Source organism: Trichosurus vulpecula, chromosome 4, assembly GCF_011100635.1.
Source record: "Trichosurus vulpecula isolate mTriVul1 chromosome 4, mTriVul1.pri, whole genome shotgun sequence".
Taxonomy (NCBI): domain Eukaryota; kingdom Metazoa; phylum Chordata; class Mammalia; order Diprotodontia; family Phalangeridae; genus Trichosurus; species Trichosurus vulpecula.
The window spans coordinates 343,427,731-343,716,088 of NC_050576.1; the positions used below are offsets into that span (position 1 = coordinate 343,427,731).

A 288,358-nucleotide genomic window follows, 5' to 3' on the forward strand; every position below is an offset into this window, starting at 1 on the left:
GAATATAATACAGTAATTGTGCCAGGCTTTTAGTCTTTTTCCTGAATTCCTCATCAATTTCCTTTCTGTCCAAGTGGTTTATGGTATAAACTCCTGATAACATCACTTCTCTTTCTATTTTTGCCTACAAATGCCCTCCACAATGCTTCCTTCTCACCCCCAATCATGAGTCCTACTTCCTTCTATTATGTGTGATGCCTATGAAATCATATTTGTGTCTTTGCATTATGATCTCATTTACCTTGCTTATTGACAAATTACACATTTATATGCCAACTATCCTGCTTATTCCTTAGTCCCCTCCTGCTGTATAACTCCTCTTTTCTTTTGTCCTTGTCAAATGTTTATACTTAGAACATTCCAGGTTAGAAACTTTCAGTTGCTTATACAATTGAGGGTTTCACAAGGATGCTAATCAGACTCATTTTTGCATGAATCTATTCCCCTCCATATAAAAAATACCCTAAGGGACTTTAATCCACTGGTGGCCAAGGCTTTGAAGCAATCTAAGAGCTGAATATTAGACTCTCTTTCTGCCGTAACATGGGGCCTATCTGGTACAATGGATAGAGAAGTTGCTCTGGTGTCAGAAGACATCTATTCAAATCCTATCCCTGACACTGTGTGATCTTAGTCAAAGGTACTTAACCTCCCTAGGTATCAGTTTCCTTATATGTAAAAATTGAAGGGGTTGCACTAAATTACTTCTGACCTTCCATCTAATTCTCCCTACATGATATTATGTTTCAGGAAACATCCCTAAGTTGTTTCATTTCCATATATCATTTTGAATTATCAGTCTTATTGTTGTTTGTCCTTCATTTTTGAAGAGAAACATAGGTGAGGTTTTGATTTGCACAAGAACTGAATTTAAGTGAGCCAGAGTAGCACAAAGTTGTCAGCCTCTCTTCCAGTGTCAGGATGACTGGCAATGGTACAGATGCAGTGGATGAACTTAGTGTCTTTGATTTCTGACCAAATTCTAAGCCCTCTACAGCACCTGCTTCAGTGTCTTTCATGGACATTGAAACAAATTGTTCTTGTCCATCCATGCCACCCCAGGGGGGAAGTCTTTACATGCTTGGGATGGACATCCTCCTAACTCACCAAAGGGTTTGAATCCTGTCAGTTCCACTCAACCTGGTTAAGCTCATCTGCCAAGAAGGTTTTACAAGGGTGTGGCCACTACATGTGCTACAGCTTCTTGGAGCCACAGGAGCTATAGATGTGAATATAATGTTGCACTAGTCTTTTTAGTTATCTTCTACTTCCAGTATTTTCTACTGTGATAATGTAATTTAATGCCTTCACAACCCAAAGTTCATTTCTTTCTGGGGTTTTCTATAAACTGTTTACATGACATGATTCGATTAAAAACAATTTGTTATGGAAATTCTATTTGTAAATTAAACTGTATAAGTATCCAAAGTGTTCTCCCCCTGCCCCTCCTCAAAAAGGAGATTCCAGAGGATTTAGAAGAGAGTGAGGAGAAAGTAGAAGCACCAAATGTAAAATGCTTTTTCAAGGAGTAATGCTGAGAAGGGGAAGAGAAAAACAGGATACTATTTAGCAAAGATGGTTGGATCAGAGGAGGGCTTTTGAAGGATGAGGGGAAGTATGGGCATGCCTGCAGGCAGTAAGGAAGGATGAGACTGCAGAGAAGGGAGTAGATAGTGGTTTGCCATTTGCTTTCAGCATAAGAGTATTTGTCATAGTCCTAATATGAAATAGTTTTTTGGGTTATCTTAGTTTGGAGGTGTCAGTCCTGATGTCATTTTGAAGGGGATAGTGAAATGCCCTAGTTGAGAGGAGTTAATCCAGGCCCCAGTGAAAAGGGAAAGTTAGGTAGCTATCATGATTCCTTTCACTTGTCATTGCCTCATGTTTCCTTGGCTATCTCTAGGTAAACTATGTGGCCTTCTCTTTTGGGGCACTGCTTAAACAAACCAAAAATAAAGGCCCATTGCTTTCAGCTCTGATTGGCTTTTCTAATTTCTCTTTGCAAACCCTTTAGTTCTAATAGTAGACTGACAACAAACAAAACTGTGACTTTTACTGCTAGCTCTTTCCTTGACTTTTTACTCCTTTTAATTTCTGAATTCTTTCTAGTCCCATTCTATGCTTAAATATAGCATTAAGGTGATCCTGAATTTTGGAAGAATATGCCAGTAGAGCACAGTCTTGGACAGGTACTTACATTGCTAGAAAGACTTTCAGTAGGGTCCTGAGCTTGCTTTGTGAGGACCAGCCTAGCTAAGTATGGAGAGGCTCATCACCAATATGCTAACCATTTGGTGATGAATTCTTTGGCCAGAGAATTCAAGAAACAGAAAAAAAGCAAATTAGCACTCACTACTGTGAAGTCTTCTTCAGTAGAGCCACTTTTAGAATGGCTTGAAAAGAAGTCAAAGAGTGTTAAGAATCAAAATTTTTGTATCATCTTCAAATTTTTTTTGGTACTTTAAACATGATATCCTTGTTTAGTGATCCAACGAAGAAGGAAATGAATCATATTAATCCTGATATTCCTGAAATGAGAAGGAAATTTCAGCTAGTAAGTCAGGGATGAGTCCCAGTTTATGATCAAAGGTTATCAAAATAAAGACTGGGACCTCAATAAAAGTAGAGAACTAAGAAATGCATGGGTTTGGGGAGGGGAGAGATAATAGGTTATCTTTTAGATATGCTCATTTGAATAGCAATGAAAATGGATGTGTAGGTGGAAATACCAAATTGGTAGTCGGAGTTGCAGAACTGGAACTCAGGAAAAAGATGATGGCTGGATAAGTAGATCTGGGAGTCATCTATACAGACATGATGCCTGAATTTACAGAGCTGATAAGATCACCCAGAGAGACTGTAGACAGAAAAGAAGGCTTATGAAAGGGTCTTGTGACACACTCATTTAAAACGGGTAAGACATGGACCAATTTCCAGTAAAGAAGGATCAGTCAGACAAATAGGAAGAGAATATGATAGATTAGTGTCACAAAAACCTGAGGAGGAGAGACTATCTGGAAGGAGAGATTGGCCAACCATGCCAAATGCTGCAGCAAGGTCAAAATGAATGAAGACTAAGGAAAAAGTCATTGAATTAAGCAATAAAGAATCATTGGCAACCTTGGTCAGGGATGTTTCAGTCCAGTGATGGGGATAAAATCCAGATTGCAACAGAGATATTCTTGTTCCAAGACTATCTGATCATAAATTTTTGGCAAGGCACAGAACAAAGAGAAATATGCTTTCTACGGTGTCATAGAGAATATATATACACCTGATCCAAGTGAAGACAAGTAATCCTGTTTGTGGATGACATTCAGGTTGCATCAAACCCTGGAGCACTACAGAGTCTATGATAAGAGATATACAACCACTCAAAAGTTTGGTCTATTGTGCACATAGGAAAAGTGAAGTGCATGAAGATACCTGTTACCAAGATGGTGGCATGAAGATAGATGGGCAACCTGCAGATAAATCTATCTACATCTATCTATCTATCTCTATCTTTTTTTTCTTTTCACTTATCTTTATTTTTCTATTGATTTTCTGGGAAGCCAGGTGGCACAGTAGATAGAGTATCAGGCCTGGAATCAGGAAGACCTGAGTTCAAATCAAGCTCCAGATGCTTACTAGGTGTGTGACCCTGGGCAAGTCACTTAACCCTGGTGGCTTCAGTTTCCTATTCTATAAAACAAGCTGGAGAAGAAAATTGGAAAATCACTCAAGTATTTTTGACAAGAAAACCCCAAAATGAGGTCCCAAAGAGTCAGACACAACTGAAAAAGAGTAAACAACAACAACAGTAACAACAAGAAAGTATCTGGAAAAACCAGGGAAATGAATTGTACTTTAATTAAATACAAGGACAATGGCAAGTTTGCTTTCCTGAAATTGCAAAGTTCCTTTAGTGAAGCCAAACTTTTCCCAAGAATTAAATCCCATTTTCCAAAATACTAATATTCTACCACCATTTTTGCATGGATGAAAGTTACGATTCAATTTCCAAGGAATTAGTGATGAATAGCACATAGTGTATGTGAACAGATTGAAACACAGAGAAAATAAACAACTTTGAAGAAAAATGGAACAAAGTATATAATAAGGGAAAAGTATGAACAAAAAAGAGGGACTGGTCATATTAAAAAAAGTGAGAGATAATAGATTTCTTCTCTGGTATCTGCTCTGGTACAATGTCAGAGGGAAGGCAAAAAGGACTGCTAATGTAATGGGTGGAACTCTTTTTTGGCAATTTATGGGAAAAATGGATTATAATTAGTTACAAAGGATGAATAAGTATGCAAGAATTGTGATCTATTTCATGAGAGGGGATGCCCAAATCAGTGTGATCACTGATCCATTTGAATTTTGAGCAATTTTAGTAATTTCTGGGTTTTCCTCTACTGCTATTTTCCCCTCTGTATTGAAGCTATTCTCTATTCTCTAGATTAGTGGGTTTAATTACAGTTTTCTTTTTTCCCTTCCCTTTCAGTGTGAAGCTAGGTGCCATAGTGGATAGAGCATTGGGCCTGAAATCAGGAACACCTGAGTTCAAATCTGGCCACAGACACTAGCTAATGTGATTTTGAGCAAATCACTTAACATTTGCCTCAGTTTCCTCAATTGAGAAATGAGGATAATAATAACACCTACCTCCCTGGGTTGTTGTGAGGAACAGATGATATAATATGCTAAAGCACTTAGCACAGTGCTTCACACATATTTTTCTCTTAATAAATACTTGTTCTCTTACTTGCAAGACTTCAGATAAATACCCTTTTGAGGTGTATTCCATTTTGATCAACAGCTGAACGTTACTATATCTTACGTTGTGCTACAGAAATATACTACCCTAATTTCTTATTTCAGGCATCATCTAAATCAGGACTCACTTCCCAAAATAGCCGCTATGACTGATGGATAGATAGATAGATAGAAAGACATAGATTTGGATGTAGGTATCCAGCTAGCTATGGATAAAGTTGTAGGCACATAAAATTTGTAGACACAAGAAAGACTGGATATTGTTATGGAATAATATAGATTCAGACACTGAAAGCAGACAGGTAGATAGAGATACAGACATAGATGTAGCTATAAATTATATTATAAATAGCTATCAATTTGGATATGGATAGAGATATAGAAATAAAGATAGATATAGGCATATACATAGATGTAGTGACATAGATTAGATATAGATATACATTTGATATGGACATATTTTCTACATTTACAAAGCACCCCAAACATAGCACTACCATATACATATAGGAATGGAATAAGAGGATTGCATATGAAATTGCCAGTCTTTACAAGCAACTTTTCTTTTAAAACATATAATAAATTTGCTAGGTAACTGTCAATGCTGTTCTTTATTTTTGAACTTCCTTCTGTTCTATTTTTTGCATTAAAGTGTTTTGTTGAGCCTCTTTTTTTCCTTTTCTTTTCCTTTTGGTTCCTCTACTATAAATCACTCCCCACATTTCCTTTATGCCCATTGAGAAGATTTTTTTTTAAAGAAAAGACTTTTAACATACATGCACAGTCAAGTAAAACAAACTTCTACATTGGTTGTGTCTGAAAGTGTATGTCTTTATTTTTTTACTTTTAATTAATTTATTTTCGACATTCTTTTTTAAAAAAATGAATTTCAAATTCTCTTCTTCCCTTCTTTTCTTCCCACTTATAGAAGGAAAGCAATATGATATCAATTATACATGTAAAGTCATGCAAAGTATATTTCCATATTATTCATGTCTCAAAAAAGCAAGCAAAGTAAAGAAAATTTAAAAAGTTTTCTTCAATCTGTAGTCAGTTCATCAATTTTCTCTCTGGAGGTAGAGAACACTTCATCATGGCTCCTTTGTAATTGTCTGGGGTCATTGTCTTGATCATAGTAGCTAAGTCTTTCACAGTACAATATTGTTGTTCCTGTGTACAATGTTCTCTTGGTTCTGCTCACTTCACTCTGCATTAATTTATATATGTCTTTTCCTTTTCTGAAACCATCTCATCACTTCTTACAGCACAGTAGTATTCCATCACAATCATATACCATGAGTTGTTCAGCCATTCCACAATTCCTCAATTTTCAGTTCTTTGCTACCACAAAAAGAGCTGCTAAAATATTTCGGTATGTATAGATCCTTTCCCCTTTTCTTTGATCTCTGGGTTACAGACAGTAGTGTTATTTCTAGGCCAAAGTGTCAGAATTTTTATAGCCCTTTGGGCATAGTTCCAAATTGTTCTGCAGAAGGATTGGACCAGTTCAGAACTCCACTAACAGGGCATTAGGGTACCTATTTTTCTACATTCCCTCCAGCATTTATCATTTTTCTTTTCTGGGGCATTAGCCAATGGGATTAGAGTGAAATGGTACCTCAGAGTTGCTTTAATTTGCATTTCTCTAATCAATAGTGATTTAGATCATGCTTTATTTGAGTTGATAGCTTTGATTTCTTCTTCTGAAAACTGCCTGTTCATATCCTTTGACCATTTCTCAATTGGACAATGGCTCTTATTTTCATAAATTCAGCTCAGTTCCTTACATATTTAAGAAATGAGGTCTTGGGGCAGCTAGGTGGTGCAGTGAGTAGAGCCCCAGCTCTGGCGTTAGGAGGACATGAGTTCAAATCTGGCCTCAGACACTTGACACACTTACTAGCTGTGTGACCTTGCGCAAGTCACTTAAACCCAATTGCCTTTCCTTCCCCCCTCCAAAAGAAAAAAAATGAGGTCTTTATCAGAGAAACTCACTGTAAATCCCCCCATCCCCCATTTCCTGCTTTCCTTCTAATTCTGGCTGCTTTGGTTTTGTTTGAGCAAAACATTTTTAACTTTGCATAAATCAAAATTATCTATTTTTACTTCCCATGATCCTCTCTATCTCTTGTTAGGTTATAAATTTTCCTTTATCAATGGATCTGACAGGTACATTTTTCCAGCTCCCCTAATTTGCTTATGATACTACCCTTTATGTCTAAATCATGTACCTCTCTTTATCTTATCTTGGTATTCAGTGCGAGATGTTTTTCTACGCCTAGTTCTACCAAACTGATTTCCAATTTTCCCAGCAATTTTTGTTAAATGGTGAGTTTTTGCTCCCAAAGCTTGGATCTTTGGGTTTATCAAACACTGGATTACTATGGTTATTTATTGCTGTGCACTGTATACCTAATCTATTTCACTGATCCAGCACTCTATTTCTTAGCCAGTACCAGATTGTTCTGATGCTTACTCCTTTGTAATACAGCTTGAAACCTGGTACTTCTCTCCTGCCTGAAAGTGCATCTAAAGACCATTACCACTCTGTCAAGAGGTAGGCAGCATGATTCGTCATTGGTCCTCTGGAATCATGGTTGAACATTTCATTGATCAATGAATCAATCAAATGATCAAAGAATTCTTAAATCTTTCATAGTTATTTTTCTTTATGATGTTGTTATTGCATCAATTATTCTCTTCATTCTGTTAATATCATTCTACATAAATTCAGACAACTCTTTGTCAGGCTTCTCTGACACATTCCCTTTCATCATTTCTTTTTTTATTTTATCATTTTTAATTTAATATTTTAATTTTCAACACTGATTTCCATAAGATTTTGAGTTACAAATTTTCTCCCCATTTTTACCTCCCCCCATTCCAAGACGATATATATTCTGATTGCCTCATTCCCCAGTCAGCCCTCCCTTCTGTCACTTCACTCCCAACTTTTCCCCTTATTTCCTTGTAGGGGAGGATATATTTCTATACCCCATTCCCTATATATCTTATTTCCCAGCTGCATGCAAAACAACTTTTTTTGAGCATCTGCTTTTAAAACTCTGAGTTCCAAATTCTCTTCCCTCTTCCCTTCCCACCCATCCTCCCTAGGAAGCAAGCAATTCAACACAGGTTACACATGTATCATTATGTAAAACCCTTCCACAATACTCATGTTGTGAAAGGATAACTATATTTCCTTCCATCCTATCCTGTCTCCCTTTATTCAATTCTCTCCCTTGACCCTGTCCCTTTTTGAAAGTGTTTGCTTTTGATTACCTCCTCTCCCTATCTTCCCTCCCTTCTATCATCCCCCCTTTTTTATCCCCTTCCCCTTACTTTCCTATGGAGTGAGATACCCAACTGAGTGTGTATGTTATTCCCTCCTCAAGTCAAATCCAATGAGAGCAAGATTCACTCATTCCCCCTCACCTGCCCCCTCTTCCCTTCCAACAGAACTGCTTTTTCTTGCCACTTTTATGTGAGATAATTTACCACATTCTATCTCTTTCTCCCTCTCTCAATATATTCCTCTCTCACCGCTTAATTTGATTTTACTTTTTTAGATATCATCCCATCATATTCAATGCACCCTGTGCCCTCTGTCCATATATATATATGTATATATATATAAATGTATGTATGTATGTATGTATGCATGCATGCATGTATGTATGTATGTATGTATGTATGTATGTACATATATATGTATATTCCCTTCAACTACCCTAATACTGAGAAAGGTCTCGTGAATTATAAACATTATCTTTTCATGTAGGAATGTAAACAAAACAGTTCAACTTTAGTAAGTCCCTTATGAATTCTCTTTCTTGTTTACCTTTTCTTGCTTCTCTTGATTCTTGTATTTGAAAGTTAAATTTTCTATTCGGCTCTAGTCTTTTCATTGAGAAAGCTTGAAAGTCCTCTATTTTATTGAAAGTCTATATTTTGCCTTGGAGCATTCTACTCAGTTTTGCTGGGTTGGTGACTTTTGGTTTTAATCCTAGCTCCTTTGACTTCCAGAATATCATATTCCAATCTGTTTGATCCCTTAATGTAGAAGCTGCTAGATCTTGTATTATCCTGATTGTGTTTCTACAATACTCAAATTGTTTCTGGCTGCTTGCAGTATTTTCTCCTTGACCTGGAAACTCTGGAATTTGGTGACAATATTCCTAGGAGTTTTCTTTTAGATATCTTTTTCAAGAGGCCATCAGAGGATTCTTTCCATTTCTGTTTTACCCTTGAGTTCTAGAATATCAGGACAGTTTCCCTTGATAATTTCTTGAAACATGATGTCTAAGCTCTTTTTTTGATCATGGCTTTCAGGTAGTCCAATAATTTTTAAATTATATGCCCTTGATCTATTCTCCAGGTCAGTAGTTTTCCCAATGAGATATTTCACATTGTCTTCCATTTTTTCATTCCTTTGGTTCTGTTTTATAATACCTTGATTTCTCATAAAGTCACTAGCTTCCACTTGCTCCAATCTAATTTTTAAGGTGGTATTTTCTTCAGTGGGCTTTTTGAACCTCCTTTTCCATTTGGCTAATTCTGCCTTTCAAGGCATTCTTCTCCTCATTGGCTTTTTGGAGCTCTTTTGCCATTTGAGTTAGTCTATTCTTTAAGGTGTTATTTTCTTCAGTATTTTTTGGGTCTCCTTTAGCAAGTTGTTGACTTGTTTTTCATGATTTTCTTGCATCACTCTTATTTCTTGTCCTAATTTTCCTCTACTTCTCTTACTTGCTTTTCCAAACCCTTTTTGAGCTCTCCCATGGCCTGAGACCAATTCATATTTTTCTTGGAGGCTTTTGGTGTAGGCTCTTTGATTTTGTTGACTTCTTTTGGCTGTATGTTTCGATCTTCACTGTCACCAAAAAAGGAATCTAGAGTCTGAGTCTGAACCTGAGTCCATTTTTGCTGCCTGTTCATGTTCCTAGCCAACTACTTGACCTTTGAGCTTTTTGTCAGGATATGAATGCTTGTAGAGTAGAGAGTACTTTGTCCTAAGCTTTAGTTTTCAGAGCTACTTCTACTCCATCATCACTGTGCAAAAACAGCTCTCCTCCTCCCCCAAGAGCCACCAACCAGGACTGCAATGCAGATCCAAGCAGGGCACAACAAGAGAACCTGTCTCTGTTCCCACAAAGCACTCCTTGCAGGCCTGCACTGATCCGCTGCTAGATTCCTCCCACAATGTGAGCCAGGGACTTGGGAAGCAGCTGATGCTGGAGCTCTGGAAGCAGCTGTTGCTGCCCCTGCACCACTGCACCACTTCCTCCACCCCCAGGGATGGGACTGGACCTCTCTCACCTCAGTCCACAGTTTCCCACTAACCTGTTCTTTGGCATTTGTGGGTTGAGAAGTCTGGTAACTGCCACACCTCAATGATTCATGGCCCTAAGGCCTGTTCCCGCCAGCTGATTCCCAGTCTGGTCTGTCCTGGTGTGGCCCATGTTGGGCTATGCTCTGCTCCCAGCACCTTTTGATAGACCCTTCCCAGTGACCATCCAGGCTCTCCTGGGGCTGGAGACCTGTTTCCCTCTGCTATTTCATGGGTTCTGCAGCTCTAGAATTTGTTCAGAGCCATTTTTCTTGGTATTTGGAGGGATTTGGGGGAGAGATTAAGGAAGTCCCCGCTTTTCAGCCACCATCTTGGCTCTGCCCCCCATCATTTCTTATTGTTTGATCCCATTATATTCCTATACTATAATGTATCTACCCAATCCCCAATTTATTAGTGGCCCCTTAGTTTCTAGTTCTTTGCTATAGCAAAGAGCTGATATATATATATATATATATACACACACACACACACATATATGTGTAAATATTATATATGTATACATACATACACACATTTACAATAAATATCTATGCATACATATACTTACACACATACACATATATATACGCACATATGTATGTATATGTGTGTATATGAATATGTATATATATATATGTGTGTGTGTATATGTATATATGTATGTATGTATATGGTATATATGAATCCTTTTCCTCATTCTTTTACCTCCATGGGCCCCATAGTAATATTGCTGGGGCAAAGGGGAGACACAATTTAATAACATTTGGGTATAGTTCTGAATTGTTTTCCATGATGGCTGCACCAATTTACAGATGTCTGTGCGATACATTTCTATTCCTGTTTTCCCATATCCCTTCCCATGCTTTTTTGATCATCTTTGTCAATTTGATGCATATGAAGTAGAAAACTAAATTTGCTTTAATTTGCATCCATCTAATCATTAGCTTTTTGGATCATTTTTACATACATTATTAATACCTTATATTTCATTTCTTCTGAAAAGTGCCTGTTCATATACTTTGACCCTTTATCTTTTGGAAATGGCTTTTATTCTTATCAGATATATAGATCTTGGATGTGAGACCTTTATCAGAGATACTCATTGCAAATATTTTCCTTCTAGCTGTTTTTTTCTTCAATTTTAATTGCATTGGTTTTGCTTGTACAAAACTCTTTAAAATTAATGTAATTAAAATTGTCCGTCTTTATCTGTTATGATCTGTAACCCTTATTTGTTTATGAACTGTTCCCTAGCCATTGTTGGGAAAAATATTTTCTTCCTTGCTACCTTAATTTGTTTACAATGTGACCTTTTATATCTGTCATATATTCATTTGGAGCTTATCTTAGTATATGGTGTATACCTAATTTCTGCTAGGTTGCTTTCCAATTTTCCCAATAGTTTGTGCTGAACAATGAGTCCTTACCCCTTGTTTATTTATGTATATTTTGCAGTCCCTATTTTACAAAATCCTTGTCTTTGAAAGGTAGCAGTGAGGAAATAACTACGCAGATCCCAAAGTCTTCAATTTCTTGCCTAGGACTTCATAATCCTGAGCAATTACTTCTGGCACTTGATATATATCATTTTTGTGTGTTTTTTGACAAATTTAGACTGTTTTTTTATATGAAAGGTCCAATGATAACCATTTCTTACTCTGAAATAAGTCATTTACTATATTGATCTTGGGAAGGTCTGATTAACCTCACATGGGTGAGTACTGTGCTCCTAAAATAGTTTGCTTACCAATAGTTATTATAGGATTAAGTGTCTATATTTGTGTAGAATTCTAGAATTTAAGAGTTGGAAGAGACCTCAGTAACCATCTAACCAACCCATACAAGAAAGGAATCCCCACTAAAACTGTCTGACAAGTAGTTATCCATCCTCAGCTTGTATATCTCCAAGGAGGGAGAACCCACAGCCTTTCCAGACAGCCCATTCTCCTGTTGGATGGCTCTAATGCCAAATTTTGTATCTTTGCAGTTTCAATACTTTGTCCTTATTTCTTTCTTGCGGGACCCAATTGGAAAAAGTCTAATCCTTCTTCTGTATAGTATCCCTTCAAGTATTAAGCATACATTTGATAACAGTTGTTATATTCTTTCCCTAATCTTTTCTTCTTTAGGCTAAACATCCCTAATATCTTCAACTTCTTGTAAGACTTGAACTCAAGGCCCTCATTCATTCTGATTGCTCTCTTCTGGATACTCTCTAGCTTATCTGTGTCCTTTGTAAGTAGTGGTGATTAAAGAAGAGGTCTGCTTAGAACACATTTCAGAGGCTCTAATACATTCTTAGTCTAGAAAGTTGTACTTCTCTTAACGTGGCCAAATATAGCAGTTTTGTCTTTGCAGGATGGATTGTTCATTTAATAATGAAGGCTATTTTCCTATCTCATTCATGCCATTTATGTAATTATATTTATGAATTATAAGTAAGGAAAGAGATTGTCTTAAAATTACTTTTCACTTCGAGACCAAAGCTAAATTTAAATATATTTTAAATATCCATTTGTGCCCAGAAATGTCAGTAAGTTTTGTCCTGTAGCTATGCAAATAGAAAAAAATGAGTTGACTGTTTTCAACATTTTCAACAATGCTATAAATATGCACACTGCTGAAATGTTAAAGAGATTATTTTTATCCTAACAATACAGAACAGATGAAGTATATTTAGCTTTTACATGCCATCAGTTTCTGAAACTCACAATGCCACAAGCATATCTATTATTGTTCAGGTATAGTATGTCATCCCCTACTGAAATCCTGCTTAGATGTCTCATCATGATAAGGTGAATCAGTGCTTTGACATAGGCATAGGCACTGTGTGCTACACTGCTGAATCCAAAAGGGGCTTAGTATTTGAAAGGACATGTGTTCAAATCTTACCTTAAATGCTTCTTAAGTGACCTTGGGCAACTCACTTAATCTCTTTTTCATTAGTCATATCCCTTCAAGCCTTAGAGTTGTGATCCTTTGAAGGGCATGCAAGCTCTGGCAAATCATTTCAAACTAAGAAAGTGTAGGGGATGAATTTAGTAATGAACTCTTGGGGCCCAACCTAGCTAACTTCAGAGAGGCTTATCTACTAGACAGTTGATTAGCAGTTGTATATGCACACCCACAAATACATGCGTATATGTATAAATATAGTTATGTATTTGGCTATGGCGACTTGTGAAGATCATTTGTTGCAGTTCTGATCTGCCTTGGTGGATGGGGAGAACTACAGCAATCATGGATCCTTAAAAGAATGAAGTTTGAAGCCCTTCATCTGTTCTTCAGGTTTCATTCTCCTCCCAGGAACAACTAAATAACACTTTCATTTTCAAAAATTCATAGAATCTGTCTTTTTTTCCCTTTAAATTAATTTAATTTTAATTTTAAACATTCACTTCGATAAGCTTTTGAGTTTTAAATTTTCTCTGCCCCCTCCCTGAGATGGTGTATAATCTGATAAAGGCTCTATATATACATTCTTCTAAACATATTTTCACATTAGTCATGTTGTAAAGAAGAATTAGAATGAATGGGAGAAATCAGGAGAGAGAGAAAAAAAAACAAAAAGAGAGAGAGGAAATAGTATAGAATCTATTTTACGTGCCAATATTCTTCTTTCCTCAGGCGTAGTCACAGTCAATTTTCCTCCTTTGAGTGTTAGGTTTTGCTTTTAAAGCTCTGTCATACCTAAAACATATCTGGGATCTTATGAAGCTGGAAGTGTGAAAAGGACATTAGATATATCAATTAGTCATTTATTAAGCAGCAAGTGGTGGAGGACCTCTGTTTTCTTGGTGTTAATTGTGAGAGTAAAATTAGTACATGCAGCAGAGAATCAATCCATATTCTGTTGCATCTCAGCATCAGAGACTGCACTGAGTGCACAATTGTCTGGGAACAAAAAGTCACACACCAACTTGCCCTCCACTTTAGCCTTGGCTAAATAATTAAATTAAATTATAATCAATAATAAATAAATAATCAAATTAAATAATTTACCATCAGTGTGCAGTTGACCTTGATGTTGTTTTCACCTCCACTGAGGGCATCTGAGAATTTCATTGAAAACATCATGTTAAAGAGCATGGAGCAAGCTTAGCCCTGCTTCATTGCATTGGTGACTGGAAATATACAAGAGCATCATCTGTTATTCAGAACCTGTGCAAACATGCTGTCATGATACTGGCTTATAATACTGATGAACTTTTCTGGGCAACCAAATGTTGCCATGATCTTTCATTAGCCCTCAAAGGCCTTGATTAGATCGATGAACATTTTATTTAGATCTCTGTTCTGCTCCTGGCATTTCTACTGGAGTTGTCAGTCAGCAAACACCATATTGACTGTTTTCTTGTCCTTATGAGTTAGGCATTGTGCTAAGAACTAGTGATACTAAAAAGAGGCAAAAGGTAGTCCTTGCCCTTGAAAAGCTCACAATCTAATGGGGGAGACAATATGCAAACAACTACTCACAACCAATTAATGGGATAAATTGGATATAATCAACAGATGGAAGGTGGTAGAATTAAGGGAAGTTGGGAAAGACTTCCTGTCAAAGGTGAGGTTTGGAGCTGGGATTTGAAGGAAGTCAGGGAAGCCAGAACATGGAGTTGATGAGGCAGTCAGTCAATAATAAGCATTTATTAAGTACATCCTGTTTGCTAGGGACTGTGCTAAGTGCTAGGGATACAGAAAAAGCAAAAGACAATCCATGTTCTCAAGGATCTCACAATCTAATTGAGGAGACAACAAGCAAACGATGATATGTGAACAAATCATATGTAGTATAAATGGGACATAATTAACAGAGGGAAGGGACTAGAATCTAGATGGATTAGGAAAGGTTGCCTATAGGGTTTTCGTTGAGGCTAGAAGGAATCCAAGGAAGTCAGGAGGCAGAAATGAGGAAGACAAACATTCTAGGCATGGGGGAGATGGAGTGTCTTGTTTGTGGAATACTCAGGAGGTCAGTGTCACTGGATTGAAGTGGTAGGGAGTAAAGTGTAAAAGTAGGAGGGGGCTAGGTTATAATGGGATTTAGATACCAAGCAGAGGATTTTGTGTTTGATCCTGGGGAGTATTAGGGAGCCATTTGAGTTTATTGAGTAGTGACATAGTATGACCTGCACTTTACAAAGATCATTTTGACAGGTGAGTGAGGATGAACTCAAATGGGAAGAGACTTGGAGAAGAAACATTGACCAGGAGGCTATTATAATAGTCTAGGCATGTGGTGAAAAGGTCATGTACCGGGGTGATGACAGCACCAGAAGAGAGAAGGGGGCACACACATGTAAGAGATATTATTAGAGAAAATTGACAAGACTTTAAAGCAAAATGTGTGTGGAGGATGAAAGAGGGTGAGGAGTCAAGGATAACAGCCATGTTTTGAGCCTGAATGACTGGGAGGATGATGGTATCTTCAATGGTAGTAGGGAAGTAAAAAATAGGGGAACATTTAAGAGGAAAGATAATTAGTTCAGTTTTGGACAATGATAGTAGAGATCATCAGAGAGGTTAGGGCTAGATAAGTACATTTGGGAATCATCAGCATAGGTTGAAAAGATAATTGAATTCGTGGGACCTGATGAGATCATAAAATGAATATATGTGTGTGTGTATACATACATACACATACATATATACATACATATAATATACATAGATACACACAATAATATACACATACATGCATCACACATGGTAGAAGGGAGTAGAAGACTCATGATTGGAGTGAGAAGGAAGCATTGTGGAGGGCATTTGTAGGCAAAAATACAAAGAGAAGTGATGTTATCATGAGTTTATACCATAAACCACTTGGACAGAAAGGAAATTGATGAGGAATTCATGAAAAAGACTAAAAGTCTGGCACAATTACTGTATTATATGTGTATGTGTGTATGTATATGTGTATATAGAGATCTATCTATACACATAGATATCCATATATCTCGATCCATCTACATGTAGATATCTATAAATACATATAGATAGATACCTATATATTGCTCTATCTATCTATCTGTTTAAAGGAGAGGAGGGTCCAAAACAGAGCCATTAGAGCTACCTGCCTTCACAGGGCATAACATAGATGAAGATTCGGCAATGAAGATTATGAATGAGTAGTCCAATAAGTAGGAGGAGAATCAGGAGAGAGTCATGACATGGAAACGTAGAGAGAAGAGAGTAACAAGAAGAGACTTATCAACAATGTCAAAAGCTGGATAGAGGTCAAGAAGAATGAGGACTGGGAACAGGCTATTAGATCTGGCAAGTATATTTGTAACTTTGAAAAGGGAAGTTTCAGTTAATAATGAAGTAGAAAGTGAAAAGAATGAGAGGAAAGGAAGTATATGCACCTATTGTAGATGGCAGAAATTTTTTGATTTTTGTCTTTGTATACTCAGTGTCTAGCATAGTACATGCAGTTAGTAGGCACTGAATAAAGACTTGTTAAATGAAATTGACTACATTTACATGTGCTTGGTTTTATAGTTTGCAAAGCATTTTTACATATATTATCTCATTTGTTCTTCACATGTACTCTATAAGATGGGTAGGTGAGGTTTTATTATTTTCATTTTATAGATCAAGCAATAACAGATTAAGATACAGATGAGTTATGAGCAATGGACTGTGAATTAGGCATTCTGGGTATAAGTATTAGCTCTGCCACTAACATTTTCATTGTTCTTGGATAGGGTGTGTCAATCTTATGGCCTGCTGACAATCTCTGCAACATACAGCACCAGCATGAAGTGCCCCAACCACCACTCATCTTTTTTCATTATGTCCCCCGTTAGAACACAAGCGCCTTAAGGCCTAGGACCACCTTTGACTTGTATTTATAGCCTTAGCACTTAGCACAGTACTTGGCACACAGTAAGAATTTAATAAATGTTTTTATTTATATCAATCACTTAAATTCTCTAGGCCTCACTTTTCTCATCTATAAAATTACAGACTTAAACTAGATGATATGAGTTCCCAAATATTTTCCTTTACAGTATTAAAAATATATTAGGATTCAAAATGCAATATAGCTTATGAAATAAATTAAATCCTCTCTACCCTCCACCCCATAGCATTTACTGAGAGAGCATGTTCTATAGATCATTTTTTTGTTGGGCATGAGGAAAATGCATACTTGGGTGACAGTAGTCTGAAAGGAGTTTGAATATTTCTTCTTCTACCTTTCTACACTTTTCCTCCCTTCAGCACATTTATGTTAGTAGCAAAATGTTCATCATACAATCTAGGACAAAGGCTACATTTTCTATGAGACAAATTGTTGTCTGTGTAAGAAGATAAAGTAAATAAGAGTGCTCAGTCTACACTGAGCTAGAGGATAAAAAAAAGCAAAGCAGTGGAAAAAAATAATCTATTTGCTAAGCTATGTCTCCGACTGAAGGAGATCTTGCTCAAGGTCTCAATCCTGATTCGTTATCTTGTTGCCAAAAGGCTCAGGGCCAGTGGTTTTGTTTGGAGTAGTCTATGATGGGGGTCAGTGGGAGGGAAGGATATGAAGAAAAAGGCTACCATGACTTTGGCTTTTCTAGATGGACATCTGCTTTTGTATTAGATTCAGGAGAACCAACATCAGGGGAAGGAGAGGCCATTTCCGACATTGGTTCATTGCCCAATCCCACATCCGGGGCTGCTGGGAGGAGAGAGAACAGCTGGGAAGGTACCAGCTCCAGCTGCTAAAAGCAGGACCACATTCCTGGTCTTTCATAATTCTTGCCAATATGGAAAAATGAAGGAGGGAAGAACTGAGTGTTGGGGAAGTACTAATTGCTTCTAGGAGCATTTACAGTAGAAGGGAAAAAATGTGTGAATAGGTGACATGAAGCATAGGTGGCAATAGAGTGACCAGATCAGTAGCAAATGAAATGAAAATGAAATAATATTATTTTTCATTTCCCAAGCATTCAACAAATAGAGCTCGAATTGGGTTTGGTCTTTCAGAATCTCAGGTCTGCTATGAGATACTGACCCATATTAATAATATTTGCATTTTTTTCAGAGATGCTCACAGTAGTAAGTTCTCATTAATATTCCATTAGTTCCTATATCATTCATTCTAGTCTGATAAAAGGAGGTATTATATTCTTTATTTTGCCCACATGGAAACCACAGTTATCTTGTACTCTTTCCCTATCCTGCTCCCCCATACACAGTGTTATTTCTCAAGTCCTGTTTGTTCTCCCCTCACAAATCAAAAAACAATTAAGCATCTATTGCATGCAAAGCAGGGTGTTAGGTGTTTCCTGAGTCCATTTCTGTTAGTACCAAACTATTTCAAGCTCTGGAACAATTCAGTAGTTTCCTTGTTAATCTGCCTACCTCCCATTCATCTCTAATCCATCTTTCACACGACTGCCTGAATTATCTTTCTAATGCACCATTCTGACCACTGTCACTCTGCTTAAAGTAACATACAGAGCACAACCAAAATTCTTTAGTATGTTATTCAAGGTCAGAAAATTTGGTCCAGATGACTTTCCCAATCTTGCCTCACCCTACAGCTGTGCATAAAGCCTATATTTCAGACACAGTGAAATATTCTCCGCTCTTTGAATATAATCTTCTACCTTTCTACCTCTTCTTATGCTTTAAATGTCCTCTCTTTCCTATCTTAACCTACAAAATCCCACATCAAGGTCCAAGTTTAAATACTACTTCCTCAGTAAAACCTGATTATTCTTGCTGGCATGGATTTTCCCACTCCGACCTCTTGGAGTACTTTGTAAGTCTCTTACTGCACTTCTCATCTACAATCATATATGATAGCTGTTCATTCAATTCAACAAATAGGTATTATTATTATTTATTTCTCTTGTTATGGTTATTATCATTATTTTCATCATCATCAGAGACTGGGTCTCCCTAGCTTTCCATGGTTGGAAGTACAGTGGCCATTCATCGCTGGATCCCAAGGGTGATCAGTCAATAAGGAAGCTTTGATCTGCTCTGTTTTTCAAGCCTGGGCTGGCCTCCCCCTTTTTAGACACCCTAGTGGCTTTCTGCTTCTGCATGGCTCATTGTATTCATGCTGGATTTTGTGCATGTATGCAGTTGGCTTTAGCCCTCCTGTAGTTCTCAATCCCCAATCTCAAGGCTCTAGCCTCTCCAGCAGCAGCAGGGAGGACAACATGAGCCATCACATCTGGCCAACACATGTGTATTAAGCATTTGTTATGTATCAGACTATGAACTTCTGGAAGACAGTGTTCCATTTGATTCCCCTAAGTATCTACCTTGCAAGTAGTTGGTATTTATTACATGCCTATTGAATGAAAAAGTAGGTATTCAATAAATGCTAGCTGAATAAATACATAGTGAGAATTTTGAACATGCTTAGATCACCTGGGATGGTATCTCTTTAGGTGGAGAAGCTGGGAATCTGCATTCAGGAGAATTATGATGACATGTAATGGAATCACTTTGGAGACACCAGAGCACTCATGGACATTCTGTAACCAGTTCTGGTTGGCCTACTCTATGGTTGGGAGTTTTTTTTTTGTTTTTTTTTTTTGGATTGTCTCCATATCTGGAGTTATGAGCCTCTTTAGTCACCTTTACTATAGTCTTTGCTCCATTTTCATCTAGGGATGCTCGGAGACTCTTTTGCTCCAAGCATCTAGTAAGACCATTTGGCAAAGGAAAGAGCCTTAGGGCCTCTTTCCCTCCCTAAGTCCATTTAGCCCAGAGATATTTAGCCTCTTTGTCCTTTTCTTTCATTAAATTTCAGGAAGTGACTAGTGCTATGTAGGAACTCTAGCTAAATTCTGAACCTAATCCCACCCCCCAGGTGGTATGAGAAGAATTATGCTTCCAAGGTATTGGGAAAAATGTTTTTTTATATTCGTTTTTGCTACATCTTTGAAGTAAATATTCCTTTGTAGAAGCTTTTTGGAATTAAGTGGTTAAAGGGAGCATGGTAGATGGTCTTATAGCAATGGAGGAAACAGGAACTGGGGGATCAAATGAATGGAAACACATAAAAGAGATCCTATGATTCCTTAGGGGGCACTAGAACTCTGAGGGGGGTTGAAGATTTCCTGATCATGAGAGAAGAAGGTCAGAACATATACACTCCAAATGAATTAAAGATTATAGGGAGGCAGACAGCTTAGTGGACTTCTATGACTAAGGTCATATAGTTAGTAGTGAAGCTAGAAAGAAGCTAAATGGCTTGATTTTTAGTTCAATAACTCAAAGTTTGAAGCCATAGTCAAAGTTAACTTCACCAAAGCCCTACTCTGATGGCTTTATGCTAGAGATATGATCCTAGGTTCTCAAAGGCTGTGCTAGAAGAGCTCAAGCTCTGTCAGGCCCTATTAAACAGGAAAGATGATGAGTATTGCCAAGAAGTTAACTGTGTATCTGTTGTCCAGGGATCAAATTAGCCAGTTTTGCACAGGTTTACCATCAGGCTGGATGCAGGATGGTGAATTTTATTGGAAACAGCCCCTCTTGGTTGTTCTTCTAGAGGTGTTGGATCTGCTTTAATGAAGAGACTCCCATGAACCCACCTGCCACTGGTAAAACTAAAAATCATTCAAGTGTATGATTCCCTCTGGGAAAGTTCCTCCAACTTTTACCTACTGGGTCCCTAGAAGATTACTGCTACTACTAATTTTAGGCTTTTATTGGGTGCTAGGTTTCTGGAACTTCCTATATCAAGTCTCTCCCCACTACAATCCATTCTCCATTCAAACACTAAAGTGTTTTTCCTAAAATACAAATCCAATCATGCCATTCCCCATCCTCATAGCCCTGTTACTTCTGTGGCTTCATATTGCCTCCAGGATCAAATACAAAATGCTCTATCTGGCATTTAAAACCCTTCATAATCTAATCTCTGCTTATCTTTCCAGTCTCCTTACACCTTATTCCCCAACACATACTCTAAACCAGTTACTCTGGCCTCCTGGCTACTCCACGTCTTAGCTCCAGGAATTCTCTCTGGCTGTCCCCTATGCCTGGAATGTTCTCCTTCATCATCTCAAGACTACTTACCTCTCTGGCTTCCTTTAAGTCCCAACTAAAATCCCAACTTTTATGGGAAGTCTTCCTTCAATTTCTGTGCTATACCCAAAATGAGACTAAAAAAAGTTATCTGCCTTTTCACAACTAAGTATGCTGGGGAGAGTAGGCTAAAGCTTAAAACACAACAGCAGAGAGGCAGTATACACAGAGTAGAGAATATGTGTGGCAAAGGGGTGCCTCTCAACTTCTTCTTTTTCTTTTTTCAAGGGAAAAGACAAAGTTTATTAGGGATTCACCATAATGGGTTGTCTTAAGAAATCCCACCCTTTGTGACGCCTGTTTCCACAAGCGGGCCAGATTCAACCTACTGAATTAGATTGAATCTGAGCCACTTCTCAACTTCTGACACCAAAAAGCTTTATCTTATTTGGTGGAGAAATCATGAATTTCATTGTGGGTTATGACATTAATGATGGATGACTTGGTCTGCTGTCCTGGCTCCTCACAGAACACAGTACCTCTGTTGAACTGGTTAGATCTTCTACTGGGCTGCTCAGCTGATCTTTTTCAATCTCTCCATATGCTAAATTGCTTAAAGGGTCACTGGCTGGTCTCATCCATCTCAAAGTTGCTTCTCAGCCACCACCTAATACCCATGTCAACTGCTACTAGCTCCAATTGACTCTTCTCTCTCCTCTGGCTGTGAGATCTATGGATCTCCAAACTTCTAAAGTCTCTGCCTGGACAGATCCACCTCACAATATTTATCTAAGATTAAGAAAGGATGACCACCAAGACAGACGTGGGTGGCTATGTGCTCATAGCCTCTATGACTGGATGAGAAATAAGACCACTAGCTATTGTCTTCTTCAGAGAATTACATTCTAAGTAGAAGGTGGGAAAACAGATGATAGCCTTTCCTTTTCTTAGGAAACCTGTTTGTTCTCGGTATATCTCTCCGCTCCTGGCTGGAGATGTCTGTTTGGCTTCTCTCTTTCTAATTGTCTTGTTCTCTGTGTCAGTCTCTTTCTTGGTCCCTGTTTCTCTGTTAGTCTCTGTCTCTCTGTGTTAATTTCTCTATCTCTGTCATCCCCTTGAATCATTCTTACCTTTCATTGACTTCACTTCAATATTCTGGTTCATGCTGACCATTTGACTTTGAACTGCTGTTTTATATGCCATCCAAGATCTTGCCTGTTTATTGACATCTACCTTTCCTCCAATGACCTTATGTCTCTCTGATTAAGGGCTTGTCTATAACTGTGATGCAATTAGAGGATATCTGCTTTAATTTGTGATTGATTAATTCAATGATTGTATTAATTGGGGTGGTTCGATGTCATCCCAATTAAATTACCAATTTTCTTTTTTACTGAATTAGAAAAAATAATAACAAAATTCATTTGGAAAAACAGAAAGTCAAGAATATCAAAAGCAATAATTAAAAAATGTGAAGGAAGGGGGTTTAACAGTACCAGATCTTAAGCTATATTATAAAGCAGTAATTATGCTGGCTAAGAAATAGAAAGGTAGATCAATGGAATAGAGTAGAAATACAATTTACAGTAGTAAATAAATGTAACAGCCTTGTATTTGACAAGTACAAAGACTTAGGATTTGGGGATAAGAATTAATTATTTGGTAAATATTGTTGGGGAAATTACACCAAGTTAAGGTCAACATGAGAAATTTTACAAGAAAACTAGAAGAACATGGAACATATTATTTGTCAGACTTATGGATAAGTGAACAATTTATGACTAAACATGAGATAGCTAGCATAGTTAAGTATGAAATGGATCATTTTAATTACATTAAATTGAAAAGTTTATATACAAATGAAACAACTGTAGCCAAGATCAGAAGAAAAGCAGAAAATGGGAAAATTTTTATAGACAGTTTATCAGGTAAGGGTCTCATACCTAAAATATGTAAAGAATTGTCAAATCTATAAGAATATGAGTCATTCCTCAATTGATGAATGGTCAAATGATAAGAATTTTCTGAAGAAATCAAAACACTTCATAGTCATATGAAGAAATACTCTAAAATAAATCATTATTAACTGGAGAAATACAAATTGAAACAACCTATCAGATTAGCTAAAATGATAGAGAGGAAAGCCGTTTGGTGTTGAAGGGGATGTGAAAAATTGAGACACTAATTCATTGTTGGCAGAGATGTGAACTGATCCAACCATTTTGGAGAGCAGTCTGGAATTACGTCCAAAGAGCTATTAAACTACCTATGCCCTGACCAGCAAAACCACTACTTGGTCTATTTCTGAAGATAAATAGGGAAAAAGGAAAAGAACCTGTATGTTATAAAGTTTTATAGCAAATCTCTTTGTGGTAGTAAAGAGCTGGAAGTTGCGTAGGGATGCCCATTGTGTGGGGAGTGGCTGAACAGTCTGTGGTATGTGATTGTGAGGGAATGCTAGGAATGCTACTGGGCTATATGAAATGATGAGCTCAATGATTTTAGAAAAATATGGAAAGACTTGCATGAAATAATGAATAGCAAGACAAATGGGACCAGGAGAACATTGTATACAGTAATAGCAATGTTGTTTTAAGAATGACTTTGAACAAATAAGTTATTTTGACAATTATAAATACCTGAATTAACTATAAAAGACATATGAAGAAAGATGCTATCTGCATCCAGAGTAATGACTAATAAATAGAAGTATGTATAGAATAATTTTACAAATACATACCTGTTTATGTCTAATGGTAGCCAGCTTTAGGTTAGGGAGTGGACAGAAGAAAAAGAAGAAATTTACATGACAATTTTGTTGTGTATTTGAAAGGAATAGCATGTTGTACTTAGTAGATTTACAATTTCACATGCAATCATCTATTTATTGTACCATAATATGGAAATGCTTGTTTTATTCTATAAATTAAAAATAAAATTTTAAAGAGTAAGGATTAAACTATAGACTTGTACATTATGACATCGATAAGCCTTATTTTCCTCAATGTTTTTCCTCAATATTTTCCTCAATTCCTCTCTCTGCCTAGTTGTTAGGTAGCAACAATTGTAAGATTTTATTTCTTTTCTCTTCCATTCTTTCTTCTTTCTTTCATTCCTTCTTCCCTTCCTTCTTAGTCTTTCTTATCTTTCTTTCTTTTTCTTTCTTTCATTATTACATCTTTATTTCTCAAAATTCTTTGATGATGAGTATTCAGTTGTTATGAAATTTTAAATTGCACACCTGCTATGAGACAATGTCATGTAGAAAGATCACTGGGTGGCTCAAAGTCAAGAGATTCCCAGTGGGAGTCAGTTTCAGGTCAGCTTCAGATCTGCCCCTAGTTGCAGATGTGTAACTTTGGGCAGGCTGATGAATCTTTCTGGCCCTCAATTTCCTTGCCTCTTTAGCGAAGTTGTTAGACAAAATGGGATTTTTTTTTTCATATATGTATGTGTATATGTGAGATTTTTTGTGAGAATCAAATGAGTTAACATATGTAAAATAGTTTTGCAAACATCAAAGTGCTTTAAAGATGCTATCTATCTATCTATTTCTCTATTATTAGTATCCTCATTTGAAGAGTCAATATCCTTTCATTGTTGCATAAATGACAAATCTACACTAGGATTTTATGCTAATTTGAAATGAATTTACAGTTAGATGATGTATGAATGCTATCATCTCAGGCTATAACAAGTCTTCCTGTTCTAAGTGGTATGAGGTCCTCTTTTTGTAGGGCCCTGAGATATGATATTTTAAGGAAAAAAACAAAAACACCAAAAGGCCACTTGATGCAGCTCTGCTGTAATAATAAAAATAGCTTACTTTAGCAGTGTCCAAGCAGAAATGTGTGACAGCAGATTCCTTTGAATGAAATGACCCACCCCAGCCTGTGGGAGTTTATAAAACCATGAATCAATTTTTGAATAACTCCACCCTTTCATGGCAGTCATGCTGCCTTTTAATCCCATGAATGTTCTTGTCCATAAAAGGTACTAATTCAACCAAACTTTTTATTGGATTGTAGGTTCTATAGAGTGGTTCACCTAGGTACTCTTTTTGTTTATATTGCCCATAACAGAAATGTGATGCAGTAGATGCCCATAAGGTACTTAAGTTTTTGCTATATTAAATGGGTGTTGTGACCTTTTCAAACTCCTTGCAAGTATTATACCAGTTAGACTGGCATTTCATGATGTGGAAGAAATAAAAGTCATTGACAAACTTAGAAATTTCATTATATTCTCCCCCTTTTATTTGTAACAATGTAAAATAAAAGTTAGTGACCTTGATCTCTGAGGAATCTACATTTCTTTCCAGGAGAAAAGATATTTATCATTCCCCTTTTTCACTTCTTTCCTTTTAACTAATTTCTAAGCCAGTCACTTATCAGTGACCCTACTATTCCACACAATGATTTGCTTTTCAAGGAGTCGTAAATTCTTGTTTACAAGTTCTTTTGGAAAAATAAAGTGAATTAGGAGGCAGTATGGTATAGTAGAAAGCACAATGGCCCAGGAGTCAGAAGACCTTTCAAATCCTGGTGCCTCAGCAAGTCATCCCTTCAGGAATCAGTTTCCTCATTTGGAAGATGGAGGATGGTAAAGTAGCTGGTCTATGAAGTCTTATCGAGGCTCTTGTAACAACAATGTTACTTGCAGCTGCTGTGGAGGTGTAAGGCCAATAACACCAACACACAGGAGGGCTGCTAGCACACGTTCTTTGATCTGCTTTTCTAAGGAAAGCAACTTTAATGGGTTTACAATGTCACTTTAATTAAACATACATATATGATTCAATTAGTTCAGGGAAAAAAGTCAGCACCCAGAAATTCAGAGAAAACACAAACAGAAATTACAAGCAGAGAAAATAACACAAATCAACAGACAGACTTCTGTCTGACCATAGCAATACATATGTAGTTACCAGAGAGAGAAGCCGGGGGCGAGGGAGCTCCTTAAGGGCTACTCAGAGTCTCGTCTGTCCAAATCACAGGAACAGTCTTCCAATGAGTGAGCCCCCAAAACAAAATGCTAACCTCAGAGTATATATACACTTCTTCAGGGTCAGCCCACAGAGGGTGTCACAAGCATGTGACTCAAACTCATGTGACTTAGGTATTCTTGTGCCTTATGCAGATCATCAAAGACTCTTGATTCAATCAAAGACTTTATCAGCACTTGATTGCCTTAGTGCTGAGAAGAACTAGAACTCCAAAAGAAAAAAAGAGTAAAACAAATAAGTCCCACTTTGCTTGCCATTACAGCTCTAGATTGGGTATCCAGTGATATTCCTTGAGTTTCTTTCCCTTTGCTATATGCTCTTTTCTTTTTCAGAGAATGCTAATATAGAAATAACCAGTATAGTTTTTCCTTCCAGGGAATGTTTGTTTTTTTCTTCAAAAGGTTATATGGTCTTGGTTATCTTACTCTTTGCTATAGGTTCCCTTTGCACAGTACAGAAGTGATACTCACTGGTCATAGCTCTTAGGTCCTTCATGAAATCCATTTTTGTAGCTATGGGTAATTTCCATGGTCTGACAATTCTCTGCCCCTGTGGCTATTTATAATGAAAAATCTTACTTTTCAGCCAGTATTTCGCAATTTCAACATTAAATTCCTACAAAATTATATTCCACCTTAGTGATAAAATTTTTTGTTCTAATATCTCAAACTTGTCTCCTTCAAAGGAAACTTTGGAAAATGGGAACTTCTTTATTTATTTGTTTACGTAGTGAAGACCAAAGCAATATATTATTTTAGTACTTCTGCTGTCTCCTTTCTATCCTTACCAGGTATTTCCCTTCTTTCCAGTGTTAGGTCTTCTGTCTTGTGATGGCTTTTCTACTTGTCATTAGCTCTTCAGTCCTTTCCTCCTGCTGCCATTGAAGCCTAAAGCTTTAGATCTGGAAATCCCATTCTCCTTTCTTGCAGCTGAAGCTCAGAGAAACTGTGGCTTGCTCGTATTCCTGTGAGTATTAAGTAGCCGTCAAAAATTAAACTCAGGTCCTCAGCCTCAAATTCTACTGTACTGTCCACTAATCATGATGCCTTCCTTCTCCTTTTTCCTAATGCTTTATATTCCTCTTAGAATTATAACCACTGTGCTGTTTCTGTCATCCTAAGGATATTATTCAAACACTTGGGGCAAAGAACTAAAACTTGTGTCTAGTACCTCATATGTCCAACTCTGGCTTATGACTAGTCTGAAAAGGTGAATCTGATGGGCTAAAAGGAGACACTCTAGTATGGATGAAGGGCACAGAAAAATGAAGAAGGAGCAAAATATGGATTTGTATAGCACCAGGGAGCTCCCCTGAGAACTGGGTTCTTGACCTTTTTTGCATATCATGGAACCCTTGGCAGACAAATGAAGGCAATGGATCTCTTCTCAAAATAATGTTTGTAAATGCATAAAATAAATAAGTAGAATTACAAAGAAAACCAATAATATTTAAATCTCTCTTCCCCTACTTTTCAGTAGTGTGTGTGTGTCTGTGTGTGTGTGTGTGTGTGTGTGTGTGTGTGTGTGTGTTCCCCATTAGAATATAAGATACATGAGATTAGGGACTGTCTTTCTTTTTACTTGTGTTTGTATCCCTAAGGCTTCACACAGTGCCTGATTGAGATCTGGTAAGCATGAGATAAATGCTTGTTTCCTTCCTTCCTTCACTTTTGTGTGTGTGTGTGTGTGTGTGTGTGTGTGTGTGTGTGTGTGTGTGTTTAGAGGTATAAAGTTGGGATGGAGTCATGCCTTGTGCTGTTCTAGATCCCAAACACAGTATGTAAAAGAACTGGAAAAATAAGTAAGAATGAAAACTATGGACAGATCCATCTTATATGGACGTTCATCTTAGAGCTGCCCATCTGAATGCTATCTGCTGAGTTTATTCCTGCTTTCTATTCCCTACAGAAATGTTCCAGTAGCAGTGAAAGTCCTGGGCATATGTAACAGAATTCTATAGGACTTTTAAAGGAGCCTTGCTTGGCCGTGTCAGACTGGAGAAAACCCTTCTGAAGCAGGCTTAGAAACAGCTTTGGCATACATAGGCTAGCAAAATCATCATTGTTTAACACCCACAGCTAAAACCTTACCACTGCCTTGCTTAACCCTTATCAGAAGCAACTGGGGCCATGTTAGTTATTACGTGATTCGCCAATTTCTATATCATGACAGTCTTCACTATTGTCCATTCTAGGATAACTTGGTATTATTGTTATTATTATTTTCATTACACATTTGTCAGATAAATCTAACTCAGAGGACTATGGAACACAGCAAAAGCCTCTAAAGCATTTTTATAAATGCTCATAAAGATTACAGATTTTATTAACCTGGTCACTGTAAACCTTGTTCATTCAAATTTGGGAAAAGAAGTGATTGCCTTAATCTATTCAAAATCCTTCCAGTTTAAATTACCAAGAACCAATCAAAATGGCTTCCTTGCAAATAACTTACAGTTAACCACATACGATTCAGTAGGATTAGGCTAAACCTTCTTTTGATATCTAACGTGTTATGCTTCCAAAGCAATTTGGTGGCAAAGACAAATAGCTAAAGTGCAGCAAATTCATATGCATCCCCAGTGGCAACTGATCTTCAGGGCAGTAAGCATGGGAAATAGAGAATTCCTATTTGTGTTTCTGCCAATTTCTTGCCATGTTTCCTCATCCAAGCCAGAATTGCATTGCTAAAGATTCCACAGTGGCCAGTGAAAGGATGAATGGAATTTAGTTCTCTTTTGTGAGCTCTGGGAGGAAAGAGAAAGGACACAGTAAAGCTTTTATTGACCCAACTCCAAATCCAGTGTGTCTAACTAGGAAATTGTTCATTCAGATGAAAGCCAAAAAGCATCTAGGCCTCAATGTGGCTGAGACAGCAAAATCAATTCAGAACACAACAGCTCTCTTTAGTAAGTATTCAGAGGGGAAAAAAGTGGGTCTGACTAAATCAATAAATAATATTGAGAACAAAGCTGTTGGGTGATGCAGTGGTTTATTGTATGCCAAGAGCCATGTAAGTGATCTGCTAGGGAGAAATTAATATTATTCATTAGAAAAAATTAAAGAGATAAAGCAACATCTGCCTTCAACATAATGCCACTATATAATCACAATAAATTACTATTTTATTTTTACTAATTTGAAGCTCTATTTAGTATTGAGTCCCATATGGTTCAAGTCCCTCACTTGATATTCCTATAGGATAAATACAGCCTCCCAGTTACTCATATAGCTCTACTTTATGGGGTTGTTGTGTGGATCAAATGGGATAGTATTTGGGCAAAGTGTTTAGCACAGTGTCTGTCACATAGTAGGTGCTAGATAAATGCCCATTTCCTTCCCATACCTGACATTACAATTTGCCTTGGTGCAACTTTGAGGTGAGAATATTGCTGTTTTTTTATTGGATGTCATTATTTTCTGCTGCTCCTTTGGCACTCAGGTGGACCCTTGATATGATTGGTATAGGTGCAGATATTACCAATGCAGATCGCAACCCTTCCATGCGCTGTCATCTTGTGAAACTCTTGTACATGTTTTTCCCATAACTCTTCCTTAGAAAGTTTGCCAGGAAAAAATATCAACCAACCAACCAACCAAACAAACAAAAAAACCTTTCCCTTGATTTTTTAACTGTCTTTGTGTACCAGGGCACCATGATCCTCAACAGATAACCAGTCTACTTCCTTTTCTGGTCATTAAGGATCTTGATAATATTTTTCATGGCTCTTCATTTTTAAAATATACAACATGTTGTAGCCTTCCTAGTCTCAGAGTATGCAAACTTTCCCCTTTCCCCTTATGTTATATTTAATTTGAATTTTTCTAAGAGTTTGGTGTCTCATGAGGCTATTGAGAATTTCACAATTCTTAAGTAATCCACCAACATTAAGTTATCTCTTGGTACTTTTCATGTGTGTTCTTTGCCCAAGTAGATGAGTTGACACAATATTGTAGGAATTGAACCACATCCATATTGACATTTTCACTATTAAATGAAACCAGAAGTTCTATAAGGGCAACTTTGAAGAAATTGGTTCAAACAATGTCTAAATAGACTGCTATGTCTCATTCTGAAAAGAAAGACTTTATTTTTAGATATGTTTCCATTATGTCATGGAATCAAATGTGCCAACAATGGCACCTTTTTCATTATATTCTGGGTCACTCTATGAAAATCTCATGAGGGATCATCTGACCTGTCCTAATGACAATTTGTTAGCACCGTGGAGACTGAACATTAATTGTTTCCATTGCTTACACATGTTCAGTATCTATTTTAGATACATCATATTTCATTTAATCAGTGTCACTCAAATACAGGCATTCAAAAATATTTACCTTTGGCAATTACCTCATCATATTTGGTGGGTGTTTGAAGCAAGGTATCTTATCTGATAGAGCTTTTTATAATCACATTTTTTCTTTGTAGTTTGCTTTAAGAATTCCACCCTTTTGTGATGATAAGATAATCATTTGAAACATAGTGAAACTTATCCCTTTGGCTAATTGCTTTTGTTTCTTTTGTCATTACACTACTTTAAACATATTAAGTGTTTCAGGCTTTATAGCAAGGTGAACACTTTGAATTCCCTATTTAAACAATGTATTCAATTGTCTGGGAATGTCAGTCAGTCAGTAAGCATTTATTAAGCATCTACTATGTGCCTGGTCTGTGCTAAGCCTTGGGGATACAAAGAAAGATGAAAGATAGTTCTAGCTCTCAAGGAGTTCACAGTCTAACAAGACAGACAATATGAAAGCAACCATATACAAACAAAATAAATAGACGATAAATTAGAAATAATCATTAGAGGGAAGGCACTAGAATTAAGGTGCATTGGGATTGGCTTCCGACAAAAGGTGGGATTTTAGCTGGGACTTGAAGGAAGGCAGGAGGGGAAATGAGGAGCAAGAGCATCCCAAAGTGAAGGACAGCCAGTAAGAATGCTCAGAATTGGAAGACAAATTGTCTTGTGTTGGGGACAGAAAAGGGAGCATTGTAGGGTATAAGGAGACTAGAAAGGTGGAAGGGTGTCAAATTATGAAGTGCTTTGAATGACAAAGATGATTTGATATTTGATCCTGAAGGTTAAAGGGAGTTACTGGATTTTATTGAGTGTGGTGAGGGGAGGGAGAAGACAGACTTGTACTTTAGAAAGATTACTTTGTCTTTCTAATATTTTCCTAATTCTATGTAAAGATAATTTTTAACATTCATTTTTTTTTAAATTGAGTTCCAAATTCTCTCTCTTCCTCCCTCCTCATTGTTAAGAAAAGCAAGTTGAAATAGGTTATACATATGCAGCCACACAAAACAAATTTCCATATAAATCATGTTGTGAAAGAAAACACAGAACAAAAAACAAAGAAACAAGAAAAATGAAAATAAAAAAGCATGCTTCAGTCTGTATTCAGATTCCATTAGTTTTTCTCATTATAAGTCAGAAAGATCACTTTGAATGTAATATAGCTTTCTTTTTCACATGGCTGAGGGAAATCCTATTGATTTCCAAAATAGATGGAAAAATAGATGTCCCATATTTCAATATAGTTATTAAATATATTTGTAGCCAAACAGTTACATGGGGTAACCCTATAGAAATGAATGACCAGCTTTAAATGACACAAGAATATGAATGGCTACAAAGTAAGATAGCAAGGTGTAGTGAAACAGTCTGAGACAGGAAACCTGCATTCTCATCCTGGTTCTATCACCTCTTCAATTATTTCTCCCATCTAACTATCAGTTTCCTCATCTATCAAATGAGGGCAATGGATTATATGACCTCTATAATCTCTTCCAGCTCTGACAGTTTTATGATTCTTTGGGACATGAAGTGGCTTATAAAAACATTAACTACCCTTTATTAAATATGTTAACACACATATGTATGTATAGTGCTCTCTTCACAGCATCTGTAAAGGCAGAAACATTATTATCCCCAAAGTAAGAGCTCATAGCATGACTATTTTCATGCTTATGAAACAGAGAAATGTTGGAAGTGGGATTCCAATATAGGTCAATTGACTTTGAGTCTAGCATTTCATCTGACACCACCCTGCTGAAAAGTTCAACCGATCAAATTTTTAAAATCAACTAAATTATTGGACTGCATTTGAACCGTTTGGCATTCTAATACATTGATTTCCTTTGGACCACTATAGCATTTGAAAGAACCGAATTGTTGACATTTTTTTCTTTTGTTTTGCGAGGTAACTTGGTTTAGAAAACTAGCTTCAGTGTTAAGTCTTTTGCACAAGTTTTTTCTCTGTTTGTTAGTAAAACTATTTATTCCTATCTATTGAGCATTTTTTGTATTGGAGGACTATTTTTAGTCTTATATATTTCTGTTAATTGCCTATATATCACTCAATCAGTAAACATTTCTTCAATTAGAACTGGGCAAGTTGAAGCTAATGACCCTATGAGACATCAAGGATCAGTCAAACAAAATGAAAAGAATGAAAAAATAGAAGAAAATGTAAAATATGTCATTGGAAAAAACAACTGACCTGGAAAGTAGATCCAGGAGAGATAATTTAAGAATTATTGGTCTACCTGAAAATCATGATCGAAAAAAGAGCTTAGAAAGGATCTTTCAAGAAATCATTAAGGAAAATTTCCCTGAGGTCTTAGAACCAGAGGATAAAATAGTCATCAAAAGAATCCACCTCTCTCCTCCTGAAAGAGATTCCAAATTGAAAATTCCAAGGAATATTGTAGCCAAATTCTAGGTCAAGGGGAAAATCCTGCAAGCAGCTACAAAGAAACAATTTAAATATCATGGAAATGTAGTTAAGATTATGCAGGGCCTAGCAGCTTCTACATTAAAGGATAAGAGGGCTTGGAATTTGACATACCATAAGGCAAAGGAGCTTGCATTACAACCAAGGATTAACTAACAGTAAAATTGAGCATAATCTTTCAGGGGAAAAGATGAATATTCAATGAAATAGGAGACTTCCAAATCTTTCTAATGAAAAGACTAGAGCTCAACAGAAAATTTGCTTGTCCAAAACAATACTCAAGAGAGCCATAAAAAGATAAACAGGAAAGAAAAAAATGTTATTTAGTAAAGGCAAACAATTTACATGCCTACAATCCTACAATATGGTCTTTTTTTTTAATTTAAATTTATTTATTTAACATATTTGGTTTTCAGCATTGATTTTCACAACAGTTTGAATTACAAATTTTCTCCCCATTTCTACCCTCCCCCCCACTCCAAGATGGCATATATTCTGGTTGCCCTGTTCCCCAGTGAGCCCTCCCCTGTATCACCCTCCTCCCTACTCATCCCCTTTTCCCATCCTTTCTTGTAGGGCAAGATAAATTTCTATGCCCCATTGCTGTGTATCTTATTTTTTAGTTGCATGCAAAAACTTTTTTTTTTGTTTTTGAACATCTGTTTTTAAAACTTTGAGTTCCAAATTCTCTCCCCTCTTCCCTTCCCACCCACCCTCCCTAAGAAGTCGAGCACTTCAACCTAGGCCATGCATGTATCATTATGTATAACCCTTCCACAATACTCATGTTGTGAAAGGCTAACTACATTTTGCTCCTTCCCGACCCATCCCGCTTTATTGAATTTTCTCCCTTGACCCTGTCCCGTTTCCAAAGTGTTTGTTTTGACTACCTCCACCCCCATCTGCCCTCCCCTCCATCATTCCCCCCCCTTTTATTTTTTTTTTATCTTCCTCCCTCTTCTTTCCTGTGGAGTAAGATACCCAACTGGGTATGTATGGTATTCCCTCCTCAGGCCAAATCTGATGAGAGCAAGGTTCACTCATTCCCCCCCTCACCTGCCCTCTCCCCTCCTCCCACAGAACTGCTTCCTCTTGCCACCTTTATGCAAGATAATCCACCCCATTCTATCTCTCCCCATCTCCCTCTCTCAGTATGTTGCTGTCTCATCCCTTAATTTCATTTTATTTCTTTTAGATATCTTCCCTTCATCTTCAACTCACCCTGTGTCTGCTCTCTCTCTTTTACATATATATATATCTAGATATATATATATATATATACACATATAAAAACACACACATATATATATATATATACATATATACACATGCATACATATACACATAGATACATACACACATACACATTCACTTATATACATACCTAAACATATATATATATGCATATTCCCTTCAACTACCCTAATACTGAGGTCTCATGAATCATACACATCATCTTTCCATGTAGGAATGTAAACAAAACAGTTCAACTTTAGTAAGTCCCTTGCAATTTCCGTTTCTTGGTTACCTTTTCATGCATCTCTTGATTCTTGTGTTTGAAAGTCAAATTTTCTATTCAGTTTTGGTCTTTTCACTGAGAAAGCTTGAAAGTCCTCTATTTTATTGAAAATCTATATTTTGCCTTGGAGCATGATACTCAGTTTTGCTGGGTAGGTCATTCTAGGTTTTAATCCTAGCTCCATTGACCTCCGGAATATCGCATTCCAAGCCCTTCGGTCTCTTAATGTAGAAGCTGCTAGATCTTGGGTTATTCTGATTGGGTTTCCACAATACTCAAATTGTTTCTTTCTGGCTGCTTGCAGTGTTTTCTCCTTGATCTGGGAGCTCTGGAATTTGGCGACAATATTCCTAGGAGATTTCTTTTTGGGATCTATTTGAGGAGGTGATCGATGGATTCTTTCAATTTCTATTTTGCCCTGTGGCTCTAGAATATCAGGGCAGTTCTCCTTTATAATTTCTTGAAAGATGGTATCTAGGCTCTTTTTTTGATCATGGCTTTCAGGTAGTCCAATAATTTTTAAATTATCTCTCCTGGATCTATTTTCCAGGTCAGTGGTTTTTCCAAGGAGATATTTCACATTGTCTTCCATTTTTTCATTCCTTTGGTTCTGTTTGATAATATCCTGATTTCTCATAAAATCATTGGCTTCCATTTGCTCCAATCTAATTTTTAAGGTAGTATTTTCTTCAGTGGTCTTTTGGACCTCCTTTTCCATTTGGCTAATTCTGCCTTTCAAGGCATTCTTCTCCTCATTGGCTTTTTGGAGCTCTTTTGCCATTTGAGTTAGTCTGTTTTTTAAGGTGTTGTTTTCTTCAGTGTATTTTTCAGTATTTTTTTGGGTCTCCTTTAGCAAGTCATTGACTTGTTTTTCATGGTTTTCTTGCATCCTTCTCATTTCTCTTCCCAATTTTTCCTCTACTTCTCTAACTTGCTTTTCCAACTCCTTTTTGAGCTCTTCCATGGCCTGGGACCAGTTCATGTTTTTCTTGGAGGTTTCTGTTGTAGGCTCTTTGATTTTATTAATTTCTTCTGTCTGTATGTTTTGGTCTTCTTTGTCAGCAAAGAAAGAATGCAAAGTCTGAGACTGAATCTGGGAGCGTTTTCGCTGCCTGGCCATATTCCCAGCCAACTAACTTGACCCTTGAGTTTTTCAGTGGGGTATGACTGCTTGTAGATTACAGAGTTCTATGTTCCACATTTGGGGGGGAGGTGCCAGCTCTGCCACACCAGCACTGCTCCTTCCCCAACCCCCAACCCGGCCTGGGCTTGGATCTTCGGCAGGCTGTGCACCCCTGCTCTGATCCGCCACTTAATTCCTCCCACCAGGTGGGCCTGGAGCTGGAAGTAATGACAGCTGTAGCTGCCCCACCTCCACTGCCCCCGGGGCTGGAAGCCAAACCGCGAACTCCTTCCACTCCTGCAGCTTTTCCCACTAACCTTCTCCACAGTCTTTGGTGTTTGTGGGTTGAGAAGTCTTGTAACTGCCGCAGCTCACTGAATCAGGGTGCTAGGGCCCCCTCCGCCCGGCTTCTGGTCTGGATGGTCCACGCCGCTCAGGCTGGGCTCTGCTCCACTCCGTTTCCAGCTCCCAGCTCCCAGCTCCGAGCTCCATGTGGGATAGACCTCACCCAGAGACCATCTAGGCTGTCCTGGGCTGGAGCCCTGCTTCCCTCTGCTGTTCTGTGGGTTCAGCCGTTCTATAATTGGTTCAGAGCCATTTTTTATAAGTTTTTGGAGGGTCTCCGTACAGAGCTCACACTATTCACTGCTTACCAGCCACCATCTTGGACCAATATGGTCTTTTTAAGAAACACTTTTGAAGCAGAGGGATACACACAGAGTAAAGGTAAAAGGACTGGAGTAGAATATTATGCTTCAGCTGAAGTTAAAAAAAAGCAGGGGTAGCAATCCTGATGTCAGACAAAGCAAAAACAAAAATAGATCTCATTAAAAGAAATAAGGAAGGAAATTACATCCTGCTAACAGGTACCATAGACAATAAAATAATATTATTACTGAACATATATGCACCAACTGGTATAGCAGCCAGATTCTTAGAGGAGAAGTTAAGGAAGTCACAGGAAGAAATAGACAGCAAAATTATACTAGTAGGGGACCTCAACCTCAACCCCTCTGAACTAAAGAAATCTAACCACAAAATAAACAAGAAACAAGTTAAAGAGGTGAATAGAATTTTTGAAAAGTTAGATATAACAGACCTCTGGAGAAAACTGAATGGGGATAGAAAGGAATATTCATTTTTCCCAGTGATATATGGCATTGACACAAAAATTGACCATGTATTAGGCCATAAAAATCTCACCATCCAGTGCAGAAAGGCAGAAATATTAAATGTATCCTTTCAGAGAATGATGCAATAAAATCACATGCAATAAAGTGTCATGGAAAGACAGACTAAAAATTAATAGGGAGCTAAATCATTTAATCCTAAAGAATGAGTTAAACAACAAATCATAAAAACAATCAATAATTTCATCAAAGAGAATGAAAATAATGAAACAACATACCAAAACTTATGGGATGCAGTGAAAGTGGTTCTTAGGGGAAGTTTTGTATTTCTCAGTGCTTATATGAATAAAATAGAGAAAGAGGAGATCAATGAATTGGGCATGCAACTAAAAAAGCTAGAAAAAGAACAAACTACAAATCTCCAATTAAATACTAAATTAGAAATACTGAAAACAAAAGGAGATATTAATAAAATTGAAGTTAAGAAAACTATTAAACTAATAAATTAAACTAAGGGCTGGTTTTATTAAAAAAGAGCAACAAAACAACAATAATAAAATAGATAAACCTTCGGTTAATTTGATTAAAAAGAAAGAAAACCAAATTACCTGTATCAAAAATAAAAAGGGTGAATTCACACCAATAAAGAGGAAATTAAAACAATAATTAGGTACTATTTTGCCCAACTGTATGCCAATAAATTTGACAACCTTAGTGAAATGGATGAATATTTACAAAAATATAAATTGCCCAGATTAATGGAAGAGGGAATAAAATACTTAAATAACCCCATATCAGCAAAAAGAATTAGTACAAGCCATCAAAGAACTCCCTAAGAAAAACATCTTCATTATCAGATGAATTGACAAGTAAATTCTACCAAACACTCAAAGAACAATTGATTTCAATACTATATAAACTATTTGGGTAAATAGGCAAAGAAAGAGTCTGACCAAATTCTTTTTGTGATATAAATATGGTGCTGATATCTAAACTTGGAAGAGCCAAAACAGAGAAAGAAAATTATAGACCAATTTCCCTAATGTAGATAAAAAATTTTAAATAAAATATTAGCACAGAGATTACAGCAACTTATCTTGAAGATGTTACACAATGACCAGGTAGGATTTATACCAGGAATGCAGGGCTGGTTCAATATTAGGAAAACTATCAGCATAATTGACTATATCAACAACAAACCTAACAGAAATCATATGATTATCTCAATAGATGCTAAAAAAGCTTTTGACAAAATACAACATCCATTCCTGTTAAAAATACTAGAGAGCATAGGAATAAATGGAGCCTTCCTTAAAATGATAAGTAGCATCTACCCAAAACCATAATCAAGCATTATATGTAATGGGGATAAGCTAGAAGCATTTCCAATAAGATCAGGGGTGAAACAAGGATTTTCATTATCACCACTGTTTTTCAATGTTGTATTAGAAATGTTAGCTTCAGCAAAAAGAGAAGAAAAATAAATTGAAGGAATTAGAATAGGCAAAGAAGAAACTAAGCTATGACTATTTGCAGATGATATGATGGTATACTCAGAGAATCCTAAAGAATCAAGTAAAAAGGCTACTTGAAATAATAAATAAATTTAGCAAAGTTAGAGGATATAAAACAAACCCACATAAATCATTGACATTTCTATATATTATTAACAAAGCCCAACAGCTAGAGATAGGAAGAGAAATTCTATTTAAAGTTACCGTAGACAGTATAAACTATTTGGGAATTTACCTGCCAAAACAAACCCAGGAACTACATGAACACAATTACAAAACACTTTTCACACAAATAAAGGCAGATCTAAATATTTGAAAAAATATCAGTTGCTCATGTTTGGGCCAAGCTAATATAATAAAAATGACAATTCTATCTAAATTAATTTACTTATCCAGTGTCATACCAATCAAACTACCAAAAAATTATTTTATAGAGCTAGGAAAAATAATAGCAAAATTTATTTGGAAGAGCAAAAGGTCCATATCAAGGGAATTAAGGAAAAGAAATACAAGGGAAGATGGCCAAGCCATTACAGATATTAAATTGTGCTTAAAGAAGTAATCATCAAAACTAATTGGTACTGGCTAAGAAATAGAGTAGTGAATCAGTGGAATAGGTTAGGTACACAAAACATTGTGGTCAATGACTATAGTAATCTGCTTTTTAATAAAACCAAAGACTCCAGCTTCTGAGTTAAGAACTCACTATTTGACAAAAACTGCTGGTAATACTGGAAAACAGTATGGCAGAAACTAGGCATAAACATCTTATACTGTATACCAAGATGAAGTCAAAATGGGTACATGGTTTAGATATAAAGGCTGATACTATAAGCAAACCAGGAGAAAAAGGAATAATTTACCTGTCAAATTTGTGGAGGGAAAAAATTATGACTAAACAAGAGACAGAGAATATTATGAAATGCAAAATTGATGATTTTGATTACAATAAATTGAAAACTTTTTGCATGAACAAAGCAAATGCAACCAAGATTAGAAGGGAAAAAGAAAGCTGTGAAATAATTTTTTTCAACCAGTGTCCCTGATAAAGGCCTTGTTTCTAAAATATATAGATAACTGAGTCAAATTTATAAGAAAACAAGTCATTCCCCAATTGATGAGTCTTCAAAGGATATGATCAGGCAGTTTTTGGATTAAGAAATTAAAGCTATCTATAGTCATATGAAAAAATGCTCTAAATCACTATTAATTAGAGAAATGCAAATCAAAACAACTCTGAGGTACCCCATCACACCTATTAGATTGGCTAACATGACAAAACAGGAAAATGATAAATGTTGGAGAAGATGTGGGAAAATTAGAACACTAATACATTGTTGGTGGAGTTGTGAGCTGATCCAACCATTCTAGAGAGCAATTTGGAACTATGCCCAAAGTGCTACAAATCTGTGCATAGCCTTTGACCAAGCAACACCACTTCTAGGGATGTATCTCAAAGAGATCATAAAAAATGGAAAGGAACCCACATGTACAAAAATATTTATAGCAGCTCTTTTTGCGGTGGCAAAGAATTGGAAATTGAAGGGATGTCCATCAATTGGGGAATGGCTGAACAAGTTGTGGTATGTGAATATAATGGAATGCTATTGTGCTATAAGAAATGAGGAGCTGGAAAACTTCAGAAATACCTGGAAAGATTTATATTAACTGATGCTGAGTGAAGTGAGCAGAACCAGGAGAATATTGTATACAGTAATAGCTACATTGTGCAATGACTAACTGTAATAGACTTGGCTCTTCTCAGTAATGTAACGATCTCTTCTCAGTAATGTAAGGATCTAAGACAACTCCAAAAGTCTCATGATGATAAAAGCTATCCACATCCTGAGAAAGAACTTTGAATGAGTGCAGAGGGAAATATAATATTTGTTCTCTTTTTTGTTGTTTTGTTTTTTTTCTTCTTTTGTATAGTTTCTCCCATTGGTTCTAATTCTTCTTTACAACATGACAAATGTGAAAATATATTTAATGTGAATATATATGTAGAGACTATATCGGATTGCAAACTGTCTTGGGAAGAGGAGAGGGAGGGAGTGGGAGAAAGTTTAAAACTCAAAATCTTATAGAAGAGAATGTTGAAAACTAAAAATTAATAAAATAATTAAAGAATAAACATTTGTTAAATGCTTATCATGTGCCATAAGTGATGGCGATACAAACACAAATTTAAAAAAAGTCCCTCACCTCAAGGAGCTTACAATATAATAAGGGAAAGTAATATACAAAAAGTTGCAAAGTTGAGGTTGAGGGGAAGATACATGGAAGGTACACAAGACCATGATGGAGAAGTCTGAAGTCTTCTGGGAAGTAGCTGGTGGGAAATGGGGACTGTGCTTTCTCCCTTCTTAAACACAGGCCCTGCATTCCATGGCTTTGCTCTCCGGTCAGAGAGTCTGAGGAGAGGGTAGAGGGTACAATGGATACAAGGCAGATTCAATCTTACAGGATAATGAGGTTTCTCAATGATGAGTTTCCTGGGGATGAGTCATGGTGAAAAAGTCCAAAGAAGTATTAAAAAGTGGTATAGCTGGTGGGAAATTGGACATCAGAGATATTTGATACAAGGGTTTTTATTTTTTGGGTTTTTTTCCTCCCATGTCAAATGCTTCCAAATACCCTAATGCTTTCAAATACCCTAGTTTCAGTAATTTTGTCCTCACAAATGCTTTTTAATTTTATGCAACCAGAACCATGCATTTTATTACTATTTATCATTTATTTAAACCTTTAAAAACATAACTATAATTTATTTATAATATCTATTTTATCTTTGGTAAATTCCCCCGGGGCCTCCATTTTTGGGATGTTCCAAGGCTGGCTGTGCTTTATTCCATTAATGACTGCACTTTTGACTCTACATTTCCCTACAAGCTGTCTTCTCATCCTGGAATTTCCTCAGAGCCTGGTAGTTTCCCTCACTGGAATATCCCTTCACCATCTCAGGTCCTTATTCCCATTAATTTCTTTTGGAGAGCCTCTTTGTTGGGGATAGACCCAGGTTGGGCATTCTTCATTTACCGTCCTGCTATTCTTTTGACTCTCTGGAATTCTACACCATGTGCCCACATGGGTATTTCCTTCTCCGTCAGATCCCTTTTATGTGTTGTATTCCCCCATTAGAATGTGAACTGCTTGAGAACAGGGACTACCTTTCTTTTCTGTTAATATTCGTATCCCCAGAATATAACATAATGCCTGGCACATGGTAAGTGTTTAATAAATGATTGTGAGCTTTCCTTGCCTAATCTTTTGAAATTGCTACTAGCACTTTTAAAAAAAATATTATTTTAAACGTTCTTTTCATATTAAATTTTGAGTTCCAGATTTTCTTCCTCTTTCCCAAACCTCCCCCACCTACTGAGAAGGCAAACAATATGATATCACTTATACATGTGAAATCATGCAAAACATACTAGGTATATCACAAAAAGGAAAGTATAGAGAAAATTGTGCTTCATTTCACATCCGGAGTTCATCAGTTCTCTCTTTGGAGCTAGACAGCATTTTTTCATCATGAATCCTTAGTAACTGTCTTGGATCATTGTATTGATCCCAAAAGTAAAGTCTTTCACAGTTGATCATCATTATAACATTGCTGTCACTGTGCACAAAGATCTCCCAGTTTTTCTCACTTCACTTAGCATCAGTTCATATAAATCTTGACACTTTTTGTCCCTCTCATAATTTCTTATAGAGTAATAGTACTTCATAACAATATGCTCTGCCACTCCCCAACTGATGAGCATTCCCTAAATTTCCAATTCTTTTACACCACAAAAAGGTGTGTATAAGTCCTTTTCCTTTTCCTTTGATCTATTTGGGGTACAGACCTAGCAGGGGCATTGCTGGATCAAAGAATAGGCACAGTTTTATAGCCCTTTGGATATAGTTCCAGATTATTTTCCAGAATGATGAGACCAGTTCACAACTTTACCAGCCATTCATTAATGTACCTATTTTCCCTCATCCCCTCCAGCTTTTGTCATTTCTGATAGTTTTGAGGTGGTACCTCAGAGCTGTTTTAATTTGCCTTTCTCTAAGCAATAGTAACTGAGAATGTTCTTTAATATGACCAGAGATAGCTTTTTTAAAAACTGCCTGTTTATATCCTCTGACCATTTATGGATTTAAGTAAGTTCCTTATGTATTGGAAAAGTGAGGCCTTTATCAGAGAAACTTGCTATTAAATTTTTTGATACTACTATGTTATCAATGATACTTTTTAGCAAAATGTAGATTCCCAGATGACCTTTTTCCATTAGGTCTATTTTTGCTTTTGCTTTTACTGAGGACATTATTGTCACACCTGCGTTCTTCACTTCAGCCCAAGCATAATAGACTTACTACAGACTTTTATTTCAACTCTGTGTGTATCTTTCTGTCCTAAGTCTATCTTTTACACAATGTACTGTGAGATTCTGGTTTCTAATCCATTCTGCTATCCATTTCCATTCTATGGGTTCACTTACCCCTTTCATATTGTTATTATAATCACTAATTGTGTAATTCCCTCCATCCCATTTTCCTCAGTTATTATTCTCTTTCTCTTTTGACCTAGTTCCTCCTCAAAAGTCTGCCTTGTTTCCAACCACTGCCTCCTCCATCTGCCCCTTATATTTATGCCCAACCCATATTTATCTCCTTTTACTTCCCTCTTGTTTTAGAATTCTATACTCAGCTGAGAGTGTGTGTGAATGACTGGATGTTCTGAAAGTTCTCTACTTCATTCAGTATCCATTTTTCTTCAGTAAGGTTTTTGCCTTCTCCCCCATTTGTCCAATTATGCTTTTTAAGGAGTATTTTTCTCTTCAGTGATTTTTTTTCTGTCTCCTTTTCCATTTTGCCTATTTTACTTTTTAAATGAGTTCTTTTCTTCAGTGAATTTTACCATTAAGCCAATTCTGTTTTTTAAGGTGATATTGCTTTTCATTTTTTTCTGTGTGCTCCTTTTAGCAACTTGTTAATTCTCTTTTCATAAATCTCTTGCATCATTCTCATTTATTTTCCCAAGTTTTCCTCCACCACTCATCTCCCTCTCTCTCTTTTAAAACTCTTTCAAGAATTCTTGTTGGCCTTAGTACCATTAGCATTTTTTGAGACTCTGCTTGTAGCTATTTTCACATTTCTTTCTTCTTCTAAGTTTATGTCTTGGTTTTCACTGCCATCATACTTTTCATTGTCAAGTTTATTTTTTTTTGTTTGCTCATTTTCCTTGTGTATTTCTTCACTTTGAACTTTATGATGAAGTTGGGCTCTGCATACCTGGGATGGGGAGCCATTGTGCTAAGCTTTAGCCTTTTTTGTGCTGCTGTTTTCAGAGCTAGTTCTTGGGGTCTTCAAGTTTTAGGTGCTCCCAAGGTGGTTTTATCTTGTTACAGGTGTAATTCTTGCTCTCCTGGTCTGTGCCCTTTTCTTTTCCCAGGAAGGGACCCTACTCCCCTGCATCCACAAGTACTGTTGCTCCTCTTGGTCCTGGAACTATGACCAGGTCTCTTGATCTCCAGCAGCTGCAAGTTCAAGCACTCCTCTTGGCTCTGGAACTGTGACCAGCACTTATGTTCCCTTGTGACTTAAGACAAGGGCTCCTCTCCATGTTGGAACTGTGACCCATTACTGCTTATAGGCAATAGGATTGTCAGTCAGTACTACCTGTACCCAATGCCAGCACAAAGTCCCCTGTAATCTGTTTCTGACCAATTGTTTTACCCCCTTACCATTTTTGGACTGAGACCTCCCAAAGCTGCTGCTGTCATGGTTGCCTCTAAGGTCCTCTGCTGGTACTCCCACCATGCTCTAGGACTGTGCCCACCATGGTGTTACAAACCTCTTTGGTGGACCTCCTAAGTTGTCCAAGGCTGGAAAATTTTCTCCTTCTCACCTTTTGTTAGCTTATCTGCTCCAAAATTTGATTTGAGGCATTATTTTAAAGTTGTTTGGAGAGGAATGTTGGAACAATTCAGCTGGGTCTTGGTCCATACTCTGCAATCCTAGCTCTGAGTTTATCATTTATTTTGTTTAGAATTCATATTTTAATGATAGTCATGAAGGATATATGATCTTGTTTTCTTCTATTTTTGTGACATCAGGTTTAATATTCAGGTTCTCTAAAATTTATTGTGGAATATGGTATAATATGTTTATGTAACCCTAAATTCAGCCAGATTTCCCAGTTTTCCTATGAATGCAGAGTTCTCTTCTAGTTATTTATATTGGGGGGTTATTGAACACTGGGTTGTTGAGTTGAATTACTTTTTATTCTTCCTTGTTTAGTTTGCTCTATTGATATATTTTTCTATTTTTAGACCAGTATTAAATGCATTTATAATTATTGCTTTATAATATAGTTTGAAATCTTAAAGACCTATTCCCTGAAGGGAAGCTTTGAAACAATCCCACAGGGATTCCAGAAGGGACAGTGGAATAGGAGGGAAGAATAGGATCTGGACCATGAAGGAGTAGGCCTGAGATAAATTAGGATGAGAGTGCTGAAAGAGCTAACTGTTTAGGAGGCATTGCAAAGAAGTGTGTGTGTGTGTGTGTGTGTGTGTCTGTGTGTGTGTGTGTGTGTGTGCAGAACGTTTGGCTCAACAGTGACTCTAAATCATTGGGATTAGAAGAAAAAGAGGCAGGAGCTTACTATCCATAAATTTGGTGAAGGAGCCATACTATGGGGTCCTATGATGAATGAGTATTGTATTGATACAAAGCTAGTAGTGTCAACTTCACTAATATGACACTCCAAACCCAATGAACTGGTTATCTAAGAAGTATGTGGAAGTAATAGGAAGCTCTGTCTGGGTTTCAGGCTTAGTTAATATATATTGTTCAAGTCTCCAAGTTTTGTATAACTCACTTACAGCCTTCTTCCAAAATATCGAGGGATGAAGCACATGTAGAAGACATGCTCTCACAGAGCTCTTGAACTTTATAGTCCCCCAAATTAAGGCCTTCTAGTACCTTTGTGGTCTAGGCCTTGGGATCACTCTTGGAATTAAAGGAACTATACACTTCATGAGTCACTTCATTTTCCAGGTCCTGTCATGTTTATTTCAAAACAAAACTAATGAATTGTGTTTATAGACATAATGTTGTATAAAGGTTTATGCAAAACAAAAAGACTCTTCTCTAGGACATTAGTATGTATCTTATTTATTCAGTACTAAGCCATGCATATGTGAACTCTGAAGAACTGCCATTTTATGAGGAGAAATTTTGGTAGGAGAAATTTTTCCTTGCCATCAGGGACTTTACACACCACAGAAAATGACATCAATATGTTAAAAACAAAGTAAGAGAAGAGTATTGAGGCATTGGGTAGGGGAAGGAGAAGATGTGGTCTGACATCTCTATTAAGTTGAGACAGGTGTAAGACATATAGTTCTAAATGTTCCATGAAAACACTGACACTGAACCAACAAGAAAAGGTCAGGGGTGGAAACATGGAGTTGGTCTTATAGACAGATGGTTAACTCCAGTCATAAAAAATGATTCCCTAGAACTGTGTCTTAGGTTCCCAGGTGTCTTTTCTTCACACCCAATTTCTCTGTGATCTCATCTATCTTTTGAGTCTGTGGATTTGGGAAATCTAATTATTACTAGTCTGGTGATTAGGTTGCTATGTCCATCTGTTCTTTCATACTGTGGGTGGAAAACCATTAATTCATCCCAATTCTGTACTGAAGAAACTTTCCAGTAATGATTTTCATTAAATATTGCCAATACTACAGGATATAGTACAAGAAAAAAGAACAAAATGAATGTATCAATATATTTTAATGCTCAGTAAAGGAGAAACAGAGGTTTGGAGGCTAATCTGATAAATTCAAGTTATATTTATCTACTTGTTTTGTTAATAAAAGAAGCTAATTAAAAACAATTTCAACTAGTGTTCTGAGTTTGGTTTTTGTATTTATTGAGCTGACAGCACATTCTTTGGTCTTCTTTGAGAGTTCCCCCTTTGCTACTACTGACCAGTTTGCCAAGCTCTGCTTATAAGAATACCAAGGTTAATTGTTGCCCAAATACTTGTGATCATTAAATATTTGATTGGTACAATTTCAATATTGCCATCTGTGTGTATAATTGTCTTTATTATCCCAAGAACAAAAAATGAAACTTAAATATAAAAAAAATTAGTATCAGGGAGATGGCAAATGAGAAGAGGGATCATTTGAAAAAGAACAGCATGGATCTTTACTAGTATTTTCATTTCTATTTAGTTTCCTGAATAATATCAATTATATTTGAATAATTGGTTGTATAGTACTATGTAACAAAATTCTAAGACTGGTGCAATGATACTGTGCCAGGGTTCTGAAGGTACCTATGGCTAGAAAAGATGTTGTTTTAGAGAAATAATAGACATAAGAAAACCATGATGATATAGCTATGGGAAAATAGAATATCTAGAGTTGTTAAAGGGAGTTATATAAACCAATATAAAGTGGCAGACAAGTAACAGATGGAAGAGGATTGAAATACTTGGAAAGGACAAATACCAGGATAAAGAGTTTGGGATCCCTGCAGAGAAGGAATACAGTAAGTAGATTATCATACCACAGGCAAATTCCCCAAACTCATGAATTAGTTATCACAAATTATAAACAGTATGCTTTAAAGAGAACATGAAGAAGGATGACATATTTTAACTGATGTGACAGGGAATAGTTGATGTAAAAATTATCTAAGAATAATAGTAGCTGGCATTTGTAAAGCACTTGGTTTATGAAATTCTTGGCACCCATTATTATCTCATTGGATCCTTATAACATAGATAGGGAAACTGAGGCTCAGAAACTAAAATAACTTATCCAAGGTCATATAATTACTAAGTGGCAAAGCTGGCACTCAGATCTTGGTTGCTATATTCAAATCCTACAACCTGTTTACCATAACATAGTAAAAACAAGCAAACAAAAAAACCCAATTAACAAAACCAAAAACAAACAAAAACCAAAACCATTTCTTTTGTTGTAAAATAACAAGTGAAATTTTTTTTTAAAAATCTGTGTAACATTTTTGAGGCAGAGGAATCAGTTAATCTTACTATGTGAGCTTGTTACTTAATTAGAGAAATATATAAATAGGGGATGGACTCTCTTTCGCCCTCAGAGGCCTCCTTCCCTTTACATAGTAAAGTGTTGGCTTTGGCAGTATTTCTGTATCTAAGTATACCAATAAAGTTATTGAAATTTAAAATACAGATTGAGGAGAGTAGCCTGGAATAATTTTATGGAACTTTGAAAGGATCTTTGGATTGCAGAGGGCTAAGCATTTTTAGAATTCACTGAAGACTCTGTGTGAGAATCTACACAAACAGAAACCACGGAGCCCTTTTTATGAGCTGATAATTTTTGCTTCCAAACTAGTATTTATTTGTGGACTTCCTCCCAGACACTCCAGGAATCTTAATGCTATTTCTTACCTGCTATCAAACTCAAAATGGAACTTTATTATTTGCCCAGTTAAACTTTTTTAAAGAGATTAGATGTAGTAGGGCTTTTGAAACTGGTGTTAACATGGAGAAGAATGATTCCAGTGAGCTCCTTGAGACCAAAGGTTATTTTTTGCCTTTCTTTCTATCCTTAGCCCTCAACACAGTGCCTAGCACATAATAGGTACTCAATAAATTGCTTGTTGATGTGATTTGCCCTGGGCCCTTCAAGTTATAAATTCTGTGAGTTGTGCTTCAGAACTGTCAGAATATTGAATTTGGGAACAGAATATTCAGTCAATTTAATATGAGTCTTAATTATTTAAAGAAGAAAGGCATTTTCATTTTATCTGAAGCTTCCTTCTTCTCTATATTCTCCTTAAGAAGGTACTAGATTTTTTTAGGGAGAGGATTTTGGGAAGATGGTGGAGTAGGCCAGAAAATTTGAAGCTCTCAAGATTTTCCCCAACAAAAGAGTTAAAAACATCACCTTAGGGTGATCAAAGTATGAGTGGAGACAAAGAAGAATAGGGACACAACCAGGATCTTCCTTGGACAATTTGAGAAGATCCTAAGGAAAATCTTGGGAAGAGGTTTGGTCCCTGCCAGGAGTAAACACCTCCAGGCTAGGTTCCATTTTAAGAAGGGGCAAGCAGCCTAAACAACTAGCGGCAAGCTCTGGAGTTAGTTGGTTTGAGAGGCTGCCTGGCCCCAGCCACAGGAACTTTTCACCCCAGGATAGTGAGGGGAGTTGGGTGTTTGAGCACAGGAAGATTGAGGGAACCTCTGCTGATGAAGAAGGCCAGACCCAGCTGTTCTACAAAGAGTGGTGGGGGCGAGAAGGAACCAGAACACATGCCAGGTGAGTACAGAAGCAGTGGAACAAAAAGCCCCTGGCTGTGGGCATTTATAGGAGGTTGGAAGTTTGGCTTTGGTTCCAGGCTAGAGGGGAGAACTGAAGATCTGGGGCAAGAGGCACCATTTCCCATACCCCAGGGCTAGAGGTGATTGCAAAAATCAAGCTATTACCACAAAAAATGCACAGGCCAAGAAGAAAGAATCCACCCATTGAAACCTATTATAGGAATAGAGATGTTTGGGTTCATCTTCAGAGGAGGATATTGAAGCAAAGAAGCCCCAAAAGAGTAACGTCAAATGGTCACTTGCCCAAAAAGAATTTATAGAAGATCTTTAAAAAGACTTTAAAAATCAAGTAACAGAGATGGAGGAAAAACTAAAAAAAAAACAATAATCCAATAAAAACAAGAAGGTTATAAAAAGAAAGTCAGCCAATTAGAAAAGGAGATTGAGAATCTCAAGAAGGAAAATGACACTTTGAAAATTAGAATTGGGCAAAGTAAAGCCAGTGAAATTATAAGGGATCAAGTAATAATTAAACAAAACATGAATAATGAAAAAATAGAAGAGAAAGTGAAACATCTCATAAGAAAAGCCACAGATTTGGAGAATAGACCACGAGGAGAAAATATAAAAATATTCAGACTAAATGAAAGTTGTGATAAAAAAGAATCTTGATACAATAATACAAAAATAATTAAAGAAAATTGTCCTGAAGCATTAGAACAAGGCAAGGAAGCAGAAATAGAAAAAAATCTATTGAACACCACTTAAAAGAGATTCTATGAGGAAAACTCATAGGAATATCATAGTCAAATTCTGGAACCCCCAGCTCAAGGATAAAAAATTAAAAGCATCAAGATTAAAACAATTTAAATCTGATGGTGCCAAAATTAGAATTACACAAGACCTAGCAGCAGACACTATAAAGGACTGCAGGTCTTAGAATACAATATATCAAAGAGCAAAAGACTTAAATTTAAGTGTTATCTTGAATGAAAAAATGGACATTTGATAAACTCTTAGACTAACAAGACTTTGTTAAAAAAAATCCTGAACTTAATAGAAGATGCAACATACAAAAACCAAGAGAAACATAAGGCACATACCAAAGACTGAATATAAGGGATTCATAAAATGTATGTCTAAGATTCTTATTAATAATTGGTGAGCTCATAAGAAAGAGAGGGTTAAACCTGACTATAACATGAATTTGAAAAGCAAAACCATTTAGAAACAGCTAAAGAGTAACTATTTTATACAAATGAAGTACAAAAGGAAGAAATGATACAGAGGAATTAGATGGGGGAGGAGGGCGAGTAGTTCTGGTAACCTACTTTCATCAGGAATGGGTTTAAGAGGGGACAATACATATATATTTAGAAGAGTGTAAAAGTCTTCTAAATTTAGAAGAAATAAAATAGTAGGGGTATAGAGAGCAGGCAGAGGACAAGGGAGGGATTTTTAGAGAGGACAATGGAGGAATAGGTAAAAGTCAGGTATAGAAGGGTGTTTAGATTTATGTGAGTGGGAGGATAGGGGAGGGATCCTTGGAGGGGGATAAGCAAGAAGTAGGAGGGCAAGGTAGTCAGTAGAAGTAAAGTAGAGGAATCAGGAGGGATAATATATGAGAGATATGTACAAATATAAAAACAAAGATCAGGAGTAGAGTATATTTGGGAAAATATATGTTTATATGTATGTATATATGTATATGTGCATGTATATATCTTTAGCTATAGAGAAACATATCTAAACTTTCTTGTAGCCTTAGGGGGTGGGGTGGAAGGAGGAAAAAAAGAATAAAGTAAAAAAGTACACAGCAGAAAACAAAAGAAAACTCACAAGGAAGCAAAGAAAAGATGGACAATTCTTAACATAACATATATTATTTATCATATAGACTTTCCTGCAATGAAAATCTCTTGTTATATATTTTGAATCCTCTCTTATGTTCTGCTATGCAAACGACATGCTTTTTTTCTTTCTTTGTATTTAAGTTTCAGTATTTAAGTTTATGATATGTTTTGTTCTTTTTCTCTATTCAGTATTTGTGTTCTGGCTCTTAAATCTAAAGTAAAATTTTAAAAAAGGAAAAAAAAAGATGGACAGCTTTCAACTTAACACACAGTATTTAATATATAGGCTTTCTTGAATAGAAAAGTTATTGCTATATATTTTGAATCCCCTCCTATGTTCTGCTGTGCACATGACATGTTTTTTTCTTTTGTTATCTTATATTCAAGTTTAATATTTAAGTTTATAATGCTTCTTTTTCTTTTCTTATGTATTTAAGTTTTAGTATTTGTCTAAAATAAAAAAGAAGGTACTAGGTTTTTTTAGGAAAAAAATACAAGACTCTACATCCTTGAAAGATCTCTGAGAGGTAATGAGAGATAAATAGATTGGAGTCTGAGGATATAGGCTTGAATCTTGGCTCTGACACTAGCTATTCTGAGGTCTCAGTTTCCTCATTTGTAAAATGAAGGAGTTGGGCAAGATATCTGCTTTAAAAAAGCCTCTTCTAAGTCTACGATCTTATCTATATGTGACTTCTAAATTCCTTTCTAGTTCTATCATCCTGAACAAGTTCATCTAAATTTTTATATGGACAATGGCCACTATATTCAGTAACTATGAGGTTTCCATATGACTGCAAGATTCATTCCCCCAACAGATGTTATTTAGCATTTCTCTAGACTGTGAACACTAACATTTTAAGTTCAACTCTGAGCACTAACTCTTGTGCTAGAGTAATAATGCATATCAAGACTATATTTAACTTGGAAATCTATCCTCTTGAGGGGCAAAGCAAGATAGGAATCATTTACGGGAGGATAAAATAAGAGAGTGAAAAGAGCAATATAATGTAGGGATTATGCTACAGATTAGCATATCACTTGGGAAAAAATGATGAGTTCCTGACCCAGATGACAAAGCTGGGAAAGGAACAAAGTATGATTGGGATGTGGGTCTTTACAACAATGACTTTCAATTAATAAGCATTTATTTTTTTCTCCCTCTTAGTCTGCCACCCAATTTCAAAGTAAAACCCCTCATAACAAATATTCCCACATTGGCCATATAAAATAAATCATGACTCACTTTGCATCTTTAATTTCTCTTTGAGGGTGTAGGTAGCATAATTCATCTTCAGTTCCCTGGTATTGTGGTTAGTCCAACTTCTAGAAAGTCAAATTAGCAACTGCTCAATATAAGTAGTCAAATTTTGACTGAGCTTGCTGCTAATTTCAACTTTTAGAAGCTAAAGGAAGCAAAGACATGGATTATTATTCCGGTTCTGAATTGGACCAATAAATAAGGAGGGAGTAGTTGCAAGAAGTAAATTAAGTGGTAACCTTATGAGGTAGCAATCATGCAAATCTAAAGCCAGGGATAAATATAGGAATCTCTAGGCCTAGTTTGACACATGCTTTAGGAAAATGTGCCTGAATTCTATTCCTGAAAAAATTCTGGAATGGATTATCAAAGAATGCTTTTTTGACGTTTTTAAAGGTAATGTCATAGTGATCAAGGGCACTTAAGTGGCACAGTGGATAGAGTGCCAAGCCTGGAACTAGGAAGACTCATTTTTCTGAGTTCATATAAGGCCTCATACACTTAGTAAATATGTGGCCCTGGGCAAGTCACTTAACCCTGTTTGCTTCAGTTTTCTCTTCCGTAAAATGAGCTGGAGAAGGAAAATGGTAAACCACTCCAGTATCTTTGTTACAAAAACCCCAAATTGGGTCACAAGGAGTCAGACATGACTAAACATGTCTGAACAGCAACAGTAGTGATCGCTGAAAGCCAGTGTGGTTCCAGCAAGAGCAAATTGAGATAGACCAAACATGGTTCATTCCTACTCTTACTAAATAGTAGATTGGGGGAATTTTATAGACCTAGCATTCCTAGATTTCATCGAAGTATTTGAAAGATTATGATGCTATATTTGTAGACAAGATGGTGAGATGCAGCTGAGAAAACAGTACATTTAGAAAGATTCCAAACTGCCTGACTGGACACACATAAAGACCAATATCAACTTGGAGGAAGATTTCTAGTGTGGGGAGTGGCTTATGCACCTATTCTTTTTTTGCAACATATTTTTATTTGTTTAAGTATTTCTCAATTACATGTACAATTTTTTAAACATTCTTTTTTTAAAAAAAATATGAGTTTCAGATTCTCTTCCATCATTCTTCTCCTTCCACCCTCCTTGAGAAGGTAAGCAATTTGATATAGATTATACATTTTAAGTCGTATAAAACAGTTTCATATTAGGCATGGTACAAAAGAAAGCACAGACCAACCCCCCTCACAAAAAAAAAAACAAATGAAGAAAGATAAAATAAAATAAAGTATGCTGTAATCAGCATGCAGATGCTATCATTTCTTTCTCTGGAGGTGGATAGCATTTTTCATCATAAGTCCTTCAGAATTATCTTGGATTGTTGTATTGATCAGAACAGCTAAGTCATTCACAGTTGATCAAAACATAATATGGCTCTTACAGTGTACAGCATTGTAGAAGTGTACAGTACAGTACAGTACACCCTTCTCTTAGTTCTACTCACTTCATTTTTTATCAGTTTATATGTTCTCTCAGCTTTTTCTGAAAGCATCCTGCTCATCATTTCTTATAACACAATAGTTTTCCATCACAATCATACCACTTGTTCATCCTTTACCCAGTTGATGATCATTAATTTCCAATTCTTTGCCATCATGAAAAGAGATGCTAAAAATATTTTTGTACATATAAGTCCTTTTCATTTTTTGATCTCTTTGGGATACAGACAGTGTAGTGGTATTGCTGGGTCAAAGAACATGCACAGTTTAATAGCCTTTTGGGCATAGTTCCAAATTGCTTTCCAGAATGGTTGAACCAGTTCATAACTTCACCAACAGTGCATTAACATTTCAATTTTTCCATATCCCCTCCAACATTTGTCATCTTTTTGTCTGTCATGTTAGCCAATCTGATAGGTCTGAGGTAGTAGTTCAGAGTTATATTAATTTTCATTTCTCTAATCAGTAGTGATTTAGAGCACTTTTAAAATATGACTATAGATAGCTCTTATGTCTTCTGAAAACTGCCCATTCAGATCCTTTGACCACTTATCAATTGAGGAATAGCTCATATTCTTATAAATTTGACTCAGTTCTCCATAAATTTATCAGGGAAACTTGGCATAAATTCCCACTCCACGCCCAATAAGTTTACTACTTTTTGTCTAATCTTGACTACACTGCTTTTGTTTGAGCAAACACTGTAATTTAACATGATCAAAATTATCCATTTTATATCCTGTAATGCTCTCTATCCTTGTTTGGCCAAAAATTCTTCTCTTATAAATAGATTTGACAGGTAAAGTTTTCCATAATCCCTTAATCTGCTTATGATATAACCCTTTATGTCTAAATTATGAAGCTATTTTAACCTTATGTTGTTATATGGTGTGAAATGTTGATCTATAACTAATTTCTGCTGAACTGCTTTCTAGTTTTGCCAGCAATTTTTGTTAGTTTTGGTCAAAACATCAAATTTTGTCCCAGCAATTTTTGAGTTCTTATCCCAAAAGCTGGGATCTTTGGGTTTATCAAACACTACATTACTATGGTCATATAATACTCCTGTGTATTTTCTCCCTAACCTAATCACTGATCCACCACTCTATTTTTTAGCCAGTACCAGATTTTTTTGATGGTTACTTCTTTATAATATAGTTTGAGATCTGGTACTGCTAAGTCACCTTCCCTCCTATTTTTTGTCATTGATTCACTTGATATTTTTGACCTGTTGTTTTTCCATATGAATTTCATTGTTAATTTTTTTAGCTCTACAAATAGGCACCTGTTCTTGCCCCTGAACTATTTATCAACTCAATCAATGACTTGGATAAAGGCTTAGATCAATCAATTAATAAACATTTTTGGAGGGGGTAGGAGAGGCAATCAGGGTTCAGTGACTTGTTCAAGGTCACGCAGCTAGTAAGTGTCAAGTGTCTGAGGCTGGATTTGAACTCAGGTCTTCCTGACTCCAGGGCTGGTGCTTTATTCACTGTGCCACCTAACTGCCCCAATAAACATTTATTAAGCACCTACTTTGTGCCAGAGGTTGTGATAATGATGGGATGATATGCTTGTCAGCTTTGCAACTGATGAAAAGCTGGAGGAAATATCTAACACATTAGATGATAGAGTCAGGAAACAAACTATTTTGCCTGAATTGAAGAATGGGCTGTTATCTTAATAAAATGATTTCTCCCCTGGAAATTGAGCCAGGAGGAGTTCAGATCCTGCCTCAGAAACGTACTAGTTGTATCACCTTGGGCAAGTCACTTAATCTCTGTTTGTTTCAGCTTTCTCATCTAAAAAATAGGGATGAAAGGTATACCTACTTTCCCAGGTTGTGGAGAGGTTTAAGCAAGACAATATTTACCGAATACATTGCACAGTGCCTGGAGCATAATTAGCACTGTATAAATGCTTCCTATTATTAATAATCCTGGACAAGTCATCTAACTTCTTTTTGCCTCAATTTTTTCATCCGTAAAATAGGGATAATAATAGGACCTACTTCCCAGGACTTTTGTGAAGATAGAATAAATTAATATTTATAAAAACACTTTCCAAATTTTAAAGTGCTCTGTAAGTATCAGCCATTCCTCCCATCCCCCCATACCTAAGGTTATAAGTTACAGAGAGTTGACTGAAAGCACTTATAGGTTAAGGGACTTTCCATGGTCATACAACTAGTATGTGTTAGAGACAGGAGAAGAATACAAATCTTGCTGCCTCTAAGTTCAGCCTTTAATCCAAGATGTCATGGTTTATTGTTAACATTAAATTTTATAGGAGTAAATGTAATTAAAATGAATTCAAATTCTACATTTGGGGTGAATAAGTCAGTCTGGTATGAATAGGGTTCAGGATATTTGGGTAAACAACAATTAATGTAAAAAAAGATTTGGAGTATTTAGCAGACTGTAAGATCCATCTGAGTCAACCATGTCCTATGTCAGCCCAAAAGGCCAATGCAAACTTAGACTGAATTAAAAGAGACATTGCATTGAAAATAAAGGACAGTTACATCTGAACTATTTCATGCAAAATTAAGCACCCCATTTTGGGAAGGACAATGATAAAGTATAAGTGTACTCAGGAAGGGCAACCAGGATAGGGAGGGGACAGAAGAACATGTATATATTAGTCAATCAATCAATAATTTATTAAGGACATAATAAAAGGGTCAATTATAAGAAAGAAGGAAATAATCATTTATTAAGGACCTGGAAGGAATTGAACATGTTTACTCTGTAGAAGAGAAGGTTTGAGAGTAAGGCTAGAAGCTGAACATGCTTATTTTCTTCACATATTACAAAGGCTATAATGTGAAAAATAGATTAGATTTATTATGTTTGCCCACAGAAGACAGAAACAGGAGTAAAGAGGCAGAAGTTGCAGAAAAGTAGATGTCCAGAAGTAAAATAGATTATCTCTGGAAGTAGAAATAGAGATCATAGCCAAAGACAGCCAAGCAGAACCTTGGTAATTTCTCGGAGGTGATATCAAGTGGATTATTTTTCTGGTATAGGTTGAGTTAGGTGTCCTTGGAATTTCTTTTAATTTTGAGTGTCTATTCTTAAAAGAGCTGCTATTCTTATAATAATAAAAAAGGGATAGACCCAGTGCTTGGTATAGTTAGGACTATGACAACAAGTGACAGAGAAAAAGAAGAATCAGTCAACTATTTGGCTTCTATTTTCTGCACCATGCATAATGATCTTCAGAATGAGAAGGAAGAACAAAACAGAAGGCAGAAAATTGAATGGCAAGCTGAGTGAGAATATGATGAAAGAAAACTTACTATCACTTAAACACCAGTAGCTCCCTATACCTCTAGGATCAACTATAAAATCTTCCATTTGGCTTTTGAAACCCTTCATAGCCAGGCCTCTTCCCACCTTTCTAGTCTTAGTATACATTACTTTCCTTCTTGTACTCTGCCTCTATGCTGTTCCTTGAACATGGCACTCCATTTCTAAAATCAAAGTATTTTTGCTGGCTGGCTCTCATGCCTGGAATGCTTTTGCTTCTCATCTCTACCTCCTAAATTCCCTGGCTTTCTTTAAGTCTCAGTTCAAGTCCCACTTTCTGCAAGAAGCTTTCCCTAGTCCTCTGTAATATTAGTATCTTCCTTCTGAGACTACCCCCGCCCCGATTTATTCTGTAAATATCTCGTTTGCTCAGTCATCTGTGCGTTGTCTGCATTATACTGTAAGTTCCTTGAGACTAGGGTCTATTTTTTTTATCTGCATAGCTTAGCACAGTATCAATCACATAATAGGCATTTAATAAATGGTAGTTACTGATGTACTGAATGAGTTTGGCACTTGGCTTAGAAAAATTACATTCTAGGATACTAAAATAACTTATAGATATGATTGTGAACTTTATATTTTAAAATCTGTTTTTATTCTAAACAAACACAAAATACAATGAGCATTTTCATATACTTAGTAGAATAGAAAAGATTGTACATAAAGCCATAGGTCTCTATTCTATACAGTTTTTCTTTTTAAATATATAATAAAATCAATCTGTAGCTTTCAAAGCAGGCCTGCATGTCCGTTACTCTTCCTGCCCTCTCTTCTGTCATAGTCTGTGCATTATTTAAAAAGTTGCTTTAATAGCCTTCTTTTAATATTTCTTTTCCCACTCCCAAAAGAAAAGATAAACAAATACTTTCTAACAAATATTCTTTCGCATCTTGAATAAATCGCTTTTCTGTCAAGAGAAAGATAGCATGCTTCATCAATTTTTTGGTATCATGGTGTATCAATAAGGCAAGATGCATGACCTAGCAGATGACCATGAACATGCTTGTATAGTTCAGAATCGCAAAGTATAAGAGATTCTCTTGGTAGAAGGCAGGGAAAGTATAACATTTATTTAGACACCAGAGGATCAAATCCCAGAACCAATAACCTCAATTTGACAGAGCAGTAATTGTATTCCAAAACCAGTCCACCTCAATGTAATAACAAGGAAATTATAACACAGTATTACAGCAAAGATGTATTAAGGGTCTACTATATGTCAGTGGCTGTGCTAAACACTGTGGATACATATAAGCACAAGAAAGACAGTGCCTACCTTCAAGAAGCTTACAATCTAATGGAAGAAAATAACACACAAAAGAAAGCTAAAAAGAGGGGCTTGGATATGTCAGAAGGCATATTGTTCTTTGTATTTTGAACCAAGCAGAGCTACATATGGGAAGTGAAGAATGAGAGAATTTTTTTTTTTAATTTCAAGTGAAAAGGTTAAAGTATCTCTAGTTCCCCAAATATATTACAAAACGGTAATCATCAAAGCTAATTGCAAAAGAGAAGAGATGATAGTGCAAAAGAGCAAGATCCAATCACAATTGAAAAGAGTTTGACAAGTTCCAAAATACAACCAACTCGGCAAATGACTTTTTATTTGACAAAACTGCTGGTAAAATCAGAAATCAGTTTGAAAGGAAATAGGTTGTCTTTTTTTGCTTCTTCAGAACATTTATATCGTGTCTACTCTTTGCCAGACACTGTGATAAGTGCTTTTACACATATTATTTCATTTGATCCTCACAACAATCCTGTGGTGTAAGTGCTATTATTATTATTATTATTCCTATTTTATATTTTAAGAAACTGAGGCAAGCAGGTTGTGACTTTCCCCGTGTTACACAACTAGTAAGTTTCTGAGGCTGAATTGGTACTCAGGTATTTTGATCTCAGCATTCTATGCATTGTATTACTAGCTGCCTCTGAAAATAGCTTTTCTTACACCACATATCACAATAAGCTCTACTGACATGTGTCAGTAAATGTACAGTAATATTATAAGATTATATTATATATATTATATTATATATATTATAACATTATAAGAAGCAAGAATAAAATAATTTTTTTCAGTTGTGGTTAGGGGGAAATTCATAATTAAACAGGGGATAGAAGATTTTAAAAGACAAAATAGATAATTCTCTTTCAATAAAATTTAAAAAAAAAGGCTTTTTCCATGAACAAAATTAATGCCACTAGGAAAAGAACCATCTCGGCAACAAAAAAAAAATCCCTTATATGTATCTGATGTACAAGATCCATAAGGAATTGACACAAGCACATAAGAACAAAAACCACTCCTAAGTGGGTAAATGATCAAAGGATACATGCAAGGATTTTTCAAAAGAAGAATTGCAGCCTATCAACAACCTTATAAAAAACGTTCCAGATCACTAATAATAAGAGAATGTAAATAAAACCAGTTCTATAGTTTCACCTCACAGCTATCAATTTAGCAAAAAATAATAAATAGAAATAATCTTCATGCGTTGTGGGCACCTAAGTGGTGAGTGAAGAGATTGCCTGGCTTCAGGTCAGGATGTAGCTCCAATGTGATACCCGCAGTGGCTGCAGCTGCTATGAATATGCTGGCGTAGTTCCGAATCGCAAAATATAACACAGTCTCTTCATGGAAGACAGAACCAAAACATTTTTTCCAATGCCAGAAAGCCAAATCCATCATAGCAATACAGAGATGTATTCACATTTTCAATGCAGGGAGCACTGTCATCCCCAAGCCTTCCCTTTGTTAGCCTTCCCACAAGCAGCCTCCCTTGAGCAAAATCACTCCCTCTCTCACTCAGGCTACCTGCTGCTGCCTGCTCTCTCTCTCTCTCTCCAAAACGCAACACCGACTTCTCTCTCCCAACTCTGACTCACTCCAACTTCCTGCTCCACCCCTTCCTGCTCCACCCAATTGGCAAGCTCCTCCCACCATATGCTCATGTGACTCAGGCTTGCTTCCACGTGACCCAGGAAGATCACATGGGCCTATTAATGGATGGGAAAGATCTTCCCATTGCATTAACAATACATTAACAATACACAGGAAGACTCATCTTCCTGAGTTCAAATGTGACTTCACACACTTACTACCTATGTGATACTGGACAAGTTTCCTCATCTGTAGAATGAGCTGGAGAAGGAAATGGCAAACCACTTTCTTTGCCAAGAAAACCTCAAATGGGGTTATGGAGAGTCAGACATGAATGCAAATAACTGAACAACAATGACTGTTACAGAAAGATCAGCAAACTAGTACACTATTGTTGGAGTTATAAATTGGTCTATCTTTTCCAGAAAACAATTTGGAATTGTGCAAGAAAAGTTATTAAATTGTTCAGACATACTATTCAGTGATCTTATTTCTCAGCACATGCCTTAAAGAGATCAAATACAGAAAAACACATACCAAACTTTTACCACATATATAAAATTTTCATGACAGCACTCTTTGTGTTAACAAATTGATGGAAACAAAGTGATATCTGTCCTAATGGGGAATCTCTGAACACATTGTGGCATATGGATGTAATGGAATATTATTTGACCATCAGAAACAATGAGGATTTTAGAGAAACATGAGATGATACCTATACATTGATGCAAAATGACATAAACACAGTGAAGAGGACAGTACATATAATGAAGAAAATAATAACATCTTAAATGCAAAGAGGTAATTTTATTTCAGATTTTATGCAACATCCAATTTTGGTATATAAGGAGAGAAGATGAAACTCTTTTTGGTAGAAAGATAGGGGCCAATGCAAAGAATATTGCATAGACTGTAATATATAGTTAGCTTTACTTAATTTTTTCCCTCCTTTGTAAGGGAGGGGTGTGGATATTTCTCCCTCATGGAATTAGGAGTTTCAATAAGTGACTGTGCTACAAATATATATATATATAATCCTGCTTCCATAATAATAGAAAAAGTAAAGCGGAATAATGATGAGAGTTTGTGAAGAGATAGTAGCTGAGAGGTTAGATAGCCAGCTTTGGAAAACAATTATGATAGAAATTAGACTGAAGTAGCTTGCCAGTCAGAATTTTAGGGAGAGGCTAATTAAAGCTGTCAAAAAAAGGAATGGATTGGGTCAACCTGCAAAAAATACCCTGTTGTGAGAAGTCTTCTAGTATAGGCAAGATAACCACTTGTTAGATGATTTAGAAAAGTGTTAAGTGATCACCTCTGATGACTGAAATTCTATAAATGACTTCAGCAGCTATTGCCAGGAATTCTACAGAAAAATAAAAGGGCTTATATAATGTTTCTGAAGATATTTTTTCTGTAGTTTTAAAAGTATTTTTGCTTGATGGTTAGTTATTAAGAATGGCTATGGGCCTTATTAATGAATGTCTAAAATGCTATATTGTATTTCTTTCTTTTTTTTACATGACCTTAAATGTTTGCATCCTCATAGTTGTTACCTTTAGACTAATATCTGTACAAGTATGTCCTTTCTATCTACTTTAAAAAATAAATTTGATTTTTCTTTATACAGCATCTAAAGTACTGCTGAATTCTATGATGAAATTTGATATTAATAACATTTGACATTATGAAAAAATATGTATTTATAACATACAATGTTATAAACACCTTATGTCTGTTCAAGAAATAAGCATTTTAATGTTGTACCAAAATAGTATGATGCAGTAGTTGAAATCTCAAATGCTTTTAGCCTGTCCTAATTAGCTCTGCACTGCCTTTTGTGCATCTGCCTACATTTGAGAGGCTGCATGTGGCTTTGACCACTAACTAGTAGGGAGACCTTGAAAAAGGCCTACCCTCCATGGGACTCAGTTTCCATCACTACAAAATGATTATGATTTACTGAAAATGAAGAATGATCAAGCAGATTACTCAGAAGAGACCTTGAAATTTTCTTTGGAAGATAGGCTTTCATCCGGTTCTGATTAAAAGGTATGACACAGATTTGGGAATCTCCTAAGAAGCTTTTCGAATGTATCCTGTGAAATGTTCTAAAGATGTCACTATTTCCAAAGCATGCTGCAATGATTAGAAATTGGTTTTAGAAGTCGTAGGAAGGTTTTAGATTGAAAGGTCCCATGGGGTGCAGTTTCCCCTCTGCCATCACAAAATACAGGAATCCTCCAACTTGAACAAGGCAAGTAATGGCAAGATGAAAATGAAAAGAACCCACTACAAGCAATTTTTTCAGGAACAAACTGAACAACAGCTCTAGGAGACTAGTTCCTAGAGATCATTGCTTCTAGCAAAACTCTGCCCCTTTCTCTTGCATACTCCCCTTATCTCTCAGGCCATCACCAGGACACTGCAGTTTTAGGCATTATCATTTATAGTTGATGACTTTATGGGTGTTTGGGGGATGAGGAATAGTTATAATAATTTTATAGAAGATTGGTGCCTAAGAGAGAAGATTATAGAAGAGAGAATATCCCAGAAGTTGGTTGTTGGTTACAACTATTTGATACTATACAAAGGAAATGGGTAGCCAGAAGGAAGAGAGAATGAGGCAAGGCCTCTGTAAAGGCTTCTCTGATTCTTACATCAGCAATGTCCCAGCGTATTCTCTCCTATCTCCTTCTTGACCGAATCAACTGAGGGACTGAAGAAGGAAAATGACTCCCAGAAGAGTTGGACAGTGAAGGGGGAGACCAGGCCCAAATAAAATGACCTTTTAGACACTTCTCGTGACCACATACCCAATTTTGGTAGTCTGGGAGAACAGGTTATATACAATAATAGGGAATAAAAGGGAAACTGAGGAAAAAGCATGGAAGGAGAGACATAGCATTACTGAACTTCAGAATTACAAAGAACTAGTAATGGTATTTGTTATTTAAAGTAAATGCGTATATATATATTATATATATATGTATACATTTATATGTTGAGGGAATTTACTAGATAAGCAGGAAAGGAACAACAGAAATTAATAGACTAGTGTTCAATAAACCCAAGAACGTAAATTTTTGGGACTCCCTTTGTGACAAGAATTACTGGGAAAACTGGAATAGAGTGTGAGAAATTTGACATGACATCTCATATGATAATATGCTCAAAATTGATAATGTGGCATACACATAAGAGTACATCACCCCAAACTAGAAGAGAATGAGTTCAGGCAACTTTTATAAGTATGATTAGGGCAATAAATCTTAAACAAAGAAGGAATGGGAGGCAGAGCCAAGAAAGCAGGGACTTGCTTGAGTTCTCCCCCAAGCCCTCCTAAATACCTGTAAAATGACTCTAAACAAATTCTAAAACAGCAGAACCCACAAAATGACAGAGTGAAACAAATTTCCAGCCCAAGACAACTTGGAAGATCGACAGGAAAGGTCTGTTGCACTAGTCTGACGGAAGAGCGCAGCCTACTCTGGACACAGATGGGCTAGAGCAGGCTTCAGGGGACTGAAGCACTGGCAGCTGTGGTGGTTTCCAGACTTCTCAACCCACAAATGCCAAAGACAACTTAGAAGGTCAGTAGGAAAGGTCTGTGGGACTTGGATGAGAGAGGAATGTGGCCCGGCTCCAGCCCCAGGGCAGCAGCAGTGGCGGCCACAGTGGCAGCCGCGGCAGTGGCTGCTTCTGGAGCTCTTACCCCACAGATGGTGGGGTGATCAAATGGCTGATCAGAGGGTGATTGCAGGGATCTCTTTGCTGGTGCTGAGGTTGGATTCTCTTGCTTTGCCCAAGCTTGGATCTGGGTTGCAGTCCTGGGTAGCAGTCCTGGGGTGAGGAGGAGCTCTGGCATTGTGGAGCTTGTGGTGACAGTAGAGAGGGAATATTCCTCACAGTTCCAAGGCAGAAAAGAGTGCTTGAAGTCACTCATGGACCAGAGCACAGAACTGGAGAGGAGTGAACACCTCTCCTTTGATCATGCAACCTTGGAAGAATTGAAAATTTACAGGTCCCTAGAAATATCTCTGAAAATAGCTGCACAAAACCCCTGAAGCTTGGGAAGGTACACCTTCCACACTGGAACCAGAAGCCTACCTTAAGAAAGAGCTAAAATATCAAGTAATTGGCTGGGAAAATGAACAAACAGTAGAAAAAATCAGACTATAGAATCTTACTTTGGTGACAAGGAAGATCAGAACATATAACCAGAAGAAGGAAACAAAAGTCAAAGTTCCTACATCCAAAGCCTCCAAGAAGGAACAGAGTTGTTGAAAGACAAAGTAGATAATTTTGATTACTTAAAAAGAAACAAAAGGTTTTGCACAAATAAAATCAATGAAAATAGAATAAGAGAAACTGCAGAAAAATATTTTTTAGAAAACACCAACAGTGAAAATCATATGCCCAAGATACATAAGGAATTGACATAAAGGTACAACACAAATGTCCATTTCTCAGCAGATAAGTGATCAAAGAAGCAGGAAAAAGTTCTTAAAAGAATTACGAACCATAAATAACTATTTGATGATATACACATACACATATGCACATACATACATACAGATACATATATACAAAAACAAATACACACATATGTGTGTGAACATTTGGCATTAAGAAATGGAGAAAATTAATTCAGAGAAATGTGAGATGAGTTTTATAACTAGTGCATAGTGAAATAAGTAGAATCAAGAGAAAAAAATGTGTACAGTGATTATAACAATAGAAATGAAAATATCACTAAAAGGAAAGTGAATTTGAACTAAATGAAAAATCAATAATGCTCCTGTAGATCAATTAATAAAGTATACTTTCCACCTCACACCAGAGAGATCAGCACCAGTGGAATAGAAAACTCTCTACCCTGTGAGATACAGCCAGATATTTTTGATTCATGGTTTTCTTTGTCATAAGGGAAGGTTCAGTCTGGGGGTAAGGGTCTTTTCTCCAGAAATGACTATGATGTAAAGACATAAGGAGCAATAAAACATTTTTAAAGGAAAGTGGTTTTATCACTATATTCAAATTCCAAGTACCATCACAATTAAGTCCTACTTTCCTTAAAAATTTCTAAGATATGTCTTGATCTTATTTTTATTTTATTACATTTATTTCATGAGGGTAAATTATTCCAGTCCTTGAATGGAAAAATTTATGCTTGTGAGAGTCCTCAGATGTGTAGCCAGAGGGGGAGTTGTCTGGCTACATGCATTTTAACACATTTTTTGGCAAAATTGTCAAGCTCCAAATGTAGAATCTGGCACCCTGGGATGCTATGTCAATTGGCGACATTCCCCAGGGGGCTCTGGGACTCTTTAGCAATCACAAGATTATGGTGACCCACACACGGGTGTAGTTTCTTTATCCGTCAAAACAAAGCATGATCTGGGTAACATTTTTCCCTTAATAAGTAATCTAAGTCTAATTCAGTCCAGGTGACTAATATTGTTTAACTGCTTCAGAACACCATATGTGAGAAAGGAGAGCCAAATGGAAATTGCTCCTATGAAAGGCGAGATCATTTGTAGTACTGGATGGTTTATCACTTGATATTTGGTGAACTTATGGGGCTGTCACGTGTATTTGCCTACTGTGGTGTACTTCTTCCCTTTCTTACTCTTTATATGACAATAAGAGAAGCAAATAGTTTAGGAAGGATGTCTTCTATACACGTGCGAGCAAGGACTTTCCCTAATGAAGAAACCAGAATCACCCACAAAAATTTTCAATGTTTCTGCCATATTGAGGTTGAATGTTGGTGGCTAATTCCTTTAGTTTTCAAAAGCAGGAGACCAGTAAGTACCAAGCCAAGGTCTGATACATGTAAGAGACAATGAGCTTTACTCTATTTCAAAATCATGGACTATAGACCCCTAGTCCTCACTGACCTTTTAATAATGCATGCCCTGGATCGTTAGAGACACAAGATGAGATAGACAGAATGACTGGGAAACTCAAAATGCTTAGGGACTTATTAGAGCCATCTGTTTTATAATATTTCCTTCAAGCTCCAAGTCCTAAATGCAAGATAGTGCTGATTATGTGCCATATTAAAGAATTTCACTATAGTTTGATATGGATGTCTCATCTAGATGTCACCTGGTACTAAGTTATCAATGACCATTCTATAATAGTGTAAACTGTGGTATGTCATGCCAAGGTTTGGCATTTTCAACTTAGAAACTTATAGAAACTGTTCTCCTTGTTCAATTTGTGTAAATTGTTTCCCTAGTTCTGTGTCCTTCATTCTGTTTCAGTTCATATAGTTCTTCATAGATTCTTCTGAAGGAAGAAATTTCCATAATTTCTCATGGTGGAATAATATTCCATTGTATTTATATATAATAATTGGTTTAGTTGTTCTCTTAGAGGTAGGCACACCCCATTCTACAAATTTTTTTCATCAATTTTTTTTGCTACTTCAGAAGGAGCTGTTTTTCCTTATTTTTTCAATCTCCTTGATATATATATTATATATATGTATATATACGTATATATACATATATAATTTATATGTGTGTATATATGTGTGTGTATGTAGATAGATAGATAGATAGATAGATAGATAGATAGATAAATAGTATTTGAGTCACTTCTTGGATAAGGGGATTTTACAATTTTTGAACATAAAGAGGTGGTACATTTGTGGGTGGTGGCAAGATCAAGGGTAGGACTATCTTTGCGTGTTGCTGAGTTGGGTGTAGTAATAGCACATGAGAATGGAATAGGTTGAGGAGCTGATTGGTTAGTGAAGTTTTGAGTTAAAATCAACATGATTGTTTAAGACACCTGGTATGAGGGCAGGAGTTGGGGAGGATAAAAAGAATTGTCAGCTAGGTATCAAATTCATTGAGGAAGGAAAGGGAGTGAATTTTGGTTGGTTGGTATATATGAATAGCATGAACCTCAAGGAAGAGATGTTCTTGAGTGGAGAAGGAACGGGGAGAAATTGGAAGTTCCCCCAGCTCAGCAAGTGAACCAAGGAAAATGAGTGTAAGGTACCACCAGTACTGGAAAGAATAGCCAAGACAGCTGTGTCATCAGAGGGAAGCCAGGTTTCAGTAAAAGCAAGTGGATGGTAGGAGTGGGAGAGGAAAAGATTTAAGATGAAGAGAAATTTGTTGCTGTGGAACAAGAATTCTAGAGGGCACAGTGAAATGGCTGGGCAGAGTTAGGTTTAAATTTTGGGTTTAGATGATTAAGGGGAATGATAATGAGAAATCAGGTAGTAGGGAGCATGGAATGGGGTTTAGATGTTCTCTTCAAAATCTTTCCAGTGTCTGGAATGAAGAAAAAGATAGACTATTTATATTTGTGGATGAAATGATTCTGGGAGGGCTAGTTAGCTCATTCAGTGACAGATTTTGATCAAAAAAAAATCTTGACAAGCTAGCAATATATGCTGAACTTAATTTGATATTACTATACAAATAGAGGATAAAGAGGATAAGAGAGATGTAGCTAGATAATTGGTCAGTTTGAATCAAAACTATGACATGACAGCAAAAACAAACAAACAAGCAAAAAAACCTAACATGATCTTAGGCTACATTAGTAGAAACATAACATCTAGAACAAGGGAAGTGATGATTATATTAAACTTTGTCTTGTCTATGTTCAAGAATTCTAAAATCCCCTTATCCAAGAAGTCACACTTAGAGTATTGGATATAATTCTGCTACCACATTTTAGGAAATAAACTGGTGATCTGTAATATAAAGGAGGAGACTTGAAATCATGGAGATTGATTTTAAAAGTTTGGAATATTTTGCCTAGAGAAAAGATTTGAAGAGATGATCTTTTTCCCTACATATCTGAAGGATTGTTGTTAGGAAAAATCAATGAGGCTAGCTTCACTTATTCCATTTCTCCCCAAAGAGCACAACTATGGGTGGAAGTTGTAGAAGGGCTGGTTTTGACTTGATATAAGGGAATGTTTCCTATGAGTTAGAGATGTTCAAATATAGAATAGGCTGCCTTAATAGGTAATGGATTTTCCAATTCTTGAAAGTTTTCACTCATTAGATAGCAATTTGTTTGAGATGTCATAGAGAGAGATCTTGGTCAGAGATATCTATAATAGATATAATTTCTGAGCTTCCTTCTTCATTGAGATGTTATGATAGTTAACTGTAATAGATCTGTTAGATTTCTTTACAATTCCCTCCAGATAACATTTCCATAAGACCTTGGCCCTAAATCCTAGAGGTTTTCCCAGGGACGAATCTGTGAACCCCATATTTCTCTGGGTATAGGATTTTTCAAGATGAAGGGTAGAGAGATAGTATATACCAGAATAAACTTTGTCCTACTCCTGACCTGACTTTGCTCCCAGTGAGGAAACTTCCTCAGAGATGTTGGCATTCTTTCTGTTATCACCTCTGAAGGCATTTTCTGCCACTGCCTTACAGAGCTTGACCCTCAGATTCTCCTGTTCCATTGTTCCTCACTCCTGTAACAATGCAAATTTCTGCAGGTGAGAGAGAGGACATTGTCTCAGAGTAGTATCCCTTCTCCTGTGTCCTTGATTATGCAGCTCACCACTGATGTATAAACTTCCCCAGTTCCCTTCTTTTCCCATTTGCCTCAAAATCTCCTTTCTTAGTCCATGTCCTCCCACTTTCCTGGTGCCAGTTGCCTCAACTCCCACCTGTGAAAAAGTGATCTTTTCAAGCAGCAGAAAACATCCAGCACAAGGTTCCCATCTTCTTTCACAGAACATCTCTTCTTCCATCGGAGCATTCATCAGTGGAAATTCCTCTCACCACTAAAACAAGGCCTTCCTCTTGTCCTTCCCTTCTCAGTCCTTCCTAGCTCCTCCTTATGCAATCTCCAGCAAACTCTTCTCTTCCTGAGAGGCCACAGAGTCACTTTCTCCTCATTGTTAAACCTCTATTTGACCTGGGTACATCACACATTTACCTGTATGCCCCTGTTTTCCTCCTCTTTTTAGCCCCCCTCCCATTTTGTAATCTGCTTCCAAACACTCCTCCTGCCCCACAGAAAGAGATTCACTTATAGGTAGAGTGTCACCAAGTTCTGTTCATAATTATTCAGGCTCACCTGTCCACTGTTACCCCAAAATGATTTTTTGCCTTCACCTCTGCCTCCTTGTGTACATTTAGAATGTCTCTTATGGTCTCTCTGCTGTCAGTCTGCTGCTATTGCTGTCCTTGGAAGCTTGCTGCATTCATTCACCCCTCTGGCTTTTCTGTTTTCTTAGGTGTTTGAGAAACTAATGAATCTTTTTGGGTCTGGTTTTATTTTTAATAATGTTTCAAATACATTTTTATTATTGACATCAACCTCTTTTCATTCATGGTTAAGTTAAAAATTTCAGGGTGCACAACTTTTGCCTGCACCCTGAGCTCTGTTGCTCTTTGGAACACATTATTCCATTCCCTCCTGCGTTTTCTGGTGGGTTCAGAATAGTTTTTTGTTATTAAAATTTCATCTCCTTTTCCTTCTTTTCGAAGGTTTTTCTCCTGAGTCCTTGTTAAACTTGTTTCTGAATTGAATTGTTAAATTTTACCACTATATGTCTTGGAGTTTGCAACTTTGTATTGTGGTTGTTTTTGTTTTTCTGGAGACAATCTAAAAATTCTTTCTTTGGTATTCCATTTTCTGTGTTCAGAAGTTCTGGGTAGTTTTCCTCTACCATTTCTTGCATTACAATGTTTAGGTTTTTTGACTTGTATTCTTCTGGGAGACTTGTAATCCTCTGGCTGTTTCTGTCTTTCTCTGAGATCGGTTTGTTTTGTTTGGATAGAAGGCATATTTTCTTTTAATGTTATTGTTTATTGCTTTTGTTCTTAGATTATCTTTCACTTCTGTGCATGTGAATTTCTAACCAATTGTCCCCTCTTTTGATTCTTTGGTAAGACTTGTCATCACAGATTCAAATTTTTCTATCCTGCCAATTATTTTTGAAGCGTAGGCCATGAATTCTGCGCTCATAATTCTCATTTCTCTTTTAAACCACCCAAGAACAGTGTATTGTAGTTCCATGTTTTTCTCAAATTCCTTGGGGCCCTCTGTCTCATCAAGATTTGGATTGTTTTCCTTTTTTTGCAGCATTTATTTATAGATGCCCAAACTCATTTACTAGATCTGGTATCCATATTTCATTTTCTTTCCTCATTGGTTTTTCTTATATTCAAGGTTTTTGAGTTTTCTTCTTCCTGAGATCTTTGGTAATTGCAATAATTTTTTCCCTCATTTTCCTTAATTGCACACTTTCTGACTCTCTCTCCTCTGATGATGGTTTCCCTGGGGACTAGATCTCAAAGTGTCTTCGTCTTTTCCTAAGCTGGTCAATTTGCAGTTCACCAGCCTGAGTTTCTTACCCAAGTGACTTTTTTGGGGGGACAGAACTGTGTCCAGCTTGCTGGGACCTTTCCCTCCGGCTTAATGGAATGCTGCATGCCCTTTCCTCCTCCTCCCTGACACACATATTCATAAACATAGTGTTCTGTTTCATCCCCACTGTTCCTCAGTTCTCTGGACTGGAAATTCAGAGTGCTGCCACACCAGTGTCACTATAGCTTGGGTTACTTCCATTGTTTTGTAATTTTTTGTTATGTGGTTTTGCAGAGGTGGGGAACCTACAAGCCTCAAGGCCACATATGATCCTCTAGGCCCACAACTTCACAGAACAAATCCCCTTAATAAAAGGATTTGTTCTGTAAAACTTGGACTCAGTCAAAAGACCGCACCCAAGGACCTACAAGGCACATGTGGTCTCAAGGCCACAGATTCCCCACCCTGGTTTAGAGTTTAGTATCAAGGCTCTGGGAGGAGGGTGTGGGGCATGTGTTTGTGGTTGAGCTCTATTTCAGGCCCACATATGTTTGCTGCATCTTTTCCTCTGTTCCTCTGGTCTCCTACAGAAATCTTTCTCAGCACAGAACATTGCCACAGTGCTGGCTACCAAGGCGCCAGCAAACTTTTGCAGCCTGGAACATAGATTTGCATGGCACTGAAAAGAGTAAGAGGTGACCATTGTGTCAGGTTGTGTTTTATTGCAGTCCTGTGGGTGAAATCTTTGGGCCAGCTCATGTAGTCCCATCGCTGATAGTGGTGGGAAAGGTGATGCTGCAAGAACTCAAGGATAGGGCATCAATTCATTGACGTTTTAAGCCTTTTTCATTCTAGGTGTCCTAAACCATGGAGGTAGCTGAAGTTACTTTATCTTTGGTGCATAATTGCACTTTGGTAGAAGGCATTTGAGTGGCCATGAGGATCAGAGAAAATATCTAGTCTTTCATCTTGTTAAATGCCTGATATGGAAGTTTATGAATATGTTTTTTTTTAAAAAATAGATTTTGGTAACTTTATTTAACATAATTGATTTCCTTTATAATCTTATGTCTTTTATTTTATGCATTGAAAAACATTAGTCAGAAAAAGAAGAAAAACATTAGTCTGAGAAGGGTCTGTGGACTTCACTAGAATCTCCAAGGGGCCTATGGTTCCCAAAAGTCCAAGAACTCTTGCTTTAGAGGGATGAACAAGAAGTATAGCATCCATAGGATGTTGTGTATGGATGACTAGCTTTTTTCCATTCTTTGTCTTGAGATCCAGAATACTACTGATTCCCTACAATGGCCACAACTTTGTCACAAGGGCAGCAGGCATTGTCTGGACATGGGTAAGGTGGATTTTTTCTCCCTTACTTGGGCATCGGAGTGGGGATTAAATGAAAATTATAGTTTAGACTGACATTGTCAATCACATGTCTCATTCTCCATCTCTAGTAATCTACCTTTCTCCTCAGAGGAGGAAAGGACGTTTAAATGTCAGTCTTCTACAGCTGATTAGTCATTGCACTGATGTCTTCTTGTCTTTTCATCATCATTGAGTTTCTGTATGTTGTTTTCCAGATTTTGCTAACTTTGTTTTGCATCCATTTGCACAAGTCCTCTCAACTTTTCCTGAATTTTTCATTTTCATCATTTTAATGGCTCAATAATCCATTCCATTCATGAACCATACTTCATTGAACTACTCCCCAACAGATGAGCCCCCAGGCTTTTGTTTGTTTTCCTTTGCAGTTTTTTGGCTACCATACAAAGTGGCATGATTATTTTGTATATAGGAAATTTCTTTCTGCCATTGACCTTGCAGTATATGGTTAGCAATGAAATCTCTGGATAAAAGGGTTAAAAAAATTACTGACTTTTTCCCCCTCTTAGCTTCAAATACTTTTTAGAATGGGTGGAACAATTCAGAGTTCCACCCAAATATGTATGGAAACATGGAAACATGGAAAGTCGCAGGTCATAAGGTATGCAATAATTTCTTTCATATAATCTATTTATGCCTATGTCACCACTTTGATTAACACTTTTTATAAAGTAACAAACATAGTAGAGGTAAAAATATGAGGCATGGCTAAAGGGGTAAATGAAAGTGGCTAAGTAGGTGAGGCTAAATGAGCTGAGTGATTTGATTTGTTCCAACACAAACAGGACCCTCAACAAAGTAGAGAACCTAGTGCAGACAATAGGGGGCTGACCTAAGGGATTATTGACCATTAACTACCCTAGAATCCTGGCCAAAAGGAGCAGGCAGATTGGCTAATGCTCATAGCGCCCTCTGGTATTGGGTAGCATCTACTACATGGTTATGCCTCATATTGCTATGATTTGGGTTTGTTCTGCTAGACTGTAAGTTCACTGAACCTAATTTTTAATTTGTCTTTGAAAGCACCTCCCCCTGCTAAGTATAGTGGTTTGTAGATAGCATACATTTTAGAAATGTTTGTTCAATTGATTGAATTCTATTGACTGATTGTTTGAACTGATACTCAACTGAATTATGAATTAAACAGGTTGGAATGATGTGAAATTAATTGCACTTAAAAGTATAAGAGAACTGTCTCTAATGTTACTGGTTTTTCCCCCCTGTAGTGGCACTGTTTTTGCTTTTATATCTTTTGTAAAATCGGACATTTAAAAATTGTCTAAATATGGCTAAGTTCAGGGAAACATAATGAAGATTATGGAACCATGTAGTCTCAACCAGGAGTCTAAAGAAAAAAAACAACAACATAATTTCTAATATAAAATTCCAGATTTCTTATTATATGCATTTATCAATGTAATTGATCTGGTTTATAGGTAAATTCTTGATCTCTCTCTGTACAGCTCTTCTTAAACTCCTCATTACTTTTTCCTCACTTCCGGACTTCCTCACTCCGGAGTAATGAAATAAACACTATCATTGTCACTTCATTGCATAATAATATGAGTTTCTGCTAGATTGAATTACTGTTTGGGGAATGCATGAATTCAACTGAATGTTATCTTGAGATGGAGTTTGGTGTAATTATTTAATTAATGGAAATGAAGTATTGCAGTCCTAAAGGGTTTGAATAAATGTTGAAGGACACTGCAGGGAAGACCTGTGGCTTAGTGCCAAATCAGAGCGATTCACATTTCAAATACTGAAATGACGAATTTTCATTGCTCCTGTCCCTTTTCCTTCTTTCAGCTTCTGCATCACGATTGAGGCAAAGAAATCTGTCTTTTGCAAGGAGAGCAAGAACCTTGGTTGCTGTGGCAACATGTTGACTGAGGAACTTAAAATAAAGGTGGCTCATTTCCAAATCACTATTCCCCCCCTTCTTCTTTGCAGAAAAGACACACACTGGCAAGAAAGCCCTGCTGGAGAATTCGTAATCAATAAACCTGTTGTTTGCTGAGGGATTACGTCCCAAAGCTTGCATGTTAAGCAGGTGAGAAAAATGAACATTTGAGTTTCATACTCTTCAAAAAATTTGAGGCAATGAACTAAATAATTTTTTTAGAAGTTTGTTTTTTTGTTTTGTTTTGTTTTTGTTTTAAATTGGGATGGCAGGGACCTAGCTTGGGTGTTGAGGGAGGCGGGGCAGAACCAGTGAAAGGACCTCTTCAAAGACTTTGCTAAAGCAGGGCCTGGTTGCTAGGGTTTGAAAAGATTGTTATTTGTAGCTAACACAAAGTTATTCCAAAATGCACTGAGCCTTAGAAGCAAACATGTTCTAAATTTTTAAAGAGTGGCATGGATTGAACTTTCCAGCTCTTCTACAATCTTTTGGGGAATTAGGGTGTCTCTGGGTATATGTGTGTGTTCTCCATTCCTATGCTTTTAGTAAATGTCAATGGGGATTCTGGAGTTATATTGGATCTTTAAAGAAAGTTCAGAAGTCCAGAGAAAAATCACCTATTTCAAGATAGACTGGTACTTTATAAATTTCATTTAAAAATGATTGCTGAGGGAGTCTCTACCATAAAATGTGACCTTTTGCATCAGAAGGAGGGGACACAGATTCCATCTCATATACTTTTATTTTTGGCCATTATTTCATTTGTAGACATGTGCCATTTTGACTTTACCCCTGTGTGTTTTAAAAAGAAATAAAGTGAAAGACATTAAGATACACACACCAGAAATGCTGCTTAACAGCAAGGCTAAGAGGATTCATGGTGATTCCAGAGCATTTTCTAACTTTGAATAAAGTCAGTAGTCCATAGAAACCAATATTTGATGTTCTATCCAAATCCTTGTTGCTTATATTTTGGAATATATCTTCACTTTTGAAAGGTATTTATCAACAAGAAGCAAAATAATCAAAGGAAGAATCTTGGTGATAGGATTTAGATTTGGATGAGCCAATAGTCCAACTCTCTACTTTACAGATGAGGAAACTAGGTAGAGAGAGGTAAAGTGGCTTGTCCAAAGTTCCACAAGTTCTAAGAATTAGGATTCAAATACAGATCTTCTGACACTAAGTCAAAGTGTTTTCTACTACTTTCACACATCCTTGAATCTTAATTGAGAATATCTATCTTTACCACAAAGCATGGTTCAGCCATTTAGTAAAGAAGAAAAAAATTGATTGAAGTAAAAGAAATTATGTAAGAAAAATGATAATGTACACCTTAACCCTTCCCACATCCTTAATATTACATTAGACCATTTTAAAAAATGAGCTCCTAGCCATAAAAATGCAGTAAAATTACTTAAATAGGATTGTATGATAATTTCATTCAGCAATGAAAATGAGGTAAGGTCTCATGATATCACAGTGATGCTATTCTAATAATTCTGTCTCAGATCAGAGTCTTAAGCACTTATCTCTAGATGAGGCCTTGGGTATGACAAAATTCCAAAGAGTTGTTCAGTGATGCGGTTGTGCCACAATATCAGCAATAGCTATGTTTGCCTTTAGCAACAAGTACCTTCTGATCCTTCCCTTATTATTTCAGGTATGCTGTAATCCAAGCTCAGGCTTTTTTACATGTAAGTTTGGGGGAAGAAATCTGTGCATTTATAGGTTATTGGGAACAACTTAGCATATACTGTTGACAAAGTCAAAAGTTTATCCAACTTTCATTTGTCTTGTGAAGCTTTAGCGAGATTGCCTGACAAAACCCTAAAAACTAACTTCCCCTCTTTCTCTGTCTCATTCCTTCTCTTGAATCTCCCATTAAGTTCCTGATTGTGTAATGGAAGCCTTTACCCTTTAACTCATCTGTAGATTTGAATTGGTGGGCTGGTCTTGAGTTCAATGAATGCATACTTTTCCCAGCTCAGGTTAATGAGTCTACCTGTTTCCTTTGAGTTCTTTTGTTGTGATTCATCCTTTGTACTCCTAAAGGTGTGGTCTTTTCCAATTATTATAGTTTCAGAGTTTTAATTTCAATGACAAAATATCAAAAATTACTTTAATTGTAGAATCATGTATGTCTGGTAAAATCCTAAGCTTCCTTCAAAGTTCAAGTTCCTCAAAGTTCAGGGAAACTATTTTGATCTCCCAAGTTGTCAGTATATTCTGCCCTGCAAATTACTTTGTTGTCATTGTATACTTTTCAAAAATTTGATTTTCTGTATGTAAGTCATTTTCTCATAGTAGGATGTAAACTTCTTGAAGAAAGGGACTATTTTGTTTTTCCTTTGTATACCAGGTACCTGGTACATATTAAGTGCTTAAAAGATGCTGATTGAAAGATTGTTAATCGAGAGTTTCCATTAGTAATAAGGAAGTCTTTACTCCAAAACCTCAAATTAGGACACTAAGGAATATTGGTGAGAGAGCTGGTCTTAGGTACAGAAGACCTGAATACAAGTCCTACCATTGAAATACTCTGTGACACTGGGCTAGTCCCTAAACATTTTAGTGCCCCAGGCAAAACTTTAAACAGGATTCCTAAACTTTTCATAGATCATAGGCCACTTTCACATAGACCCTTTCTCAGAATAGTGATTTCAAATGCACGAGATAAAATGACCTAGAACTGCAAAGGAACAAATTATATTGAAATATATTCAGACATATATTATTTTAGAATATGTTAATATTTGGAATATACATATACATACATAAATGTATATAGATACATGTATAAACATACATACCTATATACATACATGTATGTATGTATATATGTATATGTGTGTATGTATAATATATATGTGTATATATATGTGTATATATGTGTGTGTGTGTGTGTGTGTGTGTGTGTGTATGTATATTTCTAGGTTTAGAACCCTTGTTTAAGACTCTAAGTTGCAGAAAAGGTATAGATCTGTTTTGGTAAAAGGAGTTCCTTAATGGGTGAGTCACACCTGCATGAAATCACAGGTTTGTTTAAAAAACAATTGGATGGGTAGAGGGCAAAGGGCTCTGGTAAGCAAAATAAGCCAGGTGTATCAAGCTAAGAACATTCCCTAAAGATATAGCAAATATATAAAGCAAAAAATATACAGCAAAATTTTTGGTTAATGGCCAGAGTGAGGAGGTCCATCAAAAAAGAAGTAGCATTTTCCTTGGGACTGGGACCTTTCTCACTCTTGATAATCCTCCCTGAGATTCTAAGACTTCTCTAATACTGCTGTATCCCCATTCATCTGCCATGAGTATCTACTCTTTTTGATGTTTAATGATAGCTTGCTTGGCTATCTGGTTTTTAAAATCTATCTATCTGTCTGTCTGTCTATGTATCTGTCTGTCTATCTATTTGTTTATTTATAAATCTGTGTCTGCTCCATGGCATCGTATTTTTGCTAGCCTGCAAGGACTTTCACAGTTTAGTTACTTCTAGATACCTATGATGCTGATCTTGTTCTTGAGTGTACTTCCACCTTTTGTCAGGTTCACCAGGCGTTTCATCCACTTGCCCAGGTTTTATTATTTATTACTTATAGCTCTGATCTTCTCATATTCAATTAAATTTCAAAAGCATTAAATAAGTGACAACTATGTTCCAGACACTATGTTAGGTGCTGAGATTTCAAAGACAAAAATAAAGCAAGCCCTGTCCTTAAAGATTTTTTTATCATCTGTCCTGACCCAGTCAGTCAATCCAGTAGAGAGGTTCTTAATCTGGTGTTGAGACCCTTAAAGGGGAAAGGGGTGGTGGTGCTGTAGATAAATTTCAAGAAGTCTCTCAACTTAAGTAGAAAAATTACACATTTATTTCAATAGAATTGGTTTCCTTTGTAATCCTATATATTTAAAAACATTATTCTGAAAAGCGTTCCACAGGCTTTACTAGACAGCCAAAGGGGGCCATGACATCAAAAGCACCTCTGCTCCATTGGGTTCTAGCCCACTCCAAACTGGTCTAACCCATAATAAGTTGTGCTGAAATATAAAGGGATGTGAATATTCTTTAACCCGCTTTGATGACTTTCTGAAGTGGCTTCTAATTCAGAGACTAATAGGCTGGTGCGTATCAAAGAGATGAAGCCTTTGGGAGACTGTGAAACATGACAGTCCAGAAAGGGTCAAACTAAAAAAAAGTACAAGATAGGTGAATTTTGCAGATAGTAAATGATTCTTAAGATTGGAGATTAGTCACTAAAGGAAGGGGAATATGAGTGCTATTCAGTTCACAAAGAGTCAGTCAGTCAACAGGCAACAATAGTTTGCTACTTGTCAAGCATTGTGCTAAGCATTGGGAATAAAAAGAAAGGCAAAAATAAGTGTCTGCCATCAAGGAGCTTTTATTATAATATGGGAGACAAAGTGTAAATAAGCATGTATGTATAAAATGTAATCAATGTAAATGGGATGTAATATCAGAGGAAAGACATGGGGGAAGGGTTGTCATGGAAGGTGAGAGGGGGAAAGACCTCCTGAAGAAAAGGCTATTTTAGTTGGGACATGAAAGAAGCCAAGTGGTAGAGGTGATAAGGGAAAATGTTCCAGGTATGGGAGACAGCCAGTGAAAAGTCACTGAGTCAAAGTGACTGACTGACAAGATGGAGTGAGAGAGACAGCCAAAGTCTGATGTTGCTGGATAAAATGTAACTATAAAGGGGCAAAGAAATTGGAACATAGGAAACAGCCAGGTTGTAAAAGTCTTTTGAATCCAAAGAGATAATTTTATATTTAATCCTGGAGGAACAGGGAGCAACAACAGTTTATTGAAGAGGGGGTGGGGTGTGACATGGTCAGGCCTGTGCTTCAAGGAGATACTTCGCCAGCTAAGTGAAGAATGGATTGGAGTGGGGAGAGATGAAGCTGGAAAACTGATTACAAGACTTTTGCAATAATTCAGGTGAGAGAATTGTGAAAGATTGAACTAAAATGGTGGCTATAAGTAAAGAGAAGGGCATGTATATAGGTTTGTGAAAGCAGAAAGGACACTAATTGGCAATTCTTTGGCTATGTGGAATGGGTGAAAGTAGGATATTGATGATGATTATGTTGAGAACCTTCGTTACTGGGATTTCAGTACCTCAACAGTAGGCACTAGTGTTGGAAATAGGGTGCATAGGGAAGTTTGGAAGAGGGGAAGGTTCGGGAACAAAATAATGAGTTTTGTTTTTGACATGGTGATTTTGAGATGCACAAAAGAAAGTGGGTAATGTGGGACTGGTACTTAGGAGAGTAATTAGGGCTGGTATATAGATCTAAGAATCATCTGAATGGTAATGGTAATTGAATCTATGGGAATTGGAGAGATCATCAAGTGGTGATAGATTGCTGGGTGCAATAGAGGGAAAAGAAAATGGACCTAGGACAGACAACTTGGCGATACCCGCAGTTGGTTGGAGTTAGATAGATGAAGAGTTATCTAATGAGATTGAGAAGGAGCTGTTAGGGAGGAGAACCAAGAAAGACCAGAGTTTTGAAAACCTAGAGAAGAGAAAGTATCCAAGAGGAGAAGGTGATCAAAATTGTCAAAAACTGGAAAGATCAAGAAGGATAAGGATTTAGAAAAAAAACACAACAACATTGGATTTGGCATTAACAACTTAGAAAAAGAAGGTATTTTAAGCAGAATGAAGTCATAAGGTTTCAGAAGGTTAATAGAGTAAGAGAAGGGAGAAATGGAGGCACCAAATATAAATGACTTTTTCAAGATAGGGAAGAGAGATATAGAATTATAGCTAAAGGAAAAGGCCAAATCAAATGAGACGTGTTTGGGTTTTTGTTTAATGTGAGAGAAATAGATGTGTCTGTAGTCAGCCAGAAAGAAATCAGGAAGTAGCAAGAAATAAAAGATCAGAAACAAAGTGGGCATTATAGCAGAAGCAATCTGCTAGAAAAAATAGAAAGGGATGGGATTAGGGGTGCATGTAGAAGAGTTGACCTTGACATGGAGAAGAGACAGATCAGAGTAAAGAAGAGATCAGAGTAAAGGAGAAGATAGTGGGGATAGGAGATCTGATTGAAGTAAAAAGAAGAGAGGGAGAGGGAATTATTAGCAAATGGCTTCTATTTTTCTTTTCAGTATAGTATAAGTTGAGGTCCTTAGCAAAGAGAGTGGAAGGAGGGGTGCTGTGGAAGGTTCTAGGAGAGATGAGAATGTTTGGAATAGCTGCTGTAGTGAGTAAGGTTGTGAACATATCAGAGAAGAGGAGAAGGGAGCAGATTTTGACTCATCAGGCCAGATTCATCTTTCAGAACATCAGACAAAACAGGAAGGAACAGGAAGGCAATGGATTCTCAGTAAACCAGTCAAGGTCAGAAACCTAGGATTTGGACTAAGTGCAAGGGAAGTGACAGAGAGTACACATCTGACAGAACAGTCCGGGATGGCATTCTAGTACACACCACAGACAAATAGGTCCATGTAAGTGGCCCAAGAGATATTTAACTATCGATCTGGGGATAGAAACTGTTATATGCCCTAACCTTGTACATACCACTGGGTGTTGGTACACAAGGTACACCACTGAGAGTCAGAAAAAGGTCACTTTACCTCACATATCCCCAGGCGGTCATAACAACTAATTGTGAAGAGCGCTAGGCTTATATTCCAGGTACTTTTGATTTATTGGTTTATCTGTTAGTTTTAGTATTAGCATGGAAAAGTTGATAGAAAACCTTATTAAGCCTATTTTTATGTAGATGGAAGAGTTGTAGGTGTGGGATAAGAGATATTGATCTTAAATAGATGAGTTCTCTATCTCTAGAAAGGTTTAAGTAGTTTTAAATGAATACCAATGCAAACTTGTAATCTATGTATTAAAAATTATAGTGGAAAGAATGATGAATTAGGAACCTAAAGTCCAGAATTCAAGTCCCAGTTCTGCCACTTACTGACTTATGTGATGTTGGGTAAATCACTGAACCCTTTTGAGTTCATTTCCCACCCCCCCTCCCAAAGACGGGGAGACTGGCTGGCATCTAAGATGCCTTCTAACTCTAAATTTAATGATCACACGAATGCATTCTGTTTGACTATTTGGTGTAAGAAACAACAATATACTTTTCATGAGCTTCTAATCTAAAACTGACAAAGAGCTGAGCTCATTAGCAACAAAATTTTAAGCAGCAAAATGGACACAATTACTCTGACATTTTGGCTGTACACAAAAATCTGAGATCACTGAATGCATATTAATATTTTTAAAAAGTTTCAAGGCTTCCTTAAGGGTCAATGATTCAGTGACTGAGGGATATGGTTGAAATACTTTATATATTAGATTATTATGAAGCTTAGAATTAGATTACGATTTTAATTGTTATTATAAGTTATACAAAAGATGCTTACATGACCAAAAGAATGAGATTAGAGCATAAAACTGTCTTAATGGCTTCAAACTTAATGGCTTGTGAGCATAGTGGAATGTATTCATCTGACAAAAGAGCTTTTAAACATGTCCTTAGCAATCATTATTGAATCATTATCTTTTCATAAGATGTCATCAGTATCAGCAGCAGCTGTTCATTGTAAAATAGCCTGATGATTTCTTAAACAAAAATAGCTTTCAAATGAAAAAAAAGTTCAGAATTTGAATCCTTTTGGAATAGTACTAGTATAGTATAGTACCCAACCAAAGTGGCATGCTCAGTAAATATTAACTGATCATGATGAATTGTGATATCAAAGTAACAAAGTACAGTTAAAATACATAATTAGTCTTTTCCTCTCTTTCATTCTAGTAGATCTTCAATGAAGCAGTTGCTATAATGTCTTGCCTACAAAATAGCAGTCTTTTCTTGTGGGCAGGATTTAGCTGCCTGAAGACATTTCTCAAATATGTTCATAGGACATAAAACCCATTACAATTCCATTTTTTATAAAAAAAGAAAAGTATATTTTCTTCAGTTTGTGAATGGTGCCAAGTCTGCCTGCAGCTGTGCCCATTGGAACACTGTGACTCACTTGCTTCATGCTCTGTACCCTTTGGCTTTGTGTTTTCTCTTGTGCAGGTGGTTGGAATGTTTCCCTATTCTCTCTCTCTCTCTCTCTCTCTCTCTCTCTCTCTCTCTCTCTCTCTCTCACACACACACACACATATATATATACACACATGCATGTATACACATATATACATACATACACTCATGTACATATATAAGTATAAATATATATGATAAAGCCTCCAACAATTGGTGAAATATTCAATAAATCATTCGAACATTTTGTCTACTAAAAAAAATTCTGTAATTCTGGGGGAGAAGAGAATGATTCAGTCAATCATCTGCATGTTTTGGTGATATCTTGCCAAATACCTGACTTCTGTACTTTTACCCCAATGTCCTGGAATTCGTTGTACAGGCTCAGTTTATGTATCATCAAAACAGTGAGTTGAAATGATCTATTCTCTTCCATAAACTGGTCATTAAAGTCCTCAGAATAACCTACTGTTGTTAGAGTACCAAATTTAGAGGCAAACAGACTTCTTTGTGAAGATACTTCTTAAAGTTGTAAAAACTCCTTGATCTTCAAGGAACTGACACACCACACCTTTCACTATTTAAGATTCAAGGTCCATAGAAACCAAATAGAATACCAAAAACCTCAGAGTTCTTTCTTACCCCCACCACCTGTGCAGCCATACCTAAAAACCTCTCTTTGTTCTCACAAATTTCTCTGATCTCTGAGGATTCATGACCCTCTTCCTTGTCAAGGCTAACCCTTTCAATTGGGCCCTTAATTTGAATCTCTAGCTTCTTTCAAAGTTTATCTCAAGCACCATCTCCTATATGATTCCTTTCTTGATTCTTCCCACTCCCCAGTGGTACTGCCTCCCACCTTGAAAAGAGTCTGCATTTCCATGGTATAAGTTTAGTATCTACGTATATGTATAGATACTGTCTACCCATCATTCTCCCAGAATGTAAGCTCCTAGAATGTAAATACTATTTTGCTGCTTCATTTTCTATTTTTACATCCCCAGCATAGAGTGCAATCCCTAGGCACACAGTAAACGCTTAAAGGCTTTCCAAATCATTGACAATGTATTTCCTTCTCATCTTCTCCTGTAGCAACTCATTCTCTCAGTCATTCCCTCCATTTCTCAACAAGCAAATCCTTTTTTTACCCTCCCTAATTGATTTCTTATCTCACTCCCCAAAGAAGCTCTTCTTAACATCTTCTCACCTCAAGTATACCACAGGTTGGCCTTTCCTCTATTTTCTCAGCTGAAGATTTTGTTGAGAAAATTGAGGCCATAAGCCATGAGTTCCATCTTTTCCCCTCCTCTTCATATCAAAACTCTGGCAGCATTCCTTAACCTTCCCCTCTTTTTTCCAGTCTCTGGCAATAAGATGGCACTTCTCTTTGCCAAGACTAGAAACAAGTCCTCTACATATGCCCTTGAATCATACTCCTTTCTTTTTCCTTAGGAGATTGCTTTTTCTTCTCTTTTTAATCTTTAAGCTCTTCCCATTATTTCCTTCTCCATATCCTTCAAACACACCTGTCTCCTTCATTCTAAAAAAGAAACAAAACCAAAAGCAAAACCTAAACTTCTACAAGATCCTACAATCCTTTCAACCTATCATCCTATCATTCTTTATCTCTCCTCTCATTCTCAGTGTAAATAGAAAAAAATATTCTGATCGTTGCCTCCAATTCATTTTCTCTCTCTCATTCATTTACTCTTTTGCAATCTGGCTTCTGACTTAATCACTCAACTGAAGCTACTCTCTCCAAAGTTGCCAATGATGTCTTAACTGACAAATATGATGAACTTTTGTTTTTCCGTCCTCATCTTTCTCAGATGCATTTGACAAGGTTGATCACCCACTCCTCTATGTGTGTGTGTGTGTTTAAATTATTCTCTCCTATGTGCATGATTGATCTGATTAATATACCGGCTCATCATCCACATCACTCGAAACTATAATTGTTCCCTATGGTACTATGCTAGTCCCTCCTGTATTCTGTTCTTTCTCTCGGTAATATCATCAGCTCCCGTGGATTTAATTACCATCTCAATTCCAATGAATCCCCAATCTATATTTCCTGCCCTACTTTCTTTGTTGACCTTCAGTCTCACATGAACACTTTCACATAGGATATTTCATACTACGTATGTCATTTCTGGTAAGCAACAAGCATTTCTTAAGTACTTATTGTGTGCCAGACACTGTGCTATTTTGAGCTCAACATGCCCAGAAGAGAACTATACCTAAAACCTATACCTCTTGTAAACCTCCCTGTCTCTATCGAAGGCACCATTTTTCTAGGTTCTCAGGTTTGTAACCTCAGAGTTATCTTGAAACTTCATTTTCCTTCATTCAATATGTCCAAGCAATTGTCAAATCTTGCATTCTTAGCCTCTACAACGTGTCTCACATCTGAAAGCTTTTCTCTACTCATAGTAACTACCTCAGTTCAGAGTCTCATCACCTCTCAACCAGAGTATTGCATTGGTCTATTAATTTTTCTTAGCCCTAAGGCAATCAAGTGACTTTGATTGAATCTTGCCTTTGTTTGTGGGAAGGCCCACACCCTTTTGCCAGTTACATCAGGAGAGATGTGAAACCCTCAAGAGGGAGAATCAATTAGACAATTAAGCATTGTTTGGGGCTCACTCATTGGAAGAGGGCTGGTGTGGAGACTCTGGGTGGCCATTAAGGAGCCCCTGGGCTTTGAAAATCTAGATGTTGGTGCTTCTTTCTATAGTAACTATGTATGTGTAGCTTTGGTCAGACAGCTAAAAGCCTGTCTGCCAATTTGTGTTATTTGTTCTGTTTATATTTTCTCTGTTTGTAATTTCTGTTTGTATTTTCTCAGAAGTTCAGGGTTCTGCTGTTTCTCCCTGAAATAAGTGAATGATATATGTATGTTCAATTAAAGTGAGATTGTAAACCCCTTAAAGTTGCCTTCCTTAGAAAAGCAGATCAAAGAATCTGTGCTAGCAGCCCCCCTGTGTGCTGGTGTTATTGGTCTTACACCTCCACAGCAGCTGCTAACAATATTATTGTTACAGTGTGGCATCATAACAAACCTAGGAGGTAGGTGCAATTACTATTCCCATTTTTACAGATGAAGAAACTGAGGTTTAACATTTTAAAGGTGTTTCCCAGTGTCACAGAGGTAGTAAGTGTCTGAGGCAAAATCTGAGCTCAGGTATGCCCAACTTCAAGTCCAACGCTCTACCCACTGTAACACCAACCTCCTTTTAAGACTGTAAATTACAGTGGGATTGCCACTCTACTTTAATGAGATGAGTTTACATGGAAGTATCCAGCACCAATGAAATCACAGATCCAGGTCAAATAAAAAAAAATCTCAGGGGCAGAGCCAAGAAGGCAGAGAGAAGACAGGGACTCACGCGAGCTCTCTTAAGCCCCTCCAAAGACCTTTAAACAATGCCCTAAAGCAAATCCTGAAATGGCAAAACCCATATAAGGATGAGGTAAAACAATTTTTCAGCCCAAGGCATCTTAAAATTTGATAGGAAAGGTCTGTTGCACTGGGGTGAGAGTGGAGCACAGTCCACTGCAGGCTGCACCAGCACAGACCAGGCCACAGCAAACCAGAAACAGGCCTTGGGAGTGAAAAAATCAGCAGCTGCTTCTGGAACTCTCAGCCCACAGATGGTAAGGAACTTGAACAACTGGTCAAAAGGAGATTACAGGGGTCTCTGCTGGCAATGGGGGCATGACTCTATTGCTTTGTCCATACTCAGATTCAGGCTTCAGTCCTGTGTGGCAGTCCCAGCTGAGGAGGAGCACTAGCACATTAGAGATTGTGACTTCAGTGTTGTAGAAGCCGTCCTCCCAGTTCCAGGGCAGAAAAAGAGTGCTTGTGGTCACTTACAGACCAGAGCACAGGCTAGGAGAATAGTAAATACCTCTCTCCTTAGGTCATGCCACCTTGAAAAAACTAAAAACTTACAGATCCTTAGAAGTATCTCTGAAAACAGCTGCACAAAACCCCTGAAGCTTGGGACAGTACATTCTCGATTCTGGAAGTAGAGCCCCAGTTTAGCAAAGAGTTGAAAGTCAAGAAATAGGCTAAGAAAATAAGCAAACAACAGAAACAAAAATTCTGACCATAGAAAGTTAATAGCGTGACAAGGAAGATTAAAACACACAGAAGGAGACAACAAAGTCAAAGCTCCTACATCCAAAGCCTCCAAGAAAAAAATATGAATTGCTCCGAGACCATGAAAGAGCGCAAAAAAGGATTTCAAAAAGCAAGTAAGAAAGGTAGAGGAAAAATTGGGAAGAGAAATGAGAGTGATGCAAGAAAATCATGAAAAAGAGTTAACAGCTTGGTAAAGGAGACACAGACAATACTGAAGAAAATATCATCTTAAAAAATGGCCTAGGCCAAATGGTAGAAGAAGGCAAAAAGCCAATGAAGGGAAGAATGTCTTCAAGAGCAGAATTGGCCAACTGGAAAAAGAGGCACAAAACTTCGCTGAAGGAAAAAAAAAATCACCTTAAAAAGTAGGATTAGTCAAATTGAAAATGAGGTACAAAAGCTCACTGAGGAAAATAATTCCTTAAAAATTAGAGTGGAGCAAATGGAAGTTAATGACTTCATGAGAAATCAAGAATTAAACAAAATGAAAAGAATGAAAAAACTAGAAGACAATGTGAATTTTTTTGCACTCATCGTATTTTTCCACTCACGCTAGCACAATCCCAGTTCAGTCCTTCGTCCCTTATTGCTTAGAGCAGTCTAATAGTTTCCTTTCTGACCATCTACTCTATGTCTTTAATGCTTTCTTTACAGAACTATCAAAATAATCTTTATAATTCACAAGTCTGACTATATCACTCTCTGCTCCAAAGAATTTACTGACTCCCTATCACAGAGAGCATAAAATACAAGTCCTTAGCCAATAATTCAAGGTCCCCTACAAATTAGGTTTGCTTTCACCCTGCCTTTCTTCTCTTATTTCATATTAATCCCCTTACTTACTCTACCTTTCAGCCAATATGAACTCTTGATCATTCCTTGAACTTGATACGCTGTCTCCTTCCAGCCTCTGGTATTACAAAGGTCATACTTGCCTGGAATGTATTCCCTCTTCATTTGCCTATCACAGTCTTTCTCTTCTTTCTGGGCTATGCTCAGATGTCACCTCTTCACAACTTCCCGTATCTCCTTAGCTTAGTCTTCTCTCTGTTCTCAGCTTTCTCTGAGTGCTTTCTATGGTGAGTGTTTCACCACATCTCTCTCTACATTGCATCATACTTACCTCTGCTTATGTAATAGTAGACTGTAAGATCCTAGAGGCATTGACCATTTTTGCAACCTCAATGTCTGGCCCAGTCCCTTGTACATAGTACAAGTTTGTTATACATATACTAAGTATTCTTTAAGTTGATGAATTAGTTGTAAAGTCCTGTTGATTCCACCACTATTTTAAAGGTATCTCTTGCATCTATCCCTTCGCATCTATCCCACACAAGCTGCCACTACTCTTGGCCCCAGTTAACTATTGTTAAATTATGATAATAGCATGCTACCTGTTTTCTTGTCTAGTATCTTTATTCTCCTCCAAATATCTGGCTAATACTTGCCAAGTAAATCTTTCTAAAACACAAGCAGAATACAAATAATTGTTCCCCTGTTCTAAAACCATTTTTTTCACTCCCTGCTAATAAGATAAAATAAAATTGCTTGGCCTTACATTTAAGACTCTGCACTCAACATACATTTCCAACCTTAATTCAAATATTTCTTTCCACAGTATTTTTTTTCTAGACAAACTGAGCTATGAATGCGCCCCTATCTCATCTTGTATTCTTCCAGCCAAGTGCCTCTGTTCAAAGGGTTCCAATAGCTGAAGCACTCTTCCCCATTTTCTTGTGTCTGTTGGAGTCCTATTTCCTTCAATTTATTTGTTACTTCCTTCATTACTTCTTTTTTAATTAATTAATTTTTAGTTTTCAAAAACCACTTTTATAAGATTTTGAGTTCTAAAATCCCTCCCAGCCTCCCCAAGATGGCATGCAATCTGATAAAGGTTATATACATAGAATCATATTAAACATACTTCCGCATTAGTCATGTTGCAAAAGAAAAATCAGAAGAAAAGGGAAAAACCACGAGAAGGAAAAAAAAAAAAACAAGAAATAAGAAAAGAAAGAGAAAATAGTATGTTTTGATATGCATTCAGACTCTATAGTTCTTTCTCTAAATTTGGACAGCACTTTCCATCATGAGTCTTTTGGAGTTATCTTACTTAGATCATTGTTTTGCTGAGAAGAGCTAAATCTAATAGTTAGTCATAACACAATATTGCTGTTATTGTATACAGTGCCCTCCTGGTCCTAGTCACTTCACTCAGCATCAGTTTATGCAAGTCTTTCCAGGTTTTTCTTAAATCTGCCTGCTGACCATTTCTTACGGAGCAATAGCATCCCATTACATTTATATACCACAACTTGTTCAGCCATTCCCCAACTGTTGGGCATCCCCTCAATTTCTAATTCTTTGCCACCACAAAAAGAGCTCTATAAATATTTTTGTACATGTCAGTTATATTCCATTTTTTAATGATCTCTTGGAGGTATAGACCTAGAAATGGTATTGCTCGATCAAAGGGTATGCACATTGATTGCCCTTTGAGCATAGTTCCAAATTGCTCTGCAAAATGATTGGATCAGTTCACAATTCCACCAGCAATGCATCAGTGTTCCAATTTTCCCACATCTTCTCCAACATTCATCATTTTCCTGTTTTGTCAGGTTAGCCAACCTAATAGGTGTGTTGTGGTAGCTCAGAGTTGTTTTAATTTGCATTTCTCTAATCAATAGTGATTTAGAGCATTTTTTTCATATGACAACAGATAGCTTTAATTTCTTAATCTGAAAACTGCCTGTTAATATTCTTTGACCATTTATCAGTTGTGGAATTATAGATTTGACTCAGTTCTCTATATATACTAGAAATGAAGACTTTATCAGAAACACTTGCTTATCAGAAGCACAAGTTTCTGCTTCTCTTCTAATCTTGGTTGCATTGACTTTGTTTATGCAAAAAATTTTCAATTTAATGTAATCAAAATCATCCATTTTATATTTCATAATGTTCTCTATCTCTTGTTTGGTCATTAATTCTTCCCATCTCCACAAATCTGACAGGTAAACTATTCTTTGCTCTCTTAGGTTGCTTATAGTGTCAGCCTTCATATCTAAATTGCATACCCATTTTGATTTTATCTTGTTATAGGGGGTAAAATATTAGTCTAGGCCTAGTTTTTGCCATACTATTTTCCAATTTTCCCAGCAGAAAGCTGGGAAGTCTTTGGGTTTATCAAACAGTAGATTAGTCATTCACTATTGTGTCTTATGTATTAACCTATTCCACTGATCTACCACCCTATTTTTTAGCCAGTACCAGGTAGTTTTGATGATTGCTGCATTATCATTCAACTTAAGATCTAGTACAGCTAGGCCACCTTCTCTTGCACTTTTTCCCCCTTACTTCCCTTGATACTTTGGACCTTTTGTTCTTCCAGATAAATTTTGTTGTTACTTTTAATAGCCCTATAAAATCATTTTTGGTAGTTTGATTGGTACGGTACTGAATAAGTAAATTACCTTAGGTAGAATTGTCATTTTTATTGTATTAGTTCAGTCTACCCATGAAAAGTGTTTTATAATTGTGTTCATATAGTTTCTGGGTTTCTCTTGGCAGGTAAGACTCCCAAATATTTTATATTGTCTACAGTTACTTTAAATGGAATTTCTCTTTCTTTCTCTTGCTCTTGGGCTTTGTTAGTAAGAGATAAAAATGCCAATGATTTGTATGTGTTTATTTTATATCCTGGAACTTTGCTAAAGTTGTTAATTGTTTTAAGTAGGTTTTTAGTCGATTCTCTAGGATTCTCTAAGTATATCATCATATCATCTGCCAAGAGTGATTATTTTTCTTCATTGCCTATTTTAATTCTTTTGATTTATTTTTCTTTTCTTATGCCTAAATCTAACATTTCTAGGACAATATTGAATAACAGTGGTGATAATGGACATCCTTGTTTCACCCCTGATCTTATTGAAAATGCTTCTAACTTATCCCCATTACATATACTTGCTGATGGTTTTAGATAGATGCTACTTATCATTTTAAGGAAAACTCTATGGATTCCTATGCTCTCTAATGTACTTAATGGGAATGTGTGTTGTGTTTTATCAAGAGCTTTTCTGCATCTATTGAGATAATCATATGATTCCTGTTAATTTCTTATTGATATGATCAATTATGCTGATAGTTTTCCTAGTATTGAATCAGCCCTGCATTCCTGGTATAAATCCCAACTGGTCATAGTGTATTATTCTCATGATAAGTTGCTGTAATCTCTTTGCTAATATTTTATTTAAATTTTTTGCATCTATATTCATTAGGGAAATGTCTATAATTTTCTTTCTCTGTTTTGGTTCTACCCAGTTCAATTATCAGCACTATATTTGTATCCTAAAAAGAATTTGGTAGAAATCCCTCTTTACCTATTTTTCCAAATAGTTTATATTTTTGGAATTAATTATTCTTTAAATGTTTGCTAGAATTCACTTGTAAATCCATCTGGCTCTGGAAATTTTTCCTTGGAGATTCATTGATGGCTTGTCCTAATTCTTTTTTTTCTGAAGTGGGGTTAAGTATTTTATTTCCTCTTTTGTTAGTCTGGGCAATTTATATTTTTATAAATATTCATTCATTTCACTTAGATTGTCAGATTCATTGGCCAATAGTTGGATAAAAAACTAATTATTAGTATAATTTCCTCTTTACTGGTGGTGAATTCCACCTTTTCACTTTTGATATTGATAATTTCATTTTCTTCTTTCTTTTTTAAATCAAATTAACCAAAGCTTTATCTATTTTGTTTTTTTTCCATAAAAACAGTCATTAGTTTTATTAGTTCAATAGTTTTCTTAATTTCAATTTCTTTTGATTTTCAGAATTTCTAACTTGGTATTTAATTGAGGATTTTTAATTAGCTCTTTTTTAAGCTTTTTTACTTGCATGCCCTATTAGGTGGTCTCCACTTTTCTCTATTTTACTCATGTAAGTATTTAGAGATATAAAATTTCCCCTAAGTACTGCTTTGGCTGCATCCAATAAGTTTTGTAATGTTGTCTCATTATTGTCATTCTCTTGGATAAAGTTATTGATTTTTCTATGAATTATTGTTTGACCCACCCATTCTTTAGGATTAGATTATTTATTTTCCAATTAAATTTAGTCTATCTTTCCATGTAATTTTTACTGCATTGTGATCTGAAAAGTATGCATTTAATATTTCTGCCTTTCTGCAATAAATTGTGAAGGTTTTTGCCCTAGTACATGCTCAGTTTTTGTGTAGGTGCCATGTACCACTGAGTAAAAGGTATATTCCTTTCTATCACCATTCAGTTTTCTCCAGAAGTCTACAATATTTAACTTTTCTAAAATTCCATTCATCTCCTTAACTTCTTTCTTGTCTATTTTGTGCTTATATTTATTTAGTTCTGAGAAGGAGAAGGTGAGGTCCCCCACTAGTGTAGTTTTGCAGTCTATTTCTTCCTGTAACTCACGTAACTTCACCTTTCAGAATTTGGATGCTGTACCACTTGGTGCATATATGTTTAGTACTGATATTACTTCATTGTCTGTGGTATCTTTTCACAGGGTGTAGTTTCTTTCCTTATCTCTTTTAATTAGATCTAGTTTTGCTTTTGATTTGTCTGAGATCAGGATTGCTACCCTTGCTTTTTTTCTTTTACATCAGGCGAAGCATAATATATTCTGATCTGGCTTTTTACCTTTACTCTGTGTGTATCTCTCTGCTTCAGATATGTTTTTTTATAAACATATTATGGATTATGGTTTTGAATCCAGCTCTGCTATCTGCTTCCATTTTACAGGAGCATTCATCCCATTCACATTCACAGTTATGATTACTCACTGTGTCTTTCTTTCTATCCTATTCTACATCCCCCCTCCCCAACGTATACTTTTCTCCCTTCTTTCTCCCTTTCCCTCCTCACCTGTATTTTGCTTCTGACTACTGCTTCCCTCAATCTGTCCTCCCTTCTATCAGCCCCCCTGCCTTTTCTTTCCCTTTCCCCTCCTATTTTCTATAGTGTAAGATAGATTTCTATGCCAAACTGAATATGTATGTTACTTCCTCTTTGAGCCAAATCTGATGAGAGTAAGGTTAAAACAATGCTCACCTCCCTCCCCTCTTTCCCTTTACTGTAATAGGCCTTTGCACCTCTTCATGTGATGTAATTTACCATTTGCCACCTCCCCCTTTCCTCTTCTCCTAGTTCAATCCTTTTTTCACCCCTCAATTAATTTTTTCATCATCACATCAAAATCAACTCAAATCCACAGCCTCATTTTATATATACCCCTTTTAAATATCAGAATAAAGATACAATTCTGAAGAGTTAGAATTATCATCTCCATATGTAGGGATATGAACAGTTTAATGTTATTGAATAAATGTTTTATTTTTTCTTTCCTGTTTACCTTTTTATACTAATCTTGAGTCTTGTATTTGAAGACTGAATTTTGTGCTCAGTTCTGTTTCTTTCATTAGGAAAATTTGGAAGTCCCCTATTTCATTTAATGTCCACTCCTCCCCTGAAATATAATGCTCACTTTTTGTGAGTAATTGATTCTTGGTTGCAATCCAAGCTCCTTTGCCTTCTGGAATATCATATTCTGAGCCCTTCAATCCTTTATTTTAGAAGCTTCTATGTCCTGCATAATCCTAACTGTGATTCCATGATATTTAATTATTTTTCTTTCTGGCTGTTTGCAGTATTTTCCCCTTATTTTGGGGTCTCTTTCAGGAGGTGATTGGTGGATTCTTTCAATGACTATTCTGGTTCTTGGACCTCAGAGCAGTTTTCCTTGAGATTTCTTGAAAGATACTATCCAGACTCTTTTTTTGATCATAGCTTTCAGGTAGACCTGAACTTATCTTTCCTGCATCTATTTTTTAGTTGTTTTTTCCAATGAGGTATTTTACATTTTCTTCTATTTTTTCATTCTTTTGATTTTGTTTGACTGATTCTTGATGTCTCATATAGTCATTAGCTTTCACTTGCCCAATTCTAATTTTTAAGGAATTGTTTTCTTCAGTTAGTTTTTGTACCTCCTTTTCAATTTGGCCAGTTCTACTTTTTAAGAAATTCTTCTTTTCAGCGAGGTTTTGTACCTCCTTTTCCATTTAGCCATTTGTATTTTTTAAGGAATTCTTTTCAGTTTTCAACATTAGCTTCCATAAGCTTCCAAGTCCCATTTTTTTTCCCCCATCTCTCCCCTAACCCCAACCCAGGATAGTATGCATTTTGATTACCCCTTCCTCCAATCTGCCCTCCCTTCTATTACCTGCCCCTGCCACTCCCTTTTCTTATCCTTTTCCCTTCTATTTTCCTGTAGGGCAATATAGATTTTATACATATCTTATTTCCCAGTTGCTTGTAAAAGCAATTTTTATCATTCATTTTTAAAGCCTTGAATTCCAAATTCTCTCCCTTCCTCCCATCCCACCCACCTTCATTGAGAAAGCAAGCAATTCTATATCGGTTATGCATGGGTAGTCATGGAAAACACTTTCATAACAGTCACGTTGTGAAGGATGAACTATATTACCCTCTGTCCTGTCCTCCATTTATTCTGTTCTCTCCTTTTGATCTGTCACTCCATAAAAGTGTTTGCTTCTGCTTGCCCCTTCCTCCAATCTGTTGTATCATATTCCAAGCCCTTAGATCTCTTAGTGTAAAAGCTGCTAAATCTTGTTTCTTTCTGGACACTTGTAATATTTTTTCCTTGACCTGGGAACTCTGGAATTTGGCTACAATATTCCTAGGAGTTTTCCTTTTGGGATCTCTTTCAGGAGGTGATCAGTGGATTCCTTCCACTTCCATTTTATCCCCTGGTTCTAGAATATCAAGGCAGTTTTTCTTGATAATATCTTGAAAGTTGATGTCTGGGCTCTTTTTTTGATCATAGTTTTCAGGTAGTCCATTTTAAATTGTCTCTCCTGGATTTATTCTTCAGGTAAGTTATTTCTCCAATGAGGTATTTCACATCATCTTCTATTTTTTCATTCTTTTGGTTCTGTTTTGTAATTTCTTGATTTCTCATAAAATCATTGGCTTCCATTTGTGCCATTCTAATTTTTAAGGAATTATTTTCTTCAGTGAGCTTTTGGACCTCCTTTTACATTTGGCCAATTTTTGTTTTCAAGGCATTCTTCTCCTCATTGACTTTTTGGACTTCTTTTGCCATTTGGGTTAGCCTATTTTTAAAGGTGCTATTTTCTTTAGCATTTTTTGGGTCTCCTTTTCTTGCATCTTTCTCATTTCTCCTCTACTTCTCTTACTTGATTTAAAAAATCCTTTTTGAGCTCTTCCATGGTCTGAGGCAATTTCATATTTTTCTTCGAGGCTTTGGCTGTAGGAGCCTTGACTTTGTTGTCTTACTCTGTCTGTATGCCTTGATCTTTCTCATTACCAAGTGGGTAAGAAAACATCGTTTCACCAAGAAAGTAACTTATTCTTATTAGTCTTATTCTTTTTCCCTTGTTTGTTCATTTTCCCAGTCAATTATTTGACTTTCGAGCTCTTTGTTAACTGGAGGATACACTGCCCCAAGTTTTAGGGGTTCCATGCAGCTCTTTTCAAAGATACTTCTAGGGAAGTGTAAATTCTCCATTCCTCCAAAGTGCTATGATCAAAAGAGAGGTGTTTACTCCTCTCCTGGCCTGTGGTCTGGTCCATGAGCAACCGCAAGAACTCTTTTCTGTCCTGGAACTGCAAGGGGGAATCCCTCTCCACAGCTGCCACCAGTTCTGCCATGCCAGCACTCCTCCTCATCCCAGGACAGCCACCTAGGACTGTGACCCAGATCAGCCACTTGTTTCTCCCACCATCTATAGGCTGAGAGCTCCACAAGCAGCTGCTGCCCTGGGGCTGTGGCCAGAGCATGCTCCTTTCTCACCTGGGTAAGAGAGCTTTACCACTGACCTTTGAAGCTGTCTTTGGTGTTTGTGGGCTAAGAATTCTGGAAACCACTGTAGCTGCTAGTAAGTCAGTGCTCTGAGGCCTGCTCTGGTCTTGTCTGTGCCAAGGCAACCCAGGCTGGGCTATACTCCACTCTGAGCAAGATGTGATAGACCCTTTCTGTTGGCCTTCCAGATTGTCTTGGGCTGGAAATCTGCTTCACTATGTCATTTTGTGGCTTCTGCTGCTCTAGAATTTGTTTAGAGTCATTTTTTACAGATATTTCAAGGGGTTTGCGGGGAGAGCTCAATCAGGTGCTTGCTTCTACTCAGCCATCTTGGTTCCGCCTACAAGGAATTATTTTCTTCAGTCAGTTTTTGTGTCTTTTCCAAGTTGTTGACTCTCTTGCTTACTTCTAATTTCTTTCCCAATTTTTACTTATACCTTTATTATTCGACTTTTAAAATCCTTCTTGAACTTTTCCACGAAGACTTTTGGGGCTTGAGACCAATTTGTATTCTCCTTTGAGGTTTCAGATTAGTTATATATTGACAATGTTGTCCTCTTTGGAGTTTGTGTTTTGGTCTTTCCTGTTACCATAGTAATTCTGAATAGTTAATGTTCATTTATTACTTCTTGTTCATCTTGTTTACCTAATTCCTGACTTTTCAAGTTGAGCCCTCCTGTTGGAGAACAGGGTGCATTGTCCCAAGCTTCTTTTCCTGGGGAGTAGGGACCTCATCACTGACTTTGTCATACTGGCAGCTGGAGGCTTGTAGGGGTCTGGCAGCTTACCTGGTGCTGAGCTGGGGTCCTGGGGTGGTGGTGGTTGTGTGCTGAGGCCAGGCAGGGTTTTTCTGTGTTTCCCCACAGCTACACTGAAGCAAGTAGAGGTCTGGCTGCTGGAGGACACCTGCCCACTTGGGGCTGCAGCAGAGCACACTGTGGTTCTCTGAGCTGGAGTATGCTAAGACAGGTGTGTGTGTGTGGGGTCCTGGTGTTGGTGTTTGCCTGCTCCACCATCCTGGAGCTCAGGATCTCCCTCTGGTTTGCTGAGGTGGGGCTTGCTGGGATGCTTCCTGTCCTGTAATGTGCTCCCTTTTTATGTGAGTGATATAGACCTTTTAAGTTGATCCTTCAAGTCTCCTGTACTAAAAGACTGCTCCACCCAATATTTCTGCTGGCTCTACTTTTCCAGGACTTTTCCTAGGGCACTATTTTCTGTTTTTTTTTTCTTCAGAAGTCATTTAGGGAGAGTGACAGTGATTTAGTGCTTACTCCACCATCTTGGCTCCCAGAAGTCCTCCTTCATTGCTTCTTAGGAGATGTTCCTACCTAAAAGTGATCTCTCCATCCTCAAATTTTCTTTAAAAACTTTATCTGCATTTTTTAGAGAAAAGTTTCATAATCACAGGAAGAGAAATAGTATTAATATGGCATCTGCTATGTGCTAGGCACTTTATCTAATTTGATACAACAACCCTGTGAAATAGTGTTAATTATTAATTAATTAATATTAGTTAATATTCCCATTTTACATTTGAGGAAACTGAGACAAATAGAGGTTAACTAACTTGCTCAGGTTCACTCAGCTAGTATGTGTCTGAAGTAGGATTTGGACTTCAGTCTTCCTAACTACAGGCCCAGCACTCTTTCTTACTGTACTACAAGCCGCCTCATGGATACATGAGCAATATAGATTTATGGAGTTTCCCATGATTCTTTATAGTGCTATGTTTTCCAAAGTAATTTGGCCAAAGAACACTTTTGGGATTAAAATTTCTATAAAAAGTTCTAAGTTCAAGAAAGCAAATTAATATTTGGGGGGAAAGGACCAAGAATTCAATTCAATTCAGCAAGCATCATCCAAGGCATTAAACATCTTATAAAAATTAAAATAGCAACATAATATTACAAGAAATTAGTAATGAAAATTGGCCTGAAGTTGTAAAATTAGGAGGTAAAGTAGAAAAAAAAGAATCCACCAATCAGCACCTGTAAGAGATCCTAGGAAGAAAACTTACAGGAATGTCAGAACCCAGTTTAAAAGTTCCCAGGTTAAAGAGAAAATATTGCAAGCAACAAGAAAAAAATTTAATAGTATAGAAAAATAATCAGGATTTCACACGACCTAGCAGCTTCTGTACTAAAAGATTTTACATCTTGGAACATCATATTTTGAAGGACAAAGGAGCTGGAGCTGCTTCCAAGAGTGTAATCCTGATTAAAAAAAAGGATGTTTGATGAACTGAAAGATTTTTCTACAAAAAGATCAGAACTCAATGGAAAATCTGATATAAAAGATCCAGAAGAAATATAAGGTGTACCACCTAGCTGCCCCAATCAGTGCCTTATAATTAGCCTTTAATGATTTAGGAGGGACTTTTGGAGAGGAGGGTAAAATAAGGAATAAGAGGGTAAGGGGAGAAGATAAGGTAACAGGGACAGGGTAAAGAGAGGGGCTGAGGAGGAAAATAGTGAGTAAAAATAAGATGGAGGGAAATTCACAAACAGCAATTATAACTTCGAATGTGAATGGGAAATGAATTGGGAAATGGCTAAGCAAGTTGTGGTATATGATTGTGATGGAATACTACTGTGCTATAAGAAATTATGATTTCAGTGATTTTAGAAAAACATGGAAAGACTTGCATAATGAAGAGCAAAATGAGCAGAACCAAGAGAACATTGTAGATAGTAACAGCAATGTTTTAAATTTTTTTTTATTTTTAGTTTACAACACTCAGTTCCACAAGTTTTTGAGTTCCAAATTTTATTCCCCTCCCTCTCTTCCTCCTCCCCCACAAGACAGCATGTAATCTGATATAGATTCTACATATACTTTCTTATTAAACTTAGCAAGTTTGTCTTTTTTATTTTCTGTGTATATATTTTATTTAATATTTTAATTTTCAACATTGATTTCCACAAAATTTTGAGTTACAGATTTTCTCCCCATTTCTACCCTCCCCCCATTCCAAGGTGGTATATATTCTGATTGCCTCATTCCCCAGCCAGCCCTCCCCTCTTTCACCCCATTCCCCATCATCCCCTTTCCCCTCACATTCTTGTAGGGCAGGATAGATTACTATGCCCCATTCCCTATATATCATTTTCCAGCTGTATGCAAAAATTTTTTTAAGCATCTGCTTTTAAAACTTTGAGTTCCAAATTCTCTCCCCTCTTCCCTTCCCAAGAATACTCCCTAGGAAGGCAAGCAATTCAACATAGATCACACATGTTTTTTAAAGAATGACTTTGAGTCAGAGGGGCGGAGCCAAGATGGCTGCTGGAAAGCAGGGACTAGCATGAGCTCCCGGCTGAATCCCTCCAAAGACCTATAAAAATGGCTCTGAACCAATTCTAGAACTGCAGAACCCAAAAAAGAGCAGAGGGAAGCAGGGCTCCAGCCCAGGACAGCCTGGATGGTCTCTAGGTGAGGTCTATCCCGCACGGAGCTGGGAGCGGAGCAGAGCCCAGCATGGGTGGTGCGGACCAACCAGACCAGGAGCCAGGCAGAGCGTGCCCTAGCGCCCTGAATCAGTGAGCTGCAGCAGTTACCAGACTTCTCAACCCACAAGCACCAAAGACAACAGAGAAGGTTAATGGGAAAAACTGTGGGAGTGGAAGGAGTTCACGGTTTGGCTACCGCCCCGGGGCCATGGAGGTGGGGCAGGTACAGAAGTACGGCTGCAGTTGCTTCCGGCCCAGGTTCAACTAGTGGGAAGAATTAAGTGGTGGATCAGAGCAGGAGTGAAGAGCCTGCTGAAGATCTAAGTCAGTCCGGGTTGGGGGTTTTTGGGGAAGGAGGAGTGCTGGTATGGCAGAGCTGGCACATCCCCCCAAGCTTGGAACATAGTTGCTTAACTCTACAAGCAGTCATACCCTGATGAAAAACTCAAGAGTCAAGTTAGTTGGCTGGGAATATGGCCAGGCAGCAAAAACACACCCAGATTCAGTCTCGGACTCTGGAATCTTTCTTTGGTGACAAAGAAGACCAAAACATAGAGCCAGAAGAAGTCAACAAAGTCAAAGTGTCTACAACAAAAGCCCCCAAGAAACACATGAACTGGTGTCAGGCCATGGAAGAGCTCAAAAAGGATTTGGAAAAGCAAGTTAGAGAAGTAGAGGAAAAATTGGGAAGAGAAATGAGAAGGATGCGAGAAAACAATGAAAAACAAGTCAATGACTTGCTAAAGGAGACCCAAAAAATACTGAAAAATACACTGAAGAAAACAACACCTTAAAAATAGACTAACTCAAATGACAAAAGAGCTCCAAAAAGCCAATGAGGAGAAGGCAGAATCAGTCAAATGGAAAAGGAGGTCCAAAAGACTGCTGAAGAAAATACTACCTTAAAAATTAGATTGGAGCAAGTGGAAGCTAGCGACTTGATGAGAAATCAAGATATTACAAAACAGAACCAAAGGAATGAAAAAATGGAAGACAATGTAATATATCTCATTGGAAAAACCACTGACCTGGAAAATAGATCCAGGAGAGAGAATTTAAAAATTATTGGACTACCTGAAAGCCATGATCAAAAAAGAGCCTAGATATCTTTCAAGAAATTATCAAGGAGAACTGCCCTGATATTCTAGAGCCACAGGGCAAAATAGAAATTGAAAGAATCCATCGATCGCCTCCTCAAATAGATCCCAAAAAGAAATCTCCTAGGAATATTGTCGCCAAATTCCAGAGCTCCCAGATCAAGGAGAAAATACTGCAAGCAGCCAGAAAGAAACAATTTGAGTATTATGGAAACCCAATCAGAATAATCCAAGATCTAGCAGCTTCTACATTAAGAGATCAAAGGACTTGGAATATGATATTCCAGAGGTCAATGGAGCTAGGATTAAAACCAAGAATTACCTACCCAGCAAAACTGAGTATCATGCTCCAAGGCAAAATATGGATTTTCAATAAAATAGAGGACTTTCAAGCTTTCTCAGTGAAAAGAGCAGAGTTGAATAGAAAATTTGACTTTCAAACACAAGAATCAAGAGAAGGATGAAAAGGTAATCAAGAAAAAGAACAAGAAAAAGAAATTGCAAGGGACTTTCTAAAGGTGAACTGTTTTGTTTACATCCCTACATGGAAAGATGATGTGTATGATTCATGAGACCTCAGTATTAGAGTAGCTGAAGGGAATATGCATATATATATATATATATATATATATATATATATATATATATATATATATATATATATATATATGTGTGTGTGTGTGTGTTTATGTATATATATGTATAAGTGAATGTGTATGTATGTATATATGTATGTGTATATATATGGAGAGAGAGAGAGAGAGAGAGAGAGAGAATGAGAGAGAGAGAGAGCAGGCACAGGGTGAGTTGAAGATGAAGGGAAGATATCTAAAAGAAATAAAATCAAATTAAGGGATGAGAGAGGAATATATTGAGAGAGGGAGATAGGGAGAGATAGAATGGGGTAAATTATCTCACATAAAAGTGGCAAGAAAAAGTAGTTCTGTAGGAAGAGAAGAGAAGTTAGGTGAGGGGAAATGAGTGAATCTCGCTCTCATCAGATTTGACCTGAGGAAGGAATACCATACATACTCAATTGGGTATCTTACCCCACAGGAAAAAAAGAAGGAAGAAGATAAAAAGGGGGGGTGATAGAAGGAAGGGCAGATGGGGGTGGAGGTAATCAAAAAGAAACACTTTCAAAAGGGGACACAGTCAAGGGAGAAAATTCAATAAAGGGGGATAGGTTAGGAAGGAGCAAAATATAGTGAGTCTTTCACAACATGAGTATTGTGGAAGGGTTATACATAATGATATACATGTGGCCTATGTTGAATTGCTTGACTTCTTAGAGAGGGTGGGTGGGAAGGGAAGAGGGGAGAGAATTTGGAACTCAAAGTTTTAGAAACAGATGTTCAAAGACAAAAAAAAAAGTTTTTGCATGCAACTAGAAAATAAGATACACAGGCAATGGGGTGTAGAAACTTATGTTGCCCTACAAGAAAGGAAGGGAAAAGGTGATGGGAGGGAAGTGGGGTGACAGAAGGGAGGGTTGACTGGGGAACAAGGCAACCAGAATATACACCATCTTAGAGTGGGGGGGAGGGTAGAAATGGGGAGAAAATTTGTAATTCAAACTCTTGTGAAAATCAATGCTGAAAACTAAATATGTTAAATAAAAAAATAAAAAAGAAATAAAGTACAATTACCCAGTAAAACAAAAAAAAATTATAATGATGGAACAACATACAATTTTTTTTCTTAGATACGGCTAAAGCAGTCCTCAGGGGGAAAATTATATCCCTAAAAACATACAGTAACAAGATGGAAAGAGAGCATATTTATGAATTTACCATGTATCCAAACAAATGGAACGTTAACAAATAACCAAAGCTAAAAAATAAACTTTGATTACATAAGACTGAAAAGTTTCTGCACAAATGAAATTAATGCACCTAGGATAAGAAGGAAAGGTATGTGGGGATGTGGGGGAGAAATCATTGTATGAAAGTTCCCTGATTAGAGTATGGTATCGAAGATATATAAACAATTAACATAAGCGTACATATGCTAATATATATACACACACACATATATATACATATACACGTATATACATATATATGGGGGGCACATATACACTCAGAGAGAAAAGACCAAAAAGCATAAAAAAATAAAATAAAAGTATATAATAATAAAAAAAAGAAACAAGAATGACTTTGAGTCAATGTTATTTTGTCTATTATACATACCCAAATTAACTATAAAGGACACATGCAGAAAGATGCTATCTGCATTCAGAGAAAGGATTGATAGAGAGAAATACATATATGTATTTATATATATAAATATAAATATATATGATAGTTTTACATATATACCTATTTGTCCCTAATGGTAGTCATCTCTGGCGGGGGCAGGGGAGGGGGAGAAGGGAAGAAAAAAGGAAATTTATGTCTTTGGGGTTTTTTTATATTTGAAAGGAATAGCAAGCAGTATACAATAAATTTGCAGTTTCACATACAATCATATTTTTTATTGTTTTTTGTTATGGAAAACTTGTTTTATGCTATAAATTAAAAAGAAAAGAAAAAATATTAAACAAATTTATATGACCAATGTTTTGTTGTTATTGCTCAGTTGTTTCCAACTCTTTGTAGTAGCATTTGGGGTTTTCTTGGCAAAGATATTAGAATGATTTGCCATTTCCATCTCCAGCTCATTTTACAGATGAGGAAACTGAGGCAAACAGGGTTAAGTGACTTGCCCAGGGTCATATAGCTAATAAGTGTGTGAGGACAGATTTGAACTGAGATAGATGTATCTTCCTGGCTCTTGGTCTCATGCTTTATCCACTGTGATACACAGCTGCCCTGCCTAATATTTAGGTCATGGTTTCAATTGAGATTTAAATTTGGTCAAAATTTGTTTGGTAAAAAAAAAAAAAACAAATCTAATGTATAGTTTGACAATTTGCTATTCCCATGGCATTCTCTTTGAAACTAGATATATTTACTTGACTTTCATTTTTTGGAACATCATGCAACTTACAAGTTGCAAAAGGAATGATACAACTGAGACGTGAAATGAGATAAAGTATGTAAAATACTTTGTAAACCATAAAATGTCATAAAAATGTTAGCTATTATAACCCTTTCATCCCCAGTAAACAAGACTTATTTGGTAAAGGAAAAAAAGAAGCAAAACACCTCGAGGTTTTTTCTATGACATCAAAGCGACTGACCTCTTTGATCAATCCAATTTAAAAAAAAATCAGTTAATTTGTCGATCATGTAACTAAAATATCTGTGTGATTTCTGGATTTGAGCCTTCTCCCCATGGTCTGTTTTGGTGTGAATAAGGTTTTATTGGAGCACATAATCCAGAAACCTTTATACCCAGGAGATAGGGAAAGTGGAGGAAGAAAGCTCTTAGATCTTCGGTTCTGTGAGTTTCCACCTGATATTGGGAAGAATAGTATTCGATTCACATCCAGTGTGGCTCTTTATGAAAAATTTAATCAAAATGTAGTCCAAGCCTAGTTCAGTAAGAACTCTTTCTTTCCACCAAAGGGAATGAGGGGCCTAAAGAAGAGGCCTGATAAAATTTTCTGACTAGGCATTAAAGCAAATCAAGAAGATGGTGGAGGGGGAAGGATAGAAGATGATTTTGCCTCTCAGTTACTTTCTGCTTATCATGTGGAATTTCATCTATACTGAGTCAGATAAAAAAAAGCCTTCTGGAAAACCAGACCTTTCCATTGTCAATAATACAATGGCATGTTGGTATTATAATAATAGGAAAGCTTTTCTGGAAATAGCTAGGTAGAGTATGCTGTATACAGCAATGGCTTTGTATAATATCAGATATCTGTCTTATGCAAACCAACTTAGCCTTGTTTGTACTATGGAAAGTACATGATCTTATTAAAAAAGAAAGAAAGAAAACTTTACTGTAGGTACAAAATGTACTGGCTGTTTTTATTACTACTGAAGAATGACTAAAAACCAATCAGTAAGCTATTTAAACACTGTATCACAACATTTTTTCCCCAAGAAGTCTGTATTTCACTGGTACAGCTAGCTCTTTTTCCTTTTTGTTCAAAAGCACATAAAATGAGGTTACCAAAGCCATCTGCGCACAATGTTGTCACTCCTAAGTTCTCAGTAATGATTTGTGTCTTGTGTGGTCTTGAACAAATATGTAAACGAGATGGAAAGAGAAAGAAAATCACTTCCATGGGAAATGGGCAATGCATTGTGAACAGCTGAGGTTGCCAAACTATCCCATACTTACGCATTTATGCCTTTACAGAATCTGTGAACAGAGCCTAAAAACTGATTTGATTTTGAAAGTAACTTTTGGACAGAGGTCTGAATTTGATTTTTTTCTTAGCTTCAGAGTGAGAAGAAAAAATGATGCCCAGATTACCTTCTGAGGCTATGTTTTTACCGCACTGATACAACCTGTCAATTTCCAGGAGGGAAAATAAAATCTCAGATATAAAGACAACTTTTCCATTCCCACCACTGTTTTTTTTTCTAACCTGTAGATACAACTTGAGTTAGCTAGCGCAGTAAGGCCAGACTCAGAAACCATTTATTGGTTTTGTCATAGGATCCCAGATAGGATGGTGGAACACATAAAAATGCATGGAAAGAATCTGACGATTGAGATCCAGGAAACGCCTGACTTCCACAGGTACGATTCCAGCCCTGCCAGTTGGTTAAAGAGGCAGCAGTCAGATGGTCTGAGGTGGAGGGGTGAGATGTTCCCTTGAGGACGGAAGTGGGCTTTGTCATGGAGTCTTGATCTCGCTGCTCACCCTGAGCTCCCCTCATCAGTAGAGAAGAACAGCAGCCTTACTCTTTTATTTTTCTATTGTGAAATATATATATTGATACATACACACCCACACACACACGTGCACGTGTGTGCGTGTGTGTGTGTGCACACGTGTGTGGGTGTGTGGGTGTGTATGTGCAATATCCCTCTCTCTGGCTAATAATTATCCATACTTCTCTGTCTGCTGCTCCCTCTTTTTGAAGGTCTTTTCCCCACCTCTTCCTGACTCTTATTCCTCTTTTCTTCTTTTTTTCTTTTCATCTCCTCCCGCCTTCCCTTCACTTCACCACAGGGACTAAAAGGAGGAGGGGCAAGGCAGGAACGAGTGTAGCATTCCTCTGCTAAACTAAGCTTTGCTCCCCTCAGCAGTCTACCTAATTCCCACAGGTGTTTTGTGGTCTTACTTAACTTTTAATTTTTATTTGATGGAGCAAGAAGGGTGCGAAAGGTAGTGCTTACTTTTGATTACACGCTTCACATGTTTTGCTTCCTTACAAATACCTCATGAGGAATGATCTCCATGGAATATGTGCCATTGTATAGCACTGACCTCTCCAGAGAAGAGTCTTTTCCTTGCATGAAACAATCTATTTTGGTGCCAAAACAAATAAACAAACAAAAAACAAAACCAACCAAAAAAAAACCCCAAAACCAAAAAAAAAATACCAAACCCAGAAAGCAGAGTGAATATCACCATTATAATAACTTAGGTCAAAATTTTAAAATTAAGTCTTTTTAATGTGACTTCCAGACTCACAACTCATTTACATTACTATGACTGTTATTGATATTCCTACCACCGTCACAAATAATAATAATAAAAATCATGCTTGCTTTGTGCTTTAAAGTTTTTAAACTGTTTTAATCTACATATAAATAACTAGGTAATAGGTGTACTGAGATCATCTCTTTATAAACTCTTGGTTATGACCTTCAATAGATATATATAAATACATACACACATATATACATGCATATGAATGAAGCAAAAAAGGGTGGGAAAGGTGGTGCTTACTCTTGATGACATGCTATTATACGATACACATAAACATAAATACATGCATATATAAACACAATATATGCATATGTATATATGAACATATATAATTGTATAAAATAAATATTTGTGCACATGCACACATAGATCCATGTATAGGTGTGTGCACACATATGTAATTATATTATACACACATATGTTTTGGAGTGAAGACATATGGAAATTCCCAGGATATGTTTCTGTGATGTGTTTTTCCATACTATGAATTCTGCTTACAGTATTTTTCTTTTCTCACTTCCTTGCTATCTGTCAAAAACCCCGCATGTTGAAATGAGAATTTTCTTCTTCTAACTTATGTCCACATAGGACGCAGTACAATGAATGGATGTGGGCTAGTAACCATTATTTGTCTATTCTCTTTGCTTAAAAATGAGTGATTAACTTATATCTTCCCATGTCTGTGATGCCATCCTTAAACTTAAAAAGGCATTTTAGGAATTAAGACCATATTGTCACTTTACTACACCATAGAGGGATTACATATTAAAAAGAACTATATTCTATCAACAAAGAAATTTTAATTAATCATAAATAGAACTGCTTCAGTGGAAATAATTCAACACGTCCATTCAAAGTTTGATCAGTACATCGCAGAGCTCAAGATCCCTTTTGACTTGAACATATAGAATCAGAGTCTGGAGCCCTAAAGGAAAGTGTATAAACCACAAATTGATATTGTTTCTCTTAATGTTTCCATTTCATTAAAGACTGGCCAATGAGAGACTCTTTGCACTTTAAAGAAGCCTTCCAGTATCATGCTGTCTTGGTTAGAGCTGAAACAAGAGAGATTACAAGACATTTGACTACAATGTTTTATCCCATGCTCAGTATGGATAAAACGAGAAGTCAGCTTCCCTTTGAAGTACTAATTCACTGTCTGTAGCAATCAGTGCCTAATCCTCTACTAGCATGCATTTAGGTCTCCACAGTAACTGAGCTGGCTTTCTTTCTGGTACATAGAAAAAGGTACTTCAACTACATGCGCAGGATGTAAAGGGACTAAACTTCAGGAGAACCACATAAAGGTACAGAGCTGAACAATTCATTAAGTAGTTGAACCCCTGTAGAAACTGACATAACAAATACATATTTTTAATGGGGATGTGGATGATATTGGGAGTATTGGAGAGAAATAGGTTTTAAACACTTAAAACTATTTATTTAAGGTGGTAAATGAGGTGATAAACATTTTCCTTATCAAGCTGCATTATAGAATTGTGATGGAACAGTACTGTGCTATAAGAAATGATGAGCTATGAGAAAAGATGACCTTAGAAAAACACAGAAAGACTTGCTCAAAGTAATGAAGAGCAAAATGAGTAGAATCAAGAGAACTTTGTATAGAGTAACAGCGATATTAAAGCAACTTTAAGTGAATAAGTCATTTTGACCATTATAAGTACCCAAATTAACTACAAAGGACACAGGAAGGAAGAAGCTATCTTCATCCAGAGGAAGAACTGATAAGTAGAAGTGTGTATAGAATGATTTTACACACACACACACACACACACACACACAGAAACACACACATTTGTGTCTATCTAATGGTAGCTATCTCTAGGGTGGAAGGGAAGGAAAAACGGGAGAAAAAGAAATTTACATGATAAATTTAATATACAATTTAAAAGGAGTAAAAAGTTGTACATAATAGGTTTGCAGTTCCATGTGCAAGCATCTTTTTTCAGATCTTATAGAAATGCTTGTTTTGTTTCATAAATTAAATAAATAATTTTTAAAAGAAAAATATAAAGATTGTACAGCATGCTGTCATTTGCAAGTGTCAATACAAAGCTCTACATGGAACATGCACACATATGGATACACACACACACACACACACACACACACGAAATTAGTCAAGTTCCTACCTTTCTTTTGAATTCCTGTAGCATTTCAAATCTCGATCATCTTCTTTATTCGGTGAACATCTCTTGAGTATCTAGTGTGGGCAGGATACAGTGCTAGGTAAGGGGGTATTTGAAGAAATGTAAGATATGACATATGCCTCTCTTCCTCTTAGCAACTTTTCTGAGAGGAGTTTATAGTCTAGTAAAGAACATTACTATCCAAGGCAGTCTGTAATTGTAATATAGATATCTACAGGACCTATAGATTCTTGTAATATAGAAATCTATAGAAATCCATTATCATTTCAGATTAAGATAATCAAGGAAAGCTTCTTAGACATGGTATTTGAACTGGGCTCTAAGGATTTTTATTAAGTAGAGGTTTTTAGGGAGGACATTCCAAGTAGAAGGAATAGCATTGTTTAGGGATTTATGTGCATGCACATACACATATAACCATACACAGACACACATACACTGCATGTATGTATGTACACATCTATATACATTTATATATGTATGGACACACAGTTATATGTACACATGTATTCATACATATGCATACATGTGTATGCATCTATATGACAAATATACTTACATGTACATATACACAATATATATCACAGATATCTATAGATATGTATATACAGGCATGCACACACGCATTTATACACATACATATGTAGAAGGATCTTCTCAACTCTGTGGTTCTGTAAGTAGACCATATATCTGATCTTCATCAAGCTGCTTTTTTTACAAAACACACTCTGCAAAGTGGTTATTATAGGCTTTCCCTTACTTGGCACACTCCATAAATTTGTTCCTAGCAGATGACAATGATTAGAGTTTTAAGGAGAAGGTTGAGGTGATTCATCATGAGCTACCTGCAGCATCTCAGTTTTCACCTCAATATAATACTGTGGTTTCACATGAAGAACCTCTTTTTTTCCTAATAATAATGCCTTCACCTATATTCTGAACTATTCTTGGCCTGGATATGTGATTATATATCCTGCATCTACTGTTCTTTTGTTGTTGTGGTTGAGTCCAACTCTTCATGGCTCCATTTGGGGTTTTCTTGGCAAAGATACTGGAGTGATTTGCCACTTCCTTCTCTAGCTCATTTAACAGATGAAACTGAGGCAAACAGGGTTAAGTGACTTGCCCAGGGTCATGCAGCTAATAGGTGTTTGAGGTCAGATTTGAACTCAGAAAGATAATTCTTCCAGATTTCAGGCCTGGTGCTCAATTCACTGCATTATCTGTTGTTGTTGTTGTTTATTATTTAGTCATTTTTCAATTGCTGCTCTGCCTAGTTTCAATAGCATCTTTCCAGGTTAAGCCCATCCCCTCTAATCTCATTACCCTGCTCCTAACTCATGCCTTTACTGACCACTTCCCTTAGCCTCCTGTAGGCTCTAATTGGAGAGCTTTAGGGTGAAATACCAAACTCCTCCCAATGCCTTCCTCCATACAGGACAGAAACTGGACTTTTGGGCTCATTCTACTCTGAATCTGCTACTTTGCCTGGTTTCAACTCCATGGAACAAGATGGGCATCCCTTGGTGTTCCCTCCTCTTTTCCTTTTGTATGTTGTCTCCCCTCATTAGATTGCAAGCATCTTGAAGCAGGGGCTGTTTTTTCTTTTGATTAATTCTACCCCCCCAGCACAATTCATAGGGAAGCATACTACATGTATATATATATGTATATATATTTATATATATACACACACACACATACATACACACATATACATATATACATACACACATATACACATATATACACGCATATACATATATATATATATACATATATATATACGTACACACATATATAACATTACCATGACTAAGTGTAGGATTATTAATACATTTTAACTAAATTTCACAATAATGTCTCAAAATTCTATTGTAATGTCATTCAGCTGATGACTTGAGATGTACATTGGATTGTTTAACTAGGGAACTAATTTTCTCCTATAAAATCTGCAGGAAGTTGTGTTTCTCTAGAAACTGCAAATTTATTTCCATCTCAAGACAGTCTTACTTTAAGAAAGTACAGTAAGTTTAGATAGAATCTTATATAGGTCCCTAGGGTAAGACTGATCGAAGTTTCAGACTGGAATTGCTTCTTTTGCAATCCTTTCCAAAATAAGTCTAAATCACGGTTTGGCACTCTGATTTTGGAGATTTGAACAGTATCTGGGGAAAGACTTGGTTCACTGGAAATTGAGAATTAAATCACTCATTTAAGTACCATTGTAAGTGCTTTGTGCTTTGTTGTTTGTTTTGCATTTACTTTTCTCCCCACTGTGTAGTGAAATTAAGGATGTCTTTGTCCCTGATTTGTATTACTATCTTGAATATTGGCACAGAAGCCTTTATAACTATACCTGTGGAGATGGATATGCCAGCAGTATTTTGAGATTCCCAGAGCACATTCTGGGTAGGACAAAATGAGCCTGAGAGAGTGGTTTCAAGGGCAATGCCCTGAAGGCTAAATTTTGTCAATTCACCCTCAGCCTGGGGTATTGGGCCATGTATTCTGTTTTATTTAATATAATAACATTTTTTTTTTCATCGAATCAGTGTATTTTAAGCAGCAATACCTGTGTCTAGATCTTTCTTAACTTAAAAAAACTTCACGTATACGCGAAAAGTCTTCACTCAAAGTTAAGATATATAGATAGTATAGATACTGTTCACTTACATTCTTGTCTGATGTATGCAATGCTTCTTATTATCTACCTATTACTTTTCAATACCTTTTAATCTGATTTAACTACTTTACTAAATACTTCTTTCTTGCCCAAACAATAATATCTCAGACTTCACCATCCTCAATGTGTCTATGACACTTGACACTCTTGATTATTTAATTCTTGAAATTTTTCTCTAACCTTGATTTTTTGATATTTCTTTGCTGGTTCTCTTCCTATATCTCTGCTCTTTTTTTGTTTTGCTAACTTTGCTTCTTCTCTTACTCCCTCTCTGCCAGTGTTCTCTAAAATCCTATTCCTTTTTTCTCAACCCATAGTCCTTCGGTGATCATATCCAAATTAATGTCTTCAGTATCATCCCTACGGTGGGTCAGTCCTTGTATTGGGAATTTTTTTTCTTGTACTCCTAGAAAAGATTTATATCCTTACAAAGAGAATCTGTGTTCATGTATGGCACTGTATTAGGGAACTGAGATAATTATTATAAATTTCTTAATTCTCTGTTTTCACATTGACATTTTCCCCTTCCCCCTGAATTAAAGCACAAAATTTTATTGTAGGAGTACAGAGTTCTGACTCTCAAGGAGTTTACTTTCTAATCAGAGAAGAATGGAACACATATAAGTAAGCACTTGATTGACTGACTGATACAAAAGAGACAAGCACCGTGAATCACTATTAAGTTATATTGGAATGGAGCCAGATAAATACTATACAAAGCAGAGATAATTTGTGGATGAGACTTGATCTAGGTCTTAGAGAGCACCACAAAGTAGACGTTACTTACAAAAATATCTAGGAATTATATAATGTTAACTGTTCTATGTATCAGCTCACCATCTTGTGACTCCTTAGCTACTCTCTTCCCTGGCAACCCTTCATTCATATATCTGTATCTGTATTTATATCTATATCTATCCATATATCTATCTATCTAATTAGCTTCTTCCAAGAAAATACTTTTTCACTTTTGTGTTTGTATCCACAATTTGCAGTTCCTAAAACAGAATAAGCATCAGCGACTTTCTATTCATTCATTCACTCATTTTAATTCACTCATTCATATTTTTAGAACAATAAGTAGACAAGAAGTTAAATCATATCCTTCCCTAATATGTCACCCAACGAATCTTGACAAAGACTTCTGGATCGTAAGACTAATAAAATGGAAGACTAGATATTTTTTCCCAGTCTCTGCTAATTCTCAAATAAAAGGGGAGGAAATTATGTGCTAGAGGAAGAGTAATTACAGTTATTTGCCACGGGATAAGAAAGCAAAACATCTAACTAGGTTATAAATGTATGAATAAACAGTGTAAATTTTAAAGATTTTAATGCTTCTTCCCGTGCTAGGCTCACAGCTTTGGCAGGGTGGACAAACAAATGCTCAGTCTTGTGTTTTAGTATCCATTCAGGGATTTTTCTGCTACTGAAGTCTCTTCCAGTATGCCTGAGCCCTGCTTTTACTCCATTGTCTTGTTACAACAAGTGAACCTCAACTTTCTCCAGAGAAGGTGAGGTAGAGAGGAAGGCAATGAGAGAACAGGTTTTCAACTGCCTGGGAAAACCCTTGGGTTAAAGAAACCCCGGGGGCAGAAGCTCTGAATGGAATACTCAACCCTCCTCATCTCCAACCTGGGAAAAAACTGAACACACTGAATTCAGTCCAAATAGAGAACTAAAGCATGAGAAATTGTACTGGGACCAAAGGAAAAGGGACTGGACGCCAGCTGGGGCCACTCTTCCATCACTACAGGGTAAGGACTGAAAGCTAGTGAAAAGTAATTTCCCTAGATGAGGGGGAGGCTGATTAAGCTTTGAGGTGGTGGTAGGGATCTACCACAAAGGGGAGACAATTCGGAAAGTGAGCAACAGGAGAATATAAAGGAAAAAAAATTGAAAGCACCAAAAATCTCCAGAGAAAGAAAATTCAGTTAAGTACCTAGAGCACAAGCACTGAGTTACAATAAGACACTCTAATCATCAAAAATACTCCTTATAAAGTCACAGGTTGTATCCCCTCCTTGAATTATTTTTACTTTCTGTACTTTGCTTTATTTTTTCATTACAATGCACTGCCATTTATTATTGATGTAGTCACAGATTGGTAAGTATTTGGACATTCTGATTTACAAGACACCTTGCAAGTTAAAGGAAACTTGGACCATGTTTTTTAATCATTGTAATGCTGAGTATGCATGTTTAGAATCACAGAGTCATTGGATGTTGGAGTTTGAATGGACTTTTAAAATAGGATTTAGAAGCAGAAAGGGTTTAGGAAATTACTTAGAACAGGCCTGAACAACCTGCGGCCCACGGGCCATAACTGGCCTGCAGGAATGCCAAAGGATTTTGGGCAGCCTGTGAAAAATGTACGCAATGTTTTCCTCTACAATTTTTGCTGGCTGACTGAAATCCTTTGGTGGGCTGCAGATTGTGCAGGCTTGATTTGGAATAATTCCTTCATTTTATAGATGAGGAAATGGAAACTCAGAGAGAGTAGATGATTTGTTTGAGGACACACAACTAATGAGTGGTAGAGTGAGTGCTAGAACTCAAATCTCCTGACTTTTAGTCAGTGCTTTTTTACGCTTACATCATGTTCAAATAAACCTTGAATTCTCCAGCTGAGAAATAGGTATGGAAATAGTATTTGTTCCCAATGTTTTGGTAGAATGAAATATTCTTTTCCAAGTCTTAGTCTCCCATTTGTAACAGCAGTAATTTGTGAAGGACTTGTAGGGGTGGAGTCAAGATGGCAGAGTAGAAAAAGTGCTTGTCTGATTTCTTCCAACATTACCCTCCAAACAACTTTAAAATAATTCCTCAAATCAAATTCTGGAGCTTCAGAGCCAACTAAAGTTTGGGATGAGACATTTTCCAGACCAAGACAACTTAAAAAGTTGGAAGAAAGGGCTGTGACACTGGTGTGGGAGCTGGCCCAGAGTGCCTTGGAAGCAGCAACTGAGGCAAATTTATAAAATAAGAGCTATTCACCAATTCATAAGTGGTCAAAGGATACGAACAGAAAGTTTTCAGAAGAAGACATTGAACTATCAATAGTTACATGAAAAAAAAATGATTTAAACCATTATTGGTTAGAGAAGTGAGAACTGAACAACTCTGAGGTATCACCTCACGACTGTCAAATTGGCTAACATGACAGGAAGGAAAAATGATAAATGTGGAGGGGGATGTGGAAAAATTGGGACATTAATGCACTGTTAGAGGAGTTGTAAACTGGTCCAATAATTCTGAAGAACAATTTGGAACTATGCCTAAGGGGTGATAAAATTGTGCATACCTTTTAATCCAGCAATGCCAATACTAGGTCTATCTTCCAAAAATATCAAAAAAGGAGAGGGTCCTATTTGTACAAAAATGTTCATAACAGCTCTTTTTGTGGTAGCAAAGAATTGGAAACTGAGGAATTGCCCATTAATTGGGGAATGGCTAAACAAGTTTTGGTATATGATTATGATGGCATTCTGTTGTGCTATTTGAAATGATGAACAGGGTGGTTTCGGAAAAACCTGGGAAAATTTATATGAACTGCTACAAAGTAAAGTGAGCAGAACCAGGAGAACATTGTGCACAATAATAGCAATATTATAATGATAATCAACTATGGAAGATTTAGCTACTCTGATCAACAGAATGATCCAAGATAATTCCAAAGGACTCATGATGAAAAATGCTCTCCACCTTGAAACATACTTTTTTCAATTTATTTTTCTTGCTTTTCCCCAAAATAATTAAGAGGGAAATTTATTTGCCTGATTTCACATATATAATTGATATCATATTGCTTGTGTTTTCAATGGGTGGGGAGGGTGAGGAGGGAGGGAAAGAATTTGGAATTCCAAATTAAAAAAAAATAAAAAAGCACTAATTTATGGAGATTCTACTTTTTGGTAGGTTTTATACCATAGCAATAGGAGACACAAACATGAATAGGGTTGACCCTCCCCTCAAGAAAGCTAATTGATCATAGGATTTAGATTTGGAAGGCACCTTGGAAGTCATCTAATCCAGCATCTACCTTTCATAGATGAGGAAAATGAGCTCCTAGGGAAGTGAAGTGGCTTGCACAAAGCTGGAATCTGAAACTAAGGTTTATTGACTCTAAATTCAGTTCACTTTATTCTATGTCACACTGCTTCTCTAAGGAAACACAGAATGTGACAATTCTGAGCATATCAAGAATTCAGGCTATACTTTACCCTCACCTTTCCCTGAGTAATTAGGGGTAGCTATATAGTGCAGTGGATAGAACATCAAGCCTGGAATCAGGAAGACTCATCATCCTGAATTCAAATCTGGTCTCAAACACTTACTAGCTGGGTCACACTGGGCAAGTCACTTAATCCTGTTTTCCTCAGTTTCCTCATCTGTAAATTGAGCTGGAGAAGGAAATGGCAAGCCACTCTAGTATCTTTGCCAAGAAAACCTCAGATGGGGTTTCAGAGTTGGACACAACTGAAAAAGGATTGAACTTCTTTTAGTAATTATCTAATCTAGTTAGGAGTTCCTTATAGAAGGGAACAATTATTTCATAAAAGAAACAACCCACACCCTAACTATGCAAATACATGTGTCCACTTCAACCACAATGCTTCTCTTCCCTGTTAAGGGATATCCAAAATGACTATAGCTAAAGACTATATTGTATTGCTGCTTTGCCACTCCAAGATCCTGCACTTTCATATCTGTGATAAGCTTCCATACAGACTTCACTAGATGCTCTGAGCAGTGTCCTATATGATAATGGACTATGACCTTAGTTTTCATTCATGAGAAAGTAATTTATTCTATATGTACCACCATGATACAAACATTTTAAGGTACTATAAAGTGCCCTTCATCACTGCTCCCCAAAGTTCTTTTCCCAAGGAAGAATGCAAGAAATAAGAGCATTTTTGTAAACTATTTTGCATATATAATGTAAAAAGTATTATTTATAGATATTTTTGTAAAGTGCTTTTCAAACATTAAAATGCTAAGAAATTATTATATCAATGTCAACATTTACAAGCATGCTAAATATGATTTTTGACAGACATCCCAGGTTAGTAGCGATAATAATAATACTGGTATATAATAATACTTAAATATATAACTAATACTTGGATACATAAATAATACTTAAATATATAAATACGTAATTGTCTTATCAGTGTGAACAAACCTGCCACTGGCAATAATTCTATGTCCTCTCATTCTATATAATTCTTGTCCCATTCTGCTCGAATATGATTCACCCAATGCTCTAGAGGCCTCCCTTTGGAACTTTTATTGTTTTATAGATCCCAGTACATACTTTTGTTGTCCATCTCTTATGCCTTACTCTTGCTACATGGCATGTTCATGAAGCAATAATTGTATAATCAATCAACAAACATTTAAGTATCAAATATTTGCCAGGTACTAATTGAGGCTCTAGGTATGAAAAGACAAAACTGAAGCAGTATCTGCTCTCAGGGAGCTTAATTCTATTAGGGAAGATAGTACATACACAAAATATCATATAAAAAAACACAAAGTAACTATGGACATTGGGGAGATTTTGTATGTAGCTTTGCAATAGAACATGGACAAGGGTAACTCAGGATAAGTTTCTCTCCTCACTACTGGAAAGTATTCATATGGAAGAGACCAAGGATCCCTTGAAGTAATGAATCATTGATCTATTTCAGAGCTACATTTTCTCTTAATGTAAAAAAAATCCTTTGTTTTATAATCTTGAATTAGAATTTGTAAATATTACTGAATTGCTGTCTATGATCTTTGAGAAATTTAGACAATGAGGAAAAATGCTACAGAACTAGAAATAGGAAAAAAAACTCTCTTGAATTTTGAAAGGGTAGGATGTATTAGCAAGCACCCTTGCACACCCAGGATGGTCTGCTAGCACAGTTCTTTGATATGCTTTTCTAAAGGAAAGACAGCTTCAAAGGAGTTAATAATTTTATTTTAATTAAAGATACGTAAGTAAAGAGGTTAAGGTCATTCACTAGTTCAGGGGAAAGGTCAGCCAGCACCCTGAATGTGGAGAAAATACAAGCAGAGAGAAATTAGCACAGAGATCCAATAGATGGGGCTCCAATTGTCTAAACAAAGTAATATATATATATATATATATATATATATATATATATATATATATATATATATATATATATATACACACACACACGCTTTTGGCTAATAGGCTCAGAACAAGAAGATATCACAACTGTTGTGACTCAGTGCCTAATTAGCTTAGTGCTGAAAGGTGTGAAAGCCTTCCTGCAAGCAAGCTTCCCCTAAGCAAGTTTCCCCTTAGGCAATTTCCTCCCGCAACGGGCTTTATGTGACTCAGGACATATCACAGCTGTGAACTGGGCTGAACCTCAAAGCAGCAAGAAATCCATAGTCGAAATACCTGTGTACCTTTAGACCTGGGAACATGGCCCCTATTCCAAGGAAAAAAGGGGACACATGGTCACTTAGGTCTATTAATGGATGAGGAAGATCTTATATTCCATTAACCCTACAGAGGATAACAGCTTTACACCCATACCCCGCTACACACACACCCACTCATGCACACACACACACACACATACACATGTATGTGTTTATTATGTATATGTAACATATATCTTATATATTGTATTTTCATACTCTAAGATGCAGATGCTATTTTTCCCCTCTGTCTGTCAAAGTTAATGTCTGTACAGTAGGAAGAACAGGACAGACATCACTATCAAAATTTAAGTATGGTAATATTAAAGTGGCACCTAGTTTCCTTGATGAATTAGTTGCAAGGAAGATGAATGACATTTCAGGTCACTTGTAGATGAGATTGATGAATTACTCTCAGTGATTTTGAAATATTTTGGTGCCTGGGAAAGATATTGCAGGACTAGAAAAAGGCAAATATGACAATTTATTTTAAAAGAAATAGAATGGGGTTTTTAAATTATTGGCCAGTTAGCTTGACATTAATACCAGGCAAAATTGTAAAACAATTTATAAAAGGGATGGTTAGTGAACATCTAGAAATGGAAGCAGTGATCACAAAGTGCCAGCAGCATTTCATTGTGAAGTGGTCATGCTGAAAATTCATTTTCTTGTCTAGACTATTAAACAAGGTGAATGTTATAAATATGTTACTTATATTTTTAGCTATACATTAGACAGAATTTCTTATATTCTTATGGACAAGATTCAAGGAGAGTAAAGAGCTAAGGATCAGAAACTTAGATGATGGAAAGGATGGTGCTGTCTTTGACATTATTAGGGAAGTTCAGAAGAGGTGCAGGAAAAAATAGCAAGTTCTATTGGAGACATGTTGAATTTTAGATGCTTACAGGGCATCTAGTTCAAAATGTTGAATAGGCAGATAAGAACTCAGGGGGGTGAATTAGCATGGATATATAAATGTAGGAGTTATTTGAATAGAGATGATAAGTGAACTTGGGGGAGGCAATGATGAGACACACCCTCAAATAGAAAGACAGAGAGATGGGGAGTAAGAGATAGATAGACAGAGACAGACAGAGATAGAGACAGAAGGAGATAGAGAGAGACAGAGACAGTCTGATGGCACACACTTGGGCCTAATAGAAATCATCAGGAAAAGAACTGGTAATATGGAGATTCCTTCTTAGGTATGAATTAGACATTTTCATTTTTTGAAGTTCTTTCCAAATATGATATTGGATGAGTGGTGATTCTGTCAGATGTTTCCAGAGCAATTTAACATAATAATGTTTGACTTTGATCACCCCCACGAGTGTGTGTGTGTGTGTGTGTGTGTTTGTGTGTGTATGTGCTTGTGTGTCCAAAAAGGCATAGAAAGGGTGCTGTTTAAAATTTCTGTATATAAAAGAAATGGTATGATTAATTCTGCTATAGGTTTGGGTTACTTCTGTTTTTTTTATTTTATTTATCAATTACATTTTTTATGTAGTTCCCTTTTATTTATGAATTACATTTGTCAATCACAATATGAAAGAGAGGGAACTGATAGACTCTGAAGTGTTCATGTGCCTTTTATTGATTTGATTACCTGTTATCTTTGGAATCCTTTTATATTTCTATTTCAAAATTTTAAAATAGATGCAGGAAACATAATCCACTTGGATATATGTAAGTCCTAATTTCTGTGCCTTCAGTATGTTTGTACATAATGTTATAAAACTGACAAAAAAAGATAAAGAGAAATTCAGTTAACCATCTGTTTCATGTTGATGTGGCACACAGTTCAATTTCTTAAGTAAATGACTTAATTTTAGATTGAAGTTATCAAAATTTTGACATTTCCTAGGCACAGTTGCATCAAATATCATCCACAGATTTTCGGAGTCAAAAATTACTTGAATCATTGATTTGGTATTTTATTCTATTATAGCAAAGGTGTTCACAAGGATTGTTTGATAATTTTATATTACTATAACCAAACTATTTTAAATAATCTTTAATGTTGAGGTAATTGTAAAAAAGTGTTCATATTTGGGTAGGCTACTAAACAATCCTCTTTGAGTGATCAGTTTCCTCATTGGCAAAATTAGGAGATTGGACCAGGTGACTGCCAAATTCTCTTTTAGCTCTACATCTATGATCTTTTCTAGGTGATTGAAAAGGGACTTGACCTAATTAACATGTTTTAATTCCATATGTCTTAAAAAAGGGAATATAGAATTGTGCCAGTATCGAAATTAATTCTTAAATATCATTAAAAACCTATGAGTTATCTTCGCTCAGAGATTCAAGAATTTACTCAGAACTAAGAAACATCAATAGTATAAATTTCATGGGATCATTCTCCAGTTTTATACATCTTCTTGTCCCTTACTTCATTTTAATGGCTTGATTATAGTAGACAGATTAATAAATATTTATTAGACTGAATATGGGTGTACCACCAACAGCAAAAATTCTTGCCTCTAAGAATATTTTTGTTTTTATCATGTAAGATTTCAAATGTACAAAGTATATAATATAATTAGTATATAATGTAATAGGTATAAGTGCCATTTAAACAAAAATTAAAATTATTAGAGGTTCCAGGGAGTTACAGACTTAGATTCATCCTTTGTTTGACAACTACTTCGCTAATGGAATTTCGTAGCAAAGCGTGGTCAAATTTTTAGATATTTCTTTGGAGAAACTGGGTTCTCCTCATACCTCATGTAGAAATGGGTAAATTTCAAGAGGAAAATTAGATGAAACTTATTTGAAACTTAGATGAAAATGTTTATAATACCATCTTTTAAATTTAGTAAATACTGATATTTAAATAATTTTTAAAAATCCATATCAATATGCTGGTAGCAAACAAATTAGACATGTTATAGCAGAGATATTCAAGTTTTCAATAATTTTTTTCATTTTTAATCTTTCTCTGTGTATGTATATACACATGTATACATACATATATGTTTATATATATCTTTCCCTTTTTTCTGTATTTCTGTCTTTATCTTTCTATGTTTCTGTATGTCTTCTTTCATTCCTTCCTTCCATTCATCCTTCCATCCTGCCTGACTGCTTTCTAATAATTATTGATTTCTGATGTGTATGCAGAAGACACTAATTCAGATACTACATGGTATGCAAAGCTGTTCAAGACTGGGTCCCTCGTTCCAGTGTTATGTGTTGTTTTTTTTTAAAGTCTTAATTAGACTTTATGTTTAAAGCACTAATTAGGTTATCAAGCTATGCTAATCAGAATGTGAAGATTACACCATTTATATTTTGCATAAAAATAAAACTATACCATAGTGCCAAGAAAATGGTTGTCAGGGAACAGATAAGTTTTTAATCAGAATTTATATGGCAAATGTTTCAAAATTTTATTTTCAAATAGAAGATATCCTAGATTTTTTCCTAATAATTTTTGTCAGTACACCTGGTTTATTAGTTGACCAATGTGGTATTTGATGAAATAGTGGCAACTAATTTTCTCCCCATTTAGTAAGAAAAATTCTTAATTTAGGACAAAGTTATATTAATAAACTATGTACATGGAAAATAAGTCTTCAGGGTAAAGTATTATCTCTAGCCTAGGTCTATGTATTATTTTCAAATCTTTGTCACATAAAGAGTTATTTGTAGTTTGTAAGAGGCACCATTTTATTTGCTGCTGAGACATTAAAAATTCCTCTAAAGAAAATGTTCATAACTTGGTATCTCCTGAACTTTGAGTGGTCTGTGAACACATTTCAGAGGACCTGAGAACTTGGATATGAAAAAGTTACATATTTATTTTTAACTTCTAACTGAAATTTAGCATTTCTTTCAATTACTTAAACACACAAATACATGTGTATGTGCGTATATCTAGATCTAGATATATAAACATCTATCTGTCTCTCTATCTATCTATCTATCTATCTATCTATCTATCTATCTATCTATTTATATTTTCCTGAGAGAAGGTTCATAGCATTCCACATGTGCCAATTGGGTCCATGGTACAAAAAAAATTTGTGAATTTAGGTTCTGGAGAAAACGTTACACTTCCTATCTGAGTAAGAGGAACATCAGATTTGCATTACTTATGGTATCTATCCCTCTCATAAGTTATTCACTTAACTTATAACTATGCTACCTTTCTGTCATAGAGAAGGACTTAGTATCACTGGATATTCTACCCTACTTACTTCCAATCTATGTTCTGTTTTCTGTTGTATGCAATGACTACAAAGATACCTTAAAGGGTTTTCCAAAAAGGTAATGACATTCTTTTGGATGGACTAAACCACTTTTTGCAGCATTCTAGATTTGCTTGTATAAAAAAAATGGATGAACAAATTGGTTCAAACCTGGAACACATGTACATAATGAGAAATGTTTATTATTACTGGAATGCTATATGAGGAAATATGTGAGCTGAAAGGGAAGAAGAGATGTGATATGGGAAACATTTGTGTGTACTAATGTGCCTTGTTCATTTCAAACCATTCATTCACTCATTCACTGAAATATTTATTGAGCACCTATTTTATTTAAGGTACTAAGAATATCTCCTATGGGGTATGTAAAAGGGCACAGGATATAGAGTTCCTCCTTAATACATCCCTTAAAGCCAGCAGATGCTCCAGGATCAGATGGAAAATGTGTGTTCTGTAAAGAAAAGATGTAAAGAATTGGATGCAAATACAATAGATTCTACTAATACATTTATTGGGTTCCATTTGTTTTATTAACTTCTGTTTTCTGTTTTTGTGGGTAGGGATTTCAGAAGTAAACACACAAACTTATTCCAAATAGGGAAATTTTTGAGGTCCCAGACTTATTGGGGGGAGAAATATAATAGTGCCCTGGCTTGAGATCTAAAAATTTTGGATCAAAGATTGACTTTTTTCCCCCAGAAAGTCAGAGAAATTGAAAACAGGGGTGCTATTTTGGATCCTACAGTACTATAATTCTTGTAACAAGAATGGTGTTAGTTACTAATCAGAACTGCATCCACACCTACAGTGAAACATGGCAACTGTTTAACAGGGCCCAGCAACAAAACACAACAAAAATGCAGGAAGCTTGATCCAGGCCCTAAATTGTTCCCCCATCTATTTTAAGTAGTTTAGATGCATGAGAGTCATACTGTTTGCAAAAGAGATCTGTAAATGGCAAACAATACGAACAGGACATATTAGGGATGGATACCCAATTTTGTTTTCTAAATGGTTGGAGTTAGAACTACAAAAGTTCTCCTTAAAGGCATCTGACTCATTTATAATGAGTTTAGTAAGATTTTGCTAGATTTATAGTATATATATAAGCCAAGTTTTAGTTATGTAGGGATTAGTTATACAGGCCTTTTGCAGTTATTCTACTCTTCCCAATGGTTGCTTGATTTTTCACTGTTTGGTTGTTAAAAGGCACAACTACTTGAAGATAAATAGGAAAAAATGAGATTTAAATTTCAAACAGTGTTTTTGGTCCTTATTGGTATAATGAATGTTCAGGTTCTTCCCTTTGGGGGAAAGAAAGATGTCTTCATGGAGGCATAAATAGTAGAGAATGGAGCTGGTAATTTGTGGATATCTGTAGAAGAAAAGAAAAACTGAAAGAGAAAGACAGAAGAAGAAAGGGTACTTAAGGAATCCAGGAGAAAAAGAAGACTCTTGGAGAGATGATATAGATTGGTGGAGGATGTTATGAATTCATCCTTTCCTTACTGGAGAAGAGCCAGGGCATGATGGCATAGACCTGACCATTTTAGGAGCTACTGCCTTTAAGCTAAAATACAAAAGTCTGAGCTTACAGATTGAATCTTCAATGGTACCGCAGCTCAGTCTTAATTCATGTTACTCCCTTTACTTCTCTCTCCATTTCTGTTAAAACAGTTTGCTGTTTTCTACTCACAACCTTTCATCTCTTCCCTCTGTGACTTTACCCAAGCCGTTTTTCATATCCGGGGTTCATAGAATCCTTTGTTTCTTTCAAAGGTTAATTTAAGCACTACCTTCTACAATAGGACTTAACTGATCTTGCACTGTGAGTTCTGCTCCCTCCTATATTATTTTATATGACCTTCTTTGTAAGTTGTATTGATTTATTTGTGTATTACTTGTAACTCCCCAGTGTAATGTGAGCACTTTGGGGAAAAGAGCTTTTTTTGTTGTTTTTGTCTTTTTATCCCAAGAAACTAGCCCTGCCTTTGAACATAACAGGAACTTAATAAATACTTGTTGAATTGAGTTAAATGGCAAGTAGCTAAAGAGAGAAAAAATGCCATCCTGCCCCTGCTTCAGCTAAAAGAAGCAGGAAATGAAAATGGAATCTAGAAGGAACCGTCTGGCCTCTTTGGGAAGATTGTAAAGTATTCTATTTGTTCCTGTCCTGTCCAATATCAGGATGTGTGGAAAGACTCAATGAGCTTCTCATGAGGATGTTGCCACCTAAACCAAATCTTTTTGAAAACAATTTAAACATTTACTAAGCATCTCTGGTGTGAAGAGCACTATGCTAGGTACTAAGGAAAGATACAAAGTTTAAGACAGACATTCTGCCCTCCTAGAGCTTACAGTCTCATATGGGTATAACTAACTATATGTACTATATAAAATATAGTAACAGTCAGTGACGTCACGCAAGTCTACTCTATTCCAAGACTTTTTTTTTTAGGAAAAACTGTCATTGTCAAGGTCCTTTATCACATAATTAAGCAGTTATCTCTATTAACATGCTATACTTTTAATGATCCACTACCAGGAATTTCAGTCATTATTAAGTAGTTCTCTACAGATGATTACTTGATTCAATTATCTATGGGACACCTATAGGAAATAGTAAGATATTACTTTGAAACTGGGCAACTACTGAAGGTGATGGATTTTCTACTGATTTGCTCACTGCCAATATGACTAAGCTCTATACATGAAGATGAAATTTTAAGCTGTCCCTACCTTTATTACTTCGTGCCCCTAATCTTCATCCTTAGTTTGCCTGAACACATAGGCAGTAAATAGTTTTTTCAAGCAGTTTTATTGGCAGCTAACACTCCTCCCCAGTCAAACACACACACACACACACACACACACACACAGAAATCCCCAGTGGGTTTTTTTTAATGATAAAAGATTTTGATATAAGATTCATGAAAACATATCTATGTGAATTACATTTAAATATGATTCATTATCTGATCAAGGTTACATACTTAGTCAAAAGCATAAATGAACTTTTTCTACATGGAAAAAGCTTCACACAATTTGGCTTATTTTACTCAAGCTTTTCCCCTCCCAAAGGGGGAAATATGAGATCAAGAAATGTAAATATTATAGCCTTAACATTTAATTGTTTCATTATGAAAACAAAAAAAATAGATGCCACTTAGAACTGGATCACTTGGCTTTTTGTCTTCTATCTCCTTGCAGTTCCAAATGTTTGTATTTTTCAGTAACAAGCATCCGCTTAGACTGTAGACATCCTAAACTCAACATACACAGAACAACTCAATTATCTTTCCCCAAGCACCCTCTCTTCTTCCAAACTTCCACAAAACTGTTAAATAGCATCCTTCCTGTCATCCAGACTCAAAACCTAGGTGTCATGCCTCATATGAAATTTGCTGCCAGGTTCTAGCCTTTCTATCTTCACAGCTTTTCTTTTATATGCCTCCTTCTTTCCTGTTACATAATCTCATTCCTTGTGACTGGACTATTGCAGTAACTTGCTGGTTGGTTTCCTACATCAGTCCCATTCCACTTCATCCTCTACTCAGCTGCCAGATTGACCTTCCTAAAATGCAGGTCTGATCATTCATGCTCTTACTTAATAAATTCCAATAATTCTCTGCTACCTTCAGGAACAAATGTCAAATCCTTTGGCTTTTAAAATTCTTTGCAATCTGGTCTTTTATTGCCTTGCAGCTTTCTTATACTAGATTTGTTTTCACATTTCCATGAGCCAGAAGCACTGGTCTTCTTCTCCCAACTTTGTGCTTTTTCATTGGCTGCCTTTTATACCTTGGATACTCTCTCTCTTCATCTTTAGCTCCTGGATTTCCTGAGTTTTTTTTTCAAGTCTCAGTTTAAAACCTATCTTCTACAAGATGCCTTTCCAATTTACCCACTTCTTCTCTCCCACTGCTAGTGGGAGTGCCTTCCCTCTGAGTTAATTCCAATTTACATGTACGTTTATGTGTATGTTTGTGTGTATAACTTGTATGTACATAGTTGTTTGCCTATTGTCTCCCACGTTAGAACATGAAAGCAGTGGCTTTTTTGCCTTTCTTTGTATTCCCAGAGATTCTTACAGTGTCTGACACAAATGTTTGTCCACTGACTGCAGTTCAAGCCTCGGTATAATTTTATTTGTAGTCTAGCTACCCCTTCCCTTTTAAAAAAATTACTGACCACCATAGCCACTCTGCTTCTGGTCATAGAACCTTTCATCTGGGTGTATAGAGTGTCCTTTTCCTTGTACTATGTCACTTTATAAGGATAAAATTTGTCTTTCTTCTTGAAGTAAGGTCTATGGCTTTTAAGAATGTTTACTATGTTGGTATTTGTAAATATGAAAAGTACCTCAGTTTAAGTCTTAGAGGGAAACTGGGGTTCCAAATGGCAGAGGTGAAGAGAGAGAATATGACAGTCAAGAAGGCGATTTTGTGCAAAAGCACAAAACTGGAAGATGGAATGTTGTGTAGTTGGTAAGGGATTGATCAGACTAAGTTTGATCAATATATTCCCCTTCCTCACAGACCAATTGATAAAACCACAGATTATAAAAGTTAAGTAACACAGATAGAAGGGTATTAATGTCCCAAACCAAGAAGAAAGGAGAGTTTTCAGTCTCTAATCCCTTCTTATGGTTTTATTAAATTCTTGATAGAATTAGAGGGCTGCTATTCATGGCTGGTAAAAGATTAGTCATAAACCCAGAGACCTTCTTAAAAGGTGAAACACACTTTGTAGCCCATCAGAAAATTGTTGGGGCATTTCTGGAGAATGTGACCCTTGGCAGCATAGAAAAGAGCCAGTTCTATATTCAAGAGATAGCCTGGGAAATTTGGAGTTTTTCTTTTCAAGAGGAGGAAGCCCAGAAAAAACCAGCTGATCAACTTGTTCAGCAGAGATGCTACCTTTTGGGGATGCTATAAAGATAAAATGGACACATAGCCCTGTAGTACTGGATGCATGCATGTGTGTCTTTGTCTACATGTATTCTCTAAGTTTGTGAATCTCTACAAATGTACTGAAAGGGTATGTCTGCTCTTTCCACTGTTGCTGTATATAGTTGCCGGAGAATAAGCCTCCTAGAGAATGTTATGGAGGAATGTTTTGTTATTGTTCTTATGGTTTCATCTCAATAAACACCTTTGCTTTGAGCTAATTTGATCCATTTGTAAATGCACATCTATTGGTAAATATACCAATGGGGGCTTGTATAGTTTTAAGTATGTAGACCTACACAGTACCCTTGAACTTGGGGATGCTTGTCCTCCTGGGTACCACAAATGCTTATTTGAGTTGGAGGGAGGTGCTAAAGAGGGTACAGAAGGGGTAGATAAGAAGAAAAGAAAGAAGGCCAGTTTGGCTAAAAGGTAAGGTAGAATGAGTAAAGGGGAACAATGTGAAGTAAGTCTGAAAAGATAGGTTGGACTCACGTTTTGAAACACTTTCAGTTCCAAGCAAGGGAATTTGTATTTCTTCTTGGAAGCAATAGGAAACCATTTTTGTTTCTTCAGCAGAGGAGTAATATAATCAGATCTGAGCTTTAGGAATAACAATTTAACTGCTGTGTAGAGGATATATTGGAGGGAGAAAAGCCATGAGGGTATTGTAATAATCCAGGCAAGACACCCCTAGAATGGTCAATATTTGTAAAAAAGAGAAGGGGATGAATGTGATTTTACTGAGGTAGAATCAACAAGACTTGGTCACTGTACTGATTGGGTAATGGAGACTAGTGAGGAGAAGAAAGAGTCAGGAACGATTCACGGGTTGTGAGCATGAGTGATTGGGAAAAGGGTGATACCCTAAATAGAAACAACGATGCTTGAAGGGGGTGGATATTAATAGCAAAGTGATAAGAATGAGTTTCTTGTTGGTATTTATGATGCCTATGGGGCAACCAGCTGGAAACGCCAACAATTGATTGATGATGTGGATCTGAAGCATAGGAGAGGTGAGATTTGAATATTTGGATCTGAGAATCAAAAGCTTAGAGGCAAAAATTTAACCAATGGCAGTTGATGAGATCACCAAGAGTGAAAGGTTAAAGAGAAAGAGAAATAATTATATAGTTTTCAGTACATCTAATTAAAACATTTATGCCTCAGTCATTATATTATTCTGCCTATATTTTCCTGCACCAGAAGACAGTGCTAGAAGGATAGGAAAGAAAATAAATTCTGAAGTAAAAATCCCACTAGTGAGTGGATATTATTCTGCACATGGTCTTTTACTTGTCATAATATCAAATATATTTGAATTAGAAACCCAAATAACCTAAGATGAGCAAATAGTCCAGCTATTTTGAAGAGAAGAAAGGAAAATGGATTGTAACACAGGGGGAGAAGAGGAAAATAAAGGAAAACATTTCTCATGAAATTAATTATAGGTAGCTAATAAAGAATAGTATTCAATTTTTAACTTTAAGTATGGTTTTGCTAGATTAGAGATGTTATATGGAAGAATCCTTATTTGTGTGTGTATGTTGGTATAGTTTCAAACTAAATGATATTTCTCATTAGATTCTATTTTAAAATGTTGCAACTTGCATTTAAAGGTTCAAGTTTTTAAGTATTGATTTCTTTTATAGGATACTTTAGTGAAATGGAAGGTAGGACTGGGCATTAAGTAAAATGGTAATGTACAAAATATTGAAGATAAGAGGGTAGGAAAGATTTCTAGGGGCTTTTCCAGCTTTCAAGTTCAAATTTACTGTACAATGGACAGTTTAATGTACTGTGAAGCAGCTGAAGAACTCTTAGATGGGAATTGGTAACCTGAGGGAAGGTTACTCAATAACTCTACTCTTGTCTTTCATTTTGACCTATTTATCTCTCTTCCTTCTTATTGCTACAGATATTCACCACACCTGCAAATAACTCAAACCATATTCTTGCAGCCTTACTTCCTCTTTGTGAACATCTCCACTCTGAGAAACAGTGTGGTACAGAAAACAAAATAAAACAAAAATACTCAACTTGGACCTTCATTCATATCCTGCTTCGGATGTTATTTACTGAGAAAAGGCATCAGCCTCAGTTTCTTCATCTGTAAAATAAGGTGACTGAACTCAAAGATATCTAATGCCCCTTCCACCTTTAAATTTATTCTAAGCTTAGGTTCATGGGAAGATCTAAAAAAGGGCAGAGGAATATGTCAGATGTTTATTTTAATAATACCTCCTTACTAAAACCTATGATCTTAGGCAGGCTCAATAGAAGCTTACTTAGGAAATTTGTATAATAAATATATGTATTCTATTTTAGGAAAATAGGAAGCCCCTAATTTAGTAATACTAGCTATAAAAACAAGTCTTTCATATAAATGAGCTTCACATATGAGTTTGAATCCAGAACCCTGGTCCCCTGTGAGGGCCACATCCATTTGTTCTCTAATTCACAGTACCTGAACAGTAATTAACAGATCTCTTCTTTTATTCAGTGGCAAGGAAATAGAATGGTTACTTTTCTTGTGCAGATATAGGTAACTAATAAATTACTGTTGTCCAGAACGACCACCTCCTTTCTTCGATCTAAGCAGAAAGGATGTTTTCTAGACTTCTGTAGGTGAAGCTTAGAGGAATAGTTGTGCTTAGAATGAAACAAGGAAATTTGGGAAAGGGGTGGGTATTTAGAAAAAGATAAATTATATTTGTACATAATGAAATGAAATTAAAGGACCAGTTCCTATCCTACCCTTTTTTGTGATGTGTTTCATGTGTCATAGCTGTTTGTCATTGTTGAGTTCCTTCTTCAGTATACTGTAGCTATCTGGCACCATCCTTGTACATCATGTTCCAGCTGTTGCTTCCCCTAATGATACGTCAAAATAATGCTATCACAGTCATGTCTAATTGGTGTTCTGTTAATTCACCTCAACATCCTGTTTATTTTCCTAATTGCTGCCAGATGTTCATCCAGTAATTCAACATGTTAAGAGCTTCCTCCCCAATTTTCTCCAAACCTTTGCTTTAACTATCATTGAATTGGCTATGCAAAAAAAATCTTGTTAAAAATAGAAATGTCCTAGCTGTCCAGACATTGATTTGATATATGAGCTTTCACGGTATGATTTCTAAATATTAGACTGGACTTTCATTCTTTTTTTCCACAGGAAGACACACTTTTACCCCATCTGTTGTTAATTTGGTATAATTATTCTTTAACATAATGAGCACTCATCCTTCCTTTTTGGTCTACTCACATATCTTTCCCTTGGTAACTCATGGAACTTTGCTACTTGTTCCTTTATGTATGTCACTTATTAATATTGTGGAAAGGGACAATCTAGAGGTGTCTTTTATGGGCATTCTAATTCATGACTTTTCCTCTCCTTATAGTTTTAATGGTTTTGATTTTTGAAATAAAATTCAATAAAAATGAGAATTTTTCTATGAATTTCCTGAATATTACATAAAAACCTCAATGATGTTGTAGTAATGGGCTTAATTAAGTCTCCCTTTTGTTTTGAAACTTTCTATATTTATTGAAAGGCTCCATTTTCCTTTTTTAGTTATTCACCGAGTAAATAAAAGGATGTTACCACATATGGAAGTGAATAGGCACTAATCTTTCAAATATGATAGAGAACCTAATAAACATACATTAGAGAGTGTTCACATTAGTATAATTTAATTTTATGCTTTCCTTTAGATCCATATCACCTTTTACCAATATGGGTAAGTTCTCCAATCCCATATCCAGTTTCTGATCCCAACTTGTCTCAGTTATGAAACCATTTAGAATTGTGAGCACACAATTTTGCAGATTGAATTGCCCAGAGTTAATGGGAGTGTACTCATGTGGTGGCATAGGGGACCTGGGATGGAATTTTGGGATGATGTCTAAGATCTCCTCCAGTTTTAGAGTTTCATTGTTCTATGGATCCCTCCCTCAATCCCATGCCCCAAGTCCTTTATAGGTTCATGCAATAATGATGTTTTTGCTGACTCCTGTTAGGAATGACCTATTTATTCATTCTCTGCTTAATTAGTACTTGAGTGCTTTTTCTTTTTACTAATTTATAAATTCATGCTTATCTATGACCTCCCTTGCTTCTCCTGTGTAATTTTTCCATATCGAACTTATTCCCTATAGGTCAAACAAAAATAATGTCTTACATTTTAACTTTTAGGGTAATCATGCTTTTCTTTCTTTAAGCATCTCCACCCCTTGTTTAAAAAAAATTGGTAGGCCCCTATACCTATTTCTGAAATCATTTTTATGGGGCTCCTGTTTTCATTCATTGTGCTAATTAGATTTTCTGAGCCCTGTATTTTGGTGTTATGATTTAATAAAAATATACAATCTTCCCCTTAAACACACACACATTATGCAAACCATACAGAGGCATATTCAAGCTTTGCTTTTGTTTTTGCAATAGTAACAATCTGTAGCATAAAATAAATCACTTCCCTTCTTGTGCATATGTCAGTGTTCACTACTGGAGCTCATTTTCTTCACACCCTTTCACTTAAGAAACAGATGTTGCATACCAACTAGAGGAGAAAGTGCTAGCAGGCAATTATAGACCACCTGGATACCTGGATAGAGTTTTATTCTCCCATGTCTGGTTTCTTCCATTTCTGACTAACTTATCATTGCTTCTTATTCAGACATATAATAACTTCCCATGGCCCAAACCAATTGACTCCTTGCTGAGAGATTAAAGTGGAAACGTGACAGATTGGGTCACAGGATGACTCTTTGCTCTGAACCTTCCCCACTGAGCAGTTATCCTGAAGGAGGTTAAATAACATTATTTCAGAGAATCATTTGCTTGAATAGTTATTTCCAGACAGACATGTGAAATTTACCAAGGAATAGGAAATTTCTTGGAATTACTATTTGGGTCTCATTTCTTAGTAATCCATCTAAACATTCCATAAGCACAAGCAGAAGAGTGAAAATGACTCAGTGAGATTAAAAGTGCTAAAGGCTCACAATGCATGCTGCTTGGATTTACTGACAGAGTCAAGGCTTGTTAATGACTTCCAGTGTCTAATAACTTGATATCTCAATATCATTATTAGCCAGAGGAATCATAGGGCCATTTGTATCCTAGCTGGTATTTTAATGGAGCCTGAGATAACACTTAAAAATAGATATCCAAGAATCAAAAAATAGGTATATTAAGGCTAATCTTTTTAGTAAGAGCCTTATTTATTTTCTTCCCCACTACTTAGAGAGTCACTTTCAATTGATGTGAGCTGTCTCAGAGGTGAGTTTCCCTTTTTTGGAAGGAGAACATAGGCATGATATATTAGAGCATAGAGTAAAGAAGACTGAATTCGAAATCAGAGAAACCAGGTTTGACTTCCATCTCCACAGCTTGCAAGAAATAAGACCATAAGCAAATAACTTAAAACCCTCAGTTTGTTCATCTGTAAAATGAGAGGGTTGGACTTCACAAGATGATAAGAGCATAGATCTAGGTCTGAGAAGTAGCTCAGGTACTATACAATTACCTCAGATGATTTCTAGGGTCTCTCCCATCACCGAATCTATGTTTCTCTGAACTAGAAGCATTGTACCCTAATAGAAAAAAACACTAATCTTGAGGTCTGAAAACGTGAGTTCTGGTTCTTTGACATTCTAGACTGTGGTTCAGTAACTTCACCTCATTGATTCTTAGTTTCCCCATTTTCCAAATTTAGCCAATCATATTTGTGGTACCTATCTCACATGGTATTTTTGAGAAAAGTACCTTGTAATTCTTAAAGTTCAACATAAAGGTCAGCTATTATCATTATATCATGGTCTGCTCCAGAGAAAAATGGTGCAATATGGATATTAGGGTTGCTACAATTGGAGCTAATGCATGAATACCTATGCTGCTTCTGTAAATTTAGAGCTCCATCTGTTAATTATGAATTCCCTAAAATCAGTGTTGTTTATACTTTCTTAAACCAAGCAGCAGCAGTGGAGTAGATAGCCTCCATATTAGCACTTCCTCACAGGACTGTGAATGTCTCTAAAAGACTTCTGTCAGCTTCCTTTGAATGAAAATGCATTGCTAAGTGGTGTTTTTATGAGAATGCCATATGGAAAATGTCTTTCACCATCAGTCCCAAATTTTCCATTTGCGATATAAATCCACATTCAATACCATTTTCTAGAGGTGAGAAACTAATATAATAATAACCCCCAGCCGAGCTTAATAAAAGCCTAGCTCAATTTAAAGGTAAGATGTGGTTATAGGAAATGACGGCAAGGAAATTTAGAAGTGAGAGCCGAGAGAAAAATATACCCGATTAGTTGATAATTTATTTCCCACTTTCAACCTTTTAAATTTTAATATACAGGTCAAATCCCATTATAACCAATGTCAGAGTGTTCATAGCCTTCATTTTATGTAGTGATCTTTTCACATGGCCAGATTTTTGTTTTAAAGATATTGGTAGGTTTGCATTTGATTTAATCTAGCAATAAGAATTTTAAAAATATGCAACATTTGTGGCTATATACAAGTCTCATTTTTTTGAGAAAGCATGATGGTAGTAGTAGCATTATTAATATCTGAGGGAATGATTAGGTAATAGCACACAACAGATGACTGGAGAGCTAGGTGGCACAGAGGATAACCGAGCCTGGAGTTAGGAAGACCTGAGTTGAAATCCGCCTCAGACACTAGCTAGGAGCTAGTCTATAACCTATTTTCCTCAGTTTCCTCATCTGTAAAATGAGCTGGAGAAGGAAATGGCAAATCACTCCAGTATCTTTGCCAATAAAATCCCTAAATGGGTCATGAAGAGTCAAAACAACTGAAACAACTGAACAACAACAACATATTAGATGAATGGAAAAACTTCCAGGAGAAAGTCTCTCTCACTGGGAATGTAAGGCTCTCTCTAGAGGCATGTGTGATTGCTCCTTATATGCTATGCTCCCTTTCTTGTTTCTTCAACCTTTCATTGGCTGCACTTCATGCCTGGAATATTATTCTTCCTTCGCTCTGCCTCTTAGAATCCCTGTTTTCTTCAAATCTCAGCTCATGTCTTGAAACCAACATTATGGCGAAGGCCTCTCCTAGTCTCTCCATCTGCTTATGCTTCCTCCCTCTCCTAACACCTTGAGGGTTGCTTTATATCTGTGTATGTATCTTTGTATGCATGTGTGTAATCTTTGTAGTTAGATGTAAGCTCCTCGAGGGTAAGGAGTTTCGTCTTTGTCTATCTCTGGGTGTTACACAGTACCCGAAACATAGTAGGTGTTTCATAAATAGTTGTTAATTTATTTAATCAATTAAAATAGATCTTAATGCTAATCTATATTGATGAAATATAGTGGTATATTTTAAAAGTGGTTGCTTTCTCTCCATCCCCACCCCAAAGAGAATTGGACTAGATATTTAAACATAAGGCTTTACACATTTTTGTCACAAAAAGAAAAAAAAAACAGTTTTAAGTTTTAGTCACTTTTCATAAGCTTTAGATTAAAATCGCTCAAAAATACTTTTGTACACATGCATACACACTTCTACTCTTTAAGAATTTACCCATTTTTTGCTATTCACCAGTCTTATTTTAGTTTTTTACTTCAGTGCTTCAGAATATTTATGATATCATAGGCAACAGTTTCCCCTCAACCACTGTATATGAAGCCCCTCTACATCTTAAGACAATAATATTATGGGTTGCTAATGCAAAAATAATTTATTGTCTGGGCCTAACCCTGTGGTCATGAGCCTCTTTGACATTAGCCATGTTGATCCTTGGCCAATGGATGCCTTACATGAAGGCAAAGGTTCTGAAAGTAGTAAGGGTTAGGTACTCTGTCCTTTTTATCCATTGCAATTTAAAATATGATACCTCCTTCATTTAGCTGAGATTTGCCATAGCTTCTCCCTCCTCCAGATCATAAAGCAGCCAAAGAAAGGGCTCATCGTTTTCTTTGAACAGAGATTTTTTGGTTTTTTCACCTCTGTGGCTTTGTTCACACTAGCCAGCTAAGTAGTCACTGATGGGATTGCTTTGTCATGTCAAAGTGCTGAAGTGCTCATGTCATGGGATAGATATGATCAACTAGAATTAGGCAAAACAATTTATAGGCATGATTCCTGAGCGGGTATTCAACGTCAACTGGTGATATACTACTATGAATAACCTCAAAAGGAATTTTATGCATCACTTGACACTAAAAATTGATTATTTTAAGAATTCATAGGAAAATGGTTCTATGGTATACATTTTAGCTATATTCTGAGTAAGAATAAATAAGATCTGTTTGAGTATTAGACCTATTTTAGGGAAGAAATTAGAAGACTAGAGGAAAAATTTGACTTAAAGGCTCATTGGTGACCAAAATGAGAGTTTGTTTACCTCAGTGTCTTTGTCAAGAGTGCTTGTTAACAGTGGTCTATTTCCTCCTCATTCACCCCAAGTGCTTCCACTTACTGCCTTAAGAGAAAGTTTATTAAATACTCCTTGGTTGGGAGTAATGAAAAGCTCTATGCTCCTTCTTGTTTCTGGTGCCTCACATCTGGTCTCCTGCTTATTTTCCTTTACTATTAAGTTCTTGCAGACTTCCTGGTCCCTGCCTCTTTTCTTAGACTTGTGTTCTCATTCCTTGTGCTCCCTTCTGATATTTATGTCCTCATGGTTTTTGACTATCTGTCTTCCTAAGTGCCCTTCCGCCATTGGCCTACTTACTTCTTCCTTCTGGCTCTTTCCTGACCTCTGATACTTACATGGCCCTTCAAATCTTGTTTCAGCTTCTGTGGTCACAGTTCCTCATCCTGTGTCCACAATCCATTGCCTTCCAATTCCAGCAGGGATATCTTACAAAGAATACTTTCATTTCTAAAGGTTTAAAGCTGGATAGCAATAAAAGTAGAATGTGAGTCATGATGTGTGATATTATGGAATGAGTTTGAAACACTATCCTTAGGTATAGGACTTGACTTGATAACACTGACTATAACCGTGGCAAGCTAAGTGTTCAAAATAGGAAATTGCTCACCCTGTACGTTTAATCAGTAGGTGAATATTGTGAAGGAAAAAAACCTGCTCTTTACTGGAAATATTCATTGTTCTGAGATTCAAATAGCTATTTGGATTTATTACTATCCTAAAGCAAAGAATCTAAATTCACATTGTTTACTCAGTGTATACTATGATGGTGATAGAAGCAGCTAGGTGGTACAGTGAACACTGTGTGGGACTTGGAGTATGGAAGATTTGCCTTTAAATTTGGCCTCAGACACAACCTTTATTTGCCTCAGTTTCCTCATCTGTAAAGTTGGGATAATAATATCTATTTACCTCTTGGGGTGGTTGTAAGAAAAAATGAAATACTATTTATGAAGTGTTTTGCAAACCTCAAAACATGATATAAAGGCTAGATATTATTATAGGAAGAGAGTGAAAGGATCAAGGGATCTCTCTGAGAGAAGAATGCCTGGTTGCAAAAGAGCGGCAGGTGAAAAGGGTAGAAGTCAGTTTTTCAAGTAAGCTTACTGTTGCTCTTACTGAATGAATCTTCCAATAAGAACAGATGTGCAGCATGTGGCCCAAAGGACCATGTGTATGTGGAGAAATAAACTGCAAAAGGAAGAGGAAGAAAAATATGTCTCTCAAAATATGCATGAGTGCCTATATGGTGGGGATTGATTTTGGGCCAAGTTTTAGTTCTGGCCATTGAAAAAGTCTAGGCTAGATCTAGCTGGGGTAATGGCTTAATTTTATTTTCTGTGTTTAAGACAAAAATATTTTTTTAAAAAGGGATTAACAAGTGATCTTGAAATCTAGTATTATCTGTGATTTTACAAAAGGAAAGGCTGAAACTGAGCTGTCCGACACCATCCAGAGGCTTAAAAACAAAACAAAAAACCTTAAGCTAATAACATATCCTATGACAGGGATTGGACTTGTGATTCCATTGGTACAGATAACTCCTAGGTGAGAAAACTCCCTCTTCCAATGTAATTTAATACTTTTCCTGCAGTTGAACTTATGGGCTTAGCGAATTGCTTGTGGACACTGGGAGATTAAGTGACTTGTCCAATGTCACACAGCCAGTATATGCTCAAGGCAAAACCTGAACCCAGGTCTTCCTGATCCTAGGAACAACTCACAATAACACATAACTTTCTTGACATGCCCTTGGTTATTTTTAGGAGAGTGAAAGCTATTATCTACTCTATCTTTATCAAAACAAAGCTATATTAAAGAGAGGTAGTTTATATCTTGTTTTGTAACATAGAAACGAAAATGTTAAATCAATACAAGTTGTTCAGAAAAATAATTCTGTGATTAAGCTATGCTGTAGCTTGGGAATTGAGTGGCTTAGTAAGTGGAAAGAGCACTGGGAGATACTTCAATCAGAAGATAGGTTCTAGTTTTGCTTCCATATCTAGTCTGAGCATCACTTTCCGCATCCTTAAAAATGTCCCATGATAATACTTTTACTATCTAATTTGAAGGGCTGTGAGATAAACATTATGTGAATAGTGGTATCATTGACAATAAAATATGAAATTTATTTCCTTTATTTTCTTCTGCCCAGAAATCCACACTCCAAGCCATGAGTTAATGGTAGAGAGCTTTAAGTAGGTCAAAATAAAAACTTGTTTCTAAGTTTTGAAAAATCCCGAGCTTTTAGCTTCTTTGCTCACAAAAATAAGATTATGATAATTAAGTAAAAAGTGAAAACAATTACAAATGAAACTTTCGGAACTAAAAGTAAAGATACCTCTAAACTAATGACGTTTGCCATTCTTTCCTAGATGTTCCTGAATAATTCCCTAAACCTACTCCCCAGCTTTTGATTGGCAAAAAGATCTCTTCTAGACTTCTCTTAAGATTAATGTAGTTTCAGAGGTCTGGACACCTTTCTTTGCTCACCCAAGCATTTTCTCAATAGTAATGGATAGTGACCCCATCTAGTCCAACCTCCTTTTTCAGATGAAGTAATTGCAATTGACAGAAGTGAAGTGGTATTCCTAAGGTCATGAAGTTAGTAAGTTCCAGAGTTGTCATCTGAACCTGGTGACTTGAACTGCCCAAGGACAGCTAGGTGTTTTCTTTTGATTTTTCTACTTATCTTGAATATCGTTGCCCTATTGTTCATTTTTATTCTGTCCTTCCTAGTCCAAACATTGTTCTCAGTAAAGAAAACCAAAGTAAAATTAGAGTTAAACAGCTCCTCTTTCTCATTAGTTAACATCATCCTATCCATCTGAAAAGTTACTGTTCCATATTTATTTCTCCTGTTCAGAGGAAGGTAAGTCTTGCAATGGATAGAGCACCAGGACTGGGAGGCAGGAAGACCTGAGGTTATCAGACACTTTCAAGATGTGTGACCCTGAGCAATTCACTTAATTTCTGTCTTCCTCAATTTCCTCAGCTGTAAAATGGGTATAGTAATAATATCTACCTCACAGGGTTGTTGTGAGAATCAAAAAGGATCATATTTTTAAAGCACTTAGTACAGTGGCTGACACATAGTAGGTGCTTAATAAATGTTTAGTCCCTTCTTCTCCCCAGAAGGGTAAAAACAACTTTTTTATTCTCCTTTTCCATGGGACCCTCAACTGATTCTGTTCTTTAACTTTCCTGAAACCATTTTTACATGATTATACCGTTATTTTGTATTTATTTTATACTATTAGTTTTTTCTTACTTGATCTTTTCTTCCTCATTTTATATATGCCTTTGAAATCTAAGTCTGTTGGTGAGTTTCTAGAGCATCCACATTAGTGTATTTATAAAACTCCTTTTCTCTCCTTATCAGAACTGTTCCTTTGTTTCTTCTGAATGTCATTCTTTAGCCATCCCTGTCTTTCATAGATTCCCTTTCTAGAATTTTAGGCCATAGGATATGTTTTTTCTCTGAACCTTTCAAGATGTACTTTTTCCAAATTACCCTCTTCATATCTGCTTAAGTTTCTTATTATAAAAGTTAAGTAGTTAACAAACATAAATGTCACAGAATGCTTTCAATTTAATTTAGTCCCACTTTAATTTGAGTCATCATAAGATCAAAGAAAAAAATGAATTTATGACATGTGTAACATATAGCTTCCAAATAAGTCATTGTAGCCAACTCAGAATAAATGTCTTATTGATGAATTATATCAGAGAAACCCTAAACTGAGGACACAGACTTGTGACAGAAAAATCGAGATTCTTTTCTCCTTTGGAAATGATAATCATACTATTGAATTATACAACCGGGTTTTGCTCCATGTTAAATATAATCATAGTCTGTCCAATTATGCTAATTTCACTTCTCTCTCTCTCTCTCTCTCTCTCTCTCTCTCTCTCTCTCTCTCTTTCTCTCTTTCTTTCTCTATCTCTCAATACTGATATAAAGTGAAAACAAGGAATACTTCAAATCTGCTGCAATGGAATCTGCAATGTGTTTCATATCTGTGGGAACTGGAGGTTACTGGAGGCTGCCAAAAAGGAAATGAAGTCAGCAATGTACCAAAGGAAGAATGACTGATCATGTTCTTGGGGCAGGAATGAAGCTACAATAAGGAGTCAGGTGACAACTAATTTTTTTTTATGCAGGTAAACAAGATGATTTTTCTCCCTTTGGGCTTTTCACAGTTTTTGCAAAGGGGAAGGACTTTTGCTCCCCTGTTCCACTTTATTCCATTATGCTAGAAGCATAGAAACAGAGGTGGAAAGTTCCTGACTGGAACTACCATAGCTGGTTGCTGATGCAACTGTCACTAATTTGCTTCAGACCAAGTTGAGGACAGTAAAGGCAAAGTGGTGACACATCCTGGATAGCTTCCTTGCAGAGGTAAGGACCTTATGGTGGTGCCAGTGGGATAGGACTTAAAACTGCTATGGAACCTTAGCAGCTGATGAACTAGAGCTGAAAGACCAATTTCAATCACAAGTGCCAATCCTGACAAATCACAAATATTCAATCTCTTAATATACCTATGCATTGTGAAGGAAGTTGGGGGATTGGTGGGATACATTTGGGAAAAATGCTCTGCAAGAGGAGAACTTGACCATTGTTTGGTAATTTTATTTTATTGTATTTTGATAAGCCATGTGGACACAGCTTGGGTTGCCTGTGAAATGCAAATATGGCAGTGTAACAGCAAGCAAAGTAGGATTTTTGCTGGATTGAGTTCTAGCCAACCAGAGCCTGGTATGTAGGCTCTAGCCAATCAGGCATGTGTATTGAGTGGAGTGAGTTTCAGCCAATCAGATGCTGACTAGAATTGTATATAAAGAGAGCCAGTATTGACAGAAAGCAGACGTTGAAAAAGTCAGCCTTGAGAGGGTGAGCCAGCATTGAGAGGAAGAGAATGAAGAGAAGAGACAAAGAAGAAGAAGAATGAGCTTTGAGTGTAGAGCTGAGAGGAAACCTCTGAGAACTGGGAAGTCTCGAGACCTCTGAGAGCTGGGAGGAGACCTCTGGGAGCAGAGACTTGCTGAAGGGGCTTCCAAGATATAAAAGCAAATAGAACTGTAGAGCAGAAACCTGCCCATGGGAAGGAGACTTAGCTTAAGCCTTTTTTTTTGAGAGCTGTTAAAATGAACTGAGCTGTTATCACAGAGTCTCTGGACTTTGGAGATCAATTGAGTTGATGGTGCTGGTAGTGTGTTGTTGCCCTGTTAAGCTTTGTTTTCCCAGAGGCAGAAGCCGTGATCAGGAAGAGCTTGGAGTGAAGCAGTACCCATGAGCTGAGACCCGGAGGAGTGGAGAGGTGCCTGCATGTGAATCTAGGAGAGAGTCAGGGGCAGTTAGCCCACAAAGGATGAGCCATGGGACTTTAAAGTCAACCTCAAGTCAAGATGAAAAAGACTTTACTCCAAAGCTTGGTGTTGATTAAGAAGGTTGTTCTTATTTAAACCTAGGGGTGGATTGTATGGTATTTTCTGCTGCCCCTTAAGGATGTGTTGTGCTGGGGGAGACACTGGGTCTGATTTTGGGGATGCAATGATATGTGCTGTGGAGTGTGATGTTCTTTCTCTAACGTAGAGGTGGATGGTGTGGTAATTTCTGTTACCCCTTAGGGATGCCTCGTGCTAGGGAAGACCCTGGTCTGGGACCCCCTGATTGTGTAAACAAGTATTTTGGGGAATGCTACTGAATGCAATGATATATGTTGTGTGCCATATTATACACTGCATGTTATGGTTGATATATATATATATATATATACATATATACATACACACACATATATATACACACACACACACACACACACGTATTAGATGCTATGTTTTGCTTAAGGATGTTGTTATGAATGTTATTCTTTACTTTATTGAACAATACTTTAGTTCAGGGCGGTCCAAAATGTGGCCCCTGGGTGGCATGTGGTCCACAGTATGATTTATGCACCTGCCTACAAGCATAGAAATTTACATAAATGCTTTAGTAATGAAGCTGAGCTACCACACAGCTCTCACCAAAATCACAAATCAATATATATTGTCTATTGTTTCAAAAAAACCTAAGGTTGGACAGCCCTGCTTTAGTTTATTGCTGAATAAATAGAGAGTTCATTATACTATGTAATTAGAACCTTGCAATTATTCACAGCAGCAGTCCTCAAGTGTGCTGCCATGATTGGTGTTACAGACAGGTGACTTGGTTTGGAGGACATTTCTCAGATATCAGATTGGAGTGAAATAATTGATATTTATGAATTTTTAATATTTAAAAGCTGTTTCTTTTTAGCAATTATTTTATTTTCCATTAACAAACATTTTTATTTCCCTTTCACCTCTCCCCAATTGAAAAAAAGAGAAAAAAAAACCCTTGTAATAATTATTTGTAGTCAAACAAAAATTTCTGCAATGGTTATGTCATAAAATATATTCTTCATATTGGGTTCATCACTTCTTTGTCAAAAGGTGGGTTGCATTCTTATCATTGATTTTCACTGATTCTCTGGAATAGATAAAGGAAGAGTTCATGACCAGACCAAGAACAGAGAAGTCACAGAGGATTAAATGGATAAGTTTTGTTACATTTTTTAAAAATTTACATACAAAAATAACTAATGCTGTTGAAATGAGAAGGAAGAACGTCACTGGGGAAAAAAAATCTTTCTGTTTTATTTTCATGTACATACAGCATTATTGAATCAGAACCAGCAACCATTATACTTTGAGACCTGAAAGTCACAGTGACAGAGGTAGCTTAGGATAAAAGGTTGTAGGTTTTGCCATCTGACGGGTAATGAAGATAATGCAGATTTTCAGGAGGCCTGCTAGCACCAAGCAAGGTTTCATGCTGACAAAGCCACTTGTCCAGTGACTTGAGCAATACCACCTGTTTTCACTTGCTTAAACATTACACTCTGCAATAGGTTAAATAAATATACTGACAGACATAGACAGATACATGGATAGACAGATGAATAGATAGATAGATTGTTAACCTGCCTTTCTGTGGATTTGCAGAAAGCAGGATATGAAGCAATTTATGATATTGATTCTATTGTAGCGCCTCCTGGGTGTGACCAAATAACTTTAGTGAATGGTGGAACCAATTTACAATTTTACCAACAAGAGCAGTGATAAGCCTGTCTTCACACAAATCTCAAATGCTAAATATTTCCAGCTTTAATGCCTTTTGGCAATTTTATAAGTGTCAGGTGAAGATTCAAAGTTTTTTTTTTAATGTGCATTTCTCTTATTAGTGATCTAGAACAATCATATGGTTGTAAATGTTAGGTTTATGGAAGACAGGGTTTTTGAAGTCAAGTATCTCTAATTATTGCATATAATCTATTCTAATAACTTTAATTTTTAAAACCATAATAAAATACTTTTGATGATTATTTCTTTTTAATTTGAACTCTATAAAGGTAATTCTCCATTTTTCCTGCTTTTAAAAATTTCTTTGACATTCCAGACTTTTTTTCATCCAAGTGATTTTTATTATTTTGTTTAGCTCTATAATGTATATTCTTGTCATTTGATTGGACCAGAGCTAACTCTTCCTGCTATTATAATAGAGATACAGCCCAGACTCAAGCAACAAATACTTATCTAATTATTAATATAATCCTTTATTTCTTTAAAAAAATATTTTAATTGTATTTATGAGTTGATAGATTGATACAACTAGACATTATATCCATTTTGTGGTTATTTTTAAAAGATGTTCCTTTCTAGCATTACTTCCTGGATTGTACTACCACTGTTATGGTGATGTGACAGTAATAGTTTTTTTCAGATTGATTTTATACCCTACTACTTTACTGAAATTATTTGTTGTTTAGTTTCTTTATTAACTCTTTAGAGTTTTATAGATAAACTATGTTGTTTGCCAGTATTTGTGTCTTCTTTTTTTCCTTTTCTCTTATTATTGCTCATATTCTAGAACTATGTCAAATAGGGAAGTCATCTTCCTGTGTTTTCCTTTAAAATTCCTTTATTTGTTAGAAAAAGCTTTTTACTTTTTCCAGATTACAAAATGATAACCTTTAGCTTTGGATATATACTTGTAAGTTTATTAAAATGGCCTATTCAATGTTTTGTTTTTAGGGCAAATGAGTTGTATACTTTATTATGCTTCTACTTTTCCAACAATTTAAAATTTTTCTCTTGAAAGTCTGCTTACTGTCCCCCAAACACACCCTGTATTATTCTACCTCAAGTAAACACATAACTTTATAGATCTTTAATAATAACAGCTGACAATTTTTAGTGTTTTACATATATTACCTCATTTGTTTCTCACCAAAATCTATAGAATCACCAAATTTGATAGCTTAATGGGACCTCAGAAAGCCATCTGGTCCAACACATCCACAAAAGGAATCTCCCCTATAACAGAGAAATGGCCATCTAACTTCTGCTTGAAGACCTCCAAGTGGCAGAAACCCACTGCTTCTTTTAGATAGCTCTAATTCTTAGGAAGTTTTTCCCAACATTGAGTCTAAATTTGTCTCTTTTTTTTGCAGCTTTTATCTACTGCTCCATATTCTGCCCTCTGGGGCCAAACAGAGCAAGTCTAATTCCTCCTCCATATGACAAACCTTCAGAAGTTTGAAGACAGTTCTTATGTACTGCTTAATTCTTTTCTTCTCCAGTCTTAACAGGCCTACTTCCTTGAACCAATGCTTGTATGTCATGGATGCAAGGGCCTTTGTCATCCTGGTTTCTCTCTTCTGGACACTTTACAGTTTATCAATGTCTTTTTAAATCCTACTGCCCTGAAGTAATACAATATTTTAGATAAAATCTGACAAAGGTGGTACAGTAGCACTAGAATCTTTCTAATTCTAGAAAGTATGGCCTTTTTAAAGCAATCCAAGATCAAACTGATTTTTTTTTGGGGTGCCGCATAATACTACTTACTCGTTTTGAGTATATGGTTCAACTCTGTAAGGTAATTTAAGGTGTTTTATCTCTATTTTGCAGATGAGGAATCCGAGGTTCAGAGATTTGTCCACGTGACACACTCATAAGTTTCCAAGATGGATTTTGAACTCAGGTATCTTCTAACTCTGAATTCAATACTCTAATCCTCTTTACACTACATCATATTGTCTCTCACACAATGCACTTCCTCCACCCTCCTATCCAGCATCTCTGACTATGGAAATGCTATTCCTTCTTCAAAGCCCATTGTAAATGTCACTTCCTTCATAAAACTGTCCCTGATCTCCCCAATTATATGTGATTTCTTCTCTGAACTTCCATTACATTTTGCACTTTTCTTATTGCACTTAGCTCATCCTACTTTTTATCATAGTTATTTGTGTACTTTGTTTTATTTTCCCTCCAAATTTGGCATTTCATTTTGTGCAGTGTCTTATTTATCTTTGTATTTCTAGGGCAGCTAGGTGGTTCAGTGGACAGTATCAGGTGGAGAGTAAGGAAGACTCATCTTCCTGAATTCAAATCTGGACTCTGACACTTAGTAGCTGTGTGGCCCCGGGCAAGTTACTGAATCCTGTTTGCCTCCATTTCCTCATCTATAAAATGAGCTGGAGGAAATGGCCAACCACATTAGTATCTTCATCAAAAAAACCTCAAATGGAGTCATTAAGAATTAGACAAGACTGAAAAAACAATTGAAAAACAAATTTCTAGAAATCCCTTAAAGACAATAGGTGTCAAATAAATGCTTGTTGATTTAAATTGAATAAAATGAAATTTTTTTTTAGCTTACTAGTAAATCTTTTCTGGTTTGTCCTCATTTAAAAGCACAGAGTATGATAATAAAAGCCTAACTAAAGCTGTGAATGACAGTAGAATCAACCAACTCATAGCTGCATTCCACTTTGAAACTTACTTTTTTAAACATCTAAATCCTACATTATTGACTCCTAGATAGAGAACCTTACCTGTATAGAATATCAGAATCAAAACAAAAACATTTCTTCAAAGCTCATTCTGTGTACCAGGCACTGTGCTAAAGCATGACTTTGTCCAATCCCCAGCACACACTCCCCCAGATCTTGGGAAGTATTCTATTTTGTGACTCTTGCTATAGCAACTTTGAATTATATTTCAAAACTGGAAACACAGAATTTTAGAGTTGCACTGGACCTTAGTGGCCATTCAGAACAGCCCATACCTGAAAGGCATCTCTATTATAAAATATTTGGCAAATGGTCAAATGATGTCCTCCAAGGAGGACAAATCCAATCCTCCCAAGGTCACTCATTTCACTTTCAGACAGCTCTATTCCTAAGAAATTTTCTCTTGACTTGAATCGAGCTGTAATTTTCTTCTTTTCAGCTTCCATTCATTTCTCCATTAACTATACCAAAAATCATTAAATACTTAATAATGTTTAGAGCATGATGCTGAAAATATTTAAAATCCTAACTGTATTATAAAATCACCCAATGTTTGAGCCAGAAGGGACACAAATAATTTGACCTGTTGTTCTTGGAGAGCAAAACTCTCACTGGAGTTACTGACAAATGCCATGGAGAGTCATGTTTAACATAATCATTCTGGCACTCACGTGGTAGCAAAGCATTTCTGCATAGTTTTTTTTTTGTCTAGACTTATAAAAACTGCCAATAAAGGAATGGAGACATACAAAAGCTTCCAGCCCTGTGGAAAATGCCAGCAAGCCCAGGTCATGTAGCATGCTATAAAATGACCTCTGGGCTTGTGACTGCTTGTTTAGTGCCTCCTGTGCATCAAAGAAGGGAAATCAGGAGCTATTCCTATTAATGGCACAGTACAGGGATTGTCTAGAAAGCTTGGGGTTAAGAAAGATTTTTATCAAGAGCTGAGACAAGTGAAGTAATTGTTTTATGATAAAGAACATCATTGTGGAAAACAGATTTAATCTGGAGTTTATTTCATCATACTTTGCCAGTAGCACATCCGTGCACAAGGGGAAGCCCATTTTCATCGCCCCAAGATTGAAACCACACCAGCAAATTGATGCCAGCTAACTCAAGTAAGATATATTTTATGATTGCATAGAGTGCACCCCTTATTTTCTGTTATATGCTTCCAACTAAATATTTTACAAAGCTATAACATAGTTCTTCCATTTAAAAGAAGAACAAAAACAGAAAACAAAAACTAAAGCAAATGAGGAACAAATTCCGCTCACTTTCTGCATTTAAAGCAGGCTGAGATCTCACTGTATTTTTGGAGGAGTAGACAGTTCCTAACTTCCAAATAAGCTGGAAAGAGCTCATTTTAAGTTGGAACATAAATTTTCTCATGTAAATGATGCTATATACTTGGTAGTTAAGTACCTTGGCCAACCTACAAAAGACTATTTAGTCCATCAATCAATTAATCTATAAGTAATGATTAAGAACCTACTATGTACTAGGATATAGGTAGGCTACTGCTATTATACCTTATATAATAATGTTTCTATGAAATATACATTGAGAGTTCCAATCTTGGATTCTAGCAACACATTGCTTTCCACTGCTTTAGGATAAATACTTCTTGCTCTTCCTCTTACCTACGTTGTGGGTAGGTGGTAGTAGGTAGAATTCTGGACTTAGAGTCAGGAAATCTAAGTTAAAATCATTTCTTAGATATCTAGTAGTTGTATGATGTTGGGGAAGTTACTTAATCTTTCTTAGTCTCAGCACCCTCATCTCTAAAATGAATGAATTGGACTCAACCTTCAACGTCCCTTTTAGATCTAATTCTATAATCCTATGGTATACCAGGTACTAGCAAGGGATAGAGTATAATAGAGACAGAATGGGGTATAACTCACAGATCCAGGTCACTTGTGTGGTTTTTGTGACCTAGATGCTCCATCGGGGTAAATAGTATTAGTAGAGAAGGAAGAAAAGAAGGAAGCAAGCAAGCATTTATTAAGCATCTACTATGTTCCAAGTACTTCACAAATATCTCATTTGATCCACATACCCGCTGAGGTAGGTTGTATTATTGTATCCATTTTACAGATAAGGAAACTGGGTCACAAAGAGAGTAAGTGACTTTCCCAGGATCACACATCTAATAAGTATCTAAGGCAGGACTCAAACTCAGGTTTTCCTGACTCCAAGAACTAAACACTATCCACTGTGTTGAGTGAAGGGTGTGATAAAGAGCTATGAAGGCCTGTTTTCTTCTGCTGCTGTCAAGACTAGGGACACTTCTCCATCATGGTTCTGATTAGCTTTGTTGTTACTCTCTACTTCAAGAGGTCCTAGAGATTTTCCCACCTGATTCCTTTTCTATGGCCAGCACCTGCTGTTTTTCACCAACGATAATCTTGTTATATCCACATTCTTATAGATTCTCCACTTTATTGGTTGCCCTGAATGAAGCAGCAAGTGAAAACCAAAGAATAATAAATATTCTCTCCTACATTTCCTACTTGCCCCTTTCTGCCATTCTCAATATATATGACACCAGAAGAAAGACATTTCAGCCAAATGAAAGCATGAGTCAAATGATGAAATTTGTGTTATACTGTTCCCAAAGGAAACAAGAAATATAATTTCATGAGGTATTTGGTCATCTTCTATTACAGTCCTTATGATAATCATTTAAAAAAAAACCATGAAAATAATTGCAACATAGGCACTAACATCTGTTGCATAAGATAAAGGAGTTAGAGAAATTTGGTGAAGAATTTCATACTAATACAAAACCTTACATATTAGATCAACGTATTTGATACTTTGTTACTTCAATGTAGGGAATATACAAAGATGTTGAAAAATATTTTGGAAAAGATGGCTTGAGCAAAAAGAATGTACAAGAAAAGCCTCCTGTATTATGTGATTCGAATGTGTACTGCAGAGAAGCCTTATAGTTTTATATATTATGAATTCTTTCTTCAAGAGAAGAATCAATTGGATCTGGACCAAGAGAGTTCAGAACAACATCACAAAAATGAACTTTTTTCAGTTTTAACATAAAGAATGTGACTCAGTGATGATGTAGGAATCAACCATTTGTGTAGTAAGAGCACTGATTTCTTAGAACAAAGATCAATATTAGAACAAAGCAAAAAGAATAGAAATAAGAAAAAAATATAATGTAAAACTTAAGCAACTTATACATGATCAGGTAAAAGCAAATTAGTAATAATGAAAAATAGGATTTGGGCATAATAAAAGACATAGAGACTAACAATTTCATACATAAGTTTAATCAATGCAAATTATTTGCTGTAAAATGGAAACAAAAAAAAAAAAAACTAAGAAGCTTCTTAGTAATTGTTTAACCTGTCTATCAGAGAGACATGGCTGCAAAAGGCAACACAGTTTAACATATCTATCTAGCTATCTATCTATATACATACATACCTGTTAATATGTATGTATATCTACATATTTATAAAAATCAATGGAGGATGATGGGGGATTATGATCTATATCACTTTATAAAACAGAGAACAAGTGGAGAGTTAAAAACAGTTCAAATAAAACTTGGTGGTAGACCCAGCTAAACAAAATTAGCATTTAGGGCATTTAAGAACGAAAGTGAGAAAAGAAATAGAAGAAAATGGAAAATATCTGCAAAGTTTTTTTGTCTATTTTGTCTATACTTTAATTTTTATATCACTTTAACTTTTGAACATATACCGCCTCCCTCTGCTACCACTGGAGCCATTTTTTTGTAACAAAGAGGGAAAAAACAGTTTAGTAAAGTCAATAAACATGTCAATTATTTCCAATAATATACACACTATATCACAAACATAGTCCCCCACTTCTAAAAAGAAGGGAGGGAGATACATTTCCTCAATGTTTTTCTGGATCAAGCTTGGATATTATAACATTATAAACACTCTTTCTTGTTCTTTAAATTTGCATTATTGTAGTCTTGGGTATGTTGTTTTCCTCTTTCTGTTTTATTTCATTTTGTATCAGTTCATACAAATCTTCTCATATTTTGCTAAATTTTTCATATTCACTCATTTTGATGCATGATTTTTCCATTACATTCTTATAACATAATTTGTAATTTTGTTCAGTCTTTTTTTGCTCTAGTCCATAAAGGATTTGTTGAATATATCTGTCTTTCTCCATTTGTGTTTGTCTTCTACCTTCTGTGCTAGACAATTGATTCTCTTTTTGAAAACTTGAAGAGTTCTAATTTTGCTTTTTATCTCTTTCTTCTGCCAAATTTCTCAACCACTCTGGAGATTGTTATTCTCTTCTCATTTCTGGTAACCTGACTACAGTAAATATAGCATTATTTCCTATTCTGAAGATTTTTTCCTGCATTCGTTCATAGTATTTCTTCATTTTTCTTCATTTTGTTAATTTGTTCAGTAGCTCTAATGGTTTTTTCTATGGAGCTTTTCTCATGAGTTTTTTTTTCCTCCATTTGTCCTGTTGATGCTCTTATATTTTATTGGACACAAATGCTGCCATTTAAAAATGATAAAAGGAATGTGACCTTAGTTAGGACCAGTATTCACTCAGCTCTCTTCTTGAAAATCTAATATTTTGATATAAAAAAGTTAAAAAAATTTAACTAAAAATGCAATCTGAAAGGTTTTTATCAAAAAAAGGCATGCCCCACGTCCATATGCAAATACAGAAGAATTACAGGGACGTGACTATGGACATCATCAAATCATGATAACTTTGTTCAGTATCGTGTTGAGTCAATATCTCATGAAATGAATCATAAAACATGGAGGTATTTGTTTGCTTACAGTGCTCACCAACATCATGGAAGCTATCCCTCACAGAGTCTTCCCAAAATAAGCATTTCATAAAAAGGTAAGTTTCTCTAAATACTTGTATTTATAGATAGTAACGCAATAACTGCATTAAGACCCAGAGCACTACCAAGACAATTCAATGACACTCATACTGTCACAAATAAATCAATTTGAAGTACCACACTGAACAAAACAAACTGTTCGCAACACATATATGAATGAAATTATGATATGCAGCTGGACTGAGAGTAAGTTGAATTAGTCCATCAATATATTAAGTATGATATAGTGTGAAGAATGCTGGGCTCACAGTCACAAGGCCTTGGTTCAAATCTGGAACTAAACAATCACCAGCTCTAACTTCTTGAGTGAAACCATGGGAGACAGTGTTATAGATTTTGTTCTACCTTCTTTAAATTTTTCACGTGTAAAAATGGGGAAATACTGTCTATATCTAGGTTTATTGTATGGAAATGGCTTTATCACCAAACTATTAAAGAAGTGAATAATGAATGAATGAAAAATCAATTATTAAGAACACACAATGTCCCAAGCATTGTGCTAGCTGGTGAGCAAACAAATCAAATAGTACAGTTTCTATCTTCATGAGGCTTACCCTTTAACAGAGGAAGACAACCTGTAGAAGGTAGTGGTAGCCAGTGAAGGGAGCTTTGGACGGGGATGTTGTATCTATCATGAATAAAGCAATAAGGCATTTAACTCTCTTGTACTTTTCAATAGCAATGGTATAACTGGTTCAACTTCTGTTCCTGTAGCAAGACATGGATATTTCAGAGGAGAGGAGAGATTTGTTACATATGGTTATAATGCAGGTGGCAAGATGTCCAGGGTGACGTATGGTCTGGGTCGCACTATATTTTATGGATTAAGTGAGTTTCTAGTGAGGACAGGTCACTCTCAGGAAAGAGTTGAAAGCTGGGATAAATTGGGGAGGGTGGATGGTCTTTGAAAGTAGTGACAGTGCTATTCCAGTTGGAAAGAATGGGGAAAGGGGAAGAGAAGATGAAAGGATACTAGGGGTGGATTGGAAGAAAATAATATATCTGTAATATACCCACAATACAACACTAGGTGTGGTGTTGTATAAAGTGCTAGACCCAAAATTTAATCAGGAAAAGAGATTGTGCTGAATTATATCTGGAAAACTGGACAGTTCCCTACTCCTCCCCCCCATAATCCCAAGATTTTCTTGCTGCAAAAGCCCATTTCTTTAACTCTGCCATTCTTCTGATGATATTATGTGGATCCTGAAACATCTGACACTATGAAAATCTTTGGGGATATAAAGAAAGGCTATACTGAAGTCCCTGACCTCAATGAGTTCACATTCTAATGGGAAGACAGTCTACAAACAACTACATTCATTCAAGATAAGTGGGGGGTAATTTTAGAAGGAAGGAAAAACTAAATAATTAGTTTCTGTGGAAGCTGTGGATGATTTCTGCTCTCTTCCAGTACCGACATGCTGTTGTGATTGTGGATGGAATCCAACAAGATTCATTTTTAATCACCTGCCCCCATGTCAGCTACCAGGACATGGGAAGAATCCGGGAATTTATATAGCCAAAAGACAGTAAGGAATAAATACGGGGGGTGCCTTACGAGTCAGAAAAGAGAAGGCGGGAGGTAAGTGAATAAGCTTTGGAGGGGGTGAGCAGGTAGAGGCAAAGGTCCCTTGCAGAAGATGAGATTAGGTCTGTCTTGAAGGAATCCAAGGAAGCCAGGAGGAAGAAGTGAGTAGGGAGAACATTCCAGGTGTGACAGCCAGTAAAAAGGCACAGCATAAAGTCTGGGTCAGCAAATAAGTGTATAGTATGTATGGAAAAACAAGAAGGCCATGGGCTGTGTACTTCTAACCCATTAGTTTTTGTGGAAGCTGTGGGTGCTTGCTTCTGTCGTCTAATACTGATATATTCATGTAATTATAGATGGAGTCTGACAAAATTCTTCTTGAATCAGCAGCCCCCATGTAGCCACCAGGACATGGGAAGAATCTGGTAATTTATGAAGCCAGAGGAAAGCAAGGAATAAGTACATTGGTATGCCTTGGGGGCTGAGAAGAGAATATAGGAAGTGAGTAAATGACTCAGAATGGGGATCAGGAAGAAAAAAAAAAAACACATTTGCTTACTTTGCAATTTTGCCTAAGGCCTTGGCCCTGACTTTTGTCTCAGAAAAATCTGAGGTAGACTGATGAGATAGCAGGATTGGTTCGGAAGTTTTGTTTCAAATAAATTTAGTATCTCCCCTCTACCCATCCCATTACTTCTCCAAGTCATGGAGATCAAAAGCCATAACTCAGGCTGCACTTGGGTAGCTAGGTGGCTCAATGGATTTAAGTGGACAGGCCTGGGGTCAGGAAGACCTTACTTCAAATTGAAGCTAGGACACCATTAGATATGTGACCCAGGGCAAGTCACTTAACTCTGTTTGTCTCAGTTTCCCCATCAGTAAAAAGAGTTGGAGAAGGAAAGGGCAAACCGTTCCAGTATCATTGCCAAGAAACCTCAAAATAGAGTTTTTGCTGCTGAACAAAAAGAAGGAGCATCCTTTCCCCTTGAGTAGGAGCTACTTTCTCTCTCTCTCTCTCTCTCTTTTTAGAATAACTATGTAAAAACTTATAAAAGAAAATGGAGAAAAGCTAAAGATTGAGTAGGGTCTAATAAGATTAACAATTCCCCATAGTTAAGTTTCTTTATTGATTTCCCTTGGCACCTTTACTACCAAAGGGGTTCAGATGGAGTGAGATCTCAGTGGCACTAAGCCCATTGATAACAACAGCAGCCAACATTTATATAGCACTTGAAAGTTTGCAAAGCGCTTTACAAATATTATCTGATTTGATTCTTACAATAACCCTGGAACAAAGGTTCTATTATTATCATCTTTTCATAGATGAGGAAGCAGTAGTAGTCACAGGTTAAGTGATTTGCCTAGGGACACAACTAGTGAGTGTCTAAGGCCACATTTAACTCAAAGTCCAGCCCTCTCTCCTCTGTGTCACTTAGCTGCCTGCTTATTTTTTCAAGAGAGCTAGTGGAAAGAATATGAATTTGAAGAGGGGAAAATCTGCCTCATTATTTATAAACCAGTATCCTTTAAAATAGAAACGGCATTTTAAATCCTAAACAGGATTGTAGACCCTTCCCCTGTCCTTCTCATTTCTAATCAGTTACCAAGCCCTACCATTTTTGCTTCCCCATCATCTCTGCCACTCACCATTTTCTTCTTAATCCCAGTATCATAACCCAGTGTAAGCCTTTGTTACCTCTTCAGTTGCTTTAAGTTTGCTATAGCCTCTCAACAAGACACCCTGCCTCCACTTTAAATCCATTGGCTGTGCTACTACCAGAAATATAGGAAAGGGACAAGGACTGGATCTGAAGTTCCAGTATTTTAGGACACTTCCAGGGAGGAAACTCCTTCAACTAATACAGGTAAGCACCTCCCCTACAACTTACAGTCACAAGGAGTAACTTATGGGGAGCAGAACCAGAAGAACATTGTACACAGTTACAGCCACATTGTGCGATGACTAGCTTTGATAAACTTGACTCTTCTCAGCAATGCAAGGTACTAAGACAACTCCAAAAGGCTCATGATGGAAAGTGCTGTCCACATCCAGAGAAAGAATTATGGAGTCTGAATGCAGATCGAAGCATACCATTTGCTCTCTTTTTTTTGTTTTGTTTTGTTTCTTCTTCCTTGTGGTTCATTCCATTGGTCATAATTCCTCTTTGCAACATGAATAATGTGAAAATATGTTTAATGTGAATGTATATGTAGAGCCTATATCAGATTGTATGCCACCTTGAGGAGAGGAGAAGGGAAGGAATGAGAGAAAATTTGGAACTTAAAAGCTCCTGGAACTGAATGTCGTAAACTAAAAATAAGTAAATTAATTATACAAAAGAGAGTAACTTACAAGATGCTAAGAGGGTTGCCCAGGGTTACATAGAATATATCAAATAAAGGGTGTGAACTCACATCTTCTTATTTCTGAGACTAGCTCTGCATCTACTACAAAACACTGCACAAACCCCAGAATAATATTTCTTATTAATAATTCCATTCAGTGCAATGAACATTACTTTTGGAGTAAAAAGACCTGAATTTGATTTCTGGGTCTGCCTTGTACTCCCTGCATGACCTTGAGCAAATCACTCAATATCTCTGGGCCTCATTTTTTTTATTTGGAAAATGACACGGCTGGGCTAGATGACCTCTAAGGTCCCTTGAATCTCATAACATGTCATCCTATGAACCGATGATTGTGCAGTTCCCCCGCTCATAAAATTTCTGTAGCTCCCTAATGTTTATTAAGTAATGTTTGATCTAATTAGCTTGAAGTTTGAGGTTGCCTAGAAAAAAGAACAGCTTTTCATCTGCTTATCTTTTGTATATGTGTATGTGTGTGTATTTCTCTCTATATATACATATATATACATATATGTGTATTTATATTTCTAGAAATATATTATTCTAATCCATGCTAGACTTTAGCCATACTGGATAGCTCTCTGCACCACAAACATAAACCATACTTTTCTACTTCTGTGCCTCAGATCATACACCTACATGATTAGTAAGTGTCTGAGGTATGTCTTCTATCTACCTCTTTACCTGTTAAATCCCTCCCATTCTATAAAAACTCAGTATAATGCCAACTCTTTTAAGACCTTCTTGAATCTCTTGGTTGGTGCCAACCTTTTCTTTAAGATATCTAACTTTTTTTTTGCTCCTTTCAAATATACCTACCATGCACAATTACCTCTGTGTGTCTTATTACCCTATTGAATGGTAAGTGATAAGTTTTATGAAGGTAAGGGACCACATCTTATCTAAATTTTGCTTCTCTTCCAGAGACAGTTCCTTGAAATTAGCAAGCATTTAATAAATATTTGTTGAGTAAATTGGTAGGGTAATATAAACCAGATACAATACTATACAGTAAAAGAAAAGTAACTTCCAGGGATCCACTGTCAATTTACTGTGCATTTTTTAAAATTAGGAAATGGTTGAAAAAATCATTGCCAAGGTTAGCTATTCATGCTTAATGTAAAAATTGTCAATTTATGGCAGATTGAGAAATATTTTTAAGATTATGATATTCTGTAACCTATACATTTTGACTTCCGTAATCATTATTTCCTGGAAATAGGGGAAAAAAGATTTTATGCTGGTAGATCTGTAGAGGAATCAAAGCACTTACAATTTAATGCAGGAAGACAAAGGCAAATTCCATATCACAAGGACAACAGAGAACCCTGGGATTACCTGTGAGACCTTGATCAATTCATTTCACATCTATGGTTCTCAGTCTCCTCTAATGCAAAATGAGTTTAGAAAAGATGAATTCTATAGTCCCTTCTGGTTTTCTGTCTGCAATCTTTATCTATGAGTCCATGATTAAAAAAAGTTGTCACTGACTCTTGGAGGAGCCTGTGTGTCCAGGGGGATGGGAGACATGGTTTCAACTCTTTATGCTGAGTTCAACCACTGTCAATAAAACCAGATGAATTTCACCATCTTGTCCCAGTAGACCTATAAATATAAAACTAGCTCATATTTATACATAGCTTTTGGGTTGATAAAGTATTTTCTTTACATATCCATGTAAGGCAAGAATTCTTATCCCCATTTGAGAGATAAGGATGCAGAAAATCTCAGAGATTAATTTCCTTGCCTCACATGACATAATTTGAACCCAAGTTTTCTGAATGGGAGTCAGCAAGCATCTCTATATGCCACACCTCCACTAAACTAATGTCACATAAAAAAGGTTTTGATAAAGGCCTTTTTGTTAAAAAAAAGATAGATGTTTACAAAAAACTTTTTGAAACAATAAACTGGCTATGGAACTTAATGGGTACCTATGTCCCCTTTCAATCCATCTTATCGCAAAGATGTAAACCCACAATAACACTAGTCTCACATGAGACAAACCTGGAAATCACTTCAAGTTTTGTGTCTTGTTATTGTGTGGAAACTTTACAATTGTTTACTCTCCTAGGACTTTGTAGGATCTGTTCAAATGAAGTTTCTTCACAATGGAATCTTCAGATATTACTCCCAGGACATGTTCTGGAATAGTAATATAAATCCCAGTTGCAAAGCCACAAACAGCATTCCAAAATGTCAATGATTCTGATTTTTAAAAGACGATGATGACATTAATATGGAAAACACATGAGGTAATTAAAGGGATGTATCTATGTATATTAAGGACATATATCTAAGCAATTTGCTCAGATTTTATTTTTTTGTGTGTAGATACACAGAAACATTCAGATCATGTCCCCTCACAGTCTGAAAAAAAGAAACTCGTTTGTGAATCATTTGTTGAGATAATTGTTGGGTAACACATGCATTCCTATATGTTTTAAGTTGAGAGAGGAAATTAGTTATAACTTATAGCACCCATGGGTCTTTCAGTTCAGTTGGTAATACACCTGAGAGAGAGAGAGAGAGAGAGAGAGAGAGAGAGAGAGAGAGGAGTGCTGGTCTTAATCTTTAAGGCTGACATGTATTTCTTTCACACAAAAAGTATGGGACACAGGTGGCCAGAAGTCAAAGATCATACTCCATCTGCATGCTTCATAAGGCATGGTACAAATGTATGAAACCTGCTGGGTGAATACAAAAAAGTCGCCAGAACAGGGTACCATTTCAGTGACCCAGGTCAAAGGTCACATTGCTTTTGGTGTTTTACAAATGTTTGACAGATTAAATACCCACCTCCTATGGTTAACAAATAAGCTATGCAAGTAAAAAGAATTCATAAGCATTAAAGCTTCATTCAGTATTCTAATTGTGAATGATTCAGGTCAAATAATGGCTTTAGTACTATTGCTGTAATACTTTTAGTCTGTTCTGGTTTCTACAAATTATAAATTGGACAATGGTTATAAGTGCAACATTAAGTTTAATGTTGTGAAAACAACCTATAATAAATTATCATTTGCATGCCCATGATGTAACTAAATCATAGCTTTTTCACTCTTTCTGTACATTGTTAAACTGCTTCCAAATAGAAATAGCTTTTTTCCCCCTTGGTACCCACTTATCCCTTATATTATTCAATTTTTGGGAAGACAATGATTAAATCTCCAAAATCTAGCAAGAACTGACGATCATAGTCTCCAAGAAAAATGGATTTATTACAAAGATCATCTCTATTCCTTCATATAATAGTGAGACACTACCACAAGACCACAATCTAGCTTTGTCTCTTTTAACTTTGTTATCTTTGGGGATGCAGTGGGGGTGAGTTTGAGTAAAGATACCTAAAATTGTTTTGTAGTATGGCTTCCAATAAATCTTGCCCTTCTTTCATCGGCTCTAGTAGTCATAAGTGAAAAGCAATGATTTTCCCTTTTCTTTTTGACTATATTTATGCAATAATTACTATTTTGGGTGACCTGTGAAAAACTTCCATAAATCTAGGTATTTCCAAACATCTAGACATTTGATGTAATGTAAATTAATTATCTTTACTTTCTGAAATTTTCATTTTTCATTGGCAAGTTTTAAGTTTGTAGACCCCACTTTTCTTTTTCCCTTAACTTTGCTAACTTTATCTTTTACTTTAAAGAATTTTAACTCAATATAGATACCGATAGAAAGCAACTGAATTTAAAAAATTAATTTTAGTGGAACTATTGGACCTCATGATATAAGTAACATTTATATGGTGCTTTAGGGTTTGCAAAGAACTTTTCATTTGACCTCATAACAGCTCTTTGATATAAGTGTAATTATTTTCCTCATTTTTATTTAAGAATATGTATTAATAATTATTTAGATATCATTGCTCATATCTTACAGATGGAGAAATTGAGGCACCAAGAGGTTAAGTGACTTGCCCAGGGTTTCACAGTTAGTGTCTGAGCAGATTCAAATTGAGATCTTTCTGGCTCCCAAGATCCACATTTTCTCCGCCATATCACCTGTCTGCCTGTGTACGTTTGCTATTGGACTTCTCTTTTAGAACTGATGACAAAACTGACAATATCCTTGATTTTATGGATGTAGGTGAAATATTTTCTAAATAATGAATGAGCTTTGTATTCAGTTTAGTGGCTTTAATTTCTGTTTCAAGGTTGCTTTTTTATAATTTTCTTCTTTTTCTGGGGTAGTCACCTCTGTTTCTGCTGGTCTTCAGAATGATTTGTCCTTAACTCATTGCTTGGCAGCCAATAACTATACAATAAAACAGTAGAACTTTGCTCCAACCCATTCTTCTTAGCAATTCTATGTTTTACCACATAATGATTATAGCTAACATACACATGGCACTTTCATTTTATGCAAAGTGTCCTGTATCAGGTCATTTGATCTCCACAAGAGCCCTATGAAGTCAATGATGTATTATTCTCCTTATTTTATGAATAAAGAAACACACTGTGAAGTTAAGTGACTTCTTCAAAGTTACATATAAGTGTCAGATCTAGGATTTGAATAAACTTAGACCTTTGAATTTTGAAACTGGTAGTCTTTCCATTAGGAAGCCTATTAGCAAGATTGTTTATCTTCCATAGTAGCCATTTTAGTTGGATAGAAATACATTATACTACACACACACACACACACACACACGTACACATACATGCACATACATACATGCCTATGTGTGTATGTGTATATATCCATATATATGCATGCATATGTATATGCTTGTATGTATGTACATGTGCAAATATTTCACTACGTAGGCTTACATGTATATCTATATGTGTACAATATGGTATACACATATATGTTTATATGTATATTTCTCTGTCTACGCCTGTGATTTCAATGGTATAGTAAACTTTATGGTCAAGCCACATTAATTTTGGGTTTGTTCCTCATAATACAGCACCCTCCTTCCCCCTCCCCCAACCCCGTTTTCTATCTATATGTCTTTATACTTCTTTCTTATGGCTGCCTCTTGAAATGCTATATAGATTAAGCATCATTTTCCACATGAGACTTTTTCTGATTCCCCCTACCTGCTGTTACATCTTCCCTCACGCCAAACCACCTCATATTAATTTTGTGTATATCTTTATATGCACGTTTGTCTTCCCCGATAGAATGTAAGCTCCCTAACTGCTGGGAATGTTTCATTTTTGTGTTTGTAGCCCCAATATCTAGCCTTGCACCTAGTAAGCCTTAAAAAAAAGATTGTTAATTGATTTATTGATCTCTCACTAAAGAATCTTCCTCTACGAAAGCTGCAAATGAACAAGAGGTCTGCCACTTAGAGTAGTAGATATTTGCCCAGGACAATGAGAGGTTAGGTGATGTTCACAAGGACACAGTCAAGATGTATCATAGGTGGAACTTGAACATAGATCTTCCTTACGGAGGGTGACTCTTTCCTCATTACCTCACACTTCCTTTCAAATGCTACAATGGTTTAAAAAATACAGGAAGAATTGAAAATGATATGCTATCACAGATATTTCCCTGTGAACTTTTTTATGTGGTGTCTTAAGAGGCCCTAAAATATTTTTCAACATTTGTTATTTTCCAAAGCAGCTTTAAAATGTAGTTGAGTGTAGCTAAATTGAATATGGCTGAATTCTTTTTTATTTAGATGGAAAAAACTTCCGATAGCAACGAAAATTTGAGTCCAGACTTGTGATATTCTTCCCAATACTTTCCAGTAACACAAACACATATACACAGATACATACATATACATACATACATACATATAGCAATTCCATGTTTTGTGATTTCAATGAACAAAAAATAAATCATTTTTGGAAGGATCAGTCGCAGACAAGTAAAGGGAATATGCTTAATACAAAAGCATATGTTAAAATTGCATTGAGCTTAACTTTTTTTTTAAATAACCCCATTGGAAACTTAGACCTGACATCTGTTTTTAAGCTTTACAAATTAATTTTTATTTTTTTAGCTCAGGTCCGGTCTTCTGGGGTTGGGGAAAAAAAGGAGGGAGAAGATAGAGCAATTGGACGATGGAGTTTAAAAAAAAAGACAGATTGGGTTGTCTCTCCTTACTCCCTTTATTTTCCTTATACAAGTTTGACAGTTTCATCTATCTGGGGAGAAGTGACATCCACAAGGAGATTTTTTGATTGTCACCACTCACTGCTTTCTAGTTCCTGTCCTTTTTTCCTTTCCACCTCCATTTCTTTTCCCCTTGGTCCTTCACTTCCATTCTTGGTATCATCTCCCCTTATTGATAAGCTCGTCTGAAAAAAGAGCTGATATTATTTACGCCTTACTGATGATGAGTTGAAACTCAGAGGCATTTGCATTTCAAACTCTACCTCTGATCAGGAACAAAGACTTTGGTGGCTATTAAAAAATTTAGGAACATCCTAGAGCAAGTTGATATACTGTACTTTGGGCCATGTATCTTACAAAGCCTAATTTAACCTGTAAATGAGGTCTACTCTAATCAGTGCTTATTAAAATGTTTCTATTATTTATGTTTTAGTGTATTTCATTTATGTTTGACAGGAGTCCTTTTTCAGATTATAAACAAAGCACTAGCCACAATGGTACATTTGGGGATGCTGACATTCAGGGATGGTGGGAAGGGTAAGACCTCAGCTGAAAATATTCCCCTTTGCTGCAATTACTTACCTACTTATATGACTTAACTAAAGTTGAGAGGGAATTTAATGTAGTAGATAAAGTCAGGAAAAGGTAAGTTAAAATTTTCCATTTGACACTTTCTAGGCATGTGACTGTGGATAAGTTAATGACCTATCCTGAGCCTTAGGCAAATCACTCTAATATTAAAAGATACAGGTAGATTACAATCTTCCTTGGTTAATGCAATTTCCCACATTGTAGATATTATTGGTTCTTGACAGTGATTTAGCTAACGCATGAGCCCCATTTGGAGACAGCTAAGAATTGTGATTATAACAAATGCTCTCTATTTTTTTGTGACACTTAACAGCACTTTATGCATAGGTCAGAACATAGAAGATGCCCAGAAGAAGCTCTTGACTGGATTTTTGCAGGTTCATTTTGCATTTGTCTGATTGTCAAATTCAGGAGTCTCAAATTAGGCACAGAGTTTCCACAAAGAAATAATTGGCGAGGAGCTGGGCGGGGGCAGAGTCAAAATGGCAGAGAGAAGCCAGGAAGCTGCCTGAGCACTTCCCAGTTTCTTTCAGAAACAACACTAAATCAAGCCTCTAAAAGAATTCTGAAGTGACGGAATCCATAAAAAGAGGGAGAGAAATGCTTTTCCAGTCCAAGATAACTCAGAAGTACTTCAGGAAAGATCTGTCTCACTTGGGTAAAAGGGGGACACAACCCAGTGCAGGTGGTATCTGGGAAAACCAGCAGAGGATCTTAGCCACAGCACAGATCAGCAACTGAGACCCCTTGCTTCTGGCTCAGTAGGTCAGTGGCACAGCAGGCCAGTTGTGAGGCCTTCAGCCCCAGAACCCAGGGCACCACAAGCAAGACTAGTCTGGGCCAACCTAGCTCAGTGGACAAGCTGCTAGCCCCTCTCTCCCCACCCTGAAAAGCCAGTGACCAGACCCCTGGCCCTAAGAGCAAGAAGCTTGGGACAGTGCCCTCTGTGTCCTAGGAGCAAAACTGAACTTTAAAAAATGATCAAAAGCCAAAAAGAGCCCTGACTATAGAAAGCTACTCTGCTGACAAAGAAGATCAAAATACAAACTCAAAAGAGGGCAACAATGTTAAAATGTCTACATGAAAAGCCTAACCCAAAAAGTCCTGTAGGAAGAACTAAAAAATATTTTTAAAATCAAGTAAGAGAGGTAGAAGAAAAATTGGGAAAAGAAATAAGAGTTATGCAAGAAAACTATGAAAAAAGAGTCAACAGCTTGGAAAAGGAAGCACAAAAATTGACTGCAGAAAACAACTCCTTTAAAATTAGAATTCTCCAAATGGAAAAGGTGGTACAAAAGCTAACTGAAGAAGACAATTCCTTAAAAATTAGAATTGGGCAAGTGAGAGCTAATGACTATGAGAAATCAAGAATCAGACAAATAAAATCAAAAGAATGAAAAAAATAGAAGAAAATTTAAAATACTCATTGGAAAAACAACTGACCTGGAAAATAGATCCAAGAGAGATAATTTAAGAATTATTGGAATACAGAAAGCTGTGATCAAAAAAAGAGCCTGGACAGCATCTTTCAAGAAATTATCAAGGAAAACTGCCCTGATATCCTAGAAATAGAGGGTAAAAGAGTCATTGAAAGAATCCACTGATCACCTCCTGAAAGAGATCCCCAAATGAAAACTCCAAGGAATAGTGTAGCCAAATTCCAGAACTATCAGGTAAAGGAGAAAATATTGCAAGCAGCCAGAAAGTAACAGTTCAAATACCAAAGAGCCACTGTTAAGATTACACAGGACATAGAAGCTTCTACATTAAAGGACTGGGGGGGGGGGGGGTTGGAATATGAGGTTCTAGAAGGCAAAAGAGCTTGGATTACAACCAAGAAGCAACTACCCAGCAAAACTGAGGATAATCTTTCAGGGGGAAAGATGGACAGTCAATGAATTAAGGGACTTTGAAATTTTCCTGATGAAAAGACCAAAGCTTAACAGAAAATTTGATCTTCAAATACAAGACTCAAGGCAAGCATAAAAAGGTAAACAGAAAAGAAAAACAAAACAAAACATGGAAGTCAACAAGGTTAACTGTTTACATGTAACTCTTTAGAAGGGTATCTCTATTAGGGCAATTTGAAGGAGTTTACTTAGATAAAGTGTGTGGGTATAAATTGACATTGATGTGATAAAAAAACATAATTAAGGGCTGAAAAAAGAATTGTACTGGGAGAAAAGGAAATGGGAAGCGTGAAGGGAGTAAATTATATCATATGAAGAGGCATGAAAGACCTATTACAGTAGAGTAAAAGAAAGGAGGGTGTGAGCATTGTTTGAAATATACTCTCATTGGATTTGGCCCAAAGAGGGAATGACATAAACACTCACTTGGGTAGAAAAATCTATCTTACCCGACAGGGAAGTAAAAGGAGAAAGGAGAGAGAAAAGGAAAGAGGCTGTTAGAAGGGAGGGCAGAAGTAGGAGAGGAAAGGTGCAAGAAAAGGAAAGAGGAGCTGATAGAAGACAGGGCAGATTGGGGGAGGCAGTAATCAGAAGTAAAACACTGGTGAGAAGGAACTGGAAGGAAAAGGAGAGAGAAAAGCATAAATGGGGAAAAATAGCATGGAGGGCAATACACAGTTAGTAATCATAACTGTGAATGTGAATAGGATGACTGCTTCCATAAAACCAAAGTAAATACTAGAGTGGATTAAAAACCAGTACCCTACAATACATTGTTTACAAGAAACACATTTGAAGCAGAGAGAGACACACACAGAATAAAGGTAAAAGGCTGAAGCAGAATATATTCTGCTTCAGCTGAAACAAAAAAAAAGTGGTAGTAATTCTGATCTCAAACAAAGCAAAAGCAAAAGTAGATTTAATTAAAAGAGATAAGGAAGAAAACTACATCTTGCTAAAAGGTACCATAGACAAAGAAGTAATATCAATACCAAACATATATGCACTAAGTGATATAGCATCCAAACTCTTAGAGTAAAAGCTAAGTGAGTTAGTGGAAGAAATAGATTACAAAACTTTACTAGTGGGGGGCCTCAACCTTCCCCTCTCTGAAATCTAACCACAAAAAACAGGGAAGAAGTTAAGGAGGTGAATATAATATTAGAAAAGTTAGATATGATAGACCTCTGGAGAAAACTGAATGGCGGATAGAAAGGAATATACCTTTTCCTAAGTGGTACATAGTACCTACACAAAAAGCGACCATATATTAGAGCATAAAACCTCACAATCCAATGCAGAAAGACAGAAATATTAAATGCATCTTTTTAAAAGCATGATGCAACACAAATTGCATGTAATAAAGGGCCATGGAAAGAGAGATTAAAAATTAATTGGAAACTAAAAAAATCTAATCCTAAAGAATGAGTAGGTCAAACAACAAATCATAGAAACAATCAATAATCTGATTAAAGAATATGATAATAATGATAGAACATAATCAAAATTTATGGGATGCAGCCAAAGCAGTACTTAGGGGAAATTTTATATTTCTAAATGCTTACAAAAATAAAATAGAGAAAGAAAAGATCAATGAATTGGGCATGCAACCAAAAAAGCTAGAAAAAAAAACAAATTAAAAATCCCCAGTTAAATACCAAATTAGAAATTCTGAAAATCAAAAGAAAGATTACTAAAATTGAAATTAAGAAAACTATTGAACTAATAAATGAAACTAAGACCTGGTTTTATAAAAAAAAACAACAACAAAATAGATAAACCTTTGGTTAATTTAATTTTTTTAAAAAAGAAGAAAACCAAATTTACCAACGGGTAAATTTGCCACAAATGAAGAGGGAATGAGAACAATAATTAGGAACAATTTTGCCCAACTGTATGCAAATAAATCTGATAATCTAAGTGAAATGGATGAATATTTACAAAACTATAAGTTGTCCAGCTTTATAGAAGATGAATTAAATACTTAATCTCATTTCTGAAAAAATAAATTGAAGAAGCCATCAATGAACTTCCTAAGGAAAAAATGTCCAGTAAGAGATGGATTTACAAGTGAATTTTACCAAATATATAAAGAACAATTAATTCTAATGCTATGTAAACTATTTGGAAAAATAGGCAAAAAAGGAATCCTACCAAATTCCTTTTATGACACAAATATAGTGCTGATGCCTAAACCAAGAAGAGCCAAAACAGGGAAAGAAAATTATAGACCCATTTCCCTAATATTGATGCAAAAATTTTAAATAAAATATTAGCAAAGAGATTATAGAAATTTATCATGAGGATAATATATTATGACCTGGTGGGATCTATAACAGGAATGCAAGGCTGGTTTAATATTAGGAAAACTATTAACATAATTGACCATGTTAATAGCAAAACCAACAGAAATCATATAATCTCAATAAATGCAGAATAAAGAAACTTTTGAAAGAATACTGCACCCATTTCTTATTAAAAGTACTAGAGAGTATAGGAATAAATACAGTTTTCCTTAAAATAACAAGTAGTATCAATCTAAAACCATCAGGAAATATTATCTATAATGGGCATAAGGTAGAAGCCTTCCTAGTAAGATCAAGGGTGAAACAAGGATGCCCATTATTGCCACTATTATTCAATATTGTACTAGAAATGTTAGCTTTACAATAAGAGAAGAAAAAGAAATTGAAGGAAGTATATTAGGTAACGAAGAAACAAAACTATCATTCTTAGCAGATGATATAATAGCATGCTTACAGAATACTAGAGAATCAACTAAAAACTACTTGAAATAATTAACAACTTTAACAGAGTTGCATGATATAAGATAAACCCACTTAAATCATCAGAATTTCCATATATTACCAACAAGGATCAGCAAGAAGAGATAGAAAGAGAAATTCCACTTAAAATAACTGTGGACAAAATAAGAATTTGGGAGTCTGCTTGCCAAGACAACCTAGGAACTATATAAACACAATTACAAAACACTTTTCATACAGATAAAGTAAGATCTAAACAACTGGGAAAACATCCATTGCTCATGAATAGGCCCAATTAATATAATAAACATGACAATTCTGCCTAAACTAATTTACTTATTTAGTCCCATATGAATCAAACTACCAAAAATTATTTTATACAGCCAGAAAAATAATGACAAAATTCACCTGGAAGACAAAGGGTCAAGAATAACAAAGGAATTTATGAAAAAATGGAAAGGAAAATGGCCTAGCCACACTAGATTTAAAATTATATTATAAAGTAGCAATCATCTGAACTATTTGGTATTGGCTAAGAATAGATTAGGTACACAAGGCACAGGAGTAAATGATTTTAGTAATATGCTGTTTGATAAACCCAAAGACTTCTGCTTCTGGGATAAGAACTCACTATTTGACAAAAACTGCTGGAAAAATTAGAAAATAGTATGGCAGAAACTAGGCATACACCAACATCTCACACCAAATACCAGAATAAAGTCAATTGGGTACATGATTTAGGCATCAAAGGTGATACCATAAGCAAATTAGGAGGGCAAGGAGTAGTTTACCTGACAAATATATGGAGAAGGGAAGAATTTATGAACAAACAAGAGATAGATAACATTATGGAATGCAAAATGGACAATTTTGATTATATTAAATTAAAAAGTTTTACACAAACAAAACCAATGCAACTGAGATTAGAAAGAAAGCATAAAAATGGGAAACATGTTTTACAGCCAATGTTTCTGATAAAGGCCTCATTTCTCAAGTATATAAGCAACTGAGTCAAATTTATAAGAATTCAAGGCATTCCCAATTGATAGATGGCCAAAAGATATGAACAGGCAGTTTTCTGAAGAAGAAAAAAATGACCTAAATCATTATTGATTGATATGCAAATTAAAACCTCTCTGAGGTACCACCTTACATCTATCAGATTGGCTAATATGACAGAAAGGGAAAATGATAAATGTTAGAGAAGATGTGGGAAAATTGGAACACTAATACATTGTTAGTGGAGTTGTGAACTGACCCAACAATTGTTAAGAGCCATTTGGCACTATGTCCAAAGGGCAATCAAGCTGTACATACCCTTTGATCCAGCAATACCACTACTAGGTCTGTATCCCAAAGAGATCACAAAAAAGTTAAAACGACATACTTGTACAAAAATAGTTATAGCAGTTCTTTTTGTGGTGGCAAAGAATTAGAAATTGAGGAGATGCCCACCAACTTGGGAATGGCTGAACAAATTGTAGTATATGAATGTAATGGAATATTATTGCTCCATAAGAAATGATGAGCAGGCAAATTTCAGAAAAACCTGGAAAGACATGAACTGATGCTGAGTGAAGTGAGCAGAACCAGGAAAACATTGTACACAGTAACAGCAACACTGTGTAAAGAGCAACTATGGTTGACTTAGCTCTTCCTAGCAATACAATGATCCAAGACAATTAAAAAAAATTCCCAATGGAAAACGCTATCTCTATCCAGAGAAACACCTATGGAGTCTGAATGCAGCTCAAAACATACTATTTTCACTTTTTTGTGGCTTTTCCCTTTTGCTCTGCTTCTTTTTTCACAACAGCACTAATGTGGAAATATGTTTATATGTTTGCACATGTATGTATAACCTATATGAGATTGCTTGCTGTCTTAGGGAAGGGGGGATGGGAGGGGGAGGGAGAAAAAATTCGAAGTTCAAAATCTTAAAAAAATGTTGAAAATGATCTTTACATATTATTGAAAAACTAAAATACTATTTACCAATAAAAAAGAAATATTTGGGGTAACATGAAGGTAGGGTTAATGATTTCTTTCAAAGTTAGAAAGGTGCAGTACTTCCTGAAGAAAAAAACCCTGGGACACATTAGTGAGTCTTTGCTTGCTAGCATCATCGTTGAGGGTCACCAAGTATCACAAGAGTATATATTGAGGAAATGGGTGATTCAGGAAAGAATATTTTAGTTTCCCCTGTCCATATTCAAAATAAAGGCTAAGGAAAATATCCAAATTTAACTTACCTAACAACAGAATCTGGATTACTATAATTTCTCAAGTCATTTTGAAGGCACTTCTATGTACATAACAGAATCACAGAAACAAGGTATACATAAGTAGCCCAGCGTATCTTTTTTTCTTCCAATATTAAATTAAACATTTTTGTAGATATGTACAATGGAGGCATCTTGAACTCCTAGTGAATAACCTTCTCTTGCCACATAGCCTAAAAAAATTCATTCAGCTTATGAAACTTGGACAGTATACCAGAGGCACCAGGAAACTAAATTTCTTCCATTTGAATTGTCTTAGGAAGATTCTAAAATCACCTGTTAAGGTAAGGTACCAGATTGAGGTCCTTTCTCAAACTAAACTGCCAAGCATTCGAACTCTACTGCAGAGGCACAGCTTTGATGGGTGGGCTAGATTGTTCAAATGCCAGACATACATTTACCTAAAAGACTATTTTGCAGAGAACTTGCACAAGGCAAGTGCTCATGTGGAAGTGAGAAGAAGCAATTCAAGGACATTCTTGGAATCAGTGTGTGACACAGGATACACTGGCAAAAGACCACCCAGCATGGTATGCCCACATCAAAGAAGGCACTGTGCTCTATGAGGAAAGCAGAATTGCAGTAGCACAAAAGAAACCTGAGATGCTCAAATTTAGAGACATCTCCACTCCAAATGTTAATGTGGACTATTTGTACCTGACCTGGTGGTATAGCCTTCTGAGCTCATATTGGTCAGATCAACCACAATCAGATACATTGCACCTTGACTCCAACATAATGATGTCATTTTGGTCCTCTTTGAGAATGAAGGAAAATAACTAACACATTTTTGTAAAATAGAAAAGTTTTATACTTTATTAAAATACTCTTCTGATGCCTCAGTGTGACATAGACATGATCAGAAGTTCTTAAAGCCTGGCAACCTTAAACAAATCACTTAAGTTTTCACAAGGTTGTGAGATCCTCAAGATCAGTGACTATCTTTTGCCTTTTTTTGTATCCCCAGCACTCAGCACAAGGCCTGGCATAGAATAAACACTTAGAAAATGCTTATTGACTCTCCAGCACTCACTTTCCTTATTTATTAAAGGAAAGGGTCAATTCTAAGATCCCTTCTAACTCTAAATCTATAGATTCTTCTATACTGGAAAGTTTTTTTAATATGGGCCTGTTGAAGAGATTAGATGTCTTTTGTGTTCAAACCACTCCAGTTAATTCTGGAGGAAACTATAACCAATTGTTCACAGGTAAGATGACTTTCTGGCCATAGAATTTTTTAAAGATCATATCCCAGGATCTTGAGTAGTTATGATCAGCCAAGGCAGAGGATATACTTACACTAACACAACTATAAATCCTTGAAATGAAAGAGTTTTCATCTAATCTTCCTAGTTATTTCTAGAATTTAGTATCCCATTTGCTTCTTTTTCACCTGGGAGATCACTGTACCAGTGAAATCTTAGCTCTGTTTTCTATTACTATTTTATTCCCTTGACAGTCTCACTTATCTTCAGAATTTAGGTTCCTGTTTGTCAAAGAAGATGGTGAGAAAACATTTTTTAAAAAAATAACAACATTACTTAGGACAAAGGATAACATCTTTACCCTCATCCAAGGAGCTTTGTCAAAAAAGGAAATTAAAGATTTTTTTTAACAAATCTGCATTCAGTGCCATTTAACACCTTATAATCCTGCAGGTGTTTGCAAATTTATTTTTAATGACCTATTCCAGAACCTTTCCAGTTATGGAAGTTAGTATAATTGATCTGTAATCCATAGATAATTCCCTTATTCGCTATTGTAAAATATGGTACTGAGTCTGTGCCCCTTCCTCTGCCCATCCAGTTATACAGAATATTTTGAATCCTTCCCAAAATCATAAAATATAAATTTTAATAGTTCTAGTGTTGCAAATTTTCACACTCTCTGGGGTGTTTGCATATTCATTTTTTTAAAACTCAGTAAAAATGTGCTATTGAAAAAAATACTATGCCATACTGGTATCTATGCAAAGGTTGAATTTCTGTAAAATGGACCCCCCCCCAAAAAAAGGTAGAATGGATATAAATCCTAACAAAATAATTTGTGAATTTGCAGACATTAAGTTAGGATTTCCACAAGGCAAAGAGATTTCAATGCAGATATGTCCAATAAGTACATAATCTGAAAAACAGGTAACCATCTATATTTCAGGTTGTCTCTTTTCTTCTGAGAGATACAAAAATGATTTTTAGAAAAAAATAATCTGTTCCCATTAATAAGGTTGATAAGCCCTGGAGTACTATGCCATCTCAGACACGGAATTAAGAAAAACTCCTTCCGTCTCCATTCTGGATATTTTAAAGTGACTGAGACTCTTGAGCCCCCACTTCTTCTAACTGTGCACAAGCTATTCAGTGGCCAAAATGAAATTATTCTAAATTGTGCTCCTGGAGGTTGTAAGGAAGTAAGTACAGGAGTATAATGACAGGATCCAAGTTTACGCTTGCAACTTTCCTTGCCTTGGGCCATACCCTAGAAATGAAGTTGAGCAGTCCCTGGAATACGCAAGCCATACAAAGAGATTGAACATATCTTCATGAAGGGTAGAGACATTATCTCGTCCTGTAGAAAGCCTGTGGCCACCTCTAGGAGGAGGGGGCAAGAGAAGAGTGGGAGAGAGAAGCTTTAGTCAGATGAGCAGTTTTTCATTATGACATCATACTATGTGCTATATTAAGTCTCTTGTTTTAGTTGATGTTTAGGTAAAGGCTGACACCACATGAGCCAGGAGAAAGGAAATTGAAATCAGAAAGTATACAAGTACTCACACTCAAGGGTAGCTTAAGTAAGAGGGAGGTGGTGTTTTGGTTAAATGTTAAAGTGAGTCCTTGATGTCTGGCCTGGACTACCGGTTGAGAAATATCTCTAATTGCAATCCCACACTGGCACCATAGATTTCTATCTAGATGGATGACCTTGGAAATTGAATGATTACATGAAATCTTGAGAGAGGAAGCAAACTTCCAAGAGAAACTTTGTGGCTGTTGTGTACTTTGTCATTTTAAAAAAAGAGTTTTCCATGGTTTGCATATTATTAGCGGCACCAGATTGGTGGTTTTGTTTCTCAGCCAGATGATAAATCATCATCAGTGTAAGGCATAATATTCACTATTAATGCCTTGTGTTCTCTTGTGAAATGTCTTTTTGTGCTTATTTTCTCTTGATCCTTGGCATTCCACTGGCCATCAATCACAAAAACAACTCGGACATTCCTTGGTGTCTTGCCTCAGTGAACTCCTGCTTTTCTTGACCATTAACCACTCACTGGAATGTACATTGACTGTCTGTATCTCTGGGCCCCCTATTCTCCTCTCCCAACTATCCTCCCTTCCTGGCACCAGCTGGCAAAGCTATATTTTCCATCTGTTGAATGAAGAGCATGTCATAGGCTGTTTGATATGGTTTGAGAGACCACAGCAAACCAGTGATGCACAACTCACTTTTATCCCACAAGTCTGTGAGAGCCTACAGGGATAAGGAACCTTTCTGCTAGGCCGAACACACTGCTTGACATACAAAAACAAATCTCCCTCCCTGCACTGTTCAATATGTTTCATATTTATGCCCATAGAGTTGTGGGCTAGAGTAATCTAAAGATGTATCTTCAAGGAAGTTATCTTGGAGTGTGTGAGCAAGCTTCATTTTCATGCAGCAGCTGTTTTCTTTCTTTCCAGTGTTTATGGGAGCAAGGGAACAGCCTGCCTTCATTATGCAGTGGCAAGGAAGTTTTCACTGTTCCACCAGCCTCTGCAAAGCCCTTCAAAGGCAAAGAGAGGAAAAATGGTTCAACACAAGTTCAGGCAAATTCTGGACTCACTGCAAATGTCCCATCCCCAAATTTGGAAACATCTCTTGTTTATGAAGCAGTTTATGCACTTCTCCCTGGGGTCATTTCTCCGGGGCAAAGGGCTGGGAAGACAGCTAAAACAGCATTGCTAAGCAGTGAGTCTCTATGAAGGGTGTTATTACTCTATGGGTTATAGGTGCAAAATAAGGTATTAAAACACTTAACACATTTCAATTGTTTGATAAGCGGAAATAGAAGGTCTGATCCAAATTTTGCCCTCCCACAAAAAGACTTTATTAGTGGTCACTGAAATTATTACCATAAAGAATCAATATAAGATAAGAATAAAGTATAGATGGAAAAAATATTGGTATTGAATTGTGAGGCAGTGTGATACAGTGCATAGAGAAATTACATCTGTGTAAGGAAGATAGGGGTTCATACTCAACTTCTGACACATACTGGATATGTGACCCTGGGCAAGACAGTTGCCAGTGTCCTTAAGCAACTGCCTAAAACTGTAAGTTGGATTGCAGGTGATGACTCACATTAACAGAGGAAATTTCCTCATTAGTAGTTCTCTATGCCAGTGAAATCACATATCTGGATTGAAAAAAAGAAGTAGTATTAGTAATAATAACTGCTGTTTATATAGTACTTTGAATTTTTATTGTGCTTGAGCCACATTTCATTTGAGCCTCAAACTGTCCTCCTCCCTCCCAAAAAAAGTGAGGTAGGTATGGCAAATATTATGTCCAAATTTCAGATGAGAAAAGTGAGGCTAAACTAAATTAATCGACTTTCCTATCACCTCAGGTGTTAAAGGAGGAATTTGAACATGTCTTCCTGACTCCAGGTCAGTTTTATCTATTAAAGCTCACTGCCTCTATGTAATAAAATCTGATCTCTACATAGTATTTTAAGCATTGCAATATATTTCACATACATGATCTCATTTGAATCTCAGTAAAACTCTGTCAGGTAAAATTGCAGGTATTGTTTCATCTAACTAAGGCTCACAGAGATAAAGTGGTTAGGGCATGATCACACATGATCACAGGCAGGATTTGAAATCAGGTTTTCTTGATTATTAGTCTAACACTTTATCTACTAATCCATACTGAAGTTTTTATATTTGCAAAATTATATTCCCACTTTGAACACATCTCAGTCGTTGAAGCTCACCAAAACATTCCATCACAGAAGCTTCAGATACTAAGTTTTCCTTCCTGTCAAACAAGCATGTGTGTATTATTATCCACACTTAGGTAAATACATGACAGAAAATAAAGGTCAATTCAGCCTCTCTTGCTACCTTCCTACAACTGCTAAAATGCGAGATACTTTACCACCTAAGACTCCTTTTACAATTTGAGTGGTCAAAATGAGTCCAAATCATCTTTTCTCATTCTGAATACTTGGCCATTTTAACTCTTGAGGTCAGAGTTTCCACAAATTGTTTGGTAGAACTTAGCAAGGGTTTGTTTGCTAAATGCAATGAACCATGCTCTCTGGTCACCAATACAGCTCACATCTCTGAGAGCCTAAAAGAATCCATTAAGATTATGATGAATAGCTGAAGAACAAAGCAGTCGTAGCCTTTGAACCAAGGAGACATTCCAATCTTATCCTACCCACAGCTTACTTCTTTAGTAATACATTAAAAAAAAGTATGGTTTCTATTGACATCTTAGAGATTACTTTTTTATCTATCTTCATTTTTTTCTATTTGATAAATGAAGACTAATTCCGATATTACAGTTCAATCTTCCTTCTATAAAAATGAATGTGAATGTATGTAATAAAAATTCAACAAGATGAGTGAATTCATTGTAAAAAAAAAAGCCATCCAACATGTTGCCCCATCTCTAAAACCTTGACTCAGAAACCACTTTAAACATTAAAATTATGTGGTAAAAGACATCCAATTATGAAAGCAGACTTGTATAAATGTATCCTCTTGACACTTCTTTCTTACCATAGTAATTCAACTTTGACTATACTTTGTTAACTAATTCATTACATTTCCATGTATCTAGTTGGCAGCTGTCTGCGTACATAGTTAAAAAAATGCATCAACCTATGCTGATTATTTCCACTAACTCATTTCTTTACTAAGTCTCTCTTTGGGTTAAAAAGCAACCCTAGCATATGAATAGTTTCTAGACTCTTAGTAAAATTACAGAAGTTCTCTCTCTAATCATCAAACCCTTACCTTATCCCAAGCTAAGGATTTTAATGTAATTAAAGTATGTAATATCGGAATATGAAGAAACTGAGGCCCATGAATATTAAGTGATTTATCCAAGGGAGCAGAAGTAGTAAGTAACAGAATTGGATTTGGCTTGAGGTCCTGTGACTCATTATTTAGTGTTCTTTCCTTTCCAGAGGCCACTACAAGAAAGACTGCTGAGGTTCTTGGGAGTAAAAATAAATCATCTGGAATGATCCAGGTAAGCTTACTGAAGAAGATAGAGATTGAGTGCTATATTGAAAAGGGTGCAGGTCTCTGGATAAAGGGTTAAGGACAAGAATCAGCAAGGTGGTGTTTTCTGTATCTATGAGAATGGTCTCTTGGCCAAAGGCTCTAAACCTATATTCAGCCAAGGAGATCATGATTTGTTAAGTTTTAAGACACAAAAGATTATCTTACATGTTCTGTGTTCACATTTTCCACTTACAATGGAAAATCCATATTTTACATTGCATGTAAACCTTATATTCGAAGACACTAGGGCAGTAGCCTGCTAAGAATTTTTATTTTTCATTTGGATCAATTTAAGAAAAAAAATAACTATTTTTGATGTTCAACTTCTTTATCTAACAAACAGGGAAAATTAAATAGAGGAAAGCTAAGTGATGTGCAGGGCAACATAGCATCAAAGCTGAAATGACAATCCATCTCTTGATATTCTGCAGCACTCTGGATTTGAGTCATCAGCTTTCCCATTCTATCTCTACTTGCCAAGCAGGACTCTTTGCCTCATAACTAAGTAGTCAAGGGATATTTGCTAAACACCCACAGAAGGCAACGATTACAAGGCAATCATGCTTACCTCCCATCCTTCCCCCAATACATCCTTTCTCCTGAAGGAGACAGTCAAGGATGTTACTTGAGAAACTGACCCTGAGAACCTTTACGCCGGCATCTCTTTTCAACCTGCTCTTAACTGAACATTTACTGACCGTAGCAAGGCAGTTAAACTAAGATGAGCCGTGATGGGGGAGGAAGAGTCAAACAAACTTAGAGCTGGAAGGAACCTAAGAGGCCAAATAGCTTGAAGCATGTATCCCCTTTACAATGCCTTCTTTATATCCCTTCATAGCAACTCTCCTGCATTAGATTGCAAGTTTAGGACTTTGTTTCCGCAGTGCCTGGCACACAGTAGGCACTTAATAAATGTTTATTGATTAATTGATGATTGAACATCCTAGACAACTGGTCATTCAGCCTCTGCTTTCACACCTCTAGTCACAGGGAACTCATTACTTCACTTGACAGATTACTAGCACATTAACAATGTATCAAAGAGGGTGGTGGAACTCTGGAATCCAAGAATTAGGCAGCAGATGGGGAAACTGTATGCAAAAGACAGGATGATGAGCCTTCTTTTCTAACAAAAAAGTTCAGGTAAGTAAACTCAGCATATGCAGTAACCACAGCTTTTAATGTAGCAAAATGTTCTGCACCTATTTTCCTGTCTTCCCTGACCCTCCATGTACATGTACCTCCCTAAATAAAGCAACGAGGTGCATTTTCTTCCGCCTTCTTCACAGTCAAGATTGGTCCCTACTATTGAATATTTTGAGAAATTATAGAACTCACTTAGGAAGCTCTGAAATATGCTTAGGACTGGTGTATTCCACATAAGGTCATCTGCATTTATGTTTCCCTCTTTCTGATCAACCCCTCATTGACCTTAAAATTGCATCATAAACCTTTTCCTTCTGCACCTGGTCTAGCAAGTATCTGCTCTTCAAATTTCTATGGTCTTTAGTGCTATTACTGCTCCCTCTTGTAGTACATCAAGAACTATGATGTAAGAGGCCAAGTCTGGAGGCTCCACTGGCTTCATTGGAGAAAAAACAAAAACTTGTTTTAGAAACTTTTACTGGTCTTTCCCCCATATATATGCATATGTGTACATGTATGTATATACATACTGTATGTATATATATATGTATATATATATATATATGTTATCCATCCATCCATCCATCCATGGATGTATGTATGTGTGTATATCTCTCCAGATGTGTATTTTATCCTTACAAAATCATTGTGATGTCCTCATGCTACATTGTGATGTCCTTCCTGATACAGAAATAGTGATGAAAGGTAATGAAATAAGAAAAATATGAGTTTTGTGAAGCTTAAACTAAAAATAAGAGAGGCAATGTTTAAATTAATCATGGCTAAGCCAGATTTTTTTCATCACTAATAAAATAGTAACTATTTCTATGAGTGAATTGTTTACGACTGATGTTTAATAAGATAAAATGACATTTGTTAGAGACATTTTATTTTGAGCCTAGTAAAAAGCAGAGTAACATTCTAAATAAACTACCAGCATAAGTCTATTATTGTGTACTTTTAAATATCACAACAATTGGTATGAATTGATAGTGGATTTGATTTATACATTAAACAGAGTTTTTTTAAATCATTAAAGAAGCCAATTATCTTCTATTTCATATTTGAAACCAATACGCATTTGTAAATATACCTCTATAATGAGAAAATGCTAAAAAGCATTAATTATTAATAAGTTCTTTCTTTTTAAAGGGAAAATATCTGATTTAAAATTTAAAATTACTTACCAGTTCCATTCCTTAGGATGGCTTTTTCAGGTTATCATAAATAAAGTAAACTGAGCCCTTCTTGTGCATTGAGAATAACATTTGCTACATGCTCCAGTGTGACAGAAATGAAACAAAGTTTTCTCTACTTCCCTGTTCCAAATCCTTTATTGCAGTTAAACTCAAGCAATGGGCTATAGTCATCTTGGCCATAAGTACTTGCCAGGTGCTGTCTTTAACAATTTATTTTGTGGAGACTAATACATTATTTGTACATTGTTGGTATGTCCCAGGGTAAACCCATTCTACCCAGGTCCCCGTCAAACCTGGGCTCACATTCATCTCTACTGAACTGGGAATGCATAGAAATAATAAAGAGATTGCTCCTAGTGAGTCCACTGACCAAGCTACATTAAAAAAAAATTATAGTGCCTTGATAAGTTGTATCTGTCTTCCCAGAATACTTAAGTAGAATCTTGTCCATATAAAGAAAATATTTAGTGGATAGAGTACTAGCTCTGGAGTCAGGAGGACCCGAGTTCAAATCCAGCCTCAGACACTTGACACTTGCTAGCTATGTGACTCTTGGCAATTCACTTAACCCCAAATGCTGTGCATAAATATACATAAGTATATGTGCATTTTTACACACACATATATATACACATGCATGCATGTATACACAATATATACATGTATATGTATATATACATGTGTATATCTCTACATATACACCCAATCCATATATATATATACACACACACATATATGACCCATACCCACACATATACATATGTGTGTGTACATATATATATATATATATGAATTATTTGCATATTATCTATCGGTTTTCAATCACAAACCAGCAACATATTAATTAATTACTATTTAAAGATTTTAACTAGAAACTCCTTCATTGGCAGTGCATAGCATAGGGTAAATGTAATTGTAAACTGACATTTAATCAGGCAAATCCATCTCTTGAAGAATTCAGAAAAGTGAGAAATCAATATTGGTTAGAGTAGTCAGGGAAGACTTTATGAGAAGCAGTTATAGGAGCTGTGGCAAGCCATGAGTTATACCTAAGTTGGAAATTCAAGGTGAACCAGGAAGAGCAGCTTAACTGTTACTGTTAACAGGCTATAAAATCAAACTGCATTGGAACATAAGCACAGCACCAGCCCTGCCCTGACCTGTATAAGTAGAAGAACCATCCAGGAATGTGGCTTCAAAGTGGGGCTGAAGCTACAACAATCACTGGAAGGTATGCTGTCCATGTGTCATTGATGGAACCAACCCCCGTGCTTTGCTAGTAAAGGTAATTTCTTCTAACTAAAACTTACTCCCTTCACAGGAAGACAGAACCAAAACATTTATTTCAACAACAGAAAGACAAATCCATCATAGCAACAAAGAAATCTACACACATTATCAACGCAAGGAGCCACCCCCAAGCCTTCCCTCTCTTAGGGCCCCCCCCCATGAACAAGGCAAAAATCACTCACTGATTTGCTCACCTGCTGCTGCTGCCTGCCTGCCTGCCTGCCTCTCTCTCTCTCTCTCTGTCTCTCTGCCTCTGTCTCTGTCTCTCTCTCTCTCTCTCTTCAAGGGTCAACTCCCACCATCTCTCTCCCGGCTCTGACTGCTCTGCTCACTTCCTGCTCCACAACTTCCTGCTCCACCCATTTGGCACCACAGGATCATGTGACTCAGGCTTCCATGTGACTCAGACTCATGTGACTCAGGCAGGTCACATGCACCTATTAATGGATGGGGAAGATCTTCCCATTTTCATTAACACTTTCTTGTCATAATCTTCTTGTTTTTCTTGTATTATTCTTATTTTTCTTCCCAATTTTTCCTCAATCTCTCTCATTTCATTTTTAAAGTCTTTTTTAAATTCTTCAGTGAAACTTCTGATTGGGTAAGTTATTGAACCTCTATGAACTCAGTTTCCTTGTCTATAAAATGGGGATAATAATGGGACCTAACATGTTAAGTTGTGAATATCAAATGAGATAATGTATGCAAAGTACCTTGCAAACCTTAAGCAACATATAAATGTGAACTAATATTATTCATGGACTACTTGGGACTACAGCTATACTTTGAAGAAAAGGAAAGATCTAGATACTAGCCTAATTTTTTTTTTTAGTTTTTAAACTCTTTATTATTTGACTTTATTTTGAACCCAACAAGCATTCTCATAGATATCACTATCCACCAAAAATGTAGAGTCAGCAAGATAAAGTGAAATACACCTTGAGCAAGCTAAAGTCCTAAAGTCAGGGGCCTAAGGGATTCCCTTCTCCTCACTGGGGGACTGAGGAGTGACGCAGGCATGATTAGTTTGACTAAGGGTATGATGGGAAATATTTGCCATCTTGTTCCTTCAGGTTCATGGAGCTGCAAGAGGGACTGGTCAACTACAGACCTCAAGGTATACTAAGCTATAGCACCAAAAGAAAACCGCAAAATGCAGTGAGGAGAATTCATCTAACAAGGGAGCTTAATGTCAGATGACTGAAAATCCCCCTGCCCTCCTCCGATCAATCTAAGCCCTCAGATGTCAGCTTGGTGTCTCTGAGGACAGACAAATTTTCCAGGCTTAGGATGCCTAATAGCCACCTTTAAAAGTACAAGGGATGGGAGGGAAGCCTTTGCTAGTTAATGTGTCAATCCATCCTGTAGCCACTCTAGTTTATGCAGCCAGACAGAAAGTTTGTGTTGCTGTTCTTGCTGCTGCTGCTGTTGTTATGTGTTCAGGGAAAGCAACAACTTGGTGTTCCCTGTAGGAGAACAAACAGATGCTAAAAAATTCAATGTGAAGTGAATCAACATGTCAGGCTCCTGAATGCAGCTGGAGAGCTAACTGTTTCCTCTCAGAGGACAGCCAGACTTCGAGCAGTACCTTCTCCATCTGGGACAGCTGCTTCATTAGCAGGGCGACAGATACAGACACAAGACACACAACACATCTATTAGCTCCATGGGTGGGAATTTCCAGGTATTTAGTACAACTATGCAGAAAGCTTTACTCACTCAAAATGTACAATAAACATTTGATTCGGGGAACTGTCATACTTTTTTCTTCACTGCAAATGCTACTATAAGCTAAGAAACGTTAAACCAACAACTAAAATAACTCCAAAATATCATGTTGGATTAGAATGCTATCTATACTCTATAGATTATCTAGTTTTTAATAACCAAAAATAGTTTTCTGAGTCAATATATCTCAGATTTGCAATTTTTATTCATGCATAAAATAAATCTTTTAGGGAATAAATCTTTATTTCTTAGCTCACTATACAACTTTAAAATGTATCATCAGTATCCTCTTTGGTATCTCTCCCAAGAAATTCCTCTTACGCCCATTTATTTTTATAAGAATGTCATCTTGTGCTATGTCAATACCTGTTTTATTTCCATTTTACTTTACACACTCCAAGGAAAGCAGGAGTTTTCTTTTAAAAATTAGCCATTTCTCTTGTTAATACGGTATTTTGATATTTATAGCAAGTGTTTCAGTTGAAGGTGGAAAAGCTTTTCTAACTGAGGTGTAAAATGGCTAACAATGTAAAATGATAGGACAGAAATCCATCCTTACAATGTACAAAACATTATCATCAGAGAGACATTTAATAAATAAAACAAAACTTTTGGAAAAAAAGGCCATTGGAAGTAGGCACTGGAGGATCAATTGGGTGCCTGGGCACAGAACATATTAAAAAAAATCCCAAATTAGAATGTTTGCTCTGTCAAGAAATATGCAATCCCAAAGTATACAGATGGTAGATTGTCTTCAATAGATTTTTCTATCGTGTCCATTAGTAGCGATGGCTGCAAAGCGTCTGCCGGGAGAAGCTTTCCTTTAATCTAGAGGTCTTTTACTGGGCGGCAGATATCCTCTGTGAAGTCTGAATGCTGTTTCTTCCCAAATCTTTTGTGAAACTCTTTCCATCTTTAATTGTTACACAGGAGGCAGTTTTGATTTCTGTCACATGTTCATGCATCCCCATGTGCCACAGCATCATCACAGCACTCAGAAGCAAGGCAGTGGAATTGGCCATGTCCTTCCCAGCAATGACTGCGGCAATTCTGTGAACTGATTCAAAGATCATGACTCTGTTGGCACCAATGTTTCCACTTAGTTTTACATGAAGGCCTCCAGTCGGGCCAGCATATAAATCACTAAGGATTCCCCATGTAAGTTTGGCATCACAAGAACATCAAACTGGTGTGGATCTTGTACCATGTCCAAACATATTGTATCAAGGTACATCTCATTAAATTTAATATCTTTACAATTCTCTGCAACTTCCCTGAACTTTTGGAGAAAAAGCCCATCTGACATTTTCATGATGGTTGCTTTCTGCACAGCAGTCATGTTACTTCAATGATTGGTCCTGGCATACTCAAAAGCAAATTCTGCAATACGTTTGCTTACCTCTTCAGTGATGAGTTTGATCTGTACAGTGCCATCAATAATCACAAGGTCAATGCCACATACTCTCCTTCAGTGTTGTCCCAAATTGTGACAATATTTGCATCCATGTAAGGTGTTTTGTAGCCTTCAATGGAGACATGTGGATGTATATTTGTATAAAGGTCAGAAGTTTTCCAAAGCAGTGGATTCATAGAAGGAGGTCTAGCGGTGTCTTTAAAGCAACTTTCAGTCTCATCTTGCTTTTGTCTATGGATTCTTTGACTTCCCCAGTTTCTTTAATGGCTGTGACATTCCTCTCTTCCTCCTGAATGGGTGCTATGGCAGGGTCAAAAATCTTTATAACAGAAACTGAGATTTCTGGTCCAGTAATTTCTGGTCTCCTGAAATAAGGTCACTAGTGGTCTGTGCACCACCAGCAAAACCTCAGATTGCCTGTTTCGGGTTGCTGAAGGCCCCCAGGAGCTAAGATATCTTCGTGATGGGGTGGGCATTTGTGTCTGCTCCTCAGGCCCTGCAGGAGGGAAGGCAGGAGCCCAAGGTCTTCCCTTCCCCTCCTAATTAATTTTCAATAAAAGATACATGTAATATTAGAGACATTCTGGAATTCTCATTTTTTTTGTATTCTCTTTTGGGTCAAATTCCAGTCATTGGCTTTAACTGCAAATTTTTCTGTGTTTTAGGCTCTGGTAATCCCAGAGATCCATTGTGCATCCTCAGTCCTTCCAAATCAGTACCCTAGGGAACAGGAGGGAAAAAATACATTCAGTTAAGTACCATCATCTGTATGTCTTCTTGCTCCATATGGTCCATTTGATGATTATTACAGGTCTCTGCTCTACAATCGTTCATGCACAAATTTTTCCTAAGGCATACCTTGTGTGTGACTAACAACCATGGAACATAGCCTATTATTACTGAGCATTTACGATGTATATAGCACTTAATCACCTCGACTCTTCCCTTCCAACTGCAGAGAGCATAACAACATGCCCTCCAGAGCTGTAAGAACAGAAACCCCTTCATTTGCAACGTTTGGGGCCTCCCTGCTTGAACCATTTGCATGCTTGGATTTGAATGGAGAATCATTTTTCTCTAATTAGTGGTCTTTTGTGGTCACTTGCTCTTTTAAGGGGAAGAAATTGGTATAGCGAAGTCAGAAGCTAAGGGCCTTGGCACAGCTGTTATATGACTGGGCAAAGTATTAGATATACCTAGTTGTGAGCTCAGATGATTCTGCCCCTACCCTGCCCTCCAACAGGGCTGCAACATGTAAGTCACAAAAACAGCCTTTCAGAGAGCTGCTACTAATATCCACAGGTAGAGGAAATATCTTTTTCATCCTTGGTTAAGGAGGGCACTTAGTGGAGTGGGAGGAGAACAGTAAGGGTTCCACTGTCTTTATGTTGCCAGTTTCTTGTACCCTCAGAGAATCTGCCACTTTCTATCTGTGCCACCTTGGGCATCTCACCAAATTTCTTTGAGTCTCAGTTTCCTCATTTGTAAAGTGAAGGGGTTGCTCACTGTTCCCCTTACCCTTTGTATCTGTTTCCTCATAGGTTAAATGTATAATAATGCCTACACACGTAATGGTTGTAAGTATATAGTGGGATATAATTTCATGACTTTGGTTCAAAAGATTTATTTAATATTATCAATATTCAAGATAAGTACAAATAGAACGTGAACAATATGCTGGGAATAGCAACCTAGGAAGCATTGTAAGTAAAGTGCTTTGTAAACCTCAAAGCACTCTAGAAATAGGAGTTGTTAAGCTGCTGAATTTCCTTTGGGTAGACTTTTGCATATCTATCTTTCTAAGCAGCTAGATGGCACAGTGGATAGAGCACTGGTTCAAATCTGGCCTCACACATTTAATAGCTGTGTGACCCCAGGCAAGTGACTTAGCCTCAATTTTCTCATTTATAAAATTACCATAATAATAGCAATTACTTCCTAGGGTTGTTGTTAGGATCAAATGAGATAACATTTGTAAAGCTCTAATCGCAGTGCCTGGGACATAGTAAGTACTATATTAATATTAATAGATAATTATTGTCTTTATTATTATTAAGCTCTGGGCCTGGAGTCAGGAAGACCTGAGTTCAGATCCAGCCTCAGACACTTAATAGCTGTGTGACCCTAGGCAAGTCACTTAACTTCTGTTTGTCTTAGTTTCCTCAACTCTAAAATGGAGATAATGATAACACTCCCAGTGTTATTGTGGGAATCAAATGAGATAATATTTGTAAAAATCACTTAGCATAGTACCTGGCACTATCATTCCTATCTATCTATTGATCTATCTATCTATCTATCTATCTATCTATCATCTATCTATCTATCTATCTATCTATCATCTATCTATCTATCCATCTATCATCTATCATTATCTATCTATCCATCTGTTTATCCATCTGTCTATTGATCTATCTGTCCACCTGTCTGTCTATCTGTTGATCTATCTATCTACCTATCTGTCTATCTATCTATCCATCTGTCTATCTATTGATCTATCTATCTGTCTGTCTATCTATTGATATATCTATCTATCTATCTATCCATCTAGAATAGATAATAATTGGCTGTGAAAAATTTCACATGTTCACTCTCATGTAGCTGATTCTATTTATTTGTTTAATTGTCAAATATACTTCTGAATGGGGACTTCAGGTAAAGATAATCTTTATGGGAAGGACAATATACCTTTCCAGGAAAAGTGAGAAGAGCTCATTTTAGGATTTTTTTGTTTTGTTTTGTTTTTAAAGAGCTAGGAGGAAAAAAACATAGATGTCACTGAACATTTCATTACTTTTAAATAAACCTTATAAACCTATTGTTAAGCCATGGTGACAAGGAGAGAATCTGTGTCCAGCATACTAATTGAATTAAACTGAGTCTAAGTCAATGATGATTTAGGTGCTTGTTTTGTTCCCATATGTGAGAATACAAAGTCTAAAATTAAACAATCCTTGCCCTCATGCCAATTACATCCTATAATAGGAAATTAGATGTACATATGAAAGTAAACACAAAATATGTGCAAAAGCTGAAATTCCTGGTGTGGATAAATAATGTAATTATTATTCATTATAATGAATTCTTCTCTAAGTTGTATAAAGAGTATAATTTTGAAATTTGGTTTTCAGTACCTTAACAAAATCCTAATGTGAACAGAAATCTCCCACTCTAGCTTCCTTTTATTATAATGTATTGTCTTCTCCCGTTAGAATTTAAGCTCCTCGAGGCTAGGGACTTTGTTTTTGCTTGTATTTTATCCTCAGTGCCTAGCACATAGTAAGTGCTTAATAAATGCATTTTGCCTTCCTGCTAATGGCAACAGTGAAGCTTTTATCATCATACTCATCATTTTTTATCTCTTTGAAGCATTGGAGACTTGATCATCCTCTCCCTTTGGGCATTCTCTCCTCTTTGTGTTTTCATAATGTTGCTTTCTGTTGGATTTCCTGCTACCCAGCTTTCCAATCCTTTATAAATGTCTTTTTCTGAATGTGAGTACAACCTAAGACTTTTTCCTGGGCCTTTTTTTCTTTTTTTATCAAATGAGATAATATTTGTAAAGCACAATGCCTAGAACATAGTAAGTGCTTAATAAATGTTTATAAATCCTGTTTTCTAAACACTCTAATCTCAGGAAGCTTGTAAGTTCCCATAGATTTAATTACCCCTCCTTGTTCAGATAATTTTCTGATTTCTGTATGCAGCTTTAATCTTTTTACTGAACTGATTTGAGCAGCTAGGTTGGATAGTGGATAAAGCATTGAACTTTGATTCTGAAAGACCAGACTTCAAAAACTGTCTCAAACTATCAGTGTGACCCTGGGCAGGTCATTTAACCATTCTCAGACTCAATTTCCTTATCTGTAAAGTGGGCATAATGATTACATCTTCCTCACAAGTTGTTGTGATGATCAAATAAGAGAATGTATAAACAGCACTTTGCAAATCTTAAAATGCTATATAAATGTGCCAATTATCATTATTATTGTTAATAATAATAATACGTTCTATTTTTGTTTAACTGTCTATTGAACATTTTGAACTGGATTTATGCAGGCATTTCCACCTCAGTGTGCCTTAAACAGATAGCATTGTCTTTCCTTCACTCACCCATTTTCCTAATAGTCCAGTTTCTGCCAGGGCTAGCAATATCCTTCTATTCACCCAAGAGTATGTTAAAATCATCCTTGCCTCATTCTCCCTCACTTTTACTTATCCAACCACTTAATTGATTTACATTCACTACAACTCACATATCCATTCACTTCTCCTCACTCACTCAGCACCATCCTAGTTCCAGAGATCGAGGGAAGGACGCATGTCATTTATGTACTGTGGGCCAAGTACTACGGTAACTGCTTTATGAATACTATCTCATTTGATCTTTATAACAACTCTGTGCAGTGGGTGCTTTAATTTTCACCATTTGGACACACTAGCATATATCCTCTTGATTCAGTTGCCACCGTCTTTCACCTATTCTTCCCAGAGCTTGACTTAGGAGTAGATAGTTACATACATGAAGCAAACTCTTCAATAAAGAAAAATCTCTTGCTAAATTCAATTAAAGAAACATTTATTAAATCTTTATTGCAAAGCACTGCACTGACAGATACAAAGAGGAAAACAAGATAGTCCCTTCACTGAAAGATCTCACATTCAATAAGATATATGACATGTACATGAAAAAGGAAAAGGTAATTTGAGGAAAGAGATTACAACAGCTGGGGAGATAAATAAAAATTCAAACAGGAAGTAGTACCTGACCTGAACTTGGATGGAAGACAAGGATTTTGTGAGACAGAGGTAAAAAAAAAAGCATGCAATTTATATATGGAAGATTCTGTGAGAAAGTATAGAAGTAGAAGATGGGCTGGGGCAAAACTAGTGGGACAGTTTGGCTAAATTATGGGCTTTATGAAACAGAATATTTTTAAGTAAACTGGGAAAACAAGATAGGAACCAGATTATTGTGTAGGAATTTTTATTTTGGCTTAGCAGTGAGAGGCTACCAATAAACATTCTTGACTGGTGAGTGGGATGTCTTTGGATTAGTTTTGAGAACTATATGGAGGATGTATTGGAGAATGGAGTGCCTACCCTCCAAGAGATCAAATAGGGAGCTATTTCAGTAGTCTGAGAGTAGTGAAGAGGGCCTGAACTAGGGGTGTAATTGAGTGGGGACGAGCCAGGCATGCAGATGCTGTGAACATAGATTGGATAAGATTTGGTAACTGATCGAATGTGGGAGGTAAGGAAGAGGAAAAAAAAGTCATGGTTGACTCTGAGGCTGTGAACTTGGGTTGTTGGATAGATAGTGGATACTTGAATATAGGGGGAAGGACATGTTTAAGAAGGGAGAAAAATGAGTTTTGTTTTGGAGCTGTTGAGTTTGAGATGCTGAATGGATATGTAGAAGTGTCCAGAAGGTAGTTGGCCATGCTTAACTTGAGTATAGGAGAAAAATAGAGTTATACCTAGATCTGGGAGTCATCTTTTTAGAAAAAGATCTTTGAATTTATGACAGCTGGTAAGATCATCAGAAGAGAAAAAAAGCAGGGAGAAAGTATTCAGAGAAACCTGTATTTAATAGATAAAAGATGTATGATGATCTAGCAAAGAGGACTAAGTGATCTGGGTGGTCAGATAAATAGAAGATGTAAGAGAGAATAGTATAATGGAAGCCAAGAAAGGAGACAGTATTTGGAAGAGGGGTGATTACTAAGATTAATGTATGCACAAAAGTTTCATGTGGTATTATAATGACTGAGATAAGGTCATTGAATTATCACTGGTAACCTTGTAGAGAGCATTTTCAGTATAGTGGTGTAATAGAAAGCCAGATTGCAAGGACTTTAGAAGTGAGTAAGAAGTGAATAAATGTAAGCAAAGAATGTACACATATCTTGTCTAAAGTTTGTCTATGAAAAGGAGAAGAGATAGAATATGACTGTGTAATGGATGATAAGATCAAGTGAGGGATTTTTAGGAATGTGGAAACCTGGATTTAAAAATATTTCTTGCCCATTTAGTTCTATGACTGACGTGTCATTCCTTTCTCCTCTGAGAAAATTTTTTAAAAAATGTTCTGAGAGACGTAAGGTACTATGGCTTATCAATCTTCATGTGATAAAATTTACCAGATCTTTTCCTGAGGGGAGGATTTCATAAAAGAGCAGGATGAAGAAAAAGAGCATAAAGGCATGTGAGGCACTATAGAGTGGAGAAAAGGGAACAGAATAGGAAGCTAGGGGAGGAAAACACGATCTGACTACTTCATAGTTTTGTCTGTGGCTGGCCTTGTTCCTACAATTAGCATCACTATGATTATTGATTATAAGCCTTTGACTCTGTTTTATACTCATTATTTATTCATCTATTATAAAAGATAAAATAGATCAAACATAGTGAGAATGCTAGAAAATCCCATTAAGTGGCTGCTTCATCTCATGGAAATGTTATCCAACAATATCTTAATGTCATTTGAACTCAGTAAGTATACAGTTCTTTATTTACATCAAGGAAGAAAGAAGATTAAAGGAGTATAGGATCATAGATTTAGAAATGTAAGGCACTTAAGAGGCCATCTAGTCCATTTTACAAAGGAGGAAACTGAGACCCAAAGATGTCAAGTGAGTTGACCAATATCATACAGGTAGTAAGAAGGAGAACAAGGATTTGAACCCACATCCTCTCACTTCAAATTCTGAGATCTTTCCCTCTGAAGCATACATCTTTAAACTTGATTCTGGAGGGTCACATGGCAATGAAAAATTTGAGTTGAAGCTTCAACATAAGTCTTCTGATCAGGATTGGTGCTCTCATTTTTAGAGAGAAACTGAGATAGAATGGCACAGTAGAAAGAAATCTGGCTTGGGAGTCAGAGACACTGACTTCAAATCCCAGCTCTGATGTTTGTGTCCTCTGTGACCTGGAGCAAATCATTTGACCTCCTCATGCCTCAATTGCCTTCTCTGTAAAAATGAGGCAAATGGACAAGATGACCTTTGAGGTCCCTTCCAGCTCTGGATCTGTGGTCCTTTAACTAAGTGGACATGGGTTCAAACCTTAGCTTTTTAACTTGGTACCTGTGTAGGTTTGGGCAACTCACCTTCTCTGGTCCTCCATTTCCCTTTCAGTGAAATATATGGGTTGGACCAAGTGATTGCTCAGATACCTCTAAATCCGTGATACTGGGAATGATGACACACCTAATTTGTTTCACTTCCCTGAGTCATAAGCATTTTCTTTTACATAACTTCTGTTTTCTTCAGCTTCTTACAGTTAGAGACCAGTACCTCATGCATGTTGGTATATCTAAAGTGGGAAGGAAATTCAATTTAACTAAAAACGGAAATCAAACATTAGACGGGAATGACTGCCAGTTTTTAAAAATTGATTTTGTGGGTGTGGAGTGATAATCCTCTCCCCAAGTGCACCAGACTGAGCATTTTTGCAAGGGGGTAGGGTGGGTAAGGTTGGTTGCTGAATGACATGGCCAAGTACAATGTGGGTTGCTTAAGTTCAAGTCTGCAGGAAATGATATATACATCCTGCTGAATAAATCATTTCTGATCTCTTTGTCAATTTTGCTGCAGCCACTGCAGAATTTAAAGTTCTTCCTATAGGGGACCAGCAATATCTAGTTCCAATTGGGCCAGCTATGTGATAGCTAGATATTTTAGTAACATCTGTTTCTGCAGCTGGCTTCCCCCCATCTCCTTTTTCTTAACAACAGAGAAACAAACGCATTTTCGGCATAGTTGATGAAAATGGGTTATTTTATGCTGGTTTTGGCTCTCCAGCATATGAAGTGAATACTCTTAAAAGTGTGTCAGTGTTTTCTGCAGTGTATTTTTCCCTCACTAGGTAATAAAACATCCATAGAAGCAAACTATTTATGAGTAATGAAAAAAAGACCTTATTCTTCAAGATACTCAATCCTCTAATTATCCACAAAAGTTTGGATCGGATGTCCGTTATTTAAATCTCCACGACTTGCCTGAACACTTTTGGCAGGGATTTTGTAATATCAGCAGGAAAATAGGAAATGAGCTGGAAACATTAACAAAATTAGAAAACAGTATTTAGGTGCTTTATCTTTTCATGACCTTCATGTTAAGTCATAACAATCTAAAACACAATACTTTGAAAAGAATGAAAGGGAATTTTTTTAAATGATGTACAAGCCAGGTATATGATTAATAATTCAGATTCAAATGAGGTAAGCCCTCTGCAAACTTACTGCTTTGATTAGCCTATGTAGATATGCTTGGAATGAGAGCTGGAACTTTAAAAATGGGGATCTCATGTATGGAATGTCTACATTTCTTTCTTGAAAATTTGAAATGATGAATTCCCAAGATTACTGAACGCCACAGTTGAGGGTGATCTCTTGAGACCTTCTAGTCTAATCCATTCATGGAAAAAAATCCCAACATTATATCTGAAGAGTCATCATAAAGCCTTTGCTTGAAGAACTCTAGGGGACACAGTACCTATCCAGGTACTATCCAGCCCAATCCACTTTGGATTGGGAAGTTTTTCCTTGAATTAAGCTTAAATCTTCCTAACTAATACAGCTACTCTATCAATATTTCTAAACAGGCAGGTTGTTAATTTGCTTTAAAGGTCGGAACATCATAAAGCTACAGAGTCAAAGAGACAATTACTATTACAACTTGAGGTTTCCCAAGACCTCTATGAATATTTCACCTCTGTAAATAGAGTATACAAAGTTCACAAAAATTAATAATTATTATTGCTATCAGGTCTAATTTTTATTAGGAATAATAGTGATTATTTAGTTCTGTTTTCTATATATAAAGGAGTTCCAGTAAAATGTGATTTACTAAATTGACATTAGAACTGAAAACAAGTATTACGGTATAGTAGATAGAGTACCTATCTGGGGGCAGAAAAGACTGGATTCAAACCCTGACCGTGACAGATACTGGCTTTGTTACCCAAGGTAAGTCATGTTATCTATTGGTGTCCCAGTCAACTCTATAAAGCTGTAAGTTACAGTAAGTTATTGATCTGCCCTGGTGGAGGAAGTTTCCATATGAGGAGTTTACCATACTTGTAAAATTCTAATCAAACATGCCCTTACCCCCAAAATTGAAAAACAAATATAACCTGGTTTTAGAAAATAAACAGGATTCAACTCTTTGGGTGTGTTTGTACACAAAGATTTTGTTGCATAAGTGTAAACAATGGGTGTTTGATAACTAGTTTCCCTTGGGGCCTTGCTTTAGAAGCATAGGCAACTTGGCTAATTTAGTCATTTTTCAACCATGTCCAACTTTGGAACCCCATTTGTAGTTTTCTTGACAAAGATGCTGGAGTGATTTGTCTTTTCCTTCTCCACCTCATTTTACAGATGAGGAAACTGAGGTAAACCCTTGCTCAGGGTCACACAGCTATCACTACATAAACATGAATGCTATATTTTCTATTGTGAGGTTCCTTCCAACATTATCATCACCATGAAAAGGAATGGGGAATTCACCACATAAAACAAGAAGAACCCTTGTGGAAGATGTTATGAATGGCATGTCTGATATAGAGCAGATGGGAGTGACTATATTCAGTTATCAGAAATTAAGGTTGGAATATGGAGTTTGGTATTTGAGAGGAATTGTAAATATCAGCTAATTTACTCTCTCAACCTCCAAATAAGTTGTGGTTATTTTTGCTCCATTTATTATAGTGAACAATAGCATAGAGGAGTGAAAATAGCTTTCTACCACCTGAGTGACAGAATTCAGGCCTCTTGACTTCTGATTTAGCAGTCTATTCACTAACTGACAGTAATGATTAAATTGGTAAGGTATGACAACCTTTCATATTTTGCGCTGTTTTTAGGTCCTGTCTCTTTTTAAGGTTGACAAAGACAAAGATTTTGAAATATACTCTCATATGGCCTTTGATGTTTGATAGATAAAAGAATCAAATCCTTTTTCATCCTTAGGGCCTAGATTTTGGGAAAATGAAAAAAAAAATTCCAACATTCCACATCCCAAGACAACATCCCATCACAGAAAAGAAAGACAGCCTAGAGCCACAAATGTACAAATGACAGACTATAGTGGGCTCTACTTATTGAAACAATGATTTGAAATGGGGAAGAGGTGAGAGAGTGGGGGTGGAGGAGCTTGAGGTTGGCAAAAATATATAACTCAGACCAGATCGTTCCAAAATCTAGACTGAGTTTGGAGCTTTGTAGTGAAACCCAAAGCCAGGTACATTTTGCATGGTTTGAGTTCTCATTATGAAAATTTCGTAGAATTCTATTGCTGACAGCTGTTGCTCAATCACACATCATGTTATAAATCCATACCTTCTGTTCCACAATCAAAACCATGACCATTGTAGAGGAAATTAAAGAAAACATACTTCACCTCCAGGTCTCTTTCAGTCATGGTCTCATACCATTAAACTGATATTAATTTCCTAGCAAGAGAAGGAGTTATTCAGTGAGGCAACTAACCAGGGAAGACAGTCTTGCAGGGGATTATCATCTTTAGTGGTGTGGCTATTGAAAAGATAACTTCACAACTGAGGATAGTCTCACAACTAGAAATGTAAAATTCAATTACATTTTTGTTTCAGGAAGTATGATTTAAGTTAGTTTTTTTTTAATTTGCCTCTAATTAATAATGTGGAAAAGACAAAGATTATTAGTGTTTTTTGGGATGTCTGTGTTTATTGCCATTTATAGGGGCAAATGCCCAAGGACTAAAGGAAAAAAAATAAGTATTTTTATATGAAGCTTAAGTCTAATGTTTCTCTGATAATGATACTTCTCTTTACACAGGGGGATGATGCTCTGTTGGAACCAATTTCCTATCTGTTTGACTTTGGGCTTTGACGGTTGTCACTTTGTTGTCTTTTTTGACAAGCGTTTTTGCATTTGAACAACGTTGCCAGTCCATCGGAGTTGTGCTCTCTGAAGCAGAGTTTGAATGCTTGGCAGTTTAGTTCAAGTAAGGATCTCAGTGTCTGGTACCTTCTCCTTCCAGATGACCTTCGGAATCTTCCTAAGACAGTTCAAATGGAAGCAGTTTAGTTTCATGGCATGGTACTGGTATGCTGTGCAGATTTCACAGGCATGTAACAATGAGGTCAGCACAATGGCTCTGTAGACCTTCAATCTGGTAGTCAGTCTAATACCTCTTCTCTCCCATGCTTTCCTTTGGAGCCTCCCAAACACTGAGCTTATCAACGTGTACATCCCTGGAAAGTACATTACCAAGGTAAGTGAACTTATCCACAGCATTCAAAACTTCTCCATTTGCTGTAACTGATGGTTCCACATATGGATGGTGTGGTGGTGGCTGATGGAGCACCTGTGTTTTATTGGTGTTAATTGTTAGGCCAAAATTAGCACAAGTGGCAGAGATTTGATCCATACATTCAGAGGCTGCATTGAGTGCATTGAATGCAAAACGTACGTTTGCCAAAATGACTATTTTATGGAGAACTCACACAGGGCAAGTGCTCACATGGTGGTCAGAAGAAGTGATACAAGGATACTCTCAGGGTCTCTATTAAGAACTTTGGAACTGATTGTGTGACATGGGAGACACTGGCACAGGACAGCTTAGCATAGCATGCCCACATCAGAGAAGGTGCTGTGCTCTATGAGCAAAGCAGAATTGAAACAGCTCAAAGGAAATGCAGGATGCACAAATTTAGAGTATCCACCCCAAATGTTCACACGGACTATCTGTACCCGACCTGAGGCAGAGCATTCTGAGCTCATAGTGGTCTGGTCAGCCACAGTCAGACACATTGAAACTTGACTCTATCATAGTGATGTCATTTTGGTCCTCTTTGAGAAGGAAGGACAACAACCAACCAACTAGATTATAAGCTTTTCATTAGATTGTAAACTCCTTGAGGGTAGGGATTGTCTTTTGCCTCTTTCTGTATCCCTAGCACCTAGCAAAATGCCAGGTGCACAATAGTTGCTTAATATATGTTTATTGAATTGAAGTCTGCACTCTGGGCATTTGGTTCTTTATCAGTAGAATAAGAAGGTTCAACTATACATTATGTAAGATGCCTTCAAGCTCTAAATCCTATGATCCTATGTTCATGTATACATTTAGAGTTATTGTCTTTTGATCCATGTTAGAGCCAAGTGACACTCTTCTAAATAATATTGATTGTTAGTTCCTTAAATCCATCCTTGCTTCTATCTCCTTAAGCTTGAGCATTGATATTTTGGGCTATTTGAACTTGGAGAAGTTTGATCGCTCAGTGTGATAGCCAAGAGTTTATCCTTGAAAGGGCCTTTGGTGTCCTTGTTATATTAAAGAAATTATTGTGACTATATACAGTAAATTTAGACTACTCAAATTGGTTATATAAGAAGCTAGGTGGAGAGAGGCAGAAATTCTGGTTAAGGTTCAGAAATCCCAAAAGAGATCAATGCTTCTAGAACAAGCAGTAAAAACTAGAATGTGGGACTGTTTGAGAAACAAAAGAAACCAAACAGGAGCTACATATAATTTTATGACTTTATTCAAATGATCAAATTTATTAAAAGTTTATTATGTGGAAGGCACTCCCTTGGGGGAAGGCGAACACAAAGCATGATATAGGCCCTGCCCTTAAGGATTGCCATTTTTATAATCTGATAAGTGGCAGAAGATAAGTACACATATAGTGGTAATGTCCATTTTTGTGGTTATTTTGTTTTTCCAGTCAGAAACTCTCTTCTCTATGGGACTAAGTCAACCAATGCAGATCATAGATCAAGAGAGAATTGCCTGATTCACACTTAGTTGTGACTTGGTTAAATAGTATCTGATGGGTATGATTCAAATCTGGGTTATCTTCAGTCCTTTCATTTTACTGTATTACTTTCCAAAACTGTGCTTCAGTTTCTTATATCACAGAAAAGCTAAATGACCTATCCAAGACACATGACTGGTAGGCTAAAAAAAAAAAAACAAGGATTCAAGCTACAGTCTTTTAAATCCAAAATCCAGTGTTTATTTCACTATGTGAGAACTGCTTATCATGTTAAACTCTCTAAGTGTTATCAATCTGATTAATAAAATGAAAATAATGCTTGTAGTATTATTGTGATAATGTATGTGAAGTGCTTTGGAAACTAAAAAATATATTGTTGCACATATCAGATATTTTTATTATCTGCTTTCCATAAAATGGTATTAATAATACCTGTATTACCTAATAGGCCTATTGACAAATGTTGTTTACTCTGTCTCTATAACATTTCTTTTATCTATTACCTTCTCCCCACTCCACACTGTCACCACCCTTGCCTTTTAGCTGAACTCAGATTCAATTAAATAAACATTTATTAAGTACATACTATGTGCCAGGCACTGTGAGAAGCACTGGAGATACAAAACAAAGCATAAGACAGTCCCTGCCCTCAAGCTTACAATCTAATGGGGGAGACAACATGCAAATAAATATATACAAAACAGACTATATAGAGGATAAATAAGAAATCATTGACATAGGGGCGGCACTGGAATTCAGAGGGGTTGGGGAAAGCTTCCTGTAGGAGATAAGATTTATTTGGGACTTAAAGGAAGCCAGGAGGTCAGTACTCAGAATGGAGGAAGGAGAGTCTTTCAGACTTAAGGGACAGTCAGAGAGAATGCCTGGAGCTGAAAGATGGAGTGTCTTAATCGTGAAACTGCTGATGGGAAAGATAGGAGGAGGCTAGGTTATGAAGGACTTTGAATGCCAAATGACATTTTTTATTTGCTTCTGGAGGCAATAGGAAATCACTGCAGTTTATTGAGTAGAGGGGGTAGGGGAGGGGGGTGACATGATTAAATCTCTATTTTAGGAAAATCATTTTAGTGGTTGAATGGAGGATAAATTGGATTGGGGAGATACTTGAGGTAGGCAGACCCATCAGCAGTGGGTGCTGCTATTGTGCATTGTGCTATGATACACAATAAGGCATGAGGTGATGAGGGCCTGCACCAGAGTAGTGGCAGTATCAGAGGAAAGAAAGAGGCATATTTGAAAGATGTTGTAAAGGTAAAATCAGAGGACCTTGGCAACAGATTGTATATGGGAGGATGAGAGAGAGTGAGGAATACAGGATGACTCCTAGATGGTGAACATGAGGGACGAGCAGGATGGTCTACCCTCTACAGTAATAAGGTAGGTAGGAAGTGGGGAAGGGTTAGGGGGAAAGATAACGAGTTCTGTTTTGGACATATTGACTTACTGGACTTAATTGGTCTCTCCACCTTTAGTCTCCTCGTCTCCACTCTAGTTTTCTTAAAAGCTGCCAAAGTGATATTGTTGAAGCAATGATCTGGCCACCCTATTCCCCTGAGTCCCTGCTGTCCCTAGGATATAGTATAAACTCTTCTCTTTGACATGGGAAGCAAATTGAATTGGTTCATCTTTCAAGACTTACTGTACATTAGTCCCCTTCATCTGCCTTCCAACTAAGTTGACCTACTTGCCATTCCTCACAAGTGACCTATCTCCTGTCACTGTGACTTTGTACCAGTTTTCTTCCTCCTTGCCTCCAGTCCTTGGAATCTATAGCTTTCTTCAAAGCTCTGCTCAAGTACCTTTAGGTCTTTTATAATTACCCTCATCTTTACAGTGGCTACCCACTGAATAAATGGAGCTTTCCTTAAAATGATAAATAATATCTATCTAAAACCATCAGCAAATATTATCTGTAATGGGGATAAGCTAGAAGCCTTCTCAATAAGATCAGGGGTGAAACAAGGATGCACATTATCACCATTATTATTCAATATGGTACTAGAAATGTTAGCTTTGACAATAAGAGAAGAAAAAGAAAATGAAGAATTTAGACTAGGCAAGAAAGAAACAAAACTATCAGTCTTTGGAAATGATTTGATAGTATACTTAGACAATCCCAGAGAATCAAGTAAAAAAATGTTTCAAATAATTAGCAACTTTAGCAAAGTTACACGATATAATTAATCAGTATTTCTACATATTACCAATAAAGCTCAGCAAGAAGAGATAGAAAGAGAAATTCCATTTAAAATAACTGTATACAACATAAGATATTTGGGAGTCTACATGCGAAGACAAACCCAGGAAATCTATGAACACAATTACAAAACACTGTTCACACAAATAAAGTCAGATCTAAACAACTGGGAAAATGTCAATTGCTCATGAACAGGTCAAGACAATATAATAAAAATAACAGTTATGCCTAAACTAATTTACTTCTTCAGTGCCATACCAAACTACCAAAAATGGTTTTATAGATCTAAAAAGCAACAACAACAACAACAAAATTCATCTAGAAGAACAAAAGGTCAAGAATATCAAGGGAATTAATGAAAAAAAAAGCAAAGGTGGCCTAGCCATATCAGATCTAAAACTATATCATAAAGTAGCCATCATCAACACTATTTGTACTGGCTAAGAAATAAGTTAGTGGATCAGTGGAACAGATTAGGTACACAAGACACAGTAGTAAATGATTTCATTGATCTCCTTTTTGATATATCCAAAGACTTCAGCTTCTGGGATAAGAGCTCAATATTTGACAAAAACTGCTTGGGAAAACTGGAAAATAGTAAGGCAGAAACTAGGCATACACCAACATCTCACACCATGTACAAGATGAAGTCAAAATGGGTTCATGATTTACACATAAAGAGTGATACAATAAGCAAATTAGGAGAGCAAAGAATACTTTACCTGTCAGACCTATCAAGAAGGGAAGACTTTATGAACAAATAAGAGATAGAGGACATTATGAAATGCAAAATGGATAATTTTGATTAAATTAAGTTTTTGCACAAACAAAATCAATGCAACCAAGATTAGAAGGAAAGCAGAAACATAAGAACCAATTTTTACAGCCAGTGTTTTTGATAAAGACCTCATTTCTTAAACATATAGAAAACTGAATCAAATTTGTAAGAATATAGGTCATTCTTCAATTGATAAAAGGTCAAAGAATATGGACAGGCAGTTTTCAGAAGAAGAAGTTAAAGCTAATAATAATTATATGAAAAAAATGTTTTAAACAACTCTCAGGTACCACCTCACATCTATTGGATTGGCTAATAGGACAGAAAAGGAAAATGATAAATGTTGGAAAAAAAATGGGAAAATTTGGACACCAAATTTGTAAGCTGATCATTCTGGAGAGCAATTTGGAGCTATGCCTAAAGGACAATCAAACTGTGCATACCTTTTGATCCTGCAATACCACTATTAGGTCTCTATCCCAAAGACATCATAAAAAAGGGGAGAGGAGCTACATGTACAAAAATATTTATGGCAGCTCTTTTTGTGGTGGCAATTTATTGGAAATTGAGGGAATGCCCATCAGTTGGGGAACGGCTAAATAAGCTGTGGTATATGAATGTCATGGAATACTATTGTGCTATAAGAAACAATGAACAGGCAGATTTCAGAAAAGCCTGGACTTATGTGAACTGATGCTGAGTGAAGTGAGCAGAACCAGGAGAACATTGTACACAGTAACAGCAACAGAGTGCAAAGATCAACTATGATTGACTTAGCTCTTCTCAGCAATACAATAATCCAAAGCAATTCCAAAAGACTCGTGATGGAAAATGTTATCCGCATCCAGAGAAGGAAATATGGAGTCTGAATGCAGCTCAAACATACTATTTTCACTTTCGTGTTTTGCTTTTTTTTGTGGCTTTTCCCTTTCGTTCTGTTTCTTCTTTCACTACATGACTAAAGTGGAAATATATTTACATGATTGCACATATGTAACCGATATCAGATTGTTTGATGTCTTGGTGAGAGGGGGATGTAAATTAAGGAGGGAGAAAAAATTTAAAACTCAAAATCTTATAAAAATTAATGTTGACAACTATCTTTAATTGTAATTGGGAAAAAATAAAATACTATTTACCAAAAAAGTGCTAAATCAATGTTAACTATCATTATCATATTATCCCTAACACATACTACTGTATCCAGTGCATGGTAAATACTTATTAAATGTTAGCTGATTAGTTGATCAAATGAGGTCATATATGTACTGTGTAGTCTTTATAAACCATAAAGCACCACATTAATCAGTTATTATTAAAATGTATGCTTTCCCCTTCAAATAGAACATCTTTCCACACATTTAACATAATTCTTTTAAAAAATACAAATACCCCCAGGGAAGATTATGTCATGAGCCACCCAAGGCAATCTTGGCACATGCCAGTAGTTAGGGAAATCCATGTTTGTGATCTAAGGGGCTTAAGTAAGATTAATCCTTACTTGAGGCAGGGGTTGGGAAGATTGAGACAAAGAAGAGTACAAGTAGTCTTAAAGCAGGCTAGATTAGTTATCAGAATGATAATATTTTACAAATACCTAATTAAAGTAAGTGGCATGATGGAATCTAAATCGGAGAGAAGATGGTTTTAAGAAGAAGGGTTTCTAAAAGGTGAGAGAAGGATAAGGAACACTTTACCTATTTGACAATTTCACACAGAGAAGAAGGACAGAGTTTAATCACTGTGTGCCATTGAAAATTATTTTGTTATTCCTCCCTGGTTTTCGATGTCTGATATAAGTAAGAAATATGGTACTCTAGGAGTTTATTGATCATACCATCTAAAGCATGTGCTTATGAGTCACTGTAACCCAGAGCTGAGTAACTGGGGGTTAACACTATGTGTCTTACAATATGTAAATATACTAAGCAGGGCTTATAGCCAAATGTTTTTGAAAATTGTCCAGTTTTTCATTTTTTTTAAGCATTCAAAAAAATTTTGTCATGAAGCACCTGGCTTTGTTGACTAGATTGACGTATAATTCTCCATCTGATTTGAGCAAGCACAAGAATAAGGCAGTAACTTCCTCAAGGAGTGTCTCAGCCATACTACCCTAAGATCTGCAGGTTTTGGCATTTCTGCAGCTCACAACTCCATGTTGTAAACACTCTGAAACTCAAGGGCATAGATTGCAAATAGTTTGTAAACAGTGGCTCAGATCTGTGCCTACCTATTAGTGACTTTATAAGGTTCTACACCTCACTTCTGAGATAAGTCAGGGAAGAAAAGATGCTGTCATAACAGCCTTATGCCTCAACCAGGGGTTCTTAAACTGGGATCCACAAACTCCTTTTCGGATTGTGGATAAATTTCAGAGGGTCCAAGAACTTGGATGGTACAACTAAGTTATAGTTTTACTTTCACTAACTTTTTACTGAAATTTAACATTTATTTCAATTAATTAAAAACATTTTTTCTGAGAAGAGGTTCATAGGCTTCACCAGCCTGCCAAAGGGGTCCTGAAATGAAAACGGTTAAGAAATCCTGCCCTAGACTAAACTCAGTCACTTTCTGGAAATGGTTTGGTGCTGATGATCTCTGATTGGCTGCCTTTTTACCTTGACAAGTAGTACTAGAAAGTGGACATTTTATTTAGTTCCACAGGCAAGATACTCATATAGAACCTTATACTTGGGAGAAAGTTGCTCCAATAAATCATCACATATATATTTTTTTTTCTCAAAAGACCTTTAATGTGAGTCTATGGGCCTTCTTCTGGCCATTATGTTCTCAATGAAATTCACTATCAAATAATTACAAACTGCTTTCAAAAACCCCTGAGGGGGAAAAAAAATCTCTCAAAGGCTTCTAAGATCCTCCCTCCCCAACTTCCCCTTTCCTCCGTTTCCCTCTCCTTTTTTACCCTCCCCTCTCTTCCTATTTTTATATGCAATTGAAGAATGATAACTGTCTCTAACTAACTGTGTATTTATAGGAATCTGATCTCCATTATGGAGGAATGGAAGAAACTGGACTCTGTACTATTCCATTCATTCCCAGAATACAATGAATGAATGAAAATTTCTGGGAAGTGGATCAGGAGTTTAAAAATATTACTACCATTCATTTGGATAATGGAAAAACTCAAGCACAAAGATTATTTTACCAAAGGTCACACCATGGTGAAATCAGGACAACGATTAGGGCCTTGGACACACAAAGCATACATCATTTCCAGAACTCTTTATACAGAAACAAACCAGTAACTATCTGGAATGTCATGTGCTGCATTACTAGAAAGGTAGTACAAATTCATTGTGCTGCATTCCCTGGTCTAATGAATAGGAAGAATAATATCACATTTTGTAGATTCTTGGATCTTACACATGCAATCAGTATTTTTAATTAAAATTTAGATCTTTTTTGAACTTCTTAACATTTACATCTCACTGAGGACTTAAACTTGAAAGGTAATCAATTGTATTAAGTTTTAAAGATGTTTTAGTGTAAGTCAATGGAAAGCTAAAGTATTTCATCATCTTTTTGTTTCAAAGTTAGATATAATTACTAGACTCAATCACACTTTTTTAACTTAAATAGACAAAGTAATCTGTTTACTATTAAGAATATCTATTACTCTAAACATTGCCTCTTTAGGACATAAGAGATTTTTGCTCTGAAATAGCACTGGTTATTGAATCATTGAAAAGTAAATTGACCTCAAGTTCAACTTTGTATTTCTTGACTTCATTTTTTTTTTAAATCTTCAGTCTTATTGTCCTTCCTTAAGATTTTTCAGATACAGATTATAGCTGTGCTGCTTGGAAATGATGCAAGTGCTCTCGAGACCCCTACTTTGGATTCTGTTTCCTCCAGAATGAGAATTAGAAGAGCATAACTTGGCAGGAAGAATAGTTATTGTCCTCATGCCTGAGAGGCAAATGTTTTAGAGATGTGCAAAATAGAATAAACACTACAAATTCCAAATGATATGGCAATTCTGTTTTAGGTGTGGGAGGCTTGTGTGCCTGGGGAACTAGGATTGTTTGGGGAGGATGGGTGGGTCTTAAAGGGTGGGGGCTTGTTCCAGGAATCAAAGGGACAGATGAGGTGTGGCTGAGAATTGTGTCCCTTGATAAGGAGCCTGGTCCAGGAAGAAAAAAAAGGGGGAGTGGGTCTGGCTGCTTTGTTTCCCTCTTTCCTCATTTTTTCCCTCTGTGTTTTTCCTATTTTCTTCAAACAGAACACTTATTTTCCTCTTTTTTTCATACAAAATTAATGCGAATTATTTGATCATTCCCTTCTCTCCCTTTTTTTGGCAAACGTCTAGGCTCCCTTAAATAGCAGGAAGGGTTCTTCTAAGGGGACGTATTTTCACTGTCTTCACTGCCAACAAACATATGATGACAAAGTGACTTTTGCTTCTTTCTTGTTTACATATCTAGATGCCTATATTTCAGGACCTGTGTTTTGAGACACCAGTGGCAGAAAATTAGGGTTAAAATGCATGTGGACAACAAAAAAGGAATCAAAGATTTGAAAACAGCTACAGTTCAATACGTTTCAGAAATACTCCAACTTCCTTGACAGGTGTGGAACATTCCCAAATTCTACTAAAATGTTGACTTGAATAAAACAATTCTGTTTCCCTAGTATTATGAATTAGCCATTTCTTATTTGGGAAAAATAATATAATGCTTTTTTTTTTCTTTCATACCACTCAAATAACTCTGTTTACATCTGCTGCTTATGGTAAAACAACATGGAAACTATATAAAAAAGCATAACTATTTCCAAAATGCATTTATATTCTATCTTTTCTGTATTTATGACCCAGAACAAAGAAAAATAATTAATAAGTTAATGAATCAGCATCTTATTTACACTTCTACAATGAAGGATAACAGTTGGTTGACATGGTGAACAATATTAATAAGTATTCATTATATGCCTAACACTCTCTTAGGCACTGTAGATGAGAGAGGAAAAGACAAAATAATTACCTTCAAAGTGCTCCCAATTTAATAAGATGTAATTGATACATTTGAAGCCTAGATTGATGAGACAGTAAATATAATTAAGAACTAAAATGTGTGATAGAGACTGTAAGTGATATGAGAATTCATAGGAAGAGTTCAAGGATGATGGCTGGAGTGGTCAAGGAAGGTGTCACACATCTAGTGATGCTTGAAAAAGGCTTTGAAGACTGTAGGTAGGTGAAGAGAAGTATGAAAATTCTAGAAAGGGCGAACAACATGAGAAAAGGTAAGGAGTTTTGGTTAGAAGTTTAGTTTGAAAATATTGACTGACTTTTAGTTTCCACATACTTGTGAAATTATAGCACATCATCATTTATTGGCAGGTAATAATTACGATGAAAAGAGGATATATTAGTTCTTAGCAAAAATATTACTAGCATGGATAATAAATAACATATACTATATGTTATGTAGACTATATTATATATTAGAATTTATCTTAAATATTAGATATATAAGACATACCTACCTACCTACCTACATAAATATATACATACATAATATTTATTATCAGGGGATGAATAAAGTATAGAATACAACATGAAGTCAAAGGACCTGGGTTTCAGTCCTGGTTCTGCCACTTACCAAAATTATTTGACCTAGTCATTTATCCTCTACAAGCTTCAGGTTCTGTCTTTGGAAAATGGGGATAGGAATATTTATACTCTCTATCCTATGACGTAATGGTGATAATGAAATGAAGTGATACTCATAAAGCACTTTGGAAATTGTAAAGTGCATTTTACAATGTCAGCTCTTAGTGGAATCGTATGTACATATAAGTAGTAGCTGAATCAGTCAGTCAAAAAAGCATTTATTATAAGCTTACTATGTGCTGGGAACTATATTAGGTGCTGGGAACACAAATACAAGAAAAAAGAGAGATACTTCTTGTCCTCAGGGAGCGTACATTCTAATGGGAGAAGAGAACACATGAAAAAGAGCTGAAAGGGAATGGTACCTGGAATAATTGAGAAATCTGGATTGTAGCCTAGTGAGAAATGAAAGGATGAAATAATTAAAATAATAGAATTTAATAAATTATTATTTGCTGAATAGAAACTATGCACTTTAGCATATGTGTATATACATTTGCATATATGCATATATTATGCATATATATAAGTGGATTAGTGAAGACTGAAAAAAACGCAGGTTGGGAAGGGTTCTTCTAATGGGACATATTTCCACTGTTTTCATTGCCAAGAAACATGATGACAAAGTGACTTTTGCCTCTTTTTGTGTACATATCTAGATGCCTATACTTCAGGACCTGTGTTTTGAGGCACCAGTGGCAGAAAATTAGGGTTATTTTGGTCAGAAGTATTACAAGTTGATATTACTAACATTATCCACTTGAAACCCTAACTAAACCTCTTTGATGAGAGAGAGGCAACAGACAGCCAACTGTTTTTATGAGAAATTGTGGAGCCGCTATATGATCAGTGTGGATATACACACATAAACTCTCTCTCTGTGTGTGTCTCTGTCTCTGTCTCTCTCTCACATACACACACACACACACACTTTTTACAGTTAATATATCTGTGCTTGGTGTTTACATTTTGAATAGCAATGTTACTTCAGAATGTTGTGTGAAAAATATGTACAAAGCCTGAATGTAAGAGTCTTTCCCTGATGAGCCAAGATAGCAAAATCAAAAATCAATCTTTGCTGAAGCCATTTTCATACCATTTAATCTGTTTTTTCTGGGGCACAAAATACATATTTTATTGAGCTTGACAGGCACATAAACAAAGTGGGCTGAAGTGTATACTCCACTCAGTATGACTCATTTTCGCCCGTAATGGTTTACCACACGATCAATCACATGCCTAATAGAGAAGAACCTTGTGTGAGAGTCTTGAGTGAAGACTGAGAAATGCTTGCAGAAATGAACACACCACTGGCAAAAAGCAGTTCATCTTCATTTTGGCCCTGTTTCTGGAACAGCAGCCAAGCTCTCCCTCAAATGGCTATCTGGGTGGTGTAATATGCAATGGCAGTGTTAACATGTGCCCACATCCCATAGACAGCTCCCCTCACTTAATCCACTCCTGTGGAGAGTAAGAAGAGCCAGTGTGAGGGACTACGCATGAGGCCAAGTGTGGTCCTTGGAAAGCTAGGTACCCAGATGCAGCTGATCTGGTCAGTTCCTCTCACCACATCTTTATCCTACCCCTCTGGAGACAGTGCTACAGAACTGTACAAGGCTTCAGGAAGTTGGGATTGGGGTGGCCTGTTTCCATAGTGCAGAACAGCTACTGCAACGTGGTTTTCTTACTGAGGGTTTTCTGGAATGCAATACACTTAATTTTTGCCTAAGTGTGGTCCCTATTAAAATAAATGTATTTTGCTCTTTGTAGGGGTGAATAAAGATGAAGAGAGTATTTTTGTTGTTCCTTGTCTGCAGATTAATAAAATGAGATAACTCCTAGCTTAAAATCAAAAACAATGGACAAAAGTAAGAGATTTTAAGGCTCCTAAGAGAAGGAAAAAAGTAGATAGAATTTATAGCTTATTTGTTCAGTGTCCATTTAGAAGGAAGATTGAATTCTTCATTTTGACTTTTGATGAATAATGAATTAGGTGTAGAAAATTAACCCTGATTCACCCACTCCTACCCCTCAGCTGTTATACTATCCCCCTTATATTTATTATCTTGTATTTAATAATTTTTAGAAACTTTGTAAAGTTATTTTGGCATAGCAGCTAGAAAGCCTAGCTCAGAATCAAGACCTGGATTCAGGTTCCTCTTCTGAAATGTAAAGGTCATGTGATTGTAGGGAAATCATTTTTTATTATTTATTTTTAGTTTTCAACATTCACTTCCATAAATTTTAAATTTTCTCCCCCTCCCTCTTCAAGACAGCCTGCAGTCTGATATAGGTTCTACATATGCATTCCTATTAAACATATTTTCACATTAGTCATGTGGTATAGAAGAATCAAAATGAATGGAAGAAACCATGAGAAAGAAAAAACAGAACAAAAAAGAAAATAGTCTGCTTCTTTCTGCATTCAGACTATAGTTCTTTCTCTGGATGTGGATGACATTTTGTAGGGAAATCTTTTAACCATTTATTGTGATTGGAAACGCTCTAGGCTATCAGTTGTAGACAGTGATGACTTGTAATGGCAAAAAGTAGTTTCCTTACCAATGGTACCTAGGCTATGAAGCCTAGGTACAATCTCTAGGCTTATCTATTTAATATGCACTTATATTTGTACATGCTTGTCTCCCTTGGTAGATTATAAGATGCTTGAGGAGGGAAGGGAACAAGCATTTATTAAGCACCTACTGTATGCCAGGCTCTATGCCAACTGCTTTATAAATATTATCTCATTTGACTCTCACAAACCCTCTGCAAGATAGGTTATATTGTTATCTCCATTTTATAGCTTAAGAAACTGAGGCAGAAGGTTATATGTATCTATATAAATACATTTGTATGTGTGGATATATGTATTTGCCTAAATATCTTACTAGCTTCTGTATTACTTCTCATGAACAGACAGAGTTCAGAGTGTTGCTAGATTCATTCAACATGCTTATTTCCATATTTAGAAGGGATAGTATGACTCCATGTAGTCTGAAAAAGCTCTAAAAATATTTTCTGGAAGGCTGAAACATTCAGTACTATGGATCATTCACTTCTTGAAACTTTGCTCTCAATTCAATCCAATTCAATTCCATTTAATTCAATACATATGGATTAAGTGCATATTGTTCTATGGTGATGGTTTTCATAATGTTAAACTATACTGATTTTTCATTTTTAACTGACTTTCCTTCTTCTTTAGAACTCTTCTCTCCCCGAGTGTCCTATAAAATGTGGACATGGCCTGAAATTCAGTCCTTAGCTCTATGTTTTTTAGCTCTTTGCAATATTTACCTGGGTGATTCATCCATTCCCACAATTTCAACTTTTATTGAATTTACCTTACATGTCTGTCTCCAGGCCTGACCTATATCCTGAGCATCACCTCTTCATTTTAAACTGACACCTGACCATATCTACACAGATAGATGTTGCACCATTGACTCCAACCAACAGGTTACACTCAGCTGGCTCCTCCTTCTGACAACCTCCCTGTCTTTTTTTTGAGATGTTATTATTATTTTCTAAGTACTCTAAGATCAAAACCAGCCTTTGAGTAGCAGATTTTTGGGGAAAGATAATAAAGTTGATGGCTGAAATATTAAATTTGAATTACTGGTGGGATATCAAACTACATATGTCCTATAGAGTTAGCAATGATGCCGTTAAGTTAGATAATGATAACTGAAAAGGGGCCATTGGAACTGGTCACTGGTCATATAAATAATATAACCTTGGGTGGAAGGGAGCTTTGAATATTAAAATTTACAATAGAGAAGGACAGTCTGACAGGTACTCTAGATTTGGGGATAGTAAATTTTATAGAATTCATAGAAAGAATAAGAAGAATCCCATGGATGAATATTAGAAATCAAGCCAAAGAGGAGTGGAAATGAAATGAAAATTTTCTCAAAAATGAAATGTTGAAGATAGGAAGGGGAAAAAATCAATTTGGAGGAAAAGGGCAAGTTGGCTGAAAAGGTCTGACATGAGAGCAAAGGGAATGCATGAAGCAAGTTAGATTTTAAAAGACAGGTAGAGAAGATGAAAACAAGATCATATAATAAATGATGAATACAGAAGTGTGGTATAGTCACTAAAGTAGAAAATGATTTGAGATTGCTGAAGAAAACTAAGAAAAATTTAAAAAATTACTTTTTGGCTATATTAGGAAAAAAAGAAGGAAAAGATACAGCTGTGTTGTTTGAATAGATGTGAAAGTGGTAATGGAAATCAGAGTTAATGATGATGTTTTATTTCCCCAATAGATTGAAAATTACTAAAGAATATGGATCACGTCATGTCATTCATATATATATATATGTATATATATATATGTATATATATACAGACAATGATGTAGAAAATTAGGTCATTTACTATAAGTACCTAATATTATATTTATATGTATCTATACAGGTATGCATATATATATATATATAAGTATAAATGCTACAAACATTTGAAATATTAATTATTCACATTAACAATATTGATATTTCTTATCCTTTTCTGATTCATCAGTCTAAGGAAATTAATTTAGAAATTGTCACACATGCAATGTATAATGAGAGGGTGCCCTATCTTGTTAATATTAAAATTAAACATTTATTATTCAAAAGTCACAAAAGTAGATGAGAAAGTAAGCATAAATAATTAAACTTTCAAACTATGTTTTTTATCTGGTTGTAGCCTTTATACTTCTGAATTTATAGTGCTAAAACAGTAAAATTGTTCAGAAACTCAATGTGTATGTACATATATGTATGTTTATATATGTGTATGTATATATTTAGTAATACCATAGAGAGAGAGAGAGAAGAAAGGAGGGAGAAGAGAGTGGGAAAAAAAGGACAGACTAATAGAGACAGAGACAAATTGAAAGAAAGAAAAGAGAAAAAAATAAGAAATAAACATGTACCATTTCAATGGTTCAAGTGTTACCAGTCACTTTAGGTACTACTCATTTTTACCAGTGTCATCTGTTGCCTGTTTATGCTCTAGTTATTAATTTCTGTAGTGCAGATAGATTAGAAATACGAGAATCACAGAATTAGAGTTGAAATGGATTCTAGACATAACTTAGTCCAATTACCTCCTATTTCTAAATGAGAAGACTTACATCTGGATAAAGAAAATGAATTGGCCTAGGTCAAACAACTAGGAAATAGAAGAGCTATGACATCTCAAGTCTCGTGATTCAAAGTCTAATTCTCTTTGCATGATACTACCTGTTTTATAAAGATCTAAATTGTGAGAAAATGGGGTTAATTAACTGGAGTGTCTCAATGGTAGGGACAGAAAGAGGATCTCGCTTTTATAAATTTTATCCAATAAGTTTTTGTAAGATATACTGGCGTCTGTTATGATGCTTAACAACCACCTTTAAAATAATATGGTCATGAAATCCCAGATAGTCATCTCACTGAACATTCCGAAGTTGTATCATAGCATATGACCACCATCAAGACAGGATAGGCAATGCTTTTGTTTCTCCTGATGTTTTTTAACCTTGTTTGGCTATTTTCATCTATAACTATGTAATTCAGTAGTCATGTCCTCCTCTGCTCTTCCCCCAGTTTCCTGTGACTCACGCTTTTAAAACTGATGTGTTAGAGATCACCCCAAGTGGGGCTCACAGTGTTCAGTTTGATCAAGATAAGTCTCTACATATTTGGATACTCATCTGAATCTCATCCAATCCCTTTTGCCCATGGTTTCAGGCTTATTAATTTTTTTGTCATTTGGAGGTCACCAACATTGTAATGATTCTGCAATGTTAACTCTTGTTTTTCTTAAATGACATGTTTTTCTTATAAAGAGCATAGAAAATATCGAGAGGTTGACTGGGTTTCCCTCTCTCTTTTTTTTTTTTTTGTCTCAGCCAGGGTGTTCTTCTTGTATAAATTCTCCCTCTGGTAGCTTTATTTGCATTATACATAATAATAAGTTAATAAGATTTGGAATTGAAAAGGACCTTAACAGTTCATCTGCTTTAACCCCTTACTTTACATATGGGGAAGCTGAGCACCAGAGAGCTCAAGGTCACACAGGAGAATGCCAGAACAATAGCAAACTAAATCTTCTAAATACAGTTTTGGAATGTGTTGGCAATAAAAATGGGCTCTTAGCACTCAGTTTGACCAAGTGCCCTTGAAGAGTTTGGCCTTTATTTGCTTGATCAAATTAGGAGTCCTTGATGACCTCCTTGCCTTGTTTACATGGGTTTGAGTGACACATTTGTGACATCAGAGGCTTTTAGACTACGTGGGTTTAAGTTGCATCTTTGTGATGATTTTAGGTCATGTGGGTGAGTCGCATGTGTGACTCACCCTTGACCCTGAAAAAGATATAAAACCAGGGGTTGGCTTTCTCTTTTTCTGGATCTCTGACCCACAGCTGTGGTGGCGTGAATGACTCTGGGCCAGCCCTTGTTATGAGTTCCCTGGCTGAACTTAGATGTTGGTAACTATGAATTGTATTTGACCTGTCCGTCGATGTTTGTTATTTGTTTGTATTTGCTCTGAAGTTCAGGGTGCTGGATTTTTCCCCTCAAGTAAGTGAATGGTATGTGTATGCCGAATTGAAGTAAGCTTGTTAACCCCTCAATGTTGCTTTCCTTAGTAAAGCAGATCAAAAGAACCTGAGCTTGCAGCGTTCTGTGAGCTGGTTGTTGTTGATTTTACACCCCCACAGCAGCTGCTAGCCCGATTGTTGAAACATGGAATAGAGGCGTGGTAAGAGCCATGGAGATGGGCATCCACAAAGAAGTGGTTAAGGGGAGGATTTCGGCTAATCCATTTTTCATGCTCTATCTCTGGCATGTCTTTGGATAAACTTGCTTTCCCAGAAAGGTGTTTTGTGTAAGGATGGGATGAAACCTAGTCTTTACATATGTAACCCTAACCTTGGACACAATGACATGAGGATACTTAAATGTCCTGGCCACAGCCCATAGGACTTAGTGAAGTTTACATTTACCTTATGGTGATAGTCATTCATTGATTCATATGTTTATTCAAGAGGCAGCTAGGGGACACAATGAATCCTGGAATCAGGAATACTTGAGTTCAAATCTAGCCTTGGACACTCAGCTGTGTGACCCTGGGTAAGTCGCTTACCCTCTCTTTGCTTCAATTTCCTGAAATATAAAATGGAGATAATAATACCACCTAGCACCCAGGATGGTTGTGAAGATCAAATGAATTATCTGAAAAACACTTAGCTCATTGTTTGATACATAGCAGATGCTTAATAAATGCTTGTTTCCTTTCTTCCTTCTTGAAATGCAAATATTTATATATGTAACCAGGCATTGAGGGTAATTTACCTGTTTTCAGGAAGTGGTCCTGAGACCTGTGGGGATTGTAGGATCAATGGGTGTAATGCCAATCAGTGATTAAAGAAAATCTTTCCCACCCATTCAATAGGCCTCAGGTGGAGCCAACTAAGGGAGGCTTGATTAGAGGCAGGCCTACACCCTTTACTTACTAAGTGCTAAGCCCCAGGCCTATACCCTTTAGTTGACTGGGCATGAGGCCCTGGGGCCCTAAGAAGAGTGTATATACCCCAAAGGTAGCCATTAAGGGCAGAATGCAGCCCAAAGAGAAGAAGTAAGAAGACTACATAAGAAATAAGAATAGATGACAGAGCTGAGAATCTACAGACTAGTGAGCTACAGAACTCAGAGAGCTGTGGAGAGATGAGAGAGAGCTGCAGGCACAGTGAAGAGTAGTGAGTGGAGACCAGAGAGCCGAGGGGTAAGAGAATGCAGGCAAGCAGACATTTGGGATTCGTGAGTGTTTATGCGAAGGCCCCAGTGGGGGAAGGTTACAGGATGACTTGGTTCTTTGCTGTAATACTGTATTATAATTTCCTTGTTGTTAAATTGAGGTGGACTTACTGGTTTTGGAATACACTGCTGTGTTGAATTGGAGTTATTGGTTTGGGGATTTGATCTTCTGGTATCTAAATAAATGTTATACTTCCCCTGCTTTCAACCTAGCGAGTCTCTTATACTTTGCAGTTCTAATCTGTATAGGCATGTTCATGGTCACCTTTGAGGTCAGGAGTCTCAATTTACTGATACAATGGGAGTGGAGAGAAGTTTGGATTTCATTTCCTTAAGTAAGAGAGTGAAAAGGGTATATGAAAGGAGAGAACAAGAAGAGAGAGAGAGAGAGAGAGAGAGAGGGAGAGAGAGAGAGAGAGAGAGAGAGAGAGAGAGAGAGAGAGAGAAACTCTATCATGTATTTTGCCATGCAAGTCCAAAGACTAGAGACTGAGTATTGCAGGCAGCTATCACAAAGAATTTATATAGTAAGATGGGACACAAATATTTTTGTTATTCTGTGAATTATTGTAAATGAGCCATCTTTTATATCTTATTTGTTTGGAATCTTATTGATTGGTTTTCAATAAAGCTACTTATCTTCGCCATAGTACCTCACCTCCCAGTAAAGTTTATACAGTATAGTTTGAGGTCTTCACTTTAATAATAAAACATGAAGTCTATCTAAGCTATAGCTTAAGATTTCTCCTTCCCTCTGTAAGGGCAATCAAAGTAGGACTTTTTGTTGTTTTTTTCTTTTTGAGTGGTTCTTAGCACTCAGTCAACCAAGTGCCTTTGATTGAGCATTACCTTTATTGGTAGGAAGGCCCACACTCTTTTGCTCATTAGGTGTGAAGCCTTTGAGCCCTTAGAAGGGTATATATACTCAGAGGTTAGCATTTTGATTTGGGACTCACTCATTGGAAGAATGTTGGCCTAGAGACTCCGGGTAGCTATTAAGGAGCACCCCACCCCCACCTTGAAAAACCCTGATGTTGGTGCTTCTTTCTCTGGAAGCTATGTATATATAGCTTTGGTCAGACACCTGGAAGCCTGTGTATTGTTTTGTGTTATTTGCTCTGTTTATATTTTCTCTGTTTCTAATTTCTGTTTCTATTTGCTCCGAAGTTCAGGGTGCTGAATTTTTTCCCCAAAACTCAGTGAATGATATATGAATGTTTAATTAAAGTAAGATTGTAAACCCCTTAAAGTTGCTTTTCTTAGAAAAGCAGTTCAAAGAACCTGTGCTAGCAGCCCTTCTGTGTGCTGGTGTTGTTGGCTTACACCCCCACAGCAGCTGCTAGTCCCATTGTTGTTACAGTCTCCCCAACATCCTTTCTTGTCCCTTTAATTTCAGTCATATTTTAATAAGAATAACATGTATGTTGCTTATTCTTGTATTGCAAATATATAGTAGAGTCAAGTATGGTGAGAATATTTGATGTCTTCATAGAAAACTATTCTCTGTTTTAAAAATTCCATTAATTTACTAATGCTGAGATCTCATGATACAAAATGTACAATATTTCAGGGAGGGAGTTTGGTTCTTCTTAGTCTTAAATCCATCATCATCTCCTTAAATTTAACTAAATATTGCCTATAATTAAAAAGAGAGCTGAACCGGAACATCTTATTATTTTCCGTACATGTGTAGCTTGAAATTATATTAATCCTCTCATTCAACATTCCTTTGTATCTTGGAATCTTTCTCCAATGATGTAAAAATGTCATTTTAAAACTATAAATGAAAGATACTAGAAAAATAGAGTAATATCATCAAACTTCTATTTAGAGGTAAAATTTAACCAATAGGTGAAGATATTTATAAATAGCTGGGCATTCTATATGAAAGACATATTGAGCCTAAAGTTACCAAAGAGACTGCTTTGGCTAATTATATTAAAAGATATACTGGTACCCTAAAATCAAAGCTCAAAGGGGGTATTTAGAGCAACTAATACTTGGGTAATGCCAGTCTTTATTTGACACTCTAAAGTAGATCATAATAGATTAGGAAAGTATACAAAAAAGAAGACCATACAATATGAGAAAAACACAGAACCCATCATTCAAGCTAAGATCCAGTGTTGTCATTGAAAGATACTCTATGGGCTAGATCTTCATGAACTCACCCAACATTCTGTGGATAAAGATCTCACAAATGAATTTATTTATAGATACAGAGAAGATTATGATGGTAATTCAGTCTATTTCTCTTCTACCAGAAATTACAAATACATTTTCCTTAAGGAGCCCAGATTTCATGATAAAAGTTGATTATATGAGGAAATGGGCTTTCTTTGTAACCTCAGCACTTACAGTTCCTAGCACATAGTAAGTGCTTAATAAATTCTTGTTGACTTAAACTGTGAAGCATATTGCTTTAGACTGCAAAAATAAGTGCCTACTGTATGCCTAGTAACAGACAACCCACCGACTAGATTTATACATCAAAGGCTTTCTATCCTTCATGGACTGACAGCTGACTAATCCCCATATGACAAATAAAGACTTCAAAATATCTTTGAGATCTCAATTAATGATATACACCGGAACTGGAAAATTACAGCAAACCAAATTGTTGCCTACAATCACTGATATATAACAATCTAAAAACACCTATAATAGATCTCACACAATTTCTTAAGCTGCGTGGAATAAAAAGTTTTCAAAATATAGAGACCTAGCAGAAGAAGTCAAAATCATTTGGGAGCAAGTTGAGGTCCATGTCATCCCTGGCACATGGTAACTACTTAATAATTGCTTATTTACTGACTAAAATTATTGGAGTTATGTCAAAGGTGCTTTCAGTCAGTGAGTTTATATTTCAATATGTTTAATCAACAACACAAAAGTTATTTTATCCGCATGTGGACTAGGACACAAAACATCAAATGTAAAGGAATAATACCAGAATAATAATAATAATAACAACCATTTCTATCTGCACTACTTTGAACAAAATGAGAATTTTTTCAATAATCATAATAATAGTTTACTTTTAATTAGTATTTCAAGGTCTGCAAAGAGCTTTATATAGATAATTTCATTTGACCTGTATTTCTATGAAGTAGGTGCTATTATTATCCTAATTTTACAGAAGAGGAAACTGAGATTGAAAGAGGTTAAATGGTGTACAGTCACACAGCTAGTCCTGAAGATCACCTGGCAGGATAAGATATCAGACACTAAGGTCCTTACTTGAACTAAACTTCCAAGCATTCAGACTCTGATTCAGAGAACGCAACTCTCATGGGCTGGTCACCATGTTCAAATGCAAAATATACGCTTGCCAAAAAGACTATTTTGTGGAGAACTCACATAAGGTAAGTGTTCTCATGGTGGTCAGAAGACGTGATACAAGGACACACTCAAAGTCTCTCTCAAGAACTTTGGAATTGATTGTGTGACCTGGGAAACACTGGCACAGGACCTCTTAACATGGTGTGTCCACATCAGAGAAGGTGATATGCTCTATGAGCAAAGCAGAATTGAAAGAGCTTAAAGGAAATGCAGGACATGCAAATTTAGAGCATCCACCCCAAGTATTCACATGGACTATTTGTGCCTGACCTGTGGTAGAGCATTCCGAGCTCTTATTGGTCTGAGCAGCCACAGTCAAACACATTGAAATTTGACTCTAGCATAGTGATGCCATTTTGGTTCTTTTCAAGAACGAAGGAGAGTAACCTTTACCAAGTACCTGTGGTAGCTTTAGAACTCAGGTCTCTCTGACTTAAAGCACCATGTTGCCTCTTTAAATTCAAAATTCCTTTGCTTAAGAATCAGCATGGTACAGTGAAGAGAGAGCAACCCAAGATTCAGAAAGACCAGTGTTGAAGTCTCAGCTTTTGCTCAAAATTAGAAGGAAAGAAATAGGTATTTACTAAGTATCTACCATGTGCTAGCATTATTCTAAGTGTTTTACAAATATTCTCTCCTGTGATCCTTGTTGTTACCCTCAGAAGCATGTAATATTACTGTTCCCATTTTGCAGGTGAGGAAACAAAGGCAACAGAGATTGGTGACCCAGGGTCACAGGGCTAATAAGTTTCTGAGGCTGAATTTGAACTTAGATCTTTCTGATTCCAGGCCCAACACTATCACATTGTGCCACCTAATTGCTTGAATTTTAAGGGAAATCTCAGTAACCTAAGCAACTCTGAGACTGTAAGTTGCACAAGAAGTGATAATAGACCTGCAATAGAGGAATTTCCTCCCTGGGAGTTATTTACATCAAATGTAGCGATGGTAACACTAAGGTAACCACCCACGGCTGTGTTAGGGATGTCTAGTAAAAACAGGTGCTTTTTAGCTTTTTGCCTTTCTAATAATGTTCAATTTCTTTGTCTTCTAGGGGGCCTGATCTTAAATGAATGTCACTAACGGTGAGAATCAGGATGAGGTAGCTGGTCTGGAATGTTGGTTCTGCAGAGGTGTGTTCTAGGCACCTCTAACTGGCTTGGAAGAAGCAACTGTTAAATTTTCAGTGTAAGCATTTAAACCTCAGAAATCATCAAATTCTACAAACCAGGATTTCATTTATTGTTTTGTTGATTGTATAGGCTTAGGAATGTGATGGAGAAAATATTCTTAAATACTAAATTAAAAAAAATATTCTTAAAAGTGTGTCAGGTATAGTTATTTTTCAGAGACCTGGTTGTTAAACATTTATCAGCACAGCTCTCCTGGTATGGCTAAGAATGGGGTTTCTTTGTCCTTGACATCATGGAAAACAGCCCTTTTCCAGACTCCTTTTACTGGTGTGTGTGTGTGTCTGTGTCTGTGTCTGTGTGTGTGTGTCTGTGTGTCTGTGTCTGTGTGTGTGTCTGTGTCTGTGTGTGTGTGTCTGTGCATGTGTATGTGTGTAGTGTCTGGATACTCTTGGCTGGAATGGAAAGGAGCAAACATCATGGCCTGGGAGAAGGAACCGGCCGTAGAAGAGAATCACCTCACTCTTGCCTTTGGTTATATTTTCAGCTTTCAAAATAGTTTGTTTTTTTTCTCCCTTTCTCAAGGCTGATTCAACTACTCCTGACAACATTTAATTGGGAGGAAATTCTTCTCACATTCACTTTACAATAGATTTAGCTCTCTCTGCTCTGAGCTGCATGGCAAGAGGCAGTTTACTTGAGGAACTAACTCTCTGAGGGTCTATGAGAAGACTTACCTCATCTCGACTGAGAGAGATAGATGTGTGTTTTCAGGAAGCTGAGACAGACAAAAGGAGATACTGATTCTTCATCTACCAAGGGTTCTTAACCTGAGGTCTGTGTACTTTTTTCCCTAAAGTTTTGATAGCTATATTCAATATGATTGATTTCCTTTGCATTTAAAAACATTATTTTAAGAAAGGGTCCATAGGTTTTGCCAAAATGCCAAAGGGATTCCACTACACCAAAAAGGTTAAAAATCTCTGATTTTTAGTCTTATGTTTTTACCACCCCTGATGAAATACTAAGCAATAGGAAAAGTAAATTAATCAACACACCAGTGTCCAGATGCTTACTAGCAAAAATTATCTTTCTAGGGTTAATTTTGAGAATAGAACAGTTGAGTTTAGGGTAGTTGAAGCATCCTATAATGCACACCTCTCTAATGATTTAGTTTCAAAACCTTCACTGGCATTAGTTAAAACAAAACAAAACAAACAAAAAACCAAACAAATGAAAAACATGTATACTCATGTGAAGCTTTTCTGGGTTTCTAATATATTTTATAAATTTCATGTTATTTAAAAGTTTTTCTAGGATGGCACACACCTGTAAATTGTTAGCTAACACCCTTCGACATGTTTTATTACTTGGGCTATAGTTCTTTAACAAGTTGTAGTTCTTGCAGCTGGACTGGCCTGCACATTTTGAATGCCTGAAATTTGACCTAAGTGGTGTTGACATTACAGTGACTGTGAAAGATGGAAAAGGAAACGCAGAAACTTGGGATTTTTCCCCCTTAAAGATTCCCCTCCTCCCTGAGCTCAAAAACAACAACAGGCCCAGAAAATATCTCAGGGACTACAAACTTTAGCCAACAATGCAGCTGCATAGTTACAATAGTCCCTCAAGGACCAAAGCCTATCAGCATCTGGCATCTAGCCAATCTTAAAAGGTTCCAAAAAGAAAAAACACTCCACTCTCTCCATTAGTCTTTATTTTGGGAAGATTAAATGTCAGTGGATGAAAATGTGAAGCATATCATTTTAGGCATCTGCAGATCTTTCTAAATTCTGGTTTGAAAGAAACAATCATGAGGAAACTATTTCTAATCCTAGAAGGTGAAAGAATTATTGACAAATGCAAGTACTATAACGTTCCTAGACTAACTTAAAATTAACTTCAAAGAGGTACACACATCTATGCATTTTCTACACAATTTTAAGTCAGAAACATAGCCAGAAAGATAAAATTCTATCTTTACAGGAACTGCTAGAGTCTTTACAGCTTAGCTGTAAATATCTAATTGGAAAGGTTTTGAGAATTTCAGGTGATAATCAGAGCCATAACTAGGATGTGGCAATTAGAGCTTTGCTCCAAGGTGTTGAAGTTTAGATGGTGCTGACAGCATTTGCAGTTCTTCAGTAGGCATAGGTACAGCTGAGGTCTTAGAATCTACTTATCAAGAATAATTAGTAAAATTGGAAGCTACCATATGGTGTCTTCTTGTATACATTGCTGTTCAGTCGTTTCAGTTGTGTCCAACTCTTCATAAGCCCATTTAGAGTTTTCCTGGCAAAGATACTGGAGCAGTTTTCCATTTCCTTTTCCAGCTCATTTTACAGATGAGCAAACTGAGGTAAACCTGGTTAAGTGATTTGCCTAGGGTCATACAGATAAGTATCTAAGGCCTGATGTGAACTCAGAAAGGTAAGTCTTCCTTACTCCAGGCCCAGTGCTCCCTGTGCCACCTAGCTGCCCTAGCTTCAATGCATACCCACCTAGATAACTGAGCTTTTATTGTTCTATCATTGATGTCCTTCTCCCCAATTAAAGTTTTTTTTTTAAGTCAATCTAAGGATATCAATTCTACTGCTTTCTAAGGTAAAGAAATTGATTGTTGTGGTTCTGGTGGCAATTCATTGAGAATGCTAATTACATAGTACTTCTGTTATAGAAGCACTATATTACCACTTCTCAAGGACACAAGAGGTTTTGACCCCATGTAGATAGACTAACTTGTCCCATCAATTTGCAGACAATTATTGAACAGAACTGAAATGAGAGAACTCTATCTAATGTCTTCCATTTTTATATTTTTATTCCTAGGGCCTATCACGATGCCTGCTATGAAGTAGGCCAATTTTTAAGCAATTTCTAAGCACTTATCATGTGCCAGACATTGTGCTACGTGCTGGAGATTTAAAAAAAAGGAAGGGGAGGGTAAACTTAATCCCTTCCCTTAGAGAGTTCCCAATCTAATGAATGTAAGTAGGTCCTTAATAAATGCCTATTGAATTTAATTAAATTCTATTACAAAGAAAAACTTTCCAGAAAAATATATAATAGTTTTGATACAACTGTTGGTTGGATTCTTCCCTCTCTGCCCCCTCCTCCAATCTACTATTGAAACAGGTTAACAATATTTTATAGCAGGTAGAAAGTAAATGAAGTACTATTTATATACTTTGGAGATGGGCTGGTAGTCTCAGCTCTGCAAGTCTCCTAACCTAAATGGGGCATTCATGGGGAAAAATGTAAATGATGAGAACATCACTTAAAAAAAATAAATGGCTTTTCAAAAACCTCAAACACTAATTCTAAGAACTTAGGCAATCACTTAAACTATGTATTCATATATAAAAATGTAGTAGAGGATTGAATTATGTGTTTGGGTGATTTAGGCCAAAAGATGATTGTTGCCTCAACTCTCTCATCCTCATTTATACATGTCACTTTGCCCATATTTCTTTTAAAGTTAAAAAAATGAACTTGACAAACATCAACAAACATGAATATGTCAGTATCCGAAGAAAAAAAAAGAAAAAAAGGTTTGCATATGAAACCGAACTTAAATTTAACACGATATTTATAAAACTGCCGTTCTTGTTTTGGTCCCATTCTGAAATTCCTTCCGTTCTTTTGTGTGTATTTAAAAAATCATTGATTTTTTTTCTTCTCATTTTTGGTGTAACTCTCACTATTTACTCACACCTCTCCCAATCCATAGAGAAAACTTCCCTTTTAACAAATAAGCCTATACAAGAAAAATAAACTCATTCCTTGACTGTGTGTCTTTTTCTGCACCTCTCTAGTCTATCACCACTGTGTCAGAAGGTGGAAAACATGCTTTATCACCATCAGTCTTCTTCAGTCATGATTGGTCATTGCATTGAGTTTATCAGTGTGATCAAATGTAAAGTGCAATGTAAATGTAAAGCCTGACTGAAAGTGTTGTGAAAAGCTAGTTCTCCTCCTCCTCCTTATCATCATGTTTAATGTTCTTAAGATTTTAAAAAAATATTTTCTTTTACATGAGTATTCATTATATAAGTCCTCTTCTTGGTTATAAGCACTTTACTCTGCATTTGTTCAAATAAGTGTTTCCAGGTTTTCTGTGTTGGCACCTACCTCAAATAAGATAATACTTGTAACATATAATAATATATTATGTTAGATATGGTATATAGTAACATGTCTACATATAGATATGTTACACATAACAATATATAATACATACATATCTCTTAGCATAGTTCTTGAGCCATAGTAGGTGCTTAATAAAGACTTGTTCCTTTCCTTTGTTCTCTCTGAATCATTCACTCATTTTAGATAGCCCAGTTATATTCCATTATGTTCCTTCTTTGTGATTTAGTTCCCAACTGACGAACACCATTTTGTTTCAAGTTTTTTGCTATAATACAAATGACTACCATAAATTTTTTTTATATATTGGTCTTTCAATTTTTGACTGTTTTGTGGATCAAATGGTTTGCTTATTCCAAATTACTTTTGAGAATTGGATAGACCAGTTCAGAGCTCCATCAATAGTGTATGAGTGTTCCTGTCCTCCCGCAGCCTCTCAAGCAATTGTTTTCCTTTTTTTGTAGTATTTTGCCCATATTTCTGGTAAAAGTTATATGTTAGCTTGAATGATATGGCTAGCATTGGATGCGAGGAGAAAAAAAGAGATACTATTGTTCATAGCATATTAGAATATATGTAAGGAAGAAAGAGAGCAGCAATGTTCTTCTGGAAGGGTACACAGCAAGCTACAATGGAAAGAGAGCTTGGAATCAGACCTGAGTTCAAATTTCAGTTCTACTTTTTACCATTCATGAGACTGAACAATCCTCTTAACCTCTCTGGGTCCCTATTTCCTTACCTACAAAATAAGAGTGTTGGACAGATGACCTCTAAGAGGTCATTGCTCGCCAGGCTATACTCATGACTGTCCACAGGACTTGGAATTCCATGCTAGAGAAACATGGAGGCTTACTCAACCTCTGGACTACTTTACACATTGGACACACCCTCCACCCATGTTTCTTCTAAAACCTCCATTTTAAGGAAGAGGCCCAGGCCAATTATGTCTTTATTCCTCTGCAGGCTGTACTCCAGCATCTTCGTAAGACTTTGTTTACCATGCCATAGAAAAGTCTTCTCTCTGGAAACTCATTCAAACTCTGGAATACTTTTTACATTGGAAGAATCTTCTATTCCTACAACCTTTTCCTCTGATTGACTGCTTCCTGCCAGAACCTCCAGTTCAAGGAGGAAATCCAGGCCAAATATGTCTTTATTCTGTTTCAGGTTGTGCTCCTGACTCTATCCTGTACTTTTTCTACCATTCTTTCTCCCTCTTTTGCTTTCCTTTCACCCTCCAGGGGGTACCCTCACCTCTCCCCATCCCTTTTAGCATTCTTTTTTGCATTGTCTTCCCTATTAGAATTCAAGGTATTTGAAGGCAAGGTTTAGAAGTTTGTATTTGTATTTCCAGCACTTAGCACATTGCCTGGCACACAGTAAGCCCTTAATAAATAATTTTTGGACATGATCTAAGATCCTAAATCTATGATCCTATTAATATTTTTATAATGCCTTTCATTCATGGTGATAAGTGTGTGGATTCCAGGAAAGCTAGACTCTACTGCTGATGTGTTTTTCTGGCTTCTAAAGAGTTTCATTTTGTTGACTTGGTCCCTACCTTCTCTAAAGGTAGGACTATTTGTCCTTTCTTTGCTTTAGTAATGGCTACGAAGTACTCTTCTGGGAGGTCTTGGGATCATTTGTTCATCCAAAAGAGCCCCGAGAGAGTCTCTCTATTGACTAGAGAGGTATAATAACCTCTGACAATATGTCCTTTATTACCTTAAAGAGCTCAGACATTCAAATATTTGTGGCTACTACGTGCCACAAGAGGATTGTGTTATACGAGCCTGATAGATTTGGGCAGTTTAGAACAGGGAAATGGCCACACATTCACATAGTAGAAACAGGATGGTTTATACCAAAGAATCTTCCCTTCCTTTTTTCCTACAGTCTTTTGTTCAGTGTTGCTAATATCTGGGTAGTTCCCAGAGAGTGGAAGTTTGACTCCCGGCAGGCCTCAGGCCTCTGTGTCTGACTTCCATTTGGTCTTGGGGACTGTATTTGCCAAGACAATTGTCTCAATTCTCCACTCCACTTAATGTGTGAACACATTGATTTTATCTGCAACTGAAATAGGAAGCTCAGGAAGTTGAGTTTTAAGTGATTGTCATGCAGCTCACAAATATGATGTGCTAGATAATTAGTCTTTATTTCTATCTATGCTTTCTCTCCACCTTCCTCCGCAGCCCCAACCCTGGAAGAGAAAGGAATACAACTCTCCTGTATTCCCTCTATCTCCTCTCATCTCTGAGTACAGGAAGGTCTTGGTACTAAGTATTGGCGCATTCAATGAGAACAAAAAGCCCTATTCTTATTCTTCTTATTGTAAGATATTCTTCCCTTTCCCTCTCCCCCATCCCCCCACCCAAAGGAAGAATAGATTGTGGGAATATTGCAAGAATGATATCTTTGCAATTTTCCAGATGGGGAGGAGAATGGGTCTTTCACTTTGACCATCTTTATCAACCTGTATATTTCAAGAGGTGGGTGGCAATGGAGTTTTCATATTAGCTAAGGGCAAGAAAGTTAAAAGAACAGATAGAGCTAATTTTACCTAACTGTGCTATCGTCTATGTGCCTCCTATCATCTACTACTCCTAGATGGAATTTTTAAAAAATGTTTTTATATCAAATAGGAAATTATTTCTCAGCAGTTGTTCTTCTAAAGTATAGCTGAAGTGTCACTTCAATAAGTCTCCAAGGCAAGCTAGGCCTGTGTTGCTTCTGGAGAAAATCTGAGAAAAGGGTTTTCTTCCCTCTGACCTACCGTGCCAAGACTAGTGAGCTATCCTAAGCTTGGAGGGAAAAATTAGGTTCAATGCCAACATCACATATTATTCTATTGCCTCTGAACTGAGGCTAATTGAGAAACTGGGATTTGGGGAGAAATGACTAAAAATAAAGCAGGAGAAGGGAGGAAAGTTGGGAGCTGGTTCTCTTCCAAATTCTAGGAGTGTTGATGACTTACTTATATTCCATGGTATCAAATTATTTTTAAGTAAATCCATGAAACTCAGTGGACATGTGGCTGAAGGATAAGGTGGGGGCAGAAGGGCATTAAAAATACCAAAAAATCCTACTATTCGGAAACTTAAATTGTAGAATGTTCATTTCAATATTAACCACAGCACTGGAGAACATGAATTGACCATGTAGAAAAACACTACATTTTGAGATCATTTGAATTCTAAGTATTTGTAAAATTAGTCTAGTTAAATCTTTTATCTCTTCCTTTTTTCTTTAGTAAATGGCAATCACCAGAGTTAGTAGATGTGTTGAACAGAAGCTATAGGGACAACAACTTTCAAGAAATGCTTTACCAGCTTGACACATTTCCAGTCTAATTTTCCCTCATGAAATTCACAGCAATTATGAATACTAATTGAGTATGCATTGTGTGCAAGGGACTGGTTATCACTGTGGGGGTGGGAGTGGGAAGGGGAGAAGAGGGGAGCAAGACTTCTCTGTCTTCAAGAAACTGTACAATAGAATTCAGCTAATTGACATTCTTGGGCAGCTAGGTGGCACAGTGCATAAAATGCTGGACCTGGAGTCAGAAAGACTTATCTTCCTGAGTTCAAATCTGGCCTTAGACACTTAACTAGCTGTGTGACCCTGGACAAATCACTTAACCTTGTTTGCTTCAGTTGGCTCATCTGTAAAATGAGCTGGAGATGGAAATGACATCACTGTAGCATCTATCCCCAAATGGGATAATGAAAAGTTGGGCATGTTTGAACAGCAAAAACAAGAAAACTCACCATCAACAACCAGCCCTTACCAGGTCATTACTTTGAGACTTAAGGAAATCTGCTTTGTTCCATTCATGCCCCAATTTGAAATTAGTGCAAACTCTTAGGCAGCAAGATGGTACAGTAGATAGAGTGCCGGATTTAAGACCATGAAGACCTGAATTCAAGTCCCACCTCAAACACTCCTTGTTGTTTGAGCATGGGTAAATCATATAACTTCTCAGGAACTTCATTTCCTCTCTTGTAAAATTAGGGGGTTAGATTCATTGAATTCTAAGGTTCCTTCTATCTCTAAATCCTAGGATCTTATATGTCTGACATAACATCAGCTGAATACAGAACATTCTCCTCACATATTGTGCTAGAGGCTATTTTAGTCATGATGTTGGTACCACATAGTTTTATAACTTGAACATACTTGGCACATGAATTTGTACTTGTTCAAATTGCCCCCACCCTATACATACCTAAATAAGACTGCAAAAATGCTTCCAAGTGTCTTCATGCTGGGTCAGAAGGGTTATCCCAATTGGAAAATAGGACTTCAGATGCTATTTCCTTTACATCAGCTAATTGTAACCAAATGTGGCTTTAACAGAAAGGGAAAGAAATCAAAATGAAACCCAGTGGGATGACTAATTGTTCCTTCTTTCTTAAGTGCTCAGTCTCCTGTTATTGACGTCCTATTGAGTCCCCAAACATTTTACCTACCTTGGTTCTATGTAGACTTAATTATTTTACAAGTAGTTCAGCCTCTATCTTTGAATTTATCATGTTGAGAATAAGAAGGCTGCCCTGTAAGGAAAGTCTGATAATTAGAAGTAATTCAATATCTGTTGAATCCTATTGAACACCATGTCTGCAATCACAGTAATTTCCCATGTGTGTTGCCTGAAAGGAAAGAAATTCAAAGAAGCCACCTTTGAAAACACCTGCTGAAGACTAATAGTGTCATCTAAAACACAGAAGAGGAAAAATGTGAAGTTTTGCAATACCGTACTACCTTAGGTGAGCCAGTTGACTTCTCTAAGACTCAATATCTGAATCTGTCAGATGAAGGTATTGTGCTAGGGGATCCTAAAATTCGACACATCTCTGATCTTGCCACACAGAAAAGAAGCCAGTCACTTTGGTGCTCTGTGGCTCTCAAGCTGTGCAAGGGAAAAACTCCAGCCTTCTAAAGAAAAGAAAACCTACTGAATGAAAGGAACAAGCTGCTTTCTTCTTAATTTCATACTCGCATTACGAATGCCTGTTTGGCCTTTTCCCTCATTTGAAAGGCCTTCAGGGTTATGGAACGATTCAAGCACTGTATGTATTAATTGGCAAAGTTAAATCAATAGCCTCCTGCATGGGCTATAATACCCACATTCTTAGCACTGCCATTGGCCACCTGTACTCAGCATGTTCTCACACATGGTCATTAACTTTGAAAACTAATGCAAGCCAAACAAAGGTTGAGGAATAAATGGGTTGCCATAAGAAAACAATTAAAAAGTCACCTGTTGTGAAAAGACATATTTAATCAAACCTGGGTAAAGAGACCACCCAAGATTAGACCAGAGTTTTGTATAAGCCCAGTATTTACAATACAGGTGCATTTTTGTGAATGAGTGATTGTGAAGAAAATATTCCCTCTCACTGGCTACGTGGAAGTACCCAGCGAGCAGCAGGCCTCAATAGAATAAAAGTGGGATTAGTTTGCTTCCTCTTTAGAATTCTAAGGAATCAATTTTATTCCTCTTAGTAAGCATTCTTAAATAGATATGACAAGCGTTCGAAATAAAATGTTTCCACTTCACGTAAAATTGACTATTAATGGTAACAAACAGATTATGCAAATCATGGCAATTTTATTGTATATCGCATTAAGACCAATTGCTAAATACCAAGTGCATGTTAACATTTGAAAAGGGAAATCCATTCATCTCTTTATGGAAGCACAATCAAAGGGACATTCATGGGCTTCTCTCACAGACTTCTAACCTGGGCCAAATGATTAACACTGAAATATGCAATTTATCTTTCTTCACACTTAACTGGTTGTGTTTTCATTCCCTAGATCTGCTCAGAGACTAGACAGGCTCTGTGCAGACCCTGTGGCCCTCTTAGATCTCAGCTAACCTCAACTTACTGAATGGTATAGAACCCTTTGAAAAAATTCTTGAGTCATATTTGCAAGTGTTCATAGAGTTTTCTAATGGAGAGATAAAATTAGAGTTTTTGAAATGTTAGCATAATAGAATACTTATTCAAAACATTCAAAATGAGAATTTTTCAGGGTAAATAATGTCATGACATTTATAATATGACATGTTCAGACACCACAATGTGATATTAGGGAGGATGGGGAGGTGCCCGTAAATACACATTTATACTATGCACTTGTAAATGGAAACATGAATGTATAAAACAAATACCCCTATATTCATGTTTACTCATAGGGCAAGACTGGAATGATATTCAATGAAAAATAATAAAGAAATAATTAAATTAACTAAATATGAAGTGACATCCAGTGTCCCTTGAGTGTTGTCATGTTACTGTCGGTTATATCTACATACATAAACAAGTATGTATGCATGTATTGTATGTCTGTACACTGTCAGTGAATATGAAAATAATAACTAGATATCCAGGCATTGTAATAGAAACTGCTAAAGATATCATGCTGACTTTAAGGGCTAATTCTCCAAAGGATATAGATATCATGGGTAGAAAACCAGAGAAAAGTTAATAGGTCTGTATTTTAGCATATACATCTCATCAGTGGGTGGACGCTATGTAAAGATGCAGATGACAATACACCTATATCTTTTTCTTGCATGACTCTTGCTAATGTCCAATTGATTCTACAAATGGGGTACCTTGAACATGATGAGGGACTTCCTCCAGAGTTCTTCACATTGTACAGCTCTTAACAGAGCACCTGAGCTGTGTAACCTTTCCTCATTCTATACAAACTCTTTTTCTGCTCATAGATGCCTTTTGTGTTCTACTTTGATTTTACTTCTCCTACAATTTACTTCTTTTGTAATACATTGCAGACTTTTTCTTTGGGTGACCCACATATTAAATTCTTCAGACTGTTGTTTTATTACTTACAGCATCCTTAGAAGAACATTGACTTTTAAAAGATGGGCATTTGGTTGCGGTCTGTAAAAGCCTTGTGTGATTTTTCAGAGGGAAGTTGGCCCACTCTCCCTCCTCCTAATTGATTTTGAGTCTATTTCACTATCCATCTGCAAAACCTGAGATAAATGGACTAAAAGGCAGGTAGGTGGTGAAGTGGGTAGAATCATGGACTTGGAGTTAGGAAGATCTGAGTTCAAATCCTGCCTCTAGAAGACACTAACTATGTAATTCCAGGCAGATCAACTATTTTAGTTTCCTAATCTGTGAAATATGGATAATAATAGCACCTATACCACAGGATTGTTGTGAGGATCAAATTGCATAATATATATGAATCACTTTGTCAAATTAAAAACATGATATAACGCTTATTATTGTTATCAATTTCATTGTTATAACCAATTGATTGTCTATGTGACTGAATGTCACAATTAGAGAACGGGCATTTTTTATTCATTTTATCCCCCACTGCCCTTTTAATAGAGTGAACTCTCTTGAGTGATCTTATCCAGGACACTCTGGAATATTCCATGAAGTGAGGTATTGACATAATGTCATTGGCAGAGAGGAATATCTGGAGCACCTTCATCATTTTTCAGTCAATTCTGTCAATGACAGGGAGTTATCTGCTGCAAAATATTTTTAAATTTATTTATTTTTTGTTTTCAACATTCATTTCCCCAAGATTTTGAATTACCAGTTTTCTCTTCATGTCTCTCCTACCCCCCATCCCAAGATGGCATGTATTCTGATTGCCCCGGTCTGCCCTCCCTTCTATCACTTCACTCCTCCCTTCCCCCATTCTCTTCCCCCTTACTTTCTTGTAGGGCAAGATAGATTTCTATACCCCATTGCCTGTATACCTTATTTTGCAGTTGCATGTAAAAACAACTTTTAACATTTATTTTTAGAACTTTGAGTTCCAAATTCTCTCCTTTCTTCCCTCCCCACCCACCTTCCTTGAGAAGGTAAGCAATTCAATACAGGTTACACATGTGTCATTATGCAAAACGCTTCCATAATAGTCACATTGTGAAAGACTAACTATATTTCCCTCCATCTTATCCTGTCCCTCATTTATTCAGTTTTCTCCTTTGACCCTGTCCCTTTGCAAAAGCATTTCTTCTGACTGCCCCCTCCCCCAATCTGCCCTCCCTTCTATCATACCCCTCCTCTTATCCCCTTCCCCCTTACTTTCCTGTAGGGTAAGATACCTAATTGTGTATTGTATAAGTTATTCCCTCCTTAAGCCAAATCCAATGAGAGTAAGGTTCGCTTATTCCCTTTCACCTCTCGCCTCTTCTCTTCCTTTATATCAGCTTTTTCTTGTCTCTTTTACGTGAGATAATTTACCCTATTCTATCTCTCCCTTTCTCCTTTTCCCAATATATTCCTCTCTCACCCCTATTTTTTTAGATATCATCACTACATACTCAACTCACATATGTGTGTGTGTGTGTGTGTGTGTGTGTGTGTGTATCTTCAACTACCTTAATACCAAGAAAGGTCTCATGAGTTACAAATGTCATCTTTCCATGTAAGAATGTAAACAGTTCAACTTTAATAAGTCTCATGATTTCTCTTTCCTGTTTACCTTTTCACGCTTCTCTTGATTCTCGTATTGGAAAATCAAATTTTCTATTCAGCTCTGGTCTTTTCATCAAGAATGTTTGAAAGTCTTCTATCTCATTAAAAAATCATTTTCCCTTGGATTATTATACTCAGTTTTGCTGGGTAGGTGATTCTTGGTCTTAATCCTAGCTCCTTTGAGCTCCAAAATATAATATTCTAAGCCCTTCAGTCCTTCAGTGTAGAAGTTGCTAGATCTTGTGTTATCCTGATTGTGTTTCCATAGTACTGAAATTGTTTCATTCTATCTACTTGCAATATTTTCTCCTTGACCTGGGAACTCTGGAATTTGGTTACAATGTTCCTAAGAGTTTTCCTTTTGGGATTTTTTCAAGAGGTGATCAGTGTATTTTACCCTCTGGTTCTAGAATATCTGGGCAGTTTTCCTTGATAACTTCTTGAAAGATGATATCTAGGCTCTTTTTTTGATCATAGCTTTCAAGTAGTCCAATAATTTTAAAATTATCTCTCCTGGACCTATTTTCCATGTCAATGGTTTTTCCAATGAGATATTTCACATTGTCTTCTATTTTTCCATTCTTTTGGTTATGTTTTATAATTTCTTGATTTCTCATAAAGTCATTAGCTTCCATTTGCTCCATTCTAATTTTTAAGGAATTATTTTCTTCAGTGAGCTTTTGGACTTCCTTTTCCATTTGGTCAATTCTGTTTTTTAAAGCATTCTTCTCCTCCTTGGCTTTTTGGACCTTTTTTAACCATTTTATTGTCTTCTTCTGGCTGTATGTTTTGATCTTCTTTGTCATCAAAGTAAGAGGCTATAGTCTGAGTTTTTTTTTACACTGTCTGCTCATTTTCCCAGCCAATTACTTGATTTTGACCTCTTTTTCAAGGTATGACTCTGCTTCCAGAGTGGAAAGTATTCTGTCCCATGCTTCTGGGGATGTGCACAGCTGTTTTCCGAACTACTTCTAGGCACCTGTAAATTTTCAGTTCATCTGATGTGGCATGATACAACTGGCCAATGCTCTGGTCTATGAGTGACCTCAAGCACTCTTTTCTGCCTTGGAGCTGCTAGGAGGACTTCCTCTCCACAGCCACCACAAGCTCTACCACACTAGCACTCCTCCTTTCTCCGTGACTGCCACACAGGACTGTGACCCAGATCCAAGCAAGAGAATCCTGCCTCAGTGCTAGCAAAGTGTTCCCTGCACTCCTGCTCTGATCAGCTGCTTGATCTCACCACTGTCTGTGGGCCTGGAGCTCCAGAAACAGCCACTGCTGCTGCCTCCTTCACTGCTGCAGTCACTTCCACCACCCCAGACCTGTGGCTGGACCATGCCCCTCTCTCACTCAGGTCCAGTAGAGTTTTCCCACTGACCTGCTAAATTGTCTTTGGAGTTTGTGGGTTGAGAAACTGCCATAGCTCAGTGATTCAGTGCCCTGAGGCCTACTCCACCCAGTCTGCTCCTGTCTAGTCTGTTGCCTGGTTTGTGGGCATGGTCCATGCTGTGCTGCACTCCACTCCCAGCCTAGTGCAATAGACCCTTCCCAGTGACTATCCAGGCTGTCTAGGGCTGGAGACTTGTTTTACTCTGATTTTGTGTGTTCTGTATCTCTAGAATTTGTTTAGAGTCATTTTTTACCAGTGTTTGGAGGGATTTGGGGAAGAGCATGAGCAAGTCCCTGCTTTTACTCTGCCATCTTGGCTCCACCCCCACAAAACGTTATTCCTGAAAGGTTGCTTGTTCCATCTTCATACCTGCTCCAAGGACACCATCAAAGCATTTGCATGTTTTTAATATAGACTTTGTAAAGATAGCAAAGTAGTTATATGGAATGTTCCAGCAATATATTAATTACTTGGAGTAAAGTAAAATAACTACATTCATTAATATAATCAGTAAATCTTGCATTTTTCATATTTTACAAGCTTTTAATATGTAATATGCCCCCTTTTGCTTCAAATGCTTATTTTACACAATTTGGCTTTGAGGTCAGAAGATTTTGACATACATTCTTTAATTCTTCAACATGAAACCCCATTCTATCACACTGGATATTAAGTGAATCTTTGATGAACAGTGAATTCTTCCAAAGTCTAGTCATTATCATTTTCAAAGGCATTATAGCAGCTGAGCTTCTAGGCTATATTACATGATTATCTCCATTTCTGGAAGGATTTCTTAACTTTGGTATATATGGTATGGAATGAGGCTGTGCTCACACTCCATTTCATTTTGGAATTGCTGTAGTACTAGAACAATTCTGCTTTTCATTGTCCCAATATTCAATGTTCATGCAATGAGGAGAAAACTTATAGGCCAGAAGGAAGTAAAAAAAAAAGAGTCGCTCAAAGACTTTTGGATGGATGTTTTGCAGTGTGATGAAGAAGACCACTTCTTGCAGGTTTACTTTGATATGTAACAACAGTTATGGTAGCTGAGATGGCAGGTTCCTTCTTCACAGGGTTTTTTCCCCTACATGATGGCTTATGGAGTCTGAACTGCAAGGAAGGAGGTGGTTTGGGATGTAAAGGGAGACACCATTTTTCTCAGAGTTTTTGTGTGTAGAGTTCTAGGCTGTCCAGTTTGGGTCCCATATGAGTCTTTCATCTACCTGGTACATACTAATTCCTGTCTCTGCCTTGGGACATCTTATTCTTTCAGCATTTGATCTATATTTGACATTGATTTCAGTAGAGATGGTATACTCCTGCATAAATATTACTCATCCCAATAATGGTTGTGGTGGCTGGGATGGAAACAAGACCAGTGATCTGGGGGGGAGGGCTATTTTTCTTGCAGTCCTTAGAACTTGGGTCCTGGATTGTTTCTTTTGGGTTCCAAGATGAGACAGTGGTCATGATTTGATGTTCCTAGCCCATGTTACCTCTTGTTTCTCTAAAAGCTATTCAAGGACTTCTGGGATGGGGTGGTGCTGCCCAGATGGCAGAGTAGAGAAAGTACTCATCCAAATTCTTCCCACTTTCTCCTCCAATAACTATAAAATAAGGCCTCAAATAGGACTTTGGGGTATCAGAGCCAATAAAAGGTCAGAGTGAGACTTCCTTCCAACCCAAGAATACACAGGAGGCCAGAAAAAGAGATCTGTGATGTGGGAGAGGAGACTGACCCAGAGCCCACTGGGGATGAAAACACCAATGATAAGACCAGGAGGTAGAGACAGAAGCAGCAGCATCTTTGGGAATGTTTGAGACAGAGACAGTAAAGAGATCTGGCAGTTAATTAGAAAGAAACTACTAGCATTGGATGTAGGATCAGATGCTGTTTGGCAACTCTATTGCCTATACCCACTTCTGGGTCATAATTCCAGGGCAGAGAGGAAAACTTTCAGTCAAGAGGGAGTGGAAGTCCTGAGGGACAGTGTCACTTCTGGCGCAAAGGGATCAGGGTCCTTTTCTGGGTAAGGACCAGAGTGCAGAACAAGAGAGGAATGACCACACCTTTCCCCACATCACATCACCTTGGAAGCCCTTGAAACTTCTGGACCCCCCAAACTAGCTCTGAAAACAGTAGTACAAAATGTCTGTGGCTTGAGACAGAGCCCTTCATTTCTCTCTCATGTCCCCCACATATGTGCAGTGGGAAAGGAACTCAGCATTAGTATGACATTCTAAATCAAGATATCAGGTGGAGAAATAAGCAAACAACAAAAAAGAACTGGATCATAAACAGCTACTTTGGTGACAGGGAAAACCAAGGCACAAACTTAGAAAGAGACAATGAAATAAAAACAGCTACAAGAAAAGCCTCAAAGGAAAAAAAAAGTGAATTAGATGCAAGTCCAATAAGAAGTTTTGGAAGCATTTAAAAATGATTTTCAAAATCAAATAAGAGTGGTAGAGGAAAAATTAGGTAGAGAAATGAAAGCAAAGAAGGAAAATTATGAAAAGATAATTAATAGCTTAGTAAAAGGGGTGCAAAAAAACTGAAGGAAATAATACCTTAAAAATGGAATTGGCCAAATGGGAAAAAGGGATGGAAAAGCTCACTGAAGAAAATCATTGCTTAAAAATTATAATTGGGCAAGAGGAAACTAATGACTCCATTAGACAGAAAAAAAATGAAAAGAAAGTAGTAATAATTGTGAAGTATCTCATTAGAAAAAAGGAAACTAGAAAATAGATCAAGGAGAGATAATTTAAGAAGTATTGGATTATCTGAAAGCCATGAGCAAAGAAAGAACCTAGGTGAGATAACACTTTAAGTAATTGTCAAAGGTTGATATCCTACAACCTTAGGGTAAAATAGAAATTGAAAGAATTCAATGATCACCTCTTGAAAGAGATACCCAAACTAAAACTCCCAGGAACAGAGTCAAATTCCAGAGATCCCAGGTAAAGAGAAAATACCTCAAGCAGCAAGAATGAAACTATTCAAATACCATGGAGCCACAGTCAAGATTTATTAAGCTTTAGCAGCTACTGCATCAAAGGAATAGAGGACTTGGAATATGATATTCTGGATGGCAAAAGAACTGGGATTACAATCAAGAATAACCTACCCAGAAAACTGAGCATAATTCTTCAAGGGAAAAAATGGATATTTAATGAAACAGAGGCCTTTCAAGCTTTCCTATGAAAAGACCAGAGTTTAATAGAAAATATTATTTTCAAATGTAAGACTCAAGTAAACTACAAAAATGTAAACATGAAAGATAAATCACAAAGATATCAACTTTCCCCTCTCAAAGCTTGATAAATCTAATCACAAAATAAATAAGAAAGAAATGAAGTAATGAATCGAATCTTTCAAAAGTCAGATATGATGGACTTCCATAGAAAAATGAATGGTTGGAGAAAGGAGTACAATTTACTTTTCTCAGAAGTACATGCCACCTTCTCAAAAACTGACTGTGTATTAGGTTATAAAACCTCATCATCAAATGCAGGAAAGCAGAAATATTAAATGCACCCCTTTCAGATCATAATTCATTAAAATACATTTAATAAATGATAATAATATTAAAGGGGTGTGGGAGCATATGTTAAAAGCTCATTGGAAGTGTCTCCCATGTACTTCCACACTGCGGCCTTGGGAGACTGTACACAAAGTATACATCAGGGATATGATAAGGCTCAGTTGACAGCTGTGTGAAGAGGTCCTCTATCCTCATGAGCTGCTCCAGTCATTCCAGGGGTGAGAATGGCAGCTGTGAGAAGAGTGACTTGCTTCCAACAACAGAATTTAGTGAAAATCAGTTTTCCCACTTCACTTCACCTGCATATATCCTCCATCCAGCTCAACTCCAACCAGGCTTCTCTCATTTGAATGCATAGGAAGGCTTATGCTTGGCTGTATCCAGTGATGTTGCTCAAGCAAGACGGATCTACCATTTATATCAGATATAAGGAGCCTTGGCAGATCCTGGAAATGCCAGTAGATATTGACACACTTTCCCCAGAGGAAAGAAGGATGATACTATGCAAACAGAATCCCAAATATATGGAAGTAGAAAAAACAAGAAGCAGAATTTGGAGAAGACTTCAATGTGAAACAGTATTCAAAATTTTGGAAGAAAAACTGAACATGTTCGGATGTTAAGATTGTATGAAGGGTGAGTGCATTTAATGTACCCAAATATGCTACTTTTTTAAAAAATTAAAAACTATTAAAGTTTTTTTTTAAAAAAGCTAATTGGAAACTAAATAATCTAATCCTAAAGAATGAGTGGGTCAAAGAACAAATCATAGAAACCATTAATAAATTCATCAAAAAGAATGACAAGTGTGAGACAACACACCAAAATTTGTGTGATGCAGCCAAAGCAGAACACAGGAGAAATTTATATTTCTAATTATACATCAATAAAAGAGAGAAAAAGCAGATCAATGAATTGGACATGCAACTAAAAAAAACTAGAAAAGGAACAAATTAAAAATATGTAATTGAACACCAAAATGGAAATCCAGAAAATCAGAAGCATGAATAAAACTGAAAGAAAAAAATTACTGAACTAATAAAATTGGAGCTAGTTTTATGGAAAAAAATAGATAATTCATTGCTTAATTTGATTTAAAAAAGGAATGATGAAAACCAAATTACTAGTATCAAGAATGAAAAGGATGAATGCACTACCAATGAAGTTGAAATTAAAGTGATTATTAGGAATTATTTTGCCCAATTATATGCCATCAAAATTGGTAACCTATTGGATGATTATTAGCCAAAACATAAATTTCCCAGATTACCAAAGGAGAACGTAGGATACTTAAATATTCCTATCTTAGAAAGAGACATTGAACAAGGTACCAATGAGTTCCCTAAGGAAAAAAAAATCCCCAGGACTAGAAGGATTTACAAGTGAATTCTCCCAAACCTTTTAGGAACAATTAATCTCAATACTTTATAAACTATTTACAAATAGGTAAAGAAGGAGCACTACAAAATTCTTTTTTTGACACAAATATATTTTTGATACCTAAACCAGGCAAGCAAAAACAAAGAAAGAAAACTATAGACTAACTCCCCTGATGAAAATTATGTGAAAACTTTGAATAAAACACTAGCAAGGAGATTACAGCAATGTATTACAATGTTCATAAACTATGTGTAGGTGGGATTTATGAATTCAGAGCTAATTTAATACTAGAAAATCTATCAGTGTATTTGAATATATCAATAACAAATGCAGCAAAAATCATATGATTATATCAAAAGGTACAGAAAAAGCCTTTGATAAAATGTAATACCCAATTCTATTAAAAACACCAGAAAGCGTAAAAATCAATGAAGCCTCTAAGGCCAATCAATAAGTGAAAGATCTTTCCCAACCATTGAATAGGCCTCAGGTGGGGCCAACAAAAGGAGGCTTGATCAGAGGCAGGCCCACACCCTTTCACTAACTAGGTATGAGGCCCCAGGCCCATACCCTTTTGCTAGTTAAGCTGATGTGGGCATGAAGCTCTCAGGGCCCTAAGGGGAGTTGCTAAGACCAGAGCCAATGGTATGTGAACTGAGTTCTAGTCAATCAGATGCCAGTTAGGATGGTATAAAAAGAGATCCCAGAACTGGAAACAGTGGAACTGAGAGTGATGGGATTCGGAAGCAGACATCGAAAGGACATTGAGGCAGCAGACATTGAGAGAGAGCCAGCATTGAGGGAGACTGCAGAGTGGAGAGTTTAGAACAAGAGGAGAGTTGTGGAGATAAAGGACCTCGGAGTCCTCCGTAGAGCTGCAAGAGAGAGTGCTGAGTGGAGAGCTAGGATTTGTGAGTGATTGTTTACAGGAAAGCCCTGGGGAGGCTAGGGGTAGAGTGGGGAGGCGAGGTTGCAAGATGGCTTGGCTCCTTGCTATAATACTTTGCTATAATTTCCTTGTTACTACATTGAGGTGGGCTTGCTAGTTTGGAATATAATTGCTATGGTATGGAATTGGAATTATTGGTCCTGGGATTGGATTCTCTTGTGTCTAACTAAATGTTATACTTCCTCTGCCTTCTACCTAGAGAATTTCTTATTCTTTGTGATTCTAAACCATTCAGGCATGTTAATGGTCATCCTTGAGGTCATGAATCTCGCCTTACTGATATAAAGCCTTTCTTAAAATGATAAATGTTATCTATCTAAAATTTAATTTACACATTATCTATCTAAAACCAAGAACAAGCATGATCTGTAATGAGCATGAACTTGAAACATTCCCAACAAGATGAGGAGTGAAGCAAGGATGTCCATTATCAACATTATTATTCAATGTTATACTAGCTTTAGCAATAAGACAAAAAAAAGCAATTAAAGGAATTTGTAAGAGGCAGTGAGGAAACAACATGATCACTCTTTTCAGATAACATGATGGCATTCTTAGAGAACCCTAGAAAATCAACTAAAAAACTAGCTGAAAAAAATAGCTGTAGCAAATTTGCAGGAAATGAAATAAACTAATGTAGATAATCAGCCTTTCTATATACTACCAATAAAAGCCAGAAGGAAGCGATAGAAAGAGAAATTCCATTTAAGATAACTGCAGACAATATAAAGTACTTAGGGGTGTGTCTGCCAAGACGAATCCAGGGATTATATGAACACAATTACGAAACACTTTTCACAAATAAAGATGGATCTAAATAACTGGAGAAATATTAATTGCTCATGGGTAGCTTGAGCCAATATAATAAAAATCACAATTCTATCTAAGTTTGTTTACTTTTTCAGTGCCATACCAAAATAACAAAAAATTATTTTATATAGCTAGAAAAATAGTAAAAGATTCATCTGGAAGAAGATAACATTGAGAATATCAAGGGAATCGATAACTAATATGAAAATGTTTTTCATGACCTCACATGTATAATTGAAATAAAATTACTTGCCTTTTCAAGGAGAAGGGATGGGGTGAGAAGGGGAATGAGAAGAAGACAGAATTTGGAACTCAAAATTTTAAAAAAAATGTTAATTTGTTTTACATAGAATTGGAAATATTTAATAAAATAAATAAAATAATTAAGGAATAAAAGTTATTTTATTATTCGCATTATCTACTCCTTTCCCAGCCATCTTGGTACCATCACTGAAAGAGCAGAAGGGTATTGCATAGGACCAAAAGACATTTTGCATTTTCCTTTGTTTCATGAGTTTTAATGTCCATATACTTCATCACAAAATGGAAAATGTGAATCTCTTTTTTGACCTAGGATAATCTTCAGAATGGAGAAATAGTTTGTTATCAACATTATATACAGCTCCTTTCTAGGGCTGATAAAATTTACTTACACTCTGCTTACATAGTATTCTAGAACTCAGGGCAACCTCTATGCTAAGATGAAACATATGAATAGTGCATTAAAACCAAACATGATTACATGATGTTAGAATTAACTTAAAGGGGCAGAAAATAAATAACTAAACAAAATTTAGTAACAGATTTGAGATATGACAAATGGAAATGCTGGAGTTTTATGAGATTTTAAAATATGAAGCAGCTATTTATATTGTAAGATTATGTTATTTTATTTCTGTAACTCCAGTGTCTTGACTTGTATATTGACCACAATGTGTCATATAAACGGTGACTGAATTTAATAGGTTTGAAATGGACAACATAATGGTAACTTTATTGTTGGAAGCATTCTACAAAATGCTAAATTTGCCAAGAAATAAATTTTTGGGAATTATGATATGTACACATACATATATGCCAAAACAACAAATTAAATTTATAGGAACTAAGATATATACCCATTTTTGAATTCTGTAGATTGCAGTTCACTTTAGTTGTCCCTCCTCTGCTATGAGTGGTATACATACATACATATGAATATACATAATACATATCTATACGCATATATAACTATGTGTATGTGTGTATATCTATATCAATATACATGTATACACACATTTATATGTATGTATGTATTTATATATTGTCTACTTACTTATCTATGAACATGTCTTGTTTCCCTAGTAGAATGTAGGCCCATGGTTGTCACACTTTGTATTTGGATCTCCAGAGTGATGTCTTGAATATGTAATAAATGTTAATAAATTGATTGATTTTATGGTCTGACCAGTCACAGCTCTGGATTTGAATTTAAGTCTTCTTGACTCCAGGCCTGGTGCTCTATCTAATGTACCACTTAGCTCTGTGTGCGTGTGTGTGTGTGTGTGTGTGTGTATTTGTATAAATGTGTGTATGTGTATGTATATGTATGTGTCTCTGTGTGTATATGTATGTGCATGTGTATAGGTATATGCACACTATACACATATATGTATACATACATACACATATGTATGTGTCTATACACACATGTATGTGTGTGTATACACACATATGTGTACACACATATATATTAAGTATTGAAATAAAATGGTGATCCTGATCCACCTGCTAAAGTCATCTCATTTGTCTCTATCATATTCAGTATCTCCCTCTTTGTTGAGTTATTCCAACTGCTCACAAACAAGCTCAAGTGCCTTGGGACTACAAATACTTTCTCTTGACCCCATTTCCTTCTCAAGTTATCATCCTTTTACTCTCCTGTCATTTTCTGCTAACTCCTAGAAAGAGTGGTCTATAAGCACTGTCTTTACTTGCTTACTACCCTTTCATTCCTCAACTTCTTGCATTCTGGCTTTTTTTCTCATCAGTATATTCTCTTTCCGAAGCCCCTGAATAGTTTCATTAACAACACATCTAACATACTTTTTTCAGTCCTGAATTCTTCTTGACCTCTGTGAAGCATCTGACCCTGTTAATCATCTTTTTCTTTATATGCTCTCTTCCACTGAATTCTATGAAATTGTAGTTTCCTGGTTTTCCTTCTATATTTCTGACATTCTTTGTATATCTTTTATGCTGGCTCTTTATTCTCACCTTCCATAAATCTTGTGTCCATCAATGTTCTGCCCTGATTCTCTTCTCTTCCAGCTGTACATTTTTTTCCCTCAGCAACTTCAGTGACCAACTCTTTGTAGGTGTCTTGGGAATCTATGTTGTTAACCCTAAACCTCCTCCCTGAGCTTTTCAACTAGATGCTTCAAAACTCTACCTCTATACATTATCTTAAGCTCAAGAAGACCAAATTTGAATTCCTTATTCAACCCCAGACCCAGACCACAGTAAAACAAATACTTTCCAACTACCCCTTCTTTCAACTTCAAATACTTGGGGTCATCTTTCATTTTTCCCTTTTGGGCAACACCTCTCCAATTTATGCAGGTACTGCATAAGGTTGGCTACTCAAGGTTCATGATACATACTCTTTGGATTTACACTCCTAAAATCATTGCTTATGAGTCCCTACCAGAGTGTTTACCATTAATAATCAGCCAGACATAATTAACTCAAAGCAAAAGCATTTTCTGAAATGACATATTAAAAAGTAAAAGCAATTTGATTTAGCTAAAACACAGAGTGTCTGAAGGGGAGTAGTACGTGACTTTACTAAGATGGTAGTTTGTAACCTGATTGTAAAGGCCATTAAATGGTTACTGAATTAATTTTTATTTTATTCAGTAAGCATTGGGAAGGTATCTGAGCTGTTTTGAATGAGCTGATCATGTGATCAGACCTAAGAAAATAACAGTGAAACATCTTTTCATAAATCAGGCACACACTGACATACACCTCCAGGGAGAAAGGACATATATAGAGAAAGGACAAATAGTTTTCAATTACTCTTTGATCTTATCCCATCCTTTCCCACCTCTTGCTCTTTTTACATGGCATCCTTATTTGTCCTTATAGACTTCACCTCCATCCCACAAAATCTATTCCTTCTTCCAAGACTCAGCTCAAGTGACCTCCTTCTAATTTTCTGAGACTTAGAGTGAACTTGATCTCCTTGAATGTATACAGTTATTGAATTTTGAACTTTTCTAAGAATATATCATATTGATTTTTAAGGACAATATAAAATAATTACTGATCCTTTTTCATTATCAGCCTGACCTGAAATGCTTAACTTCACTACACTGACAACCACTACAATATCTCAAATAGTCACTGAAGTGGACTCTTTGAGGGCTCCAAATTTACCTTTTTCCTTGGAGTAATATCCATTTTTAGAAGCCATAGAATTGAAAAGAAAACATAAGTAGTACTAAGACAAGTGAATTGCACAGAATCCAGCACTGAACTAACAGAGAACTAACTAAAGCAGGGGCAGGAAACCAACTTAATTTGGTTTCATTTGATTAAGGTAAGATAGTCTGGATCAATGTGATGTCAGTAGTAGAAGCATGCAGAAATCATTGCTTGGCCAAATTACTTCATATTCATAATTTTCTGTGTACTTTTCTCATTCCCCCCTTATACGGCCCTAGTGAGGAAGAATTGTACATTGGTTTATTTTTATATTCCTAGTGAATGAATACTGTGTTTTTGTTGATTTGATCTCTCACTTCAGCACTTATCTTGAGAAACAAAAAAGAATTTTTTTTTCCTTTGAGTGACCTTTCTGTATTAGCTAAAGCATCTTTAAAATAATATTTAAATAACTCCTTGAATCTTACTCACTCTATCAAGTATTTCTGGATTTACTAAGAGGAAAGTTTATGACCAATCTGGACATGGACCTCTTATGGCTAACCTCTGGTTTCCATCCAGTACCACATGAATCTGTTTTGTCCCTGCATCCTAAGGACCGTGGTAGGTAGGAGCCTTTCTTGTGACTTGCAGGCTACAATCTTCTACATGTACTATCCCCTCCAGTAGACCATAAAATTCTTGAGAACAGAGAATATCATGCTTTTCTGTTTATATCCCTAGTATTTAGCAAGTTTTAGACATGGTAATTTTTGAATAAATGTTTTTCATTTATTTGTTCATTCAATTCAATTTTTAAAACAGAAATTAAGTGTTTCCCCCTATTTCATTGTGCTGGCTACTGAATTCAGTCAAACGAATTCTTTGGATAGAACCTAAATTCGTTTAACTCAATCATAGCTGTTGATATAGCTATGTTTATAAACCAAGCAACTAGCTGTGATTATTTTTCACTATTTCATTTATTTGTTACTTCATAAAGGGGGAGACTCCATCAAGCAATTCAAATGATAATCTTTCTAAAAGTTTGAATATGGTCTTTAAAAGTCAGTCTGGCAGAAATCTTTGTTGTTGTTTGGTCAAATCCGGTTATATGCCACTCCAAATTTACTGAGACTAGTCCCTAGGCAAAAGCACAGCATTCAGCCTGTACTTGAAGCTCACATTTCTTAGAGCTTATATTCAGTGGCATAGCCTATGACAGCCCATTATCACCTGTGTCCTATGAGGAAATGTTGGAATATTACTTCAGCTGATGATTAACATTTTGTTTATTTGTTTGTTTACTTTTGTTCCAATGGTACTAATCTGAGCTCCTGAACCAACCCCTTTCTCAAACTTTCCTGTTGTTACATCAACATTCCTTCAGAGGTTCAGTATTGCAACCTTACGTCACCCTTGACTCTTTGCCCTGGGCAAGTGACCTAACCTTTGTTGGCCTCAGTTTCCTTAACTGTAAAATGAGGATAATAATAATATTTACTTAATAGGGCTGTTATGAGCACCAAAGGAGGAAATATTTGTAAAGTGCTTAGTACTGTGCCTGTACTAGTAGGTACATAGTAGGTACTTAATACGAGCTTATTCACTTTTTCTTTTCTGTCCCTCACAAAACATAGCTCATCAGTTGTCAGATTTTGTCATGTCTAGCTCCCATTTGTCTGCTTCTCCCAAATCTCACCATTACCACTCTCACACAAGTCTTGATCACCTCTTGCAATTATTGCAATATCGTTCCAAGTCTCCTATTTGGTCTTCCTGCTTCATCTCACTCTACTCTAATCTATCCTACTGCCAATGTAATTTTCATAAAACCAGGACTGATAATTTCACTTCTCATTCCAAAAAACTCTAATGATACTTACTAACTTCAGGATCTAATGTTTGACATTTACAACTCACTGGACTCTAGCCCCAGCATCATTACACACTGCTTTGCTCTGCTTACTCTACAATTCAGTCATACTGACCTATTTGCTAGACCTAACATATAATTCTCCATTTCCTCATTCCTTGCATTTTCACTGGCTATTCCTCATTGCTGGAAAGTTTTCCTTTCTTATGTCTTCTCTTAGAATCTCTGGTTTCCCATCAAAGCACAGGGCTAGTACTACCATCTATATGAAGTTTTTAGTTATTCTTTATCTTCTAGTGTTCTTCCTCTCAATACTAGCTAATATATTAAGTTTGTATAGATTTTCATATACTTATGTCTTCTTCTCATTACAATATAAGTTCCTTGAGGGCAGAGAGTTTTATTTTATCTTTGTATCCCAAAGGCTTAGCACAGTGCTAAGAACATAGTAAATGTCTAATAAATACTTGCTGATTGGTTGATTCTGTTGTTTGGTTTTTTAAAAAGAAATTCTTTAAGTATACCTATGATTTATGTAGTGACTCCTCAGAGAGGGAGCAATATGCTGATAACAGCGAAGTGTTTGGAGCCTGTATTCTGAGAGCAGAGGCAGGTATCCAATTTCTACTGTCCATAGAGAGATTTTATCTTCTCAGTTCAGCCAATTTGATTGGAAGTAGGCAGAGATGGTAGAGGACCAGAACTCAAGTGGATCTCCAGACTTGAAGTTGATCTTGGCTTGGAAGCAACATGGAAGAATGTCAACATCCTGCAGGACCTCTTCCTTAATTCGGCCAGCATTTATTAAACACGTACACGTGGCAGACTTTGTACTGGATACTGGCGGTGCAAAGACAAAACAACAGCAGCAGCAACAACAATTCTTTTCCTCAAAAGACTTACATTTCATTGGGGAAAACAATACGGGCACAGAGAAGAAAATACAGGATATATACACGTGTTTACATACATATAAATACACATGCGCATGCACACACATAGAATCCAAAAATATGTGTGTAGGAGCCCCAAGATCTAGGCTCATTAAGAAAGGACTTACATAAGAGGTAGTACTTCAGCTAATCCTTGAAGAGAAAATAGGGATTCTAGGGGATGGAGGTGAGAAAGGCATGGGGGACTGCTTGTGCCAGGGCACAAAGATAAGACAGTAAATGTCATTATCAGGGAATAGCAAGGAAGCCAGTTTGGTTGGAATTTAAAATAACCTTTTTGTCTTGGCATCTCATGTTAATCTAAAGTTTTATGTGGAAGAAACTGATAACCACTAGGATGGAATCTGCTTTAGAAAGACTGCTAACCCCATCACCTATACGGAAATTATTAAAATTGTGGATCACCTCCTGCCTGTTTTTTTTTCAATTCCTAGGCATTTCCTCCATCTTACAAAACACTTCTGGGTTATATCTGCCTACTTAGTGCATGGCATCTATTTAACAAATGCGAACAAACTTTAAAACCAAAGTACAGTTATGACATGAAAACAGTTTCAAATTCTAAACCTTTAGAAGACAAGGGCAAACATTTTTGAATCTCTCTTAGAGTCTAATATAATGCCATAAACATAAAAGTTCAAGAAAAGTTTTTAGAGTAAATACTTTTAGAAATAGATGGATAAATGCAATCTCTCTCTCTCTTTCTACACACACACACACACACACACACACACGTGTGTATAAAATATATTGTGTATTAAATCATAAATCATTAAAATATGATTCAGTGATAATCTAGAAATTTCCAGCACTTTCATCAGCATGGCTAATAGGCCTAACTGTAGTCCTAGCATACTCTTAATGCCTTAAGAAGCTACATTCAAAAAGACAAGCTATTATACTTTGATTCCTCAATAAGAATTGCATTGCTTGGATAGAACTTATGCAAGATGCTGTAGTTATAGTGGAAAGAACATTGAAGCTGGAGTAAGGTGATGTGCATTTCAGGCCTTGCTCTGCCATTAGTGTAACTGATGAGAAGTTCATCACTCTTCTCAGAATCTTAGTTTTCAAACTACTCTATTTTCCCCTTTTCTTTTTCACAATTTCATTTTATTTTCTTATCCTGGATATTGTTAATTTTCAAGGTTCAAAAATGTCCATGTTTCTCAATTTTAAAGAAATTATAAAGCAGCAAAGATTTTAGGTCATATTTTTCAGCTTTATTTCTCTTCCTTGGTTTATTTCATTTGATGAGTGTATCATAGCTGTGTGATAGTACTATATGATTCTTAATTGTGGAAAATTTGAAAATTTTTACTTTTCTTTTTATTCATTTGATGACATTTACTTCTTTTAAATATATGGGTTCATCATCATATGTATGAAATAACCCCTGTAGTTATGGATAAGAAGGGGAATCTTTTAAAAAATTAAGAAGCATTATAGAGCTGCTAAGATTTTGACCCTGTTCCCATAAAACCTTGCATCTAGTCTCATCCTTACCAATATCTCAGCATGTGGTGAGCAAAACAAGTTTGTTTAATCTCTTTTAGTCCTTCTCTATAAAAATGGGGAAATTTTCTTGTTATCTTTCTCATAGAGCAAATACAGAGGATTTTTTTGCAATCAGAGATATGAAGAACTTTTGAGTTCCATAAAAGAAACAGATGTGCTAGTTATTAGTTTACTCAATGCTACTTTGAGTCACTCCTTTAGAAAATCTGAGTGACAATTTAGTCTAGCCGTGAAACAAAGAGGAAAGAGAAATCTAGAGTTTGAGACTATTATCATTTTATTAGAAGCTGCAAACAGACCTGAAGCCAGTACTGCAGTTAGTTAAGGAATTTAACCCAGGTCAGTTCCCTTTGATCAGAATATTGACCTTTTGTATGTATGTGATTTAAATTGGCCTCAAATGTCCACTTTCTACTGAAAACATACCTCTAGCAACTCTAGTTTTTATTTTGGGGTCCCTTCCATTACCTAACACCTGAATGATTCTCTTCAAAAATCTAAGGAGTATCGCAAGCACAATGAAAAACAGAAAACAAAAAAAAAAAACAATTTTTAAAAGTTTTATTTTTTCATCTTGCTTGTGTTACTAGAAAGATCAGGAACTGGCTGAGACCACCAGCAAAGAGCAGCTGTCTTATGAAACAGCAGGAAGGAGCCACTCAAGGAAGTAAAAGAGGAGTCTTAAATAAAGGTCTGTAACATGAAAGACTGTGTGTCTGCATGGGGGAAGGGGAGGGGCAGGGTGGAGGATGGCTGTGAACTCCTGAAACTAGTAAATAAAATAACAAGGCAATATAAAATGGGAATTGGAACCAAATTCAGTCTAAACATAATATAGAAATATCCAAATAAAACAGCTGAAATACAGAATGTTTTTACTTATTGCCCCCAAATAAGTCATGAAATATATATGTATATATACATATCTGTAATATATTATATATAGACTATTTAAACTAATATTTGATGATGAAAAATGTTGGTATTTCTGATTAGTTATTTTTTTGAAAGTTACCTTTCAACCAAACATGGGAAGTATATGTCAAAAATGGTTATTTCAAGCTCAAGCTCTCTAGTTTGAGAAATATCTATATTTTCCCTGACTTTGCTTCATCTACTTGTACATTCATACATTTAATCATTCTTCCATACATTTGTGCACTTATACATTCATTCATTCAACAAACATTTGTTAAGCAGTTAATATGTAGATAACATTGTGCTAGACTTTAGGAAGACATCAACAAATAGGATGGGATCTCTTTGCTCTAGAAGCTTACAATAATTTCTTTTTCTGACTTCATGCGTGGTCTGATTTGTTTTTTTTCCTTCTCTCTGTAAAACCGCCTTCCTACTCCAAAATGCTGCTTAAAACTAATCTTGAAGTCCTGGCATATTGCCACTATTTTGATACAATCACTCCGGTCCCTTTAGCAATTGTACGTCATTTGTGTGTTCATCTCAGAGTAGCTATCAGTTATAAGGCTGCATTTTTCTGCTTTATATATTTTCACATATGTTTCATGGATTTGTCTTGTCACCTCCCCCTTCTCTCCCCAATAGATTGAAAGTTTCTCAAGGGTAGGAAACATAGTCTACAATATTTCCTTTTTAAATATCTAGGGCATTGACACTAATGGCTGATTCACAGTAGATGTGAATGTCCTCTGCAAGGAAATCCGCCGGCTAGCAAAGCCTTCTTTAATGTATGTATGCTGCTTTCTAAAATGTGGTTTTGTATTTGATGGCTTTTTTCACACAAATTCCATGTGAATATATTACAGTATTGTACATAAATGAGAATTCACTCAGTCCGAGTTTGCACACTTCTATACCTCTGAGACTGGAAAGTCCTTTCAACTCTTAGAACCTCAGTGTTCTCACCTATAAAAGGAAAACACTGGGCTAGACTTATCTAACATCTTGTAACACTTTGATTTTTCCTTATTTGCTGCATTTACCATACAATTGCCATGTGTTGTAATACTTTGAGCTTGTGACTTCCATGAGGATAGTGATGGAGTCATATCTAAAATTTGTATCTCTCCAGTGCTTAGCAAAATATTCATCATAAAGAAGTACATATTGAGTGGCTGTTGTAATACAGAACCGATTTCTCTGGTTTCCTTCAAACTCCAAATTGGTGTGATTTTAATTGTTCTATGGCTCTGAAACTATAAGTACAGTGCCATAGAACTCAGAAAGTTGTGGTTAGAAGTCAGGGGAACAACTAAGGACAGAGACAACCATGTTGGATGGGAAGTCAGACATCCAAAGTAGATTTGCATGACTGCATAGGGGGAAAAGGTTTAAAGATGACATGTGATGGAAAGAGGGGAAGGATAGAGACATAAAAAAGTAGGTACAAGGGACTTGAGCACAGTCTGAAATATGGGTAACTAAAAATACATGTACATTCTTCAGGACTAAGGACTGGTGTTTGATCTTTGGCATTTATATTTTTAAATGACATATCAAAGGATCTCAAACAACAAGACAAAGGGACTATATTAGCATTGCGTAATTGTTCTCTGAAAAGGACAGAATTCATATAAAGAGAAAAAAATATTAAACGAAAATTATTCAACACACAATTATAGCCCAGAGAAAATCTACAAAATAGATTCCAGAAACATTACAATAAAAGGTTAGACAAAGTGGGAACCAGGAGAGGAAATGAGTTTTAACAGAAAGGAGAGAAGTTTACAGCCCTGAGTGACTCATGGGAGAAAAAAGCTCACCCACATTGCTCCCTTTAAGAGTTTTTCCAGGTTTAACTAGCTCTGAGGAGAATCCCATATGGCTGTTAAAAGAATTATATTATCAAATAGAAAAATAATAAGTATATTAAACACAGTATATAATCTGGCTATTAGAAAGGAAGGACCATGTCATGTGTATATTATGCTCAGTGTTTAGCATCCTGTGGGTGCTCCAAATGTAGTAACAACAATTTATACTTTGAGGGCATAAATCCAATAAGTATCTAAATAAATAATGCATCCTTGGCATCTCTCAAAATAGAAAGCAAATGGGCCATTAGGAGAGACATTATTGTAATTTTATCGACTCATTCAGTAGACATTCTGAATACCCAGCATCAATAACACAACCCTCACTTTGAATCTTTGAAAAAAATGTTCGGACCACGAATTCCCACCAATAGCTGTAGTGGGCATAAATGATAATCATTATTCCTTATTTATATTTTAATTTTCCCCCTAGTATAGTATGTTTATATTTTGGTTTATTTTCTTTATATTTGGTAAATTATGAGAGAAAAGGACTTCTACTAAATAATTTCAGATATTGCTCATTATATAATAACCTATGATGACCTGATGTCAAGTATTTAATGATGACATTGCAGGAAATGTGGGGTGGGGGGAGATACACCTATGTATGTATGTATATATATATATACACATATATGTATATACATGTATATGTATATATACACCCATAAGATTATTCTCCATGTCATAATACATGTACGTGTATATATGTCCCATGTATATATATGCACAAAAATACATATGTATACATGAGCTTGTGAATAAAATTGGAACAACATAGTTTGGTTAGAGAAAGTGATTTTCTTCAACTTAGAAATCAGTTTAGCTTTCCAGTTTTATTAATTACCAAGCCAACTAGAATATTTTTTTCTCATAGCCCCAGCCCAAAAGAAGAAGAAGCAAAAAGCCAACATCTTTCCTGGCCAGGTCTCAGATCCATTCCCCAAAGTCAGATTCAAATTGCTCACCCCATAACCATCTGACACCTGTATGAAATGCTTTGTCTTTTTTGGACCCCACACATGGAATATCTTGGCACAGCTTTACTCCTGGGTCCCCAATCATAAACTTTTTCAAGAGCTCTCCAGCTCTTGTCCTGAATGAGTTAGATTCCTGTTTCTAAATCACCGTATCCTAGTTTCCTCTTTCCTCTTCCTCCTTCAGTTCATCTTTCTCCCTTTTGCTTACTCTCTGTCTTATCCATTCATTTCCTACTCTTAGCCATGATCTCTTCTTGATTTGTGTTTCTGGTGTCTCATAGCAATTTGCCTACCCCACTGTTGCTTTGATGTCCTTTCTGTAAACTCCTGATACATTAACACATTAGCATTTCCTAAACATAGAGTTGATGCAAGATACAGAATATAACCCTTTGTGTATTTTAGGCTGTAATAGAAATGAATTATTCTTAAAAGGGATAAAATTTGGAAAGCAGGTGATCACAACACTTAACTGATTTTGGTTCACATGGAATTTTGTTAGCATTAAATGAAATATTTGCTATGTTAACCTTATTTTCAAAAATTTTTGAATATCTAATTATAAGTTCTCTTAGAGGAAAATATGGACAGTATATACACTTTCATGGTTAGGAAAACAAAGGTTAGGAAGTGAGTGGAGATGAGAATGCAGTTATCAGAATAAAGCATGCAGAGAGTTAGAAAGAAAAGAGATATGGGACTAGCAATGGCAAGGTGAGAATAATAACTGAGTCAGGAGGACCAGGGCTTTGTTGAAAATTTAGAGTGTACTTATAATGACTTTTAGTCATTTAGCAACACAAGAAAAAATAAATAATAAAACATAAATTTAGTATCTAGTTAACAACAATATTATCCACTGGCAACTTACTCCTCCTTGTCCTCCGAGGATCAGTTAAAGTGAGTTTCTCCTCAGCCTGCAAAGCCTTGTCCTGCTCTCTGATCTCCCCTAAGCAATGGCTTCTTCAGAAATGACTTGATGGTATCCTGATATCTCCATCATCATAGCCCCAATTGAACTGAGGATGTGTGTTCAAGCCAGGGGCAACAATTACTAGCTATTGTTTTACGCCATAATTTACTGGTGACAGAATGACAGAGACATGGATGTTGTTAATGCCACTTTTAGATGTGTGGACCCTTTCTATAGCTGTAAAATGAAAAAAAATAAAAAAAAAAACCTTGAGACCAGTAGCTATACTGTATCTAGTTTTCTGGGTCCTTTTAATAACTCATTATTACTTTTGCTGTTTTTTCTGCTCTCTTTACCCTGTTTTTCCACATATGTCCATATAATATTATGTTGTACAAGGAGGGTTTTGAATAATTTAATTACTACTTCCCTCAGTGGACCTCTCTCCAGCTACTGATACTCTGCTATCACTCATTCCTCAATGGCTATCATGATTGCACTCCCTTGTACTCTCACCTTCCTAGTATTTCTGAACCTCTACCTGCCAATCCAGAAACAACAGTCTCCAACCCTACACCCCTATCCAGTACTCGTATCTTTCTCAGTTCTACAATCCCAATGTCCCACTCTAGATCTTTTCATCCTTTCCATGGTGCTTTCTGAAACTGTGCTCCACCATACTTCCATGTTAAACCTTTTCCTTGCTCACTTCCTCCAACTTTTGACTCTTCCAAAATCTGGTTCCCTCTTGCTGTGTTGCTCTCTAGTACTATTTGTACTTTCACTCATAACTCTAGAATTACTGGTTAAAATGAGGGAGTCGTAATACTCATTGTTTCTAATTGCTACTTCTAGATGCTTCCTCTACTGCCACTGCTCAGTAAACTCTTGCTTTGGAGGTTCAATGAACCTAAACTTGTCACCCAATAGAAATCTTTTGGAGATGGCCTGTTGAAGCCCTTGAGCATTCTTCTTCCTCCCTGAAAGAGTTCAGGGCCTGGATCATTCTTCCTAGCCCAACAATTGTCCTCATACCAAGTAACTTCAATATACATAAAGAAGCTACTTCAACTACCCTATCCAAGTTCTTAAATATACTCAGTTCCCTTGACCTATTCTTCTGCTCCACCTCCGCTGCACACAGAGATATTTGTGTCCTTCATATTGCTATCATGCCGAAGTTTTTCCCTTCCATATCTAAAACTTATTTGCCTTATCTTAATTTGTTTTTTAGTCTATCTTTCTCTATGCCTTAAAACTCCAAACTGTGTTCTTCATCCTCACTGTGACCTCCATTACCCCCACCCTTCATTTTATTTTTTCCCACAGCCCTTCACTCCTTCACTGACTACACTCTCCTGTTTTTCCAGTTTCTACTCCTTGAAGAACCAGCTCAATTCTAAACTATTCTCCTCATTCAAGTCCCTTTCCTTTTCTTCATGTCACTGATCATGCTTTGCCAAGCCCCAACTCTAAATTCCTTTCACCATCTAATTCTCTCCTGCCTGTTCAGCTTTTGCTGAACATAGCTGGAGAATCTGGGCTGACTGAGCCCACTAAAAATTTGTGTTACCTAAATTCAGTTAGGCCCTCACTGTGGCAAAGTTACCCTTGTAGACCTCGCTAAGTGATTAACTACTGAATCTATGACAGGGCCATTGCAAAATACATCTTACAACTATGGGTGCTTCCATAGTGCCTCTCCTCTCATACTTTCCATGGAGAATTTTACCCCATCCTTCACCAAAATGTTGGGAGGATTGTGGTACAATAGGCACATTAGTGCATTGTTGATGGAACCATAAATCAGTGGAAAGCAATTTGGAATTTTGGAAATTAAGTGGCTAATATGTCCATACCTTCCACTACTAGATTCCACTACTAGACATACAGCAAAGAGAACACTGATAAAGAGAAAGTCACAAAATACACAAAAATATTTATAGCAATATTTTTTTGTGATAGTAAAGAATTGAAGGAAAAAGTACACTTCTATCCACTGGCGATATCCAATGGACAAACAATCTGTGGTACATTAAGGTGATAGAATATTACCATGCTGTAAGAAATGATTGTATATGGTGAATATGGAGAAGCATGGAAAGATCTACACAAACTGATGTAAAGTAAGCAGATCTGAAACAAAACAAAACAAACAAAAAACCCCACAAATAATATACACGACTACAACAATGTAAAGGAAAAAAAAACAAAAAAACAACCATATATACAGAAATTTAAAAAAAAAACTCAAAAGTTAATTTTTCAAAATTACAAAGAGTAAGCAAATCTCTAATGAAAAGATATGAGAAGATATTTTCATCTTATCCCTTTGCAGAGGTAAGAGGTTCACATGTGTTGTATATTGCACATAATTTTAGACTTTTTAGATTTATTGATCATTTATGCTTTTTAAAATTGTTTTCCCCTTTAAGAATACTATTTGTTATGTGGGATGATTCTCTGGGAGGAGAAGGGAGAAACTATGGAGATGTATAAAAATTGAAAACACACCTATAATGACTATTTTTAAAAGATAAGATAAAAACAATATTTTCCTTAAGGAAACATAATCTACAAGGAATATACAGTCTGTAATTTGCTTTTAAATTTTCTTACATTGCCTACTTGACCCCTTACCATATTAAAATTATATGTCTTGTGGTTTTCTAAAGCTGTATTTATTACCATTTTATCTAAATTCTTCCTGGGTGAGTGGGCTTGGGTTAGGGGTCAGCCATGGAACTATCTTCCTTGTAAAGCATATCTATCTATGACAGAGCCATATAAAATTTGCTGTAATTTCTCCATTGTTGTGGAAGAGTTAAAATACTTCTATATTGTCAGAGGACATTCTTCCTTTGCCAATTGTAACATGTTATTATGGGACAATCCCATCTCCTGTATTACCCCATAAAACCCAGCCCCAACATGCACACCCATCCTATTCTGTGCTCACGTACTTGTCCAGTGAGACTGAGTTGGGCACAGGGGCAGCATACATTCTACCCTCCTGAGGTGTGGGTAATAAAATCTTAGCTTCCAAACCCTATAGTGTTCAGTGTGTCCTTCCAATGTGAACTCTTACCAAATGCTTGGTTAATCTGATAATCCTCTTTATGCAGCAACTTGTATTATTCATGCCTACTCAGTAGTGAATAATACATTTGAGATTATGCTTCATTTTCCCCTTTAATATTTGGAAATGTGCTAAAATCTGTCTCTTCCCCTGCTTAGGGCCTGACAGTGAAGGTGGAAGGAAGTGTCATTGTCCAATCACCTCCACCATTTCATTAATTAGGCTGTGAGTCAGTCTGTAAGCCAACAAGCATTTATTGTTTACTCAGCGCTAAGCACTCTGCTAAGAACTACGGATTAAAAAAATAAGATGAAGGTATTTTCCCTGCTCCCATGGAACTCACATTGTAAGGGAAGAACTACCATGCACACAACTGTATATAAAACAGTTTAATGGAGCTTTGGGCCAAGTCCAGATGACTTAAGATGGAAGGATCCACCTGGAAATGACTTACTTCTGGGAGAAGACTTTTTTGTGTTGGCCTACCATGTAGTTGGGAGTAGCCTCTTTCCATTGGCTGCATAGATGAGATTGTGTGCTTCTTCAAATCTCCCTGACTGTGGCACAGGCATTCTTTTTCTTTCCAGAGCAGTTCAAGATTAAAGGTTTCATTCACCCAAAGCAGGGACACTATGAAGTAATTGGTAAGAGAAAGGTTTAGAAAGCCACCTTCCTCTTTTTTCTAGGTTCTGTGGCCCTGAGTAACTAGTTTGCCTTTGTTTATCCTTTTCAGTTCCCCATGTTGAAGGGGTAAGATTTAACCCCCCTTAATCTTAGATTATACAAAGCAAGGCCTTGATTCAATTGCAAAGTTAGCCCCTCTAAACTTGACTCAATTGCAAATCTGGCACAAGTCTTATTTCCTAAAGTAGAAAGCCCTGGGAACACAAGAAAGAGGTTCCTCCCTGGGTCCTGGCCAAGACCCTGAGATGGACCAGTGTCCTGGGAACTAGCCACTCCAAGGACGCGCTGTGCTTCGAGACCTTGAAGGGATTGGCCTCCTTTCAGGGCCTTGCGTAAGATGCAGCATTTGCCAAAAACACCTGGCCTGATGTCTTCTTTCTTCCCAGCACTATTTATGCCATAAGATTCGGACCCCAAATTGGAATCTCACCCATGGTAGAGACATCTGGCCTGGGACTTCCATGAGCAGGACCCCCACTGCTGTACCCCAGGATTCCCCAGCTTGTGTGGTTGGGTGTTGGAGCTTCCCCGCATTGGTGATGACTGTAAATATGTTGATTTTAGTACTTGCCTGTGGGATGGTGATGAGGCGGTTGGAACCCTGTCTCTTGAGCCATTCCTCTAATCTAGTAATTGCCTTGCTACCACTATTCTTAAGCCTCCCTCTCTGCTACTTTCAATTTCCGTCTTTCTTGCCTGTATTTTAATAATAAAAGAAAAAAACCCTTTCGGGCTTCTTGGAGTGCGGAGTGTTTTGTCCGTGCGAATCCATCCCCTACCTGAGAACTTGAGTCACAAGGATCTTGGAGCCAAGGATTCTGGGCAAGATGTTGTAACCAACCCAATAGGCAAGGCCCAAGAATCTAGGGTCTCAGTTTACACTGGACTCTAACACCTCTTTAAGTTTGGAATGTGGTGGGATCAAGGCTATTTAAGGGCTAATCTGTGAACCTAATCTTCATTCCTCTGAGACAAAAAAGATATATATGTGGGAGAAGGAGGATTATGCCCCTAAAGTGTAGGGAGAAATATTTTTATGTTCATTTTTGCTATACTTTTGAAGTAAATATTACTCTGTGAAAGCCAATCTAACTTTAAATTAATTAAATAGAATTGGGATGTTTGGGAAGCACAATAGGTGGAATTTAAGCCACTTATGTGTGGGGGCAGAGATGAGAGACATACCCCAAACCCCACAAAAGTACCATAGAGCCCTGGAGGAAGTATGACATATAACAAGCAATGGGGCCAGAGTACAGTATATACATGTATACTGTATATATATATCAAGTACCATGTATAAAGTATATATATTTGTCTCCATTATATATATATATATATATGTGTGTGTGTGTGTGTGTGTGTGTGTGTGTGCATAATATATATATTTAGTGCATATATATATATTATTAATATGTAAAATACATGCAAATGTCTATATGAAATATTCAATGTAAGTGAGAAGTAATCTAAGAAAAAAGGCACTGGGAGTAGGGGGTTGGGGAATCCTTTTGAAGAAAGTAGAATTTGACCTGAATCTTGCAGGAAACTTGAGAAATCAGAAGGTTGAGGTGAGGAAGAAGAATGTTCTAAGCATGAGAGATCATCAGTGAAAATGCACAGTCAGGAAATGGAGCGTTACGTGGGAGCAAGGTCAGTGTTGCTAGGTCATAGAGTTTATGGAGGTGAGAATAGTATAAAATGATGCTAATGATAGTAAAAGGCCAGGTTATAAAGGGCTTTACAAGACAAACAGAATATTTTATAACTAGCCCTGGAGGTAATAGGAGGTCACTGAGATTTATTGGGGTGTGTGTATGTGTGTGTGTGTGTGCTACATTGTCAGATGAGCTTTAGGAAAATCACATTGTCAACTGCAATTGAGTAAGTGGCAGATAGACTAAAGTGGAAAGAAATTTGAGGAAGGAAGACCTTAATAATAATAAGGATATTGTAATGGTTCAGGCTTGAGGTGATGAGGTCCTGCCCCAGAGTTGCAACTGTGGAGAGATGTTGTGAAGGTAGAAACAATAATATTTGGCAATAGATTGGATATGTTTTCTGAGTGCAAGTTAGGAGTCTAAGATAACACTTGGATTGTGATCCTAGGCGACTGGTAAAATGGTGGTGCCATCACCAGTTTTGAAAAAGGGAGGACTTTGGTGGAAGGATAATGAGTTCTGTTTGGGACATGATGTGATTGAGGTGACTGGGACATCAAGTTTTCTATGTCTAATAGGCAGATGATAGGACTAGAGGCTAGGATAGAGGATAGGAATGGAAAAAATAAAGATCTGAGAATCATCTGGATAGAGATAAAAATTGAACCCATGGGTGGTAATGAGATGATCAAGTGAAATAGTGTAGAAGAAGTACAGAAGCAGACCCAGGACTGAGCCTCTGAGAATGCTCACACCAAGCATGTGAGAAGGAACAGTTAAACAGCCATGCAAATACCCCCAATATGCTTCCCATACACATGAAGCTGAGATAGAGAGCTAACACATTGGATAGGGTCAGCATTCAAATAGAGCTTGATAAGCTAGAATACTGGGATGAAATTTAATAGAGCTAAATGTAAAGGCATGTTTGGGGTATGAAGTTCGACTTGGTCTATGGAAGGAAGAAAATCCCCTAAATTAGGACTGCTCCAAAGTGGAATTGTCTGACTTCTAGGTGGCAGGTTCTTCCTTGTGCAGGGTTTTCAGTAGTCTTGACCACTTTTTAGGTGGTTCAATTAGGTAATGGGAATTCTTTTTCAACTTTGACTAGATGGTTATTGAAGCTTCTACCAATCCCAAAATTCATTGATTCAATAAAATATAGAGGGGAATCCTTTAAACCTTCACCTCTGAGTCCACTCCATTCTCTTCTCATTTGCAATGTAGTACATAGGGCACATTTACATTTGTAAAGTTCATTCAAAAGTATTCATGTTTTCTAAGCTCAGTTCTATTTCTCAGTCTCCTTTCTTATTGTCCTAGTGTTAACTATAATTAATATTTTAGGGAACATGTGGCTTATTTTGGAAAAGCATTAGCCCCTCTGGTGGAACTAATTAGAGTGTTGTAGCCAAGTGGGGATAAAAGAGATTGAAGTTGCTGTGAAAAGTTTTATAATCTTCTAACAGCCAGACTTTAATTTTGGACAACATACAAATATTTAAGAGTAATATTTGATTCTGAAAGTACCAGATTCTCACTTAAAATAGAAGCATTATTTAAGCAACATCATGTTAAATTAATGGAAGAACTATTCAGAATGTGGCATATTGGAAAGAACCCTGAACTTAGAGACAGACAGAAGATCTGGCTTTGATTCTTGATTCCACAATTTAAACGCTCCATAACATAGACCAAAGCATTTAAACACCCTGATCCTTAGTCTTCTTGTCTGTAAAATAAAGATACAAAGAGCTATCCTTCCAATTCCACTGGAGAGCTGTAAAAATCAAATGAGATGATATTTGCAGAAGTACTTTTTGATTAAAAAGTGTTATGAAAATGTAATGTTAGTGTATCTGAATTATCTGGTTAGATGAATTATTTCTCTTACACCAGTAAAGCAAATAACACTTTGTGTTATTGGCAAAAAGATGATAATACATATAAAAATATATTCTTTGGGGTTCTGACTTTATGTTTTGTGGTTGTTTTGTCATTGGTTTCTTTCAGATGAACATCTTTTCTTTTTTATATATAGTGAATTAATAATAATACAAAGAATTAAATAAATTAAGTCAAGTTGAATCAACATATACTTTAATACTTGCTAATTTTAATGTAAACTCATATGTAAGCAGAAGGCAAAACACAACGATTCAGGAGTAAGACAGCAAAAAGGCCAAACATCTATAGGGTACATAGGAGTATTTTACACATATCTATGAGTATTCTCTTCAACTTTCTACTTGGGGCATTGAACATAGAAAACATAGGAATGACATCTAAAAACAAATAAAACTGATTATGTGCTAACAGGCAACAAATACCAACATGAGAATCATTTTCTCATCAGCTTTCTGAGTATAACCATATAACTGAGTTTTTAGAGCAAAGATAAAAATTAACAATAAACTATAATAAAGAAAAAGATAAAAGGCTATATGTATATGGCATGTGTTTGAGGCAACTCCCAAGTGACCTTTTAAAGTAAGCTTTTCATGAAAAAAAGTGGGTGGGATAGGATATGTTAAGTAACAGATATCAACACAAACTATCGTCATTATCTAAGGAAGGTTATCTAATATATAATTCATAGCTAAAACTGGTAGACCACAGAAGCCTAGAAACCAGAAATCACTTTATATTCCTGCCAAGCAGACACATATGGCACTTGAGAGCAACACTATTTTAGAATATAAGCTGTAAAATCTAACAGAAAAAGATGGTGGAAGATTATGAGCAATACCACCTTATAAAACAGTGAGAAGCAATGGGGAAAAAAAGAAAAGTCCAGAGGAATCTTTGATAGAGACCCACTTAAGCCAAATTATTTCAAGGAAATTTATAAAGGAAACTGAAATGACAGCAAATCAATTTTTAAAAAGAAAGAGACATATCAAGATTCCCAGAACAAACTTTTTTCTTTACCAATATCAGTGTAACTGCCACATTTGGATTTTGATATCACATTGACCTATGTACTACATCAGGAATTAATAAAAATCTAAAGAAAAGAATGATCTGGGTCAGTCAGTTCACTAATAAGCACAGTCTTAGTGCCAACCAAGACTGTGCTAAATGCTGGTATTAAAAAAAAAGTAATAGCTCCAGCCATCAAGAAGCTTACATTCTAATATGGAGACAATATGCAAATAACTAAGTATATACCATATCTATGCAAGGTAAATAGAATGTAATCTCATTGGGAAGAAATTAGGGAAGAACTGAGAAACTGATTATGTGCCAACAGGCAGAAACAACAGGGTACCAAGGATAGCCAACCAATTGACTTTTTAGAGCAAAAATCAAAATCAATGTTAAACTAAAATAAAGAAGAAAAATTAGAAGACTATGTGGCATGTTTTTTAGGCAACTCCCAGTTAATCTTTTTAAACAAACTTTTAATGCAAAATTGAGGGAAGGGAGAAGGTAGAATTTGAACTTAGTCTTGTAGAAAACCAAGAAAGCTTAGAGGCGGAGGAGAAGAAGGAAAGCATTATAGGCAAAGGTGACAGTTAGTGTAAAGATACAGTGTGAGGAGATGGAAGGTCATGTTCAAGGAGCAGTAAGAAGGCTGGTTTGGATAGATCATAGAGTGTATTGAATAAAAGATGACGAAAAAAAGAAAGAGTCCAGGTTGTAAAGAACTTTAAATGTCATGCAAATGATTTCCTGTTTGATCTTGAAGGTAACAAGGAATCATAGCAGTTTCCTTGTGCAGGGTTGGGGAGCCTGCTGCCTAGAGGTCACATGTGGCCTTCTTGATCCTTCTGACTGGGTCCAAGTTTTATAGAATAAATCATTTTATTAAGAAGGTTTGTTCTGTGAAGTTTAGATTCAGTGAAATGGCTGCACTTGAGGACCTAGAGGGCCACATGCGGCCTCGAGGCCACAGGTTCCCTACCCCTAACTTAGTGAGTTGGAGAGCGTGGAGTGCACTTTAGGAAAATTATTTTAGCAGCTGAGTTAAATATGGATTGTAGGGAAAGAAATGGGGCAGGGAGTTGAGAGAGGAGTCTCTTGTAATAGGGGGAAGCAAATAAGCACTTAAGCATCTATTATATGTTAGGCACTGTGCTACTTGCTTCTATTTATCTACTACTTCCCAAGGGTAACGGGATTAATGTGATTCTTTTCCTTCAGTAATATATTTATTTGATGGTCCCTGCTGTACAAGAAACAGCAGTTAAGTTAATAATTATAAAAAGTGCCCAAATTGTGACATTCTTATTTATAATATCTTTTCTCTGTCACTCTGCCATCTTCTCTGTGGAATGGTCATTTTGTAATTTTGTCAGTTTATTTCAGGGGTTGTGATGTCCAAAGCATTCATGACCTAACAGATAGCCTATTGGTGATGTGCCTCTCTCTATTTAGGCTAGCACCAAGAAAACAACATTGTTTATTGTAAGCATGATATTTAGGGCCTGGTAATTGATTGAACTCAATCTAGAAATTATGACCTAGTTTGAGTTGCCCATTTTTAAAAATAAAGAATATCAGAACCCAAGTGGGTAGAAATGGATGGTTGGAAAATCTCAACGGTGTTGATTTCTACTAACTTGTAGAAAACATGAGGGTTTTAGGTTGATTCAATCGATATATTCACTCTGTCATGACTGGAACAATTCATGGACACTATTATAGGATGTGGTGGCAATACAGCTGAAGCTCTGGTTCTGATTACTTTAGTAACAAATTCATAATCATGGGGAAAGTTTACATTCGAAACCAATGGTCTGGCATGACTGGTGGCTGATTTGGGCATATCTTGGTTGTTTTAGGTGCAATATTGAGAATCAGATGTGATATTTCCATTACTGTATTTTATATATGGATCATATAAACATCAACCACCATGTTCAAAGCACCTTTAGGAATGAAGAATGAGAATGAATGAATGAATAAAAATCATTAACTTTCAGGTCTAGAGGAATGTTTTTCCAGTAGTTCTTAAGTTAGAATACCTGTAATCTAATGAGTGGCTATATAGAAATGAATAGGATTGTAGAGTAATTATGTAATTAACCTAGAGGTAGATTGGAATTTATTGGTAATGCCCAAGTTTTGCATTTTGAAGATGACAAAACTGATATCCATATCATAGAGCAAATTGGATGCAAACCTAAAATCTCTGACTTCAAATTTAGTTGTCTTTCCTTTAGGTCATAGGTAACCATCAAAGATCACAAGTTATGGGCAAAGTTTTGAAGAAACTTGGGAGACCTTCTTGTGGAGTCAATATCACTTGAAGTTATCCAGTCTTCAAGAGTGCCTTTGAGTTTCAATCAGGAGAATTTAGTAGTCAGAGACCTTGAGCCTGATGGACAGAATTCTGGATGATGCCTGGAGTAAGAGTGTTTTAGAAGAGGTTTGTCTGTAAGTTTACTCATCTCTATAAACAAGCATTGCTTTCTCTGTCCTTCCACACTTGAGTACCCATGGCAGGGCAGCTCATTGGGTGGTGATATAGCTGTCTACAGTATCAATATAACATAAATCATCAGGCATATTGCTTGGAAATCACTTAGGATCTGCTTCCCAGGGTCAAGTCTAAGAAATTTTCAGTTTTTAAGTCTAGGAAATTTTTTCAGAGGGTCCGTGAGTTGAGGGGTTGGACAATGATTCAGCATGGAAGTTTTATTATATGAGGAGTGATTTTATCAATACCAAGTCATTTTTTTAAACTGGTCTTTTGAACACTCCTTATTCTATGAGACCTTGTTTGATGGGAACATTTTACCTTAATGACTGAGATTCTTGTTTTAATTGAAAAAAATAACAATAGCAGTATCTTATATGGCAAATTGTACCTTTGTGAAGATGTGGATTGCTAATAAGACTATTGTGCGTCAAGGATATAATTTCATCAACAATTATAAAGAAAAGTACGTAGACATTTGGGTTCTACTGGAGAAAGTGCTAGAATGATCAGATATCCAATCTTTCTCTGAACACCTGTTGACTGTAATTTTTATACTTTCATGTCCCCATGGGTCTTTGAATGTCTGTTAAAATTTAGTCTTGGCCCCTGCCTACTCAGTAGTCTAAATTTGTATAGGAGAAACTGTATAAGTTGTGAAGTCAAGCAATCCCTTGCTCTAGAGGAAAGGGGAATAAGCATTTATATAGCACCTACTATGTGCCAGGCCCTGTGCTAAGTGCTTTTATGTCATTTGATCTTCACAAAAACGCTATTAAGTAGGTGCTGTTATCATCTTCATTTTACAGTGCAGGAAACTTTAGTAAATAGAAGTTAAGTGACTTGCCCAAGGTCACAAAGCTAGCATCTGCCTGAGGCTTGATTAGAAGTCTGGTATTCCTGACTCCAAGCCCTTCTACTGCCCCACCTCCTCTTGTCCATGAAGCCTTTATTTCTCCAACCATCACATAGCCTGGATCTGCATATAGCAAAGCATGCTAGAGTGGAAACAGCACTGGATTTGAACTTTCAGTCTTGCCTCTGATACTCATTTGTAAAATGATGGAGTCTCCTCCAAGACTGCATTCAATTTTAAAGCTGTGAGCCTATTATTCACCTTTTGTTCTCTCTGCAACTCTGCCACAGGTTTCTGTTCTCTTCTGACTGTGGAGAGTACTGTTCCTTCCAATTCAGTAGTCATAGGTAGGTAGATAGGTAGATAGGTAGATAGATAGATAGATAGATAGATAGATAGATAGATAGATAGATAGATAAAGTTCCTCAAGTAGGAGGATAAGATAAGGGCAGCAAAGAGCAAAGAATGGTGTGACAGCTTGTACCCTGCTGGGTCTACTGCTCTTAGCTGATGAAGAATGTGAAACACTGAGTTAAGATTTGGCTGAAAGGAGCTCCATGAAGCTGGATTCATAGGTATATGGGGGAAATAAAGAACAAATCAAGAATGTTTACCCAGGCTAAACAATCGTATATCCCTGAGAGTTCAGTTCATGAGGTAGAGGAACAGGGCACAAGATATCAAGAATGAACCAAACCAAGAGCATCAATCAAGTACCCAAGGAATGTCCAGGTACACAAAGAATCCAACATGGCTGTTATGGAATTTATAGGGTATGTACTATAGTGGTTTTTGGCTTTGTTTGAGCCAAGATTTCTGGGGTCTGCCTGAATCCTTTTTAAGTCAATCTTGCTCAAGAAGGCTGATGAGTTTCAATACTGATATGTGTGCTAGATATTTATGTGTCTATTTGACATATGGGGAAAATGAGTAGCAGAGAAGTTAGGGGACTTGACTAAAGGCCCCACAATTCATAAATAATAGAGCCAAAACACAAGTTTTCTGACTCCAAATCCATTGCCTTGCATTGTAAAAGCTGTTTAGCCTTGATAACCAGGGCTGAACTCATTGCCTTTAGTTATCCCTGAAGACTCAAGCTAATCTGACCCCAAATTCTGCTTAACACTTTTGTGGCTCATTGCTGAGTTCCTTTCTTCTATATGTGCCAATTATATTCTTCCCAGTTGTGTCTTTCTGCTGCCAAACTATGCTAGTCTTTAATTGGTGAATTTCATAGCTGGTAGAGCACATATGATACTTTGATGTCCTGTATGAATATCCTAGAACTGCTGAGTCTCAGACCATAATGGCTTGCTTCAAAGAGGAATAAAAAGACCTTTGAACAAAGGAAAAACATAGATACTTTGGGATTAAGTAGCCAAACCAAGAAAAGTTCCCATTTTCTTTGAACGAATAACTTGTTTAGCAATCATCTTGCTATCATTATATTTAATCAAATTCAATTTAAATTTAAGTATGTATAGCAGTTTCTATTTAGCTAATAGTTAAATTATATATATATAAAATGTACATATACAATATACACAAATATGGAATATATCATACATATGTTTGTGAAATAGATATATAATTTTAAATTTATTGCTCTTATGGCAGAGTCCTTTTGTAACTTGAAAGTCATTTTACTATAGTTCTATCCTTTCCTTTTTGTAGTCATAAGTTAAACTGTCTTAAAGGATCTTGTCAATACAGTAATTTTATTAACTTATGTCTCTCCAAATCCAGAAAAGTTTTCTATCTCTTATGTTGTTCCAAATATATAGCTTCTTCCTATTTCTATAAACATTTTTCATGGTAGAAAATCAAGGACAGATTAAAGATATTGATACAGGCCATTATCATCCTGTCTCTTCAAAATGAAGTCATTGTAGTATACAATCTTTATGAGAACATTATTTGCTTATAAGACTGTATATAAATGTTTGTATTTCAAACAAAATAAATTATAAACAGTGGCAATTTCCCATTGTATTTGCAAAAAACACACAGAATGTTGGGTACTGAATATTCCATATAGATTTATTCACATTTACCCTTAACTATGTATTCAGTACATGTAAGGGCAATATTGTAACAAAGTTAAAATATTTACACTTAGTTTGGGAAGAAAGTCTACAAAGCACATGATATGGTAATTTACTTTAGTTAGAATTTAACCATAGCAAAAGACCTCAGGTCTTTGCCTAAGTTGTTAGTTCCTTTGATTAGAAGTTGATGGGCAAATGAGGAGATTAATTCCAGCTTTCAAATATTTATCTTTCCAATTTTTCTTTCTCAGAGGGTAATAATTATTGAGCATATAATTGATGCATATGGATACTTTGCTGACATTTCATGTTCCTGTGGGTTTAAGTGCATATGAATGTGTCTGTCTATCTATCTATCTATCTATCTATCTATCTATCTATAGATATAGTGTGCTTGTGTGTGTGTGTGTGTGTGTGTGTGTGTGTGTGTATCTGGATATAATCAAGGAAAAACAGACTTCCATTGCATTTGGGAAGGATTTTTTTTTGCATGTGATGGTTTTTACATTTCTGTGATAATATTTTTGGAAGTAAACAGTGTAAGGTTCTATTACATTCAGTGTCATTTGGAAGATGAATTCCAGTTGGCCAGGAACTCTAAGTGCAGCTGGCTCTATTTCATTACACCACTGCAAGCACCTGCAGCTTTGGGAAATAACTGAGATTTCCAGTTGACATGTACGAGACATTAATTTATGCTGTAAGTTAAAATGATTAAATCTGAGTGTTTGAGAGGAAAGGTGCCTTTTTTGAGAGTGACAACTAATGGTGTTGGAAAATCTTGCTCAAGCACTGATGCATACCCATAAAAAGAAGTTCCATCTAAAATAAAATGAGGAACCTAGCATTAAATGGAGACAATGGGCAATAAAATAAATGAAATGACAAGCTGCTGTCAATGTCATTTTCTTAGGTCTCCTCAATGTGCATAGTATTTTATCAGCTGAATGGTTTGTGATTTGTTGTGTGAGATTTTCTGATTTCACCAGGAATTTATTAACTTTGGGGAATAATTGAAAAAGTGTTGGGATTTGGAACTGTGATTTCATTGGTGTATGAAATTCTAGTGAGGCTCTACCAACAACGATCAACAACTTTTCTCCAATTTAATCTTAAAAGTAGTCAGGATATACTGAGGTTAAGTTCTAAAGTGTCCAGGGAAAAAGAGTGACACTAGAACCTAGGTTTTCTTGACTCCAAGATAGATTTTCTATCCACTATACTGGAGATGCCTATGGAGGAATTTATTTTTCTAGATCAATTCTTCTTCCAGGGCAATGAAATACAATGTAAAAAAATTAGGAATTTTCCTCATAATTCTTAATTCTTTGCTATAGTTGCATACCCACAGAGTCATGATAGATAATGGGGCAGAAGGATACCTATTAGAAAGACAATTAGCAGAGGAAAGATTTCTTTCAGTCTTGTATAAGAAGAGATCAGAGAGTGGAAGAAATATTCCTGTAGTTGCTGGCTTTTGGTTGTGGTTACATAAAATGGAGTCTTTCTGCTCTGGCACAGACAATGAAATAGTAAAATAGTGGACAATGAGGTGAGAAATAGCAAGAACTTATTGCATAAAACATTGTTACATATTGTTTTATATGCATTATTTACCCCTTGGAAATTATTTTTTCCTCAGTCATATTCTGATCATTGAACAATATATGATGATTTTTTTTATCAATCAACTATTTTAGGTGTTTACTGTGTTTCAAGCACTCTACTAGGTGCTAGAAACTAAAATGCAAAGAATGAAACAATTCTCATTCACAAAGAGCTCCAAGTATATATAAAAATATATACCTGTATAAATATAAATTAATAAAGACAAATACATACTAAATGTGAAGCTGATTGGGAGGGAAGGTTCTGGTAGTTGGTAGATAAAGAAGACCATTTAAAAGATTGTGCTTATGCTAAGTCTTAAAGGATGAATGATTCAAAGAAGTAGAAATAAGGAGAGTGTAGATTCCAAGCATGTGGTATGCCCAGTGCCAAGGTCTAGAGACGAGAAACAGAGTATTGTGTGCAAGGAACTGAGAGAAGGCCTTTTTTTCTGTATCACAGAATATGAAAAGGAGATCAATTATCCATCAAGCAAAAAAATAAAAAGATCGACGAGGGATACATTTTTAATGCTTTAAAAGTTTAAAGAAAGTTTATATTTTATCTTAAAGTCAATAGGAAGCCATTGGATTTGAGTGAATAGGAGAGTTACATCGTTAGATATACACTTACAGAAAATGTATTTGGCAACTACATGTAGGATATACTGGAGTGAGGAGAAACTTGAGGCAAAGAGACCAATTAGTAGGCTGTTGGTAATAATTTAGGTTCAGATGCAGGAAATATTGTGAAGATGGAAATGGTGAGATTTGGGAACCAGTAGGATTATGTATCTACGTGCCTAAGAATATGTTTGTTAAGAACATTCACATTTTTTTCTGTCATTTTCTCAAAGAAAATCAGTTCCTTCTCCTCTTCCTAATTAAATTTTGACTAAGCTCATTGTCCAGTTCAATATTTTTTTCAAAATTTATACACACACATACATACACACATGCATACTTATATGTATATGTATACATATATGTATGTGTGTGTATATGCATACATATTAATATACTCATATACACACATTTTTTTTCATATATCTTGAGTTGAAACAGACTTCCAGGGAAATCTTGTCCAAACTCCTTCTTTCACACATGAAGAGACTGAAGCCCAGCTTAACTGATATATCCAAAGTCGCACTCATAGTATTTATCAGACATGGAATTTGAAGCAGACTGTATGACTCTAAAACCAGTGTTCATTCCATTGTGCTATGCTCTATCCTAATTTGAGCTAATGGACAATATTCTTCATTAACTTGTTTCTTTTTTCCCTTGTGGATGATTAACAAAATGTTTTTGAGTGATTATAAATCCAATTTAGGAAGCTCTACAGTGTCTAGGAAATTGGTTCACTTAGTTTATTTTCATTTTCAAAAAAGAAGCGCCTGGAAGACCTCAGAACTTTTATTGAATTCTTCTATGATTCAACATCTGTCCTAAATTTATTCTGTGATGGTGGTGGCACATATATCTATATCATTTGACAGAATGTTGACCAAACATGTCATTGTATTATGTCTCATTTGATTTCATAACTAGAGTGTCATTGAAAATGAAAAGAAGGATAAAATTTAATAGGGAAAAGTAAAGAGTTTTACTCAAGTTAAAAAAAATCAGCTTGATAAATGCAAGATTGTGGCCACATGACTAGACAGCAATTTGACTCAGAAAGACCTAGAGGTTTGAGTAGCCTTCAAGGTCACTATGAATCAACAGTATAATTTGGCAGATAAGAAAGGGATTGTAATTTTAGGCCACAATAGGAGAGGCATATTTTCTAGGTTTAGCAAGGTGATAGTTCCTTAGAGGTCTGAACATTTACAGAGTATTTTGTTCAGTTGTGGGGATAGCACTTTAGGAAGAACATGGGAAAACTTGAGGATGTAGAGAACAGAGTGAAGTGGAAGGTGAAGGGCCTCAGGTTCTGGTCATATGAGAATCTTTAGAAGGAACTAGGGAAATTTAGACTGGAGAAGAGAGGAATTAATGAGGGCATGGTAGATGTCTGTAAGTATCTTAAAGAAGCTGTCCCATGGAAAGATGATTCTTCTTCTTAGCCCCAGAGAGTAGAACTAGGAGCAACAGCATGATTTTGCAAACATGCAAAGTTAGAATATACATATTCACAATTTGAGCTAAATAAAGTTAGAATATACATATTCACAATTTGAGCTAAATAAAAGTGGAATGGACAGTAGGTTCACTCTATACTGGATGCCTTCAAGCAAATAGTGGATGAACATTTGACATGATGTAGAAAGCATTCTATTCATTTTCTTTCTTTATTTATTTTTTGACTAGCTGTCCACTGAGGTCTCTTCCAACTCTGAGATACTGTAATTCCTTTTGACCTGGGACAAAACCACATTATAACATCTGGTTTGTCCAACACTTTTATAGCATTTTTTTTTCAACTTCTAAATTTTCTTCTGTACATTGCTATAACTCTCTCAGAAATCTTATATAAAGACACAGGAAAAAAAGTTGAAGGAAAATTCCACACTAACAGAAATATGAAGGCTGTTACATGAGATTGATAAAATATGATTCAGATATAAAGGACTGATATGTAAGTTGTAAAATCTTATATAGACACTCCCCACAAATCAGTCCTAGAATAGAGAAAAAAATCAAACAGCATGGCTTATGGTGAAATGGATAAAATACAAATGCTTCAATTTAATTCAAAAATCATTTATTAAATGAATACTATGTGCCAAGCACTGGAAATGAAAAGACAACAATGAATAACTCTTTACATTGGGGAACTTACATTATAATGATGGAAGAAACGTATACAGCAATAAGTAAATAAAAAAATAAAGTAATTAATAAATCCAAAGAAATTTTGGCAACGCAGTGAGTGATGATGGTATAAAATGCTTGCAACTTGGGAGATAAAGAAAGGGTCTATGTAGGAAGTGACCTTGAGTAGAAACTTGAAGGAAGCTTTGTATTCAAAAAAAGTAGAGGCATGGAAGGAAAATATTTCACACATGAAGTGCAAGTCTATGTCAACATATTGAGGTAGGACATAGTATTCCATGCATGAGTAACTAGGTAAGATTGACCAGATCCTATAGGAAGTAACAAGGAATAATGTGAAATCCACCTAGAAAGATATGTTAGAGCCAGACCATCAAAGTCTTCAAAATCCAAACAAAGAGTGTGTATTATCCTGGAGATAATAGAATACCACCAAAGCAGAAGAATGATGTTGTCAGAGCTAAGCTTCAGGAAAATCAGATTTTTAAAAATTTATTTTTAATATATAGAATAAAATAAGCATTTCCATAGTATAGTATAATAAAAAAAGATAATTGCAAATGAAACTGCAAATCTATTATGTACAACTTACTATTCCTTTTAAACACATAAAGATGTGTAAATTTCTTTTATTCCCACCCCCACCCCCATTATAGAGATAATTACCATGTATTGGGGAGGGGAAATACTACAAGCAATAGTCTATGTGAGAAGTGATGAGTGTCTAAATGAAGGTAATAGCTGTGTTAATGGAGAGAAAGGCATAGATATGAGAAATGTTATAGAGGTAAAGTTGGAAATAATTGGATGTTGGGGGTAAGGGAAAGTAAGCATGAAATAAGGTAGTTGGGTGACTATAAAGATCAGATGATTTAAAAAAACATAGAAGTTAGGGAAAGGAGTGGGTTTTGGGGAAAATAATGACTTCTTTGATCATATTAAATTTGAGATATCTAAAAGGCAGTTGATGGTGTAGTTGGTGAATGTGCTTAGGTCATTTATGGAGTTGAAGAAATAATTCACATGCTTGAAATTCACACACTAGGAATACCCACAGGGGAAACACTTTCTGATCATGTTTGCTACTTGTAAAGTAATATGGGTTATTCTGAAAAATTATACAGGAAAATACTTTTTGTTTGAAGAAAGATGTAATGAAGTTGACCATTATTATAAAGAGAATGTTAGAGCTAGAAGAGTAAATGTATCTGTGTTTGTGCTACACATAATTCGCTGCTAGCAAGTATTATACATGTTGTCACAAAAAGCTTTTGTAAACTTAAAACTGCACTAAGACTTTTAGGATGCCTTGTATATGACAATTCAAATGCAAAAGATAAATTACCAGTGATTATTTTACACAAGAGTTTACAAGATTCATTGAAATAGAAAGTCCCTGATTTCATTTAAAATTGGCCCCCCAATTTTTTTTAAAAAAAATCATCTGTATGCATATTTGTAGCTACATATTTCTTGCATTACAGAAGATGAACTTGTAATCAGCCACCTGTAAATCTGGGTGGGTAAACTGGATAAACTTTGTAACTTGCTGAAGCAGGAAGAAACCATTCATGTGGATAAAAAAGGTCGATTTCATCATCAAATGTCACCATCATAATAAAATGACTTAGCCATAGCTGGAAAATGAGAATCTTAAAAAAGTAGCTTTTGGAAAGCTATTGTTAAGGGAGGGAATTGCTGTCCAGCTCGATACAAATTTTCAAGTTTGACAATTGGAAGGAGATACAGGTTTTGTTGGCAAGGAAGACGTAGACAACTTGGAGATTCAGGAATCCATGGAAAAAAGTGTAAAGAAGGACAATGACATATTCTGGGTGTAGAATGTTCTGGAACTGAGGTCGAACATCTTCTGTTTCCATCAACACTGACAGATGGATCACAGAATGTGGAATACTTGTGTTTAGACAGCAACTAGTTGCTAAGAGTGATAAATAAATAAACAATGTTTCTATAATGGCTAAATTTAGATATAGGAACTCAAAAACAAACAAACAAATCCCAGAAATAAAACTAGAGAAGTTAGCTAAAGGAAGGTTTGGGAAGAATATTTTAATTATGGTGCTATTGAACTGAGTTGGATCCTTTATTAAAGATCAATGAATTTGTCAAATTGCAATTTTGGCACATGTGACAATAACAATAAGAAGAGCTGGCATTTTTATAGTGGTTTCAGGTTTTTAACTCATTTTATATTCACACACATCCTAGGAAGTGAATGAGGACAGAGAAAGTGAGGCAGACAGAAGTTCAGTTCAGGAACTCATCCTGTATGACACAGCTAGAAATTTTCTGGGGCAGGATTTGAACTCAGTTCTTCCTGACTCGATGCTCAGGGCTGTATCTACTGTACTGTCTAGCTACCATATGTAGCCAAGTGATAATGGATTGTCATTTGTGAATGCTTTCAAATTAAGGACAAGCTGATATTTTCCACAGGAATATGTGCTTCTGTCTAATGCCCTCCATTCTCTTTTCACAATTGCCTTTTATTTTTCATACTTAACAGGGAAATTAACTGAAAGGAATTAATGCACTCTATAAAATGAAAGAGTTGTAGGTTAAAAGTTAACTCATGTACGTTTCATCCCACCTTATTTTGGACATGATGGTTTCTATAGATTCAACTGAACTCAGAGTGGATACCACTTTTATTGTACTGATTAGGTTTATTTTATTTTATGAAAATATTCCACTACTTTCTAGGTCACCAAAAAGTCCCAAATGATAAATTGATAGCTTATATTTAGGAAAACAGAGTTCTGAGCACATAATGTTATCCCACCTACAAACTTTTTTTTTACTTAAAAATTGATGGGTCCCAAGTTAAGGCTCATTAATAACTTTGGCTTGAGTTCCAGGTTATTGGAGAGTCTTCAAAAGACATTCAGATTGTTTTTTTATTTATGTTTTCTAGCACCTGCTCTAGTTGGACTAGAAAAATAATCACTTGTGTTGACCATGTCTAAGAGATCTCTGTGGATTTGTGAATCACTTGGAGCCTGTATAAGACAAGAATTTGAAAAAAAATAAACTAGATAGAGTCCTTGAAACATTTAATTCCAACTTTGGGATTGTCTTATAAATTGGTAATCAAATTTTTTTTGGCTCTTCTTACTTGCCTGATACCACTCTGAGTCTTTTACTTTAAATTAAGCAAGTTTTTTTTTAAATCAAAAGTTTATTCTTCTAGACCTCTTGCTATTTCACATCAAGAAATAAAACAAAGGAGGGAGCCTCTTCCCTGTCAACTGAAGCTTGTCCTGTCTGAAAAAAATCCTCATAATTCTCCTGCACAACATTAAAAGTATTCTATTCAGAAATTCTGTAGCATTACTAAAGCAATTTAATTCAACATTTACTAAATACTTTCTATGTACAAGGTGATGTACTAAGTGCTGGGGTTGCAACGATAGATCTGGTACAGAATCTGTTCTCAAGAAGCTTATACTCCAAATAGTAGAAAATTATATGTATCCAAAGAACTTTGGAAAAGATGACAGGAGAATAAGTACAAAATAAATATGTCCTTGAAAAATTGCTTAAGAAATATAAGGAACAAAAGGTGATTTTCATCTGAGGTGCATGGAATGTGGGGTGACCTCATAGAAGATGTAGCACTGAAGTATGGCCTAGAAATAAGAGAAGGCCTTCAATAGATGGAGATTTGGGAAGTTAGAGGAAAAAATATGCCAGGCAAGAGGCATTATGTGAATAAAGGGTTAGAGACAGGACCGAGTAAGAAGAAAATAGAATGTAGTACGCCTTTGACAGACTACAGGAGAGATACAGTATGATATGGAGTGGAAAGGAAGTAACAAAGAGTAAAATATTTAGTGTCTGAAGACATTAGATGTCGTTATGCCAATCCTAGTGGAGTTAGAGTTTGAGGCCTGGAGAGGCTAAGTGATTTGTCCATGTTCACATAAGTATTAAGCACAGAACCAAATTTAAACTACTATTCTTTGTCTCTGAGTCCAATTATTTTTTCACTGTATCATATTATCTCTGAGAAAAAAGATCTCATTCTAATATTAGTGAGTTATAATCATGTAAGATATATAATTATATGTAATGTCGAATAATCTAATAATAATGAGTTCTAGTATTTTAGTGATAATAATGTTGAACGCTGATAAAGTGCCATGTACAAGTTCTCCAATGCAGAAATGACACAACCAGTATTCAAACCTAAAGTCCCAGGAATCTAAACTCAGCTTTTTACTGGGCCTGGCATAGCATAATTAAGAGATTATATTTTAACTAATAGGCAATGGAAAGCTACTGACTTTTTATTTAGATCAATAGAATCAAAATGCAGTATTAGGAAGATTGTTTGACCAAGAGTATAAAGGATGGGTTAGGGAAGAGCTAAACCAAAATAATTACAACAGGCTAAGCAAGAGATAATGAGTTGGAAATGAGTTTTATTGGAAACCCAGTTGTGAAGTTCTGGGGAAAGATTAGGTGGTAGAGGAAACAATTTTGGGAGTCATACACATATAGGTAATAGTTAAAGTCATGGAAGTGGATGAAATCACTATTGGAGACAATGTAGAGTTGGAAGAGAAAAGGTCCCAGGCTAGAACCTCAAAGGGCATATTAGTGTTTTAAAATTAAATGTATTGTTGATGCATTTTGAAAACTGCAAAGAATAGAACATAAGATATCTTAGGGACATGAGCCATTTACTTTTTGTCTTTCAATCTTTATAACGTAGCAAAGAGCCCTAAGCATTGTTCATTTTTATGTGTTGCACTGAATAGTTGGTTGCATTGTAGATATTTGTTGCACTGAATAAAATTAAACAATGTATTCTTAATTATACCCTGTCTCTTCAGGGCCATCCATTAAAAGGATAACAAAAAGCAATTAAAACCATCTGAAACAGTGACCACCATGGAGTGTGGAGAATGTAAGATTTTGTCTGATAGTCTGCTACCTCTCAAAGAAGCAGAAGGAAGTCTATTTCAAAATTAATAATTTGGAACCAATATTAATCATTGCATTTCTCTGACTTCTGTATTTCTTGTTGCTTTATTTACATTTTTGTGGTTGTATATATATATATATATATGTGTATGTATATATATATATGTATATATATACATATACACATATGTACACACTTGTGTTTGTATCCTCTGGATCTGACTTCCCTTTTTTATCATACACACAAGGGAATAGCTATATTTAAGGGCTCAGAGCAGAATTAAGAGGCAGCAAAGAAGGCAGACTAGAAATGGTCAGAGAGTTAGGAGATCCATGAGATTGTTTGTCATGGATTGCACCTTTTTTTCTGTTAGCTCATCCCCTTGAGACTTATGTAGGGATTCCAAAGCTTAGCTTCCTCCAACTACTTCTATATTCAGAAACACTAATTCTTACTCTATGAGTTCTAGTCTAATGATTCAGATAGTCAAATATTCCCACAATGCCTATTGGCTTTCTAAGGTGCTTATTTTCTCTTTCTGCCTGCTACTCAGTTAGGTTGCAGTGGTAGGTGGATGATGGATTGAATGGATGAAGAGGGAATCTATTTTTCCTCACTGTATTTATATTTATTTGATATACTTAATTTGATACTTTGAATGATTCATAATTTCATCAGTGTGAGGACTCTTGCCACACATGTAGATGACAACACAACTATCTCTTCTCACCCAATGAAACTAATATCTTGTCATCACTCCCCCATGAAGCATGGAGGTAACATCTGAATTCTTAAAGGCTATACCAGCCAAGTTCCTACAAAGTTGGAAAAGATTTGAGTATAACTCCTGCAATAAACTTCCTTTATCTGAGATCATCAGCCTAGTCAAATATGGAGAGCCTCACACCTAGATGAATGGCCACAAGGTGGTGACAGTTTGGCCATGGCAACCCATAAAACAAATATATATCTAATAGACCAGTTCAGTGTGGTCCTCTTTTAATTCTTCTGTAAAGGTACAGGACTGACAATAAAAGTTGTACAGCAATGGTGTCAAACTCAAATAGAAACAAGGGGCACTATACATAAAGTTCTACACAGACAGCATATTGATGTAGAAAGCAACATACAGCATTACCTATGCTCTATTTTATTTTATTTATTTTTGTTAAATTTTGTTAAATATTTCCCAATTCCATCTTAATCTGGTTGCTGGTATTGTAGGGTAATATGTTTGACATTTCAGCTGCAGAAATAAAGAAATAAAGTTTTTTCTGAATATTTCTATATACAAGGTGATGTACTAATTGCTGGGGTTGCAAAGATAGATATGGGACAGAATCTGCTCTCAAGAAGCTTATACTCTAAATAGTGGAAAATTATATATATGCAAAGAACTTTGGAAAAGGAGATAGGAGAATAAGTACAAAATAAATACATCCTTGAAAAATTGCTTGAGAAATTTTTCTGAATATTTAAAGGGAAATTCATTGTCTGACTAAAGATCAAATGGCCATAGTTCTTATTGTAGCAATGATTGATTGAATGAATTAAAGAAAAGCCTATGGCATTACTGTACTGCGAGGACCCCTGACCTGGATTCCTGATTTTTAAAGTGGTTTCAAAGAGATACCAGGATTGCTTAGGTTATGGAACTAGATCATGGAGGCATTAGATGCTGCATTGCAACAGCATGTATATGTGTGTGTGTATGTGGATTATGGGAATGCATGTATCTTGCTAATTAAGCTAGTTTCTGATTTGATCTCAAGAGATCTCAAGAGAAGATCTCAAGACTCTCTGGAAGTCAGGGAAACTGATTTTGCCCTGATTATTTTTGCTTAATTGTACTCCCAGATTAAATCAATCTGGTGATGCTGGTCTCTGTGGCCAGTCTGGAAGTACTCATTTGTATTCATTGGAGACCCTGAGATCCTCTTTGGAAAGTGGGTATGTAGGCTCTAGAGGTGACTTGGGGTGGCCTGTATGCTGTTGGACAGGCTCTTTAGCTGTGGTAACATTATGTTTCTCCTCACCATTGCCAAACCACTAGATAAAAAAACAATAGGCTCTTATTGTATCATTATAATGCTATTGGTATGCTATTGTAAATCTTGGTTTTACTGACTTGTCCCTAATCCTGAATGGGATATGACAAGTTAAATTTAAAAATAATCATTTAAAAAATGTAACACAAAGTTATGTCAAAACAACACACTTCAGCCAGTATCAATACTGGATTCTAATATTAACATTACCAGAGATGTTCACTAGTGAAAAACAAACAAGGCAAATACTCCTCATTTACTTTATTTATTGCTTTTGGGTTATGGAATACAATTTCAAAAGAATCAACATTGTGAATGGCCCAGAGGGCAAGGAAAAGAATCTAGATGTGTGTAAATTAGCTGCAATAAATTATCAATGAAGACATACACACTTGCTCATGTGGTAAAAGAATAAGGAAAAGGAAACAGGGATTTATTAAGCACATACTATATCAAGCACTATGCTAAGCACTTTAAAATATGATCTCATTTGATCCCCACAGCCATACTGAGAGGTAGGTGCTGTTATCATCCTCATTTTAGTATCCACACAATATATAAATTACTAAAGAGGAGGTACATTGAATATAAATTTTGCAGAAAGATGGACCAAATTCTGCAAATGTAGTGAGCTTATGATCTGTACCAGTAGAGGGAGTATCCACACCAGTTGGATCCTTAGTCCACTCGAGTTTTCACATGTGTGAAATCTTCAATGCTATACTTCTTATAGTCTCTGTACTTGAATGATTTGGGAGATTTTGATTATTGGTTTGTTTTTGATCCTAAGTCTCTTATTTCACAGGCTAGAAGTGCAGGTGCTACTAACAGACCTGATTCCACTCTGATCAGGAAGGGTGATTTTAAATCTGAGCTGATTCATCCTTCTTTTGGCAACCAAGTGGCCCCTCTTTCCTGGGGGCTCACCACATTAACAATAACTTAATGAGGACATAATATGAGCTTGGCCCACTGCAGGTCAGAACTTCCAAGCTCAAGAGAACCTTAAACCTCGGCTTCCCTGGTAGTAGGGACTACAGGTATGCCTCAAAATACCTAGCAATTTAATGATAAAGTTACAAAATTTAAGTTGTCTCCTTAACATTTCACATAGATTATTCCATCCTCAAAATGTAATCTTAAATTCTTTGGGATGAACAGGCTTGATGGACTTAAAAGTCATTACAATGACATGCATTTGAAGAAAATCATTCAAATGATCATATCAGTATGCAATTTCATGCTTACATGAGAGATATTCATTAAGCATAGATTGCCATAGGAACTCTGAGTCATATAACATGAAAAAAGTAAGACCTTATAGTTTAGAAAATTCAGGGTAAAGGTCTACTAAGTAATTATAAAAGCCTAGAGAAAGAACAAAAATCTAACAGAATCCTTAGCTGGAATAGGAAGTCATAATATTAGCCTCAAATGATCAGCTCTTTTGGAATGAAGCAAGCAGTTCAATGTTGGCTCTGTGGAAACAATCAGGATGGGGCCACAGTGTGTCTCTGTTATACAGGTATAACTCCTATTGACGTCAGGAGAAAGCTGCACCTCATATTGCTTTCACAGTGTGGTTCTAAATGGACATTCCAGCTCTGTACTTATATTTCTTAGTAATCCCTTTAAATTTATAGAAAGGATGCCAAAAGAAAAAAAAAGAATGGGCTTGTTCTAATCAGTTGCTAAAAGGATTAGACCTGAACTTTTTAAGTAAGAAGGTTTTGCTTATCATTTTGGAGCTGGCAGATCTGCTGGAACCCCAAGTACTAAATTATTCCCCTGTGCAGAACAGATGGCCATGGAAAGGAAGTTCTTCCTCCCCTCTCCTGTATAATTTATTAGTTTGTTGACAGATTGTGCAAGCCTAACTTCTCTGCTTACCGCTGTTCTGTCTCAAGTGTGCTTGAGTAGGCCACATTTGGTACTTTGTGCAGCAAGTGTGTGACTTCAAGTTGCAGCTTGTTTGTTTGAATAAGATTAAGAATAGCATACATATATCACTCAGGAAACTTATTTGTTACAGGTAAAGGGGTTTAAGAAACTAAAAAATGCTACAAATATCCATCCCTAAAGCAAAGGATTTCTAAATTCTTAGAATGCATGACAATAGATAACATTCTGTAATCAACAAGTCAGATAGGAACCTGATTAAATCTGAGTCATTATACTTAGGTTTTGATATACAAACATTTACAAATGTTTGTTTTGCTTCCTGTTGAACATGTAAATTTACACAGTCGTAGTATGTGATGGGATCTATTGGATAAATAACCATTTTTTGGCAGGCTTAATTACAAAAAATGATTTATTAGACTTGAAGCTCCTTGGGGGCATGGATGGTGTCATTCCATCTTTGTATCTCAAGAGCCCAGCACAATTTCTATACAGAGGAAACCAGAAATCAAACTAGCTAGTTATTTTGTTCCTAATGGTGTCATGATGGAATATTTTGTGAGAAACAGTGAACTTTCATAATAATAACTTCAATAATGTGAGGAATGCTTTCCAAATATCTTTCTTTAAAAGCCTGTTATGGGACTATCCGTTACGATTTTATTTAGACCTTTAATTAATTTATTCATATGTTCAACATTATAAGTAGTTTGTTCCATAAGTACCCTCCTATACAGCATAGCATCTCCTGTCCAATGGTTTCTACAACTCTCTCTTGGTGTTCAAGAGGCTTCCCTTGTTGAATAAGTCTATGTTCACTAGATTCCCTCTCATGAGATTTTGAAAATCTTCCAATATCAAATGAAAAATCATATCAAATCAATGTTTTTGTTGAGCGTTAACTATGTTGAGCAGTAAGATTTAAAACAGAAAGTTATTGAGGACTGAGTCCCTTCCTTTAAGGAACTGGCAATTTATGTGAGTATGTGACACTAATAAATTTTTTAAAAATGCAATACATATTAAATTCAAATGTTTGCCTACTATAGTCAAAGTGCAAAAGTGAAACAGTCCCTACCCTCATTGAGCTTGTCTTCCCATACCCATAGTATATAAGTATATACAGAGTAAATGCAAAACAAATATAAGGTCGTTTTAGGGGATTAGGTACTGGTAGCTGTCTTAGGACAAAGAAAGTCTTCACATAAGAGAGACTGACCCTTTAACTAAATTTTGAAGAAAATTGGGGATTTTAAAAGCCAAAGCTGAAATGTGAGTGCAGTTCAAACATGAGAGCCATCATATTTAAAGGCATGGAGACAGGAGGTAGAATGTATTTGAGGAACACATAGTCTAGGTATAATAAATACTTGTTTATTGATGTATTTGTTGTTGTAATTCAAAGAGTATTGAACTTGAACTCAGAAAACCTGGGTCTAAATGCAGCCTTTTCTAATTTCTATTTGTGTGAATTTAACCAATCTGACCCTCTATTTTTTTACCTGTAAATTAGGATTAAATAATTTCCACTATCTAATTCACAGGATTGTTGTTTACAGAATTCATAGGTGGAAGGGATAATTTAGTCCAATCTCCTCACTTTATATTTTAAGAAATGGAGCTGAGGTAAGAAAAGTGGTTTGACCAAGGTCATAGAAAGAGTAAGTAGCAGTCTAAGTCCAAATCTAATCATTTTTTCTGCATAAAATGTGGTTACAAAATTGTAAAGCAAAAGTGCTTTATCAGCATTTTATAATAGGGTTTTGTTTCAAGTTATTATTTTCATTATTATTGTTGAGGTTGCTTTGATTTCATTATAGATTCTCCTCTAATAAGAGGTCTCAGCTATCTTATTCTCTCTGGCTAGAAGTAACTGATATGATGCTGAAGAGAAACTACCTGTGTAAACAGAGTAATCAAGAACATTTTTGATGATAAGGTTTGTAATTTTAAAGAACATTGGGGGAAAATCACTCTAGAGTGATCTAAATATGGGATTCATCAAGAACTATGCAAATCACATGCACATATCCACTCATACATACGCATAAGATAATATGATTTATAGACATCGTTGGTCCACTTCATTGATGTCTCTTGGAAACCTGTCCTATCTCTCCTGGGGAAATGAGAGGGTATGTGTAACCAATCTAAGAGAGCAAGCTTTATTCAGACAATAATGGTCCAACCATCTGTTAGATGTGAGCCTACAGAGGTACAGTTTCATATTGAGGCTGATAAATGGAACAAGGGCCAACTATACATGCACTAATCTTGATTATGTCCAATAAGCTTAAACAAGCATTGTTTGAATTCCTTTGGAGTCATGGTTAGTAGTCATGAAAATTTAGCATTCAATTTATCTGTCTCCATGCCTTTCTTTAACTGCAGATGAAGAACTTTTTCTTGTGTCAATTCCCAAGCACCTTTGTCATTTGAGTTGTCCTCCTCTGGAGAATAAACTCTATACCTAGCCACTGCTACCCTAATTTCATCCAAACTAGCTTTTCTTCTTAATTATCCCATTTCTTCTAGTGGTATCACCATTTCTTTGAAATATTGGGTAGGATCTTCAACTCTTCTCTTTATCATTCCTTTTACTAATTTTCTCTAAACATTGCCTTTACTTCTTTTACAATTCACTTGGATTCATCTTTTCATCTTTATTCTTATTGTAACCATTCATAACATCTATTTATCTAGAGCTGGAATGGACATCAGAGTCCATCTGGTTCCATTTTATTTCACAGATGATGAAAATGAGACCTAGGAAATTTAAATAATTTGTCCAATGTTATCTAGGTTACATGTCTATTAGGCCTCGGGTCTTCTGACATTACAGCTAGTACTCTTTCTACTTTACCCCTTTCTATTCCATGGCCTCATTGTCTCATAACATAATAAGTATGGCAAACTCTTTCTGGTTTCTTTGTCTTGAGTCATTTCTTGCTATTACACATCTTCTCTGCTGCTGCCGGATTAGTCTTTATAAACCAGTTTCATAAGAATCTATAACTACCCTTACAACATGAAGTCTAAACTCCTCTGCCCAGATTTAAGGACACTTCATAATCTTGCCCCTCCCTGCTTGTCTAAGCACTATTTCCTAATACAGTATTTCAGTTTTGGTTATGCTAGTCTCTTCACTGCCATTCACTCATTCCATGCTCATTCCCTACCCCTTTTGGAAATATCATATAAAATATCCATTGAGGATCTCCAATCATACCCATTAAAGGCTCAGTTTAGATTCCTTCCATCACAGTGACATTTTCTCCAACTATTCCAGTGTACAGCAAGTTCTCGTGTTTAAATTCATTATCACATAATGTAACAATTGTTCTCTAATTATCTCAAATGTATATTAATCCTTTTCCTATTTGGACACGAATCTCCTTCTAATTTTTCTACATTTGTTAGTAACCTCACCATCCTCCTGATCATCCATGATCACAACTTTGGAGTCATCCAAGTAAGTGTACTGGACTAGAGGAACCCTATAGTCTCTTACACATTTGACATCCTGTGATTCTATGAAATTCTATTACTTCCCTGTTTAAAGAGGGGAAAAGTGGGAATAAGCATTTAAATGACATCTGTTATGTGCCAGGCACTGTGCTAAGGTGCTTTTATAAATACTATCTTATTTGATTCCCATAACAACCCCGTGAGGTAGGTGCTGTTATTATCCCTGTTTTACAGCTGAGGATACTGAGGCAGACAGAGGTTAAATGACTTGCCAAGAATCACACAGCTAATAAGAGTCTGAGGCCAGATGTGAGCTCAGGTCTACCTGACTCCAGGGCCAGCACTCAATCCACTGAAATGAAAAATAAAACAAAAGAAAAAAAACATGCAAAAAACTTAAGTGTCTGCTTACGCCATATAGGATAAAATGCAGATGTCTTAGTTTGGCATTTATGGTGCTCTTCCATATGACTTCAACTTCTATTTCTTGACTATTCCCACACTACTCCCCATCACATCCTCTGTTCATTCAAATTTGGATTATTAGCTATTCCAGGTCCTACCTTGCCATTTCCTGCTTTCAAAGATTGACAAAAATTGTCCATGTACCTGGAATATAGTCCTTATTCATTGATACTTGTTGAGATCCTTTTTCTTCTTTCAAGACTCTATTTAGGTGATAGCTCTTGCAAAAAAGAAATTTCTTTTTGATTCCAATAACAGGAAGTAATCTCTTCTTCCCCAGATTTGCTTAGAACCTTTTGTATGGATCTCTCCCTCATCACTCTTACATTGTTGGTGGTATAAAAAAATTCTAGGCATGGTCTCAGGGTACTTGGGTTCAGATTTGGCCTTGTATATTTACTAGCTGTGTGTCCATGGAGAAGTCACATAATCTCTAAGTTTCAGCTTCCTCATTAAGAATGTAGGGAAAATAATACTAGTATTACCCATCCCAAAAGGTAGTTGGGAAGAAAGCACTGTGCAAATGTTAAATGATTACAGCATAAATATGCTATTATTATTACCACATATTACACTCTTATATGTACGTGACATATACGCTTTTGGTAATCATTAGCTCCTTAAGGATAACAAAAATGAGCAGTTTTCTATTCCTATGCCTAGCACAATTCCTTGAATACCATAGATTTTTAAATACATGTCTACAGGTAGTTTGAGGCAATATAATAAAATTATAATATGAAGGCAGCTAGATGGTTCAGCAGATAGAGTACTGGATCTAGAGTCAGAAAGACCTGAGTTCAAATCTAGCCTCAAATAGTTATAAAGTGCGTAACCCTGGGCAAGTCATTTAACTTCCGTTTGCCTTAATCCAGTGGAGAAGGGAATGGCAAATCACTGTAATGCCAATCACAGCAGCTCACCTGAGGATTACTGCTGTGATTAATTTTAGGAGTCTAATTACATAGTATAATGAACTCTCTATTCAGAACTAAACATTATTCAATAGACTAAATCATATCATTCACAACAACATCCTTAAGCAAAACATATTCTATCTCTCTTTCTATCTATCTATCTCATAACACTCAGTATGCAATATGGCACATGGCATATATCATTGCATTCAGTAGCATTCATCTAAATATTTGTTTACACAAGCAGGGGTCCCAGGCCAGGGTCTTCCCTAGTACAACATATCATCCTTAAGGGGTAGCAGAAAATACAAATACCATCTACGCCTAGGTCACAGTAAGTTACCATCATTTCTATCAATACAGAGTGTTCAAGGAAAGTCCTCTTTTATCTTGATTCCCAAACCCCATGCTTCCTCCTCCATGGGCTGACTGTTCCCAGCTCTTGCCTGGATTCACACACAGGCAGCTGTCTGCTTCTGTTCCTTAGCCTGGGTCAAGAGGACTGCTCCACTCCAAGTTCTTCCTTCTCCTGCCTGATAGCAGGCTCCAGGGTCCCCTGCCTACCATTTCTTTTTCTGGGAAAACAAGGCTTAACAGGGCTATAACAGTATTTATACACATTATCAGCACATCATCTCGATTCACTCATAAAGACCAAAAGACAGGCCTCCTGTTAAAGAAATCAACACAGATCAAGAGACAGGACTTCTGTTTGAGAAATTAACACAGATCAACAGACTGGGCAAAAGCATCACAGACATTCTTTCTGTTAGGTCTCTCCACAAACAAGTTCCCCTAGGCTGCTCATGCTCACTTCTCTCTCAGTTTTGCTTCTCTTTACCTATACCTTTCTTTCCAAGCAATATATACTCTTTCCAATCAAAGACTCTTGATTCATTCAAAGGTAAGACTCAATCAAAGGTACCTGATTGACTTAATGCTGAGAACTCCAAAAAAAATAACAGCAAAAAACCCCCAACTTTGCTTGCCATTAAAACCACTTCTGTATCTTTGCCAAGAAAAAAACTATAGATAGTGTTGTCATGCTATGTAAGGTTCATGGGGTCACGAAGAGTTGAATACAACTGACTGACTCAATAACAACAACAACAAAAAGTTATTAATAATAAATAAATAATAATAAATAATAAAATGATATTAGCTAATTTTTTAGGGGGGAAGGCAGGGCAATTGGGGTTAAGTGGCTTGCCCAAGGTCACATGACTAGTAAGTGTGTCAGGTGTCTGAGACTGGATTTGAACTCAGTTCCTCCTGACTCCAGGTCCTGTGCTCTACTCACTGCATCACCTAGCTGCCCCAATATTAGCTAAATTAATTTACTTGTTCAGTTTTGTATCAAACTACAAAAGGAATATTTTATGGAGTTGAGAAAATAGCAAAATTTATATGAGGGAACAAAAGGTCAAGAAGCTCAAGGGTAACAATGAACAAAAATATGGGAAGAAAGGAGGTTGATCATTACCAGATAGCATATTGCATTACAAAGTAGTAATTATTGTAGTGATTTTTTTTACTGGCTACAAAAAGTGGTAGGTCTATGGAACAGATTAGGTATAGTACATACAGAAACATGCAAACATAGCAGAATTGTATTAGATTGACTTATAGACCTCCATTTTGGGGGGGGAAGCTTACTATTTAACAAAACTTCTAGGAAAATCGAATGCTGTCTGACAGAAATTAGTTTGAGACTAACACTTCACATAAGTTAAGCTCCAGATATGTGGCCTAGATATATAATGTCACATAATAGATTAGAGAAGAAGAAATTACCTTTTAGAGCTATTGCTAAGGGAAGATATCCTGAATCAACAAATAATAGGATCACGTAAATAAATCACATAATTTTGCTTATATAAAATTAAAAATACTTTGCACTAACAAACCTAATATGGTTAAAATTAGAAGGGAAACAGGTGACTGGGAAAAGTTGTTGCAGTACATTTCTTCAATAAATAAATGGTTGAAGGATATGAATATAACATTTTAAAAGGAATAAATCCAAGCTATCAACAACTGTATAGGAAAAAATAATAACTTTCAATTGCTAATAATTAGAGAAAAAAACTGAAGGAACTTTGAGGTTCCCCTCAAAACCATCAGATTAGCAATGATGACAAAGCAGGAATATGTCTACTGTTGGAATGGGAAAACAGGATCACTAGTGTACTGTTGCTGGAGCTATGGAATGATCTATTCTACTAAAAAAGTAATATTGAATGAATGGATGATATCTAAAAAAAACTAAGGTGTGAGAGAGGAATATATTGAGAGAAAGAGAAAGGGAGAGATAGAATAGGGTAAATTATCTCACATAAAAGAGGCAAGAAAAAGCTGTTACAATGGAAGGGAAAAGGAGGGAAGTGAAAGGGAATGAGTCAAACTTGCTCTCATCAGATTTAGCTTAAGGAGGGAATAATATACACACTCAACTGGGCATCTCACCCTACAGGAAAGTAGGGGGAAAGGGTATAAAAGGGGGATGATAGAAGTGAGGGCATATAGGGGGAGGGGTAGTCAGAAGCAAACACTTTTGAAAAGGGACAGGGTCAAAGGAGAAAATTGAATAAATGGGGGGGGCAGGATAGGATGGAGGGAAATATAATTAGTCTTTTACATGACTATTGTGGAAATGTTTCACATAACTGCTCATGTATAACCTATATTGAATTGCTTGTAATGAGGGTGGTTGGGGAGGGAAGAAGGGAGAGAATCTAGAACTCAAAAATTTAAAAACAAAGATTAATAAGTTATTTTTACATGCAACTGGGAACTAAGATATACAGGCAATGGGGCATAGAAATCTATCTTGCCCTACAAGAAACTAAGGGGGGAAAGGGATAAAAGGGGGTGGGTGGGGTGATAGAAGGGAGAGCAGACTGGAGGAAGGGGTAGTCAGAACACATGTGATCTTGGGGTGGGGGTAGTGGAAAGATGGGGAGAAAATTTGGAACTCAAAATCTTGTGGAAATGAATATTGAAAACTAAAAATAAATTAATTAAATAATAATAAAAAAGAAGGCCTGAGGTTCTCTTCTGACTTCTTGGAATATAAAGAAGCTTAGCCTTGGGGAAAAATAGCTTCAGAAGCTTCTTTACCTTAGTGCTTCTTATCCTCCCTGGAATACCTTCTTACTATCTGCTATGTTGACTCTGCAGAATGAGCCAAAAATGAGTTTTATTTTAACTATGTATCATTTCAGAGTTCATGTCTTTTAATTCTTAATTAGTAAATTGTTTTTTAATTAAATGATAAAAAAATATTGAACTAGTCACCACATTTACTCAATTTTCCATATCCTTTGACCAAAGTATACTAGGCCTATATCTCCAAAGAAATCAAAGAAAAAGGATCTACAGATATAAAAATATTTCATGGTATGCAAATATTGGAATCTAAGAGGGCATCCTGCTATTGGGTAATGGATAAGAAATTGTGTTATACAAGGGTAATGGAGTATTACTGTGCTAAAGAACTAATGACGTGGGCAATTTCAAAGGAAATTGGAAAGAACCCTGGGAAGTGATTCAGAAAGTAGTGAATAGAACCAGGAGAACAATTTATAAAAAGATAACTTTGGAAGACATTATAACATGAATCCAAAAGAATGAAAATGGAACATGCCATTCATCTCTTAGCAAAGAGATGGTGAGCTTAAAATGTAGAAAGAGACATTTATTTTCAGACTTGGTTTATGTAGGAATTGGTTTATGTAGAAAATCACTGTGCAGCTGTGTATTAAGGGTTTCATTTTTTAAAAAAAAATTTGTTTATTGAGGACTGGGTAGTAGAAGGAACCCATTATCAAGAAAAAAAATAGGAGAGAGGGAGAGTTATACTATGATATATCACATTTATTTCAACATGATTTATTGCTGTGAAGTGTTGTTCTGAATTAGAACTCAGGCACTTAACTATAATTCCAAAGAAATAAAAGTTAAAATGCTAAAAAAAATTGCTAAAAGAAAAACCCACCACCATCACCCCCAAATAAACACCACACAAGAACAACAAATGTATTTCAAAGTACTGCCCTGAAGGGGTGACATTGCTATTAATATTTCTATTATTGGGAATGAGTGGGGAATATTTGTTGAAAAAAACCCAGCATGCTAGGTGCATAGGCTATAAAGTAGACATTATTTGTATTTTAAATCATGTTGCTAAGACATATACTGTGAAATAAAAGAAAAAAACATTAAAATGTATTAAATTAATTTAACTAAATCATATTCCTTTTGCCATCTCAACCAAATTATAAACTCTGGAGGGCAAGGATCATGTGTTATGCTTCTTTCATATTCCCTTTAATGACTTGTGCAGCAATGAGCAAAAAGTAGTTACTCAAGAATTACTTGTGGACCAATTGGTTAATAGCTGTTATGTCTTTATTGAGATTAGACAACCATATGGCAAGCAGTATTTTGGTTCCAAATAAAATTTGGCTTTTTACAAAGATGTATTTGTTTTTCCATTTTGTTTCTTAAGGCTCCTTTTAATGATGCTCAGAATTTCATTTTTCTCCTGGACCCAACAGTGTATTTGACCAATAAAAAATGCTTAATGTGTGTTAATTATATATTATATGTCATATATTGTGCTAGATTCTGGGATACAATTATTAATAAGACAAAATGCCTGCCAATGATCTGGCCTAGGAGATATTGCACTATCCAAAGTATCCCAGGAGTGTCATTCATTTTCAATTAACTCAATTTAACAATTGTGGGTTAGGCATTTTGTTAGGGATACAACAATAAAATCAAAAACAGCCTCTGCACATTTGGAGTTTGAATTTTACTGGGGACCATTTTAGTCTTCACCACACACTTGAATATATAGCTAAGATTTATCTCTCATTTTAATGTTTACAAAGAGTTTTAGAAACATTTTCTCATTTAAACCTGAAAACTATCTAGAAAGAAAGATACTACAGGTATTGCTTTTTCAATTTGAGAAATGAAGATATTGATGATCAGAAAGGTTGAATGAATTTTGCATGATCAGCCAACTAATTAAGGCAGTTAGTTGGCACAGCAGATAGAGTGCTAGGCCTGGAGTCAGGAAGACCTGAGTTGAATATGGCCTCAGATGTTTACTAACTTAATGACTCTGGCAAGTCATTTAAATTCTGTTTCAGTTTCTTCAACTGTAAAATGGATACCGTAGTAACACCTACTACACAGCTTGTCCCAAGGATCAGGAGAGAAAATATCGTTAAACATTTAGCACAATATCTGGCACATAGGAGGCACTAAATAAATGCTTGCTCCTTTCCCTAATAAATGTCGTATACAAGAGATGGGCTCAAGTTTTCTTGGTCCTAGGTCTAGTACCTCATCATGTAAATACCACAAATCACATAAAATAAAGATCAGAAGTAGAATTTATTAGGAAAAAAGCAGAAATACTTTCCCCTTTTTTGATTCAATTTAGATGAGAGGGAGGTTCATGTTTTGCCTGCTCCCCCACCATTTCCTGCTCCACTGTTAAAGCTTTTCCCTCCATGCCTCTTTTATGTGAGATAATTTTCACCATTATTCCTCTCCCATCTCCCTTCTCCCAGGGTATCCCTCTTTCTCATCCATCCATTTTTTTAACAGCATCCCAACACAATAGACATACTCCTGTATCCTCTAACAATGTAAAATCTTTCTAACTGCTTTAGTAAAAATAATGATCTTTTGAGTTCCAAGTATCATCTTCCCATATAGAAATGTGAACAGTTAAACCTTATTAAGTCCCTTATGAATTCTCTTAAATGTTTACCTTTATATGCTTCTCTTGAGTCTTATATTTGAAACTCAAGTTTTTTATTCAGCTCTCATCTTTTCATTAGGAATGCCTGAAAATTCTCTATTTCATTAAATATCCATTTTTTTCCTTGAAGGATTATACTCAGTTTTGCTGGGTAGCCCATTCTTAGTTGTAATCCTAGCTCTTTTATCTTCTGAAATATCATAAGTCCTCCATTTGTTTAAAGTGGTAGTTGCTAAATCTTATGCATACTTGTGCTCCATAATATTTAAATGTTTTCTTTCTGCCTCTTGAATGGTTTTCTCTTTGACAGGAGTCTGGAATTTGGCTATAATATTAATTGGAGTTTTCATTTTGGGTTCTCTTTCAGGTAGTGATCAGTAAATTCTTTCATTTTCTATTTTACCCTCTGGTTCTAGGATATCAGAACAATGTTTCTCGACAATTTCTTAAAATGTGATATCTAGGCTCCTTTTTGGCTCATAGCTTTTGGGTAGTTTTAAAATTATTCCTCCTCACTCTATTTTCCAGGTTAGTTGTTTTTCTAATGAGATAATTCTAATTTCTTCTATGTTTAATTCTTTTTACTTTGTTTTATTGTTTCTCAATGTCTCATGGAGTCATTAGCTCTGAGTTGCCCAGTTGGGCAATTCTAATTTTTAAGTAATGATTTTGTACAGTGAGGTTTTTGCAGTGTTTATCTCTTTGGCCAATTCTATTTAAGGTGTTATTTTCATCAGGGAAGTTTTAACTTCTTTTTCCATTTGACCAATTGTGTTTTTTCTTTATATTTTAAAAATTAATTTATTTTAAACAAATGTTAAAATTTAAATTCCCAAAAGAAAAAGAAATATATTACAAATTAAATATTAAAATTTAAATACAAAATAAAAAAGAAAAAACATTACCATATGCACAGCAGAACTTGAGAGGATTCAAAATATACAACGATAAATTTCCATTTCCAGAGAGCCTATGTAATAAATACTACTGTTGTTCATAGCAGCCCATCTTTGCTTCCTTGTAAGTTTTTTTTCTTCTCTGCTGTGCACTTTTTGCTTTGTTCTTTTATCTCCCTTCCTCCCCACCTCTCCCAAGAAGGTACAATTAAATGAGGATACACATACACACACACACAATGTATACACATATAATATGGAAACATACATACATATATACATATACACACAAAGCTACATATATGTATATAAACTTACATACACACACCTACATACATACATATCTCATATATAGACATAAATTCCTATGTATTTCTGTGAGACTGTACTATTCTTATTTGCCCTCTGTTTCTCTGAGAGTAAATAATCTCTTTCTTCATAAGTCCAAGTCTTTCTATATTTTTCTAAGTCAACCAACTCATAATTTCTTACACCACAGCAATATTCTGTACTGATACTGTCTAGTTACTTTAGGTGGTCTAAAACAATATTGGTTAATATGGTTGACATACAGTATAGTTTCCCCATTTTTCTCTTATGACTAAATCTATTTTAGCTTTAACTTTGCCTGAGATCATGATTACTATTCCTGCTTTTTTTTTCCTAATAAATTCTACTCCTGATCTTTATTTTATGTTTGTGTGTATCTATTTCCTATCCCTCCTCACTCCTCTATTTACTTGTAGCCTCTACCTTGCCCTCCTATTACTTAACCTACCCCCTCCCCCAAGGATCCCTCCCTTATCCTCCCATTCCAATTAATCTAAACACTCGATTACCCACCCTATCCTAATACCTTACCCTACCCTCTAAAAATCAGTACCTTGTGCTCCCTCCCCTCCCTATCCCCTTAGCCTTTCTGAATTTAGAACACTTTTATACCCTTCTACACTCTTGAACCCATTCCTGATCAAAGTAGGGTTCCAGAGCTACCAACCGTCCTCCCCTAATTACTCTGTGTCAATTCTTCCTCTTGGGCCTCATTTGTATAAAATAATTAACATTTTTACCTCTTCCTAAATGGTTTTACTTTTAAAAATCATATTATACTCAGATCTACCCCAATCTTTCTTAGAAAATTACCCAATTATTAATAAGAATCTTAGACACAAGTTTTACATTTCCTCATATAAAAGGTAAGCTGTCAATCCTTAATGAGCCTCTTATTATTAGTCTTTGATATGTACCTTATATTTCTCTTGGATCTTATATGTCCAATCTTCTACTAAGTTCAGGTTTTTTTTTTTATTCAACAAAATCCTGAAAGTCTGACTATTCATTAAATATCCACTTTTTCCCCACTCAGGATCATGCTTAACTTTGATAGGTGTGATATTTTCAGCCACAACCCCAGTTCTTTTGCTCTTCAATCTATGTATGGTGTTTGAAGACCCACAGTCTTTTAGTGTAGCCAGTGTTAGGTCTTGTGTGATTCTAATTGCAGCACCACCATATTTAAATTGTTTTTTTTTCTTGTTGTTCGTAATGTTTTATCTTTGAGCTAGGGTTTTTGGAATTTGACTAATATTCCTGTAGGTTTTTCTCAAAAATGTTTTTCAGGTGGCGGTCAGTAGAGTTTTTTTTCTTTTTCTACTTTCCCCTTCTCATGCTTCAGGACAATTTTCTTTTAATTATTTCTTGTATTATTGAATTCTTTTTCATATTATTCATATTCATAATTCATATGATTGATTCTTTTTCAAATCATAGCTCTCACATAGTCCAATTATTCTTATATTTTCTCTTCTTGATCTGTTCTCCAGATTAGTTGCTTATTTTTCTTATAAAATGTTTCACTTTCTCTTCTATTTTTTTCATTCTTTATATTTTGTTGTATTATTTCTTGGCCTCATAACTTTAGTGGCTTTCCCTTGCCCAACTCTAATTTTCAAGGAGTAATTTTCTTCCTTAATATTCTGGATCTCCTTTTCTAGTTGGTTGACTTTCTTTTCATAATCTTCTTGCTTTTCTTAGATTACTCTTATTTTAAAAATCCTTAATCTTTATCATTTGATTTTTAGTCTTTTGAAAGTTCTTCTTCGAATTCTTTGTGAGCAGGTGACCATTTGGTGCTATTCTTTAGGGTAGGAGAACCTTTTTTTATTTACTTCAATATCCTCCTCTGAAGATGAACCCTGATCTTCTCTATTCCCTTAGTAACATTTTATGGTTGAATACTTTCTTCTTTGCCCACTCATTTTTTTTTTATTTGTAGCAATTTATTTCTTGTAATCACCTTTAGTTCAGGGCTATGGTGGCGGGGGGTGCCCCTGGCCTCAGATCCTCCTTCAGTTCTCCCCTCCAACTTGGAACCAAAACCAGGAATTCTGATCTCCTGCAAGTGCCCACAGCCAGCAGTGTTCCTTTCCCACTGCTTCAGCACTCACTGGTACATGCTGATTCCTTCTCCCCAGGGCCGTGGTCTCAGTAGCACAGCAGGGGCTGGTGTTCCCTATAAGCAGAGATTCCCTCAATCTTCCCTGGCTCAGACACTAGGCTCCCCATACTGTCTGGGAGGTAAAAGTTCCTGTGTCTGGGGCTGAGGCCACCTCCCAACGCAACTAGCCCCAGGGCTCACAGCTTACTGTTTCAGGAAAACTAGCTTGGATAAGAGACCAAACCTCTGTCCTGAGATTTTTTGTCAGTTCTTCTGTGATTGTCCTAGGAGGACCACTATTCTTTCCCAACTCTTCTTTACTTTTAGCACTGTTCTAGTTTTAGCAGTGTTCTCCCTGAGGTGTGGTTTTGTCTTGTTTACGTAGGAAATCTAAAGAGCCTGGAATTTTCTGAATTACTCTGCCATCTTCCTTAGTTGTGATTTTTAAGGTGTTATTTTCTTTGGTATTTTTTGTGCCACTTTTATCAAACTGTTAATTGGCTTTTTGTGATTTTCTTCACTGTTCCCATTTTAAAAATATTTTCCCTCTATCATTCTTTTTTATTTAAAAATAATTTTTAGCTCTTTTAGGGATTCTTTTTGGGCTTGTGTTCAATTTGCATTCTGCCCCCTGCCCCCCCCCCCTTTGAGACTTTGCTTATAGCTACTTTGACTTCAATTGTCTTCTTTCGAATTTGTGGCTTCATCTTTCCTGTCACCATAGAACCTTCTTATGGTGAGGATCTCTTTTTGTTTGTTGTTTAACTATTTCCTCAGTCTATTTCTTGATTCTGAATTTATGTTAAAATTGGGCTCTCTTCCAAGAGTGGGGGCAGGAGGGACACTTTTTCCAAGATTCAGGTTGCTTTTTTTTCCACTGCTCTTTTCAGAGCTGGTTCTGGGAGTTTAGAAGTGTTCAGTGATTCTAAGGTGAGTTGATCTATGGAAAGGTATGGCCACTGTTCTCATTACCTGTGTCCTTGTCCTTACCCAGGAAAAGTCCCTGATCTCTTTGAATTGCAATTGATATGGCTCCTGTGGGCTTCTCTTCTCTTTTGACTAAAAGTGTTCCTCTAGTAATCTGAAAGTGGATATGGGTAATAGATTTTGGTTCTGCATTCAGCACTAGCACAGGAGTCCCTTTATTCTCTTTTTGAACATTTGCCAGGTCATCTTGTCATATCTGGATTGAGAGTTCTCAAAGCTGCTGCTGCTTCTGTCACCATCACCTAGTACCATTACTGGTATTGCATACACATGCAACTTCCAACTTCCAACTTCCACCCTTGTGTCACAGATTTCTCCTTCCAACCTCATAATTGTCTTGGGCTGGTAGAATGTTTCATCCTGACCTTTTGTTGTCTCTGTCACACTAGATTTCAATTTTATATTTTACTTTAAAGGTGTTTGGAGGAGAACATAGGAAGAGGTTGGCTGAGTACTTCCTGTACTCTGCCATCTTTGTTCTGCCTTCCCTCCTCCTCCCCCAATAGATTTCATTACAACATGAATTTTTCTTAAGTAAATGTTCTATATTTGGTGAAAAATAATCTAAACATCTAGCTCTAATTCTAGTTTGCATTTTTAATTCTGGTTTGCATTTCTTGGTTTATTACATTTTCATTGTTTTCATGTTTTCTGGTTTCCTTACGCTTCTTCATAAACGACAATTCATCTATTGTTTGTTCTGTAGCACCTGATGCCTCAGAATGAGCTCCTATCTCACCTATATTTCTTAGAATTGGGGGTTTGCTTCAGAGTTAAGGTCCAGTGGCACCTAAAACATGAGGTCTTTTCTTATCCCCAGCTCCTAGTTGTCTTTGAAATTTCCTTGTATTTCCTTCACGGATGTGTGTATGTGTGTGTGTGTGTGTGTGTGTGTGTGTGTGTGCGCGCGCGCGTCTGTGTATGTGTGTAGGTATATACATACATATATATATATATATATATATATATATATAAACACACACACATATATATGACTAATTTGTTTTTATCTTTGTATTTTCAGCTCTTAGCACAGTACCTAGCATATACTGTGCCTTTAATAAATTGTGATTAATTAATTGATAAGACATGGTTAGTACCCTCACAGAGCTTATAGTTTCTTTAATAATCATAATCATAATATCACAGTATAGCATTTTCAAAGAAAAGTACATTCCTCACAATGACCCCGTGAGTTGGATAGTACTTGTAAATATTGTTCTATTTGTACAGATGAGGAAACTCAGAGATGTTAACTTTGGCCCAGGTTTCCTGACCTGAGCTAATTTAGCCATGTTGGAGGCAAAGGAATATAAAAGGACAGATATACCTATCTTTTGAGATGTATTGAT

The 288,358-nt window shown here is 36.2% G+C and overlaps 1 pseudogene; it reads right to left on the reverse strand.

Annotated features, from left to right (window-relative positions):
• Positions 1 to 177,608: 177,608 nt before the first annotated feature.
• Positions 177,609 to 188,621, reverse strand: LOC118847217 (annotated as a pseudogene).
• Positions 188,622 to 288,358: the final 99,737 nt, after the last annotated feature.